This window comes from Embiotoca jacksoni, unplaced genomic scaffold (genome assembly GCF_022577435.1).
Source record: "Embiotoca jacksoni isolate LCO1_2020_lvr unplaced genomic scaffold, fEmbJac1.0.p SCAF_5, whole genome shotgun sequence".
Taxonomy (NCBI): Eukaryota; Metazoa; Chordata; class Actinopteri; family Embiotocidae; genus Embiotoca; species Embiotoca jacksoni.
The window spans coordinates 8,864,707-9,146,838 of NW_027185403.1; the positions used below are offsets into that span (position 1 = coordinate 8,864,707).

Genomic DNA, 282,132 nt, shown 5'->3' on the forward strand with positions numbered 1-282,132 from the left:
TAAGAAGATGTCACACTCTGTATAAAATCTCATGTAGATTCTTCCGATACCTGTTGAGATATTTTAGTCAGGACCAAAGCGATGGACTGACCGACAGTCCAACATTGCCATTCATAGAGCCACATGGCTACTATGGCTAAACATCATATTCTTAAGGTTGCTACACTCCCAAAAATTTGGTAAAAATCTAGAAATAAGTAAATACAACCTATGTAAGAATGAAAAAAAATAACTATAAAAAAAAAAAGCAGGTGGGCATACAGGAGGGTGGATCAAAAAGTTCAGGAACTGTTCCTGTTACGTGCGAACAAAGTTACACACATTTTTCTGACTACTGGTACGTGTACATTTGCGATGCTCCTATGAACTTGAGCAAACAGTGCACATCACATTTTGTGTCAAAATTGGCAAACGAAACCCTTGAAATGACTCAGAAAGCCTACAGCAATAAAGCAATGAGCTGGCCAAAGTCTGTTCAGAAGTCATTTTCTTTGACATGCATGGGGTTGGGCACTATAAATTCGCCATCCAGGGTCAGAGTGTCAACACTGAGTACCACTGTGATGCTCTGAGGCTTCTGAGAGAAAACATTCGGTGTAAACGACCTGAGCCGTGGCACGATGGCACTTTGGTTCTCCCTAATATGACAACAAGCCCACTCACAGCGTGTTGAAAATGCGCAAACAACACAATTGCAGTTCACCATCACTCGTACTTGCCAGAATTTAATGTGCGCCCTCTGCTCAACTCCTTTGTGACATCGTCACAGCAGTGCACTCAGCTTGCACACAACAGGAGGAGTCTCTAAACGTATTAATTGCCCCTCATATATCATGATATAGGAATTTAGCTTTGTATTGCAAACACCTACCCCCTCATCATCATCCTCACTCTTCATCTTCTCAGCAATGTAGCGAACTCCATCTACTGCATCCTCCACATCAATGTTGCACTTTAGCGTCATTCTCTTCCTGAACTCTGTGTTCTCTGACGAGTCACTGATCTTCCAGCCGTAGCGTTTGGCTGACTCCTCATTGACAAAGAAGGATGAAGAGGAATCTCTCATCCCCGCAGCAGTCCCACTCTCGGCTCCACACAGCTTCTGGTCAGAGTACTTTTGCTTCTGGTGTTTTTTCCGGAACCTTTCTCGGATGTTGGAGCTACCGGGTCTCCGCATGAAGAGGAAAGAGGGGAGCCTATACAGGAAGACACGTTTGACCCAGGGAGGCATGGTGTGCGTGCTGGGAGACCGATGGTGCACGTTGAGCACACAAACGCTGGTGACGATGGAGAAGGTGACCAGCACCATCGAAAACATAAGGTACTTCCCAATCAGAGGCACTGCTAAAGACGTGGGTGGCACAATCTTTGAGATAAGGAGTAAAAACACAGTAAGGGCCAGGAGGACAGAGATACAAAGAGTCATCTTCTCGCCACAGTCTGATGGGAGGTAGAATACCAGAATAGCTAATGATGTGATCAGGATGCAAGGAATAATCAGGTTGATGGTGTAGAACAGAGGTTTTCTCTTGATGATAAAGTCATAGGTAATATCCAGGTATCTGATATCGTTAGGATCTTCATTCTTGCGTCCAGGCAGTGAAACAATATCCCACTCACCACTGGGTTTGAAGTCATCACGTGACGCAAAATCACTGAGAAGAATGAGATCAATCTCTGTGTGGTCGTAGGTCCAGGAACGAAACTTGAGTGTGCAGTTCTGCTGGTCAAAGGGGAAATCACGGACTTCAATTTTGCAGGCCGACTTGTAGATAGCCGGTGGGAGCCAGGCCACCTCACCATTGTTGGAGACCACAGCGTTTGAGTAGAATGAGACTTCATAGGTCCCATCAGCACTGAGGAAAAGGTAGGAAATGAAGAGAAAGCAGAGAGTAAAGCACTGAAAGAAAGACTGATTACTGGAAGGATCATGGCAAAGCGTACAGTATATCTCAGTCACAAAAATTATATTGTGCTGCACATTTATACAGTTAGATTTGATGGAAAATCGTCCATTCTTTGAGTGACTTTTCAAGGAATCTGAGCTTGCTAAAACTTGCTTTAACTTCCTGGGAAACAGGAAAGACCAGATAATATGTCATAGAGAAAGGAAAGGACTCGACGAAATAGCTAACGTTAGCTAGCTTCTCTATAGTACTATTGTTTGTATTGCTCACTCATCATGGAGCACAATTTTCAATTTTTTTTTTTTCCATTTTCCATGCTTTCTGTCACAGAAGCTATCCCTGTTAAAGCACAAACAGATGGGTGAACCAAGTGGCCAAGAAGATTATGGGACGAGAAGAGAGCTGAAATGAAGCTAATTCCAAGACATTTCTATGTCAGAGAGCTTCACAAAAAACTAGGACAAAAATGGGACGCAGACCTCGCATGTGGTCCACTGGACAGGTGAGCAACCATTTGGCTAAAGTTATTGAAATAATAATGATAACTTCTTTGAGAGATGTTATCTGTTGGCTGCGTGTTGGCTAAAGCATCAGATAAATTTAGTTCAGGTGCGACTCAGTTGGTTTCTGAGCAGGCTAACCTGTTTTAAACTTGAACTGTTTGGTGGTGAATCATGGCTTTCTTACTTTGGACAGTCATCCAGCAACTGGGGTGGGGGAGTGTAGCTATTATGGGTCAGCTTACAGTGGCTACTGGAGGACGGTTAACTACAGTTATATCTAACAATTGAGTTTCCATGGTGGGGAGCCACGTTTCTAATTCACTGAGACTCACCTCTCCACAGCAATGGCTCTGACTGGCTGATTGTTTCAGTCCATATAATGACTAGTAAAGTCCTTCAATACAGTTACCGTGTGTCTGCAGGGGTGACACAAACAACAGTTTGAAGACCAAAGGATGCGTTTATCATCTCTGGGGAACAGCTTGGCCTGCAGCATGCCAGCAACATGACCACAACTACCCCAAGACCTCAAATCTGCTGAGAACAACTTTTTTTTTCATCTCACCAAGGCTGCAGATGATGCATTATAAATAAGTGGCCTATCAATTATAAAGTAGATCAGGAATCCAACAATCACACTTGGCCTCTAATGCTTTGGGGCTGCTGTGTATGTGCAGACTAATTAAAAATGCAGAGGCCCCACCTGTTTACTGCAACCTCTGGTCTCAGACTTAGTCAGAGATCTCAACCTGAAGTCACCTGAAGTGGTGCTGATCGTCTACTATCGTTTTGCCTCCTAAGCCATTATGCACTTCATGTGTTCTTTGGCTGACCAGCAATCTGTGTTCGTAAAAGTTTAATGCCTACAAGCCCTGCAAGTGGTGGGGAAACTCTGCTGACCAAAACACAAAAGCTACAAATCCAAACGATGGTGAGCCTGTCAGGCGATCTCAATCTCAGGTTACAAGTCCATTCTTGGCTTTGGACACAGTAGTTGAGAAAACAATCACACAACCAAGTCGCATTGAACTGTTCATTCAAGTTTAATTTTTTTCCAATCACTTTAGGGCTTCTCGTGCCTAAAATTCACAAAATGAATTATTTAAACTCCACCTGATGAAGAAAATCATACAGTATGACTGAGAGCTCCAGAGCAGTAAAGGTTAAAGGTCAAGGTCACTGTGACCTGACGTTTTTCTCCCATTCTTATGAACACGATATCTCAGGAACACTTCGAGAGACCTTCTTCAAATTTGGCACAAATTTTCACTTGGACTCACGTACGAACTGTATAGATTATGGTGATCAAAAGTCAGAGGTCAAAGTCAATATGACCTAATTTCCATCTTTTCTGGCAGTCCCATTCCCATGAAAGCAACATCTCTGGAAGGCCTTGAGGGAATATCTTAAAATTTGGCACTTTGGTAACTGTGACCTCACAAAACATGTTTGTGGCCATAACTCAATAACTAATACGTTAATCATAACAACAATTCACACAAATTGCTAATAGGGTAAAAAGATTATTATTGTTTTCTGTGTATCCTTTAACACCATAACTGAGGGGAGATTGTGACCATATTTCTATTTTATGACAGATACTGAATTGGTGACATTACCCTGGGTGTTAATCTAGTAAATGCAGTGATTGTATAGATCTTCTGGGCTGTCAGGATTGAAGTTGCGTGTGAAGCATCCCACGTTTTACAATTTATAACTTCTTTGCTTTTTTGAGTTTTGACAGATATGCATGTAAACCACAACTGCAGTGGCTATATCCAATTGGTGTAAATTCTGGTTTGACTTTGATTTAAAGAGTTTCAACATTAAATACATTACAAACAATCTCAAATTTCTGTTTTATTTACTTCAAACCTATATGACCAAATAGTTTTCGCATATCACAAACAGTTCACTTCAAGCCAATGTCAGTCCACTGATTATCATATTAGCCGATCACGAAATAAAATCAATGCAAACCTAGAACTCAAAAAACATTTATCAATTTGTATGTCAGTTAACTTAATACAAGAAACTAGCAGATGGAAAGGAGACCCCAGGTGTTGACCTACAGTATATGGGTGACAGATGAGGTGAGGTTCAAAAGCTAACTCAGCTAACACTCCAGTCAATAAAGGCAGCCGGGCTAATTTCTCCTTGACTGATTACAGCATCAAGATTCTTGTGTATTGATCCTCCCCTGCAGCCATTTTGTAAAGCTGCAAGATGATTCTTATATGTGCACACAAAGTGAAAATATCAATGTCTTATACATTCCTGCTCAGCAGGTAAAACCACACGATAATGTACAAGGATGTGGTCAAATGCAGGGTATCATTGATTTCTGTTGACACATGAATTGTGAAGGCCATGATGGGATCCAGTGCGCATATTGTATTGATCCTATGTATGTAGGCATTTATAGGAATAAATCTCATAGAAAACCCTTCACGGTAATTTAATCACAGCTGAAATAAAATGGCTTCTGGTGTTCTGATTTTGGTTAAAATTATTACAAACTGAGCACAGTGTAGTTTTACTTCAAGTGGACTAGTGAATCAATATTTTCATTAGTCTATTGATGACAGTCAAAGGTATGACCAAATGCACCAAAACTGGTGACCTTCTGGGTTAACACTTGAAGAAAAGAAAAGAAAAGAAAAAACATTAACATTATATTCACACTTTAAACCCTGTCTACTGTAGCTGTGTTTCTTTTATCTTTCCGGCAGATTTTTAATCTTAGTCTCACCCCATCTCTCGTTCTATACAAAATGCATAATCTCTCAAACCCTAAAAGATCACTCATTATCCCGAGTCTGTCTGCAGGCACTCCAGACAGCGTTAAAAAAAACATTTTCATTATCCTCAAAACAGGTGACAAGTGGGATAAAAAAGGAGCGATAAGAGGATAGATGGAATAAGAGGATAGAATGACAAACCTTTTAGGGAAATGGGGCTTTTGTAACTATTGCAGTGAAGTTTCTTAATCGTTCCGTCTGTTCCTACTTTCATCACTCAGTTTTACAGACACACACAGATTTTGTTTGTTACAAAATGGACATACTTGTTATAGAGGACAATGTCTGGCAGCCAGATGTGTTGTGACGGGAGTCGGATTTTCTTGATTCCCTCGTACTCTTCAGGATCCCACATTAATCTGTAGTCATTCCATACCTGACGCAGAAGTGCACACAAACACACACATTAATGGCGTCATCCAGGAATCAAATACATGCAAATGTGAAAACTCATAGAAATGACATTCATGCTTTTAGAAACCATAAATAAACATGAGCTGACCTCACCAGTGCATCATCTTGCGTATTCTTTATCAAACTGCTGTACCGCAACAAATCTAAACACATGACGGTGTGTCTGTGTGTATTTGTGTCAATGACTAATACAACTCTGACACGTGTTGTGCCACTGATGCAGGCAGTGTTTTGATGTGCCCTGACACACAGACATGCACACAAAAAAACACAAAAAGAATACAGAAGGAGAGGACACAAACCTGAGTGAGCCAACAGTTGGTCGTCATTATCTGCTCCCTCTCGTTCTGAAACACAGACAGACAGATGTTTTGTGAATGGCTGAGAACATGGCCGCAGTGTTTAGGTAGTGGCTGAACTCAGTGGTCTTATTAGCAATGACCATCTGTGTTGTCGAATCGTTTTAAATTAGTCAGCTGCAGTATGGCTCCATGATAACAACATAATTGGATTGGTGTGTGTGTGTGTGTGTGTGTGTGTGTGTGTGTGTGTGTGTGTGTGTGTGTGTGTGTGTCTCCTTACCACGTTGATCAGCTGGGCTAGGGACACCTGAATGTAAATGGTGACCTGCTGGCTGTTGTTGACAGCTGGTCTGATCAGCTTGTTGTAGCGCTCCGGCGACAACAGGTGACTCACCAGCCGTTCCTCCACCTCCGCACACAAGGCAGCTTCGCGCACACACACACACACACACACACACACACACACACACACACACACACACACACACAAGAAGCACAGATATAGTGAAGTCAGTTCATATTCATGTAGCATATTTATATACCCAACAGAAGTTGACCAAAGTGCAGCAAACATCAGACAAAATTCAAACAAATCAGAGTGAAGTAATAGAACATAAATGCATAAATAAATAAAAAACATTAAGCCAAAACAGCAAGCTTTCAGTTTTCCAAGTGTCAGTTTAATATAATTTTTAATCCTCCTGGTTAAACACGGGCTATTGACATTCATATTATAGTATGATTTAAAAAACATTGAAGTCAGCCTTACTTGTTGTAATTCTGGGTCAGAGGTTTTGGGAATTTCCCTTAGCTGTGACATCTCAGACACGACCGTCAGTGAATCCCATATTAACACTTTTATTAATATTTCAGCTACACATTTTCTAGTCTGGTTTTGCGTTCTCTCAGAATAGACCCAGAAAATATGTCAATTTTTCCAGTAGGCTATATTATGCTTAAATGAGTTTCATTCATTATGCTTGATAATAAACGGACAACAATTTAACTGTAATTTCAAATCAAATGGAAGAAGATTTATTGTAATGACATAAAACAGCAAGAAATCTCACATTTCCTCTGCATACTGTTGAAACCTCATTGGAGCTTCTCCAATTTATTCTATTTCACAAAGCTAAAATATCCTCAGGCCATTATGTAATCTCATGCTGTTGGACGCTTCACTAAAAACATCAAATTGCAGTCTCTACAACTGCGTCAAAAAAAAAAAAAGAAAAAAAAATTCCCCAACATTCCTAATTTGATCATGTCAGTGCAGTGAGTATTGAGATGATGCACTCCTATGAAGCATTGAGGGGGCCTCGCATTGAATAATATGTGTCTTAAACAATTATGGTAAAGAGAGATCTCCAAGATGAGTAAATACAAACAGCCAGGGTGACATTCATAGCTTTGGTTGTGTTGCAACCTTAAGTTCACTTTTATTGCTGTACAGTCTGATGTGAACGATTATACCTGAAAGAGTTTAGTTCTCTTTTCTCTGCTGAGTGAGAGTGGAGAGGTTAAAGTGGCTCTATTGTCAAAATAAATAAGTGGTTGAAAAAAAGAAGCTACGGTTTTGTTTAGCCGTTCATTCATTGACCTTATTTTGCATCTAACTTATTTTAAACATTACATTCTGGTTTAGTGCCTTGAAAGAAGAAATCAAAGCTCTTGAAGACATTAAACAAAACCTGATAAAAAAAAAAATTAAAAAAAAGGAATTGTCCCAACCAGCTTCTCAGTCAGCTTCATGACCACCACTGACATCCTCTTGGTTTTCACTGAAGTTAAAATGAGAAATCACATAATAATAATAATAATAATAATAATAATAATAATAATAACAGAAACACACACACACACACACACACACACTATTCATGTCTGATCTCACAAACAGATCAAATGTAATACTGTATTTAGTAACAGTCCAACACACACACACACGTTAGACCTACAAACGTCCTACCCAGGCATTAAACCATACACTGCATACTACATATTGCATGTTAACAGTGCATGCAATATGCAGTTCATATGACAATAATGAGTCGCATTTTAATACATTTACAAACAGAGAGAGAGCGACCGCAGGGCTGATTTCACCCATGTAATCTACACAGAACGATGTCTGACTGGGTCAGAGAACTTCAGTGATAGTTAGTGGTTTAAAACACTGACGCTGCTGGACTTCAGTACATTTTAAACACATTTTAACATTCCTGAGTCCCAAGCTTTTTCATTCAAAAACACAATCTCCGTCATTAACACTGTGAAGCATTCAGCCGCACAACTCCACTTTAACAGTCTTTCCACAACCTGTTTGTAGGGGATTTTTATGGATAAATATCTGCTGCTGTTTTGACACGATGAATATTCAGAAATGCAAATATTAGAATGGATTTATCATTACCAAGTTGTCTTTTGACTGCAATCTGAATAACCTTTTTCCCCTGTTCTCCCATACAAACAAACAAGGCACTCTGTGGTACAGTTCTTCACAAACACTTTTACATTTTAAGTTTTTTTCCTCCAGTTTAGTCTTAAACCTGTTTTTTTGTAATGTTTTGCCTCGTCTATTTTTATTTTGCTTTGTTTCTGGAAGGCTTTTGTGGCAGCTCTGTTTGTGTTTCATAAATTACGTTTGCTTGACATGATTGTTGGCTGTGGTTTTCCAGCATATAGGACAGTATAAACTGGAAGGTGACAAGAAAGATAAGAAAGCGGTGGATTACATAAGAGGTCAATATTGTGTGAATTTCAGCCAAAGGCATCATGAGCCTTTATCTTCACGAAACATCTTACTTAAAGTGTGAAGCTGAATCTTAAGCTCATGATTAATTATCTTAAGAACAAGAACAAAACACCAGAGTGTTTGAAAAGCAACTAATATGATTTGTGTTAACGTCTTGGTGAAGAACAACACCGTCGAGTCTCTTATGATGCAGTCTACTTGAAGTGCCGTCTGTTTTGAGATGAGTCATCTGTGACATTGTCAGACTACAGTGTGCACAGAGAAAACAGTGGTCTACCTTTGCCAGGCCAGTGTTACAGTTCCACAGCAAACAGGACCCAAACACACGACACAGAGGCAGGAAGACCGAGCAAAAAGGAGCTTTTACCTGCAAACTGCAGGCAAACATGCAAACCAAATCTCAAGGAGCAAGCAAAACCAGCAACAGGCAAAAGTCATCTATGAGGAAACCCAGTGGTAAAGCTGTGAACTCATGCTGATAAACACAAACCGGCTGAAACCGGTAAAGGCAGAACTAGATACACAGAGCACTAATTGGCTAATGAAACAGGGGTGAGCACAAGAACTGGTGTTGGGAAAGAAAAAACAAAACAAAAGGGCAGGAAGTAAAACAAACCGAAACAAGGTGTTAGTGATTTCAAAGTAAAACAGGAAACACAGAAAGCTCAAGGCAGAACCATGACAACCAAGACAGGTTCACCTCAAACCAATACATAGTTTGGAGGTGATCCGATTATATGATGTAAGTTTAAAAAAAAAAAAAAAAGAAGTTGCTGGTTGAGACACATTGGGGAGTGACACATAAAAGACTTGAACAGCTTTGGCAGTGATGTACATCCTCCTACTGCCTGTAATAGTCGAAGTTTTGAAATCGGACACAATCCAAACCCAGAGACAACTACTATATGACAGCTGTATTTCCTTATTCAATGTCAGCTCCAAACATTCAAACCATTTTCAAGAGAAGACACAGTATATACAGTATCTTATAAGCATTCACATCAGAACACATAAAACACTTCTGAACTGACATCAGCAATATACTTGTGTCCAGACATCTCAGTGCTGTGCAGTTAGCAGCTTTGGACAACTGTGAAAAAATTTTGTTTTGGCAGTTTACTTTCACCGGCATACCCATGCACCCAGCTGTCTTATTAATATCTACTCAAGAAGACACTGTGCTCTGAGACATGTCAGGATCAAAATCAAGTAAGAGGCGCTGAGCTTTAAAGGCAGGTGCAGGAAGGACAGGTATACTCTACACATAGTCACTCCGCATTAACCTCCAACAAGCCTTCATCTGAAGAGGAGACGGGTGAAGTGTCCAGCGTCTGAGCAACTGCGACACGACACTAAACCCTGAGGGTGAATGTCCTTGGAGACAGAAAGCTCTGTCTGTCAGGATTAGACAGAGAGGAGACAGAGACACATGCGAGGAGAAGAGGACAATAGACGCACATAAACACACCACAATAAAGAATGGCAGCATTAGAATGATAGACAAAACAATTCCCAGATTAGTGTAATCATCTGATAAATGAAATAGGATCATGCCATATTATGGTGATGATTCAGGAAAAATGACAGTGATTCATAAATTTGTTTAATGGGATTACAGCCTGGTAACAATTCATTGTTTACATTCAATAAGACTGCAGACTGCTGGTTTCTTGTTCGAATTAAAAGCAGCTGATTTTCAGATTTTGGTTCCCTGGGAGGTGAGACCACACTTTCTATCAATCCTGTTGGGTTTGCTCATTGTTGGTTTTTCAGCTTTATTTGTCATTGTGCTTTGGTTAATTGGATTAAAGCCCTCTCAGGAAGCAAGAGATGTTAAACCCCACAACACATACAAACACATGAAAGCCAGCAAACCTGTTTAGTAGGTTATTAGTATCTATGCAGTTAAAATGAAACAAAAAGATCCACTGAAATTTTTTTTTAAGGGCCATTCCACCAATTTCACACATAAGTTATCATGAGGACCTTTACAGTTTGTGAAACAGTTGTATAACATCTGCTGTGGTCCCAGTCTTAAAACCTGACCTTGTGTAAAATTGAGTTTGAGAGACAGTAGTACGAGGGCGGATGAAAAAGTTCTGAGACTGCTCCTGTTGCACAGAGCTCAGCACCATGACGTGCACAGGGCATGGTGTAGCTATAACCTCTGTAAGTATTCTAAGTTTCGTCACTCAATCAACATTAACACCTGAGTTGCACACGTTTTTGTGGTCAAACTCAGGAGATCAGCCATGGAGCCCCTTGAAATGTTTTTGAAATCTTACGGCAATGAAGCAATGAGCCAGCAGAGGTGTTTTTAGTGGCATTTGTTTTTCCAAGACGAGCAGAACGTCTCTGTCCAGGGCCGAAAAAGGCACATCACGTCAGGAGCGCAACCAAGTGGGTTTGCTTTGACATTCGCGGAGTTGTGCTCCATGTTGTGCACTCTCTGCTCAGGTTTTGGGTCCGTGGTGAAATCGCAGTTGCACCTGGACCAGTGGTCACACAAGCGTGTGGAACTCAGGTGATGATGTTAAACAAGCAATGAAAGTTCAAATACTTACCCGAGAAGGTTATAGCTAAGCAGCGACAGGAAAACCTTTCCTCATAATTGATCTCTAATCATTATAGGTCATTTCTTTATTGTTCATGAACTTTTCAGTAGGGAACATTTTTTGTAGCAGAGAACAATCAGTGATATCCAGAAAGCTTTTCAAAGAATAAATTAGATTTCTTTCTATGAATACCAGCATAGAAAAAGAGCTCTGTACAAAATCTTGTGTGAAGGATTGTTCTTCAGTGACTAAATAGATACATTTCAAATACACACATTCATGGTGGTTTGACCTTTCAGTGTGGCTCCTTCGGTAGTGGCTTCAGGCTTTGCTTTGCCCAGGCTGCTCTCTGATTTCTACCCGAGAGAAATAAGAGATGTCACAGTGCCTTAAAAATGTAAAGGGGACAGTATAAAAATAAACCAGGCACAAAAAATTTATAAACTGTGAAAGACAATCAACTTCATGTGACCACTGAAAAGGATTGGAGATTTGGAAGAAGCGCAGTAAAGATCGCGTGGAGTGACGTAAGGCTCTGGGCTTGATAGTACATGCTAAAACGGTAGATGAGGCTAAAATGAGATGTGTATGAGCTTAATGTAAGTAGGAATTAAGCGTTAGGGAGTCTACCAGCAGGTCTCATCACACATGTATGCGCGCGCACACACACACACACACACACACACACACACACACACCTCTGTCTGCCTCACTGCACTCCCGCCACCTCAATAATTCATCGCCGCTAAAATAAAAATGCCATCATCTTACATGCACAGAGACTCGAACACAATCGGAGATTATTCTCCCAGTCTTTATCACCCAGATAAAATCTACACAGCGTCCATCACAACACACGGATCATGTAGAACCACACAAAATACCTCATCCAGACATGCTGCTGTGTTTGAGTGATACAGATGGAGAGGCTGTGTCATCAGTCGAAAGTACATAGAGAAAGAAAAAAAAAAACATCAAAATTCCGCATCCTGTAGGTTTCTTTTTAGTGTCGTAAATTATTCAATGCGCTACCATCTGGGGTGGCCTTTCTTAGGCCAAAACAATTTAGGCTTCAGCTGTCTTTGGCTTTACTCAGTACACTGCCCAAATCAGTCCTGTTATAAAAGACACCCATGTGCCATTCATACGCATCCACAGCCACATGGTCCAGTTCCAACAAGACATTTCACATTGCTCATATTGAATCTAACGCCTGAGAGATTTTTGTGTTTTTCTTGTCTCATGGGATTTCTGTTGCTTGTTTTACCCCCAAACTTTTTCTCATCACGGACAGTCTTTCTGTCTGAGAGGATAAAAAACACGTATTCTCTTACTGCAATGTTCTTTTACTGTCACAACCTCTCCCTTGTGTCTTTCTGTCCTGCTTTGCTCTTTTCTTCCAAACAGTGACAGGAACATGCGCATGTTTAGGACACAAGAGAGGGAATGGATGAAGGGAAAGTGGCTTTCCTATGTTTTCAGCTCCGTCAGTGTCACTTTTACATGAAACCGCTGCTCAGGTTTGCACCACCCGATGCAGTCTCTTGTGCCTGCAAAGCACAGTGATCCCCTTCCTTCATCTGCCTGCTTCTCTCCTTCAAAGAGCAGCATCCGAACAAGTGTGCCAACGCAGTGACTAATAGTTTACTATGAAGTGTTGACTCACTGATGCTGGGCCCTGTTGACCGGACACACATCTGCAGTTATGAGAAAGCAGTTTTTAAACTCATGAGAGACAACAACTTTAAAATAACCCCGGGGACAAAACTTAACGCTGCATATTTCTGCCCACCCATGTATTAAGTTTCACCCTGTGGCCACAGAGAAGGCGAGTCTGCGTTGTATGAGGGTTTCGTGCAACATGCTCAATGCAGATAGTGTTTGACCCTGCTTGCTCTCCCAGGCATATTGCGAGCATTTAATGAGCAAAGCATCTCATCGGGTAGCTGTTGCACACACTAGCACATTAACTACAGCAAGCAGCTGATACTGAGAGGGACCACCGGAGACAGAGGAATGTGTGATGTAGAACTGAATACGTCAGATAAGTTACAGCATTAAGAGTTTGGAAAAAACTAAAGAGTTAAAATGTACAGTGAGATAGAAAATGTGGCGTACAGGACCAGACTGACAGACAGAAAATGGCACAGAGAAAGAGAGAAAACTGCGCCACAGTTATCACCCAATTGGATTTCAGATAGTAAAATGATACTTGTGACTTGTTTTATTAAATACTCTTAAAATGAAATTGACTTTCTTCTGAACTGACTGCCATTTTAACCTTAAAGCTTTTATTAGAACTCCAGCTAACTTTAGCTATTTCAAAGTATTAATTAAAAGTTTCACTATCTGCACAGAGGATGCCTTTATTCCCGTAAAAACCTGCCCAGCTCATGGTCTCAGGGATGAAATTAGACCCCCAATCAGTGATTTTAACTATACTGAACTAGTTATAATGACGTCCATTTGTACAATTAAATTCCATCATGATTTAATTGCCTATTGGGTGCTTTTGCAAAGTTGTTTTTTGGGGTTAGTGATCTTCTTTGCTAGCTAACTAGAATACCCAAAATTCATTCGATCTAAATAAGACGAGTGATCTGTTTCCTATACTGATATACTCTACTACAGTAGCTGTTTACTTTGCTCTTGCTGGTGCTTGCTATCCCTCCATCCATTGAATTCATCCATTCAAACACTCAAAGAGTCTGGGGAAGCAAACACAATACTGAGCATACTGTTGGCCTTCTTAAAAGCTGCAAAGAGATCCCATTTCAGCACCGTGGACAGCTCCTGGACAGGGATCCCCCTCCCACCTAATTCAGGACCAAAGACAGCACCTCACACGTTTCTTCATTCGATAATAACCATCTCAAGTACATCATCTGATCGATGTGCAGTATGTTAAAGGCTCTGAGGACAGTTCATTTAAATCCGGCACACTATGGGCCACAGAATACCATGATGAGATTACATGTAAATTAAAAGCCCTAATTGAGTCTGTAATTAGAACCACACCGTCCAGCTGCTCATGAGAAGTCATGAGAAGAGCACAAAGCCAAATTTGTTGTTTTAATATCTGGCAGGGACTTAATCAACATAAAGAAATGTGTGCAGAAGAAACGTACATTTCTCAAATTTCACACCCATGCTCATGAATAAAGCTAATTTAATTCTGACTTCGTGGGTTTGCTGTGTAAAGGAGAGCAAGTTAGTTAATTGAGGCGTGCTGAAAGATCACGTGCTGAACTGTCTGACGCACGGAAACGCTACTTATCCCCACTGGCCTGCTTTCCGGTATGTTGTCTGTAAGGTAAAAGTATGGCTTAAAAATAAATAGGAGCAGAGAGCATTGTTGATTTTTTTTTTCCTACAAGAGAAGTAGACCTATTGCTGTTTTTTTTGCAACAAAATAAATGACATACCAGACCTATCCATCTAATTGTCATGTTTGATGGTAAGACAGAGTATGTCATTTTACAATAGACAGCCCAAGACCGAGTGATTAAAGCCCCCATACGCGTAAAGTAAAAGCCCCCCCATAACCGTCCCGTCCAGCACCAGGAGGATTTGAAAGGATTACTCACTTGCCACGGTGAGAACCAGAAGAGCCAGCGCTGCTTTCACCGAGGCTGCCATCGCTTCCTCCCCGCCAGTGCGACACACACACGAAAACTTGCAGACGAAGAGTGTTTCTCCCGTTTTCTTGTTTTCTGCGCTCGGTTTTGTAGAAAGTAAAAGTGTGAAAAAAAAAAAAAAAAGAAGAAAAAGACAGAACGGATTATAGCGGTTTCATTGCGAGAGATTCCACAGATGGGAGCCGGTAGCTGAAGCTTGGAGGCATGGAGAAGAGTACTGACTGCTGTCTGACCCAAGAGATGAGGAGGCTGGGTGCTTTCTGCCAGAGCGCATCGACTCCAGCGCTGGTCCTGCTGTGATTGCACGCAGCGGAAACTGTCTGTAGAGTACAGAGTCCCTCTAAATTCTTTTTGAGCGATGCAAACAACGTTTTCCTGGGGAATGTGGTTGAGGAGCTATTGGGGATACGCCAACTCTGTTATCGTCAAAGCGGCCATTCTTCAGATAAAAGATTTAAGCGCCCTGGTCCCTGCATTGCCTTGCCCGCCCAGTGCGCTCTCCCGCTGGGCGTCAGTTTCACTCTCTGCCGTCTTGATCGACACAGTTTGACACGTGTGACAACAAACAGGAAGTGATAAGTCAGAAATCCCCCAGGGAAAGCCTTTATTGCCCAGAAGCCACTGAAACCAACCGTATCTCCTCCAATTAAATGCGAATCTCCTCAAGTTAATCAAAACACCATGAAGCTCAACTTCAAGATGCCCAAGGTTTGATTGAACTGTTGCTAATACTGCAAAAAAGAAAATTGTATCTCTATTAAATCATGTGAATACAGTCAACGAATCCAAGAACTAAGTTGTCTGGAAGAAAGTCCCTGGCAGCAAAGTAAAGGCCTTGTTATAAGCCCATTGTAGTTTAGTTGTTTGCTCCCTCACTGAGCCTGGGACGAAATGTGGCATTGATGTGGGTTGTGGGGGTCATGAAATTTTGTATAGGAAAAATGAAAACCTTTACTTCTTGAAAGCCCATTTCAAATAATTAGGGCCAGAGCACCGATGGTCCGAAAGCCCTATTGTTCTTCAAGGATTTATTATTCCGCGTTATTATTATTCTCCGTAAACAACTGCATTTTTGGAGTACAGCGAGCCAGCTAAACAGATGCTCCGGGAGCCACATTTACCTACATGCACGAAATTCGGTGGACATGTGTATCACACCGAGATGTACCAAAAAGTTCCAATGCACCATTACGTCAACTCAATAGCCCGCCATTTTGAATTTAGTCGCCATTTTCAAAAGTCAAGACAAAGGGGGGGCTCGAACCATAAACCTTCTTTTTGAGAGGCAATAGTGCTAATCCCTTCTCCTCCAATCTTCCCAAGATTGTGACAAATCTTTGGCTCACTGCAACCTATAACTCCACCATCCATAATTATTCATTCAAATGCGACCAACATTGCTGCAGACATTGTTTGGATAGTAGATATACATGTTTTCAAGGGGGTCTGCAGTGATATTTAAATATCTTCCTGTAATGTGTAGTGTATGCCAAACTTTTTCAATTTCTCCAAACGTTTCAACTTCACTAAAAGTTGAATCACCATCAACAGGCCAAGGTGGAATTTGAACCATTTATAACAACCTTGGTGAAGTACAATCTTTTACCTGTTGAGTTAACCAGACTGTCGGTTGAGTCGCTGGAAAGCTCTGAGTGAACCCTGTGAAACACTTTCTCCACCACGAGTCATTCGTCAGCGCTGAAGATAGTCCAGTGGTCGAATGCCGCTTCAGAGCAGGAAACGACCTCATGAGGAAGCGGGTTCGAACTCCCCTGAAGGTAATCCACACATTTCACGGAGGGCGAGTCCGTGTAAGGGTAAGCCACACGGTCTTGGGTTTGCATTGTAATGCAGTCATACTAATACCTCAACAACAAAACAAAAATCCTAATACTAAAAATCAATAACAAAATATAAAGGGTGTATCTATATCTTCTTGGGTTTCTGTCTGAAATACCACAAACTTTATCCCCCAAAATCCCATGAATACATTTTAATGCTATAGTATGACTTTGTTTTTTTTGTTTTTTATCATCATATTTCAGACGACCAGAGCTGCTGGAACGAGTCAAAGGTAGCTCCGGATGGAGAGAAAAGACTCCACACGGGCCATTAAGCCAGTGAATGACAGGAGGTGAGCAGAGACCTGAGATTCACTGCTGAACCCTCTGAAGGTGTCGTGGGCCTGTCGGGGAAACATCGAGGAAGGCGGGTGCCCCCTTGGTAACCATGAAAATGCCTTCACTCACTTTCTCAGGTGTGCAATAAGCGGAATTAACATGTGTTAACGTGTTAAACGTGTTAACGTTCATCAAAGCTCAAATACCAACAAATCCCCAACAACTGCTTATCAAATGTCTTTGATAATCAACAGAAGCAGCAACGCATATATAGTTCAGTCTGTTGGTCAACATACTGCAGAATAGATAGACAATGGGAATCAAGACACTGCACACTCGTGTTGAGTAAAGGCAGCCTCAGCTGGTGGGTTCCGTATCTAGTGTGTGTGGGTCTGTGTGTACATGTAAGAATAGAAAAGCTGCAGGCTTCCTCAGTCTTCCTCAGTGCGGTATAACTGTCCCACGGGTCCCCTTTGGTGATGTGAGGAGAGGAGAGGGCAGGGCAGGAAGAAGACATGGCCTTAAGTGTGCACTCACAAAATGATTGGGGGGGTAAAACTACAAAGATGAAAAAATAAGTTTGCCTCCCAAAGATTGATTGAAAATAACATTCAGTGAGGCGGAAAAGGTGAGCTTTTCCTAACAAGGGTTAGATGAGGAGAGGACCGTCGAATGCCTTACAAGCCAGAAACCGGTCGGCTAAGTTTGACTGGAAACAGGGTGGTTCTCTACAAGGGTAACGGAATCTGTCTCGTAGAATCTTTAAAGATCAATAAGAAACACTTTTATGATTTGTTTATTTAATTCATACAAATTAAACTGACACATAGTGGTTTTACAGAGGGTTCATACCTACTACAGTCTGGCTGCTATCATGACGTTTGCAGAGACTCAAACAAAACAAGTCCAAATTAAACACCTCACATCACACACAAAAAAAGTTTGTCCATGCCCACATAGAGGTGTTTTCTGATCTGATATCCTGATTGGCAGCATGACACTGTGTCTGACCTTTTCCAAATCACAGTGGAGAAAATACATCAGGTTCATGACATCACATGCCTATGGTTTGGATGAGTACTGAAGGCTTTATTTGCCATGGTTACATTATTAAACACTTTGTTTGATCTGCTCGGCATCTTTAAACCTGTTGGACAGATGAAGGTTAGCTGTCTCCAGTCTTTATTCTGAACATGGCTCTTTCGGCTTTTTACTTGGCAGGTATGAGCGTGGGATCCATCTTCTCATCTAACTCTCAGCGAGACAGTGCAAAAAATGTCAAAAATGTCACACTTCCTTTAAGCCCCACACAGACAGTGTGAGAGGAAAGAAACCAACTTCTGAACAAATGCTGTGGAATATGCAACTCATCAAATGTGCGGTCAGGAGAGGATGCAGGAACAGAGTTATACTCTCATCTGGCTTTTGGCCTCACTGCTTCCCTCATGCAATGGAGGCATTGCAAGGCTTGTGTTTATGAAAACACACTCCATGAAATGAACCCCAAGTCACAGCTCCAAATTCAACCAAATTGTATTATCCTCCCATCACACCCCATTACAGCCACACTTGAGCAACATGCAAGCATCCGCCTCCCAAAGCCCCCACCCGTCTCCCCTAATGAACATTATCTCGGCATCCTAAAAGCAATGGAGAGGAGCAGAGGGAGGCCAAATCTAATCAGAGCTACTTAGAGCTCTCTGTGGGGTTTGCTGGGGCTCTGAAGAGCCAGCCAGCAAACAAACACAAACACACACGGACACACTGAGAGGAGAAAATCTCTGTTCCTATGTTTTGTGCATACTGTAATTCAGATATGGGAAATTAGCAGCATCACATGATTGTACACACACAAACACACAATGAACTGACACACACACAAACATGGCTTCATCAAAACACTTGTGAGGACTCTACATCTCAGATTTAACACAATGTCAACCTGTTCAGAAAGCTAGTGTTTAAACCCATTGAGCACACAACCGGGTCCAAGAAAACGTGCAAACTCCCGACAGAAAGGGACCAACCAAGGTTCAAACAATAGGTGTTTTCATACCAAACAGTTGTAAGGACTTTCTTGAGAGGAACTACCCCCTGAGAGTTTCCCTCAGGACTACATCGGTTCTAAAGCCTTTTGTAGTTCACATTCGCACCAATGGTCGAGATTGATATTGCTCTTGTCTTTTCAGAGAATCTACTATGGCTGTGAACTTCACGAAAAACATGACAGGCACTCTCCAGAGTCAGTGTTTGGTTTGTCCCTTCTAGGCTACTGTAGAAACATGGTGGTGCAACATGGAAGAGGACCTGCTCCCTCAGTAGAGATGAAGGGCTCATTTTAATGTAACAAAAACACTGTGATTCTTAGTTTCAGGTGATTATACATTAATGAAAACAGAACATCTGCTCCTAAATCCTACACACTGGACGTGATGGATAAAAACACTCAAGATGTTTCATTTGACAGGGTTTTTGTACTTTTCCACATAGTTGCCCTGATAAAACAGAAGTAGATGAATAAATATATTTTACATTTGCATAATCATTCATCAGCGCACTTCCTACAGCATTTATCATCTGATATACCAGAGCCAAACCACTGTTATCATCATCCAATTACCCAGATACTGTACACAGCTCCATATGTGTATGTAATGTATCATAATACACACAAAAACACACTCTACATTCAGTGTTGCCTCCTCCACACATCCCTATGGGTTACAGCAAGCTCACAATATCTGCATACATTTCCCGACAGCTGCATTATCATCTTGTATGTCATTTGAGTGGATTTAATTTGTCTAGTTTCCTCTTCTCCAAAAAGCCTCCTCACCATCAGCCGCCCTGTCATCTAACAGTGTGTTTGTTTGCCTCCAGGCAGCACAGTCAGGAACAGTGTGCCCCGGTGAAGCGGCCCAATCCCCTGCTGCATTAATGTTGTCATAAATTCATATCACTAGGGGACATTTGTGTCTTGGGCTGACAGCATGAGACGAGGCTTTCTAAATTCTAGTCTGGTAGCCTGTCACAGTTGGTCATTGTCCTGCTCTAGAGGGGCAGAATCAGTATGATAGGACCTCTAGGATGTGCAGTGATGAATGCGTCTCATCTTCTATCGCCTTCTAATTTTCATGTTGCTGCTCTGTGTTCCTCGCCGTCATCGATCACCTTCAGCCTCTCCAAGTCTGCTCCCTCTCCCTTCGCCCCATTCATGTGTCCACTCGTCTTTTCACCTCATCTTATCTCCTCTCAACGCTCCTATTCCAACTTTTATTTGTTCTTCTCGAGTCCGCTGCACGCTCTGTCACTTTCCTCTCAACTCATTTAAACCATATATAAGCATATAAACCCCTATTGAGCCCCCCCATGAGTGGGAGAAAAATGTTGGAAATATTGTGGGAATCTTATCTGAACCAAACTCAATTAAATTTTCTGAAGGAGCCGTCAGCCTCGGAGCATGTCTCGTAACTGCTTCTGAGTGTCCCTGCTGCTCTGCCACATTGTCTGTGATTTGGTTTTCTGTAAAGTGAAAAAGGAAGTTAATGTTTTTAGGAGAGCCTCCGGTTTGCCCGCAAAACTTTTCGAAGTCTAGGAAGTGAGTAAATCCCACAGGTGAGTATGTTTGAATATTCAGGATCTCCTATTCAGTATTGCGCACTGTTTTATCTCAATACAAAAAAAAACTAGAGGCCAAAAAAAAAAAAAAAAAAAAAGCCTCAGAGCAAAGGATTTCAAGCATGCAAATGCAAATATGTAAGATGATCAAATTTTTAAATGTTCTTATAGGGCTCAGGATGGTGTACATGCATGGCTACTCTGCGTCTATAGCAGCCCTCCTCCACACAAAGCCTCTGTCATCTTTACTGCGGACCAAGAAGAGCAGCACATAATCCAGAGTCAACAAAAATCTGACAGGCACCGACCCCACACAGAAGAACTGTGTTAGAAATATGACAGCATTACACAATCCCGCCCGCCTCTCTGACCCAGTCACATCCCCTGCCCAGAGACAAGCGAGGAGGAGGAGGACTTTGAGGAGGCAGATGCTGATGATGAAGGTTGCAGCGACTGAAGATATTCATAAAAGCATAACTGCAGTTAAGACAGAAGAGCTTTAAAGCATTGTTTTCTAGAAACAACTTGGAACAGCAAACAATTTCCATTTGTTCCATTGTGGTTTTAGGGGGAACAAATCAGTTCAGTTTAGAGCAAAGTCATGAAAGAGCCCTGAACCCAAGCACACTATACAGTCATGTATTTCCCTTAGTAGGCTACACTTAAATATTAGTGCACCTAACTTGTAGTGTGTAACTTCAGTCATGGTAGTGCTGTCTCAAATCCCACACGGCTGTTGTGCATTTACCGGAAATGATGACGGCAACATTTAAATGCGTCACCCGCGAAAATATCTTTTGACTTTGTTAAGTTACTTAAAAATGAATTTGTTTTGTGCTTCCTGTTTCGCAACCGCGGGGTTAAACATACGGATGGCTTCTATTCGACAACAGTCTAGTGGTACTTAATGAAAACAAAACACTTGTGTGTGGACGTGTACGACTTACTCATTGCTGCAGCTGCCTCCTTCGTTACTTTCAGCAGTTTTGGTCGGTACACAGTACAACAGGTTAAATACAGTGCAATAGAAAAATATATATGTTTTTAAACTGTTACAGTTTAACACTAGGTGGCATAAAGATCTAGGATATACAAATATTTTGCAGTTTAAGCCGTTACAGTTTTAATTGCTTTTTGTTTTAGACAGTGTTGAATTGAGAAGGCCTGAATGTTTTGAGGTGAAGAAATCTGAAGCACTCAAGAATGTAATAATTTAGAAGGCCTTTATTATCTCTGCTTTTTAATCACATTGAATACATGTTTTGTTTGAACTCTTTTCAAAAGACGATAAAGCACAGTTTCTAATCTGTAAATTTACATTTATGGATATATCGAATTTGGTCATTATGATAATGAGATTCATTGTGTACATATAAATGTTTTTCTATTTATTTTTTAGAGGAGAACAAGTAATACATTGTTCCAAAGTTAGGTAAATCTTTAATCAATATTTTCTATAAGGTTTTGCCAAAACTTCTTCACAATCGAGCACTGCAAAAATAGATTCATATAGGTTTCTGGAAAACCATAACAGAAACTACACTTTACATCAATGTCTATTGTAATTTTTTCCAACAATTTCCTGAACTTTATTCGAGTTTAAGACGCTACAGAACATTTCTGAAAAAAGTGACCTTCAAGCCAGAATCTTTTCTGTGTGTGTGTGTGTGTGTGTGTGTGTGTGTGTGTGTGTGTGTGTGTGTGTGTGTGTGTGTGTGTGTGTGTGTGTTTTGACTGTGAGGTTTGTGTCTTGTGAAGTGTTACGTCACCATGACTCAGTGCCTGGCTGACCTCAGCACACCTTCCTCAGGCTGCTGCTCGGCCTCCAGCCAGAACCTCGTCCTGAAATGGCATGTCCACAAACACGCACGCACACACGCGCACACAGATGCACATCCATCCGCTCTCACACACTCACACACTCACACAGACGCACATCCATCCGCTCTCACACACTCACACACTCACACACTCACACAGCCCCACTCAGACAGATGCACCGCTTACACACAGGTGAACAGACACACAAAAGGAGACCCAAAAAAGTCAGAAAGAGTCTTTCCCTTTTCAGATGTCGACGCTAGAGCCTCATAAGTGGGAGAGTCTCTCAAGCACAGTTGTTTTGAGAAAAGGGGATAAGTGAGGGGTTGGCCACATGCTGAAAAGGACTTATTGATCATAACAAAAACATAGAAATGTTCTGTCAGTTTTGTGCAAGAAAGATCAACAGGAGCAACATCACTTACTAGCTTTTTCTTTTAGAAGTCCATTTCTAAATCTTTATCTTCAGCATACTACTATTGGTGAATGTTCTCCCAGAATTTCTCCTTCAGTCCAAATAGCATAGTTTAGCTCAGCTTTGTTTCCCATTCTCCCAGTGAACATGGATGTAGAGTACAGAACCTCTTGATCCTGTCTTGTATGTGATAGGAACAGACAGCAGCTCTGAGTCGGATCATCTTGATAAAATCTTTGTTTACACTGCATACATTATGTTACAAATAAACACACAGTTTGTTGTCAGCGCTGATCTGCTCAGAACCAGTATGACATATTTCCTTTTATCTCTAGTATTATCAAAATCATTTGATTTGTGGTGTGTTTGTAGCCAAGCGGGATAAGATGCATACTATCATCACAACATCCTCGGTTTGAACACACCTTGCCGTCCTCTCTCACCCGACATTTCTTATCCCTCTGCTCTCTACTGCTAAAAGTAATAATAACAATATATTATTGTAGATATGAATGCTTGACTCTCTTTAGAAGATATTGAGCCTTTGACAGATGGTACCAGTCGGGAATCATAACATATCATACAAAACCAAGAGGAAAGAATCTCCAAAAGACCCACCACACACACTGGAGGGCAAGTCAGTACTGAGAAAGGCAAAATGCAAAATGAAGAACTTAATGACTTCTGTATAATTACTAATCTAAACACTATACTTAATTATGACATTTTCATCAGACCATTTGTCATTCTGTGGCAGACTTTTTTCCTCTCTTTTAGGTTTTTAAGATTATAGTTAGTTTTGTTTTTCTAATATTTTCACATTATATGTTTAGCTGCTGGTTTCTAAAGTCATTGTAAGCCACACAATTTGTTTTGGTCATAGTCTGTCTTGAGTTCAATGAAATGAAGGCTGCCTTTAGCTCCTTTGAATGGTTTATCGTTTCATTTTTAAATGTTAGTGGGCATAAACTAGACGAATCAACAGCTCTCATTAATTAATGCATTTATAATATATTAAATATTGTAAGTCGGGTCTATCACCCCTTTTTGTGTTACTGTTGATAACGTATGTCTTACTCTGCATTTGTGGGTATACATTTTAATGTGTTTACTGCATCAAACAATACAAGAAGCATGATTTCCTCCTTCTGTTACACCAAAACAACCAGGACCTCACAGATCTCTGTTAGGTGATGGTAGAAACTGTAGCCAACATAATTGTCAGGAGGGTAACTTGTGTGGCTCATTAGCCCCTTTGTACTCTTTGACCTGTTTTCCAACCCTCCCTCAGATAGAAGCCAATATTCTTACATTTTCAGTGTCTCCAACTTTGCCTTGAAACCATCACTTAAATACTGTAATAAATTATATTTCCATGGCCTGATCTGACATACTGGCATGAGGAGACATAAACCCCAGAGCAGAATCACAATCCCCAGACCCATTACAGAGCCAGCTGGCATCAGATGTGCTTTTCAGTCTAAAATAAATAATATCAATTCATGGGAGGAAACTGATGTAACATCAAAACCATGGAGGCTTTAAAATGATAACCAAAGAGGGGACAAAATGATATAGAGATGGAAATATGGCTGTTTTCACTTAAATCAAAATATAATAGTGGCATTGGTGTATCAGACACATTGATTACAAACAATTTTATGTATCTGTGTGTTCATCTTTGCTTATTTGTGTGACTTCATGAACTCTGCACCTCTCCTCATGGCTCACACCAGCTCCCTGGAGAGGGAATTAGCCAGCGGACTGGGAAGATGACCAGAGGGTCCTGTTGTCTATGTACACCATGTACAGCACAGCCCACACTCTGTATATTAAAACCATGTACAGTATGATGCACTCCAAGCTCCAATTTCTTCATCGACTGACTGTGAATTTGAAAGACACACACACACGCACACACACACACACACACTTCTGTCTGTCTCTCTGTCTCTGTCTTGTCCATTTCCTTTCTAGTTCTGTCTCTGTCCCTTACTCACCTCATGGTCCATGAGTGACTGATGGCCTTTGACAGCTCAGAACATGATGACATGGCCAGCAGTCACCCAGCATGGAAAGAGGGAAATCCCTTTGAACTAAAAATTACACACACACTTAAAAAAAAAAAAAAAAAAAAAAAAAAAAAGCAGGGAACAACCTGCCCTGTGTTCATGTTTAACCCTCACACTGCTGAGTGCTGAGAGTGAAAAAAAAAAGAAAAAAGAAAAAAAAAAAAGAAAGACTTGAAAAAAGGAGTGTGTGACTACGTACATGCTTGTGTGTGAGTGTGAATATAAGTAAAGTAGGCAGAGCTTGATGCTCTCGCTTTCTTTTTATACACAAGCAGGATGGAGAATCCATGTACCCTGTCAGCTTGGGATGGCCTATATGATGCCCGCTCTCTCTCACACACTCACACTCACACACTCACACACACACACACACACACACACACACACACACATATTAGAAAGGCTGGCTGCCTGGAGGAGAGCAGTGAAGACAACTGAGGTGTAAAACCCTGACTGATGGCCTTTGACAGCTCAGAACATGTGTTTGTTCAGAAAAGATGAAGAACAAAAATATGGTGAAAGAAGAAATACTTGTCTTTTTCTTAAAATATAAGGGGCGTGGTACCTGATCATGATTCAAAATTCAATGAAAAAACCTCTGTAGATTTTTTTTTTTTTCACTCTCTGTAGATTTTTTTTTTTTTTCACTCTCAGCACTCAGCAGAGTGTGAATGTGCTTTTTAAGCAAAATTGATTTTTTTTTTTTTTTTTTTTTTTTTTTTTTTTTTTTTTTTGTCCCAGAATTACCACCTTGCGATTGTACGCCTCCACCAAGCCATCAGGTTGCAGTTTACCTCGACTTTTTTTTTTCCAGACTCATAATATATGTAGTGAATTCTTGAAGGAATTTGACCAATAAAGGATGATTCTAAATGAACAAAAAGTTGTTGCCATGACTGTAGACAATGCTTCGAATATGGATGTTGGTGAAAAAAACCACAAATTCTAAAACTTCAAACACCTTTTCAACTCGACAGCACAGAAGAGCTACACAGTCATATCAGGTAAAAGGTAAACACCCAAGATTTGTGTCAGTATCCGACTAAAGGTGAAATGTGGTCACAACCTCCCCTTCTGTTCCTGAGTTATGGCATTCCACAAGAATGGAACTAACTTAAGGTAACTATGACCTACATCCACCAAATTTTAATCACAATTTTCTTTGAGCCAAGTGAATATTTGTGCCATATTTTAAGAAATTCCCTCCAGGCGTTCCGGAGATATTGTATTCACAAGAATGGGACAGACATAGAACGGACGGACAACCCAAAAACATAATGCCAAGGCTACAGCTGGTACCGGCACAGCGTGGAGGCATAAGGACATCTGGGACATCACCAATCAGTTAAACCTGACATATTTTGATGATGTAGTGGTTTGCTGCTACTGATATAGTCTCATTTGCAACTGTATGCACATATCATAAACACGTAATGCACTATATGGACTTTGATTCATTCGGTTGAGGTCGAGTTCAGTCTCAAGTCTTTCCTCCAGCCTCAATCTAATTCTCAACAGTGAGCTCCACCACTGCGATAACAGGCCAAAGTGCCCTCACAAGCCAAATTTAAAACCTAATTTGGGACGCGTGCTATAAACTATGGCTTCAGCTAAATGCTCCACAAAACATGTTTGTTGCATTACTTCTCCCTACGTAACAATGTTTATCGGTAGTGTTAAATAATCTAACCAATAAAGGACATAAGAAGTCAAACCCGTAAAAATTTACATTAACTCCAAAATTTCAAAGAAACTTAAGGAAGCCATCGCATGCTGTGCAGAAGTTTTAAGGCCCTTCAAAATGTTCACGTAAAGAAACAAAAAGAGGCTCCATGTGCAGAAATGACTTCTTTTTCCTCACCGCTGTTTGACCCGAGACTCATGGACTTTAGGAAAACTCCTCTCCTTCACAGCCTCGGGACAGAACAGACAACCACACACAAGTGAGTGGAGTGCAACCAAGCAACCAACCAAACAGTGGGACATTAAAACCTGAACTATTACAAGTGGTCCCCCTGTTGTGCAGCTACAACGTAGGACAAAAACATTTAGGAAAGCACCTCGTGGGTAAACTCAATATCATGCATTTAGAAACATTTTGTATGCAGACAAGAGTGCATACTGTATTATTTTTGGGTAATGGAGTACATATAATTTTCCGTCCCGCAAAAGAATTCAAACGATGGAATAAATATGATCTTACAACATCAATGTTTGGGCAACTTCTGGCCTCACTATGCTGGTCCAGAAATGGTAGAAAGAGAAGGCGAGACAAATCCAATTACGTGTTCCCCAGAAGTAACCGGGCAGACAGTTTTAGACAGAAATCCCTCTTCACTTCCACATTACCGCAGCAGAAGCTGGTTAAAGGAGTGGGTGGTGTGATCACAGTAGATGCAAAAAAAAATGGAGTGAAAGTGAAGATGCATAAGTAAAAAAGAAAGGAGACAGAAAAACAAAGTGGTGAGCTCAGATAACTAAAAAATACATTTAGGGCAGTGCATGCAGAGGACAGGGGGAAGAAGAGCAGCGAAGTCACTTAGGAAAAGGACAAAAGTGGTAGAAAAGAGGGGAAGAAGAGCAGAGGAGGAGGCGACGGAGCAGAAGACGGAAGTTGATGAGATATATGAAAAAAAAAGATGTGGAAAATAAGGAGCGGAGGACAGTGACTCATCATGTCCGGGCCAAGAGGATTCTTGTTTAATTGAAGAAGAAGTCAAAAATATAAAGTTCTCTGAAGGTTGTTAAGCACTGGATATTTCGATTTCTATTTATCTTTATTAATTCTACAGCATCAAAACAACCCAAAATATACAGCCAGAAAGAGTTGCCTTCAGTCACAAGAAGAACAAGGAGTCCCGCAACAGATGGTTCGATCACCAGAGAGCTCTGATCTCAACTTCATGGAGTCAGTCTGAGATTACATGAAGCAAATGAGACGGTCTAAATCCACAGAACAACTGTGGCAAGCACTCCAAGACGTTTGGGGGGAGAAAAAAAAACTCCCTGCCAAACAACCTCTCGGCTAAATCTGTGTGACTGTGCAGAGCAGAACTGGTGCTGTTTGAAGGGAAGAAGGCTCACACCAAACATTCCATTTGTCCCAATTTAGTTTAAAATTTAGTTTATGGAAGCCATCTTTTGTCCACAATTTCTCACCCGACAAACCTTTTCTCTAAAACAACTGTAACATCAGAAATAACAGAAAAATAAATATCCTTACTATTTCTTAGCTGGTTCCGAAAATATATAACTCACAGTTTTAATCCTTTTGATGGGAATATGCCATCATTTGAACGATTTATGTCGACAGACAATTTTTCCTTTCAGAAAATATAATTCTTAAGCTTGTGCTATTCCTCATTAGTTAATTCAGTATGTGAAAAGACACTTAACTCATGGTGAAACTATATGTAAACTGTAACTTTAAATACAGTAACACAGCCATTACTGATGGAGGATGAAATTGAATAAGGATATTTGGCAAACTTTTCAGAGAAGGAATAAAACTGTAAATAGACGCACATTTTTCTGGAAATTCAAAATCGAAAATATAAAGTAGAAAAGGGCTTCATATGGAGGTTAAGGTGGTGACCTTGCACCACATAATCATCGATTGGTTTCAGACTTTGAATGTCTACTGCCAAATAAAGTAAAAACTTTTTTTTTTTTAAGCCCCAAAACAGAATTTGAGAAAACCTGAGAAAAAGAAACATCTAAACAAGAACATCTTAAGAACAGTCTCCTTACAATTGGTATTTATATATACATATTTCCTTTATATTTGGGTTCACCAACAAGGTTGTTGTTTTTTTTTAAGTCTTTGCGCTTCTCCCTATTTGTTTCCTCTTTTAAACACAAACAAGTCAATCTGGACGAGGCAAGAGATATTATTTTTGACTTCAGAAAACTTAACATCTTTGGCCAGAATACAACAAAAGAAAGAAAAGGAAGAAGGTTTCCATCAACCCGTGCCCGCCGTCACGTTCTTCATAAACGTGCTTTGCGAATAGCGTCCAGAGAAAAACATTCACATTTGTGCTCTCTGCACCTCAAGCGGCCTGCACGGAAAAACTGAAGCCATTTGTGCTGCAGAGCCTCGAGGTGATGCCTGGCTTTTGGAATTCAACTGTAGATATTACATTAAGCATGTTCAGATAACAAAGGGTGCCGGACGTCAGCCCTGCTACCACGGAAACGGACGTGCTGCGAGGACAGGTGGACAGCCTGAGGGGCACACCGACTGCATGCAGACATTTGTTTCAGTTGCATTGTGGATTAAATTCAAGCAGCATTTCACTGACAATGCATTCATATTTATTGAAGCCTACCAGTCTTTAATTGATTAGATACTTGGTTTCCCCAACTTGTAAAAATGTGTTTTTTCAGATTCGTGTACAGTTCTGATCTTAGTTTGTGCCCTCATCATCCCTTGGCATATCGTTATTTACCTACTTGGTCACTTTTTGTTTACACTGTATTTTTTTTTAGCTGGCACAGTTCATGTTTATTATCATGACTCCAGTAATTGTAGGGGTTTTTTTGGGTTGTTTTTTTTTTTAAGAGGAGACCGTTGTAAGTGTGACAGTGTATAATATAACTGTGGACTCAAGAGTGTGAGGGAAGAAGCCCCAGGAAGGTCTGTTGGGTGTTTGTCGTGCCGTGTTGAGATCAAAGGGGCAAAACTTGTCACCCATGTTTGACCTGAATTTAGTTACACAAACTGCAGTCACTACTTAAGAGTAACAGCTGTCCCGGACAACCTCATCCTGTTGAGGCAAACCTGTTCACAAACGCTGTGACAATCTGGGGTGAAAGAATCACGACTGTATGATGACGCAATAGTGTTGCATAGAGTAGAACTAAACCACAACATAAGGAACGCAACAGCAGTCTGGAAGAGCGATAACACCACCCGGTGGTCGCTTGCAGCTTCTGTAATACCCCCCCCCCCCACACACACACACACACAAAATAATGGAACGAGGGAGCCTTCCACAGCAGCATGTTTAATAACACCACTTCTTTAAATCTAGCACAAAGAAATCCAGCACAACCAAACTTGATTTTTCTGTTTAAGGTCTTAATATTCAGGTAAAAATATATACAAAATACTAAGTTTAAAAAGTTCATATCAAGCCTTTTATTTAGTATACAGATATTCATAGATTTATACAGTATATATATATATATGCATATACGTATACATATATATACACGTATACATATATGTAACATGTGCCACTGCAAAGTCACAGACAAACTTTTTGCTAGGAAAGGAAAAGAAATATATATGTGCTTCATTTCAAAGTAGTGCTGTGATGCGTTTGTAATGAGAGATGACCAAAACCGGAATGATGAGGTAACTGCCAGGCAGGAAAACAATCACTTATAATGGTCAAATAATAATAATAATAACAACAACAACAACAACAACAATAATTATAAACTACTGAAACAAATGGATCAAATAGGCAACCGAGAACTATAGTGGCAGCATGGACCCTTAGTGTCAAAGTATAGAAAAAGATTAAGTCTATAACAAACACACTTGGTATGCAGACAGACAGACAGACAGTGCATAAACTTACAAACAGGAAGTAAAGGCTGTCACTCATGAGAGCAAAAAACTCAGATGTTGTTACTGTTGTCTGAAACACAACAGAAACTCTTGACATGTTGCAGGACATGTACGCACACACACACACACACACACAAGTACCACAGCTCTGCTTTACAGGGAACTTACCAAACAATGCTTGCACAGTTGTGGTACATGCACGTGTTCAATCGCACGCACGCACACACACACACACACACACACACACGTACGTACGTACGTACGTACATCCACACAGCACTGCAGGTGGGTCATTCACTGAAAAACATTTGCATGTACAGGAAAGAACAGAGCGAGAGAGAAATCATCTGATGAAACTCCCATCAAATCTAAGAGGGGATACAATATTTTCGTAAAGAAAGAAAGAAAAACAAAGGAGTAAAAAGTGCTGCACAAAAATGTCAGATAATGCTGTGTGTGTGTGTGTGTGTGTGTGTGTGTGTGTGTGTGTGTGTGTGTGTGTGTGTGTGTGTGTGTGTGTGTGTGTGTGTGTGTGTGTGTGTGTGTGTGTGTAGGCACGCACATGTGTATCACTATATCAGGCAGGCAGTGCTGAACGTGTTTGACAGACAATAGGTAGTGTGTGGCTCCCTCATGTGGTCACTCCGAGTCTCTCTGGACTTCTGAGGCGTCGGCCCGACAAATAGGACACGTCCTGTTGGCCTGACAATAAAGAGAGGAAACAGTAAGTTAGGTGTTAAAGGCAATTCATATTTTCAGTCATGACACCCACATCTACAATTGTATATTTGGACGGGAACTAAACTCACCTCATTTGTCCTTTGTATAATTGCTCAGGAAGGGTTTTTTTTTGCATTGATTGATTATTCGTATAACCAAATTCACGCTGAGGCTCTGGGACATGTCTCGTGCCTTTAAAATCATAAGACTGTGTTGTGATTAACCAAAGAACTTGGTGTTCAAGTGCCTCTTTTAGCCTCTTCAGTGGGAACTCTGGAGTGTACACTGTCCTCTGATGGTCCTGCCTCAAAGGTTTGTGTGGTTTAAAGATTGCAGTGACTCATATGTGGTGAATTCAGGAACATTTGGACTGATTTTTGTTTCTGTTCTTCATTCAGATATACATATATATATATATGTACATATATATATATATATATATATATATATATATATATATATATATATGTATATATGTACATATATATAGTGGCTCAAAGTCGTAGAGAAAACATTTTCCTGTTGACGGGTACAAACATGGTCTGAGAACACATTAATTAAGTCACAACTTATTTGTTGAAGTGTAGTGAGAAGTATATATACATAGTATATATATATATATATATATATATATATATATATACACACATACGTGTGTTGTGTGTGTGTGTGTGTGTGTGTATTATACGTGTGTGTGTGTGTGTGTGTGTGTGTGTGTGTGTGTGTGTGTGTGTGTGTGTGTTATATATGTACGTGTGTGTGTTATATATGTACGTGTGTGTATTAGAAATGTACGTGTGTATTATATGTGTGCGTGTGTGTATTTTTGTATGTGTACACGTGTGTGTGTGTGTGTGTGTGTGTGTGTGTGTGTGTGTGTGTGTGTGTGTGTGTATTAGTGTGTCAGCGGGCTCCATGCTGGGTTCGCTTACCCTCAGCCATTTGTCGACACACTTTCCGTGGAACTCGTGACTGCACGGAAGAACTCGCAGCAGTTGGCGGGACTCAAAATCACTCATACATACCACACACCTGCAAACCGACACGTATTATCATGTGAAACGCAGAAATACAGGAAACATGTTGTTTAACACTCTTTCCACATGACAGCTTGGCCGGTAACCGAGTTCGACAACAGCATTTGGGAAGTATGTTGCTTTGAAGAGACTGTGTCTGTTTACTGAACAGTAATCATATAATCAAAGAAAGTTGAAACTACTGACACCGTCCTTCATGCATCTGTAGGAAGTCCTCAAGCTGCTTTTGGATGTACACTTTGAGAAATAAGCAAACCAAGAATTTGAAAATTTTTCGGAAGTTTCCCGACCCCAGCAGACAGATTATGGCTGACACTAGTTGATCCCGACATAATTTAAGTTGTTTTAAGGTTGCTGAACCACAAATATGCAAAAATAGCTTTTAAAAAAAAACAAAAAAAAAAAACAGCAACTGATAAACATCAGCTTCTGTAGGAAAATAGTAAAGCCACAAAAATCCCCAAGTCTTCGGTGATCCTGGCAAGCTACCAAAGAAGATCACGATAATAACGCTCCCTTATCAGCGAGTGAAGTGGTTCTATAAGGCAACACTCACAGTGTTTGTTCAGACTGATGGTTATTTGGATTGAATCGATAGGAAGGAAGCTGTTCGATGTCTCCCTTGGTCAGCCCTCGGAGTTTGGCCTCTCCCAGGCGCTCAGCGAGGTTCAGGAGGGCCTTCGGTGGAAAACATCAGCAACAACAGAGGAATGAGAGTCGGCCTTTCAGCCAACATATAAAAAGACGAAACGATCAAACGGAGGACAAACCTCATAATTTTCCACCTCTCCGTCGTCTACATCCAGCTCGAGACTGATTGCAGGACCGGTGGGCTGGACTGGCAGCATTGATCTATGGAGAGAACAATTTCACAGAGGAAGTTCAGTTTACCCAAGAAGTCATTTAAGCAGGTCAGATGCGAAGTGGCCGACTTTCTCGCTAAATTTTACAAAAGAAAAAGCTCTCAACATCCATATTTAACTTTAAAAAAAAAAAAAAAAAAAAAAAAAAAAAAAGGAATCCTTCCATCCGATTTAAACTATTAAAATCCCACCTTATATTTGTCCATATATTCAGCACACCTTTATTTGAAACGGACATTAAATATTTTTTCCAAATGACAAAGCCTCAGTAAATGTTTCATCTTTTCCCTTCATCCAACTGTTCTGCCCATTTGTGGCCTTTCTGCTATTGGTTGAATTATTCAATTGCCTTTGTTTTCCAGATGAAACTCGTGTGTAAATTAGTCAGGCCTGTTGGAACCCCCTGATCTTCAAGAAGACTTTCAGTCTCCCAGTCCATGTAAAACTTTCATGAACGAAAGTTTCAATCAAATATATTGGTTGAGTTTGTTCTCGAGATCATCAGTCTGCATAAGGACTTGGACTATAGGATTTGTTTTCACACTTGAGAGTCACAAACTATAACATAACAGCAAGGAAACAAATAACCAAACACACTTTGAAGACATCAACATTCAAAAAGTGAAAACACGGGCATGTGGCGATCGTAACCACGGGACGGTTTACGGTCACCTGAGCTGGCCGTGACTATAAGATATACCAAATAGGAAAGATTTAACCCGGAGCTTTAAAGTAGACAGTTTTTCTGCATCCTGAACTAAATTTGGGAGTTGGTTCCACCGGAGAGGGACCATAAAGCTAAAGTCTCAGCCTCCCATTGTACTTTTGTAAATTCTAGGAACCGCAAGTAAGCCTGCACTCTGACGGCAAAGTGCTCTATAGGGTAGAAGGATACTATGAGGTCTTTAAGATATGAGGGAGCTTGGTCTGTAAGGGCCTTGAATGTCAAGAGAAGGAATTACAATTTTATTCAGGTCATGTGTTTTATATTGGACTTAAAACAATAATAAAATAAACTTTTCTCGTCTTAAGTGAGCTACTTTACCGATGTACTTACAGGAAGTAAGGCAGGAGGCTGGGGTGGTAAGGCGAAGGGGGCAGCTGTTGCGAGCGGTACCGTCGCCCCGGGAGACGTCGAGGAATGAAGTTCGGATAGGACTTGGGGAGACGATTGACGACACGTACACGTTTACATCATTTACATGGTTTCCAGCTCTCATTTTTCACAGCACTCCGAAGATGAGAATATATAGATTTGATCGGTTCACTGTAAACGCTCACCACTCCAAAGAACTCCTGTGGCAGAGGGTCATGGGAGAGGAAGTGGAGCTGCGTCGAGTGTGGGGTGAGGGCAGGGTGGGTGGCGGGAGGGTAGTGGAGCCCGGCACCCAAAGACAGGTGCTCTCCAAGCAGCTCCACATCGTTCTCTATCCTCTGCAATGGCTGAGAGGGCGAAGGAGAATGATGTGGAAAACCATGACAAGATGAGGGAGGCGCCATACGCGCGTTACTGTCCGAGATTGTTTCACGTGATAACACCAGCAGGGGCGATTCAACCACTCGGTAATATTACACGCGTACATTTAAGAAAGGAAGCACACATAAACGATCAATAAATGCTTAAAAAGAATCCCGTGAAGTGCTTAAAAATACCGTGATGTGATTGAAAGCAAAATGAAATGATTTCATTCTCCCAGCAATTGCTTTGTATTCAGTTTGTGCTTCAATAAGCACTGAGGATTAATCAATATCAAAGTCACGCTAAAGTCCAATGTGGACAGAAGAGCTGTCGTATTACGCTTCCACAAGGATAATATTTAATCTCAAATAACATGAACCTATTCGATCAGAATCTTCTTTTGCCTTTGTTAAGTTTCATAGTATTGTTTCAATATTAGTGATGCACAACATTGACATTCTCAGTACCTTTAAACCAACGACAGATATTTTCTTTTAAATGCAAAACCAAAATTGCAAAATCATTGCAAATCAAATAAACCGATATTTTATTGCAAATAGACAAATTGAAATGCCCAAATTCTTTGAAATTTTACATTGACGAACATTATTAAAAAAATGTTGCACTGTTTTTCCCAGTCTTTCAGAGTGATGAACCGCTCCCCATCTTCACTGGAGAGACTCAGACTATCTGAAATGTTCTTTTTATACCCAAACAGTTGCTGATCTGTTGCCAGGTAACCTAATTGGTTGCGAGATGTTCGACCAGGTGTTTCTTTTTTTTTTTTGTATCTTTACATTTTTCCAGTCTTTTGTTGCCCCTGTCCCAAATTTTCTGAGACGCGTTTCGGCCATTAAATTCAAAATAAGCACATATTTTTCATAAAACAATAACATTTCTCATTTGATATGTGTTCTTTGGTGTATTTGCAATTAAATATGGGTTTGTTGTGATTTGCAAATCATTGCATTCTGTTTTTATTTACAATTTACACAGTTTCCCAACTTTTTGGGAAACGGGGTTGTAAACCGTTTCTACGTGCGAGCAAACACCAACTGACTTACTCAAATGTTTAAAACATGAATCATCTTTTCTGCTGCAACATTGTACAACACTTTACTGCTGCATTTTCTATGTGGCAGGAGGAACAATGAAACTTTCCCTGAAAGATGCCGACTGTCACACTGACTTCTCAAGAGAGAACTTTATATAAAATGTCAAACGGGACACATTGTTGTTTTTTTAAGAGACACGTTGATATGAGGAGATAAACAGGACACTCTAATCTTGTCAATTCAGATTTAAACCCAAATACCAGAATTTATAACATTCACAACAGCTTTCGTTTGAAACAACGTACAGCTTCCTACTCACCGATCGGGCCTGCTGCGCCGGATAGGGTCCAAACTGTCCGGGCTGCGGCAAATGGGGTGGATGGTGGGAGAGGTGCGTGGGGGGGTGGGTGAGGTGAGGAGGGGGGAGCAGGAAGGCCGGGTCGCTGGACAGCAGTGACGGGAATGGGTAGGGCATGGGTAAGTGCTGCACAGAACAAGTCTGAAGGACCTAACAGAGACACAAAGAAACAGTAAGATTAAATTCAGAGAGGCACACTGGAGAAAGGATTTTGAAATGTGTTAAATAAAACAATTGTGCTACGGGGAAACATGCATCTCTCAAAAGAAACACAAACACACTCACAGGAGGAGGGACGCTGCAAACGGGATAGTGCTGTCCACTGAAGACCACCGAGCATGCTGGGATCTGCTGTGGGGCAGAGCGAGGCGGCAGGCCCGGTGGCGCCCCCGGAGGAGACACAGGGTATGATACCGGAGCTGAACCCTGAATATGGAGATCACAGGAGGAGGGGGGGGGGACAAGTCGAGTGACAAGGCTTTATCCACAACTGTTTATCCAATTGTGAAAACCGCAGGTATCACTGCTGACACCACAGATGTATATGTGGTGTTGAGCACAGCTCGGCAGGGTTTTCCGAACAGAGGCATGTTCTGAGATACAAGACTTACAATTTTTATGAACAGACAAAGTGGTAACGCGAATGAGAGGATGTCTTGCAGTTAAAGTAGTGCCTTTTTTTTTTCTTTTTTTTTTTAAAAGCTTGCATTAATTTCTGGATATGAATTCTGATGCAAACTTGGTTGAACTATAATGTACATTTAAGTGGCATTTAATTGATTAAGGTCCAACACCTCTACACACTTGTTTGCCTGCAAAGGACCTGCAGATTAAAATTAGCTCTGACATTTTATCTACTCACCTGTTAATATCAAATCCAATTATTGGAGTAATGTGTTTCTCTCCATTTCTAGAGAGGAGTTAAACTTACATACCTTGAGATCACCATTACTAACAGCCATAAACTATTTGTAAAATAGTTGTTTCAAATGTGCTTTAAAATGCACTTGGATTAAAAAAAAAAAAAAAAAAAAAGATTGATTAATCACACAAAGGTAAAGTTTTCATTTTGCCAATAATCTTTTCTCCATTCCAGCCAACTAAATCTTCCCCCACTGGGGAAAAAAAAAAAAAAAAAAAGCACACAAGTCAGACGTGCCAACAGACAGACAGGCTTTCCTTTACCAACTGAAACTTTCACCTGCATGAATTAGTTTTTCTTGATAAAGATCAGAAAATTCTGTTGCTGCTTTCGAGATCTAAACAGACCTCAGCAATTCATCAAAAGAAGATCACATTAGACTTTGGTCAACATCTTCAGCTGCAAATAAATGAATATACCCACGAGTAGCTGGTTTGAATTTTCACAGTGTCTTGTTTTAAGAACATACGTCTTAAAAAGTGTTATTTATGCTGTGTCGAGCAAAAAGATGCCCTACTTTGAGAATCACAACAGCTAGTCAGGCTTTCTCATTTCAGTCCTTTCTCTACTGCTGTACTATGTTTTTCCTCTGATACACACCACCAACACGGCATCATTATCCACTCTGAACCCACCTGCTCATGGAGGTCCAGCAGCACGCTGCTCTGTTGCTGGGACGGGTGGGGGTGCTGCGGATGGGCGGCAGGGTGCAGCAGCCTGGGAGACAGGTTAGGTGACTGGTGTTGAGGCCTCGGGGAGGGGTTTGGGGGATGGTAACCCGGGCGTTCTTCGGGTCCGGGCCCCGGCCCTCGAGGAGGTTGCTGGCTGTAGGGTGGGTAACCCTGAGGAGGAGCTGGGTGTCGGTAGTTTTCATCCTGATGGCCCGGTGACGGGCCGTGGTGGGAGTGCAGGTGCTGGTGGTGGTGATGATGGTGGGCATTGGGGTGGTGATGGTGGTGGTGATTGTTGTTGCTGTTGTAGTGGTGGTGGTTGTTGTGGGCATTGTGGTGATGGTGGCGGGTCAGACGGTCTCTGCGGCCACGCTGACGTCTCATCGGAGGGCTGAGGTGGAAGAAAGAAGGGAAAAACTAAAGAGGCGGCAGGAGGTCGACCCTCAGTTTACCACCAGAGGAACTGGTCTAACTTTCTAAGATTTTCTACTTGGATTATGGAGCAGGCATCAAGACTTTTTGAAGTATGTTGTCATTTGCATCATTAATATAGTGGAGTTCCCATGAACCCCTGACTAAAACTTAAGTGCTGACAAAAAAGCAGGAAGAAACTTCAGCTTCAACAGTGTATTAAAACCACCAAATGGAAAGATTATTGAGATTTTTGGAATTGATCTTTAATTCAAGTATTTAAATGAATTCTAATAGTCCTGATAAAAGGTAACCTCATCACACGCCTTAACCTGTGGAAATTCACAAATCTTTGCAGACTGACATGCGTCACCTCATATTACTGTGCAAACTGCAATGTTTTTCATACTTTCAAACAAATTAAGCAATTTCAAGATACAAAATGTGTAATCTTGTAATTATTATTCAATATTTTTAAGCTGACTAATTACTTGAAATGTATTTGTGTCTCACACATACCTGCGACGGTTTCGGACAGGTGTATGGCATCTCTCCGGCATGTAGTGGGGGTGTGGTCTGCGACTGGGAGGCAGCTCCCAAGGGCGAATGGGAGAGGAGGGAGTCGAGGGAGGGGCGGAGCTTAGATCTAATATGGACTGCTGGGAGAGACGCTGCCTTTTCGGGCTTGGACTGTCTTCTATCTGCACACGAGGTGGAGGAGGTGAGGAAACCATGGCGATGGTCGTTCAGGAAAAAAAAAACACAAAGACAGACAGACAAAAGGGGAGAATGAATGAGAGAGCAAAAACAATTAAATATAAATTCCATTTAAGCCAGGAGCAGAGGAGAGGCAACAGGCAGAGGTCATGTTTCATACTTACTTTGTCCCGATCTTCGCTGCAAACATTATCTGGATGAAAATGTAGCAAACCTCCTGCAGGCCAGAGAGAGGGGGGAAAAAACATAATCAGATAAAATAGGGCTGAGAAAAACATCAACATCACAAGACACATACACTGGCTAAGCCAACAAAAACACACAAAACACACACGGGCAGCTCGCTGCCTTTGCTTTTATTTTCCCTTTCAAGACCACACTGGATGCCAAAACAAAAAAAGATGCTATCTTAATGCAGCCTGGCTGCATTTGCTTGAACAGTTCTATAGACACCACAACAGTCCAACAGTGAGAACAAAAACATGCCTCCGACATATTGTTAAACAAACAGATACAGTCCTGCGTTCTCCGCATAGGTTTTCTCTTCCAAACTGGCTTTTAAATGTCCTGCTTTAAACAAGACGACAAGAAAGGAACTCATCTCTGGAAGATGTCACACTGAGCTCACCCTCTGTGGCTCTCGCAAACAAATCACTCCTTCTGATCTGCCATGAAAAGCCCATTTCCGGCACACAGACGCCCACAATCGAGCATGTGCAGAACACCAAAGCATCTGATTCGCTTTGCACATGTAAAATCTTTTTGAAGAAGGATAACCACTTTTGTCTCCAGTCATCAACTCACTATCACTTTTCTCAAAGTTCGCATGGTGTGCTACTATCTAGAGCTGAAACCAAGGACTAAAATCATTATCAAGCAAAACATTGGTGGTTTTAGCTTCGCAAATGTGAAGATTTGCTGCTTTTCCTTGTTTTAGAGAATTGTAAAATGAAAATGTTTTGGTTTTAAACTGCTGGTCAGACACAAGAAGCAACTTCAAGACATCAATTTGTGAACGTGATGCTTATTTTCACAATTTTCTGGCATTTTATGGTGCAATTATTTCAAACATTAGACACAATAATAAAATACAAAAATAACTGCTCGCTAGAACTATCCCATAAACTTGTGTCACCCAGTAGAGTAATCCCTTTGAAAATAAACTATTACCAGAAAGCCTGACTTCAAATCTCTGTGTTGCCAGTCTTCTGTCATGTTGAAGTGCCCCTGAGCAAGGTAGTCAACCACCAAAAGCTCTTTAACTGCAGCTCAGTACTGTGCCTCTTTCTCTTTTTGTGAATTCCTTGTGGTGAAAGAACAAGCGCTCTAAATCTTTTTTTTTTTTTTAAGATCAACAGACCATCCCAAAAGAAAGATTCCTTAATGATATGAATGAGATAAGTACATCAAAAAGAATACAAAAACAAAGAGAAAAATAACCTCTAAATAAAGCACATAATCTCAGAAAAACACGGTACTCTCCATCTGTTTATCTGACAGTCCACATGTGCAGTCTCGATGCAACATGTGCACACAGACATTTCAGCAGCTTAAGAAGGATGTCTTTGAACTCGGCTGACAAGAGTTTTCTTTAAGCAGTCCCCCCAAAAACCTTTAATCACCAAAAAGAGTGGGGGGGGAGGAAACTCCTCCCCTCATGCCTTTCTGTTTCTTCCTCTCTGCCTTCCTCATCCAAACAGTCCCTTCTGCCTCCTCAGAAACAACAGATCTGACAGCACCCCCTACCCCTTTCTTGTCTTTGCGACGCCACTCCGGAGCCATGTGAAGTCTGCTGACAGTGACAGCTCAAAGGCACCCTGCTAGTGGCTGCAGAGAACTGACTCGCCAACAGTGGGTCCAGCATGTTGGCTTACATCTTTATTCATCTTACCATCCATTTTTCTTTAGACCTCATAGGGTCCCGGGCCTCAGACGCCCATGTGTTTTGTGGATAACTAGGTCTGTTAATGCTGATTCATCCCGGGGGCCATAGGCGAGGGGATGGTGAGCCAGACTGGACGGGTTCTGTTGGCGAGCAGACACGACCTTATTTCCTCAGAGCAAAGCTGCTGGGGAAGACTGACATCATTTCTTTCACGACAATCGAGTCAGGCAAGGTAGTGAACCTAGAGAACCAGCTGTCATCAAGAAGCAATTTGTTCATGCTCTTTAGCCGAGTTTAAAAAAAAACTCGAACCATTATTTAGAAGGGGAAAAAAGATGTAGAGAAACAATCTATTTACCCACATAATCTGCAGAGATCACATACAATGATTATTAATGAAGATCTGTAAAAAACAAAAAAATGCTTGCTGTTGAGTTGCAATGCTGGCAGATTGTGGGATGCAACGCTCACTGTTAAAAGCAAAAGTAGGTGACAACTGGGGGAGTAAAACAGAAGGGGAGGGAAGGGGAGGGGGGGGAAGGGGGATGGAAATAAAACAGAGGTAAGACAGCGGGCCACATTTTAACACCCCCAAATCCAACCCTGTCACATAACTGATGCCAGGAGGTGTAATACAGTGACATGTACAAAGACAAACAATGCACTTAAACACAGTGTTATATTGCTTACACAAAGAGTACATTCAATAACACATAACTAGAAAGGATGAAGCATGTGTATTGTTTAAGTCATCCACACAAACCCTGCTGAAACCTGTCAACGTGGGAAGCATGCATCTCTGTGTCCCCTCTGTGTGGCTTATTTTGGGTGTTTGGCAACTGTGCTGCTATTACAACAGAGGCCCATTAAAAACCTGCTTTCATTCATTCACAGCACTTTCTTGTTGCCTTTGAAGGAACTCCAGACTGGTATTAAAAGAAGGTTTCTCCAGTCAGTTTTTAACAGTCAGATATCAAAAGCTGCTGAAAGACTAGTGTCAATAGTTCCTGTGCTGTCTCACACTCAATTTTCTTCTTGGTCAATTTAATTTATTTCTTCTTATTTCGTCAAGGTTTGGAGGTGTTTTTTTTCATTTGTCGTCTTTGTGAGTTTAGGTTGAAAAGGGAACCACTGAAGCCGTTAGGAGGAAAAGCCAATTGAATAAATATTAAATAGATACTGGACAATAAGAATATATTTGACTTGAGAAAGTGAAGAAACCAACAACATGCCAACACAAGTTAATTTCTTTGCCTTTTAAAAGAGAGTAACATCAATCTTCACTCCACTCGACCCTGAACCACTAAAGAAGAAAACTAATCTGGGACAGTATAGAGCTTTACAAAGGCTGAAAAGTAAGTTAAATAGCATTAAGGCTTACGGATGAATGGGCTGACTGTGAACTACAAGAAAAACTACAATGCCGGCCTGAAGCACAACAGTTAGCAACCTAAAACATAAAGATAAAATTGCTGTAGAGAAAGGGATTTCATATTAAACAATTCCCAGGCTTGTTTCAAGGATCCAAACTGTTTTTTAATCAGACTCCTCTTGTACATATGTCTTGTACAGACAGTAGACGAGTGTGTGGGATGTCTAAACCACTGAGCAAATCCATCTGTCTCTAATCTGATAAATCAAAACGCACTGCTCAACAATATTAGAGTTTGAATCTACGAAATTTCCACTTTCCAACAAATAGATTCGTTTTATCCACCAACTAATTTAGTTCTAAATAAATCTCTGTGTTTAACTGCGATTATAATTTAAGTTAAATCACTAATAACCTGTGGTCTTAGTTTCTTCACTGCGTCCACGGGTGTAACATAATGTGACCTGCTGGGCTTTCAGCACACCCATGCTTGGACTTCCTCGAAGAAAAATCTGCAGTGCTAAATTCCTTCCGCGAGTCAGGATAAATTTTCACTCCGAGAATAAAGACAGGCAGTGACATACAAGACAAAGTTCATCAACCTGCTTTGGCCTATTTACGCGACTCAATGGTAGTTAAACCTTTAAAGCTCCAATGCAGCCCATTTCACAATATACAGCTGGCCTGTCAAGCAACAGCTGTCAGTGAAAGCACCAAGCCTTTTAGTTGAATGTCTCAAAGCCTGATAAGCTGCTCGTGGTCTGCCTGCATCCCTCAGGGGGTGCATCCTGTGTGAATGTGTGTAAAGATGCATCTAGCCAGGCTGCAGGCCCTGTTTACTTAAGCCTGCTTACCGGCCCCGGGGTGCCTGTGAGCTCCGTGCGAAGAGTGGCGCTGCGCCCCCGCGGACAGGTAGCTCCCCTGGGTGTGTTGCTGCTGCTGCTGCTGCTGTTGCTGTTGCTGCTGCTGTTGCTGCTGCTGCTGCTGGCTCTCCGGGTAGCTACGACCTCCGTGGTGCGGCGCCCAGCCGGGGTTGCTCACCCCTCCTCCGGTGGCGTTCATCAAGCTCCCGTTACCGACCGCGTTGCCGCCGCTTCCAATGCCGCCGCTCACGGCGAAATGATAGAAGCCAGACCGAGACCGAGACCGAGTCCTCGGGGGGTCCATGGCTGGTGAGGAGGAAGAGGAGGAGGAGGAGGAGGGCGGTGGTGGTGGTGGTGGTGGATAGATATGATGAAGGTATGCTTTGAGAGATGGACGTCCAGGAGCCTCGCTCTTCAGACCGCTTCTCGGCGTCTCTCCAGCCACCGAGTTACCTTCGCCGAGCGGTTCCTGCGAGTGTTTTCTGAGGCATTTAAATCTGTTGTTTGACTACAAGAAGACCTGGAAAGCAGCAAGTTCAGGGAATCACAGCCCTCATGTGTCGCACCGTCTGCACCGACTCCATCCAGTCGCCCCTGAGCTGCGTGTGTGTGTGTGTGTGTGGTGGTGGTGGGGGGGTCAATTCAACGGAAACAGCTTTTTAAAAAAATAATAATAATTTTAACAAAAATGCAACACTTAGCAACGCAAACAAGTCCTCCAAGCTGCAGTTAAATCAGCAGGAGATACAACAAAAAAACGAAACGCTCCGTTATCAGCGTCCTCTTCACCACAACAACAGCTGCTTCTTCTCCATTGTCCTCCGGTGAGCTCCGTCGGGCTTTCACAGTCAAATAAAGTGTTTGTTTTTTAAAAATTAAAAAAAAATTAAAAAAAAAAAGGCACCGGTCGGACACGGTCCGCTCCTCTCCGCTGTCGACGCCTTCAACAAACGAGCGACTGAAGTTGCCGGACGTCGTCGCTTCGCTTTCTGAAGCCGGCCAAGTTAAACGCTCCCGTCCAACACAAGATGGCTAGCTGTCGAGCGTCTAGCGAACTAAAGCGAACCGGCCGTGCTGATAACTGGCTGCAAAACAAAGTTATCGGCGCAGCTTCCTGGAGAAATTACTGATAATAAAAAAAACAACCAGGACGGCTCCACCTGCTCCGAGTTGGCTAACTATACCTGCTCGTTCATTAGCATAATTTTGTTGTTGTTGTTTTGTTTTTTTTCTCTCTCTCTCTCTCCAGCTAGCCGAAGGCTAACAGGAAGCGAGGTCTGGAGGGGGAAACGAGTCCGACGGTGCCGACGTTACGAGCTAGCGGACGTCGCGCCGTGTCTTACGTTGCGGGATCGTCGGTTAACGGAGCTGGACGCGGGATTACCGACGACCGCGTGAGAAGGCAGGCAGGGAGGGAGGGCTACCTTCTCCCTCGAGCGAGGTGGGTGATAGTCGTCTAATTTAAATCCCCTCTCGCCTTCGCCGTCGGTGTGTCTTCTCCGGTCAGCGGGGAGCGGAGATCAATCAATGGGAGGGTCGCGTCTCCGGCCAGTCGCTGCTAATCGATGACAGAGCGACGTGGAGCTCGTCGCAAGGCAATTTCGTGCAGAATCCTTGAGAGCAAATTACGCAAACTCGCCGGGGAGGAGGAGGAGGAGGAGAAGGGGGGGGGGGGGGCGTTCAAATGCGTGCAATATATGTTTGCGTACGAGTTATGTAATTAGTGGCAGTGAAGGGCGATATTAAGCAAAGTAGCTCGTTATCGGAGTTCGACTACTTCTGTCTGCCAAAAACCCCGGCAGCTGCTTTGCTTATTAATAATTCAGCAGCTTCGTAGCAGAAATACTATGAGACGACGCTTTGAAAGCCACCGGCTTCATACGGCTTTTCAAGCTGATGTGCTCTACATACGCAGACACGTAACGATACAATAAGTAAACATGTACACCCGCATGAGAGTATGTTTTCACGCATCAAACGTCCCACAATAATCTTGTATCTTGGAAACACAGAAATGAGGGAATCGGGAAATTTCGAGTATCTTAATCGAGGAAATGAATTGTTGCTGTAAAACAGTCATTATATTTACAAAGATAACCAACCATTCTCACATCATACAATATAACAGAATTGAAAAAGGCAAGTAAAAAGTGTAAAAAAAAACAACAACAACCATATTCTAAATATGTTTAAAACTGTGCAGGTATCAAATTTGGCCCAGCCAGTATAATGAACATAGTACAGAAGTAAGTTCATACCTGATTAAAATAAGCATCCTTCAACTGTATTGGACAGGATCGTTTTTGTAGTAATTTATGAATTTAATGTTTCTTTTATTCTATGTGATGATGTCTTTTATCTCGACCCTGAGTTTGGAATGAAGTTTTGAACGAAAATGAATTGACAATAAATGAATTAAAAGACAATACTGATGAACTGCAACCACTATAATGTCTGGATGTATTTCCAAAACTATCAGAATGATGTAAAAATACATTTGTGCCTCACTGACTCATCTCAGCTGTTCTGTTTCCAGTTCTCCCCGGTGAAACCACTGTCACTCCATGACAGCTCCATAACGACTGCTTGCTGTTTAAAGTTTGAGCAAGCACATGTATATCGCAGAGGGGCACTGGTAACTGTGAATGTGGATTGTTATGTGCAGTCATCACATTTCCAGGATGGCTGATGTTTTGTCACTATTGAACTATCGTCTACTGGATTTTAAGATGTGTGGCATTTAGTAGGCCAAATGCTCGGTCTCACAATGTTAATGAAAGTAAAAAATTGATTATCGATGATTCAGATCTGCTCCAAAATTGAATGCGTCCCTCCTTGGCCCGTGCTGCATCAATGCACTACGTTTCATGAAAATCAAACTGCTGTTTTTTCCGTAATGCTGCTGACAAACAGACAGACTGCACCGAAAACAACCTCCTTGGTGGAAGTAAACATCACACTTTATCTTCTTCTGTGACGCACTCTTTGCTTTGGAGAAAGAAGGTTTTCACTTCCAATGTCCACGTCACCATGGGGATACAAATCCCCATGTTTAAACGCTTCTCTTTTCTTCCACCTCTGTGCTCTCACTGCTCTTCTGAAACTTGTCTCGTCCCTCCTCTTCTTCTGTGGAGGAGGTGTGGACTGCCTGTGACGGTGGGGGGATTGTCTAAAGGAGTCTGCGGGACAGACTTCATTGTCAGAGTTACCCAGCGACCTCCCCATCAGTCCTCCTTCCCGCATGAACTGGGCCTCTCTCCTCAGTCGCTTAACCTCACGTCTCTCTCTGCGCCTCTCTGGCCACGTCTTCCTCCTGCCAGCTCGGCTACATGCCTCCTGTTTAGTCCTGCTTCTCCGCTGGACTGACTGAGTCTCCTCGCCACTCTCCCCGTTTTTTTCACACAATCGTTCCAAGTCTGAAGGCGTCAGGGATCCAGCACTTGCATGCTCTGAAAACACAGACAACCCAGATAGACAAGACCGACTTAATAATCAGTGTGATCCTGTTTAATAGAATAATAATTCAAAACAGGCTATAGAGCTAATCACTTTTTTACATTAACAAGAAGTTGAATGAAATGTAAAAGTGGCGTCCACTGGGACGAGCGCACAGTTATCAGCCAACTCTGCAGGTCTTCTGAACTCAACAGAGCATTTTAGCATCTTTCATTTCATTTTCATTTTATGGTGAACATAGTGATATATTTAGTAGCTAAAGAAACATATTTCCTCTTCAGCTGGCGGAGAACAAAACAGAGCTAAAAAAAAAAAAAATTTTTAAAAAAAGTGATTGTGCTCACATTTACTGAATGAAATCTAATGTGGCTCTGTGTCTGGAAGATGTCTATCTAATTTTACTGACAGGCTCACAACAGATTTCTCAAGTCCATGAAGTGTATTGTTAAAGTAAAATAATTTTGTCATGATATATGTATTAAAGGTCACTCTAGAAAGATGGTATTTGATTTTTGTTTAGCTAAAATTAAATCCCAAATACTTTTTTTTTTTAAAACACCAATAAAGCAGAAAGAGCATAGATAAAATAAATTGTTTTTTGTAAAAGTTGACATTGTTGTATGTACAATAAAACATTGTCGAATAAAAAAAATAGTGGTTCTCAAATGGTCTCACCACCCAAATCCATCCATTATCTATACCCGCTTTATCCTGAACAGAGTCACAGGGGGCTGGAGCCTATTCCAGCTGACTTTGGGTGGAGGCAGGGTACACCCTGGACAGGTCGCCAGTTTATCACAGGGGCAACACACAAAGACCAGTCACACTCTCATTCACACCTAAGGGCAATTTGTAGAATCACCAAATAACCTGAGATGCATGTTTTTGGACGGTGCCCGGAGAGAACCCACGCAGGCACAGGGAGAACATGCAAACTCCACACAGAAAGGCCCAGGCCCGGAATCGGACCCGGAACCTTTTCGCTGTGTGGCGGCATTGAAAACCACGACACCACTGTGCCGCCACCACCCAAATCTAATCTGGACAATTTTTTTTTATTGTGGGGCCACTCATATTTATTCCACAAAAAAAGGGCAGTAATATACAATACCTTCATGTGATATTGAAAACATGAAACAAACTATTTTTTTTATTTTTTTTTACCTAGAGCTAAACTACCAATTCAATAAAAAGGCAGATTTATCTTGAATTACAGATGTTGTCAAACAGGTTTAAAATGGTGATGCTCATCAAGTTTGAGGAAACTTAATTGAACTGTGTAAATATTTAATAAAAGGGCAAACTTTTCTTTAACTAAATAAATATCTAATCCTTAACCTGTCTGCAAAAGCTCAACTGAGAGCTACAAGGTGACTGCATTAGTTTTGGTCGTTACTGTCATGACAACGCTGGTGGATGGTGGCTATTGGCTACTGTGTTAGAAACATATGTCCTTGAAAATAATAGTGGGAAAACTACAATTCTGTAGACTTCAAAATATTGAATCTTTTTTTTTTTTTTTTCATGCACACATTTGTGACCCACTGAAAACAGCCCCGCGACCTACTTTTGGTTCCCGACCCACCGGTTGAAGAAAACTAATATAACATATGCTTTGTCACCTTTGGTTCTTTTCTGCATCCTCATACGATGTTGGAGAATGTCCTCCTTGGTGTCATAGTGTGAAACATAAGGCAGTGTCGGAAAAGTGCCACTGATCATTCTCCTCCTCGTGCACTCCTGATGCCAACAGAAAGAAACACACATGAACTAGAGCTAAGAAGTTAAAGGATGGGTACAAGACAAAGGAAAATAGTGCCATTAAAAAGACACAAGTAATGACAGTGATTGTGGGAGACAGATCAAAGAATGGAAACTTAGGGAGCAAAAGGATTCAGTTAAGTTGGATCCAAAACACAGAGAGAAACAGAGAGAAGAAGAAAACCTGTTGGACAGGAGTGTAAAAACAGCAAAGAGAAATGCGAGGTAAGGAAAAACGAAGAGAAGCGAGAGGAATAAACGATTAAGCGGTAAAAAACAAAGTGAAGGCAGGTAAAGATCAAGACTAGAACGCCAGGAGATAAAAGTAAGGGGAAGCTTCCTTTCAATAACCACTTACAAAGCCATAATGACCCCTTTTAGAGCAGTTGTAACAGTGAGTGTGGTATCTCTTATGTCTGAGGTTATGAACAGTCCGTGGCCTGAGAGGAACCTCTAACCTGATCTGGAAATAAAGGTCAAACAAAGGACATTTTTAAAAACAAAAAACTTAAATGTTTTATTAATACAGTACATAAAAACTGATTATGAGCAGTGCCAGCCAGCCATGTGTCTCTACTGTGACTTTTTAATAAAAAGCAGAAAATGCTAAAAATAAATCTTAAATAAATAAGAGTCACCTGCTTCTTGGATAAATTCTCATTTCATTTTGGGCAAAATCATTAAAGCCTCAAATTATATTTATACAGAAAGACCCTTTCATGTTAGGAGGTATTCTGTTGCTTAGAAAAGCAGCTGAGGTGAACAAAGTGCAGTTATGTCCAAACTTCAACTCACAGTTAAGTGGAACTGTCTCCATGTGTCAGGACAGGCCTGAGGAAAACCCAAACAACAGAGGAGAGAATTATTCTTCTGAGCAAAGTACAGAAAAAGCTTTGTGTAACGCCACAGAAGACGAGGAACTATTTGCAGAAATAAAACAACACTTTGTAAAATTGCCCCCACACACTTTAAAGGCAACAAAATCTTTCAACACAGAAATGCTTCCAACGGTTCCTCCAACCCGGCAACTCACTCTCCAACACAAACACTCAAAGGGAACCAGATTTGGGAAATAACAGACAAGCTCACATCAGAGAGGTGCCCTGTCATCCCACAGCGCTGGCAGTGTTGGTTCCACAAGGAAGGAATTTCACAGGGCCTGAGGCCATGTGAAGGCAGTAAACAGCTCGGGCATGGGCGGCCTGGACAGTCCCTCTGGATGTGGCCCCGGATCCCACAAAGGACACAGGTGGGACATTTCTGCTGACATGGAGACCAGAAAGATTGCTTTTAAAGATGGTATGACGGGTCCTGTCAATCGAACTCTGCAGGCACTCATGGTAATAGGATAAATGAGTGAGTTACTTTACTTTATGGAGGTAGCAGCTTTTGGCAAGGTGTCCCGTCCTGTTGCAGATGCGACAGATCAGAGATCGACTAGGGATGAAGTAGCGGCTGGCCAGAAACGGATCAGCGCCATACTGGATAAAATGAAAGACATGACAGACATTTTTAAAAGCCAATTATGTGAACCCATAATACAGTCTTCAATATCAGACAACCACAATTTTGAATACATTTTCTTTCCTCCTTTTGCTACCGTTTAGTAGTTGCATATTGTCCTGCATTAATGAGATCTCCAGTAGTATTCATGAAAGCTGTTTTAAAAAGTTACCTTGTCTCTCTCTGATACAGCCCAGGTCTCTTTTACTGATTTTACATTCTCCTCTGTTATTTCTGAGACGGAGAGAAAGACCAAGGAGAACATTGTTACACAGACACAAATATATTCGTCAATTAAAGATATAACTGTGAGTTGCTCTGAGGAGGAATAGTTATTGAACTGCAACATAAACTTATATATCATATCAGGAGTTTTTCCAAGCCCAGTAGTCTTTCCCAGTTATTCAGTCTTGTAAAAGCTGGAGCTCTGGGGACTAAAAAATTATGAGGAACACTTGACCTTCCAAAAGCTACTATCACGTATGTAAATAAAACCTAACGCCTCTCTGCTCTAGTGAAGCCCCGAGGTGGCAAGACAAGACAAAGCGGTTGTGCAATGCAGGTCCCTGGTGTGAATATGAGTATCTATCTTCATTAACGTGAAGCGGAGCATTTCCCAAACAACGGACTGCATGCTGAAGCAAACCGACTCTATAATGACTCTGTAATATCTTAAATAAATTGTACTCCCACTGATCTACAGAAATCACCATAACTCACCGTGTCAGTTTACTGTTTTTACATGAAATGTATTTCTATCTTTGTTTCTCATCATTTCTCTGTATTGTTTCCATCTATCTCCCATGTTGGATGCTGGAACATCAATTCAAAAAATAACATTCTGAGCTGTAACTCGACAGTCTTGTCTATGAAATATCACAGCTGGTGCATTTATGGTTTTACTCGATGAAAAAAAATAAAGTAGATCATCCTTACTGATGTCCAGAGATTTAGTTTAGTTGATTTAATTTGACTGTTTTGTCCTTGTTGCTCCACTATGCCACTGGCAGCTGTAACTGTTGATCACTTATTTAAAACACCTGAGTGCTTGTGTTAAAATCTAATGGAATTAGATGACAGACAGGAACACAATGTTAACCCGGAGGCCGATGAAGTGGAGTCTGACCTTCATCTCCGGAGTCATCCTCAGAGCTGTTCCAGTAGCTCAGGTTCAGCTGGATGCTTGAATCCCCCACCTGCTCCTCTTCATCCAGGATCATCCACTTCTCGGTGGACTCGTCACTGTCCTCCTCCTGCAATTCAGCAGGAGAACCGAGTCTTGCGTCCTGCAGAGCTATCCTGGAGGAGCTGAAGGCCAGGAGGAGCGGAGGCGATCCCTCCCCGCTGAGCCGTGCAGCTCGCCCGCCGCTTCTGCGATGTTCCTGGTGTCTGAACTTAGTTTCACCTTCATCCTCTGAACTGCCGGAGTCCTCGAAAAAGAAGTGGTCGCCTTTCGCGCTTTTCTGACCGTCCTCAACTTCATTGTCCATAGTAAAAGTACAACCTGACGCAGCCTGCGGCTGAACAGCGCCCCCTTCAGGTGCTTGTCTGCACGGCAGCAGCGACCAATGGCTGATATACGATAACGTTCTGTTAATGAATAGCACCGGGCAGTCTAGGCGTCGAGGTTAAAGGGATTACTTTTAAAAAAAAACATGAACTTATGGCGTAGTAATGTAAACAATAAAGCTATTTTGACACGTGCTTAAGGCTAACCAGCGCTATGCTAACGTTAACTCGCTCCGTAGTAGCCGAGGTAGTTAGCTTGGTAAACAACAAAGTCAAATAACGTCTATAAATGCAATTTTAAGTTGCTTACCGTTTTAACCCACTATACCTCGGTTGCGATTTTGTGCAATTCGTATTACAAAATGTTCCCTCGATGACGCTAACACGTTAGTTGTGACTTCCATGCCTGTTTACAAGTCAGAAGCTGAAGCACTCCCAGCCGGCGTTTCCGGAAAATGTTGGACAACCAAAACGTAACTCGGCGTTAACACGCTGTCATTCCGGTGCTGGGGCAGAACTGATAATAAAAGCAGTGTAATTGTAAAATAATTATTAATATGCTGGTTATGAAGTAATATTATACTCCTCGTAAATTAATTATTTTATAATAACAAAAAAAAGTATTGTGAATTTCACGGCATTTATTTGTGGTTGTGAAGACAATTTGTGCCAAGCTGTTCCCATAGCAACGACTTCCAACCGGTATGCAAAGTGTTTTGTTTTTGTTTTGTTTTTTTTAAAAACTATATTCAAATTAAATTTGGCGTACATAAAATTTCAGTCCGAAACAATGTATTACAAACTGAGCTATTACATTTTGTTAATACATGTCAGTACATTCAGCAGAAAACAGGCTAAATAAATAAAAAGAACAGCAACAACTATAATTGAATATAAGAGGTCTATTCAGGAAGCAGTGTCTGTGTGGGTTTATAAACATCAAAGGCTCTTTTAGTTTTTATTCATTTCAAAGCTTTCTTAAAATGTATTAATTCATTCATGAACAGTGGGTCTGACATGAATAAATCGACATCTGTGAATAAATTGTTTAGCCGTAATGATTAGACTATTAAAGAGCATTTCCCTCTTTCTGTTTTGCAATGTATTTACAAATTTAATCTCAATAAAAAATATTTTGGGTATTTTTTCCTTTTCATCTATCCAATTTTGAAAAGAGTCCCAAAAGGATCCAGTATGATGGCAAGCAAAGAACAAATGTTCAAAAGTTTCAATATCAGAATCACAAAATATAGGCCCTATACAGTTATTTATGTTAAAACATAAATAACTAATATATATATATATATATATAAAATATAATATAATATAATATTATAATATAATATTATAATATAATATAATATGTTAAATCTTGTCTCAGGAACTCATTAAAAGCATTTATCATTTTAAATTGAGTTTCCTTAGCCTTTGGTGACATGGGTAGAGTGAGATATCAACTGGTATGCAAAGTGACCTAACTTCAGTTGTAAGATTGATGTAGTGGAGAAGAAAATAAAATATTAAACTCTAAAATGTGCATTTTGAAAAAAAAGGTAAATGCAGGTACTTTATAAACACCTCAACAGCATTATTAACAAGTGTACTAATTAGTCCAAATGTAGCATATTTTGTCCACATTTCACCATTAGACTAATTAAGAAATAGTAACATCATAATGAAAAACACTGATATCATAATAACAACTATGATTGTGCTACCACCTGAATAATTGTTTTTTTTTTCAGTTGTCATTTTATAGGATAACTTAACAAGTGGCATTATATCTCACATGGTTCTTGTTTTACAGCATTCTATATGTTAAATTGAACTGAAAGATTTTATTCAGTTTGATGTATTTGAAATAAAAACAATATCAGTGAATCACAAGGTATGTTCTCTGTTGTATATTCTGGAAATGCAGGGGTTTTAGCAACCTTTGGGATGTTTACATCCCAGATACATTATAAACTTAGACAAGTTAATGATGGGGTGATTTATTTTTTATTTTTTTTTTTATTTTTTTTTTTTGCCCAATACAACACAACAGGTTATTTTCAACTCAATATGCTATTTTTCCCAGCAAAAATGTTATTCAGGGGGGACAACAGCAATTACACATTTGTGTTGTGAAATAAGAAATGGACTATAATTAACTAAATAAATGAATAATAAAACTGATGTGTACATTCTGAGATGAGTGTGAAGTCCTCGGTGTATGGGGAGGCTGTGGGACCTATAAAGTCTTGTCTACAGCCCTTTTTTTTTTTTTTTTTTTTTTTTTTTATATGAACGCATTATAACGCCTTTAGTGCCCTTGCAGCGTGCGCGTGCGTTCAGAGGCTCGCGCTGCTTCCCACCGGTCAGGTTCCTGAACGTGAGGCATAGAGGCAGCTCATCGGCCACCCTGCATCGCCAAATAAACATACCGGACACAATCTCTATATAGGCTCTCTCTCACTCACTTTTTTTTTTTTTTCCCCCAGCTTTCTGTTTGAAAGAGTTGGTTCCTGAAAAACAACTTTGTATCAGCCGACGTCTCCACAAGTTCAATAGACTTCAGACTTCTTTTTTTTTTTTTTTTTTTTTTTTTTAGAATAGTCTGTGATGGAAGTACGTTTTGGACAGGCTTCGCTCGCCGTTACGCACAGTAAGTAACACTATTTCTTATTAAATGTATTTATGATGTGCCCCGAGTACGCAGAATAAGTTACAGGTTAAACCTTCCTGTGTGTCACCGTGTGTTTTGATTTGCGTGTCTTGTATCGGATCTGCTGCTCAGGGCACGGCGGGGTGAACCAACTTGGTGGTGTCTTCATTAACGGGCGCCCGTTGCCGCAAGTGGTGAGACAGCGCATCGTGGAGCTCTCGCAGCGTGGCGTGCGCCCTTGTGAGATCTCCCGCAGCCTGCGCGTCAGTCACGGCTGTGTCAGCAAAATACTGGCTAGGTAAACAGACTTATCTTATCTTGGTAATATATATATATATAACATTATTTATCCATTCATAGACGCAGGCTATTCAAACATATTCTGTATACATTTTAAGAATATTATTTCCTGCATGCTAGACTAAGTTTTAGGACTTTATTGTTTGAAGATGAAAACCACATGTCTTAAAGTGTTTATAACTCAGTTGTAAATTCATATTTAAAAACGGCGCACTTTGTGTAGGCTGCATTATTATTTATTTTTGATGTCTCAATATTTTGTTTGCATGGCCAGTTTAAACTCCTATCTGTTGTTGGACCCCTAATCACCCCCACTATCAATTTCATTATTGCCCCAGGCACCTGTAATAATAATGGGTACCCGCAGAAATGATTCATGGCCTATTGGTTGAAATTACACAAAATTAGCAACAATATTTAACAACTAATTAATAGTTTAATTTTAGTTTAGTTTCTTTTATGCAAAGATTTTTTTTAAAGTCTGCGGCACTGGCTTCTCAAATGTAAATATTTCATAGATTTGATAGTTTTCTTAAAGTCTACTTCTTTGTGTTTTTCACTGTTCATCACATTGGTGATGACACTTTTAGCTTGTCAATGAGTAATGATGATCATTTACCACTGTTTTCTCAAATTTAAAGACTAAAACATCAGTCAGATAAACCAATACCTGAGGTTTCGGGATATTTACTTGATACACAAAGAGATGGAAGCAGTTTGATTAAACATAATAACAAAGGACGGAGGGCCTGTATGTCATTCCCCCTCAATTTATTACAAATCTGACCCTAACAATGTGAAGTTAATCCCTGCAGTTGCCCACTGGGCCTGGTTGGTGATGCAGCCTCGTCCTTAAGTAAATCTCAACCCTCCTGATGTCAACACGTTTCATCCAGGTACAATGAGACAGGGAGCGTCAGACCAGGGCTAATTGGTGGGTCGAAGCCCAAAGTGGCCACTCCCAGAGTCGTGGAAAGGATCCTGCATTTGAAACACAACAACCCCACAATGTTTGCCTGGGAGATCCGAGACAGGCTGGTGCTGGAGCAAGAGTGTGACCACAACAGTGTGCCCAGCATCAGCTCCATCAACAGGTAAAGATGACTTCATACGTATGTGAACCTGACGACACGTATCTTTAAAATGAGTTCTGAGTGAATTTTCTCTGTCTTCACAGGATCATCCGGAACAAAGTCCAGTCTGAGTCTTGTGACGTTTGTAAGTTCTTTCTTTCCATTCTCCTCCATCTTTATCTACATGAGCTCTACGAATGCTTCATGCCACTGACCTGTGCCCCTGCAGTGTCATCTGTATCGCCTGTTGCCATTGGAACAGCCTGTTTCTCTGATACCAGCTTTTCAATCAGTGGGATTCTGGGAATCAGAAAATACAGCAGAAAGCATACAGAAGGTAATATAATCTGTTAGTAAGATCAGAATTTGTGTGAAAGTGTAGGATACACTTTGTTTGTCACTTAAAATATTTTTTCTCGTCAAAGTGCACCTTAACTGCAACTGCCACTTTAAAATCTGGACAACAAACAACGATATTGTCCTGCAATATCTCATGTAAAAGTTGAGCAAATATGCTTGACAAATGGACACATTTTATAATTCATTCGGTCACTTTTCTTGTTTTTTACTCAAATGACATGTAGTACATGAAGTTAGCCTGTATGGCATCCAAATCTAATTTGAGACCCTTCACAATGACGTGTGATGTTTGTTCTTTCATTTGAAAAAAAAATTGCAATCTTTCCATGTGGTTGTATCTGTATCGGAAAACCTTCGGGTGAAGTCATTGACTCTGAATCCATGTTTTTTCTGTTTCATTTTTTTCAGGAAGTTTTTTTTTTAGAAATGAGTGTCTTAAAGCAGAAGAAAATCATCTAGTTCACAACAAGAAATTGCACTTTTGCAAGACCATTTCTGAAATAAAAAATTTAAAAAAAGAACTTTCTTCATCGGCAATTTCTATTCCTGTAAAATTCCTGTCACATTTCATATTAGAGGAAACATTTCGTGAAGACGTTTGAATTCACAGAGGAGACACAGAGATTACCATGGATTCTCTGCTGTTTTAGACCCCACAACAGACTGATGTGTAAAGCTGGTGGTCCTGTGTTAATATTAGTCTGACTGAAACATCCTCCGCAGCAGGAGACCCACCTCACCCTCCCCCCAGGCTTCTGTCCTCCCAGCCAGCAGGCTCTCTGCTCCTCCCTGCCTCTCCATCGCCTCCGCTGCTCATTACAGGCCTGCTTACACCTCCACTCCTCCATCACTGCAAGCATTAGAAGAGGAGATTGCATAGATAAATATGCCTTGTTACCCCTAGAAACACACACATGAATGCTTTTCATCATTCTATTAATTAGAACAAGTGAAGATAGAAACAGAGGTAGGAAGGGAAATGAAAGTGAACCTGGACTGAAGGCCTTTTGTCTTCCAGGTGGGAACGTCTCCTGCAGTGTGGACCACGACCACCCATGTTCCTGTTATGACACCTGGGGACGGTGTGACCCCTGCATGACCTCTGTTTCCAGCCTGACCTTTCACCCCAGCCTATCAGCACATCATAACCCCGACCTGTTAGGTTAGTGTAAATCAAAAAACATCACTTGTCTCTCTTATGATTACAGCTTTAGTGTGTCTTTCACTCATCTGTCCTCTTATTCAGGGTCTTCATGTCCAGAGACCTGAGAAGACATAATGTCACCCTAAAGCGATGACATTTCATTTATCTGTGACATCAAGATAGAAACCTGAATCATAACGACAATCCTGCTGAAATAAAACTGAAATGACAGACCTCACCTTCCCTGTTTTATTTACATACAACGTAAATTGGAGAAAATAACATGCACATGCTGTTATCTCAGACGCTTAATAGAGCTTCATCAGTCCAGCATATTATTCCCCATCCCCATCACCCCTGTGGCCATTCTCTCCTCAGTCAGTGGTTGAAGGGGAGCATCATTAGGGGCCCCATGATGGAGAACAGTAGCTGTTTTCTCTCCTTTGTGTGCATCTCCCTGGCCTCCTCTCCAAAATGAAGGATTGAAGGAGAGGATGGGAGCTGCCAGAGGGACCAGCTGGGTCAAAGAACAGCAGCGAGAAAGAAATCTGCCCAGCAATGGACATCAGTTTGCAGGAGGCATGGAGAGAACGGACACATGGTGGCAAATGCTTGTTTTTTACAATTTACATACAGGCGCGTACACACACATCCACAAATACTGTACATTTATAAGTGCTTGTAGTCAAGACTGCAAGATGGTCACATTACTGCAAATATCTGTGCATATAATTCAAAAGTATGAGTAAAAAACAATTTCACTTTATGAGCCTTCTTGGATTTAACAGGCTTCTCACAAACATCAAGTTATTCTAACCTCAGAGGCATGAAGTACAAAATATTTTTCTTTAGCTTTACAGTCTTGTACACTATTCTTGGATTCTCCATTTGAGCAAGAAAAAAACTTTCAAGATGGGAGCAACCTCAAGAATCTCAAGAGAAGGGAGTCCTCTTCCAAGATGGACAGAGCTGCCAAAAATGTCAGATTAGATAGAAGCAGAAGGAGTAAAATTACAGTACAGAGGAAGAGATAATTACGTAAATTAAGTAAATAAACTATCATTACTGTAAAATATTGCATAAATAAATTAAAAAAACATCGAATTTAGTGTAATAAATTGATTTGTTTCAGTGTAAAGTGTTAAAAGGAACAGAGCCAGCATGAATATCGATCCCACTTTTCCTGTCTAACATCATTGATCTATCAGGCCTGCATTTGTGTGAGGCAGCAGTTTTATTAGTGCTCATTAATTTCACCTGCAGGTCAATTCAGTAAGACAAGTTGGATTCACAAATAACCAAAATGTGTTGGTTGTTTTCACAGAAGATGTCTCTTGACGTGTCACAGAAGGACAAGCACAGATGTAAATAATAGAAATAAAGATGTGTTAACTCCATTTAGCTGCTTCAGTGTCAGAATCCTGGTTTTGTTGGTGGTGATTCTGTTATGCTTTACTGGGGCACTTGAATAAAAGAGAGCTAATGTTTAGTTTATATGTAAAACTTGTCTTTTTCCCTATTTCCTTCGAAGGACAAGTCAAAATGATGTGAAAAAGGCCTGTGAGTGTTACATATCGAGCAGGAACAGTATATTAAAATAATAAGATGGAGAAACGAGACTAGATAAAGCACAAACTTCTGATATTAAGTAAATCTTGAGTATAGAGTTTCAGGCCGAAAACTGATGCTACAGTCTGTCCTGTTTTAAGAAAATGGGGTTTACTGTCACCTAAAAGTAACAAAGCCATCATTGATTAAAGTTATTATTTCCACCTGTGCTTTTCTTCCTGTGACTGCTGTGGAAAAGTTGTACCAGTAGGGGGCAGCAGCTGTATCAGTAGTGTAAACTGAGTCTGTGCCAGGGATGCATTTAAAGAGCTTATCATAAATCAGTGCTGAGCACTTTTTAGACAACAATACCAGAAACTGAGCAGTCACTTTCAAGCTTCAACTTGTTAGAGCAGCTCGTTCAGACAAGATGGCCGACTCTAATTTACTTTGACTTTTAGGCTTAAAGTTTGCACATCTATAATAAATCTATAATAAGTTTACAGCATCCCTGGCTTGTGTTGGTCAAACATTAATTGTTAGTTATCTTACCTGCTCGCTCTTCTCTTAATTCTGCTGCATGCTGTGCAGTGCAGCCTCCTGAGATAATCATTAAACATCTTTTTTTTTTTTTTTTTTTAAGAATTTAATTTATTCTGCTTATATGTAAAGCCAGTCTATTTCATTTAGAGTCCTTCTAATCAGCATTTATTTTTTTCCCCTCTTATTTCAAGTAGTCTAAGAAGATATTCAGTGCGATATTCCTGGCAATGAGGATGATGAATGTGAAGGGAGCATTGCAGAGTAAGGCGTGCACACTGGCTGACTTTGAGCATCATTGGTAAAGAGTTTCATGTGCTGAGACACTCCTCCAATCACGGGATACAATTCAATTAAAACCTGATGTCGACTGTTTTCAGATTTGTTTTATATCCTGCTGACAGCTGGCAGGATAACAGGATGACGTGTTGATTAACATCAGTTAAACATGAAAAACTTTGGCTTTAAATAAAACCCACCGCCACAGGGACAGATAATCTGAGGTGAAAAGCTTTCTGCTGTTAGTATAATCCCACTATTATTTGTTACTGCGGCTGCCAGTATAACTTGATGCAGCTGTTTTTAGACCACAACATCATGGCTGGTTCTGAGGCTGCTACATTAAGCAGACTAGCACCGCTTCTACTGAGTAGCTCTGACTGACAGTCCCACTGTGAATATAACTGTTATCAGCCTGCCATTTTTATAGTTGCTACAAAATATCAGCACGACTACTAATAAAACTGTATATAATTGTATATTACACTTGACACTGTAGAATAGGATGTAACAACTTAACTCCTGCTGGTATTTTCAAAATAATATTACTTTTTTAAAACATGTATAAAAATAAAATCATAAATCTGTCATAAATATTACCTCATGTTCATTTCAAGTTCTTAAATGGGTTTTTAAATTAAATTAATACAGTCTATGATTAAGAGCCATTTTTATAAACGTGTTAATCTACCAGATTTTTGCCACGTTTAGATTTAGTTAAATTTCTATACTGGATAATTTAATCATATCAATGAAGTTGGTTTTCCAAGTTTTACAGTTGGTTTTCTTTGAATGTGAATGTTTACAATTTCTGTATGTAAATTTACAATCATCACGAATGTCAAACTATTTATTAAGGTTTTACACCAATAGGTCCAATATAATGTATTAAAACTTTTTATACACAAATATATTTTCGATTCCTCTATTTCATAAATAAAATTCTTAAATGTATATTTTAAAGAAATGTCTGCAACCACACCAAAAGTACTACATACACAAATTTCCATACCATTATTTCAATGGCACAACTTACCTGCTGAATTACAAAAGTGGTTTTGTTGATATAATTTATTCATTTATGAAAACATAATTTGTAATATAAATAATTGTTAAGCATTGATTTTATTTTTGATTAAGATTTGTTGGCTGCAGTGTGCATATTTTTCTTATAGCATGTCTTCGACTTATCGCAGCATTTTGAGAATCAATGAAACTATAAATCTATTAAAACTGAATTAACAAATTTCTTTGATAGTATAATGAATTTCACACACTTGAATGCAGATGTTGAGCTGAAAAGCTGCCAGCCTGACCAGAGTTGATTAAGGTACAGGAATGTTGACCTAAAAACTGTGTAGGTACATTGAGGCAAATCTCACGTGAGAAATCGCCCTGAATGTGTCTAAACCACACGATAGGGAGCCCTTTATCGACTTAATGTTTAAACATGAAGAGCAAGTTCTAGCTTTTAGTGTGTGTGCGTGTGTGTGTGTGTGTGCGTGCGTGCGTGTTTGTGTGGTAAAACTGTAAAGCGCTATGGTAATAAAGTGCTATAGAAGTGTAGGAACTCGCCTCCCTTTACTTTAATGACCTGGTTTAAGGTTATGGTAAGGGTTAGGGTTAGTGCTCTGGGTTAAGGTAAGTCTTCACAAAATGAATGTAAGTAAATGTAACGTCCTCTGAAGTGAGTGTGGATACATGCCTATGTGCTGGACTGCTTCTGAGTATGAGTGGCAAAGCTGTGTTTTTTTGAGTTATGCTCAGGTTCAAAGTACAAAAGCAGATTACTTTTTGGGGGGGGAGTTGTTTCATACTAACTACTTCCTTCTCTGTAAATCACTGCAGCATTTCCTCATTCCTTGACACAAACACTGACTGGGAGAAAACCACATCACTGCAGGTTTACAGACCAATATTGATCCTAGATAAAGACTCAACATTAATTCATATCTGCTTTGAAAGCTGCACAAGGAAACAAAAAGGAGCAAAGCTTTGTCATGACTCAGCACTTTATCCACCGACTGGACAAATAGAAGTTAACTGAGTAAGCAGAAGCAAACCAGGTCAGAAGAAGCAGAATTAACGAAAGCACCGGTATCCCAATCATCCCAATGTCTGTGCAGCAAAGAGTTGTTCACAAGAGGAGGGCGACTATCACAGCGCTGCCTCTCTACTACTCAGGACACCTGTTGAAGAAAGACACCAAAGAGAAGGTAAGAACAAAGACGGAAAGCATACAGAGTGCACAAATAATTAAGAATAAACTCTGACAAGCTGTTTCTTATTGCATCAAAGTCTGTTTAAGCTGTGATGGTCGTGATGGAAGAATTCATGATGTTTTCTTTGAATTAAAGTAAAACCCTTTGTATTCAAAATATTACCAGAAGTATAATCCGGAAAATGTACAGAAAAATATCAAAAGTAAAAGTATTTGACGAATGACCGACGTCCGCCTGGTATGCATCATTTCTAATAACAATTCAGCATTATGTTAATTATATATTTTTACACTGCTGCTATAGACTTACCAATGCATCACAATTCAGAATAATAAGAATTTACAATAAATATGGGATCACATGTTTGGCATGTAAAATCTTAATCTGCAACGTATCTTACATAGTTATCAGAAAAATGTGAATAAAACATAAATAAATGTTAAGTAGCTGAACAATTTTAATGAATAAAGTACTAGTTCTTCAAAATAGTACTTAATTACTTGAGTAATGCACATAGTTACCTTCCGCCACTGTGTGAAGGTGAATGTTGGATCAGAAATTCTGAATAATTTCTGACGTTCAGGATTTCAAGGAGTACTATGCAGAGCTGCGAGGAGCCATGCTTTTTCTGTACAAAGATGACACACAGGACACAGTAAGTAAATGTTTCATTTCTAAATCTTAATTTACAAGATATGAAACATGCGTATGATTAATAAACTGTGTTTTTCTTGAAAAATGCCAAGAATTGAAGCAACACAGTTGAAGGATATTAGGGAAGTACAACCAACCATGCATCTGCTTCTTTGTTGGTCAGTACATAGAGAAGCTGGACCTGGAGCAGGTGAACTCCATGGAGTTAGACTCCTCACTTCAAAGGAAGACGCCAACCATCTTCACTCTCAACCTGCCCACAGAGAAGGTGCAGCTAAAGGTCTGTGGTGCTAAATCCCTTTCTCGTTGTCAACATGGTTTCCCCCCTCAGATGCACATTGCTCAAAAACTGCAAAAGCAAAACAATATAAGAAGTAATTATTGATATATTATATGAATGATCATCTTAAATAATGCATTACTTTAAGCAGAATTAAATCAAACGGAGCTTTACCACATTTTTCTCATGGATTTACTCCTTTGCCATCCTGCGTCTGTTGTTTGTGTTCCTGTGCAGATCGAAAATGTTGATAAAGGCGAGGAGTGGAGAAGTTACATCCTGACTGTGGTTAAAGTAAGCAAACACACACATGTAAACTTACAGATACACACTGCTGGGCTGATGTCAGAGTCTGGCTCATGGGCTCTCAGTACAGCTGCTGCTAATTGAACAGGATATTACTGAGAGTTCATAAAAAAAAAAAAAAATTAATAAAAAAAAAAAGCAACCAGACACCCTGAAAGTCTGAGTCCAAACCTGTTTCAAGGATAGGTACGTAACATAAACACTGTGATGCAACAACACATCTTTAAGGTTCATACAATTTATCTTTTTTTGTGGGTGTCTTCCATGTATAAATAATTGTCTTTATGTAATACAAACGAGAGGAAACACATTTCCTGTTAATAATTACACGGTAATCTGTCTCATGGTGCTTTAAAGCACAAACTCCCCTTAAGACTGATAAATGGCCATGACAGTTATGAAGACTTTAGACTTTAGACTTTAGACTTTATCAATCCCACAGCGGAAAATGTCGTCGTCATAGCAGCATAGAAACACAAAAGGGTGCACGTAATAGGAAAACATTTACAAATACATATACATAAAATAAGATAGATAAAAATAATTATTTTAGAAAAAAACAAGAGCAATGAATAAATACACACACACACACACACACACACACACACACACACACACACACACACACACACACAAACTATATACACAAAAGCAAATAAAATAAAATAAATAAATACAGCTTGGGAAGAATGGAAAATGTCAGGTGCTATGAAATTAAATAAGGTCCCTGCCAGAGAGGTTGGGACGTCGCCTGCGCTGTGCTCTGGAGGGGTAGGGAGGGAGGGAGAGAAAAATCAAACCTGTTGAAAAACAGGTTTAGTTAGTTGGCCCATCCCTCGTCTCCAGGTTCTGGGCCCCTCCCACCACCGCCGCTGTGGCCCGTGATGGTTTTGAACCCTCTCCAGACCTCGCCCGCGTTGTTCTGTTGGAGACGCTCCTCCAGCTTCCTTCTGTAGCAGTCCTTTCCTTTCCTTATTTCCCTTTTTTTTTTAAGCTCTGTTTGTACCTTCCTCAGCTCCTCCCTGTCCCCAGATCTGAAACCCCTCTTCTTCTAGTTCAGCAGGCCCTTCAGCCCCGGGGTCAGCCAGGGCTTGTTGTTTGAAAAGCACCGCACCTTCTTGGTGGGCGCAGTGCTCTCCACACGGAAAGTCATGTAGTCCGTGATGCAGTGGGACGTAGCACGTCCCAGTCAGTGGTGGCAAGGCAGTCCCTCAGCGCCTCACTGGCCTCCTCAGACCATCTTCTCACATACCTGGTGGTGGGGGGTTGTTTGTTCACCACAGGTATGCAATAACATGCGAAAACTATCGCGGGAGGTAGTACGGCCGAGTACTAACTGCTAGCAGCTCAATGTCCTTAGTGCAGCGTTGTTATTTCAAACAAACGTGCCCAGGGTTAAACCATCTATCGCTCACAAACATCGCTATTCCTCCACCCTTCCTCTTACCGCTCGCCTTAACTTTCCTGTCTGCTAGATGAGGTCTAAATTAGATCCGGATGAGGTCTAAATTAGATCTGGAGATGAGGTATAAATTAGATCCGGATGAGGTCTAAATTAGATCTGGAGATGAGGTATAAATTAGATCCGGAGATGAGGTATAAATTAGATCCGGATGAGGTATAAATTAGATCCGGAGATGAGGTATAAATTAGATCCGGAGATGAGGTATAAATTAGATCCGGAGATGAGGTATAAATTAGATCCGGATGAGGTCTAAATTAGATCTGGAGATGAGGTATAAATTAGATCCGGAGATGAGGTATAAATTAGATCCAGAGATGAGGTATAAATTAGATCCGGATGAGGTCTAAATTAGATCCGGATAAGGTGTAGATTAGGGCTGGGTAAGGTGTAAATTAGGTCCTGAAAAGTTCTACATAATTCTTATTTAGGTCAGGAAGTGGTCTAGATAAGGTCAAAATTTGTTCCCGATCAGGTCTAAATTAGGTCCGGATAAGGTCTAGATAAAGTCTATATATCTCCTCCTCAGTTTGTGCATCCCAGTGACCAACTACTATCCAGCGTTTTGGCTAAACCAACCTGGTAAACTCGTTGGGGGTCAGTGGAACATTTCATAAATTTAACACCTGAAGTCAAATCTAATATCAACAACAGGATATTTTCTCTTTTAGTTTTGGTATTGGTGAAACATTATTCAACCTTCACTTATTGCAGAGTTTGCTTAGAAATACATGCTCTTAGAAGGGAAAGGTTTTACATTTGATTGTTTCGTAGTGTAAGTCAGAAAACAATTATTTTTTTTTTACAAGACTATACCAGGATATGTTTTTCCACATGTTCCAGATTACCTGAATTTGATCAGTGTTAGTGACGGGCTCCGTTTCCCTGTAGAAGGAGATTCCCAGTAAGCTCCATCTGCTGCCGGGACAGATGTTGCTGCTGCAGGAGGCTCTGACTCAGGAGAAGAGAAGAAATCTCCCATCACGTCCAGCCCTCCCACCTCGACCGTCCTTCCTGCGGCCCTCAGTTTCAGCTGCTGGCTGCCCTCCAAAGCTTCCTGCGTGAGTTAAACTGAAGCACTTCCTGCTATGTTTGTTTAACCTAAGAAAAGACATTAAAAAAAAATACATGTCATTAGGGTGAGATTTGGAGCATTTTAAGTTCACAAACTAATGAACATGTTGAGTGTGGGCCTCTCTGAAACGACGTACCTGAACTGTCGATACTTTCAAAAACCATAAGGTGTTTGTTTTCTTTATATCCTGCAGATGTTTCTTCAATGTGAGTCGACAGGAGGCCGAGCGGATGCTGGAGGCGAACCCGGAGTGTGGAGGCATCATCCTCCGTCCGTCTGCTTTGGCCAACAACTATGCCCTGACCCTCAGGCAACTGATGCCCAGGTCTGACTATCCATTCAACCCACTGAAATGATCCACTGACCAACACAACAGCGCAGAATCAGAATAACTGGCTTTAAATAAATAAATTCATCCGATTAATATGAATTTTTATTCTTATTTTTTTTCCACTGGTGAATTATGCACATGTACAGGAAGAGAAGGACCCACCAGGAGATAGCAATATCATATTAAAGCCAAACATAAATCTGAATTTCACAGAGCATGGTGGGGAAAATAAGCACAGAAATGCAATTCTCAACCCAAAAACAATCATTAGAATCAACAGTCTCTCATGAGTGATGTGAATAATGTGTATTTCAGTATAATTATCTGACACTCCTTGTGTTTCAGCGGGCCCGTCATTAAGAACTACAGAGTGACCACAACAAACTCAGGGTTTGTCATTGAACTGGAAACAGCAGTAAGTCCCACAGATCAAAGCTTTGAACTAATCTGAATAAATTTCAGCTCTGGCTTTTAATGTCTGAATGTCAGCTGAACAGCCATGTTTTTGTTGAAGAGCCTCAGCATTATGAAGCCATCTTTGACAGCGTAACTTGTATTCAATAAAAGTTGGAGGCTGACCAGAGCTCTGATTGTGACAAGTTTCAAAACAGATTACCTCATTCACTTGCCTTAGGAGTGCTGTGAAACTCACTGTTTTACGATATATCTAAATGTAAATGATCTAAATCACGTCACCAAACTGTCACAAACATCATTCAACTCTTTGCTTTTTCTTTATGTGTCCTTCTCTTTTTAGGTGACGGTCCCTTCCTTGGATGATGTGCTAAAATACTTCCTTGAAAAGACAGAGTACCGTCTTCAGCCCTACTCGGAGTCTCAGCCCTACGACACTCGCATCGGTGAGAACACTGCTTTTAGAAAACGACTGAGTTCAAGGACACGGCTCCTAATAGACTCTGTGTGCGTGTATGTTTAACAGAGATATCACCTGCTCCCGAGTGCATCAGCATCGCCTCACCAACACCTAAAACAGTACCCAAGGCACAAGTTGCACCGATGGTGCGGTCACAGCCCGTAGAGGAGCCTCCGCCTCCTCCAGCCACGCCTGAGGAGGGTGAATACGTGTTTCCTGATGATACCGACCAGAAGCCGGGTGAGCGTGAACATGGATTTAACATTAGTACTCAACGGGTTTGTATCAAGGTATAAGTGAGTAAAGTCAGTCTAAATGAGTGACACGTGTATGTTTCTGTCTAAACTAGTTCATTTGGACAGTGAGTTGCAACACATTTTCCAAATGCGGAGACAAAACCTCTGCAGTGGATGTGCCGAGGAGGAAGTCCCCACCTATGAGAATCAAACCAGTGCAAAATCCCACTGCAACGCGGCACAGTGGACGAAAAACAACTCAACGGCGTGAGGCAGCAGCTGCTTTCATTTGGTGAGGACCCAACAAGACTGCCAATTCAATGTTAACTACAGCTCAGAGATTACATGTTTCCCTGTGTATATAACTAAATGCTGCCAACTCAAATGTTTCATAAATGCTCTGGATAAAGTTGAAAAAATATGTGTCATTTAAAGTAAATGAAAAACCTTTTCAATTAGTTAAAGCAGAGATTTCAGACTTAAATTATGTGCGGCCCAACGGCGAGGTTCTTTCTTAGCTTTGCTTCAACGCGGTGCGGGTAAAACAAAGCAAGACAAAAAAAAAAACCAAAAAACTTGCATAAACAGAAGTTTTGGGGTGTGTGTAATCTCACATACTGCGTTTCATGTTAAGTAGTAAATAATGATATCGCTTGAAGCTTCTTTTTTTTTTGTATTTCTGAACACTTAACATAGCGCACCAATGAATTTAGTCAGAAACTTATGTAATGGACGAAGTAAAGTTTTGACCAGATGACAGCGGTACATGAAGGGTCTGGGGATCAAAATAATTACAGCTGATCTGTCGGAGACCATGAACATCTGTAACAAACATCTCTGCAATGCAGCAGTAGTTACAGAGATGTTGTGGTGACGCCTGATCCATGAATGTCTGTTCAAGATATTGTGGTAATTGGTGAAATATTTCACTGAATAAACAAGAGCTTTGTTGCTAGAGGACGTGTCAAGGGTTCACCAGAGTAATTAGCTTTGATCCTCCGGGTACCACGATTATTTGGAGCCGATTTAATCAAGATTCATCCACTGAATCAGAGAGTCCGAAACTTTTTAGCTCGAATACCACAGTGTGTCAAATTAAATGTCCCACCAGGTGGAGCCTGTCGTACCACCAGTGGTACATGTACCGCAGTTTGGGAATCCCTGCAGGCGTTTGAGGGCATTTCAGTCTGGACCAAAGTGGTGAGACAACAGACTGCCATCCCGAACAACCATAACGCTGACATGGTTAGACTCCAAACATTCAGGGGGAAACATGGAATTGTCAGATTTGCGATTTCTTTGGGAGCCCTACTTTAAAGAGCTTGGAGTTACAAGGTTTTCACATTGCCACAGCAAAACATTAACACTGAATATCAGACCGTGTCTTTAATCAGTGATGACAGAGGTTTTTTTTTTACATAACACTGCACTAAGCTGTGCATCGGTTTAATCATGTCTCACCGTGGTCGAATAGGATTTTGAGTTGAGCTGCGACTATTTTTTTATCTCAATTTATTGAGATTCATGATTAATTTGAGAAAAATTCAAACTTCTACTTGTCCAAAGAGATGCCTTCAAATTATTTTGTTCAACAACCCAAGGATAACCCAACCCAAAAAAATCCTCACGTGAGAAAATGATTGATCGACCTGTCGAAGATTTCTTACAGATTTAGTTTCAGCTACATCTGCTTTTTCCCCCTCAGGGCTTGGAAGGCTTTAAAAAGTAAACATAAGAGCTGATTATTGTACAGATCACAACAATTGTCAATTTTTCATATGAATGAATAATGAAACTGTAAAAATGCAAAACTATGACACTCAGTATGTTATGTTTCTTCCGTCTTCACCAGTAAAGAAAAAAAAAAACATAACCATAACCCAGGATGATCATTATTGTTTATTTTTCACACATAGGAGTAAGCCAACATAAATGTTTCAAATATTATAATTCCATTAAGTTTTCTTATTTTTCATTATTATCATGATCATGTTATAGGTTTAAAGTGTAAGGATCATTCATCACTCAATAAAGACAGCAAGACTGTGAAAAATATTCAATAAAAAAGAAAAACAAAGACTCTCTCCCTTTTGTCTCCTCCTTTACTACAGTGTGTTTCAGAGTACCTGTTTCTATCTTTTCAGTCACATTTCTTATGCTCAGGTTCTATACACTCTGTTGTAGCAGCCTTCGCGTGAGAAAGAGAAATAAAATATCTGTAATAACTTAACATCTCAGGATTTCAAAAATAAAACTGAATAAATTAAGATGATTGTTCCCCGATGCAGACCTGCCTCCACTGCTGTTCATGGTGTTAAATTACTTCTCGGTGAGTGACAGCTGCAGGATCCGCTCCAACTCTTCCTCTTCCTCCTTCTGCTTCCTACAGAAAAAAAACAACAACAACAACTCTTTAATAAGAACAAAGTGGGATCCTCAGGCTCAAGGATGCGTCCTTACAAGTCAGGTCCTTCAGATGCAAGGGAAGTCTCCTCCCTAGCATTTGGAAAGCACGTAATGAGTGTGAAGGTGTGAACCAGTCGTCCTCTTCTGCATTTTAATGGTAAATTTCAACCAGGTGGTGCATTATCCCCACATACTGCTGCCTCATAAGAGTTCTTGTATTATTGGTGCGCGTCACTGAAAAGGTCCCACCCTTACAGGTGCACATAGGATTGTGGGTGATTTATGGACAGCGAGGACACACCTGATGCATCCTTGAAAATGATCTGAATGAAAGACTCGATCTTTGGTAGAATTTCTAAGGATCCAAGACATCAGAACAGACCTTCGCAGGATTTGAAGATGTAGCGTACAAGAAATGCATCCAAACAAGGACGCATCAGTGAGATCGAGAAATACCCAATCATATACATGTCATTTTAAAATGACTGTTTCCCAGGGACACCGCTCTCTCACTTTTAAATCCTCCGAGCGGTTATATCAGACCATCTCTATCCTGCTGACCTGATGTTTGTGTTGTGTGACGTGTCCGAGAAAGAAATCTGTTGACTACGGCAACTCTGTTGTGTTGTTTTAATGGACTGAAGCAGGAGCCCATCGATGTCGAACGTTTCCTTCCGATACAGATGTTTATCCATCCGGTGAAGGCCCTCGTGTCTCACAAAGCAAGCTTTTGAACTCGGTGTACAGTTTTTGTTTGCAGGTTCGTTTACGCTTCAAAGAAATACCGTTATAGACAGCTGCACTATGAGCTGCAATTAACACTGAAAATAATGAAACCACTTTAGCTAAAAAAAAGCTGGTGCGGTTATATTACTGGTGTAAGTCCTTTGATTTTTGGCTTTTATAGTTGTGTGGTAGCATTAATGGGGTTTGAACAAGGACTCTTTGTTTCAGTGCATAACATGGGCTTTAGGAAACGGACACAAACAAGCTAAAAATGCAACGTTCCAACAGGAATTTATTCCAGGAAAAGATGATTTGGGGTAAAATTCCCTGTAATACTCTATATCTTAACTTCCTATTAATCATCAAGGTCAAGATGTGCAAAACAAATAAAATAACTAGGACATCAATTTTATGTTTCAAGTTTCCAAAATGTAAGTGTCTCTAACCGATTCCCTCAAGCAGCCAATAAGCATTCAGCCCAGCCTGCATCTCACTACATGACCATCAAACATCACATATCTCAGGACGACTCACAAAACTAACGACATGAACAGATGACACCAAGAGATTATTTCCTATAATTTGGGCGTCGGGAGATTTTAAAACCCCAAAGTGTCACAGTCGTTGTTTTTCACCCTGCTGTGTCAAAACTAGGTTTTGAGATGGAAGAGCAGACTGCGTGACTCCCTGTGTGAGCAGTTGAAAAAACAACAACAACCACAACAAAAAACAAGAGGAGTAGAGAAGGAAGTTGAAGGAAAGCTGGGGGAGAAGCGGGCAGTCATCTTCAGCACACGTTGAGCATAGGTTCCAAAACGAACACATCTTTATTAAAAAAAATAAAATAAAAAAAAATCTCCAATTCTGGGCAGCACAGTGCTGCAGTGGAGCATTGGCTTCATCCAGGGGCCGTGGTTTCCCCCACAGTCCAACAACATGCCGGTCAGATAAACCGGCAACTAAAAAAAAAACATCCATTGGTGCGAATGGGCCTGCCAGCACGGGCCCTCTGACCGAGAGCAGCTACAGATTGTGAATAAATGAAAGGATATCTTGATCCTGCTTTGCTTGCGAGTTCTCTTTGGCTGCAATGCACCTAGAAATGACTCGCCACTGCACAAACCTTCACAGAATCGATTTCATTTCAACATGATGATTTTGTGAACCGATGCATGTCTCCCGCCTCACCTGTCAGTCTCTTCCTGCTCCCTGCACGACAGCTCCATGGCGATACGCAGTTGCTCATCAAAGCTGGTCCCCACGCCAAATTGTCCTGACAACCGCGGGTCGGTCACTGTGCTGTAGGAGAGCGGAGAGTTGGAGGACGGGTCCAACGGGGAGACAGAAGAGGGCTGGCTGGGGTCAGCCATGTCTTCTCCCTCTCTGCTGACCAGTGAGATGGACAGGGACTCCTGGATTGCCCTGAGACAAGGATGAAAAGAAAAAAGAAAGAAAGAAAGAAAGAAAGAACGAACGAACGAAAGAAAGAAAAAAAAAAGGATATTAAGACTTCAACTGAAGTGTTATTAAACAAAGATGGGTCACTTAACAGGATGGTTTCACTGCTGGGCTTCATTACAGGATGAATGGGAGTAGCTGTTCTCGAGAGAGAGTGGAAAGAAAAAGCTAATCACTGAACTCTATTTAGAAATGTTTAATTAAATGACTTCCCTCAGCCAGAAAAAAAAAACCTGAATAACAGAGAGATCTGAGGAGGCATGATGAGTTCAACTTTTAGATGTTTTACAGCAACAATAAATGGTCCTATTAAGAAAATCGATTCTGATCAATCCTTATTTTTCTTCTCTCTGTGGGACATGGAAAACAAGTATCCATCAAAAAACATTGGGGTCCAAAAACATTTATGCAGAATATTTATCTTCTCATCTTTACATCTCTGCTTTCCTTGATTTACACTGACAATTTCTTCAGGCCTAAAAAAAAATAAAAAATAACTGACACCTAAAGTCCTCTCAAGTTTGAGCAGCGCAAAGAAACCCCATAAACTAAGAAAACAAGAAAAAGTAAAAGTCTGAAAGCTCAGCTCACCTCTCGAGTTGAGAATCTTCCTCGTACAGTGGAGACTGAGGCACCGGGCGGCTGTTGGTCAGAGCCTCCCAGATAGTCACCTACAAACCAGACGCAAGTGTTACAACTGGGAAACCTGTTCAGACAATCTGTTGAGCTTCTGAGTGTTGAATTTTACATGCTGTGTGTGTAGAGACACCATGCACAAAAAAAAAAGACAGTAACAGTAAATGGTCAGTCAATAAATTCCCTCAATAGTGACCTGGATTTTTTTTTTTTTTAGATAAACATATCAGAGGTGTTTCATTGGTGGAGATGACAAGAACGATACAACGGATTTTAAAAATGGAAAAAAAAAAAAAGGAGCAGAATCAATGCCGCATCCTGACCAAAGTCTGATGTCTGACTGTGAGGCTGACTGAACTGTTTAAATCTCAGACTGGTTAACCATCAGGCTTCACCCTGACCTGGTCGCTCTCTGTGCCGGCATCCAGCAGGCTTTGCTGGATGGCAAACTGCAGCAGGTTGTCATCCTCGTCCCTCATTGGCTCGCTGCGGCCCGGACCGAGGGTGGTGTAGTCAGGAGGGGGCTCAAACACCGAGGGGTCCACCTCACATTGGAAGGGAGGGGTAGACTGACCTGAAAGAAGATAGCAGTACAACGCATTATTGTGCACTTTGTTTATAACCTCCTCGGTAGGTGGTGGTACAGTTGAATTTCTGCTGCAATTAGCTAGATTTCTGTTCGGGTCTATGTGAGCAGCCATAAACTGAATGAATCTACAATGTCTGTATGTATAAGTCAATAGTTACCAGCTTCTCCGGAGCCGTCTGGTTTGTGAACCGTCACCGAGCTGATCGGCTCATCGCAGCCGCACAGGTTACTGAACGTCACTCTGGCATTCAATACGTGGAACAGAGGAATCTCTGAAGGACAGACAGGGAGTTTTAACGGACAGGACATGCGGTGAGGCGAGCAGCAGTCGGCTAAAACCTGGTTCGTGCTTCTACTTGACACAGGAATGTCTTTGCAAAGGGAACAGCAGAGCAAAGAACAGGCCCGGAGGTGGTGGGGACCCCATGTTTAGTTAAACATGTGAGCAGTCGCTCTGCTCTGCTCAATCTGCTGTCCCACTAACAACACTTGATCACACCCACCTATCTTAACAGGGAAGCCGGGCGGAAGGCGCAGGGTGATGAAGTCACGCAGCTTGGCAAAGTGGGCGTTAGAGATGGCCATGAGGTCGATGATGGGCGTCACCTGCTCGGCCAGGGACAGAGGGTGAGTCTCACTCAACCACAGCGTTGCTTTAAACCTGGAAAAGAGGAAGAGCAGCAGAGAAAGAGAAAGAAAGAAAGCAATGTACAAAAGGCTCCAAAAATCCATTTTGTCCATCAAAAGCTCCGATTTACTTAATATGGTGATGAACATCTGCTTTTTGTGTTGCGTATGTTGCCGTGGCATCGCCACACCTCTGGACTTTGCTGGTGAGCTCGATAGGACGTCCGATGTCTCGGCCGTTGAGGTTAAACTCCGGGTTGAAGTATTCCTCGGCCGTGATGGCTGTGGGGTTGTGAGGGCTGGCACACTGGGACACGTTGCTCTGACAGACATGAGGAAAGAGCGCTGTAAGCAACGATCAAAAGGAGACTGCAGGTGGTGTGTGTGTGGATGTGATGCTGCACACGCACTGTGGAGACTCTTACCCCGTTGTGAGCTGTGTGCTGCTCAGCTATCCCCAGGAAAGACTGCAGAGGAGTCTTTGAGCCTGAGTGGGAATGATGAAGAGAGATCATCATCATCAAGCTGCTGCTCAAATTACTCCATTTTTCACAATAGAGTCTGTTTAAGGAAAGCACGAGATATATCCAGAGCGCAACATAAATAACATAATATTACACTGAGCGGGAGACAAATTTGTTTTATGAACTAAATATTCAAACTCAAATTTCTCCGCAGTTATTTTCCAATAACAGCGACGACAAGATACTGCTTCCCCACCGTATACCCATGTATAAGTGCACAACGTGGACTGTGTGTCCCTGCAGCTGTGTGTGCGTTTTCACCTTTGCTTCTTGACTTGTCCTGGTCTGACAGATGCTCCGTTCTTGACCGAGTCACCAGCTCCACATTGGTAGCGCTGTAAACCTGGACACAGCAAAACACTTCTTGAATACACACCTTTCTACCTTTTGCTTGACATGAGCTGCTTGGCAGTGGCTTCGTTTGCTTTAGAAAAGCATTTCTCTTGCGTAGACAAACAGCTGAAAAACTGTGGCGTACAGTCAGGATGAAGATTTGTCTCTGACAGAGTAAATAGTATCACTCGGTAACATCTCTATTTTCTTGTCTGCAAAAATAACATTTGAACAAAGATTTTTGTGCGATGCAACAAAATATCTGTTTCTTTGTGTGTTTATGCACACTCATAAGAAATGGGTTTTTTTTAAATTCTCCTATCACCCGTAGTTATTTTGTTCCAGTATACACATGTACAAGTGGAGGCCCTCCAAATCACTGGTCATTTCAAAATGGAGGTCGGTGACGGGCGACACCCGTCCACCTCCATCTGGGCATTAGGTGCCCCCGTTTCTTTTGCAGATCCTGAATGGAGGGTCCTGATCTGCATGAGCTACACCCGGTGGCCCTGCCCTTGAAATCTCCCTCTTTCCCTCTTTCTCTCCCTCTGTTGGATGTATTCTCTCCCTGTCCTGTTACACAGATTTTGTTTTGCTACATTGTGTCCGTTTCAGTCGCTTTGTTACTTCTGGAAAACCTTGTGTGCTAGTTTGGCTTACCTTGGCTTCGTACCCGCTGACCATCTCGCTCTTCTCAGAGCGCCAGCCCCAGATTCCAGACTTATTCCTAAACATGGAGCGAGATAAATGAAGTGCTCACGACACAGACGACATCCTTTTTTTGTGTATTGTTAACTTTGGGACGAGACCCATGTTTGTGGGCATAATGAGGAAGGAGTTGGGTTAAAGTACTTTGACGTGATTTAGCAGCTCATTGAAACGAGCTCAAACACACAATGCTTGTAACCCCCCACCCCCCCCCAAAAAAAAACCCCAAAAAAACCAAACTAAAAGTGTGATAACATGATTCTGGTTTGTTTATTTGTATAAAGTATGTGCCTCTTACCGCTCAAAGGCAATGTTGCGTGTGTTGAGGTGCGTGGAGACGATGGGAGACGTGATTCTCTGGGCCGTGTTCTCTTGTGATGGCTGCATGGCTGCCAGGAGGGAGGGAGCGTCACGAGGGGACAACACCAGCGGCTCTGTGTACACCACCTGCTTCTCATGGTCCACCTCCATGACCACTGCCCCGTCATCTGAGAGAAGGGCAGTCAGCAAAAAATAGGCAGACCAGGAAATCAGAGGACAAAGAAACCTTAACCAAGGTGCAGGCAGGAGAGGAAAACGGCGATATGAAAGACTGACCGAAAGCCATCCGACTCCTCATTACGATGTTAGAAAAAGCATATTGAAGCCTGACGTGTCCAAATCAGGAGAAAACTGTAGGTCAAGGTGTAAAGTCTCTGACTGGGACTCATGACCAGACTTTAAATCAGTCATAGCTGAGCTCAGCATTGATTAACTTCAGCTGTACTAATGCGGTGGTGGCACTGGGAGCGTGCAGTACTACACACCTCCACCCTTGAAGATATAGCTGCGTCGTCCTTTCAGCCAAGTCATGTGTTCGAAGCCAAGGAGGGTGGTGTCCACACGGAGGCACGAGCCACTCTTCCACACACGGTAGACGTCACTGGGACACACCTTCGACACCAAGGGCACTGAGAGGGGAGTTGAAGAAGGGGAGGCATTTTTTTTAGAAACAAGTGACAAAGAGGTAATGAAAGTGAGCTGAGCAAAGAATGGACAATGAAACGAAAAGCAGAGTTACATGGGAAGACAAAATGTTTTCTGGAAACATGACAAATGTAACATTTTTTTTTTTATTCATTATCAGTTCACTGATTGTATATTTTATTGATAAAGTTGGAAGAAAAATGACACATTTTGAAAATCTGCCTTAAGACTGAATGAAAAACGTATAAAATGTATCAAGGGAAACTGTAGACATTACAAGTAGACGAGGCTGACCATTACAAATTGAATTCCCTAATTTATTAGCTACTGCACAGAATACACATTAAGAGGCACCGACATATTAATAATAAATACACATTAGGATCCTTATTTTCAAATCGTAGTTGTTGAATGATGCTACAATTTTCAGCTGCGACATGTGATGAACCGTTTTGTCTCTCCTTCAGATTAAAGAAGCCAAAGAAATCCAAACATGAGAAGCTGCATTACTTTTCGGAGTAGTCCTGTCAAACATAGTACACGTAACACTTTATACAGAGTATCAGTCTTTTGCATTAGATTTCATGTTGAAATCCCCTCCACCTCCGTCTTGTGTTCAGGCCGATGTTTCAGAGAGCGGATTAGACGACTGTCAAGTCCATCAAAATCTGCTGAGGGACATCTGCTGCTGTCGGAGCTGTCCAGCTGCTGTGGTGCTGAAACTGACCCCTGTGAAAACACATCATTGAAACACACTCACCCCAACTGGTGAACTCCCACTTCATCTCCACATAAAAGTCCCGCGCCTGCAAGAGACAAAGGAAACTCCTTTTACTTGGACAAAAACAAAAGGCCATCAATGGGTGACTTCAGTTGCTCAGGTCAATGGGTCAGGTGTCGGACTTATTTCACTACCAGATAGTTTTACCTGTCTAAGTTTGCTGAGCAGCTCCGGGATGCCCGCCAGTCTGTCGGTGGCACGCTTGAAGTCTCTGTACTGAAGCACCAGCTGCACCAGCTCAGGGTCTCCGGTGCTCACCGCCTCCTGCAAGACTGAAGCACACGTCCACATTCAACACACAAGAGAAGCGTTCCTCTCTTTCCCTCGGCAGCCCCGAGGACATTCAAAACTGAGCACTCACTCGTCCAGCCCTGCGCGTTGCAGTGTGTCGGGTCTGCAGAGTGTCTCAGCAGCACCCGGGTGGACTCCAGGTGGCCCAGACAAACAGCCAGCTCCAGCGAGGTGCGCCCCCTCGGATCCAGGCGCTCCACATCCTGCTGCAGGAGCCAAACCACACAAGCAGCGTCAGCGCAATGCAGTCCGACATGTCAAATGCATCTATTTAAAAAAAAAAAAATAAAATAATGAGAAAAAAAAAAAAAAAGATCATCAACCACCATCAGAGCTGTTTTCTTACCTCGTTCGTCTGCAGCTCTCTGTCAAGCTCCAGATACTGGTTGTTCCACACCAGAAGATGCAGAGGAAACGCTTCTTGAGCCATGTTTGACATGTGAACAGGAGTGAAGCTGGGACTTGTGCAGACAACAGATTGCGGTGACAACACAGCAAACTGTGGCAACGACTTCGCTGCTTCGCTAGCTAGCTTCGTTTACAGTAAAAAAAAAAAAAAAAAAAAAAAAAAAAAAAAAAAAAAACCCTGGTAAACTCTGAAAGCAAGAGATGTGTCACTGGAAAAAAAAAAAAAAATCTGTCACTGAGTATAAATCTATGAAGAAGCAGCTACAGTCAAACAAGCAAGAAATTAGTGGGCTGAGTTAGCTGAGCTAACTCAGCCCACTAATTAGATGTCGCGTTAACTAGCAGATAGCCGGGCTAACGTTAGCTAACTGGCCAATAACAACAGCGTCTCCTCTCCGCACCTGTTTTCCATTCTGCAAAGTGCAAGACAGCTAATTCAGCCGACCAAAAATACCCATCAGTGTCCGCTCATTGTCTTCGTTACTTAAGAAGAAGAAGGAGGAAAAAAAAAAAGAAAAAAAGAAAAGTAAACGTGTGAAATCGCCGGCTGGTGAAGTTAGCTCTCCTCCCCCGCGGCTACAGCGACCGTCCCCCCGTTTCCATCGCAGGGTTGTAACCGTCTGTCAAAAAAAAAATAAAAAAAAATAAAAAAAAAAGAGACTCGGCCTTTATTCCACTTTCACATCCAGGTCAGTCGAGTCGCGGGCGGCCGACAACGACGCTGACAGCCGCCGCCGATAAGCGCCTCGGTCCCGTCTCGCCGACGACTTCATTAAAAAAAAAAAAAAAAAAAAGAAGCGCAACACATCTGTCACATCTGCTTTTTTGATTCCCTTTTTTTTTTTTTTTTTTTTTTGCAAATCGCGGCTTCGCAAACAATCTCTGATATTTGCAGCTGCTGCAGCGTTATTTATTTATTTCATTTGGCGTCGCTTTGTTTCCAGGTTATTGAAAGATGCTGGGTGGAGCCAGGGAGGAGCGGATCTGGTTCCTGGAGGAATGAACTCTCCGAGATAAACAGGAAATCCCGAGCAATAGTGGCGATGCAGTTTGGAGTGAAGTCGATATGAACGCGTCTCTCCCACTTTGAGGAAGAATGACATTCCCCCCCCCCCCCCTCGCTGTTCATCAATTTTTTTTATTTTTTTTTATTTTCCTTGAAAAATAACACAAATAACATAAAGTGAAAAAGGCTTCCGAAAATAATTACAATGCTACAGGATTCCCATTTTGATAATCTAAAAGAGGAAAAAACACATTTACACAAAAGTATATATATAGATATATCTAGATAGATATATCTAGATATATATATATACTTGTACTCATTTGAAGGGATATGGCCAGCAGAGCAGACCTTTGATACAGAGCCGTAACACTTGAAGGGAACAAAGAAATGAGCGAACCCCCGAAACAAAATCTTACATCTCTACACTGAATTTGAGTGAAAGGTCGATAATCACGTTTTGTTTTTTTTTCATCCATGAAAAGAACAAAAAAGTGTATCAAAGAGGGGTGGGGAGCAGTTTTATCTACAATAGTTTTGCTCTCTAAATGTTGTCTCTGTACAAAAACAAAGCAAAGAGTAGTTTGGAAATAATAGCACCTGAAGTCTAACGCTTATTCGAAAAATGCACCATTTATCTGACACCTCATTCCTTGGCTTATCCCCCCATACTTAATACAACCTGCCCTTTGTTGGGGGTGAGGTCTAGTTGCCGTGTTGATTGCCTACTCACACTGTCGTTTTACCTTCTTACACGCTTTAACGTCCATGTGTTGCACCCGACAGCTTACAAAGCTGAAGACTGGTAAACACAGGCCACTCCTCACTTTATAAGTCTGATGTGAGAGTCTTATTACCTTTAGTTGTCTTTAAAAAAAAAAAAAAATCTCAACGCATAGCTGTTGTGCATGAAGCATAAGTTATCAAACAACTTAACACTCTCTCCCTGACAAAAAAAAAATCAACAAATTTAGCTGCGATCAAGAGTTCAACTGTGTCACTTGATAAGTAAGAATTGATGGGCAATCAGCTAAAAAAACGAAAAATGCAGTTTGATCCCAAGGACGAAACCCAGTCTTTGCTTATTTATTCCTCCAAGCAGGCGCTTGTGATGGCAGCCGAGCCAGGCATCTGTCCAAAGCAAAGTGGAGGCCTTGGTAATCCACAGGATGTGTAGTTTAATACAGCTAATAATAATTGCCCGTGTTTTCCTGCGCCCGTAAAAAAAACCAAAAAACAAAACTTGTTTTTTTCCCACATAACATTAATTCCCAAAAGAACGACAGAAAAAAAAAAAAAATTGCTCCTGAGTCTGTTTTTAGGTGCACAGAAAAGAAATGGATTCAAACGAAGCATTGCTCCAACTGTGACAACGACCCCTCTGCCCGACACCAGTTAAGTGAGTACGCCCTCCCAGTTTAGACCCCACCCCTCCTTTAAGTGACACAGGTGCGTGTGAGCTTCCCTGCCTCTCTGAGTCCTTTGTGTCTCATGGATCCACATCAGGATCCTTCCCCCCCCCCCGGCTTTTGCATCTCAAGTCACCTGTGCAGTGAGAAAGGCAGGCGCTTAGGATATCCGCTGGATCAATGTTTCATCTGATAGGCAGTAGAGCGTGTTGACTGATAGCTCGGTGATGAAGGCCTCACAGGCCTTGCGGGAGACACCTTTACAGCCTCGCAGGTCGAGCAGTGAGATGCAAGAGAGGCGGCGAAGATACTTCAGACAGGCGTCTGTCAGTTTACTGCAGCCTGGGAGAGAAACACAAACAAAGACCCTTCATTATTCTAGCGCTATAACACTTACGTGATGTGTGCGTGTTGCTGAAAACGAACTGTGCGTCTCGCGCCCCGCAACGACTTCTCACCTCCCAGGTTAAGTTCTGTGAGTGTGTTTCGGGTGGACGAGCCCACGGCGGTCAGCAGATCGATGGAGTGATCGGTGATACTGTTGCAGTGGGAGAGATCCAGTTTTGTCAAGTGTGGCATGTGGCGGATCACCAGACGCAGAGTGGAGTCACTGATGTCCAGGCCGGCTAGTCGCAGACACTGCATGGTCCGCAACTGGCTGCGATTGTCACAGCCTGGACGAGAAGGGGGCCATTTCAGAAGAAAGAAAGAACGAAAACAAGTGCAGAGATGTTGTAAAAGAGTTTGAGAAGGAGACGGGTGAAACAGAAGTACAGTGAGGGGGAAAAGTTAAGGGATAGATTGGGAGAAAAATACCCAAATTAATTGAATTATAGGACAAATTAAACAACAGATGATGTCGTGCATTTCTTGCAATCAATAGGTGCCCTCTGAAGCTGCTCGTTCTTCACCTGGAGGAGTGACTAGTTCCCTGATCTGAGAGTCTTTGACTCCGTCTGCATATCGCAGGTCCAGAGAACGGAGGAGAGGGCAACCAGAGGAGCAGAGAGCTGAAATCGATGACCAGGAACAACCTGCCACCATCAGATCCTTCAGCCCTGCAAAATGGATACGATTTGAAAACAGTGTTTAATAAATATGTCATGAAATAAAGGAATCGGCATTTCTTGCCCATATCTACTCATACGATTCTTTGTGTATTAATTCGGCAGGATTATATTCACCTATAACATTGAGGTTTTTAGAATTCAGAAAAAATGATGTAAAGCTAAGTGTGTGTGTGTGTGTGTGTGTGTGTGTGTGTGTGTGTGTGTGCCTGCGTACCAGGCAGGTGGTCAACGAGCCAGTTGAGCTGTTTTTTGGAGATGTTGGTCCAGGAGAGGTCAAGTGTGACTGGCTGTCTCTTCACGATGCCTTTTAGAGCCTGAGGAGTGATGGTGTGCTTGACGCTCAGGTCAATCCGCGACCAAAGCCGTTTGTCTAAACACCTACGGACGAGAACGCACTCATGAACAACACTGCAAACGACTTTGAACCATGTCACTATTCAGTTTGCGATAATAAAAGAAGATCAGGGGATGGCGATTGATAGCATTTGATCAAATTTAAATCCAGTTTTAAATCGATGTATCTGTGAATCTTATTAAGCTGCCTTTTAACATTTTCAAGAAACTAAAAGCAAAAGTATCAACAACTCAAGATGTCTAATCATCTTTTGCTGACAGAGGAGGAAACACTAAAGTTTTAAGGGGCAACGTGTTTAATGTTCACAACCTGAAAATGAGATGAGCACCAGACTATATAAAAGGGTCACTAAACGTACCCGACATATTTGATTCACAGCTGCAGCCTCGTGTACTTCATAAACTACTCAAAAAGAAGGTCCAGATTAAGAGAGGCGTTTGTACAGTAGTGCTAAAAACGTGTCGAATCTTTAAACTCACAAACACTCTGTGGCTGAAAACACACAGCAGCAGCAGAGTGCACTTTAAACAGAGAACAACCCACTTTATCAGCCTAACATTAAGATAATTCATGTTAATGAGCTGCATTTGTTCTAATCTGCTGCCAGAAGCGACAGACTAAAAATGAAAAGCCTCTGTGTGTGTGTGTGTTTTCCATTGCTCTTGTAACAGAGGAGAAAGACCAAAGAAATGTATTAGTGTGAGATCTTAATGACTAACCGGGAACCAGATCCAAAATGGTGCGTATCCGTAATACAAATCTATCCATTGAGAGGACTTACCATTTGTGCCAGTTCTTGCAGACAGCCATGCAGACGCAGAGATCTGCTCGACTTAAGTAGCGAAACACAGACACCCACACCTCCCTCTCACAGCCCGGGCCGTTACCGACGCTCTCCCTGTCCGCCTCACCCCCTCCTTCCTGCAGGGCGGACAGAGGGACGCGCTGATGGGGAAGCTTAGATGATGAGGAAGAAGAAGCGCCGTTGCTCAGCTTAGCCGGCACGCTCAGTCTCGTTCTTTTAGAGGCGTCCAGTCTCTCTGGGTGGGACGTACGAGAATACGTTTGTCCGCTGCGAGTCTGCGGTGGCATAAGCCATTTGGAGTGGTCGGAACCACGATTTCTAATGGGGGGTCTGACGAGGGCTCTGGTCTGGCTGTGTATTGTGGAAGTGGCAGTTTGAGGGGCAATAGCCTCTAATTTGGGGACGATGGCTGATGGGTCCTGCTTTGCCCTGGTTGGCCTTTGGAGTGTCACTTTAGGATATGAGCCATCTTTGTCCACTGTTTGACTGTCCTGCTCCAACTCCTCCTCCTCACCCTCCTCCGCTCCGTTTTGGTTGGCCACTTCGCTCGAATCCTCTTCCCTTTCTTTGGCTGTCTGTCCTCCTCTCCTCGACTGCGGCTGGTTCTCTTTATCCCCTCCTCTCCCGCTGTTCTGCCCACTCTCCTCTTCCTCATCATCGTCGCTGCTGCTGCTGCTGCTGCTGTTGTTGTTGGAGCTGCTGCTGCTGCTGCTGCTGTCCTCGCTCTCCTCATCCAAGTCCGCATGGCTCCGACCACCTCTGATGCCTCGTCCTGCTCCTCCCCCCCGCAGCCTCACGCCTCGTCCCCTCCCTCTGCGCGGCTCTCCTTTCGGCTCAAGTACCAGACCGAGGGAAGACGACTGCTGCTGCTGCTGCTGCTGCTGCTGCTGCTGCTGCTGCTCGACGGACCTGGACCCGGACCCGGACCCGGACCCTGTTGGAGCGCTGTGGTAAGAGGAGCCACTCGCCCAGGTGGAGCCCCGGCCTCTGCCCTGAGCAAGTCTGCTCGTTGGAGAGCGCAGCCGGGACAAAATCCTGGAGCCCAGCAGCCTCGAAGAACGATCGAGAGACGACTGTTTCTGGTTAGAGGGAAAATGCAAAAAAGAACCAGACAATGATTGTTTCAAAAACAAAATCCAGTGCTGCAATATGCTCTGCACAGTACTGACTCATTTGTCATCAGACATAAGTTTTACAACTGACTGATCACAAGTACACTCATATTTCATTACACAGTGCTAACTGTATACATCATGCTCATTGTGATGCAAAGTAAATGTCCTGGAATAAAACTAAGTATCCTTTGTGGTATTATTCAAATGCAATGCAGTCTCATAGCAGAAAAAAGTTCAAGACTTACTGTTAAGATTTTGCTCCGTTCCAGTTTTATCTGCAATAAACAGAAGTGGGTTGGGAAGTTAGATAAATGTCACATGGAGAAAAAAAAATATATACTGCTATTTTAGGTCAGAGTAGATACCAATAATTAAATGTGTAGCATCTACCAAACCAATTTCAGGGTGATTTAAAGTTTCATCAAGCAAATGCTTAAAAATCTTAAAATCTACATTGACTAAAATACATCAATGTAAAAGCAGACCTTTATGTGCAGATTTCTTAAAACTTGTGTCAGCTGAATTGTCCCAAAAACGTTTCACCATTATCCACAGAAAATGACTTTGTCACAACTTACTTTGGTATATTAACATACTGGAAAATACAAATGACCGTACCCTCTTCTTAAGTCTGTGCTCCAGTGCACTTGCTCTTTTGCGGTTCTGTTGATGCTGCAGTAGCAGTTTCTGAGAAGGTGGTGGTGCTGTGGGCCGGCCTGGGGATCTGCTACGTCTCCCTCGTCTCGCTCCTTCGCCTACACCGATGCCTTCCCGGTACGCAAGTTTGGACTGTGGCAAGGAGGCGGAGCCCTCCGACTCTTCGCTTTCCTCATCACTGGAAGACTGACGTGGGGGTGTCATAGTTCATTTGTGTATCAACGTCAACCACGAGGCAGTTGGAAGTCACTGATAAGGAAACTGAATGAACTGTCAGAACTGAGTGTTTCTTACCTCTGATGCTGAGCCTTTGCCTTGGTAACATTTGGGACATTCCCAGCAGCTGGGTAAGTCCTTGTTGATCTTCCCCTCACCAGGTTCCTGAAACAGAGAACACTTCAAAGTTTTGAAACAGCACCTAACTCCCAAATCTGACCAACAAATGCCGCTTTACAGGCAGCAAAACAACACTGTAACTGAAGCAAACTCACCTTAATGCATTGACGATGGGCGATCTGCGAACAGACCGAACACTCCATGAGGGAGAAAGTGCTCGGATTCGATTCATCCATTTCTCCCTCTCCACATATGGCACATCGAGCTGTGTTCGGCAAGGCGGGCTAGAGGAGGGGTAAAACAATGTGGAAATTTGAAATGTGATGCTCATACATATTACTGAGATGCAACTCTGAAAAAAAGAGTATATGTAACAAGTCAATATTGCACATTTTTGTCCGAAGTAAAAACCCGCGTCACATCAGTTATCTTGTAATTCTCCCATAATCGACATTTTAGCAAGAACATTGGAGTTGTAAAACAATGTAAACAACACTACTTTTGACATTAGCATTGAACTTTGACCCAACACTTTCTCCTTGTGCATGAATACATGTACATAAGGGCGGCATTATTTTTATTCCACATATATAAATACAATGACGCGCAAGACATCTTACCGCTAGACACTGCCTCATGATGCAGCTCTTCTTCATGCGTCCCGGCCCACCGAACTTCCTCATGTCATGGCAGTACTGGCACGTGCCACACTCCTTTCGGCAGCAGGCAGCGCAGCGCTTGCACCTCACCCGTCTGCGCCTCAGGGCGGAGATGGAAGAGCGTTTGGTGGGTCTCTGACCCAGAGGCTTGTGGAGGGTGGGGGCCAGGCGAGGACGGTAAATAACAGGCGGCGGAGGGGTGGGGGGCTGGTACCATGACGGCTATATGAAGGAGATCAGCAGGGAAGGGATAGAAAATTGCACATTTTTTGGTGAGTGGGCATGAAGGATTTAACAATTCAGAACAATTTATTTTAATGATATTGGTATTTACATAGTTTTTGAAGTAATGAAGCTGTAGCCAGGTGAAAACAAACATGCATAGGCGATGTTACGAACGCTGACAGTGTATTTTTATATTAATATAATGAGAAAGGACGCTTCAAATAAACTGAAGCATTAATTCTAAATACACTATATCGACTCACAAACAGATATCCTTTCTACACGGACGTTTGTCCTGAAGTAATACCAGCCGGCTGGTAATGTGTGAAATATTTGGTCTCTGCTCACCCTTTTGGGCCATTTGACAATAGGCTCTCCAGTGTAGGCTAGCTTGGGGTTGTGACTGGCTCGCTCCTTCAAAACAGCCTGCAAAAAGATTGCGGTGAAAAAACAGTCACAGCGTCAAAAATTATTAATATTGTACATCCGTTTCAGTGTGGTGCGAGTTAATTGTGAGGTAATCTGCACAAACAACTTCAGCGACACCCACCCTCATGTCGTCGAGCAGGGCTGCAGCGTTCCTAATCCCTGCAGGGACGCACTTTTTGTGGGTGGGCAGCCCCTCCAATTTCCCTAAAAGGTTCCACAGTCCTTCCTGCTCAAAGGGGGTCAGCACATGCTGAGGTGTGTTAACTTGAGCCGCCTGTTCTTCTTGGACTTCTTCTTCCTTGGTCTTGAGCTCCTCGTTTTCAGCGTCACTGTCAACACCATTGGAGGTGCCATTCCCGTTGTGATCACTGGTTTCAAGGTCAGCCCGGGTCAGTCCTGAAAAGAGAATAAATGAAGTGATTCAAGTTAACATCAGTGTTGAACTAATGTATATGTCTGTGTGGAAAAAGAGAAAAAAAAAATGACAATAGCAGTGTTTCTTTGTGTTCATTCAACCTTACCAATGCCAAGGGAGTATTTTTGGAACTCTGGGGTGAGGTGGGAGATGTTGGTCAGACAGTAAAGATATCTCTCCAGGACATACCAGCACATCTCATAATAAAATGGGTAGCGGAACTTTGCTGGCACCTAGAGGAGGACGACAAGAACAGATCAGGAAAAATACTGATCATTATTCATATTAATAATAATAATAATAATAACAATAATAATGCTGAGGAATTATAGTGGGATGCAACCTAGTTTTTAGTGACACAACAACCATGGTCTCATGTTACCTCACATTCAAATTATTCTAATGAGTTCTACTTAGTAGGGCACACAGACATTAAATTTGACAAAAAGAGAGCACTGCTATCAGACTGTTACTCAGTGTTGTCAAAATGCCTTTGCTGGTAACAGGTAAAGGGTTGGGAGAAAGGAAGAAAGAAATCAGTGTATCTCTAGCGTTTGCGTGTGTACAAAATTCTTAGAAAAGTCATGTTGTTGAGTTTCTGTGACCAAAGTCTTTCTAACATGAATAATTCCACAGGAGACTGAATCACACCTCACTTAATCACAAAATCTGAAACGATCATCACTGTGTATCAGCAGGGAAGTAATATATAAACAACAGTAAAAAGTTAATAGGGAATGTGAGGTGCTGCTCACCCGTGTGCGATCCTCAATGTTGTAGATGTTGAGCTGCATGGGGATATTAAAGCTGTGAAGGAAGTTCCCACCAAACACCAGTGTGTCCTCTGGGGTGTACACAGCATGGATCCACCCTGCAACATATAGGACACAATGCTGGAGGGAGGTAGTGGACAAGTGTGTGTGCGTGTGTGCGTGTGTGTGTGTGTGTGTGTGGTTTACAGGCATTCTTAGAGACAGCGTATGAAACTGTGTATATTGTGTCTGTATTACAGTAACAGACCTGATGGGATTATGAAGGTGTTGCCCTGCTTGAGCTCTATCCTCTGACAGTCATGACACTTATCCCCCAAGAAGATGTCTCCCTGTTTTCCTGATAAAACCCAGTTCTCATACATCTCCAGGTTCTGTGGTGTGGGTGGAATCAGCCAGAACACCTGAAGGGGGCACAGGTAAATCCTCCTGTTTATGCAGTCTGAGTTTAACAAACACATGCAGTACATGACAACTCTGCTTCGCTCCTCATGGGAATTATTCTGGTCTGCAATCATAATAAAGGCTTTGCCAATCATCTTATTTCTGCACTGAGGAGCAGTGAGTGACGATACATGGAAGACTTTCATAGGACCGAGTTACCCAATTCTACATCAAAAACATCACCACGGTGTTATACAGAAGTGGACAGACCAATAACAGATACCTCCCACTTTTAGATTTGGTTTTCTGATTCAATTGTATAATTTACATGTTTCCTAAAAACCCTCTGGGTTAACATTTGGAAAGGTCAATTTTCTAAAAACCTATTTCCTTGATTCTTTTCTCAAAAAGGTGCAAGGCAGGGATACATAGATGTAATCGAGGGAACTGGCACATATCCATAAAAAAACATATCTGTGGCACTAATTTAAAAGACGTTAACAAGAAGTGGAAAAGAAAGATCGAGTGATGACTCAAGACCAGGTTTATTCTGACAGCAAGATTGAAATAAGACTGAGTTCCCACCTGGGCATTACAAGCACCCAAACCTTAAACTCTGCGGTTCTTGTGTGGGTTGATGGAGGTGACTGACCTTTCCTCCTCGCAGAATGTGATACCAGACCGAAGTGCCTCCAAAGTCAATGTGGAAATCTGTGAAGCAGCCCTGCACACTCATGAGACAGTACCTGAGAGACGTGGAGGAAGGACAGGTAACATAAAGTGAATTTTAGATGAAAGCATAATACAACGCTGAATTGAAAAGAAAAACAAACAGACAAACAAACAGGCATTAAATAGTGTTTTCGATGATGTAGGAGATTTCATCAGTACTGCATCTTAACTATAGCACAGCTGATGTTATACTGATGTTGTTCGGCTGGTTGGTTTACTTACTTCTGTACTTTGGGATAATGCATGTCTATGATAGCATTAGTGGAGTCTCTCTGTCTCTCCTTGAGATGCCGCGGCCACATGTTGTCCACCCAGTCAATAAGGTCCACCTGGAGAAATCAGAGAAGAAAGTGGTGTAAACATACATTCAGATTGTGTGCACCAAACTCAAGACTGTTTCTGATAACTGACACCACTTTATGTCTGTAATATGCCGCAACAAATCCCATGCTCTAAAGCCAGCACAGCAGTAAACACAAAATTCAGACAGTCTTTCTGCATTGCACAAAAAGAGAACTTTTTGGTCTTTTTTTTTTTTTTTGGAGACTTACTCTAAAATGGCATTATCAGGGTGCTTGTTGAAAAGCCCTGAAGTATGAAAACTGTGTAAATTCTCACCGAAGCCGGTCGTTTGACCAGATTCTCGAGCCTGGTGTGGCTGAACTCCAGGCTGATGACGTTGTACAGTTTTTCTCTTTCTGATGGAGGTGTCTCATAGTAGCGTCGCCACTGAGCCATCGACATCTCGATCCCCTTCTGGGTGTTCACGTCCATAACGTCCACGATACGTCGACTACCTGTAAGAGGAATAAAAAGGGGTTCACGACTAGAAACACGGTTATTGCATAAAACAGCATATTGCCGGATAATACTTATTTTTAACATAAAACACATTCACACCTAACATAAACAAACAATCTTGATACAGACCCTTCAGATTTTTTTTATTGTGATAGATTCAAACTGAGCATCACATTTTACAGTTTAAAAACCAAATTGTCATTGCTCATGGACAAATTATGTAATGGTGACACCGTTTCTAAATGACCTCAGACCTACTTTAAGATTTTTGTCCTGCAATTTCTCCTTACTTGGCTTATCCACCACTATCAATATATCTGCAATAAGGTATCATGGGGCTGATTTATGGGCCTAACTCTACCAGGAATAGGGAGATGGCACGTTACATCTGGTGTGCAAACAGTAAAGCCATTTACTCTGAAAGGGCATTGAACAGGAACTTACCCACAAACAACTTGACATCACTCACACTGAAGTCAGAGTCTGGCATTCTGCAAGAGAGAAGTCATTCGTTGTAATTCTTTGCCGTTTGCTGGCATCTGCCATTATTTTTAAATTAAAGGAATGAGCTGCATGTTTTTAGGAAAAAAGAGAATAATCTGTGATTAGACAGTAAAAGACTGTAACTTACTGTATGCCAAGGCCATCAGCCTTCTCAAAGATAATGGGGTCCCTGAGCCCTTCCCGCTGGATGTATTCAAATGTGAACTCTAGAAAGGAGATACACACAATGTCAACAACAAACAATCATCAAAAGATATAAACCTGCAATGGGCAGATAACCCAAATATACAGCAACAAAATGTCACCAGTACAAACTCGCAAAAACACATTTACCTGATTAACACATGATCAGGCAAACACGGCACAGCTAACCTTACATGGCATTAGATATATTCAGGTATGGTTTCACTCTTATTAAAATCTCTTTCACTTTACAAGTTAACATCTCACCTTTACCCTCCATTTTTCTGATCAGATCAGAGCTAAACCTCCCACACTCCAACTTCTCATCCAGGTCAAACATTCGCTTCCCTTCAATTTCATCATCTGAGATGCCATCGTCCTGGTAGCGGCGGCGTGTGCCTGTACGCTGAGGACATAAGAAGGTGTTCTGTTAACCTCGACAACACATGATGACTTGTAGTGAGCAACAGAAAGAAAACAGGACTGGGATGGAATGACAGCGAGAGATATGGGATGTGGTACTGTCCTGAATATATTTCAATACCATGACAAAGCTGGGTTATAGTAGCCTATCAGACAGAAAGGGATCACAAAACAGACTTATCAGATGTAGCTGCGAAGAAAACCATGAAAGCTATTAAGTCTAAGAAGTGTGCTCAAACTCTCAACTGAGAGGAAAACTAGTGTTTGGTATGGGAAAAAAAATGAATGTACAGAGGGACTGATCCTTGCACAAATACAACAGCAAGTACATTTCAATTTAACTTAAAACAAAAAAAAACAACCCAAAAAAAACAACCTGACTCCTTTGCAACATTGCTTAATGTATTTTTAAACTGTTCTTACAGGAGTCTAATTGCTAAGACATTAAGTGGCACCCACGGGAGACGTCCCCTATATCTCAGCGGTAAAAAGGACACAGGTCAAATCTAAATAAATCATCCCAAACATATCAGTCAGCCAGCTACCACAGGAGCTCATGTGAGAAACAAACAATACAGCATTACAATAGCCGGGGTTAATCTTCTACACATTGCCCTCAACCCCCCTCCTTTACTCCCTTTACTGCCATTCACCCCGTCTAACGCTGCTTGGCTGGACAGATGGATAAAGCACAACACCCCTGCTCTCAGATATCTCCCCACCCCCATCCCTTTATCACAAATGCTCCATTATCTAAACTCAAATACGTCTTACTTTCACAACTGAGGACTCCACTGTACCTATTAATTTACAACTAAAAATTATTCAATATTATAAAAGAAACCCATTCTTTCACGTAAAGTCATAAAAACGCAAAATAAATCAATTAGCTACAATCAGGCAACTATTCAATGGGTGGGTGTTTATTTAGTTTTGGTCCAACAAAGTGAGCCAGGAAAACATCACAGCGTACATCTACTGAACAACAGATGTTGCGTGTCTCCCAAAACCTCAAACTAGTGGCATCAATAATGTTTTAGGTAGCTTTCCGTGTATTACTTTACAGCAAGAAGGAGGGGAGGGAAGATTGTAAGGAGGCGAAGCAAGGTCACAGCAGAGATGCTGTCACGTTAGTGAACTTGACCCCGTCTTGAACCCTGAGTCTTCAGGCAGGTTCATTACTGCTGTCGAGGTTGCACACACACACACACACACACAAAAACACCACAAGAGCCGGGACACAAAGCAGGCCGTCACAGATTAAAAAAAAAAAACGCAGCCATTTTCATCAAATAAACCGGGTTTGTTCTCGTTTAAAAAAATAATAAAAAAAATTAAAAATTAAAAAAAAAAAAAGGGCTGACATGTAACACTGAAGCAGGGAGAGAAAGCCCACCCTGGTCTCACCAAAACATGAAACAAGCGTTTTAGGGAAGATGACCGTCACCTACCAGACGTTTGCTGTACCGTGTATGAGGATCCTCCATGATCCCTAGAAGACAAACAAAGTTTCGGGGAGGAGGAGGTGAAGCATTAAGTTACACGCTTTAAATATCCAGTGACTGCTGGCGCGTTTGAGTGTGTTGTTGTTGTTTGTTTGTTTTTGTTGTTGTTGTTGTTGTTTACCTCCTGTCGGGACAGAAACACACACACACGCCTCTATTCTGGGTATAGCCTAGCTTGACAGACCCGCTAACGTTAGCCGGACAGCGTTCCTTTAGCCAGCGAGCTAAAGTTAGCATCACACACGGAGCCGCAAAACATCTGCGTTGAACTCGCGTCGCCGCGCGGAGACGAGAAAGCGCCGGTGAAAGCGACGGCAGCGTTTCGACAGCAACACTCTTGACCTCACGTCTGCGAGCTGCCGACATTTAACCGGCGCCGTCGCAGACTTAGCTCCGGCTCGCGATCCCGTTCACAAGTCGTCGGCTGTCGCTGATGCTAAGCTTAGCTAGCAGAGGTTAGCCTCCGTGAAGCCTCTTTCTTCATTTACCTCTGCGGGGTTTTTTTTTTTTTTTTTTTTTAAAAACTCCTGTCACACGGCGGCGGGTGGCGGTCAAAGTAATGTCTCCCCCCTCGCTAGAGCGTCTGAAGCCTCTCTGTAAAGTTTCGCCCCGTGTTATGTCATAACGGCCCGTGTGTGTTGGTATGTTTATTATTGTGCGGTAAAGTTAGGAAGAGTCGACGCTCCGAGCCGCCATTTTCAGCTGGTCGAAAAACACACACACACTTACACACGTACACACACACACACACACACACACACTTACACACACACACGTAAACCAAAGAAGAAGAAGAAGAAAAAAAATAAAAAGCCTCGACGTGACTCGCCCCCCCAACCTTTATGATCGTATATTAACATACAAGAGCGCTTGTTTTATTTACCCGTCGGTCACGGCTGAGGATCCTTGAACTTCCGGAATATGTTCCGGTCGTGGAAGAAATACAACACACGACAACTAAACACACTCCACCTCCACCACAAGGTCCTGAATTAAACATTTAACAAAAGCAGAACAAAATATTAGCAACTGCATGTACTAAAGCAGGACTGTATACTCATATATATAGATATATACTGTACTGTATATACTGTGCATTTTATATTTTATATTTTTACTGCTATTTTATTGCTTTCTATTATTCTATTATTATCTTATTGCTTCCTGTATGCTGCTGTAGCGAAAACAAATTCCCCTCGGGGATTCATAAAGTAACTACCTAACCTAACCTATTCAAACTAAGGCCTGGTTGAAATTTCTACACCATAAAAAAAGATCTGCATGATTAGTTTATTCCATGTTCTAATATATATCTAATATATATATGTCTAATATATATATATATAGATATATAGATAGATATAGATATAGATCTATATCTATATATCTGTAGGTAGGTAGGTATATACTTTATTAATCCCCGAGGGGAATTTTTTTTAATTTATTTGTAAATATATATATGTAGATATATATATGTGTAAATATATATATATATATTAACAGTAAGAGTTATTTGTAGCCAAAGGATTTAGTATTTATGACACTTCTGCTTTATTTCAATGTAATTATCACAATAACATTTTATGTATCGTTTCAAATTGTGAACGTTATTTTATGTTGTGGATAAACACTTATTTTTGACATACTGTATTGTAAAAATACACCATTGCTTGTACATTTTATTTAAGTACACTGGTTTCAGGCGATGTGAGGTATATGTCTTTTCTGAGTTGATTCGTGTATTCAGATTTATTTATATGATGTATTATATTTAGACGTACGTCTTTCTACAAACGAGTGGCCTATCTTCTTCTTCCCCTTTTTCCGTACTTGTGTCGCACAACGAAGTATTCACACCCGGAGCAGAAAAGCGAGCGCACCCTTGCGTAGACCCCGCCCCCTCTCGTGCTGATGGGCGGTGAGGAAGAAAAGCTTCATGGGGGATGAAATGAGGTCAGGAAAGCGCTAGAGTCGTGCGGTCGCCATGCATCGGCTGTAGCTTTCACACGTAAGGGAAGAGGCTCGATGCCCTGAGAGTTTAGAAAGACACGAGGGGGTCCCTCCGTGGAAACAGACGATCAGCTGAGCCGAGGTGTCAAATCACCAGCACAAGAGGCAAAGCACACTTGGTACAATGCACGGCAATCTTTTATTACATAACAGGCTTCACCGAGTTGACAACACAGCCAGTGAGCGACTGCTACAGAGAAGACCATCGATACAAGCGTTTCAGCGACACAGACGCATACAGACAGATCACGCACAACAACAAAAAAATCACACACATCTTATTAAAATTATGACAACAAACAATCCAGAAAATACTACTTAATTGGATAGTTTTGATCAGATTAGTTAAAAAAAAAGCCTAAATAGCACGAAAAGAAGCTCATGTTCATGCATTTTTTTCATGCAAGTTTAAATGAAGCCTTGGAAATGATTTCCTGATAGTTACAATTTCTCTAAATTATACTGATCCCTCAGTGCACCAGCAGGAGGCGCTGGACTACAGTCGGCCAATAATGGCTAAATATGATCAAAAGTAACATGTTAAGCCATCTGGCTGAGAACAGGCAGATTGAGAAAAATCTACACATTTATGACACGTTTTCAAACACTTCATACAGCAAGAAAATAACTGAAATTCAAATACTTAATAGAAGGGAAAGTGCACGGGACAAATGTGGTTCCTTTTTTTTAAAAATACATCCATGATATTTTAAAATAATTCAAATAATTGTCAGGGTAAAAATAAGGGAGCACCTGAAGAGATGTTCCTTTTTCTCTGAGAAATCCTCCTCCTTAGAAACACCACACAAACACAAAAGAAAGGACGGTCTTTAAACATTTAGTGTGCAAGTGGCGAGTGTATAGTGTTAAAGGCTGATGCAGGTGTTTCACCTGTGTAAAACCTTTTATGAGAAGAAGCTGTACATGTAGGAGAACCCAACAATCCCAATGATGGCACAGCACAATGTAATCATCATCTTTTTCTGGAGATTTAATCAGAAAATACACAACGGTGAGAAAAACAGTCAGAGAAATTAAACACAAAACACAAAGCAACTAACACGGTGCAATTATTTCTGCTTATTGACACTAGTTTGAGGAAACGATTGAGCAAAGGAGAACAAAGGGTCACGCAGGTTAGGGTGGGTGGGGGTGGGGTATAGAGGGGGATATGTGTGTGTGTGTGTGTGTGTGTGTGTGTGTGTGTGTGTGTGTGTGTGTGTGTGTGAAGAGAGAGGAAAGGTGAAACGACTTACTTTTGCAAGTGTGCACCGGTCTTTAAAAGCTGTACTTTGCAACACAGTGGTTAGCGTGATGTATCAACAATCTGCTGACATGCAGACCGTCCCATAAAACACATTCACACAGCTTCTCAGCAACATGCAGTCATCAAAAAGTGTAAAAACATCAGTTACTTATTTACTTCCTCATAAAACAACAGCAGGACAGAAAACACAAGTCAACCAGACATTAAAAAACATAAAATCTTTAATTTCTCTTCAAATCAAAGGCACTTAACTTAAAACAGTGAACAACAGCTTCAGTTGTCTTCTTCCTCTCTTATTGCAGCCTACACTGATGGTTCAAGCTCAGTTAATAGAGTAGACTAGTGTGGCCAAAAGACCACGCTGGGTCTGTCTGGCTCTGGTTTAAAGAAAAACCTAAAACAAATAGGTTGCATTATACAGGTTATATAGGTTACATTAGGTGACTGAAATGGCTCATCTCTTGATGATTGGTTGAAATATTAAGTCTGATATGCACAGCTGGAATCTTCTGCTTTAATAACCCTGTTAACGCCACCGGGTGACGACCTGTGCACTGTGGTTCAGTAAAACCGTCAGTCTAACACATTCAAAGAAAAGGCCTGATGAAATGTTTATTAAGGGTGTTTCTAATATATTCTTCAACCCGTGCATACCAGTGACAGCAGACTAAATATTAGATGCACAGCCACCACAATGTTCATAAAATGTAATTGGCATATCTCTAAAGCTCTGTACACAAAAACGGAACATTAAAACCGTCATGAACAAAGGATGCATTGCTGGGTTGCATTTAATAAACTAGCAGCTGATTTATATGTTTACAGTAGAAATATTGGGAGGCCTAAAATACACCTGTTAATTCATCTCACTAACAAAAGAGCCACCAGCCAGGGACACCATACTGTTGGTTAGAGTGTGCAGTTGTGTGCGACTTCATCAAAACGTTGAATAAATACAAAACCACTAGTGTTACTATCAGCCTCAATACAAAATCTTCGGTATTAAACGTTTTTAAAGCATTTCAACATAGGAGATAATCATGTCTATATATGAAAAATAGGTTTGACAAGATTTTGGGAAGCCACAATTTCAGGTACTTCTCCCAGATACTGCAGTGTTTACAGAACTCTCCAAGCAAGTCATACATCTTTATCCCACCTGCCTGTCTTTTTTTTTTGAGAGAGAGAGAGAGTTCATGAAATGTGCTCTAATGACCATCTTTCACATTTTAAAATAACAAGCACTAGGGCTCCTTAAGTTGAAGGATCATGAGCGAGCATACACGCCAGTCCTCTTCAAGTTAAAGACCTAGGCTACATTCAGAACTACTAAACATATAACTCTATTATATACATGATAATTACAGACATTTTGAGTTTAATTACACGTTTGGAAATGTAAAAGTGCTGCAACTCCCCAAACCCAATAAAATCCCAGAGCAGTGAACGATCAGTGACGATCATGAAATGTGTCGGGGCTCATGAAGGAAAAATGATCAGGGAGGTGATGTGCTTCCATGAGGTTAAAACTTCCGAGGACAAATACGTCCATGTTAATTCTTTGGCACCAAATGTTGCACAAAGAATTGTGACATCGTGATCGGTTATTTTTCAATTCCCTTTTTCGACATTAGGTGTTGTACCTAATGTCGGCTTCAGTCTCATTTGCAGCAGAGCATCCTCAAACTGAGGTCAAATGCATCGCCCACACCTTCAGTTGTTTCTAAAGGACGGGTTGTAAATAATATGATATAAATATGGAGTGATCAGTATCCGTTTTTTCTTTCGTGGGGCATCTGATGGAGAACAGGGTGGAGAGAGTGATGAGATGATGGCAGCAAGGTACAGTCCTGCTACACTGTCTGGGTGAGGATGACAGTGAGGAGGATGAGACCAACCACAGCACAGACGGCACCGATAATTTATCATCCTCTACAGAGGGGGAGATACAGAGACACACAGGGAGAATAGTGTTAACGTCAGGGCTTCACGAGCGCTGCAAACCAAAACTCCAGCTGAAACGAAGTGTGACTAACTCACCACCAGCAAAGCTTTGTTTGTTCAACAGTAACCAGAGGATAGTGCAGCAGAATGGGAGAGAAACTTAACACACCCAAGAAATTCAAATACACACACCTCAAGTAGGCTCTCCATAGAAAGAAAAACACACAGAGAGAGAGAGAGAGAGAGAGAGAGAGAGAGAGAGAGAGAGAGAGAGAGAGAGAGAGAGAGACACACCCACACACACACACCCTGAAGGGAAGTGCAAACTCCTTTCCAAAGCATTCCTCGAACACCCACACCCATTATGGCGCTACAGCCGACATTTGCTCCAGTGTTACTCACCCTTAGCTCTCCCCTTACTCAAATAGCTCCTCAGCTTCACTTCAATCCCACTGACAACCCGATTATGAGAGCTAGTACTGCCAGCAAGACGAGCACAACCACCACTATTATCACCGTTTTCTGTTGGGAACAACCAAGTACATACAGTACCATCAGGTCCAATCTCAGCGGGAGACAACAGCAAGTCATTTACAGATAGGTGCAACAATGATGGTATCAACTAGTGAAGAATAGTAATAATACTAAAGTTTAGTACTAATAATAAAGTTTATCATTATTTATAATAAAGTTTATTATATTGTTATTATATTATATTGTAACAAGCACTAGTAATAACTAGAACTTGTTACAATACATGAAGTTTGTACTATTTTCTATCAGGTGAAATGTCAACAATGAACGTATCCGATATCGTGGATTATCTTTGTAGCTTGGTAACCACACAAACTCTTTGATAAACCAGTTTTCGCTTGTCACAACAGTGTGGACGTCATGTTTTTACACACATGCTGTAACAGCCAGAAACACAAACAAAAGCAAAGGCCAGTGCTGCAGTCATGAGATAAAGCTAAAGAAAGAGGACAGAGAGAAAAGAGTGAGGAAGCTGTCAGTGTGTGTGTGTGTGTGTATGTGTGTGTGTGTGTGTGTGTGTGTGTGTGTGTGTGTGTGTGTGTGTGTGTGTGTGTGTGTGTGTGTGTGTGTGTGTTTCAGCAGGTAGGAGGGTTGGGGATCATCACAGGTCAGGATCAAGGTGAAGATCGGGTTCTCGATGGTGGGGATGGTCTTCAAGAAGTCGAGCAGGTTTCCCAAAAGCATTCTTGTGTTAAAGAGGAACTCTAATAATTTCTAGAGAGACAGCTATGTGTTTAAAAAAAAAAAAGTGTGTAGTTTCAGGTACTGATGAAAACTATGAGCGAGTTTGACTGTCCGGTCCAAACACAGCACTGCAGAACAGAATTGTACAACTCTTTAAAAATACATAAAGTAATAATGTTATCATTTATTGCGACGATCACAACGTAAATAGCAGAAATCCTAAATTCACGTTACAAGGTAATCTAAAAGGAGTTTGGGCCTGCATGTATTCAACTGGCTAACACTGCTTCTTAACAAATTATACCTTATTGTGTTACACGAAGAGTTGAGCTTTTGTACTTCTCTACCAGATAACTCTTGGGTGTTTTTGTTTTGTTTTGTTTTGGTTTGTATTTTTTGCTGGGGCCCTATCCTCTTGCTGTGCAACATAAAGGTCCCACTCAAATGAATGAGACGGCAACATTTTCCATGCAGTGTTGTTCACTGTCCAAGTAAAGTTTAAAAGACACCTGTATGGGCCATTAGCTTCTGCTCAGCACTGTCTGGACGGGAGGAGACAGAGGACTTGATGTTCCAGGTACATGTTCACAGTAGTTTAGGGTCGCCTGAATAACACGGATTCTATAATCGTACTGTAACGTGCCGTCAGCCTTGTGAACTTGAATCCAACTCTGTTTTTGTCATGTGGTGTCAAATTTCCTCCACTTTATACTTCATTCTGTATCTCTCTCATCTTTTTTTTCTGCTGGTTAAAGAGTGTACTTCAATTTGAAAAGGAATAAAATAAATACATTTTCTGTTGCTTTTGGGAAACCGGGCCGTTGTTTTTGACTGTATCGTCACTCACACGGCGAGCCTCTTGCTGAAACTTTGCAGCTTTCTTAGTGTCTGCTACGGCCCGCTCGACAAATCCCACCGACTGGTCCATGTTGCTCTCAATCCTGTCAATCATCCCACCCTGACGTGAACCGTGTCAGAGGCAGCAAAAAGCAGCAAGAGCAAATAAGTGAAATAACAGAGAGAGAGAAAGAGAGAGAGAGGGAAAAAAAAAAAAAAGAGCAAGGCACAGAGAATGCAACAGTTGGTTGAGGATAGCAATGAGTGTGTTTGCGTGTTGGGCGAGGGAGGGTGATCTGCAGGCACACTGTGTGGTTTAAATGTGTCAAACAGAAAAATTGCAACACTGTTAAGAAACTAAACAGAAAAAAACAGGAAGAGGTCACAGGCAGACTGGTGTGATCGCTGGTAAAGTGACATTACCTTACGTGCTTTGGTCTGGTACTTTACGGCTTTTTTGGTCTGTTCCCTTGCTTCTATAATGTGGTCCTCTGATTTGGATACATTCTGCTCTATGTTGTCAACTATGTCACCCTGAAAAACATTAACAACATTCAGCGAGATAAAGAGTTAATGGTAAAACAAAGTACTGCAGACTGGTTAAAATGCTTCATTCATTAGACTTCAGATGTATTATTGGTTGTTTGACCAATACTTTGATGTTTGAATTTCATTTTGGAACTTAAAACTAGAAATAAGAACAAGAGTTTCCTGAGAAATCACACAACACAAACAGCAGAAGTGTGCAAGACATCGGGCCCTTACCTTAAACAAGGCTTTCCCTCAGACAGCATGGCGTAAGCAGCAAGAAATATGTGGTTATACTTAAGTATGAATTCACATGCAGGGGCTGACTGTTCAGCAAAGTGTGTTTGAGCTCTAGTGTGAAATCTGTTCCGATATAAATAACGATCTTACTAAATGCGTTCATGCTGGTTCCGTTAATGATGGGTAATGGGATGGAGGTGGCAGAAGCGAGTAAAGAGAGGTACAAGAAAGACATGGAGCTGGAAAAGAGGAAACAGAGACACATGCAGATTGACAGTCATACCACAGCGGTGACAGAGAGACAAATAATTGGGAGAAAAAGACAATTTAATACAGAACACAAAGCCATGGAGAAGATTTAAGGATGAATACAAAGAATGACTAAATGAATGAATGAATGAGATGAGAGGTTGTTAAATTGACTAATGGATGGATTAAATGACAGGCTGGTGGATGTAGCGGCTGTGCGTACCTGGCTCTCCACCAGCATGGCGATGTCTACAAACATATCGTGCAGCTCTTTGATGCTACTTTCCAGACGGACGATGTCTTTGTGTCTGGACTCAATCTCACTCAGGGCTTGTTTCGAGATCCCGGAGTCCACAATCTAAAGAGGGGAGGAGAGGTTTACTGTTACCACACAGGAGCAATACAAACACGGACATGAAAACACAAGAACCTCAGTCTCGGTGTTCAAATGAAGACCGGCCTTTGATCACATCTAATGTTTCTTTTTATTACTTCTAGTCAGCGTGATTAAGATTAGGCATTGAATCTTCCATTTAATCTCGATCGTTAAATCTAGTTGGAAAACAGAAGGAACTTATTTATTTATTTAAATACGTTATCCATTTAAATTATTTACATTATTGCCTTTCCTGAGTCTTGGTAATTTGATCAAATGTACAAGAATGTTTAAACATTAAATACACCCCCACTTAATATATACATTTTAGCATATTACCAAAACAAAAGGCATTGACATTAATACATTGACAATGCGAAATTACCAAAAGTGTATCTAAAAGGGCTCAAAATGTGCGCCAGAGAGCCTTCACAAACTTATGGGGCCCTGAACCCTCGCTGACTTACCGGTGATGCGCCTCAAAGTCTGCGAGTCCGTGAGTGTGCCAATTGGGATTGGGCCGAGATTTTCTGTCTCAAGGTCATGGTATAATTTTGCATTGCATAATTTATGTTTTTGCCATTTCAGCAATACTGAAAAAGCAAATGTTGCAAGGAACTCACTGTCACTATCCTCATTCATGTTTTAAGACATGAAAATGAAATGCAGCTACCTGAGAAAGCCTGAGATGCTGTCAGTTAAAACGCTGCTGTGTTGATGTTGTACCGTCTTGTTTAGTTCCTTTCCTTGGGTGTATACACGCAGGTTTCACTATGTTGCAGACTGGTAATTTGCAAATAGTTGCATTTAACCTTTGTTCTGAACTGGGCCTTAAAAATCGTGGAAATGCAAACATGCGCGCACACACACACACACACATACACACACACACATTCATTCTTACCCCTGCAGTAAACACTGCAGCATTGCCACTCTCCAACATCTCCTCCAGTTCTTCATCTGTCGTTGCTTTTCCAGCTGGAGAAGAAAGGGAAAAGAAAAAGGAATAATGACAAAGGGGACCGTGCGACCGTCACATGACTTAGTTGCTGTGTTTGCAGGTGTCACTCACTGATCTCTAGCTGTCTCTGAATACGTCCTTTACTCCTCTCCCTGAAGTCCACCTGAGCTTCATTATATTTCGTCATGACCTCCACAAACTTCCTGGACAGCACTGCATGCTGGGAGACAGAATAATAATAAATTAAGACACAAGCACACAAGTATTCTTCCGGGCAGAAACGTGAAGACAGAGACACGGCAGACAAATGTCGATGTACTTTTTATGTCAAAGAGGAACACATTTTTGCTAATGTTTTAAATAATTAGTAAAAATGCCAAAATCTGCTGTTGCAAATAGGTTTTAAAAACACCCTCTTCCCTATTTTCCCTCCTTTTCTTTACCTTAATCATGTTCTGACAGGAAGGTAATTAGAAATGATCAAGCTGATAAAGCCCATTGAATTTACATTTGAGATAATAACACAAGAAATAAGAAGTGATTAGACCTCCCACACCCTGTTTAAAACGCTTTTAATTATGAACGCAAGTGGAGGTTTGCTATAAAACAGCTTCATCCTAAGGTCCGATGTAAACTATTTACCTGTGATTTACGTATCCGCATGTCAGCCGACACCCTCTCCTGCTCCTCTGACTCCAGATTCCTCTCGATGGCTGCAAAGAAAAGTCCAAGTCATCGATTTATGATTCAACTGAACTACTTACACATCACATCACTGTTTAATTCTTCATTCAAACCTCACACCACACTCCAGTAAACATAAAAAATTATTCTGACAAAGCTGTGTGTGGTAGTAGGAGGCAGACTCACTTTTGAGTTTGTTTCTAGCATTGTTGGCCATTTTCTTTATGTCATTGGTGATCGCCTCCAAGTCATCCTGTGTTTCTAGGAAGCAAGAGACATGCAGTGACAGACAGAGTGAGACAGCTGCATTTAGTACAAATCAGCTTCTTTCATGATGTGTCATCATTCAAGACGACAAATCATTTGCTTCACAGAACAGTGCAGCTGCATTTACTGATCTACATTTAAAATCTTGTGTAAAGAAATATAAAGATATTTTATTTGGGGCAAAAATGCAACTTAATGCAGCTGATGGAGGAGAAGCATTAATTTGATCCTTAGAGACTCGCATCAGTTGAGGAAATTTAAAGACGAGAAAACAGAACAGGTGTGAGAAGAAAAGCTGGTGTCTTACTCTGATCTGATGTGGGAGCAGACAGGACAACAGAGTAAAGCTTTTTGACTTCAGCCACGTTCTCATCAATTTTATCAATACTGGTCCTGATGTCCTCAATCTGGAACAAACACACAAATAGATACATACACAAATGACAAAGATTAAGAACATCTATCCATGTGGGTTGTCCCAAATACAAGCGAAGAAGAAGCAGAGCTCCCACACACTAATGCACTGTAAAATTCACCTGAGAGAAGAACTCGTCCATGAAGGCTGCGTTGTCCACCGCAATCTCCACCTCTTCGTCATCTTGATCACACGTCTGTCAGAATAAAAAGCAAGTGTGAGAGTAGTGTTAGTAGATCCAGCTGGCCAGAAAGAATGTGTGAAGGGTATTACACGTTTCTCTGAAGCTCAAACGTGTCATCAGCACCTCAGGATTAAAAGGTTTGTTCAAATATGTTCACCCGGGTAAAAACAGAAACACAGACAGTTCTGTGCACATGTGGGGCAACTTATCCCACTCCTTATTTATCCTGTATTTTATTTTCTCTCCTGAAAAGCTGTGCTCTTCTTGTGTCACATTTGATATCTTAAAAAAAAAAAAAATGTAACAATTAAATTGACTCACTGTTGACAGGTGAATTTCCGTTTTGTTTTTTTCCCATGACATGTACACCGATAAATATGAAGAATAAATGCACTCAATGTAGGTAGCAATTACAGAGACGTCCTGTTAAACAAATCAACTCTGTTTAAAACTAACTCAAAGCCCTGCTTGGGTGTATACATCAAACTCGATGTACAAAATCACAAGGCTGCCGGCTGTATCTTTCTTTATATTTGCCGTATCGATCCTCTCAATGAATTTAAAACAAGAAAGAATTGTTGTGCTTCCCTGAAATGTTAAACTATTTTTGATTTTGTCTCATTTTTACAGAAAACTGATATTTTGTGCCACTGTTCTGTAATAACAATCAACTTTTCAAGCTTGCTTTATTACCAAACTGTAGCTCAGAAGGTTTTTCCTTGTCAGTTTGGAAAAACCACAAAACAGCATTAGATCTTGAATCATAATTAAACTCCATAATAATGAAATTGCTTCCTGGTTAGCAGCTCAGCATGATAAATCAGCCAGAAATACTGGTCTAACCCTAATCAGCCGACACCTAATAAATTTCAGGAGTAGCTTCCCTTTGCTGAAGTCAATAAAAATGTTAGAAGGGACAGTCTGTAAACACGAGGCAGCACTGGTGGTTCGTCACAAAGAGCTCCGCACTGCTGCTGAATATTTACATGAAAGGACTCCAGGAACTCAACCTGTTTCCTACGGACTTTAAAACTGACTTCAGAAACAACAACAACCAAGCTATAATGTATACAGACATCAAGGCCATGTCGTGACAGTCTTGGGTGAAGAAATATAACATGTAACTATATGTGAAAACGGACCAAAACTTCAGTTGTCTCCTCCCTTTGAAGTGTTTCTGCTTTTCCAGGTCAAATATGTTTTTCATTAGACACACTGATTTTATTTTCAGCCGACTAAAGTCTTTACGCCTACAGCAGCACGTTTGTGTTTGTAACATACAGTGTGACTGAGCCGGAGGTCTGGACTCCGCAGGTGTGCTCCCGGGTCAAAGTCAGGTCATGGAAAATGTTGGGCGTCACAGCTGTCGACTTCCCCGCTCTCTCATATCAGCTGACCCGGCCTCAATCGCTAAACTGCCGATCTCAATAAATATTACACTTAATTTAGGCTGCACTGGACAAGCTCTGCAATTACAGTTACACTTTAACTTGCTCATGGAGCTACACAGCTCCTTGGTTTGTCATTAAATGAGACAAGGCACTAAAAGAAACTGGGAGTTAAAGCTGAAGCAAGACTCTTTTTCCACTGCTCAACTCAAACTGTGCTCTCCTTTTTGGGGGGTTTCCATCAGGGAAGAGCTGTAGATAGGACCTGGTGCTTTTTTTTTGGTATCACGTCAGTTGAGAAATCCGCATAAGCTGAGCAGATGCTAAAAGGTGACACTGCTGCCAACTGATTGCACATCCTGTACAAACCTGCCGACGAAACGAACCTGCAAGCACGTTTGTTACACTGAAGATGACGTCACAGTGGAAATGATCAATTAATAGTGTTGATCATTTTTTTTTTTTTTTTTTTTTTTTTTTTTACCCGAAACCACCAAACATTTGAGTCTTCCACCTTCTGTCATTTGAGCTGCTTTTCTTTGCCGTATTTGTTCGTAAACATTATCTTTACTTTTAGAAAGTTTCACATTTTTCTGATATTTTACAAACATTTTCATCAATAATAAAAATAATCAATATCCGCACAGGGCATACACATTTACGGGCAAGCCCTCATCTGAAATTTTACTTGCAAATGCAGCCTTGACTTATTTGGTTCAAGCTGCTGTGACTAACAACAGCTGCTGCCTGGACGCGCACGGACACACTGCTTGTGCTTGAATCTCTCACAGGGCCTCTCAAACACGCCACTCTGTGCCGAACACATTATGCTCCCTCACACAGCATTTCTGCAGTACTGAGATAAGAACAAGCACTCACTTCCTTCCAGTGTCTCTCATTCAGCAAAAACAAGAGGAAAGAGGGCTGATGTGTGTAACAAACCAAACAACCAAAGGCCCCCCCCACACACACAAATACGCACACGCTCATAAAGGTTCTTGGTTTCTAAGTAGAAACAGTTTGATACTGACAGACACAGTCAGCAGGGGTGACTTTGTCCAAGTTATCAAGAAAACTTTTACGACGTTTCTAGTTAAAGTCACTTGCTCATCTCATGACTCAACTTGGAGATACCGATTACTGGCGGAAGACACAGAAGCACACCTTTGGATCACACTGCTATTCATAATACATTAACCTCATACTGTTTGTGGTCACTACAGAGTTCGGATGTAATGCGTCATGATTAGTTTTGACGTAATGTTTGAAATGCATGTGTGCCGAGTAAAAATAGATTAACATTACCCAGTATTTTGCCCACCCTTTCTTCATTTATTTATTTTTTAAATACACAATTAATTTGTGACAAATGAGATTTAATGGCCCTGTGAGCCACAAGGCTGTCTTGACAGAGTGAGCCATGCAGCAGAAAATTAAATTTTCTCTCCGTTTTTCAAACCGAAAACAACAAAACTGTAATAATCTCATCCTGAAGATTGTGTAATCATCAAAAATCTCAAAACGCACACTGGATGGCGTTTGGTCAACTGAACATCAAGATTAGAGAACAGCACATGCGCTGCACATGAATGATACATGTTAGTTTGGATGCCAGCTTGTTCCTTTTGTGCAAAACACTTAATTATGCTTATTCTGCAAACAAAGCGCCATATGTCATGTTGCATAATTCAGCTCGACAAGCCTAGAGAGATTTTTTACACTGAAGCACTTGTCATCAAACTGACGGTCTCTCGTTACGTGTTTCATCGGAGCACAAATCATTGGACTTTCTTTGTCGTACTGGCTTCTACGGACATTCGGATCAAATGTGCAACACACTAAGGGCATGAATAGAAAAGTAAAGCTCGAGAAGAAATACTGAGGTCATTATATCAGCCTCTATACTCAGTTATATACATACAGAATATATACAGTACATATACAGAATAACTCTGAAGGGACCTCTCTGACATATGATGTTGACAGTCATGTAAACACAATCCAGTTTATTCATGGCTCCTGTTGAACCCTCTCTGTAACTTATCTTTACCATGACTGTGTCATCTTTAAGCAAGCGGGAGGTGATACACTTTCAGACTTTGTCTCTGGGGATCATAAATGATGAAACTGAACACACACTGCTGCTGAACGACAACTAAGAAGGAGGAGGAGGTGGAAGAAGACTAAACTGAGCTGAGAAGGAAGTCTTAAAGAATAATACACAAATGGAGCTGCAAGAATTACAAGATCAAAAAATAATTAGCCGGAGTTTCAACAAGTTATTTGTGAAGATTTGTTGCCTTTCTTTTTATAATTCCAATAAACGGAAGGGGATCTAGCTAACACTTCAGTCAGTTTTAATAGCAAACAATCTGAGCACAAAGTAAAAGATATGGTTCAAAGGGGTGTTACTTAGTGGCTCCAATAATTATAGGCGTTTCGTGCCGAACAAACACAAATAAAGCAAACAACAAAATGACCTCCCATTCCCTTTGAAAGCCAGGTGTGCTGGCAGGAAAGCACATTTCTCTTTGAATTCTGATGAAAAGTAGGATTATAATAATGTTTTTATTTAAATCCATAATAATAATAATAATCTTTACACTTGTAATCTTTTAATTTTTATATCTTTTGCATGTTTGCTAATTGCTGCATGTCCCTGTGTGTAACGAGCAGGCACATATTACTATTTTAATAATGAAGCCTTAAAGTAAAATGCTGCTGCATTGACATGAGACCAGGTTATTGTTGGTCAATCGCACCATCGCTTCAAAATAGTATTGTGCCAACAATGCACCTGAATCCGCCCCATTTTAAGACCGAGGGGCGCTCAGTTGGGTGCAATTGGGAACATTTGTTATTCAAACAACATGGCGCTGGACGAGAAAATCGCAACTGCGTCGATCTGAAACTAGCAAAGACAAGTGTTGTGCTTTGCGCTGGGTGTGAGATAGATCCTGATATCTTTGGAGACATCTGAATACATAATCTTGATCTTTAAGGAAGTATGATGTTCACCGTTTTTTGACATTGTATAGACCAAAAAATGTTATCAATAAATTACTTAGATGAATTGACAATAAAAAATAACTTATCTTCAACTTGCCCTTTGCTAGAATTTCCCACAGGTTGCTTTAGAAAATGTGCTACTAGCCGTTATAGCAGCAGGACAGGGTCATATATACAGCAGCATGGTGCCAGAAGCCAATGTGCTCCCTCAGGCAAAGCTGAAATCTGACAAGGGATTTAAAAAAAAAAAAAAAAAACGTATGCCACAGAAGAACTCCGTGTTAGCGCTGTTACAATTTTACCAGTCACAGTGCTGAAATGTGAGCCAGGTGGGGAAGCAGAGTAACAGCAGCGGCCCACCAGCTCTGTAGTACAATGAGGGGGGAACACTGTACATACAAAACTGAAAGGAGTATGGCTTTGGCTGAAACTACATTTGAAACTAAGGAAATGGAACAGAAAGCTGCTGCCGTGTTGATGTCTACCTCAAAAACCAAATTGTCTAATGCACAGGTATCAACTTCTGCTCTTGGCATTGTTGTCTAAAGCGGTACGAGCAACAAAGTGTGTTAAACAGGAACATATTAACTATGATTAAGCGTTTCTTGTTGAGCACACTTCCCCAAATCGTCCAGGTGTATAAACTCATGTGATGTGATCATGCTGCTGGTGGCAAACATTAACATGAACATACGCCTCTGCACACAGACATACAAACAGCCCCGATGACTGCCAGCAATTAAAACATTAGAAAGGGAACTGGAGGAGGAAAATAAAGGCGGAGGAAGGAGGTGGAGAAGGCAGGAAGATAAGAAACTGAGCAGCCATGACACGGAAAAAGTAGTCAGGGTGGACGCAAGTTCAACTACAGAACAGTTACATACAAAGCAAAATATATCGCACTGTATGTGTCAAGTTCCCAAGAGTCTGCTACAGTATTTGAAGTTCCTTCACTGAAATGAAGACATGAATGTGTGACTTACAGATGGCTGAGGGGGGATAACGCAGTTCAGCAACTGTAAACACTGCAAATATTTGGCCACAAGTTTCAGGTAACAATAGTAACACATCCCATCTTCAGTGTCAATAGGATCAGGGCCTTTAGCCTCATGGGGAGCAAGACTATTTACCGTCGTTAATCCAATTCTGATTCATAGAAATAATAATGAAATCAGTGTTTGTGTTTCCAATGACTTCTCTGTTTAATTAGACTGTGAAGGCTAAATAATAATTAAAAAAAAAAAAAAAAAAAAAGGTAAATAAGATCAGGATTCAGTCCATTTTAAATGTAGATCGTGAGTCCATTTCACAACTTTCTACTTTGACCATAATCAGTATTTTACTAGATTGATGTTTGTATATATAATGGCAACTAAAAATGTAACTGATATATTTTAATTCATGATATTTCTTTTCCAAATCGTCAACTACTTTGATAATCGATTAACTGTTTTGAGTAATTTTATTAATGAATGGATGTAAATATTGACTGATTCCAGCTTCTTACATGTGAATATTTTCTGGTTCTTTAATCCTCCCTGATAATAAACCGAATATGTTTTGGTTGTGGACTGTTGGTCAGGACAGAACAAGACAATCAGGCTACATGTTGAATAGTGGTCGCCATTTTTCACCATTTTATTTTATTTGAAAGACCAAATCGAGAACATATATCAACAGATTAATTGGTATTGAAAATAATCGTTAGTTGCAGCCCTAATTGTGATTAATCACTTCTCAATCAAATTTCAGAAAACACCAAGATGTCTACCAGACGTCCAGACCAGAGAATTGTGACAGCATTTTGTTGGATAAAATATCTTCGAAAGATCAAGTGATCATAAAAATCCTTGCATTTTCTGTTGATGGACTAATAAAAATAACTTAAGCTTTAGCCGGCAACTACTCGCCTCATCAATGAAAATGAAAACGGAAGAAATCACCAGCTGTTATTTTTTCACCTGAGACTCACAAATGCTACGTCTGAGTAAGTTCAACAGTATTTGTCTATAATATGCAAGAATCACTGATATTTAGAGCACTTGCTTAAATCAATATTGTAAAGTGTAATTAATTCTGTATTGTTTTGCACAACATTTCAACACATCTCTGACACAACATCCAACTGGACTGCGTGTGAAGAAACAAAGTGATGTCTACATAAGAGTTACTTTTACCCAACATCTTTGCAGTGTCAATGAATTGATCACTTGAGTTATGTCATCACATGGTGCACTATTTGTTCTAATAGATAGCATGTTAGATGTCAAGTATTTATGATAAATGCTTAAAGTATAAGTAGTAGTAAAAGAAGAATGTTTTAATAGATATTAACCTTTCTCACTAAAATAAATGTGTTTACAGGCCAATTCGAGATTACAGAGAAACAACAGAAGAAGGAAAATAGACATAAAGAGTGAGGAAATTAAACATTTCCTGGACGTCACTTACCGCCTTAAGTTGCTCCAATCGGTCCTTCATTTTTCAGAAGTGTATGTTAACACTTTTTAAACCAAAGAAACGACCACGATATGATGTGAAATGGATGAAAAATGTGTCACAATCTCTGGATTCCACAGCCAGCTGGAAAGCTGAAACCCACGGCCAGTGAATGAAGAAAATGAAACTCTCCAAAAGTCCTGACAGAAGGGTCTGAGGAAACGACTTTTTTCTGAAAACAGCAGTCTTTCCGTCGCTTTTCCATACAATATGGCTGCTGGATTTAAAGCCAGGGTTTTGTTTTTTTTTTCTTGCTAAATCTCCTCGCTCAGGGGATTAAAACAACAGTTGTGTAGAGCCGTATAATCTGTCTCTCTCCGCTGGCCACCAGTAATCATTCTAAAACGCACTTTTCTGGCTCACGCATGCGCACCTGAATCCCTTGGGCCACTGGGATGAAGCCACGCCCTGAGCCACCTGCACCGATGATGCATTCAGGTGTTGTAGGAATAACAACTCTCCTGTTGTGCTGTCATAAAATAAATAATGATATGCTCGCACTCACAGGAAGCCAAATACTGAGTCAAAAATAAAAACGTTTCTATTCATGGCTTTTTCGTATGAGGTCATTTAATATATACAAAATCACAATTTTGACCTGATGATGGTGCTAGTCAAGTCAAAGAATCACCAATTTGATTGTAATTTATGCTGAGGAAAAAAAAAAAAAAAATTTTTAAATAAAATGAATGTCGTGACAACATTTCCAATAGTTGATGAAATGTTTCTCTCAAAACCACAAATGTGAGTATGATAATAGGACTAAATGGAAAGTCACTGAAGTCATTTGGGTTCATTGTCTGAGAACACGGAATGATCGCCACCCTATCCATCAAATTGATGTGAAGTGAAAATTTTGACCAGCAGGTGCCGCCAGTTAAAAAAAATGTCAAAAGATCACCATTAGGATCCACCATGAAAACAAATGTAAGCTACCAAATTTCAAAGCAAATTATGGAACTGTTGTCAGGACGTTTAATTAAAAGCCAAAGTTGAAAAAGCTCAAAGCGACACGTGAGCAAAAGTCACCAAATCAATAGGATTCATCCTTTGGGTACCATAAACATCTGAACCAGATTTCATTCAGTTGATCAAATATGCGTAGAGCTTATTCTCTCTGGACCAAAATCAGGGATCAACAAACCAACACGTGTCTTTAGAGCCACACTGTTAATATGATTAGAAACAGTAAATATAAATTCACAATGTGATAATGAAAGAAACAGTTAAAGTCTTTGAATGGCCCACCTTTCAGGTTTGCCTTTGCAGGAATGTACTTCAGTCATCAGTTTTTTTTAAGCTAATTTTGTTGCATCTGTCTCTAGAGTAATATCTGACAGATTTGTATTTGTATTTTGCAATTGAAATTGTTGAACAGAAAGCATGTGGGTCCAATTATTAATGGTTTAGTGAGTTTCTAGTCACCCCCAAGGTCATGACCCCAAAAAGAGAGGAAAACAGACTGTTTTCAGACAACTCCAAAGTGGAAATGAGTGAAATATATCTGCAACATAATAGGAAGGTTCACGACTACAGTGCATATTTAGAAATGTAATATCAACCTGCCGGGGGATTGTAAATGAAACTGAACCATTTTTATTTACAATTGACAGTCATACAAATTGCACAGCGCAAAATTTGTGCAAGCTGCAGAGGACCTTTACGTTCATTTGTGTTTATCACAAAGTCAAGTTAAATCAAATTGATATCATACGTGTTCTTTATTTAACAGTTGTTCACATTTAATTAACGTGCCACTGTTTGACAATGAAAATAGGTCGACAAAAGTATCTCACCACAGGGTCCATTAGTAGCTTTTGATCATTTCACACAGTCTTTCTCAGCAGGTGGAGTACGCAAAAGTGTAAAATGTTCAAATTTCCATTTCAGTGAGCACTTTAGTGTTCAGATTCAAAGTCCATCCTTGACCTTGTAAAGTGAAAATGACAAAATCATCTCACACTGGTTCACACTCAAGTGTCTTTTCATGAGCTTCCACCAGATAACATGATTTTCCTCGACTGGTAGTTACAAATGTGTGTAGAAAATATTCACTTTTTATCCAACAAAGAACAGCAACAGCTTTTGGCAGTGCACAATCTGTAATGTCAGTTAAACATTACAAATTTACAACAATACAAAAACTGCCCAAAGTTGTTTTGTTTTGTGTTGTTGTTTTTTAAACGGGGTCATCATACATTTTGGCAGTTATGTTTAAGTGTTTAAGCCACATTTTGTTTGCAGGCTGATAAATGTATTTTCCTGCACTTTACTGTAGCTTACAGTTTCATACTTTTGTAAAATGTCATGAATGCAGCACACAGAGTTATCATAGCAGTGATATAGTGAGGGAACCCGTCAGTTTAGACCTTTCTTTTGGAGTTTCAATCTTAGTAAAGTAAAATTATAAGCAACTGTAGCAGCTGTGACTAAGTGAACTGGCTCTTGATGTCTTTTTTTTTTTTTTTGGTCCCTTCTATGAGCAGGTTTTGCACACCAGGACTCAACGCATGAAAATAAGGTAAGTCTGAGTTATTGCTATTCTTGTCACAATATGGAGGATGTATGATGTTGCACCCAGATCCGCGTAGTAACACTAACATGTCACAGTGAATGTGCAGAGCAAACCTATTGTGTAACCATTGACTGAGCTCTAAATAAAACAACATGGCTGACATCTAGTGGCCTCCAGTGTTATAAGGGGCCTCTACTGTCATTGGAAATGGTTATGAAACCTCCATCTCTGTCTCTGATACCTGTTTCCTTCAAGTTTCCATAAGGAACAGTGACAAACAGCAGACAGCCAGTAGGGGAAAGTAACTAAGTAGCCTACATTTACTTAAGTTCTGTACTTAAGTACGTTTTAGATGTACTTACTCTTACAAAAATCAGTGTGTAGTTGGGGTCACATTTCAGATATCTATGAGTTGTTTACAGCTCCAGCAAACAGTGATTTATCAATGTAAACTTCTCACATGGTTTCTTTTCAATAACTGTTCAAATATCTCACTAAAAGTCAAAGATTAGAGGAAAAAAAAAAATCCCAAAACTGAAGACATATTTGTGGATCACAACTTTGTTTTTTCATCTTTCCTCTCCCAGTAATCATCTGATGACCCTTCAGATTAATTTACTGTCCCTGGATAAAAAAAAAACAAAAACTGGATATATAGTAGTTTAAACTAGTTCCACCTAACCATGCTGCTTACACACTGATGCTTCAGTATTAATAATCAAATTATGTCATATATAACTATATACCAGCCTAAGGGACCAAACCAGTAGTCTTACTTTAATACTTTAACTACATTTTGCTGCTAATACTAACTTTAGGGTTTTTCATGCAGGACTTTTACTTGTAATGGAATATTTATACATTACTCTATTGGTATATATATATATTAAGTAAAGGATCTAAATACTCCTTCCACCTCAGCAAACAACACATGGTAGCTTTCCTTTATGCCTGACTTTCATCAAGCACTCCCATACTTGAATAATACTGCTGGTTCTCCATATTTCTGTCAGGTACTCTGTGGTCATGACCTCGTCCTTAATTTTTTGTGTGTTTGGTCAGTGATTTTGGCAGAATGATGTACACTCAGCATTTCACTCTAGAGTGAACTTGAAACTTGCATTGCTCAAACACTGAGAAAAGACTTTCAGGGGTGCGAGAGACATTTTGTATTGAGTAAAATTTTATAATGATTGCAGATTCATAGAACCAATTAATTTAACTTACAGAAAACCCATACCTGACACTTACGTAAACCATCTTCAAACCTCGAGTCTTTCAGTGATAAAACCCTGCAGATGCCTGCTTTGCAAAGTTTGTAATCTTTCCAAGTAATATAAGGGCTACTAGTACTGATTTAACCTTGAGAGCAAGGGTCCATCATATAACCATCCTCTGCAGATTTGTTCACTCAATTACATGAAAAACATTCATCTTGATTTAATGTACCGAGGCTTCTAAACATCCCTTATGACTGACTCAATAGTGACTTGAATATTCAAGTTAGGTGACCCTGAAGACTTTCCCTTTTGTTTAGATTGTCGTATCAGTTTATAAAGACTTTTCCCCATGTTAAACATGTTACAGAAGTAAAGCATAATTATGAATAATAAAATTCACAACTTGTGAATTATATTTGATTACATCAGTGTAAGGGGTCCTAGTATTGTGCATCCCATCTCACCGTCGCAGTCATGCTTCCTCATAAAAATAACCATCATTAAAGATAACACTAGTGTTTTTTCTACTTTAACAAGTGCAATTGTCTTTGATGAAGAGGCCTATTGGATGTTTTTTCAACTACTTAAGCATCACTGTCACTTCAGAGACACTACCATCCCAGAAATTACAACAAACAAGGACATGTTATATTGAGAATGTTTTTATTCAAAGTTTATTCCCCTTAGTGCTTCCAGTACACCATACAACAGCATTATGTGAGCTGGGTAAGTGCAGCAGAGGGTGCTCGACGATGAAGATTAGCACGTTGCCATGCCAACAACAACACTAGGGTAGGTGTCTTATACAGTGAAATTAGAACCACAACTTTTCCACCAAGTTTTTTTTTTTTTTCCGTAGTTTTAAAACAAACAAAAAAAGTTCAAAAATAAAAAAATCTGAAAAGGGATTTTACAGTAAAGGGGGGGCAAAACTCCAACAACTTCCTGTCCACAGTCAGGGGGGGAGAGGGGGGGGGGAATCCAGGGAACAGGTTAGAGGTCATCTTCTTCATCTGGGAGTGCTGTTTGTGATGCAACCTGCAGAGTGGCAGATAAAAGGTTATTGTTCAGATTAAAAAAAAAACAAAAAAAAAAAACAGTTCCCTGCCAAGCTGCTGTTTGTATACTTAGCTCAGAAGAAGCTGCTGGACTGAAATTACAAACATGCAGTCCCCTAAACAAAGACGCTTGGTGTGTATGGTCATACTCACTTGAAGCTCTTCCTCGTACTTAGCGGCAAGGATCGGGTCCATCTGGACCTCTGGGGGAGCAAGGGCAGGCATGGCCACAAACTCCAGGTTGGGATCGCCAATCAACTTCCTTGCTAACCACAGGAAAGGCTTCTCAAAGTTGTAGTTACTCTTGGCAGAAATGTCATAGTACTGAGGACAGAGCAGATACAGAAGTTAGAAACAACAGCTCAGACCACAAACACACTCAAACGAGCACTTTTTTTTTTTTTTACAACTCGCGCAAAGTGGCATCATTTCTGTGAGCAGTTCTCACCTGCAGGTTCTTCTTGCGGTGAAACACGATGCTCTTGGCTTTGACTTTCCTATCTTTGATGTCCACCTTGTTGCCGCAAAGGACAATGGGAATGTTCTCACAGACACGGACCAGGTCACGATGCCAGTTGGGCACGTTCTTATAGGTGACTCGAGAGGTGACGTCAAACATGATGATAGCACACTGAGCTGTTGACAAAGCAGGAAACACAATATTCAGTATAAGGGAAGATTTAAATGTCTGGTAGCAGAGCAGACTGTAACAACCAGAGCAGCATGACGAGGATGTGAAGATCACCTTGAATGTAGTAGCCATCTCGCAGGCCTCCAAACTTCTCCTGACCAGCGGTGTCCCACACATTATACTTGATGGCTCCTCTGTTGGTATGGAACATCAGTGGGTGCACCTCCACTCCCAGGGTGGCTAAAATTACAAGCAAATACACAAAATGTGAAAACAGTGAAGAAGACCATTATCAAACAATCAATAAGTACAGCCAATATTTGAGACCGGGACCCACTGCCATTGACTCGGCATCCAAACTGAGGTTTCAACCTCAGCCCCTTTTCCCGCTCGTCTCTGGATGGTATCTGGGACCGTTTTTAGCCTCGCCTCAGTCAAGCGAGCTGAGCCGACACTAAAAAGGTGACGTGCCAACAAGCTTGCCCGGCGCACGCTTGTGGAAATTTGTGTCCTGTCCCGTCCCCGGAGGCAAGTTTGTCGCACACGCAGATCAATGTTTCTTCTGACATACCGTCTGTTTAATGAAGCCGGTCTCGTGTCAAACCCTGCTCTCCCACTGATGTGTTCCCACGACCCCCGCCGGTCAGAAAACACCGAAGTGGACGCATGTTCAGAACGACGCTCGTCCCCGAGGTGTTGCCCTAATGCCACTTTAAGTCCCAAGAAGTGTCACAAAAGGCCAAAATTCCCTTTATCGTCAACTTTTGCCTGCGGAAAATATCCCATTGCAGAAGCGAAAGTCGATTTTGTTTTTTTTTAATAATTGCGACGCCTCGGCGGTTCTGTGCCACTCCGGACTATTGAATCTGCAGCGGAAAAAATGAAATCCAGAGAAGTACCTCGACACCAAAAAGCAAGAAGTCGAGCCGATGTGCCGCTTCAGTCCTTTTGTCTGCAACTCGTCTGTATGCCAGTGTGTCATTCGCGTCTCGACGAGGGAATACTCACCAACATATTTCTTCTCAAACTCTCCTGTAATATGCCGCTTCACGAAAGTCGTTTTCCCCGGTGCCTCCATCTCCGACCAACACCAACTGCGAAGGAGGACACCGGTTAGTTCAGACTGGTTGGTACTGGTTCATCACACCGACTGTTAGCACAGCGAGCTTGAAGTAGTGCAAGCTTCATCCTTTTTTCTTTCTCCATCAAATGGGGGGGGTTTACAGTTTATGTACGCAGTAACTTACCTTAAACACCGCCACCGGAACACACTGTGCCATTGAGTCCGCCGTGGTTGCGACTTTATCTGAGTTAAAACAAAACAAGGCGGGAGGGTTTATTAGCACATTCCCCGTCGCCCTCGTCCACCGAGAGATAAAGCAACCAGCCGCGTTTTTAAGATAAGCAAGCGTCAGATGTGACGTTTTAAATAAACACAGTAACCCAAGTTCGCTATAAAAATAAATAAATAAATAAAAAGGCTTATTTTTTTGTTGTTGTTGTTGTGCGGTTTACTTTACGGCTGATGTGGATCTTCCTCCTCGTTACCTAGAGACGACTACTTCTAGCACGTTCTATCCGAGCTAACGTCCCGGCAGCTGCCGTTGGGGCGTTTTGTTTCATCTTCGTCTCGTGTCAAAACAAAACAACAAAAAAAAACAACAACAAAAAAATACACAACGCTTTCACTCACTCTCGACTTTTTTTTTTTTTTGGAGCTGAGCGCTAATAAAAAAAAAAAAAATAATAAAAAAAAATGTCGCCACCGAAACCTCCCGCTTTCGAGCTGAGATCGGCTAACCGGCTAAGAAGCTAACTGGCGTCAGTTTGAGTGCGCCACACGTCGCGCGACCGCACTTTTTTTTTTTTCTCGTTCGACTGGAAACAAAAACGAGACTCGAAAGGAGCATCTAACTGCGTCTCACGCTCAAACCGACTGTTTAAACAGCAGCAGCAACAACAACAAAAACAACAACATCCGAGTTCTCTTTACGCACCACAGCGAGCACACGTAAATATAAAAGCGGCACTTGAGGAACAAAGCGGCGAAATGAGGGCGAGCTAACGCGGCACGGAAGCCGTTCTTCCCGTCGAGCTAACGGCTAAAGTTAGCTGCGAGTTAGCACCTGAAAACCAGCGGCCTCGTCTCGGTCTTCACGTGGCTGCGACGAAAACGCCAACTTTTAAAAATCCCCGAGGCGTAACTCAAGAGTCCCCCACCCCGTTGTTTGCTTTTTTTTTGTTTTGTTTTTGTACCTGACTTTCACAACTAATACACGTAAGACTTTGAGGATGGCCCGCAATGGGAGAAGACGACCAGCGACTCACCGGTGCTACTGCGATGAAGAGAAAGAAGTAAATGGCTGCGTTCGCGGGAGATTCAGCGTGGAGTGTGTGTCGGCTTCCGCCCTTATCACGTGACCCGCACAGCGGTTAAAAAACGCATCTGCCTTGAACCGCCAGGCATCCGACCGACCATGATTCAGCAGTCGTATTCAGCGTTCACGTAAATGTGCTTTTAAGAAAGACACTTGCGCTTGAAAATCGCCCAGTAAATATGACCGGCTTCGGCCAATGTTAAGGCTGGTGGACGTTTCGTTTTATACCATAGACTCCCCATGTTTTTATAAGGATGTCATGACAACTGGGGGGGTGGTGGGGGGGATTTCAGGACTTGTTAATTTATTTCAAAACAATGGGACACATTCTGTAACAAATTATTACATCCATTATTGATTAACATGCTGATTACTTTTATTTATAAATAGTTGCATGTTTGATCTACCAGATCAGAAAATGGTGGAAATGCTCATCATAGTTTGCCAAAAACTGATAGCTTCATCCGATCAACTACCCGAAGCTGATTAGTTTATTATCATAAAAGATAAGAGAAAAGCAGTAAAGTTGAATCATTTTCTTGGTTTGTTCTACAAACGGTGAACCTTGATGTGATTTCATCCAAACTCCTGTTTTGTCCCTCAATAATTTTGGTCATTGCGAATTTGCTCATCTTTACACGACTGCTCTTCCCCTAACTTTGCACACTTGTATGACCTGTGTATAATATGTTACCTGTTTATATTATAATTATAGTGTATTCTATCGAGTATGTTATTTATATTGTATAGTCTATATATATGTAAACAGAACTATACTAATATGTACTTCTGTTTTATCGTGTTGCTGTATATTTGCTGTGTATTGACTGCTCCAGTGCAGTGCCTAGATAACTTGCTGTTACAACATAATTATTTCCACGATTATTGATCCCAAATTTCACAACTTTGGGATCAAAACAGAGTACATCTATCCATCTGTATGTAACAAAGAAAAGCAGAAAATCGCTGCACTTTTAACACCAGATCCAGAGGCTGTACTTTTAGTTTTGATGAATCAATTCAATATTTAACTGAATACCAAATTATTGCCAGTAACAATACTGTTGATTTTCCATCCAATTATTCAACTCATTGTTTCAACACCTGCTTTAATGCAACAGAACAAATGAACAGGTTTAAAGCAGGATTTGTCTTAAATACTCCCAGAAAAAATATTACATTTTTATAGTCTTTCAGAGGTTTCCTAGCTGTGAAATCAGATACAACAAGCTTTAATGTGCTGCAGAAAAAAGTCTGTCAGACTGTGTGCATAGACTGCAAATTCAGCATCAAAAAGTACAATTTCACATCATTACAACACAAGACATATAATTTGTGCGTGTTTATATTTTTCCTGAAGTGTTGTCGACAGATTGTGAGGCTGCAAGGCTTCACTGCACATTTATTACCTCATAGCTACAGCTTTAAACCTACAAGTAATCTCTTTAATGCATATTGGGATGACAAAATGTATTCTTTTCCTGGATGACAGACACAACAGTCAGTCTATCTGTACAGGTAGTCTGCCTGTATGTTGGCTGCTATCTCAGCCTCCCATCTGTCTCCATTGTTGAGCAGCTTTTCCTTGTTGTACAGCAGCTCCTCGTGGGTCTCCGTGGAGAACTCAAAGTTTGGACCCTGACAGAGGGATGGAGGGAGAAAGCAGACATTGAAAGAAATGATCCACAATGCATGATTCAGCATACAGTGATGATACAATAATTTAACCTCGATTCACACAGTTAAGTTCTTCTTCGAGTTAAGCTTTGAACCTGTATCAAACAAACTAGGTTTAAGTGCCCTTATGTCTAAAAAATACAATATCCAGTCGAAAGTGTGGTGACAACATGAGGAATTAATTCTGTTGCTTTTATGGGTGGATAGCGGTGCACAAAAAGACAGAAGTTGCTGTCTAAATAATTAAAGAGCGAGCATGAAAGTGAGGTCTAAACCTGCCTGTTTTTACCCTTCAAGACAAATGACTCATCGTTATTTGAATTGAGGGGTTGTCTGTTTTGAAAAGTTTTAAAGTTTCTGCAGTAGGAAAAGATTCTGTTAAAAGATAAAGCACTTTGTTTGAAGCATTGCAGGCATTGATTGTTGTTTGCTTGGCATCCACTGCACTGAACTACCATCAGACATGTAAGTTTGAAAGTGATCTCATTTGCCAAAAATTCCTCTCGCACAAAAGACGTGACAGAAATATAGATGTTTGTTTGGCTCTGTCAAGCTTTCCATTCAGTAGACAATGTACACGTTTTCCTACCTCGACGATGGCATCGACAGGGCAGGCCTCCTGGCAGAAACCACAGTAGATGCACTTGGTCATGTCGATGTCGTAGCGTGTAGTTCTCCTGCTGCCATCAGCTCGGGTCTCGGCTTCAATAGTGATGGCCTGAGCTCAACATGATGAGGACAGGGAAGAAACAAAACCAAGCGTGCAACATTTGTTGAGTTTGCTGTTGTGGTTTATCTACATTTTCCAACAATGAACAATGATAAATTCTTTGCTTTAATTAAAAAAAACAGCACCAACAAGTTCTCCATACATTCTTCGTGGCATCCATCACATAACACATCTCTATCTTTGTCACAGGAACCGTGTGTGCGCTTGTGTTCACCTGAGCAGGGCAGATGGCCTCACACAGCTTACAAGCGATGCAGCGCTCCTCTCCATTCGGGTAGCGGCGGAGGGCATGCTCGCCGCGGAAGCGAGGTGACAGAGGGCCTTTCTCAAATGGGTAGTTGATGGTGGCAGGTTCACGGAACAGGTAACTCATGGTCATCGCCAAACCTGCAGGCCGGTGTCGCCAAAGAATCAAAAGAGAGCAATGACGGATTTATGGAACTATGGGGGTGTTAGTATCGTGTCTACAGTAGTTTTTCATTTCAAGAAATCCCATTAGAAGACCTAAATCACCAATATGCGAGGCCATCATTCAATACTTTCCAACCTTACTGACCTGGCTGTGGCACACAGCCACTCCCCACGTGTTTGCAAGAGTTAAATACGTTGTTTTATTTAAAAAAAAAAAAAAGCCATGTTTTTAAGGTACGATACTGTAAGTCTTACTGTAGGACTTAACTGTAACTTCCTTGCCATTCAGTAGTTGTATGTGATTTGATTTCCTCTCTCTCATTAAGTCAAATAAATTAAAAGCTGCAAATTAATATGCATTTGGTATAGTCGTGCATACAAACTGCTAGTGTGTGAGGAATTGACACAAGGATCACCTCACCCAGTGCAAACAACAGTTTAGCTCAGTTATTTGTGTTAAACAGTTTCAGGTCTACTATTTGGCCCAGGGCAATACGCTACACCAGACTTTGGCTGTTTAGGAAATACTTGTTAGTCATTTAAATCCATTGTTGGTCTTTTCATGACATATGTTATGCTAATACCTTAAAAGAAAAAAATGTCACTTGTTATGTGGTTGTTCAATCAGTGTTGATGGAGTCAACTGAACCAATACATTCCTGTCTTTTGACGCATACGGTGGATCTACCGGCTAACTGAGCTGTCTGGACAGCCGGGAGACAATATCCCTCTAACTCTAATCACGGTGACCAAGGCTATAAGCACAGAAAACAAATTTAATGTGACCTCTGAAGAGCTCAGTCCAGAGGAGGGTGGTAGCAGCCCGGTCAGTGATGGATCTCAGGTCTGTTGGCAGCTCCTGAGCATTTACATACTCTGCCAGCAGGATAAAGGAAGACACGTGTGAGGTTAGAGCCTTTTAAACATCTATTACATGTGGTCGCTGCACTGAAAATGCCACAGCCCTGTATGAACAGCTTTGGTGTGTAGCAGTACTTACTGTAGCCCTCTCTCTGCACACTGACGCTGAATGACCGCAGGGCACTGGGGCCATATCCAAACGCGCCTGCAGTGACGCATACAAATGTGACGTGAACACGCCTGACTTTAAGCAAGTGGATATATTTAACGTGTCAATCACACTTGCTTCTGTACCTTGCTTTGAGTAGCAGTGGATAAGACGCAGATTCAGAGCAGAAGACATCTGAAATAGTTGAGACTCGTTAGAAGAACTAAAAATACACACATTAGACAAAAGGAAACCTCCATTGTTGCAAACAATAATAAAAAAATAAAAAAACCCCGCTAAGGTTAAAACAAAGAGAGGAGGGAGGGAGGGAGAGAGAGAGAGACTGCCAGTTGAGCACGGCCATCCTGTAATCTGGCGCCCCAAATCCCCACTGTTACGTCAGCGATTTGTCACGTTCACGAGGAGCCAGCAGAATGGGAAGAACAGAAACGCAAGATATTTTCTGTGATTCAGGAGCCTTCACGGACTGTCAGCCATCAGTGATGGTCAGCCGCAGTCTCAGACCAGCGTTCACCTTGTAACTTTCTCACGTGGGCAGAAAACTTGAATGGCTGAATTAGCTATTTTTTAAATCACGTCAAATATTAGTTGGCGTTTGTTAACAAAAAAGTACCAAAACAATCTACAGCTAACGTCACTAGATTTGCGTTAATGTAATAATAAACCGACCACGATACAAATTTTGGAGCCAGTTTTGTTGACACTTGAGCAAAATTTTCGGACACGTTGAATTAGGCGGGTAATATGTGGTTTGTACGATAGACATAAACGCGTCCTTCAAATTTAAATAAGCGTTAGCAAGTAACGTTACCACCATAGACTGTATTTTTTTTTTTTTAACTTATATTTCTCTAATTGTATTAATTTATTCAGAAGGCGCATTTACGTCATACCAAATTCCGGATTCCTAATACTATGCTTAGCAACTTACCAGTTATAAGAGAAGGTTAATTAGGGTCATGTGGCAAACTACGGATAACAACACAATAAACTCAACGTGCTCCGTATTTCTGACGCCTCAAATAATCACCAACAGGAAACAGTTCACCTTTATAATAATATTTAACGGGACTTACCGCTGACACAAATTTTAGATGATCAACAACACGCTGCAGACCCTGAACTGCGCAATTGTATTTACGCTGCGTTCAAGGGCTCCTCGTTAATTTCCCAATTCACTCTCAGCTAGAGAAATGTGGTGTACCAAAACTGCCAAAATAAAAAAGAATAATAAAAAAAAACAATACGTCATTCAATAAATTAATTAATATGGCATTAAATTCATCAAAAATAATAGGCCGATGTAGATTAATTAATTGATCAAATGTGACATAAACTGATATTTCTATCTTAAATTCCTTCTGTATTATCATTTATCATGATCAATTCTCTTATTTATTTAAATTCCCATTTCATTTTCCATGTATTAAATCTAGATGGTAACCTATTATTTTACCTCTGCATTTTCACCACTTACTTATTTCTGACCAGAGGTATCCATCGCTATAGTGAGTCTAAGAATTAGCTTTGGGTTTTTGTAATTGCAATATTTCCTGCAATCTACAAAAGCAGCATACATATTTGAACAAGAGGATGACTTTTAAAGGGCAGAGAAGGCCAAATTATACATTTATCACATGTCATGTTTGGTGAATCATACTTGAGTAACTGAGTATCACTTACATGACAGCCAAAAAAAAAAAACCTGTACTCCATAGATGATTCATTTTACTGCTACAAATATCCACATTGTTTGCCAGAGGGAAGTTGATGTAAGGGATGTCATGCATTTGTAATAGTGAGCGATAGAGGCAGTGGGAGCGAGCGAGCGAGCGAGATAGGAGGGTGGGTGTAAACAAGTGAGAGAGCAAATGAGTAAGCGAGAGAGGAAGTTTGTCTTCCTCTTCCATCAGTGGAGGATCTCGCGCTTTACCAACCGACAGATCAAATATGACGGAAATGTAAAAGGTATTCATTTAATTCATTAATTCATTTAAATGCATATTTTAAGAGTTTTAACAAGTGTGGTGATTATGGTTGACTGTCAGGAAGATTACTTACTTTACACCAACGCTAAAAACTGAGCCAGCAGAAGTAAAAACCATGACGGACAGAGGAGAGGTGGTAATACGTGCATAGAACAGTTTGCATACAACCATAAATACTATTTTGGGATGGGGTGATTGTATTGAATAACTTTGGTATTTAAGTTTTTATACATCTCTGACACGGAACGACATTAGCTTCGCATAACTATCATCATTTAGTGCACAATTACCGAATAATCAGAGCCTCGTCTTCTCTCTCAGTAAGATGTTGAACCCATCGAGTGGAGCCCAGAAAAACCTCAGTGAGGAGGACAGCTCTGGATCTGACTCGGGGTCAGAGGTCAGTCTGGAACCTGAGACAGACCGGTTTGGATTCATTCTCACCAACGGATCCACAGCCGGGTAAGCACAGTGTTACTGTGTTGTCACGAAGTTTGTCACGGTTTTTAAAACCAGGTATACAACACATGTGTTTTCACTCTCTTATGAAAGAGGGATCTTAAGTTATTTATGTTTTGTTGCGATCACTTAAAACAGAAATCTCAGGGATTTTATACACTTTAGGTCCTCATCAGACAGATATAAAAAAATTCAAAACTCAAAAGAAATACAATTAATCCAGAGTGAAGCCTTAACATGTTGGTCCAACACCAAAAATAATGTAATAAATCTGCCAAAAGTTCCATTTCTAATTATATTTAGAGCTGATGCACAATCTTGTTCTTTAAAAATGTTTGATCTTATATTTAAATATATCTGATTGGTAAGGTTTTCACTGGCTCTTAAACCATAATAATAGTAATAAATCAAATATTGTATGTTTTTACCACTCTGATCGGACAATTTAACGATCATTATTAATTTACTGTGTAAATATTGTGGCCGTCTATGGGGCTGTTACTACTATTCTAATAATTCATCATTATCGAGTTGTTTCTGTCGATACCTGAAGAGCTGATTCAAAACCAACTTCTTTCCCTAAGAGCTTAGAAACTACCCAATAAGTAGAGTCCCGGTAAACTGAATGTTTCTTAGAAGGGGCTGAAACAAAAAACAAAGTTTTCTGCCCTGACAAGACCAGGAAGTTCAAAACAAATCATGTATCTGAAGACCAGGATTTTAATCCAACAATTTTATGAGAAAAGAACAGTTTCTGCATCTGAGACACGGATACAACTGGGCAGAAAAAAAAAACACATTAGTCCAATTAATACATGCAGTATAAAGATAATTAGTAAACGGGTTTTAATGGTAAAGCTGCAGCTACCACACTATTTCTTTGATAATATAAACACTCAGTTTAAATGTAGAGCACGGGCCAAATGGCAGCAACAATGCTTCTGGTAAACACAGAAAGTAAAATTCACACTTCACTGTATTAATGAGTAAGTTTGAAAGAAAAGACAGTTTTGAACAAACTGCTACCTGTCATCTTCACTTTCCCCATTGATAACATCCTGACCTGTTGCCACGGAGACATCGCACCGCTAACGTGTGGTTTTCCTGTTTCCTGTCTTGTTTTTCAGAGCAAAGTGTTTCTGTAATGACAACACACAAAAAGTACATGCAGCAACACTTCACATCGACTTCAAGTTCTCCAACGAAATGATTTTAGTTTTAAGTTTTAGGAGCCTTGTTATTTTATGGTAAACGGATGAAAAACATAAAATGTGTTTCACTGTTCTATGTAGTTGTCTTTACGTTCTGGAGTACTTACCAGTTGGTTTGTGTGTTGCATTGTGTTAGGAGTGTAGGTCCATCCCCTGAACTGGTCAGGCAGAGGGAGGCCAAGTGGATAAACATCATTGGGCAATGGGATCGCATCTTGTTAAAGAAGAGCAGTAAGGTGTGTCCCATCTACAGCATGTAAAGTCATTGAATGTAACAGAAATCAACTCCTAAACTGAGTGAGGGATGATAGACCTTTTACATGACAGATATTTTGACATCAGAGAAAGCACAGTAAGCAATACAAATAATGATGAGTTCCATTTAGTTCAGGTTCCTGGTATGATGCATGCAGACCCTCTGGTTTACTGGGACACTGAAGCTAAACTGAACCATTGTTAATGTGGTTAGAACCACCTGTGCTTTTTCTATTATAAGTCTGCTGTGATACAGGCCTATTCACATTCATGCTGACAACAAAGGAAATACAGAATCACAAGTGTGTTGTCTTTTTTTTAAATTTTTGTACCTGTTTTATCAATACTGTTGTTGTCGTCGTGTGTCCTTTGGGGATTTCTTTTCTCATCCTATTCATATTATATTAACTGCCTGATTTTTTTTCTGCTTCAGTCTCGGCATGTTTTAATCCTGGTTCTTCCATGTAAAGCGCTTTGTTACTTTGCTTTGAAAGGTGCTGCATACACACAGTAGAGTGTATTGTTATTATTATTTGTTTATGACTGCTCTGATTTGATCCTGGCTCTCTGCAACATCTCCTCAGGTCAAAGGGCAGTGTCAGAAAGGAATACCTGCCTCGCTCAAAGCCAAGTGCTGGCCTCTGCTGTGTGGAGCCACTGACAAGATGAAACTGAATGAAAACCTCTACCAGGTCGGGAAACTAAACTCTCACTGTGGTAAATGCTTTGTAATAAAAAGCAACAACCATGGGTCCTCAAAGAAAGTTCAGTAACCTCAGTGCAAAGGATGCAGAGTAATTAGTGCTGAAACGATTAATGTGAATTATTGATTTGCCTTTTTCAGTTGATGTCAGTGTCGAATACGATATTGTGGAGTGTGGGATCTTGTGATCAATATTTTCTCACTTTTTAGAGACTAAATAATAAATAAATTATAATTACACCCAATACAGCACTATGTTACGCTTAATAAAAGTTTTGTGTTAGTCTCTGGACTCGCAGCTGGCTCTGCAGAGCTGGGTGGATGTGATCGAGAGAGACCTGGACCGACAGTTCCCTTTCCATGAGATGTTTCTTTCCAAGGACGGACACGGGTAGGCAAGGCCTCTTCTTCTGTTTGTTTCTTTTGACAAGGTGTCATACAGTTTCTTTACTCTTTAGTAAACCTTAGGTGCTATGGTGGATTTAAAGGTATTTACTCAGTAGGACATGATTGTAGACAGTCATGGAATATGTCTACAGTTTCATTAAATTTACCTAATATACTTTTCATCTCAACATTAACATGAGATTTAAACTTCTGGTATGTGTGTGACTAATTATAGTGGTATGTGCTTGTGTGTGCAGGCAGCGCGGTTTGTTCCGGGTGTTGAAAGCGTACACTCAGTACCAACCAGAAGAGGGTTACTGCCAGGCCCAGGGGCCAGTGGCTGCGGTGCTGCTGATGAACATGCCTGCTGAGGTAGCACACCATAACACAGTTTACACCTCGACCTTTTCAGACGCTCAATCTGTAACTGTTAAAATACTGTTTATTTGGCTTTCTGTGACCTGCACACTGTTCCAGAGGCATAACAACTGGTAGATATACAACCCGGACAAAATATATTGATAAATGTCAATAAACCTGAGCCTAACATGGTACCTGATGTTCACCTTGTTTAACCCCGGCAGGAGGCCTTCTGGTGTCTGGTCCAGATCAGTGAGCAGTACCTGCCTGGATATTACAGCCCTCTGCTGGTGAGGACCCACTCCCTCCCACACATGTACCTGACAGCATATTACCCTGTCACACACTGATAATTTACATTCAGGCCAGTAAACCGAATTTCAAGGCAGATTTTTGTAAGCTCGCGCTTTGAATTGACCCCAGAGATTGACTTAAGCAGTGCTGAATCATGTAAATACACTGTAGGCAGAGGGGCTGTCTGTCTGAGCCTGGAGTTGTGTGTTGTGCAGGAGGGAGTCCTGTTTGACGCGGCCATGCTAACCTGGGTTTTGAAAAAGACGTGTCCAGCTGTGCACAAACACCTGCAGCAGCACGGAGTGGAGCCGCTCATGTTCGCCACCGATTGGCTGATGTGTCTGTTCACACGCCACCTGCCATTCAACACACTGCTGCGGGTCTGGGATCTCTTCTTCTGCTATGGTATGTCTTCTTCTCTGTATGCTGGTCTCCTGGGGGTAAATAAACTGATCATATTCCTAAAACTGAAGTTACAGTAATAATTTCTACATCATAATGCTGTTCTAGTACACAGTATATTCTAATATAAAATCTGGAGAAGTAGCAGCAGTTAAAAAAGAAGGGCAGAATTATTTCATGTAATCTGACCAAGAAGAGATTTATAATGCTGAATTTTGCTAAAATGTTAATATTTTGTCCTGTTTATTTGCTTTATTTGTCATATTGTGATTAATATTATTATTAGCTCATGTATTACTTCCTATATTACAGCTCACACCTTTCAGTAGATGAATAAATTAACAGCTGGCCATTTACAGAACAATCTGCAAAATAAAAACTAGATTGACTTTGTAATTATAGAACACATTATATGATAGAGCTGGGAGATTAAAAAAAATACTATTTTCAGTTACAATTTTGGTTTCCAGGGGTTCTGAAAACAAGATAATCGAGATAAAATAGTTATTGTGCTGCCTTCCGATTTGCAATGATGCTTTTGTTTTGTCTTGCTTTATGAACCCAGCATACACATCCCTTAGAGCGGTGTGCTTTCATCTCTACCGAAAACATCTCACTCGCTATGATATTTATATATTATTTATGTATCTTATTCTCATTCATTTTTTTTTCTTTATTCTCAGTTGAATTATATTTAAAGTTCTCGGAAATTCACTGTTCCACTGAGAATATTTTTTTTAAATAAAATTTGTGTTTCCAAAGTGATTTGTAATCATTAAATAATGGTCATCTTAATATTGATAAAAGTAATCAGGATTATGATTTTTGACATAACTGAGAAGCCCAACAACATGGCATGTCCAAATGCTTCTGGTCTGGAGCATTTTAGTTCTAAATAAGAAAGTGTATAGAGCATATAATGTTATTTTAGATAACTTTATTTACAACTTTGTGGCAACAGTTTGGGGAAGCTCCTTTCCTGTTTCAACATGACAGTGTCCCTGTGCACAAAGTCAGGTCCATTACAATATTGAGTTTAGCGAGGAAGAATTTGATTGGCCCTGACCTCCGACTTTGAACTGTACGTAGAAGGTAATATTGCAGCATATTAATGCCCATTGTTGTGGAACTAGATAGTCATCACAAACAGGTGCATTGTTTAGATGTCCACATACTTCAGGTGTTTATTTACATACTTTATACTTTGCAATGTATTGCAGCTTATTGCACCAACTGCTATCATTTCTACCTGATATGTAGTCGCATCGTCAGCAGCTCCTTCCTCCCTCTCTGTGTCCCACACCTCCACCCTCAACCCTACTCTTCTCTACTGCACAGGGGTGCGGATGCTCCTCCAGGTCGCGGTGGTGCTGGTGCGTCGGGTGCTGGGTCGAGCCGAGCAGAGGAAGCTGTGTCAGGGCCAGATGGAGACTCTAGAGAACTTGAGGGGCGTCAGGGAGCAGGTCCTAGAGGAAGACGACACCTTCATCGCAGAGGTAAGGCTGACAAAACATGACTCGTGTCGAGGGAGGTGGCCACTGTGACAGTCTGGAGGCAGTTAGTTCAAGACAAACAGCTTTTAAATGCTACTGAGAGAATAAATTAAACTGAAAAAACATGACCACATCTAGCATGAAAATACTTCAAAACCAATTTTTCTTCAAAAAGATGGCTACACGCTGAAAAAAAAGGCTATATTATTAACTTTTTTATTTTATTTTTAAGAATGTACTAGTCTGCCAATACTGTATAAATATATATCCAAACAGCACAATTTGGTTGTTTATTGAGGCCAAACAGTATGTTTATAGAAAGGTGCACAATAAAAAAAATTAAAAAAAATTATAAATGAGTGACGAAACCTAACAGATGTAGATGCTTCTGTAAGGGAAGGACACCATTTTCTGTCAAATTGTAAGTCCTATTTTCCCTTTCAAGAGGACCGCTACTGCAAATCATGACTAGATTATTCTCTGCCATCACCTTTATCCTGTAGTGAAACATTTCTATTGTGATTGGAGAGGTCTCTTCTGGGATGACAGAGCACAGGAGGTCACAGAGTGGTTTGGGGACAATGAAAACTTTGCACTCACCTGAGATTCAGAGAAAAATTAGGTAGATAGCACTCTCCATCACCAACATCAAAACACTGAATGGAGTATCATTTGGAAAAAGGTGTTTAGTCCATCCAACAACAGTAAATATATGCCAGAAAACTCACTTAGACACCGTGTTCATTTTCCCTTAAATTTGTAAAACCGGAATTCTTGAAATTTCAGTAAAACAAAAGTGACCAGAGTTTTTCTTTCCTGTTTCAGGTGTGTGCGGTGCCACTATCAGCCAGAGATCTGGAGAAGCAGACGGAAAAGGAGTTAGAAAAGTGGAGGAAAGCCAGACCCTCGTCCACCTTTGACCCTAGAGGTCGTTGCCAAGGATACCGTATGGCGTGGGCGAGAGCTCGACAGACCGAAGAAGAAAAGAACAGGAGAGAAAGGGAGAAGGGGAACCTGTCAGTCCCTCTTTCTCGCTCGGCCTCCACTCTGTCGCTGTCTCCTGCCTTTCCTCACAAGAGGTGGAGGAAAGGAGGAAAAGTCAACGCAGGCGAACGGGAGGGAAATAACCGAGTTGTGAGGCATTGTTCGATGGGAGCAAAGGAGGATTTGAGGAGCTGGACTGGTTTACAGTTTAAGAAGGTGCAGGGTGTTCAGGAGGAGGAGGACATTGTTTCAGAGGGACACAAAATACAGAGTGGGTCAAAACAAACAGGACAAACTGAACTGAAGGGACTTTTGCAGAAACCTAAAATCCCAAACCTACCAACAGAAGAAGAGACAGTAATCGTAAAAGAACAGATACAAAGAGTGGAAACAAAAATCACTGATAGTGAGGAAAGCAAACTCAAAGAGACAGAAGAAAGCAAAGTGCTTTCAGACCAGAAAGAAGATATAAATTCGTGTCCAGCTAAAAATCAAACTGATGAAAATATTCTCCAACCAGCAGACGAAACATTTCACAATAAGCAGGTGGAAAAACTGAACAGTGTGAGCCCATCACAAGCACTGGAGGAACAAAGTCACAAAAGCAAGGACCAGGAAACTGAGGTTAACGAAACAACTGAAGAGACAGCGAAACATGCAGCAGGAAATGAAAATAGAGCTGCTGCGGAAGACAACCGCACCCAGACACCAAGAGAAGCCGAAGCACACACAAACACAGAGGTGGAGACGCAAGTAAGTGCAGACTCATGTGAGGACATGATGACACAGGCTGACATGAAACATGAGGAGAGCACAGAAAGTGAAAATGTGCAACAAATGCAGGTGAGCACTGACCCAGAAGTCTCAGAGACAAGAAGTGAGACAAGTCTGGACTCAGAGACAGACAAAGATGTTGAAGCTTCAGTTGACAAAGACCAAGATCCTCCAAAAGAGACTGAAACACCACAGAAAGAGGAAGAAGTGGTCACGGGGACAGACAGAGATGTTGAAGCTTCAGTTGACAAAGACCAAGATCCTCCAAAAGAGACTGAAACACCACAGAAAGAGGAAGAAGTGATCACGGAGACAGACAGAGATGTTGAAGCTTCAGTTGACAAAGACCAAGATCCTCCAAAACAGACTGAAACACCACAGAAAGAGGAAGAAGTGATCACGGAGACAGACAGAGATGTTAAAGCTTCAGTTGACAAAGACCAAGATCCTCCAAAACAGACTGAAACACCACAGAAAGAGGAAGAAGTGGTCACGGGGACAGACAGAGATGTTGAAGCTTCAGTTGACAAAGACCAAGATCCTCTAAAAGAGACTGAAACACCACAGAAAGAGGAAGAAGTGATCACGGAGACAGACAGAGATGTTGAAGCTTCAGTTGACAAAGACCAAGATCCTCCAAAAGAGACTGAAACACCACAGAAAGAGGAAGAAGTGATCACGGAGACAGACAGAGATGTTGAAGCTTCAGTTGACAAAGACCAAGATCCTCCAAAACAGACTGAAACACCACAGAAAGAGGAAGAAGTGATCACGGGGACAGACAGAGATGTTGAAGCTTCAGTTGACAAAGACCAAGATCCTCCAAAAGAGACTGAAACACAACAGAAAGAGGAAGAAGTGGTCTCAGAGACAGACAGAGGTGCATTTGAAGTAAAATACCTCAGGTATGAGTCATTAGTCGAAACAGAAGAAGAGTCCCACACCCAAACAAAGACAGAAACTGCTTTACTGGCTCCGACTCAAGAAAAGGCAGAGGAACGTGCAGCCACACAGGACAAACTGGAGACTGAAACAGTACAAACAGATTCAGAGAAACACACAGATTCAGACAGAGAGACACCGACAGAAGAGGAAACATTAATACTGTCTTCACCTGAATGCGTCCAACAAATAGAAAGCACTGGCTTCGTAGCTGATACAGAGACCGAAGCTGAAAAACCAAAACACACAATGAAGGATTCAAATGAAGCAACAGCATCTGAACCTACGCAGGAAAAAGAAGAAATAGTTTTGACAGTGCACTCTGAAGCGCAGGGTGACAGTGACACATGCACTCGTGATCAAACAAATGCCGATGAAAAACCAGCAGACACTCACATGAATGAGGAGACGGCAGACAAGGAAGAGGCTTCCACACTGAATCCCACCACTGAGCCTGATGGGAAGAGTTTGGTAGAAACAGGTGACTTTGAGACGCAAGGATTCGAACAACCAACGAGCCACGCGACTATGGGTTCTGTAAAGGAGGAAGAAAGCAAAGAAAATGTTCAAGAAAACCCAGCAGGCGAGGACAATGTCCCCACCTCTACTCAACCAACAGAGGATCCGCTTACTGACAGCAGCCCACAAGTCCAAGACAAAGATTCTGGGCCGCCTGAGCCCCTGGTACAAACCTCTGGACATTGCAGCAGCCTGTCTTCAGGTGATTTCTGTGTCCGCAGGTCATCCAGCTCGCAGGGGTCCAGATTAACGCGTAAGCTTTCCGAAGATCTGTTCACCACCCCGCAGAAAACCAGCCAATCACCGTTGACCCCAGAAGTCAAACACACGGAGTCGCAATGCAATCCTGGAGCTGAAAACCCGACACAAACTGCTCCTGATGTGACGCTTTCTGCAAAAGTCTCAAAGGATGCTGCCGCTCAGCAGCCACAGCCTGACACACCAAAACGTTTTGGTCTCTTCCGCAGACTGAGAGGAGAGCAGAACAAAAACACAAAGGCAAAAGGAACACCCAAAATGCAAGTGCCGAAAATCTTGATTCAAGACTTCAGCGATGGGACGGGGACCGGGAAACTGGTTGAGGAAGAGGTGGAAGAGAAACTGAGCTCCAGGGAGAGGAGGAGGAAGCGGAGAGAGCGAGAGAGAAAGGAGAAGGAAGAGGAGAGGTTGAAAAAGAAAAGAGAGAAAGAGCTGGAGAAGGAGAGGGAGCGAGAGAGGAGGAAACCGCAGACGAGGGGGAAAAATGTTCAAGTGCAAAAAGAGAAGGGAAGCAATGACGTCACTCGCCCTGCAAAGACTGGCTCACAGACACTCAGATATTCTGCTTCTTGTGCTGAATCATATTTCTGACAGAAAAATCTTTATCTGATTTCATTGTCATTGTTTTCTGTTGAGCTAAACATTGGTTAATGTGCCCTCCCCCTAAATCTTTGTCATACTTGAACCTTTTTACATGTAAATAAATAATAAATAATGTTTACATACTTTGAAAAATATTTTTTTTATTTGTTGGAATTTAATACGCTGCATCTTGATTACAAATCGCACAGACTCCAAACAATAATAAACTAAAGTGCTTTATGTCTTCCACATAATCAAGTCCACCATGAACATTATAATTCAGTGATAATTTGGAATACACTTGTTCGGCACTGATGACCTCTGCATGTTTAACCAGGTCCAGGAAACACATGTACTGGCCAGTAAAGATGAAACATAAAGTCCAAAAAGTCCATCGATTTCTTTTCAAGTACTCCAGGTGTCGTGGTGTAACAGTGCATGTACCCACTGTCAGGTCAGTCCATCAGTCCCATTACTCTACTTGTGTGTCTTCCTCACTGTCACTGGCCAGCACTTCCTGACCACTTATGGGTTGAGTGTTCATCTGAGAGGATGGAGGAAGCACTGATCCAAAGAAGAGGGATCGGAACTGTGAGAGAACAACACATGAGGGAAATACATTACAAGACTGCATTTTATCAAACTGTTAGTCGATTGACCAAAACTGTAATGACAGTATGTAACCTCACGTCTGTTATGACAGGTTGTCTAGTTTGATCAGTTCAGCTCTTAGTCTTCAGCTGCTTCACGTTATGACAAAGTTCAAACAAATATGTTTGATTTTAATCTAAGCTAAAGAAAGATGCACTTGCAGCTGAAAGAGCTTGGAAATTAATCTGATACCGAACATGATAATTAACATATGAGAGCACAAGTTGAAACCAGGGGCAGCAAACGTACAGTCACTTCTCCCATGTTTCCGTTAAATATCACAATCATTTGTTCAATCACAACTCCCTCAAGGTAAAATACTCTTTCCATAGGTACACGAGACGGAGGACCCCGGGTGCTTCAGACAACAGGACGAAATATTCTTTACTGTGTGCAGCAGAGAAAGTGTGAGAAGTCGTGTAGTCTGCAGTAGATTGAAGGAATCACTGTGCACAGCTACAAAGACAGTGTAATGATGTTAGATGCTCAAATAACGCACTTAACAGTTATCTACACACATGTCAATGTATATCACAACAGACAAGATAAAGTCTTATGTTCAGTAATTTACTGTTTGATGGTTTAAAAGGGCTTTTACGTAAAATTTATACGTACTATCCTCTTAAGAAAAGCAATATTGTTTAATGAATTTGTCTTAATTATGCATGTGTATATATTGTGTATGTCATTTATTAAGAACACTTTGAAAAAAATACTTTTTAAACTTTCTGTGAGACTCCCCTTGTTAAATAAATGAATGATAGCACGATGACGTAAGCAAGTGGGCATCTCTTCATCTGGTAATCTATTTTTTAAAATCAGATTTTTTTATTTCAGTCCTAATCTTGTCACTCTGTCCTTTCTTTTTTTCTAAATGGGAGAAAAATAATGAACTTTTTCTGGGGGGAAAGTGATGGCACAGCCTTGTAACATACCTTCTTGTTAGGTGGTCGGTCTGCATCGTCTGTTCCATCTTCCTCTGCCTGTTCCTCCTCCTCCTCCTCCTCACTGCGTAATCGTGATTTGTAATTGGCTGCAGCAGGCTGTTTTGCACATGTGGAATCAGCTAATGAGGGTGTGGGTGGACCTGTAGTCGCTGGGCCTGGCGCAACACTGGTATCCATGGCAATTAAGTAGGAGTCTATGTCGTCATTCATGAAGTCATCAGGAGGGGGCGGCGGCTGTGTGCGCGCTCTGAGGAGTGGAGAAGTCGTTGGGAGTGTAAGTCAGAAAGAAAGACGACATTAATGAGAATGAGGAACATAAAACAAATGCATCACTGGTCTCTGTCTTTCTACCTTCATGCTGGGTATAACAATGAACCTGAAAGTAAATTCAATCAGAATGCAAAAAAATATAACACATTAAGGTCACTAAACAGACCTCCGACAATGTTGCATATTCATCAACTGCTTTCTAGTGAAATTAATTTCTTAACAATTGGCCCTTCTCGAATTGCTCCTCCACTAAGCAGATCCAAAACATAACACTCTCCAGTTGCCCTCAGTTACACTTTGACCCAACGTAAGTTAAATGTTGAAGATTTACTGCGTGTCTCTGAACTGAAGAAGCCGTTGGGTGAACGGCAACGGAGTTTTCTTTTCATTTTGTGCTGCAATTGGCATTTTCTAAGCTTGACTGACAACATCTGTGCTCATACAGGCAAGAAAAACTCCAGCATGTGGGAGTGTTTTCCCGACGGCATTTAAACATTCAGGTTTGTTTGGTTGTTACCCTCTGCTGTTGCTTTTACAGAGGCCGGGATCATCAGAGAGCGTGGCCAGCACAAAGTTCCCCTCCAGGACACTGTCTGTTACTGAAAGCACCACAGGACTGACACAGACAGACACGTGCACACAAAATGTACATGTCAACACACAGCAGTGAAAGAAAGTGATCGATGTATACGATCTGCAGGTGAGTACGCTCACCTGCCTGGCCCATCAAAGTATATGGAAACAGGGAGACCTGTGGACTCTGCAAACACTAACAAACCCTGCAGGAGAGAAGACAATAAAAGTCAGCGAACCGCAGCATATGTTAGTTGCTGTCACCTCGTCCCCGAAGAAGTTTTCTCACTCTCTGGTCAGCAACCCAAACCTCTCATTCCTGACTAATCCTGCTTTTCTCATCTCTCTCTGCGTTAGTCATGTGCCTCACCCGCAACTCCTTCAGGCAGAAGGTGACGCTGCTGTGAGCTTGGACGGCAAAATGGTCAAACTCGTCTGAAGCCAGACACAGCTCTGTCAGCATGGCCCTGGACTGCTCTGATGGGGAGGAAAAGTAAGAGTTTACAAGAAAATGTCAACATTAAAAAGTAACTTTATATCATTGTATTCTATTGCTGTTAACTTGCAGAGTTTAATAAGAACCACATTTAGAAAAATATAATACCTCTATTACAGTAACATACTGACAGTCAAGTGTACAAACAACTACACCGCTGGGTTCACTTCTATCCTCTTCGCTTTTTTGCATTATTTTGCATGTTATTAATAGAAACATAATATAAACTTTTTGCCGTAGAAAACTCCTTTAATAAAAACAATGACTCATAAGGTCATTGAGATTAGTAAATATAAATAAAATCCACTCAAGCTATGTTTATTCATCTATCTTGTTTGGTCTTCTACTGTGGAAAGGTTTTCCCTTTCTGGTTTTTACTGCTGCATCAACTGAAAACATCTGAAACTTCTGTGTATTCTTCTGGTGAACTGCAAGGTGACAAAAGAGACAGTTGTGTCACCTGCTCCGTCCTCCACATGGTTCCTGACCCACATCCGTTCATCACTCACTGACACAGTCACTTCTTCCAGAGAGGGAGGGAAGTGCACGACTGTGTCCAACAGCAGCCTTGAGAACAAGGACAGACACGATAAATCTAGAGGTTACAGCTCCATTAAAAAACATTTCCCTTTATTTGCAACCTATTTATTATTTTTTTATCTACCTACTGAAAACATCTGTATTCATCTTTAAAAAAAAAAAAAAAGCCCAAAATGTTTGGACATCAAGTATAAGGAAAGCCAAGATGGAAAACAAAAGGCAGACAGTCAGTACTCTTTTTATTTTTAGAATAAAGAATGTCGACAGATTTTACAGACCTGGGCTGGGCTCTGAATATGTTGGCACAGCTCTCCTTATCAAACACTGCCTGTAAACTTTCACTGTCTTGGAAAGACAGGTTATGTGTCTTCAGGAGGCCTGTAGAGAAAATCCCAACACACAACCCTTTAGATTAAACAAGCAAATAGAATACAATGTAGTGAATGCACAGCATGCTACAAAGATTAAAGAATGTGTCAAAGGAAATGAGATGTAAGATTGAAATCATCCATGTAAAGCATTGTGAATCCTCTGAGCAGGAAGTGAAGCACTAATACCGTGTTTGCAGTGCAGGGTGAAGGTGAGACGGTTCTTCTGTTCATCTAGCTCGATGTGACACTTTTCCACTGTCTTATCCAAAGATGCCAGAGATCTGAACACAGACTGCACACTCTGACAAGTACAAGAATATCAGAAGGAGGAAAAACATAAATATACAAAGAAGAAAGGACCAATGTAAATAAGCACTGAAATATTCTGGCAGCTGTCATGAAATCAACATTTTAGTCATATTAAAAGGACATTTTAGACATGTGCAGCTCACAATAATCAATACAACTATAAGGTTCCACTGTAAAAAACAATTTATGTGACAGTACAACTGCTGATTAACATGTTTTACTCTGTGAAATTACTGTCATGTATGACTATTAAAACAAGGAAGTTCAGAGGTTTTGCACAATTTTCACACTGATAGCTACAAACTCACAGTCAACATGACAGGAAAGAGTATTTGAAGATGACTAGAGTGAGGAGACTTTGCCGCTCATAATCTCTAAATCCTTAAATGAAATCAGTGATTCCCAACCGTGGATACCTAAGGGAGGTACCAGTGCTGAAGTTGCCAGGGAGCATGTGGATAATCTCGGCTAATGTGGAAAAATACCCTGAAAATAGGATTAAAAGTTGATGTGATGGTGATCTTTAGTGTATGTTCTGTCACAATAACAAGATAAACTATCAGCTACATTATGCCAAGTGCATAAAACATGCTTCCCACCAACTTGAATAAGTTATAACACCCTAACAATGCACGCTGAAAGAGAGTTTATGAAAACGTATGAGGTTGTGGGGGGAAAGGTAAAAAAGAATGGCAAGAAGGAATGATTAATAGTTGAAACATTCAGCACTGCCTTTTTAAGTGGATGCATGTAAACAAAAGTTAAAAAAAAAAGTTGAAACATGGACAGCTGCAGATTCATGATGACTGTAGTAATATTAAAGGAAAAGCATTGATGTAGGACTACTTGAAATCATCTCGCAGGGTTTTGGGCTGCATCCCATTTTCTAAATGATTACAGGATATGAAAGTGTACTTAATATGCTTTGAAGCATGGTAGCAACATCTCTTTCTGTCACACCTTTATAGCCATCTTGCAGCGAAAGTTGTGCCCACTGGGAATGGAGTACCTGCACATGAAAACAGGAGAGAAAGCTGCATTAAAATTGCTGGAAATGACACACAAAAGTGTGATGTTCACTAACCCACTTTAACACACACACACACACACACACACACACACACACACACACACACACACACAGTCTGCACCTGCTGAAGAAGAGCGGTGCGAACAGGAAGCAAGCATAAGCCGACCGAGAGGAGTTAACAGACCGCAGGGCCAGCTACAAGAGAGAGAGAGAGAGAGAACAGAATTAGTATTATTTACTCCGCAAAGTGTTCACTAACAGGAAGCCACATGCCTGTATGCATGTTGGTGTATGAGACGGTGTCAGAGCAGCTCACCCCATCCTCCTGAGGCTCTACGTACAGCTCGTCACCGATCCTGGACAGAGAGTGGACGGCTTTGGCCAACACTGGACGGTACACACACACACACACACACAGACACACACACACACACACAGACACACACACACACACACACACACACACACACACAGACAGACAGACACACACACACACACACACACACACACACACACAGACACACACACACACACACACACTACATTACATATCATAATCATGAACATAGGTGTATTATTGTCACACGTTTTTTATTCTAGCCAAAGACAGGGTTTAAGAAGCAGGAGATGTCTGCTACCTTTCACGTTTCCTCCCGTCACGACAGACTGCATTTCTGAAAAACTTAAAACTTTTCCGTTAAGTTAACAAACAAGGCTAAAAGTTAGCCAAAACTAGCGACTGCACAGCACCAAGAATAGCGCCAGTGGAATTTTAATGGGTTGAACGCCGACCATAAATCCTCCAGCCGAAATCATACTCCGTTCAAATACAGCTGTATTTTTAAATCTCGTTTTCTATTACAGCTTGACTGAGCACAGTCTCTTTCATCGGCGTTAGCGTTATTTACGCCGCCATTACCTGCCTCCTCAATGTGGGCCAATCAGAAAGGCAGTAACTCAAAGGGGCGTGGGCTTGACCGAGCGCATGCGCATTGAGCTTCTAAATAAACAAAAAATATTTTATCAATAAAATGCGGTTATTTTTTTTACAATCAGCTTCGTTCTACGTACATAAATTTGAATATTAGAACATGATTAATCTGAAATGGTTATAAAGGAAAAAAGAAAATACATTTGTTAATGATTATTAAAAAAAAAACGTATCAATTTCAATCAATGTTATGTTGATGAATATTTATTTATTTTCATGTCAGTTTTGGAAAGTAATCAACTGCATCTACTCAAAAGCAGTATTGTTCTTAATCCTTGCTTAATTTTGTGGTGTGTGTAACCCTTGCCAAACATTGCTGTAGATGTTAAGCGTATGTAACAGTAATATTCAAAAAAGTAGTCATGCTTCAAAACACTGTCATGTTAGTGAAATCTACTTTGGTCATACTTTATTCCTACAACAACAGCAAAGACCAAAAAAATTACAACACAGTTCAGAGAGTTTATATAAATAGGATTGTACCAAAGATCATTGCAGCTATTTTATTTCTTTCATTCTGAAGATGCACAAATAGCAGCTGCTCTCAAAAACGCCCTGTAATTACCAGTTATGGGTCACAGTGGGGAGAAGTGAGTGAAGGAGCCAAAGAGAGAAAAAGGAAGGAAGGGAGGGCAAATATAAAGAGAGAGAGCGAGTCACTGTCAATGCACAATTATCTCACCTCACTGGTCTTTCTTGTTGGTCTCCCTCAGTGCGTAAGATCTGAGGAACGCTGCTGCTGTGCTCCAATCAACGGCTGCTGGAGAAGACGTGTGGCATTGGGTCTTGAAACCATGGGCATTTAGTGAAAGAGAGAGACTTTTAAAGGACGCAAGAAGACAAAAGTCAGGATCTGTCTTGTGAATGGAACTTTGTGCCAAAACAACAGAAAAAGGAGAAAGATTTCTGCTGCAGTTTTTGAAGATCATGAAGGTGTGGAGACAGCATGACGGCAAGAAGCAGCAAGCTCAGAGAAAAAGAAGAATTTCTGACAGAGGAAGTTAAATTTTAAAAGTCGATCTGTCTGGATATTTGCTTTTGGAATGATGGACAAATATTGGAATAATCACAGAGGAGGAAAGCAGCCATCATAGAGGTCTTCTTAACCAAAGTCGGACAGAGGGGTGACATGATTTACATTCACGTAACTTCTTCTGTCATGGTCTCCAGTTTATTTTTAAAGCAACACAAAAGATCACTGTGTGGAATCCATCCCTGTTTAGAAGGACTTACTGTAGTGTTCACATGTTTTTCTGTGACTTCTGGATTTCTTTGATACGTAGCAGTTTTTGTTCCTAGATGTCTCAGTCACACAATCCATCAGACACTCAGGGTTTGCTGCAGTCCATGCTGCAGAGACTGAAGCTTCAGCCGGGAACAGAGGGCCTGCACACACCTGTACCCATCACTGCTGCTTCCACATGGGGGCATGATGGTGAGAGAGGAGCATCCAACCTCCAGAAAGTAAACAACAGTCCTGTTAAGGACTTTGGGTTTAGTACTAATGGTATCCCCTCGAAAAAGTTTTGGATCTCTGCTGTGGACAGTAACTTTGGCTTCGAGGGCGGTGAAATACAGCAACCAGGACAAGGATGTGAAGTGGAAAGAGGTCTCACTTCCTTCTCCCAGAAAGACAACATTGATGGTGTCCCGGGTGAGACCAGGGTGTTGGGACAGGCCAAATGGCCAGCGATCACCCCAACAGGAACTAGGCAGCTGTTTCTTTCTAAATCACTCAAGGATGCTGATATCACTTCCTCTGAGAGGACTGATGGGGACCGGGTGAGTTTTGGCAGTTCAGCAATAACAAAACCCTTCCTTCCTAATACAGTCGGTGGGTCAAGCATGGGACTAATTCAGAACCAGGACCAGGGTTTTACAGACAAACCCTATGTGTGGTCCTTGAAGAGCACAAATATCGACGCAGGAGGTCACGAGAATAATGGGTTGAATATGGAAAATGGAGGACTGGGAGTTTTGGCACAAAGTAAAGATGTGCAGATTGTCTCAAGCAGCAGTAGCTCAAGAAGAAACCATCGATCATCTGAGAATAAAACGAGAAGATGGACACAGAGGATTAAGGAGAGATGGAAGGACAGACCAGGGAATTTTGGCAAAAAGGGAAAAGAAGAAGGAGGGACAGCAGCGCAAAAGAGTGAGCAAGGAACTGAAGTGAGTCGTGTGCTTTGATTTTACTTGTTTTCTCATTGACAAAATAAAAAAAAAAATACATCTTGAAGTGAAATTGTAACTTGTTTATTCCACAGATTTCACCCCTGAACCAGGTATTAACAGCAGAAAATATGATCAACGCACCAACTAAGGATGGAGAGAGGATCCTCTATTCACTGGACAGCAGTGATCTCAGTAACACGCTTCCTGCACACACAGAGAGTAGCACCACTGACGGGCACACAAGGTAACCAACTGAAAAATTTTCTGAAAGATTTAAAAAAATATTTCCAAACCAGAACTTTAGTTAGCATGACGCCGGCTAAAAGTTCTCACAGTTAGGTTTTGTTTATTCGTCTCTGGTTCCTAAAACAGCAGCAGTGAGATATGTGAGTTTAGTTTGGGTTGACATTTTTTCAGTCTGATGTGCGTCTCTGGTCTGATGTTCCAAACACACCCCTGTCACTCACAGCAATTGTCATCAACCGTCTGCAGACAAACTTTAATATTTTAAGACGTACCATGAGATTTTTACAACATGCCAAACAAGGATACAACATCCATTGGTGGATGAAGTATTCGGATTCCTAAGCACCAACACAGCAACGTAAAAATACTCCGTTACAAGTAAAAGTTCTGCATGAAAAATACAACTTAAGTAAATGTACATTCACAGCAAAATGTAGTTAAAGTATTAAAGTAAGAGTACTGGTTATATCCTTTTGGCTGATATATTGTTAAATATGATATCATTAGATTATTAACACTGAGACATCAGTGTGTAAACAGCATGTTACTTTTGTAGCTGCTGCAGGTGGAGCTAGTTTTAACTACATTATATAACAGTTTTATATCAAGATACAGCAGATAAATATGAGGGCGCATCGGATGATTACTAGGTGAGGAAAAAGAAAAAACTAAGTTCTGATCAACAAATCCATTTTCAGCTTTGGACTTTTTCTCTAATCTTTGATTTATAGTGAGCTATTGGATCATTCGAACATTTATTGAATCAAAAATAAGTTCAGAGGAAAAAAAAAAAAAAAATCATAATTTGTTGGAGCTGTTAACAACTAATACACATCTGAAATGAGACCATGACTACACACTGATTTTTGTAAATGTCAGAAGACAAAAAGTTTGAAAACCACTGGTTTAATCTTAAATAATGTGTTGTATTTTAAAAGCTTGTTATATTATATATTGTGTCAAATCCTTATCTGAAAAGTAATTAAATCTGAGAGGATGTATAAAGTAGCATCAATTGGAAGTAAGTACAGTATATAAGTAAATGTACTCAGTTACCTCCCACCACTGACAACATTAAACACTGACATCTACATACGCACATATTCAGTGATACTAACCTGTAAAGGATGACTCTTTTCTCAGAGATTAACAAATAAAGTGGGTGTTATTCTATATTTTTCTTAACAGTCTACAAATCACTTTAAAAGACCAAAACCAACAATGTGAGTCCATCTCACCTGTTTCCATGACACTCAGCCCAAAGCACGTTTGTTCCTACCAAAGACATAAATAGACAAAAATAAGTCACACATTTATATTTACAATTTTAAAGGCTCCATAACTACAACAGAGCACGTGTAGCCACACCGGGTTTGTCTGCACTTGCCATTGGGAAGATTGGGAAGTAGCTAGTTTATAAAAATAAAAATTATGAATTGCAAAAACATCAATCAAACAAATATCAGTATATTTGTGTTTAAAATTTAAATAAAAAACACAAATTGGATTAAAAAATGGTCATTACAATCAACAACAGCCTGACTGCAGAGGACATTTCTCCTGTCAAACTGGGTTAGCTGTAACACCTGAACGCTGCATGCTGGGAAAGAGACAGTATAAGAGCAAGTTATAATGCAAGTAGAGAATCTTTTTTTTTTTTTTTTTTTTAAAGACTAGAAAAATGACTGAACAGTTGTTGCAGTATGAATGTAAACTTGACCAATTATATATATTTTTTTAAATAACAAAAAAAAAAAAAATCCAAGTACTGTATACTTTTCAAAAATACTGAAACACATGATGGCAGGTTTCCACAAAGGGGTACATCTCATCTGATTGGGCTGCTAGGATACATTTAAAGAGGCTGTATGGCACCAGGACAGTGTGTGAGGGATTGAGTAAACTACATGTTTAACATAATGAATGAACATGTAACCCTCTGTGATGGTGCAGCCCACTGATGTGTCTGTAATATTTTTAGATGACAATGGAGTTCTATGGCACGGAGGAATGAGCTGTATCAGGTTATACAGACAATTATTGTTAGTAGGATCAACATATTTCTGGTTTTGGTCATTACATGTGTTTTGTTTACAATAGGGAAAATCATCACACTTAATCTTATCTGAGTGAATCTTGTGATTAGAGGTGATATAGATACAGTTGAGTTCCTGATTTTGGTGCTCAGGTGATCACTTCTTTGCAGTGAATTTTTGAGTTTACGAAACATTTTGTCCTGTTTCAGGTCTACCAGTAACTTTGACCTTGGCCTCGGGTCGTTCAGCCTACTGGAGGAGATTGTTAAGGGTCAAGAGTGGGCCAAGTTCCTAAACCCCAACCTTTCAACCAACTCAGCAAATCAGAGACCGTCAGGGGAGCCGCTGATTCAACCTAAAATCCAACCAAATCCTCACGATAGTACTCAATCATCTGGGATTTTGAAAGAGCTCGGAGGTGGGCGCTCCCAGTGGAGCTTTAGAACAGAGTCATCACCTGCTACAGTCTTCAGCGTGGCACAGATATCACCTGATGCTTCCCTGCCTGTCAGCATGGACGTCTCGGAAGGAAAACAACAAGAGTGTGTTCACAGAGGGGCTTACAATCCAGAACCAATGGAAGATGGTCAAAACCAATCAGGCATGCAGACTGGAGAGAGCAGACTGGGACAGCAGCTGAGACCGCCATCATTTGTAGAGGTGAAACATTTACGACTGTTATTTAACAGGAATGAACTCATGTTCCTCCACTTGATATTTAAAAAAATATTTTGCTGTATTATCAGTGTGAAAACATTTTGTTTATACCTTTATCTGTTTTCATCTGCAGCCTGCAGATAATCAGCACAACTCAGCACAGAGGGGCAAAGTGCAGCTCAACAGAAAGAGACAGCATCAGGCAGCAGAGAGGCTTCTCTCTGAGAAAATAAGAGATGGAGAAGAGGCGAACAGAGGTCAGAACAACCTAATACATAATCACAATAATACAATAGTTTCTGCACTTATTTTAACAATGCTGCCACCTAAATTTCCCCTCCATTAATCAATCAAAGATATTTCTTGTGCAGTTGACCAAGGGGATTACTGTCAGTTGTAGCAGTTGTTTTTTTCAGGGATGGGAAACTCAGTTCTCCCTTCTGTCTCTATTTTGCAGAGGGGTCCATATCTTCCCCGAGTCGAACCAGCAGCCATGTGATGGCTGAATCAGGGGAGTCTCAACATGATAACGTCATACCGTTATACATCCTGAACTCACATCCTACCCCTCTGTCTCCAACCTCTTCTAATGATTTTTCTCCCGCACCCCGGGGTGTCCTCAAACACTTCCCATCCCGGGATTCAGAGTCCTCAATGGAAACAGTCACAAAAAGGGTAAGATACTGTGTATCACAGCGCCCCCTTGTGCTAAAAAGAAAAGTCATCAAATCACAAGCTGATTCTAAGCAGGGTTTCAGTATGTTTTCACAAAAGAAAAGTATACAAAAATTATCATTGTGTGGATATAAAAACTCTGAACTGCACGAGGCATTGGTGGTGAAAAGATAGATACCTTAGAAGATACCTTAGAAAACAAAAATAACCACTTTTTCTACCAGAAGTATACTACCAATAACAAAAGAGAGAAACATGCAGTTTGATTGTTTTATATTGAACATGTATTGCATAGAAAATAGTATGTTGATTGCATTTTAACTACACAAATCAGTTTAGTATGAAGGTAAGTACTTACCAAATGCAGTTAATATTTACTGTGCTGTTGTATGGAACTGGGACGTGTCTTATGTTGCAGCTTGATGGACTAGAGATCATAAGTTTTGTTCAAAAATAAGATAATTTAAACAAAATAGATTATTTACGTCACCACAGTAAATGGAAACCCATTCTGAAAAAAAAGGATAAATATTGACCTTTGGAATGGATTAGGAAATTATTCAGAAAGTGACGTACACTAAATTCAACACTTAGGAATGATGACAGTCAGAATGACCTTTGACCTACCCAGTCATTTTCTGTTCATCTTTCCTCTTTGTTTCATTCTCTGAATCAGAGGCGAGTTGAGGAGAACCGCCGGGTCCATTTTTCGGAGGAGTTGGTGACTGTAGTATCTTCGGACCTGGATCTGCATGCCATGGACTCGGAGGAGGATTCAGGACCAGGGGAGGACTCTCTGTCAGAGCGGGAGTGTGAGGTGGAGCAGGCAGTGATCGAAGAGGTGGCACCAGCCCGGCGGCCTGCTCTCCCTGCCTGGATAATGGCCCTGAAGAGGAGGAATCCAGGGAGGAAGCACAGATAGTGACTGTAAAACTAATGACTGTTCAGTCTCACTGACTTGTCTTTCTTAAAGTAAAGAATAATCCCTCTAATGTGGGTGAGATGATTCCGTCCTCTGGTTTTTAAACTGTTTTTTTTTTTTTTTTTTTTTTTAAAGTAACAGTGTTGTGTAAAATCAGACCAGCAGTGAAAAGCCTGAAATCACACAGATTACATCCTCACTTTTAATTTCTCCTCTGAAAGATCAGATTTTTAGACTTAGAAGACAACTAAATACCATGTTACCATAAATCCTGTCTTCAGTGCACACAGCAAGCTTCCTGAGCAGATTTCTTTCCGGACACTTAAAGCACTGCCGTGTGTCTTACTGCTCCTCATCCCACTCCAGACGCTGTTTTGTTGAGCAGCAGTTGTTTAAGGAGTTTAAACTGATGTGTTAGGCTTTTTCAGCTGCATTTGAGGTTCAAACTGAGGTCTACGATGTTCAGACTTTCCTCTCTGTGTGACGACGGGATCATGTGCTGCTGTGACACAACAGCTGCAAGTGATGCAGGGGTTTAGTCAATGCTTGTGTAAATATTGTTCCATCATCTTTTACAGCTTTTATTGGACATATTGTGTGTCCTCCTCCTCCTCGGTCTCACACTGGGCAGCAGCAGACCACTATGTGGTCTGGTGTCTGTGTCACTGATTCGCTCCCCAATATCCTGTCTCTTGGTAATGGCTCCCTGTCCAGCCATCGTCAAAATTATCCCCAGAGGAGGAGAAGTTATGCGAGTTGGCGCTGAAGTAGTGGTTGAAGGCAATCAGCAGTTTCTGATTGATTGCTTCAGCTCAGCCATTTTCTTGATGGGGTCAGAGAGAAGCTGAGTTTCTTCATCTAAAGTTTATTTTTACTCTAAAACCTCATTATCATCCTCATAGCTCACATCAGTTATAGAACAGCACCCTGTGAAACTATGATCAGCCTCTGTGAAACTTTTATTGTGGATGCAGTTGTGTTTTGAGTGAGCATGTTCAAGGTAAACAGAAATATTAAAGGAATAGTTTGGCAATTTAGGAAACGTGCTTCTTGCTTTCTTTCGATGAGTTAGATGTGAAGAATTATTCCACTGTATTTTTTAATCACGCCTGTGCGGTCAAAGTTCCACTTTAGCCCCCTCAGTTTTTGAATGGATTAAACAAATGAGGTATATAATGTTAATTAGTGAACTTAAGACATGCTAGTAGGTCAATTTTGTTACCTCTGTACGAAACCAAGCTAGCTGTTCCCCCCCGGTTTCCTTTGTGCTAAGCAAAGCTAGCCTGCCTCATATTTACTGTACAAACAGAGTGGTATCACTTTTTCTATTTTTTTCTGAAAGTTACCATCCTGTTATATTTTGGATTGGTGCTAAAAAGATGTGTGAACACCCACACTTTGTCTACATTGCCCCCACTCAGTGAAATGCCAGATAACATGAAAAAAATACACAAATAATAAATAAAACCTAAATAAATAAATAAAATAAATAAAGCTCATCTGACATTATCTGCTACTTCTTTAATAGTTGTAAAAGTGTGAGCATGAACATGCACGGTTACAGTAAAGAAACTATTTAATTCTTTCACGAGATGAGCTGCAGCTTCGAGGCATGATCGGAGGCATCATTCAGATAGAGCAGAGTACTTTATAACACTGTGTATTATATTTTGTCATTTCCATTACATGCATTATATTGATTTGTGTTATTAAATTAGTACATTAAAACCTGGTGGCTAACTGCTGTCGATTCCTCTGCGGGCTCCCCTCTCATAAATCACTGTCAGGACCATTAAGAAGCTCTTTAGCTGATCTATTAGTGCCCCGGTCAGTTTATAGTGAAACGAGGGGGTAAGCACAGCGAGAGAAGGGAAAAACAAAAATGTACAGTATATGTGAGTGACAGAAAGGAATTAAAAGATGGTGAATTATATAAATGTCTGAGATGAACATCCAGGACTAAACCAGAGAAATATACATAGAAGAAGAGAGTCATCATGTCTTTGGGGATTGTCTGTTCTAAAAGAGGAATTACATTAGTCCATTTGTCGGAACAGTAGCATCTTCTGTGCAACATTACCCAGAAGTGGACTAATAATGGCCCATTTGTAAACCTCAAACCACACACATGTATCCCACTGATATCCTCTCTCATAACACACACACACACACACACACACACACACACACACACACACACACACACACACACACACACACACACACACACACACACACACACACACACACCAGCATTAACTGTCCTTAAATCATTAGAAGACTTCAGCACTTTTATTTGAGATAAGGGCTGTAAATAATTGTGTGAACTTGATGACAAAGATAATGCTCCAAAATCTCAATTCGTTCATTTTCACCACTGTTTTTAATGTCAAACACATGTTTTCCAATTGTGGCTTTTTCACTGGTAAATGAAAAAGGGGACAAGAGATTTTTTTTTTTCAGCTTTAATATTTCGCTGACAAACAGGAGGTTACAGATCATTGAGGTTAAGTTACTGTAAAATATCTTGTAAAATAAAATTACATACTACAAAACAGCATTTCAATTACTGTATATTTCCCTCTGAGATTAATAATGTTGGAGGTAAGCTTTATTCGAATGGTTATGAGCCGGCAATCTTCTTATTCTTGAATGTGGGTTACTGAGAGGCTCCAGTTTACCAATTATTGTGATGAGCTTGAAGGACACAGTTCTTTTCTTCTGATTCCCACAGGTAGTTTTGAAATTGTGAAGATGGCAGCAACGTTGCCCTTCAGTTCTGTACACATGGCAAATAAAAACTGACAAGAGGATCCTACCAACCAAAAAAAAACCACAATGCTCTCTTGGAAGCCAATAAAGGAAAGAGAAAGAGAAAGGAATGTCCGTGTTTCCATGTTGTTGCTGTCAGTCAGATTGGTTGGTCAACGGTGGCGAGGGAAATGGCTCCAGAGTCATAGGAGCTCTTGATACCTGGTGTGAGTGACAGGTGGCTGCCTGGGCTCTGAGTGAGGCATGCTTCTATCTGAGCGTCTGACACCTGGATGGACAAAACAACGAGGAAAGTATGTTACAAAGCTCTGGGTTCAAGTCAATCTTCTGGGTGCATGATACTATATTATAAAAACCAATTGAATTACCTCTTCAAACTTCTTGGCTTTGTATTGCTCGGCCCCTTTCAAGAAATTTAGCAAGATAATATCACAGAGAACCGTACCCTGCCAACACATACGAAAATATGAGTAATGACAGCTGACAGTAAGAATAAAAATACATTTTAGCCTGATCATCACAAATTCATACCAGTCCAATCGAGGTGAAGGCAGCTACCAAGTTGATCAGAGTTGGGATGGTGTTGAACTTCCCTGCCTGGAAGAGTTATACAAGAAGAGATGGAGTCAGTTTAGGTGAAATAAGTTGTCTCTCCAGAATATTTACATTTAAAATTAAAAAATAATTATATTCAACTTATTAAAAGCAGTTTCATTGATTATTGAAAAGCACCTGTTCAGACACTGATTTCAATTAGAAACAGTTACTGCCAAGGACGGAAAATGTAAAGTTTTGGTTTGACAATTTGAAAAATACGCTTATTTTCTGTCTTGTGGACAGTTAGATGAGAAGATTGATGCTGCTCTCAAGTCTGTACAATAAAAACTAAGCTACTTATGCAACCAATAAGTGAAAAACTGCCTGGCAAGGTTCAATGTTTAAAATGTTCACCTACAATTTCGCATAATTCTTAAAAATACAGAAATATAAAGAATACAAGTTGAGGTTTTAGAAGGTAATAATGTGTGAAACAGTCCAAATGTTTGCTTCCGTTTCACGTCAATGCTTAACTTAGCTAATCTTGCTCCATTTTCAAGACCTAAAATGTCAAACGATTTCTTTAAAGTGTTTTCAATAGCAAGTAGTTCCTGCTAAAGTGACACAGCAGGCAAAAAAACAAACATTTCCTTTTTGTTCCAATTTGGATGAATTTATGATATTATAAAACATTTAAGTGTATAGGGTTTAAAAAATTGCAATAAAAAAAAAAGGTTTGAATGTGTTTTAATTCAACACAAACACATGCATATTCATTGATTAGTGTTATTTCAGACAACTCACATTGCCAGTGACCATGATATCAAAGTGGATTGCAAAAGCTTTGTGAAGAGTCCGAAATTCAGTCCCGTTCTCCGTCTTGAAATATTTGGCAAATCTGTATTTAAAGAGAAGAAAAAAGTGCTTAAAGAATAATAAAACAACAACAACAACAAAAAAACTGAGTAGACATCAAGAGGAAAAAAAACAGCTTCCCTACCTGAAGTTAAACCCTTTGGAGACGTTATTCTTTTCAAATGGAGCATCCAGTCTCGTAAAAGAGTATCGAGGTACACATTTCTCAATGTCTAGGTCCAGGTTACATTTCCACTCAATGTTTATCCCTATTTCTCCCCCCTGAGAGATGATTAGGAAAAGAGAGACACTTGTACATATGTATTCAGATGTAGCCTTCCTTATAGCCTCAGACTAGTAATAATTAAGGTTAGGTCACACCATAAAGTGTTAAAGTGAAAATGATCTGTCACCAAATTACTTGGTGACAACTTGATAGCTAAGAGGCGAGCTGTGGACCGTAGCTGGTGAGCTCCGCTGTTATTCCCCCTGCTGAGCTTGCTACCGTCAGTTGGCAAACATGTCTCATCACCAAGGGGACCATAAGTTCATCCAGTTCATTATTAAAAGACATTTGTTCAGTGGAGTCTTGTCTTCTAATCTCTAAAAAAGAGGAAGTTAAATAAAAGTGAAATAAAAGTGGATGGAGCAACACATCAAATAAGATAGAATAGCTGTGCATACTTTGGACTGCCCAGCTCTCTGTTATTGCCAAGTTCAGCCTTGTCAAGGCGTATTGCTGTTGGTCACCAGCACAAATTTACAGATCAAAGATGAACCAAAGACAAAAGTAAAAAAAAATGGAGGTCTTTCCATTAAAATGAATTAAATTTGCCACCAGATTTAACCATTTTAGATGCTGGCGTGACTACAGGCCATCAGTTAAGACAAGAGAAGGAAGGTGAGGACAGGTCTATGTGTGTGAGGGTCAATCAAAAAGTTCAGAAACTGCTACTGTTGCGCTTGAACAGTGTGCAGCACCGTGACTTGCACTGAGCAGGGGGAAGCAATAAACTTTGAGTAGGAATTCTAAATCACGTCATTTGATCAACATCCGCTCCTGAGTTACACACGATTCTGTGACCATTGTGACATCAAAGTGTCAAATTTTTGGGGAACAGAAAAAATTTGCAGGGAGCCAAATCTTCACGGCTTCACTGCTGTCAGCTTTCTGAAGAATTTCAAAGGTCTCTGGCGCGGATTTCTTGAGTTTGACACAAAACTCGGTGTGCTTTCTGCTCAAGTCCATGGTAACGTCGCAAATGCAGACGTACCAGTGGTCACAAAAACCTGTGCAACTCAGATGCTGATGTTGATCAAGCGACGAAACTTGGAACACTTACTCATAAAGGTTGTAGCATCCCCCTGCTCTGTGTGCCTCGCTGTGCTGCACTGCGTTTGCATGCAACAGGAACTGTCTCTGAACTTTTTGATTGACACTTGTATAATTTAGATCTGAAACTCCTTAGTGACAATGTTTTTCATACATGACAACAAAACTATACTCGTGCTTAAGTCACAATTTTAGAATGTAGAATTTATGAAAATAAACTTTGAGACCTTCTCTGACAGGCCAGTCACATTCTGTTCGGTGAAGTTCAACACATCCCCCACTCGGAAGATGGGACATAAGGGGTTCAGCTCAGGATGGTAGGTACAGTTCTTGATCTGCTCAGACGTCATTGTGGAAGGAATGTTGCCTCTGAGAGAGGAAAAAGTTAACGTCATGTATTAATGAAATACCTTTTTGTCACTTTTTTTTTAAGGAGCATGTATGATTACAATGATATTATTTATACTTTTGTGCTCTCATCAATTCACCATTTGACATTTCCAGCTGCTACAATTTAAGAATTTCTGTGTTTTGCACACCTGTTTCTACCTACCTGGTGACATTGAAGCGTGGGAAGCGGATACTGTTTTTGATGAAGATGGTGAAGTTGTTCACATCCAGCGTCGGTTGGCTGGGGAGGACGTTAACAGGAAAGGATGGGTGAGGACGACAGTAGAGATTTTCAGTGAGGAAGATGTTGTCTGGTGCAAAAGCCTATCTGTGTGTTTGCTTATGTGTTTAAATCTTACATCACGACATCGTCGTCCTCGGCTGGACACCATCCTTCAATCTCACACTGACCATTGGACTCACTGAAGTTCTTAAGGCAAGTACCTGTTATTACACCTGGTGTGTGAGACAGAGACAGAGAGGAAATATTGTGCTGAATTCTGTGGAAAGATGTGCCCTTTTTTTTTTAGTTCATACTCTTTGTACAGTCAATATTCTGCTAAAAAGATGCTTGAATAAAAGAATAATATTTTTTTTTAAAAAGGCAGTAAAGTGCGAGGTTCCTTGTTGTGAAGATGCAAACTGCACATAATTTAACCAGGAATTAACATGCTTTTAAGTTTTCTGCATTATAATACAGCAAAGGTAAGCAAAATATGTGGAGAACACAATAATAGGCATAAGTGCATTTTTTTGATACCAGAAAGTACCAAAGCACTTCAGTGGGTGCCATAAAAGTTTTGAAGTTCAGCACCCAACCTAAAACACGGGTCAGGTCATTCTCCGATACCAAATATCGTATGACTACAAAATAATTGTAAAATTGCAATAATGCCATAAAGGTCTCTTACTATAAAGAGGACTTTGTCAACCTGAACAAAATCAAAAGTGAAGTAAAAAATATTAAGAAATTATTACGTTACTTAGTAAAGCTACATATCATATTTCCTGAGACCAAGTTTTTTTATAACGTCAAAAGCTTTTTCACCATTCTGTTTTTCACATGGCATCTGCTCATCTATCAAGCCAACAAATGTGAAAAAGATATTCACAGATAAACACATAACAGATGCCATTGTAATCTTAGCGTTGGTAATAATGTAAAAGTTTCTCTTGAAGAAATTAAACTCACCGGTGGAGTGGATGGAGCCAAGCCGCTCCTGACAGTCTTTATCTGTGTGACAACCAAAACTCTCCGCAGTCTGTAACACACAACACACATCTGAGCCTTACTTAATGTCTTCTTCCATTGGTTCAATATTTGGGGTTCAATATTTGGGGTTCAATATTTGGGGTTTAGGTGTCCAAAGATTTTTTTACACAAAATAATACATACAGTACAGGTACACCATATAAATAAATAAATGGTAATAATGAGACCAGTTAGAAGATCAGTTCAGTATAGAAGACTGCTCAGCTCAGGTGCTTTGATTACATAAAGGTGGAGATACTTTTGATCTATCAACCTACGTCCACGCTGTCCTGCCTGTGAAAAATCCTAAAATCAGGAGTCAACTAGTTTGTTGTTTATGTAAATAATCTCTTTCTCTAACAGGCTTCAATCTGTGGTTGCTGATGGTTTCAAATCAAGTCCAAAGATGCTCGATAACCGTATCACTCAATATGACTCAGTTATTTACTGTATTTTGTACAGACAATAATTATAAAGGCTCTAACCAGGCCAAAAAAGTCAACATGTGCATTATAAATGAGCAGATTTCCTATTCTTTTGTTAAAAAATATCTCAACATCAGCCCCTTTAACATGAAGGTTAACATTGATAAAATGCTTCAAAAAGGTTTTGGGAGGTGATTTAAGCCTTAGAACGTCACGCCGGCGGTCATGAGAGGACCTCCCGACATGCAAAAGCCCCGTCACATTTGGTCTTGAGCTGAGATATGTAGATCTGCCTCAGGATGTGAGGCAACACTCTGGCTCAAAGGGAAAAAGAAAGACATCAACACAGCAAGGAGCCCATGAAGGGCTTCAAACGCAGTTAGTAAAACTAATGGGTAATAAGTGAAACACGGCAAAAAACAGGGATCTGAATGTGTCCTCACCTCTGCACATCGCCCTTGGAACTGATTTTCAGTTAAGATGAGTCTGGTAATGATGCAGAACACACCTGAGCCCTAAAACACATCACAACATTTATGGTACACCTAGTTTTTATGTAATGCTATGCAGTGGTGCCTCACATATTGTGAGCACATTGCACTAATCACCTCATTAATTAACCGCTTGTTCATCATTACAAATGATTTAAAAAAAACACATAACCGCAGATGCTGGCTCACTAAACTCACATGGCAGTTTCTGCCAGTCAGATACTTTACCTGCACCACAAGCCACCGCCAAACATTTCACTCAATCTGAAAGAGGCTATGTGTGTGGTCTGATAGGGTACCTCAGACAATGTTTAAACATTAGGTCAAAGGTAATAAGAGACATATTATCAGGTCGCATACCTGAGGGGGGACGATGTAGTCGGCTACATCCATCACATGGTCTTGATGGTAGCCAAAACCTTTTACTTTGGTCATCACAGAGGACTCGATGCCGGTGTCGGTCACCTGATAAGCTTTCTCTTTGATGAAGACCCAGCTGCAGACAAAGAAGACAACACAGAGGATTCAAGAGGACGTCGAGAGTTCAGTTTCAGAAATATAAATATCAAGAGTCTTGTTTCTGGCTGCAATTAACTAAAAGTCAAAAAAACTTTTCATTGTATTTACCCTCCAGTTTCAAATCACATAAAGTATTTCTTTAGGTGGTGAAAAATGTCTTTTTGTAATTTTGAGTAAATCAATCCCTTAAAAGCTTTTATTCTATTTCTGCTTGCTAAGGATGAGATATAATAACAAATCACAATTACACACAAAATATGAAAAAAAAAAACAGACCACTGACCTGACAAAATACGTGATGATGAGCGCCTGCATGATCCGGTTAATGATACCCACAGACCAGCTCTTGACCACCACTGACTTTGTGGTCTCATAGGTGAAGAAGTCCGTAACGTAGCCCCACGCCCAGGAGGCCATGACTGCTCGTCGATTCGTCAGGGAGCGACGCCTCGGCACTTAAAAAGCCTGAGAGAAAAGTGCAACTCCTCTTCAGCTCCAACAGGTGCCGTCTTGGAAGTGCAACCCTTTGAATGTCAAGAAATTTTCTCCCGGTTCTGATCAAAGAAATGTGGTCCTAAACTTCAAACCAATCGTATCTCTCCTAAGCGTGGCCTGTGTTCATCTGCTTCATTGCATATTTGATTCCTGAAGCTCACTGTCTCTCCCCTCTCCCTCCCCGTCTTTGATTCACTGGTTTATGACACCAACTGGACCTCCCCTTCTTCACTCAAACGAGCGAGAGGAAATGGTTTCCTCTGTCTCTTCTTTTTCCACCACAAATCCCCATCTCCCATCCCTCTTTCCTCCACATCTCTGGGCTTAAATTGAAAACACACTAACAACGCACAAACATGTACAATTAGACACCAACCGAAATATCATACATTCACTTTAATTTGCTCTGGACACATTTTTTTTAAATCCTACCAGTGGGTTTCTCATATTTTGTATCACTTCATTCATGTCTCAGTGTTAGTGTGTAACTCAGAGGGAATCTAACCCCCCAAACCTGCCCATTTCACTCACAGTACCGTGAAACACTCAACAGGTTGAGCTGGTTAAAAGCTGCAAGCTACAAAATAAATGACCTGTTTATCGGTCTGCTTTATTTAGTGGTTTATTTCACAAGGTAGCAAACATGAAAATACGTTGGGCCAGACAGAGATGGTCCAAAGGTAGATTTTATCTGTTGGACTTTGCCTGATGTTACGCAGGTTTTCCCCAAAATGTTACATTACATTAAATGAAATGTGACCAAGATTTAGGTGGACTGCTCCTTTAATCAGGGACTTAGTGTGGATTCCATCTGAGATCAAGTTGTCCTGTGGTTCTTTGAGCGCTCAACTTGTCGGATGTAGCCATTTGTACAAAAAGTAATCCTCCACACAGAAAAATGGTATGTCATTCAAATTTGTCAGTTTTTGTCACAAGGTTTTTTCTCATCATTATTTTTTTTTTTATTTGCTTTTATTAGATATATACTTTGAGCTGGAAATGCGTTTGTGCATGTTATGCATTTACAGAAGGAAGGAAGGAAGAAAAAAGATAACAGAGAGAGAAAGAAAGAAAGTATGAAAGAAAGAAAGAAAGAAACTAACAAAAAAGAAAGAAACAAAACAGAAAAACAAAGAAACAAAGAAAACAGAGAAAGAAAGAATGAATGAAAGAAACAAAGTAACAAACATGAAGTTTGGACCTAAAATGAATCACTGCATATTAATAGAAATCCTTTTTTTTTTTCCACAATCTGGGATGAGAGAATGTTTTTATTTCCACTGCTGAATATGTTTTCCTGCTTATTCTGCCTCATGAAAAAGTGCCATGTTTTACAAATATATGTAAATAAATGCTGAAATGTTTTAGGAGGTTTTAAGAAGTGTGTCTGAATACTTTTGACCAACATGTAGGAGGGTTGTTGTTTCTTTAACTTCACAAAGAGGCCCGATTGGAAGACAACCAGCACCATTTATAGTGTCTTGAAGTGGATGTTAAAAACTTATGAAAATGTCGTAGCTTTAAATGAAACACTCAAAGAAATCCAAAGGTTCAATATTTCTCCATTAAACATACTTTTGTCACATTTCTGGACATCAGTTGTATAGAAGAAAGAAATCTGACTCTATACTTACTAATCTAAATGTACTGTAATAAATTACAAACTGTGGTATTGTTGACAACTGTGCAATAATTGCGACATATGATACGACGTGTTCTCGATACACCCAGGAGGACCAGCACCATTACAGCCTTTCACATCAGGAAGATAATGCAATGCAGTGACAAAGTGTGTGTGTGTGTGTGTGTGTGTGAGTGTGTGTTTGTGCGTAGATGTATATGCCGAGACAGTTTGTCATTTCTTAAGTGGGTCCATTATGTTTGCGGTCAGTTAATGGTAACCTAATACAAGATAAGAAACACATAAACACACATGCATGCAATGCACGTAGTAAGAAGAACACAAGCTTTCAGGCTATGGTTAACTGTAACCTTAATCAGAAATACATACTGGAAGCATTCCTGTAATGGCCAGTGATACTGTGAAACTTTAACATCTGTAAACACGAGACAACATTTGTCAGAATGGGAATGTGGACAAGCTTTGACTATTAGTGAACTGGATATGTCGGTGAACGAGAAAAGAATTGTGATCATTATGTCACAGGAAGGGATTGACGTAAACACAGTCCCACTCAATCCTTCTCTGAGCGCTACATTTAGGACATGCCAGCACACAAATGTTCCAAGACCTCAAGAAAGAGGAGCTACACGGTCTCCATGTCACTGACAACTTGCCATGAACCACTATAGAGACATTCACGTTCTCCAGAGGATGGCAGCCTTACTTTTCCCATAGTGCTACCAGCATGTCAAAGTGTTCATTCCCTCCGATATATCTACATTTAACAAAGGAATAGGCACACAGTTGTATATATTCATAATTCCCAAAAGATGAATCCTGATGACTTTGAATCCCTGACTTTAATCTTGCATCCCCATGAGATTACATTTGTAGTTTTGAGGGAAATGTCTCAAGCAAGCGGTAACATATGGAGCTACAAAAAAAAAAAATGAAGCAGAAGTGCCCAAAAACTGCAGTTCCTTGAAGGGCCACTTGAGTCTGGCTCCAAAAGCAAGTCAATCCAAACAACGTCCATGTTAAAATGCCCTTACTTTACTGCAAAAACAAATGTTTACAGCCTGGTACAAAGGTAAGCCTTGGTCTCTGTAACTAATTTCCCCATTCATGACAGTTACACAGGGGGCTTGATCCGGCCTGCCTTCGTTCCTTCCAGGCGCCACCTCTTTATAGCTGGAACCTCCCTGAACTGAACTTTAAAACCTCCTTAGGAAATCCACAAGCGACATCACGGGAGTTATGTCAATTTTTTTATATACAGTCTAGATTTCCTGTTGTTCAGACATTCATGTTCCCCTCAGGGTGATCACTTTGGTGATACCTCAACCTTTCATTTAGTTCCATCATCAAGTCAAATGTTGTCCAATACTTTGGTTTACCAAATATCTGAAAACACTGACAATCCCATCAGCCTCGGCTGTACTTTGGTAAACCCTGGCATGCTAAGAGACTTAAACTGCAATCAGAAATAGCCGTGTCTTTGTGAGCATTTAAAGGTTCAGTCTGCAGGGATTTAAGAGGATCGACCGGTAGAAGTAGAATATAATATTCATGTTTATGTTTTAATTTGTGTGTAACCACCTAAAATGAACTGTTTTTCCGATTTTGCATTACAATAGAACGAGCCCTAACAATTATATTTAGATGAGGATCCCTTTCCACGGATTGGGACAGATTTCTACAGAAGCCCAGAAGGGACAAACCAAACACCGACTCTATAGAGGAACTTCTGCATTTTTTTTATTTTTTTTTTATTGTACTCTATTAATCCCCGAGGGGAAATTCTTTCGCTACAGCAGCATCCCGAGGGGGAGCTGCTGCAACAGGCTGCCACGACCGCGGCGCCAACCAACCTGAGGTGCATGTTTTTGGGTGATGGGAGGAAGCCGGAGAACCCGGAGAGAACCCACGCAAGCACAGGGAGAACATGCAAACTCCGCACAGAAAGGCCCAGGACAGGATTTGAACTCGGAAACTTTTTGCTGTGAGGCGACAATGCTAACCACTGCACCACCGTGGCCACCGCAGATTCTCTCGCGCGCTTTGACAGGGCACGCGTTTTCAGTTTGTCACTATCTGCCACCTCAGCACGAGATGCCTCTAAATCCTACACACTGCTCCTTTAACTCAAAACCACAGTCGTACCTACTCGCAGCTTCCCAGAGCTGCTTCACGACGTCAAAGCTGTCACTTCATGAGCCTGGTAATAAACACGAGGGGTCTTACTCAGGACATGTAGTTAGTGCTGCAGCAGGAGGCACAAGAAGAGGAGCACCTTCTCGTCAAGCCCAACACTGTCAAAGTGGAAGGAAACCTCATTTCCGGTGGTATTTGCCTCTTATAAACCACACTCCTGACCACCCCATACTTAGACCTCAGCCTCCTGTTTAAAACCGCTGGCTCTCTTAACTGTTAGCTGTGACGTCATTTACCACACACACACACACACACACACACACAGTCGCAGACCACACGGCGTGTTTAAATGAGCACAACGTGCCAGTGTATAGGAAATAAGAGGGGATATCTTGGGAGTAAAACTACACAAACAGCTGGTTTTTCTTTAACATAATGTAGGAGACTCACAAACTGCTGAGGCATTCCTACCTCTCATGATGAAAATGACAGTACGGTTTAGTATATGAAACCCTTCATTTCTTCCAGCGGATCTGGGACCATTTTCTTTTATCCGCAACAACAACAAAATAAAATGATCGACAAATTAAAAAAAAATACTTAATGTGTAAAACTATATGTGCATAATTTTGGGTACTCGCGTGTGTTCAGATCCACGTAGGAACAGCAGGCACTTTGAACACGTGTACTAAAATGTAAAAATATGTCACATTCCTTATCATCCATTTACAGATTGTTAAATATGTGAACTGCCTGTGGACATATCTATAACATTTGCAAGTGAAGTTTTGAATGGTAAATAGTAAATGGTCTGCACTTATGTGGCGCCTTGTTTTTTTTTACCTTTGCAGTGTCTACTTTGCAGATTTTGCCTCCCTTTCACACATACCTTAACCTTTGCCTCCCAGTGCTGGTGGGAAAGTGGGACTTTTGGGTTTTCAGTGAACTCAAAGTGGGAAAGTTGTTTTTCTAAAAAAACAAAAACAAAAAAACAAAACAAACACAGAAGAGCTGATCACCCCTCAATAACAACACACACATTTACCCACTATAGACACAACACAGTAGCCTATAACTGTAAATACAGGTTTAAATAAACTACTGCTCGGCAGCGGGCTTGATCTTCTGCTGGGAAGACAGCCAGTCAAGGATCCTTTTTACAAACAGCAGGTTGAGGTTGACCGCAAACAAAAGTACGTTAGCATCTAAAGCACAGACGGGGAATAATAATTGCACTGCATTTATTTTGCAAAAATGCTTGACAATCTGCTTTTCATTCACACACACAGATGGCAGCGATCAATTCTACATGGTGCCACGGTGTCTCTCCCCAACGACACACATCTGCACACAGACAGGAGCCACCTCCGCCATTAATGTTTTTTTAAATCGCTCAAGAGGTATTATGCAAGTGGCTGTGTACAAACATGAAAAACAAAAACAAAGTGAGGATTTATTGAAAATGATGCATTTATTTATTTCAGCCTGAAAACATGATATTGCAAAACACAAATAAATCCCACCGAACTGCTGTTTTTAAAATGCTCTACATGGGAGGAACAACATGGCTTCACATCTGCTGCTCTCTGCATCATCCACAATAATCAACTATTGACTCCTACAAACCTCAGAGCTAATTGAACTAAAACAACCATATCCCAGGTTTAGCTGGAAACCCTTGGGGAACTCGAATGGTACACCAGTGTACCACTTTTTCTCTGAGCTCAAACATCGCGAGTTTCCAGAGTCATTCACAAGATGTAACTTTGTACTCTTCAAACTAAACATGTAGAAAGGAAAATTACAACTCAAGTCTGTTGGTTTGTCTGTCGGTGTGATATCAACACAGAGAGTATAAATGCTTGGTCCTTGGTTTGAGTGTACGATCTGTAAAAGTATGTGTTTAGTCAGAATCTTCCTCCGAGCTGGCAGGTGTGGACACGGCCTCTTCCTCCTCTTCGTCTGATTCCTGCTTGAAAAGAAAGTATCAAAAATGAGATGCGACTGTTGACAACAAGACAACCTTCTGTAATTTTAGGGATTGTAAAAATATGATAATAATATAAAGATGAGCTTATGGTATCAGTTTCAGTAACACTGGAGTAAATTGAGGCTTATGATCAGCATTTTGAGTTTAAGTCAGGGGTTAACAAGCTGGTGTTCAGTCTGCAGGATTTAAGAGGACCTACCGGTAGAAATGGAATATAATATTCATGATTATGTTTTAATTTGTGTGTAACCACCTAAAATTAACTGTTTTTCGATTTTACATTACAATAGAACGAGCCCTAATAACTATATTTAGATGAGGGTCCCCTTCCACAGATTGGGACAGATTTCTACAGAAGCCCAGAAGGGACAAACCAAACACCGACTCCATAGAGGAACTTTTGCATTTTTCGTGGCCACCGTAGATTCTCCATCAGCTTCACTGCAGCTATTATTTTAAAAGTCTCTTCTCTTCTTATCGTAAGGTAATTTGGACGTCCGGATTCACGCAAGCGTGAAACACACTTGACGAGAGCAGCAATTGAATTGTTCTTCAAAGTGCAAAACTTTCAGTTTTGTAGCTACAAGAAGTCCGACTGTCGTTTCCCTTCATTAAAACTAAATATTGACAATTCACTTCGAACTGCAACAAACATCTATATTATACATTAGCTGTTTGGTCAAACTGCCAAGTTAATAGAAATAAACAAACAACCGCTTTATAGCCTGTAAGAGCCTAATTTGTACACAATTACTTCAGTATTTTTCAGTTTATTTGTTAATAATGAGAACGGGAATATTACAACAACTCTGATTTATTTATCGCGGAACAATTAGTACAAATCGATGTTTGGATATAGTTATTGTTTAAATGTGTAATTTCACCAAGTGACCGCATCTTGGCTAAATATTCTGACAACAAAGGGAAATCAATTCAAATCAAATGTGCAGTTATCGAGGTCATGTTACAGGCACAAGAATGCAAAAGAGCTTTTGATGAGTTAGTAGAAAGCTGGCTGAGCTAAGAGTTGAAAAACAAAAGGTCCACTCACCGCAGGGCGGAGACGGATTACAATGTTTTTGCCTATTCAAGAAGGAGCCGCCGAGTTTCAAGAGATATTTTTGAAATATTCATAAAATAGCAAATTGCATGTATAATGCAGATCACGGTGGGGACAGGTTGGATCATTTCAAATGTCATCATTGTTGGGCTTTATTGCAGAATACTCGATGTCGCAGTACAAGTTAAAACCAGGTTTTAAACCTGCTAACCAATAAAAAAATGTGTTTTGTGATCCAAGTTTGATTTCCCCTACGTCGCTCAAAACACTCTTCGCTCTGACTGCAGTGTGTGATGTCTGAATGTCGTGGCGAACAAAGAGAAACACGCAGACAGGAAGGTTATGATACTGGCTCCTGCTGCAGCCTGTCTGATGAGGACATTTATCGTTACTGGCTTTACCTTCTTCTTCCGCTTAGACTTGCTCTTGTGATCAGAGTCTGACGAACTCTCGCTGGTCTCGATGAACTCCCGGCTCTTGAAGCTGTCGTTGCCGCCGCCGCCTCGCTCCTTGTCCTTATCCTTATCCTTATCCTTGTCCTTGTCCTTGTCTTTGTCTCCCCCGACAGACTTCCTCTTCTTCTCGTCCTTTTTGCCTCCAGATTTCTTACTCTCCCTAACGGGTAAAGGGTGGGGAGAAAAAAAAAAAAAAGGTTAGACATGTCTGAGACTGGCTGTATCAAGGAAAAAAACAACAACAAAAAAACATGAGTTCCTGTGTTGCAAGATTTACTTCTTGGAACTGGAAGTTGATCCTCCACCGCTCTCTTTGTACTCTTTCTTTGCTTTGTCATATTGCCTCTTTGCCTCGCCTGCCTTTGTTTCCCACTCCTGAGAGAAACAGAGAAACAGGAGAGTTTGAATCAATACAACATCATGGAGTACATGGATAAGGACCGGACACATCACTGGTTTGTCTTGAAACTCTCCTGTTCTGGTTAAAGACCCACTTTTAAAACTTTTATATGATTCTTTTGCAGCTTTCTAAAATGAATTGTATCAAGATCAATAATAGTTACATTCATTTTTAACTCAACTAGACATCTTTTAACGGCCATCTGCTTTATGTATGAATTTCCTCTCCAAAGTTTAAAACGTAACCTATTACGAGACACTCGGAGTTTGCAACAATATCAGATAACAGTCTTAAAATGTAAACTGGATTTATGTGATAATTCTGTGTCGATTCCCCACTGGAAGCGACCACCGTCATTATACACAGAGCGATGATAGCCACCGAGAGTAAAACTAAATCAAATCCTCCCTCTTCATCTTCATCTTCCTCCTCACCTCCTTATCGTCTTTGCCCAGTTGTCTCCACATCTCTCCGGCCTTCTTGGAGATCTCTGTGATGGAGATGCCCGGGTTCTCCGACTTGATTCGCTCTCGGCTGGAGTTGAGCCACAGCATGTAGGCACTCATCGGCCTCTTGGGACCGCCGGTATCCTTCTGCTTCTTCTACTCAGAGAGAAAGCAATATATACCGTTTTTACAGCACAGCGCGGTCTACACATGTCTGTGAATTTAACTTAATGTCTGAATCTTGTCATATTTCAACCCTAATATTTCTCTCCAATTTGATCTTTCGCCCAGCAGCTCTCTGACCTCTTTGCGTGGCTTCCTTTCTCTCTTTTCTTTCACCACTTTGGCTTTTTTGGCCTTTTTCTTCTTGGCACTCTCATCTTCGCTGTCGTCCCCTTCATCGCTGCTGTCGCTTGCTGAGGCATTGCTGTCGTACCTGTTTGATTAGAGGGTGGTAGAGAAGTTAAGTCAGCTGGCTGAGACAAGCCAGAGAGAAATAATAATAATAATAAAAAATTTAAAAAAAAGCTGGGGGAGATGCAAGTTAGTGCTTTTGTCTGAAGTTTTACAACTGGTGAACAGGTTAATGAAATTGTAGGAGAAAGCCACTTACTCTTCTGCAATGTCATCATCTTCCTCTCCAGGGTTGAACGACTCATCTAAAGAGAGACGACAAGGAATTTCACAGTCAACCCTATCGATCTTCTCAACATACTCTCTCTACCTCCGTCATACTGAGGCTGTTACTCACCACTTTCGCCATCGGATTCGTCGCTGTCGTTGCCCTCCTCCCTGATCTTGCCCTCAGCCTTCATCCTCTCCAGGTAGGCATCATGCTGGTCCTCATCGGAGTCGCTGTACTCGTCAATTTTACCCTTCATGCCCTGAAAGTACACTGCAAGGTCAAAGAAACCCTCCACAAACCAATACAGCAAAGAGGAGTCTCTTAGGGGGCAGTGACCTCATTAGGGGTAATAAAACAGAGTAACAGGATTCTATTCCGTTTTCTTTTAAGTATATCATTTGTTTTTTTTCTCTTTTCTCTAATTTCTGCTTTTTTGTTGTGAATTACAGGATCATTTTTGGTGTTTCAGGCCTTTAATCCGTCTTTGTCTGAATGGTATGTGATGGAAGCGGATCACAAGTAGACACTGGTGGTCACTGAGAGAAAAAACATCGGAAACCACTTGACTAATCAAATAATTGACTAATTGTTTTAGTGCTAAATCAAATCAATTACCAGCCCATGTGGTGTGGTTAAGTGAATTTGTGACATTTTGGCCTGAATTTGAAGTTTAATAAGGACATACAGCAATTCAGCAAAACAACTTCCTCTTCAGCAAAGTAACAGGTAAAGCACTAAAAAGGCTGGATTGTGTTGTGATGTCATCGTGACCACCAAAGTGAAACTATTCCCTTCTCCTCCCCACATGGTCTTTCCCATCTCAATGCATCAGTATCAATGTCTGACAGGAAACAGACAAATGACAGTCCAGAGACGCTGCTATTAAAACAGGAAATGGAGAGCAGGTCAATTCATTTACGTTGACCTACTCCGCTGACCCCGTCGCCATAGCAGCAGACGGCCTCATTACCAGCAAAAAGGAGTGGGTTTTTGGCTACGTTGTCCGACACACCGGGAGCTTGTATATGTCAACAGAGCATTATGGGTAATGCAATCAGCGCTGCCTATGTTCGGCAGCGGTCATGATGACAACTGTGTCGAGTGTTACAGCACACCAAAAGCCCCCCCGGCCACACATTAGTCAGCATAATGCAAAACAAAAACACACTCATCGAAGTTATCAGTCACACACTCTCTCACCCCCACGACGCATGATTAGTCATAAATCACAGCAGATTTATCAGGTTCAATTGACAGTATCAAACCAAATCAACGTTATTGGACACAATCCTCACAACACACACACGCGCACACACACCCACACACACACACACATACACACCAGTGGCACGCCATGCGAGCAGAAATCACTCCACACTGATAAAATCAAATGCCTAATCCACACATGACGCCCGTGACCATACCCACCTTTTTCTACAGGGGTACAAGGACAGACACACAGGAGAAGGGCAACAAGCATCAATATCTGGGATGGAAGTCTCACAAAACATGTTTAATATCTTTTTTTTTTTTTAACAAACTGAGAGGTGCTTGAGTGACTGATGCGTTACCTCTTTGAACCCTCTGTTCTTGATGTTGAGCTTCTTGGCGTTAACAAAGTCAAACAGTTTGCCGTACTCTTCTCTGAAAGGAAAAGAGAGGGGGGAAAAAAACAAACAGGCTTTTTGTATTTTGGGATGGAATTCATTGTACGGGTTCAGGGCTCGGCAATAAGATTAGGACTCTACATTACAACAAGTAACTTTACCTCATCCACTGACAGCATGTTAAACTAAGTGTAATTACCTTTTCAGGATAAAATGAGAATCACAATTTCTTTGCTTAGAATTGACATCACAATTGTCTCGGAAATTATTTTTTTTCCAAAATAAATGTTAAATGAACTAATTTACCTGATACAAAAGGAAAGTCAAAAGAATTTAAGGGTGCCTAATGCAGGACATCAACTTTCGAAACCAGCCTAAATGCAGCAGCTTCATGAATCTGTCACTGAACATAAAACAATCAAGTTCAGTCTCATGTCTATTTATTAAATACAACAAGTATTTTTCTGTGCCTTTTCATTTTCTTTCTTTTCCTCACTCACTCTGCCTGTTTTTTTTATTGTTGTTTTTTTTTTACTGCGGTTTTCTGCTGCTCTTCATCACGTCCTGTAACCCAGCGTTGTTATTGAGAGAGAGTAACGCTTGTTTGGATGCAGCTGATGTCCCGAATAAAAATGCGAAAGAATCATTGGCATTTACAAATGATACTGTATAGAGGCGTGAATCGAGATCGCGATTTTATTACAATTCTTTGCGAAGCCCTAATTATAGTTGATGGAAATACTGACATGTTTAACATCCAAAACGGGATGCTAAAATGTTTCATAACTTTAAAAAAAAATAAAAAATAATATATATATTATTGTTTGTTTCCTATCACATGATGTGGTATCTTCTTCAATCACACCTGGATTATCTTCAATATACACATAAATATGAATAACCTGGTATGAGCTATGTAAACATCACATCCCGAATGTGATCAAAAACAGGATGAGACGCTTAACGGGATACTTGTGTGCGTGAAAAGGTGTGTTTTCATGACAGATCTGCTCCTGTGCAGCCTTCTCACCTCTCAATGCTGCTGAACGTATACTGGTTTCCCTGCTTGGTCTCAATCTCAAAGTCAAAGGAGCGCGTCGTGGTGGTGCCTCTGGCGAAGTTGACGCAGGAGATCTCCTCAAAGCGCAGGTGAACAGGGGGCTTGTGGACGTAGATGAAGCCCCTCTCCAGAGGATAGAGGAGTCCTGACGATGCCTTGTAGGAGCAGGTGATGCACTGGGCCCCGGAGTGGCTGAGGAGGAAGAGATGCAAGTTTTTTTATGTTTTTTTTTTGTGGGGTTGAGGGATGTTTTTAAGTGTGAAAAAAGTGTGTATTTAATGCCTACCCTTGGAAGTTTCCAGGTACAGTGATCTTGCGGTTGACGAGGGCCTTCATCACCCTGCTGACCATCTCATAGAGAGACCCTGACATGTTCTTACTGAGTTTGCCCTCAAAACGACGCTCCACATCCTCCCTGTTACACACAGGAAAAAACATGAAACGGGTGTCCTTCAGGCTTTTGGGAGATTTGTGAGCAACAATGCAAAGAACATCCAGACCTTTTGCTCCCCCTAGTGGATGAATGCTTTACAACATCAAAAAGTGAGTATCGATTACCCAGAGATTGTGTTATCATTTTGTTACCATAAGAGGAGCCTTGATTTGCCAGTAGAATATCTTACATGCAGCCAATACAATGAGCTTCACTGTCACATACTCACTCGCTCATGTTGAGGGTGAGGCTGAGATCCTCTTCCTTGGAGAAGAGCAGAATAAGAAAGTGATAACGTGTCTGACCCTGCTTGATGGGAGGATCCAGACTGATCTATGGAAACAAAAACCACAAACAGAGAGAAACATGGTGAGAAGGAGTGAAAGAAGTTGCCAGGGGAAAATGCTAATTTGGGAAAGAAAATTTCACATGAACAACGTCAAGAAAATAAATGTCCGACAAAAAAGGCCCAAACGTCCACTTACCACAAAAAACATCTGCCTCTGGTCCTTGTGTGGCAGCAGGAAGAGACGGAGGACGGTGGTGTAGGGAATCTTGTAATCAAAGGTTTTACCGTGCAAGTGAAGGAACGTGGGGTAGATACGGATGTCATATCTGAAAGAAGAAAAATGCTTTAGACAAATTAATCCAACCCAAGGATGTGGTAAAATAAATTGATGGAATAAAATAAATAAGAAAATGTGTAAGTGAGTGTATTTTGTGTGTAAATCTTGATCGTATACCTTCCTCTGGGAGTGAGACACTGCAGCTCTTTGAAGATACACACAGCGTCTCCTGTGGCCTGGATCACGTCAGCCTTAGACAACACGTTCTGGGCAAATGCCTGAAGGAAAACAAACTTTTAGAACTGGCACCAACATTAAAAAAAAAACAACAGCAACAACAACAACAAAAAAACAATCATCCTTTCTCACCTCCACAGGGTCTTGTCTTTCATCAGCCTGGCTGGGTGGGACGTAGAATCGGACCTCCATGAGGGAGACCTCTGTGTCGTCATTCTGGTGAAACTCCAGAGTGACTTCGTTCTTCCCCGTGGCACACTGGGACACGTTGGACAGCGGGATCTCAAACGCCGTGCTGTCGTTGACGTCGAATGATAACAACGGCCCTGTGATGGGAGGAGAGGGAGAAAACAGTCAGTGGGAGCGCAACGTCAGATCATTGTGCTATCATTAAATAACGAGGCCACGAGTCGGGACTATTGCCCCTTTTTCACTGCTGGTATCGGCTCGGTTTTAATAGGTTTTAGAACCAGGTAGTTTTTATAATTTTCATTTTTCGGTGTCCACAGTACTCCACTGTTGTTACAATAGTGATGCCACATGAAACTGCCGTGACAACACGCGCACACACACAAGAATAATGGAGAGTAGGGAAGTGACACTATTTTTGATTCTGAGCATGTGGATGTTTGTCACAGCAAAGAGGCCCAATTTGTGTTGGAAAAGGCTGAGGTTAGAAAGACAAAAGAGTCCTGGAAAAAATAAATAAATAAATAAAACAGTCGAGTTTGGGTAAGATGGCCTGGTAGCGAACATTAGCATATATCTCTTCAGGATCACAGCCACTTCATACAAATCCTTTGTATCCTCTCTCTCTCTCTCTCTCTCTCTCTCTCTCTCTCTCTCTCTCTCTCTCAACATCACATCTGGGTCCTCATCACCTGAGAAAAAATCCTGCAGATATGTTCTGTATCATTTGGGTTGATAAGCATACCCGATTAATAATTAGTAGCACCTTACTTGTCATTTTCAGTACATGATACACATTACTATAGTGATCCTGTATTAATCTTGCAGTGGCCAACTGTTGAGGAGATTTTGGTGTATGTTTACCTGAGAACTTGGCTGTTCCCCAGTTCCACCCCTTCACACATGTGTCCTTCTCTGTGAGCTCCACCTTGTAGTTAGCCTTGAAGAAGTCAGAGATCTTCTCAAAATCCTGTTGGGGGAGAGTAACAGTGGACAAGAGAGGTGAGGAGACCGAAGGCGAGGCAGAAAAAGAAGTTGACAGGAAGAAGCGATGAAAACAACAAGGAGAGAAAGGTTCAATGTTAGTGAGGCAGTAAAAGCACCGGCTCTGCATGGGTCACAGCTTGCAAAAAAAACCACCTAAAAAGAAGGCGGGATAATTAATCACAACGCAACTTTAACTATGCCCGACGCCCGGACCTCTTGGGAACACAGGAGGTGAATGTAATCCATCCGCCCTCTGTCCTCCTCCCCTCCACAGCACCACTGACAATCAGCCTGTTTATTTATCCTGCAGGCCCGCTTACAACTGGAGAGGACTCGCACGCACACGCGCACGCACACGCGCGCGCGCGCACACACACACACACACACACACACGGTAGTACAAACACATGTGGTAGTGATTGTGGTGTGTGCAGGGTAGAATCAGACTCTGTGGGAAACCAAATTTACGCACCTGGATATCTGCCTGTCTATAAGGTTATTACAGCCAATTAGAGCCCAGAGACAGAGTGTGTGTGTGTGTGTGTGTGTGTGTGTGTGTGTGTGTGTGTGTGTGTGTGTGTGTGTGTGTGTGTGTGTGTTAAAGTTCATCAGCATGTTTATTGACCAGGATCAGATAGGACCGCATGTGTGAGCAGATGTGTAAAAGCATAAAATCTGAGTTTGTGCAACTCCTCGTTACAGTTTTGGCAGATTTGTTGTTATTCAGCTCATTTAATCATAATAAACACAGACACACACACACATTTACCCAACATGACCACCCCGTCTGTCTTTTATTAGTACATTTTTCAACCCCACTCCCCCAAAAACCTTCACACACTTCGTTAAAAGACACATTAGTTTGTCAAATAAAGCTGAAATGTTTCTATACTGGTGTCAACATGATGCACGAGTTTCGGTACTAAATCTACAAAACAATTTGTTTGTCTTACACTGAACAATAATAATGTTTCTTTTGATTAAACCTATTTTCTTCATTTAACAAGAAATATAGTCTGAGTTGTAAAGGAGCCAAAATAAAATGCTAAATGACTAATTCCCACTTTGAATTGGACCAAATTGTCAAGAAGATTGTGAACGTGACATCCAAAGCTGACTTTAGGTACTGAACACTTTGAAACACTTTGTTTGTTGCCAAAGAAATTTAGGTTTGAGACACAACCACTCAAATAAGAGTGTTGTTGGTGTTTTATTTATTTTAGAAGAACAGGAGAAGAACTAGTTTGAGTGAGCATTCAATTAGGACTGTAACGAACAATAACTTTTTTATTACTTAATATGACATTTTTTTTTTATTTTTTTATTTTTTTTTTATTAAATCAATATTTGGACAATAAAATCCCAGAAGTGGATCAAATGTTTAGATATGTTTTCTTTGGGCAATTTTATGTCACCTGACTAATTGTTTCAGCTTCCCATTTAATGTCAGACTGTGTTATGTGCTGAATGGCACATTCGCAATATCCGCAATGATTGGGGCTGGGTATCTTTCAAATATTTGATACCGGTGGTGATATCTTTTTTTCAATACCCATTTTAGAAAATTGATTTCAACAAAAAAAAATTAAAAAAAATGACATCATACATTACAGTACAAATCTGTAGTTTTGATGCAGTTAAGAGGGGGAGAGTGTGACACAGGTGTTTTTTTGTAGGTACAATTTAAAGATCTACCCTGAACACAACACGTGGAGACTATCGGTAGATGTGCACACAGAGACGCCTCCAGTTACTGCAGTGTATGTAACTCAGACAAGTGTGCGGCCAAAAATTTTGTTTGAAAGCAGTGAAATAAGGTGTACTAATGCAAGATTTACTTATCAAAAGTTGAAACGTGATTTTATCTACATTGTCAGCCCGCCCATGTAGACTTTATGCATTGTAAACGCATACATTTAACAAAAGTTATGTGTTTTAAAATGAAAACGTGTCGGTGTGGATGTAGCCTCCCTTTTAAAATTTGGTACCAAACGACAAGGCATTTTTCGATACTCAATAGTATTGAAGCAGGTTGTGTTGGTGCCATAAAAGTATCGAAGTTTGGTACCGCTCCCAAGCGTTCATCTTTTTAGCTAATTGCTGTGTGAACATGTAAGTGACAAGTAAAGTGGTGACGTTCATGCCTCGACACCTCCGGTTCCTCCAGATGACAATTACAGCTCAGTTATATAACAGCCTCTCTGGCAGAGGCTCACTGTTTTGCTCAAGGACACTTCAGGGGGACAGATGAATCAAAGTGTCTGCTCTGCCCGCCAGCAGCCAAACCTCCAGCCAATTCTCAATTACCGACGCTAACTGTGGGATAATAAACAATGACATCACGGCCTGTGCTCCAGGATGAGAGGAGCCATCTCCCCCAAAAATACGCTGATTAACCCCAGGAGACAGGCACAGACTCCATGTTATACCCAGTCCTCCGTCCCGGCGCTGTACTTGCGTGTTGACGTTCCCCATACACACAGAGGAGCAGGGGGGGGAAAAAAACCGGGTGATAAAAAACAAACAAGACCACAATATTTTTCTTGTCTGTTTTCTGAGCCAAATTGTTTCAGTGGGTTGATATAAACACTGACTCACATGGGCCGATGATTACACTGTTTATGGAACACACATGCTAGCGCTGGTTTCCCTCATTAATCCCATTAGGAGCTTTGGGGAGAAGAGCCGGCTCATTCACATACTTCTGACAGGAACCCACGCCCATTCAAGTGGTGGCATTTTAGCAAGATGGTAGTGTTTTTCTGTGGAGACGTCTGACAGCGAATGCGGGTTGTTTATCGGTGGTGCCCTGGCTTGTGTTGCATTGCTTGTCATAAACACACGACTGAACAAACCAGCAGTGTGTGTCGGACTGAAATATTCCACTGTTGCCTTGTTCTCCTCCGAGTAAGGTAACAATTATTTCCCAGAAACAGAAAAGATTTAGAGTCCGGAAAAATCAGGACAGCATCACACAGAGCCTTTACTGCCCGATGAGCTGTCTGAACCTCAGTCACTGTAGAACCACTGCTTAACCGCGCACACAAATAAACACAATGTACACCGCAGCCTGCAGGCGTGTCACATGTGTCCAGAACTCACCGAGTCCCTGAAGCCATCATATTTGTAGACGTGTCCTGTGCCGGTGCCGAGTTTGATGCCATGACCTAAACACACTCGTCTCCACTGGGCCAGGTTGAGCTCACCAGCCGGGATGCTGTCCACCTTCCCCGTCTTGCTGCTCTTGTAAACCACATTTTGCTTGCTAAAACGCAGCCGCCCATCATTCTGCAATGACAAAACAAAGAGTTGTGTAAAAATACTGGGACTCGAAGCTTCAAGAAAGAGTTTGATAACGGTAAAACTGAAAAATGATGTCGACCAATCGATTAGTCACCTTACAAAAATTAATCGAACCCTGAAAGATTTTTTTTAAGAAAAAGGCCAAAAATTCAGTGTTGCCAACTCCTTAAATGTGAATATTTTCTGGTTTTCTTTGTTGTTTATGAAAATAAACTTATTTTGTCATTTTGAATGTTGATTAAGCAAAACATGTGACATGATATTTAACTTGTTTCTGACATTTTATGAAACAAAACACTGCTTGAGAAAATAGCAATAATTTAAATACCAGTTGCAGTTTCAGTTCATTGGGACAATGAGCTTAACAATAACAATTTAGCAAGAAAATAGTGACATTTTAAAGAAATTTTTTATTTTAAATGCGAGAAACATTAACATTTAGCATTAAAAAAGTACAAATTTCTTACTTTGGCTTACAGATATATTAAGAAACACACTCTTTGAACAAGCATGACAGCAACATCAGCTCTGGAACATTACATAATGAAAAATATTCTGCGTGTGTGTAGATCAGCCTGTGTATTGATTTCCAGTGTGCTACCTCTGTACTCATCTGTTCAGAATAGTAGTGCATGATAAAGGTCTTAAAGTCAAATATTGGCATCTGCCCAAAATTAATATTTCTGCTGATGACAGGCATATTAAATCACACTTTAAGTATTCCGTAAATATTCGATGTTCTTTCAGTTAGCTTTAATTGCTGTAAAGTTGTACATTGTACTTATGTTCACATGATCCTTGTGGACAGAGTTTTATTTTAACGTTATATTTATTTGTTTTGCAACTTGTGAAATAGATCAAATTAGCCCCGGTTGTTATTGTTGTCTCAGGGAGAGTATCATCCAAGACGCACTAGTAAAATGAAACCTACAGATTTGATCAAAAGAAAATTTTACATAAAAATAAATATATTGTGTTTAACATGATCTTGAGGGAGTTTTCTTATTTTGCCCAGTGAATGTGTACACTTTGAAAAACACTGTATTTTATGTCTGCATCTGCCTGTGGGCTATCAAGATAATAGTATGAATAATTTGTTAATTCTTCAAAAGTAGAGACTCAATGTTCTCTGCAAACAAGAGAATCTGCATGCAGCAGCATTGCAATCAACAAATGTTCAAATAAAAAAATTCAATAAGGTGCATCCCGAATTCAGAGAGCTGAGATGTTTGACGAGGATACTGACCCAGGAGCCTTTGACCTCCTGGTAGATCTCGTTGAACTCCAGTGTGTCTCCCATTTCTGCTACAGGCGATGACTGATGCTCTACAGACAGACAGAAAAAATGCATTAGATACAGGTGTTAAATAATTCCAGCAATTCACATCATTTGGATCTGAATCATTTTTTTCCACAGTGATCAGCTGAGCTACTTAGATTCAGCTTCCACGGTAAAATCCCTGGGAACGAAGCAGAACCTGTGAATACATTTTTATTCTCAGCTGAAGACCAATTACTTTTTCCTTTCAAGACCCATGCAATTTATTTATAGCATATTAAGAAGAGTTTTCAGTTTTTCTGCTTACAGGCAATTATATTATAATATAACATAACAATATAAGTGGCACTACTGCTTGCATTGAATTAAAATGACTTTCAGCTGCAACATCTGCAGACAGAAACAGCGTCTTTGTTACTCAGGATAATCCACATGCTCAGACCACAACAGGTTTTACGAGACCTCTTCTTATAAATCAGGACGTAACCCCTGCACACAGACAACACATCCACAGGATTTACATCGTGTTTTAAATGGATTATGGGTCTTTAACTTCTATATTCAGTTTGAAGTTTGGATGTATCCTTAAAACGATCCCTAAAAGTTGGAGCTCTTGGTCACATCACAGTCTGATGTTGATAGTCGTGAAGCTCAGACACGCAAGCGACAGAGCAAACAAGTCACAACGTGGAAATCAAGAGAGGCGAGACAACTGCCATGCTGTACTACGAGCATCATTACACATCTTTTCTGTTAACTTTTAACTCTGCAACAAACCTGTTAGTGGCACTTAGGTTTGACTGTTTCTCAACACAAACCATCAGTAACATCCACGCTGCGCCACCAACAATAGCTAGGCTAACGTGAACTGTGCAGGGTGTGCTTCTTTTACCCGAACCGTGTCACACCGGGCCCTCAATTTTAAAAGGAAAAGCCAACATGCCCCAGAGCGCCGTCCCGTAGAAACACACCGTACATTAAATCGAGCGCACCCACTGGAGCTAGGCCGGTGTTAAGAAACGAAGTGATGTCTGGAGTTAATTTAGCAAATAAAATAGCTCCAAATAAAGCTCGCGTGCTATCTATACCCACTCGGTACTTACACATAGCCGAAATGTGTTTCTAAAGAAGTGAGAAAATAGCATTTGAAAACTTCACGTCTTACTATCACTGTGATGGTCAGCTTCGCCTGTTTCCCGCGTGTAGCATCGGGAGCTAGCGTTACGTCACAGGAAACAATCAGAGGATGTTTGTATTTACTTCCGGTTGGCGAATTCTTTTTTTTTTTTTTTTTTTCTTTTAATCATTACAGCCTTAATAAAAAAAATAGACACACTCTGAACTGTTTCAGAGGCAACTTCCTGTATCGAACTTAAACTATAGTGTACCTCATGGCAACTACTATTTGAAAACAGAAAGTTGCTACGGAGTCTGCGCGGGGCAGAGAGGACTGCAGTTACCCCTCGTGTCCACTGAGTGGCGCACAAAACAACTAATGAAAGTGGTAAGGTGCTTCCACTCTTATCTTTTGTCAAAATAGTCCTATAAAACATTATTAAACAGAGAGCATCTCTAAGAGTTTACAAATAAGAGTCAAATGTGGATATTACAATATAAACGCCGGTCTAAATACTTTAATAGATTTTAATATTATGATACAGAGCAGAGTTCATTGAGGAAGGCCCTGCACAGATAAAACTCATGTTCAGATTAACCTGCAAGAGTGCTTTGGGGCAAAACTTTACTATTTGGAAAAACCCCTGTGCAAGATATTAATTTGATTAAATAAATGGATTTAAGAAAATAAACAGAAAACTGAAATAGGCTAAATAGATCAAAACAGGGCCTATAAGCAGGCCTAATAAACCATTTAAGGCCTTATTCTGTCAAATGAGATTGTGCTTCCTGGCCCCAAACACATTTTTTCTGTTAGATCAGCACACCCATTTGAAGAACACGGAGGTTTGGGGGGGCCCAGGAGTCCTGGATTTGGCCCCTCTTTGCCCTGTTTAATCCAGCCTTAAGGATACACTGTCAGTCCACATAACTAGCCCACTTTATTCAATCATATAAACCGGTCGGCCGAGCGGATTTAGGATCTCTGAGCGATTATGGAGGAATTTTACCAAGAGGTTCAGATTCCCTGGGGATTTAGTTTTAAATTTATCTTGGATCCAGGACTAATAGAGCATCAGCAGCGATGCTATTGCCTTAATCTCTGCTGGTGTGAGCGCAAAAAGACGGGCGCGCCACGGTTGATGTGAGTGACAGGTGGAGGTGAGAGAAGAAGATCAACATAATCTCATTGTCAATAGAAACTAAAACCTGAGGAATGAAGGGAGAGGAAAGAAAAATCGTGGGGCAGTCAAACACTTGTTTTCAGGTCCTTCTATAGAAACAGACGGATTATTCTCTGATTAGTTAATTGATAACCTGTGTCGCAACTAATGGATTTAATTATCTTTTTTTTCCCTGTCCTTTTATAAACCCAATGAAATCCTACTTCCCTTTTTGAAATTCTGATTGGCTTTATGTGAGATTGTTAAGTAAAATTATTTTGTACTGTGATTTTATAAATAGGCCTAGTTTTAATTAATTTTTAAATTGTTTTAGATTAATTTTTAAATTGTTTTAGATTGATTTTTAAATTGTTTCAGATTGATTTTTAAATTGTTTTAGATTCATTTCTTTTAATTAAATTAATTGCGTAAAGGAAAGGAAGAAAAATAATTCCCCTTAATGCTAATTGAATTAATTTATTTAGCCGACAAAGTATTGATGACGAATAAAATCATCGATATAAAACATTAGGAAGCAAACATCGCTTTTCAGAAAGTTAGGCAGTAAAATAAGGAGAGAACATTATTGCTTGTTTCCTGGACAGTTGGAGGGTTGCCGGGTCCTCCTGGCCTGCAATGACCCGATCCAGCCGGACTCGCATCTTATTAAAGATGAGGCAGATTAAAGATCAAACGGCTGCAGTCAGATTTGGGTTTATGAGGATGACGACGAGCGGGAGAAACAGAAATGAGTTGTGACAAGTCCCGTGGTTGAGCGGCTCTGTCAAACTGAGCTGTGATGCGTCAACCCGGTGAATCACCGCGGCACCGAGGAGGAGGATAACGAAAGAAGGAGAGACAGCACCGATGGGAAGGAGGGGAGGAAAAAGGGAGAAAGGGGTAGAAGAGCGGGAGGAGGAGGAGGAGGTACAAAAGAGGCTCCGCCGTCATTCAGTCTGTCACACAGACCACACAAGTCATCGCATCGGCAATATTTAAGGTCCAACCTGAGACTCTTTAATATGATTACTACATCCGGACGGGATCGACATCACCTGTAATTGTCCTTTATCTTCTCCAGAAGTGAAGGAGAGAAGATTTAGTTTAGCCGCCACGCGCTGAAAACTTTTCGATTTTTTTTTTTTTTTTTTTTTTTTTTTTTTTTTTTTTTTTAATCGACAAGAGAAGAGAGGAGATCATTATCGGTGTATTTCGGCTCCTCAATTTGGCGGTGGATGAACCTCTTGACAGCGCACTGAACGGAATAAAAGGTTTTGGAGAAAATGACAAGGTTTTGCGGAGGTAAGACCTCGACTCTGATACTTTTTTATAGAACTGTTAAAAAAAACCAAAAACTATTCTCGGCTAGTAGTCAAATTATTTAGTTGGTATTTTTCGTCTTTTCTGTTTTGCTATTTTTTTTCTTGCAAATACACCGTAATGAAAACTAAAAGTTGTGGTAAAGTTGCAGGGCTACAATATTTTGATGTTTACTCATTTCTATAAGTGTAAGCCTATGTTGTATGTGGTTTAATTGCGCAGAATTGAATTGCCCCAGATATAAATCGTTTTTGCAACCCTGGGAAGAAGTCGATTAGATTTTTTTTAAACTTTTTTTGTTTTATTTTAAAACATACAAAATGTGTTGAAATTTAATGGTGAAGGAACGCGTGGGCTTCGTGGCTCATAATCAATCTTTAAACTTTATTACAAATATTAGAGACAGAAAAGAGTGCAAGTAGATGTGAATGGAACAAACACACTGGATGCAAACTTACTTTTATAGTAATTTAGTGTCTTTTAGATTTATGAGATGCAGAGATCCAATGCAGATTGCAAAGAAGCAGTAAGAGAAAGACTGAAAAGTGTGTGTGTGTGTGTGTGTGTGACAGAGACAGACAGATTGGGAGGATGGGGGGGCTTGTTCAGTAAAATAAATGACAGAGGTTGAGGGGGTCAGAGGCAGCTGAACCCACTGTCTGGTTAGCTGTCACTGATATGAGAAAGTACATGATTCACGTTAGTCAAGGTGCGAGAGGACAGACACACACACACACACACACACACACACACACATACATTTCCCCTTGGGACGACTGGTGCGGCTGCTGCTCCATGTCCATGAAAGAAATGGGGAAGGAGGTGAAAGAAGGAGGGACGGACGGTGTACTGACGGATGGCTGTGAGATGAGATGAAATGATGCGCTGACTCAAAGATCACCAGTTTCCTCTTCCTCTCTGTGTTTCTCCCTCCCTCGCCCTCCTCAGCCCATCGAGACGGTGGCATCACGTGAAAGAGCCATCGGCAAATTTAGTGAAACTTTAGACAGTGAAGTAAAGAGAGAACAGAGTGCAGAACAAGCTGCTGCTCCCTCTGATACTCAGAGCAAATAAATAACACACACGCACGCGCATCATTTATCTCCCCAGGTAGATACAGATGCACAGATGTATTTAGTTATTCAAGTACACAACCCTTTATCTCTGTACTGCTGTTGTGTATGCACACACACACACACACACACACACACACACACACACACACACACACACACACACACACACACGCACAAAGACAACGCCTGTCATTGCTGAGAGGCTAGAATTAGTGTCGGTGTGTTTCAGAGAAAAGCTTCAGTGTGTGTTGGACCGCTGAGCACCAACACACCGGCCAACAGGAGGAAACAAAGGAAGAGTGAAGGAGGGAGAGAATAAAGTGAACCTTTCACATCTTTTGATTCGCTCGAGCCATCCTCAATTCTTCACGGTATATATATTTATATATATAGGGATGTCAAGAGGACATGTTGGAGGGGTGTTTGTGTGTGTTGGGGGGCAAAGAGAGGTAGAGATAGATAAAAGTGAAAAGAGAGAGGGAGAGGGAGGACCTGGCGGCAGAGGGGTTAATGCAGTGCAGATTGACAGAAGTTAGCGGCACCCAGAGGGAAAGAGAGAGGAGAGAGAAGGGGGGACTGATATAAAATGAGTCGGTCACGCTTTGAACAGTTACACATGCTGTTTACATTTTTCCCAAATTAACATGGCCCCTCGCTTCAGAAAACTCTCCCTCACCGGCTCCCTGTCCCTCCCCTCCACCTACTCCTTTTCCTCCTCTTCCTCCTCCTCTTTCCCCCTGTCTCTATCCTTCAAGACTCCAAAATATCTTCCCTCACTCTTGAATTAAGATTCAGATTTCTGAAGTTAAAGTTCTGCTTTCAAAATGTCTTTATAGTACAGATGTTTTTAATGAAATTATGTGTAACCAGTACTTTAATGTGGCAGCTGGTCGTTTTAAGTTTTTATATACTGTCCAGTCGATTAACTGTCTATATAACAAAGCACAGTATATTTGAAATACTCGTTTTGCATTCATAAAAGCTTCATTTGCAGAAAGTAACTGAAGCAGTAAAATAAATATAGAGGAGTAAAAAGTGTAATGTTTGCCTGTGAAATGGACTTCACAATAAAGTGGTGTATATTGGTAAAATGAGTCCGTACACGCGTGTACAGAGACAAAAAAAAGAAAAGATACACAACTCGAACAGCTCACAGCAGACAACATGAAGACAAGACTGTGATGATCACACACAAACTAAGACACTGTACTGTACAATCACAGTGTGGCTCTGAAGAGCATCGATATGAAATTAAAAAGACAATATATTATTACAACCATTCAACTGATACACATAGGCTGATCAAAAGCTGATCATAAGTGATGCAACTAAAAACAGGATGTGTAAAACAGGCAGTGGAGCCGAAATAAAACATGTAAAAAAACAATTTAAAAAAATTGTTAATAGTATACCTAATAAAAAAATCCCTGACAGTAGAGTTGAACCACCAAATTAATTTATATATCACTCTATCAATTGATTTCTTATAATTAATGTCTTTAAATCAATTGTTTTGTTGACCTAAAGTCTTTTTTTTTCTATTCTGCCTACTCTAGAATAAAATTTAAAAAAGCTGGAAACAGATAATATTTAACATTTTTTTTCTCGTTATCACTGAATCGTCACAGATTCATTTTCTGTTGATCAGCTGCGAATCGACTAATCGTGTCAGCTCAGACCTCGTTGCCGTCCCCTACTTTCCACCCCGGCTTTCCCGCTCTCTCGTACGGCAGCGACAGAGCAGCGAATTTAAAATTCTGCAGTGGATTCAGTAAGCGATTGTTTTTTTAAGCAAAAACCATGAGCTCGGGGTGGGGAGCAGCCGGGGCCAGAGGTAGGGGGGGTGGGGGTGGGCTTAGAGGTAAATTAAAAACTGAAGGTCTGAAAAGGGGAAAGGAGGGCATGAAAGATGTTGATGGAACGAGTGGAGCCAATTAGTGAAAGGAAGAAAGGGAAAAGGTAATTAGCGATAGAAAGGAAGGAGACTTCAAAATGGAAGTTTGATGTTTCAGGGAGATTTAGGGAGAGGAGGGGACAGATGAAGTGACAAAGAAATTGAAACCAAACATGGTGATAAAGTATGGAGGGACTGGAATCCACAGATTAATAAAATGGTCTTATAAGGTGAAGAGGCAGATGGATAACAAGGCGAGAAGGAGATCCAAGCAAAGGACGTTGAGTTTACGACTAGCAAGAAATGGTCGCACAGAGAGTTTCTGGGCATAAACAGAATTTTTATTGGACTTTTGTAATGTGTGTGTGTGTGTGCCTGTTTTTTGTTTTTTTTTCGGGGTTTTTTGGGTCACTGATGTTGTTTGGCAACCCCAGAGTGAGTCCGGTGCCAAAAGGATCAATTTGAAATTCAGTATGAACAAACTCCAGAGGAAGGAATCCCATGGGAGAAGAGATGGGAAAAGTGTGTGTGTTTGTGCATGTGTGTGTGTGTGTGTGTGTGTGCTTGAGTACACAATGGCTTGTATATATGTACTTGCTTCGCATACGTGGATCTACATGCATATGTGTCCATGTGTGTGTGTGTTGAGTTAGTGAAGGAATGCACACTTGATTGAGTACAGGCTGCACATAAATCTGGCCTTTAACTGTACACAGACACAGACACACAACACTGACCCTGACCCCAGACTGTCAACCACCCCACACGTGTGTGTGTGTGTGTGTGTGTGTGTGTGTGTGTGTGTGTGTGTGTGTGTGTGTGTGTGTGTGTGTGTGTGTGTGTGTGTGTCTGTCCCCTTCCCCTCCATCCCTCACATCAGTGTGTTCATGCATGTCTTCGCCCCTGGCGTCCAGCGGTGTGTTTATATACACTAAGTGTTATGACAGAAGGCAAAATTGCCACCAGGTACAGTGCAGCTGCATTATTAAAGAAAAAATAATAATAATGAAAAAATTTAAAAAAAAAAATATGTAAGAAACAAACAGCTCCTCTAAGTTTGGCTCTGATGAATCTTTTTTCCTCCAGCTCTCTCTCTGCCGCGTTAGCTGGATGAATATGAAAACAAGGCTGAGGATGGGAACACGCTCTGACAAAAGCATGCACCGCGCTTTGACATTTCGTGGCTGCAGCGTGGGGATTTTATTGAACTCACATCTGCGATAAATACTCTAAACTCGCCGATAAATGGTGTCATAAGTACAGCGCTTCTGACGGCGACGACACCTACAGTGTCAGTTGAAGAATACTGACGGATACGCTTAAAGCCACTGGAAAAAGGCAGGAAGTGAATCTTGAGTTTCTGCTACACGATGCCAGCAGACTGGGAAGGATGAGAAATACTTCCCGTCAGTCGGACTTGTGAGTGTCTGCTCGTTATCCGAAGTGGTCCGCCTCACTGATCTGCCTGAAAAGAGTCACTTCATTTAATTGACCTAGATTACTTTAGTGGAAGTATTTGTAGTATTGTGTAAACAAATGAGAACACATAAAAACAGTAGGTAACAGGATTTTTTTTTTTTTTCAACATTGCTGGATCAAAATCTACTGGTGTTAATATTGGATTTTTTTTTTTTTTAATTTATTGTAGTTTCATCTGAATATTTGTTCTCAAATGTTTGACACTTCTGTGGTTCTTTTCAGCTGTCAAAAATGTCTGATATTTCTGACTTAAAATTGAAACTATGCTGACGTGTAATTTTACTGCCTCAGCTGCTGCTGTAGCTCTGAATACCATGACGTAAGCCTGCATTCGAATGTGTTATCAAAGACTGCACAGAATATGATGAGATTTTGACTGGACAGACAAAAACATTTCACAGATTTCAGTTTAAATCCACTTAAAAATAAATTTCTGGGCTGAATTTAAATTTGTCTTTCACAATATGACAATATCAAGTCTCAACTAGCGACTGCAGCGTGAAATATGTCGGATACATCCATCACTTCTGCCCCTAATGTTGCCTCATGTTGTCTTTGGTGTCGCGGAGTAGTCCTGCACAGTGATTACGTAAAACTAAAGTGTGAAGAGTAAGACGATGAAGCACGCAGCAGAGTGGTTTGGTTCTGGAGAACACGGCTTGGGTTTGTTTGAGGTTAAATCTTGTCAAAGTTGTAATATACAGTGCATCCGGAAAGTATTCACAGCGCTGAACTTTTTCCACATTTTGTTATGTTACAGCCTTATTCCAAAATGGATTAAATTCATTTTTTTCCCTCAAAATTCTACACACAATACCCCAAAATGACAAAGTGAAAAAAGTTGTTTTTTTTTAAATTTTTGCAAATCTATTAAAAATAAAAACTGAAAAAAAAATCACATGTACATAAGTATTCACAGCCTTTGCCATTGCCATGACACTCAAAATTGAGCTCAGGTGCATCCTGTTTCCACTGATCATCCTTGAGATGTTTCTACAACTTGATTGGAGTCCATTTGTGGTAAATTCACTCCTCAGTAAAAGGCACATGACAGCCCGCCTGGAGTTTGCCAAAAGGCACCTGAAGGACTCTCATGAGAAACAAAATTCTCTGGTCTGATGAAACAAAGATTGAACTCTTTAGCCTGAATGCCAAGCGTCATGTCTGGAGGAAACCAGGCACCGCTCATCACCGGGCCAATACCATCCCTACAGTGAAGCATGGTGGTGGCAGCATCATGCTGTAAGGATGTTTTTCAGCGGCAGGAACTGGGAGACTAGTCAGGATCGAGGGAAAGATGAATGCAGCAATGTACAGAGACAACCTTGATGAAAACCTGCTCCAAAGCGCTCTGAACCTCAGACTAGGGTGAAGGTTCATCTTCCAACAGGACAACGACCCGAAGCACACAGCCAAGATAACAAAGAAGTGGCTTCAGGACAACTCTGTGAATGTCTTTGAGAGGCCCAGCCAGAGCCCAGACTTGAACCCGATTGAACATCTCAGGAGAGATCTGAAAATAGCTGTGCACCGACGCCCCCCATCCAACCTGATGGAGCTTGAGAGATTCTGCAATGAAGAATGGGAGAAACTTCCTAAAAATAGGTGTGCCAAGCTTATAGCATCATACTCAAAAAGACTTGAGGCTGCAATTGCTGCCAAAGGTGCTTCAACAAAGTATTGAGCAAAGGCTGTGAATACTTATGTACGTATTATATTTTCGTTCTTTATTTTTAATAGATTTGCACAAATTTAAAAAAAATCTTTTTTCACTTTGTCATTATTGGGTATTGTGTATAGAATTTTGAGGAAAAAAATGAATTTAATCCATTTTGGAATAAGGCTGTAACATAACAAAACGTGGAAAAAGTGAAGCGCTGTGAATACTTTCCGGATGCACTGTATGTTCACCAGAAGCATGGCATCACGGTATACTGCAGTCATCCTAATCGATGTTAGGCAGGAAATTCTATTAATTTAGACCGGATTCACAACATCTTCTGTACTTATGTATCCGTTCTGTTTAAGACCTCTTTCAAGTGGTTAGAGCGACGCAGGGCAACCTCTTTTGGCACTACAGTGAGTTTTTCCTGGACCAGACTGGAGAGATTTACTCGCACATGGTTTTCCCACAATACCAAATTCTGTTTAAGTGCTTGTTTAAAACCTCAAATGGTGGTGCATGTTGAGAAAGATGAAATACTAGTCTGCGCGGATGGAAGCACTACAGCACCCGCAAACGCTGGGTCACTGGTTTAGCAAAACACCGTCTGGAGTGTAAAATGTCAAATGTGTTTCGAGGGTCTTTTGCTCGTGAACACATCCTCATGCCCCAAAATTCAACTCTGAACTCTGACCCTGCGGGATGTTTAATTTTGACCTATTTGGAGCTCAGAAGCTCTGCCTCCAGGACCCTCATGTTCAACTCTGTTTTGCAGATGGCAGCCAGACCACAGAGTGGCAGGTTTGACTCTACACCAGTGAACAAACCGAAGATAACAAATACGATCTGCTGCGAGTAAAGTAGCTCCCCTCTGCGTGCATTTTTGTAACTCCAACAGGTACGAGTGTTTAGAGACACATGCAGAGGCAGGTCATGGTCGGCCGATGTAGGGAACCCCTGTGTTGGTGTAATGCAATCCTCCCACTGAGAATGTTCTGGTTTCAACCCTGCCCTGCGGAGTGTGCTTCCACTGCCAGGTACACAGACGCAGCCCCGCGCCTGCTGGGCTCGCCTTGAAGTCAGGCTATATGCCGACTATAGTGTAGTTACTCAACCTAATATTATATAACAACAACATGGCTCTCGGTTTGAGTTATCTCAGTTTACCCGTACAAAAGAGCGGTTGTTTTTAGCCACAGCAGAGGCTGCTTTTAGACATGTCAGGGCTCAATCAAAACAACAAGAGCCTTCCACGTCTGGCAATCATCTCCAAGCATGTGGCTGCAGACAAAAGGAAACAGTTTGGAACAGTTTAGGTTGATTTTTGCCAAGAAGATCTTTCTTTCTCAATCCCAGGCTCCTTTTTTTTTTCCGGTACCTGTTTATTCCTTTTGAATGCGACCCTTTTTGCATACTTTGTATCCTTTTCCTTCAGGGCTGTTTACTCTCTGCGAGTCTGCCATGTCGTGTTGATTCCAGGGTGTTTTGATTCTAATGGGGGATGTTCAGCGGGAGGAGCCAGTGGCTTGATGAGCTCCAAATGTTCAGCGGTCCCTGAAAGATGCATAGTGCGTCTGACAGGTGATGAGGCTTTTGCGATTGAGGAAAACGGAGGAGGCTCGGCTGACAGGGGTTGTCCTGGTTGACTGATTTCAAGGTGTGTGTGTGTGTGTGTGTGTGTGTGTGTGTGTGTGTGTGTGTGTGTGTGTGTGTGAGAGAGAGAGAGAGAGAGAGAGAGAGAGAGAGAGAGAGAGAGAGAGAGAGAGACCATGTGGGAGTGCCCAGCCACAGCAATTTCGAAAATAGTTCGGGAGGATGCTTTGATGTAGTCAACAACTCAGGGTCAACAGGTAGTGCAAGAGTTAAAAAAAATTTCTTTTTGATCACCCAGTGGGTGAGTTGTTAGTTGAGGTTTTGCCCGTGTCACATCAGTGACAAGCATCTCTAATCTCATTTTAATTTGAAACTGACAGTTTCCTAACCGGTTATTCAACATGACTTTAAAAGCTCAAGTCATTTGACGAATCTAATGTTTTTAAGTGAGGTTGAGCTTGTTAATTGAGTTTTGATAACTTTGAAGATATGTAACGAGTTGTTACCATGTTATCATTGCAATTTGTAACAGTGAAATTAATTTAACCTCACTTGTCAATGTATTCTGCTGATTTGTGCGCAGAAGATGAAAACGTAACTCTTCTCCTAAAGTCTCAACGTTTTTGTATAACCACAAAGTTTCTTGCCTACGGGAGTATTACTTATTACTACCCATTCTACCAATTCCTTATGCCCATATTTTACATAGGACCAACATTTTTGACAGTTAAGTGGTATAGAAAGCATAACATCAGAGAGTGTAGACCCAAACTTTTTTGGGAGCTGAAGCCGATACGACAGTAAAAGGTTGAGTCAGAGGAAAGAGGTGTTGACCATTCTAGGTCAGAACTAGTTTTTTTCAGCCAAAGGTGTTTAAGCTCCTCACTCAAAGTCTCGTCCTGTGGGGCCCACCGTGAAAGATGAAAGAGTAAGAGAAAGAAAAGGGCACTGAAGAGGGAGTAGGAGCTAATTAGGGTTAATTGGCCACTATTATTTTGATGGAGGGCAGACAATAGATAATAGTGCCGATGGGGAGAAAATGAGGGAAAGTGTGGAGGAGAAAGGTATGACGGGAAAGAAAAGAACATTTGAGTAGCCTACAGTGTGACTAATCTGAGAGGAGAAAGGGATTGAAATGGTGAATCAACAGGGGGCGCGAGGTGTGTCTGAGCCAGGGGAACAGATTGAGCGAAAAAGAGAAAGTCGACGGGGTCACACATATTGTGCAATGCATATTTCACACCTGTTGAACAGCGGTATGTTTTGCCCATAATTACAAGCATGAATCACACGTGGGTGTCAGGAGGATGAGTGAGGATGGAAGAGAAAGAGCAGGGTACGACAAAAGAAATGTGTGTTGAGCAAGTGTGAAGATAAGAGCTGGCACGTGAAGGGAGAAACTGTGAAAGCGTCAACCGAGAGCAAGCATGGGATGAAGCAGAGTGGACGAACATGAGGTTCCTTCATGTTGAAAACCACCTTTCAGCTCCAATTTTCTCTGTTTGAAACCAGAGACAGGGGTAGTAAAAGGTTTCCAGTGTTACATCCCCCCCATTCTCACACACACACACACACACACACACACACACACACACACACACACACACACACACACACACACACACACACACACACACACTCAGAATCAGTGTATACACTCACAGCAATGTGAAATTAATCCACATATGCAATTACAGCTACAAACATTCTCCCAAACACTCACAGAGTACCATAAAACACCTACACAAACACTCTGAAACCTAAACAAGAAGTCTGCAGCAAACATACAACTGATACAAACACATTAATGTTTGTGATTGCAAAGAAAGCCACATGTCTTTGTTTTTTGGGTTATCAGTCAGGAATGAGTGTGTGTGTATGTGTGTGCATAAGTGTCTGCTTGCCTGACAGACTGGTGCATTGAATGTAGGAGTCATTCATCTGACTGTCTGAAGCCATTAAGAGAGGTTTTATTTGAAGCCAGAGTAAACGTCCGATAGCCAGAAACCTCTAAAATTAGATTTGGCAGAGTCAGATGACTCGACTTGGCAATATGTAAACACACGAGGCCATCGCCATGGAGAGAAAGAAATAAACCAGAATATTGTAAAAATTCCTGTAAACAGTACGACGGTGCAGTGACTGGAGCAAAGGTCGGAAACTGTCGCTTGAGGTCATTTTTGTCTGTTGAGCTCTCAATCATCAAATTCTTTAAAAAACTCAGAATCCAAGTTAAACAAGCACAAAATGTCTGAGAAAATAAGAGCTGAAATAAATTTAGCCCCGTTGTTATCATTACAAATACCTCTGCGGTGTGTGTTAATTAACACTCGAACATCCAAGACATGAAGGTCCTCAAAAAAACATCTCACAGTGTACATCTAAGTTTTAATCAGGGTCTTTTATTCTTTAATTTCTCCGCAGTCTGTCAACACCAGCTCATATTGCTATTGGTTGCTGCCACGGCGATGGCTGTGGATCCTTCCCACAACCTGGCCAGTGAGAGGAGTTCGATAGAAAGTACGTACGAGCTGACCAAATACCTGGAGTATCAGCTCAAGGAAATCAAAGACATATATGTGAGTATTTTCGTTTTTTTTTTGTGGTACTATTGTGTTCTAATACAATCTCATTAATTTGATCAAAGCCAACTAGGTACAAAAATAAAATTGATGTCCCCCATGAAAATGTTTTCTATTGCACTGGATCCGTTTTGTACAAATTTGAACACATATATATATCATACACAAAGTAAACATGAAAACACTGCAACAAAGGTGCCTATTAAAGAGGCTATAATCAAATTTCAATTCAAGTTCATTAATTGGTCGTTATCAGTTCTCAGCGGGACCATAGATATGTCTGGATGGGCCGTCCTCCACCTCCTTAAGTACGTTAGAATATGTAAAAAATGACAGTTTTTTTCACAGTATATGAATGGCGGTATCCCGTGTTTCAACCATCCAACCTCCCTCCAATGTGGACTTTCTCCTTCTTATTACTACATCACGTGACTTCCTCCTACAGCAACTGGAGTCCGCAATAAATTCTGAAACTTCTGGCTTTCTAGTAGGTGCAGTTTTCTCGGTCTGAAGCATAATTATGGGAGTGATGATGATTGATAATGGCAATTTCATGGGCTGATAACACTCAACTTGGGTGACTGGAAACAGCGCCGCTCTGTTCAATTGTAAAAAAATCTGCTAAAAAGACAACTAATCAACATCCATTTCTTTAATCCATACCCAAACAGAAGAACCAAAATTACAATTTGTAGTGGTATTAAAGGAAGTTACACAGTGTAACTATTTCTTGAGAACAAGAGTTTATCCATGCCTGTAAAACCTTACTGCAGTGTCTCCACTATTTCACAAACTCAAAACCTCACAATTTTAACAAAACTCAACCAAGAATTTGTATTACAGGACAGTATTGTTTTATTGTGCTTGACTAATGTTGGTCTCGTGGTTATAGATTGTTTCTTATGTGTATTCACATGCACCATGTTATTTACTCAGATTTTATAATGTGACGGCAGAGCTCTGTCAAGACAAGAAACAGAAACAGTTAAATCACATCAGACAGGTTTTATGCAAACCCTCCGGTTAGTCAAACTGTTTTGAAACTAATTTGGAAGAGTTTAAAAAAAAAAGGCAAACTGTAGAGTCTTTTTCAGTCATCAGAGTTTTGAGGTTGACTTCCTTGGTTAACTTTGATCTACAGTATTTTAGGGTAACATAAAGTGGTTGAGCTCACCTGCTGAAATTGTCAGCATATTTACAGCCTGGCTTCATCATCTGTTTTTTGGCCTGACAAACTTCTCTTAAGCAATTAACTAGAATAATTCATGAAATCTTGTCTTCCTTTCCTCTCATTCTTTTGTATCTCCTCCAGCTGACCTATCTCGGCCCTCCATTCAATGAGAAAGACTTCTCTCCTCCACGCCCTAACAGTACAGCTCTGACCCTGCCGAGTGCTGCCACTCGACTGGAGCTATGGCACGGCCTGGAGAACCAAGCTCGGCTCGCCCAGAACCAGAAAGCCTACTCTGTCCTGCTGGCCGCTGTCAGGGAGCTGGCCCGCTCAACCCTCTGCCCCTCCCTAAAGACCTCCCTGCTGCACTTTTGCACAGGCCTGGATGGACTTCTGGGGTCCATATCTGCACTGATGACCACCCTTGGTTACGCACTTCCTCCTCAATCTGTGAACATGGGAAATAAGGCTGGCGAGCTTCAGTACCTGCAGAGAGGAACTGGAGGCAACCTACCAGCTCCGCTCATGAGCCAGAGCCTGTACAGATCCAGAGCCGGACAGAGAACAGAGTCCGGTCAGCGTAGCAACCAAAGACGAAGTGGGACAAAGGTGGTCAGAGGAGAGAGGGAAGAAGGTGTCCCTGTGGTCCTGATGGAAAAAAGGAGAAGCAAAGAGGGGAGGAGAACAGAGGCAACCGCAGCTGGAGGAAGGAATGGTGGATTGAGGGAGAAGGGAAAAGGAGAAAGAGGGCGAAGAGAGAAGAGGGAAGTGCCAGAGAGGGAGAAATGGGCTGCCATCAAAAAGGAAACACGAGGAATGGAGGAAGAGGAGGAGCTAGAGAGACAGGCAGGGGTGGAAAGATGGGGGAAGAGGCGGTTGTTGAGTATCAGCGAGGATGACGAGGAGAAGCCTGAAGCCAGGGTCAGATTGTCATACCTGATCACAGAAGACTCCAGCTTCCATCAAAAACAAACAAACCAGCAAAAAAACGACAATCTTTACAGCTATAACCTGAACTCACACCACCCCGACACACTGAGAGAAGAAGATGGATTTATTTTAGAGAGAAACCGAGGGTTTATGGTGGAGGGGGAGAAGAAAATAGACACTACCTCCTTATCCTCCACTGTCCATCATCGGCCTCCTCGCTCCCTCCTGTCCCCCACCCTTCAACCTCCTCTGTCCACCCTTTCCCTCCTGTACCAGTTTGGACCTGGTGATGAGCACACCCTCCTCCCCCAGAACGTCCCTCTGTCCTTACGAAGGGGCGACCCCCTTCTCTCGCCACCCCTGAGCCCGCTCTTCTCCTCCTCCTCCTCCTCCTCCTCCTCCTCTTCGCTCATGTCAGTGCGGCCGACAATGAACGATTTCGCCAGGAAGGTGGAGGGGTTCTGGATACTGCGAGAGCTGCAGAGCTGGCTGTGGCGATCAGCGAAGGACTTTAACCGCCTCAAGAAGAGACTGAGAGGCTGAGACACAGGGACGGGAACAGACAATGAGACAAACAAAAGTGCAGCGTATCGGAAATCTATTATTTGCACAAAATCTGAGTGGAATCAAGCTTTGAGAGAAACAGACAAAACACAGTCATGCTTAGTGCATTCATTTATACTGGAATAAGTGAATGAAGGACCATTTGGCAGGTCATCAGAAGTGCTCATGGAATATACTGTAAGACACACAGCGCCAACACATTACCAGCACTGTCTAATGCACATAGCAGCTCATTGAGCGAGACACACTGAGACTGGGCTGAGTTACCGGACTTCACGGCTCATAGATCAACAGAAATACCACTGTAGGTGGTTAGACACACACACAAATACAAACGGGGGCAGACGGAGTGACAGGCAGCGAGACAGACAGTGCAGCCATTGAGCGAAAACTGATTCAGTCACCCCAGATGTGTGAATCAGCAAACATTCATTTTCTCTAGAGGAAGATGGGAACATTTCTCAATGGGTAAAAGACAAAAGCGTAGGAAAAATGGCCAGAGGGATGAAGAGGGCATAGACGAGGAGAGAAAGAGGCAGGAAAGGAGAGGAAGCCGAGAGGAGACGTGAGTCAGGGGATGAGTGCCGGAAATAACCAGCAGAGGGTTACTGCTGAGTAATCAGAAGTCAACTGGTCAGTTACAGTAACCCTACAACAGAGCTACACATACTGACCGGACAGAGTGGTGTCTCACACACACACACACACACACACACACACACACACACACACACACACACACACACACACACACACACACACACACACACACACACACACACACACACACACACACACAGTGGTATTCCATGCCTTAACATGCCTTCGATTCTGCTTTGGACTCTGTGCTCATAATTTGTGCAACTTGATAATAGTTTCACTCCACAGCAAGAAATATTTAACGCAATCTCCAAATAAGTTTTTTTCCAGAGAAACACAGGTGTGTATTCTGTGTACAAAGAAATAGTTCAGCAATCTGGGAACTAAGCTTGTTTGCCTTATGGCTGAAAGTTACACCACTGAGCATGTCAGCTACTGGTTAGCTTAGTTTAGCATTAAGACTGGAACTAGGAGGAAATACCTAGCCCACATCAATCTACAGACACCTCTAAAGGACACTTTTGAACACATATTATCTCATTTGTTTAAAACAAAAGATCAAAGTGTAAAAACAACATGATGTAGTTTCCTAAGCAGCAGGAAGGGTTCATCCAGCTCATAACCCTCCATAAAATGCTGAATTGTAGCTTTAATATTTGTGGTGGATAAACTGTTGTTTGTGAGAAAATATTGCCAGCATTCCTCTAAAACCACAAATGGTCGTTTTTACATAAAAAAAAGAAAAGAAAAGGCATAATGTGTGAGCTGTGTGAGGTGCGGGCAGATTATTCTCTTCAACCTTTAGACAGCTGTTTGTCCCTGCTCTCAACCTTTATTTATACTTCTGCATTAAGATCATGTACCATATAATTGAAGCAACTAAATGTGTACACTGTGGCTTACAAGTGCCTTCTAAAAAATGTTTGATATCTCAGCTACAGTTATTCCACATAAGCCTCTTTTCCATTGCCGGACCAGCTCTGCTCTATTAGATTGCACTCTTTTAGTACCAAGTAGTTTTTTTCTGAATTTTATTTTCCACTGCAGGTACAACCCCCTGAATGCGGCATCGTAACTATAGCAGCACTTCAGGAAACTGTCGTGACATGATCATCAATGCAGCATACATGAACAATGAAGGATACTGGGGAGATGCTGTTTGCCATAGCAAGGAGACAAATTTAGTTTCAGAAGAGGCTGAAGGCAGTAAGATAAAGGTTTTGTGGATTTTAATTGAGTAGCACAGTGCTACTGGTGCTGCTTTATTAGCTTGGCTAGTTAGAAATGGTGGGTCTGTGCAGAATGTCCGATGTTCTTTGTTGCACAGGCAGTGATTTGAACGATTCTCTCTGACCAATCAGTGGTCTGCAGTGTTTTCATGTCACCTCTTATCAGCTTAGCTCATTTGAAAGCTCAACACAGGTGATACCAAAAGTAGTAGCAGGAACAAGGTACTATTCACAACTTTTGCCCAGTGGAAAACCAAAAAAAGCAATCAGAGTTGAGTCAGGCCGGCAGTGGAAAAAGGGCAATAGGGACCACAGCAAAAACTGTGATTGTTTTTTTTTTCCTTAAAATTTCGGATGAAGAGACTGATTATAATGATGATAACATGAAGCAAAGAATGAAAAGGACAGTCAGTAAAACTAATTTTCAGTGCCAAAATGTTGAATTATTCCTTTCAGTAACTTCACATTCCAAAACACTGTAATTAGACATACTGCGATTTCCCTCTTGGCAAGCTGACAGACGGTTAATTTCTTTTTCAGAAAAAAAATCGGTTGTTAAGTCTTTGTAATTATGGCTCAAGGTTATGGATCATATCTTTACTATTTATTGAAGAAGATGTTTATTTATTTTTCTCCAGTGTGAAAATACTGTATTGTAACTCAAGAGAGAATAAATACTAGCTTTTGTACAGAGCGTGGTGTTATTGGTCATTTGGGAGCCCGGTGGGAGGAGAGAATAAAGAAATGCGTATGGGAATTTTGTTTGCAATGGTTTTAGTTTTATAGGGATGGTTTCGGGTGATTGGCACAAGGGGAGAGGAGTTTGGGGTCGGGGCGTTTCCTGAAAAACAAAGACCGGCTCACATTCATGCCGAAGAAATAGAGCGAGAGAGGCGGGGTATGAGAGAGTTTTTATTTGTCTGTCCTAGCGAAAATTTACGATCTTTCCTTTTATCTCCCTCTTTCCACCTCCCACTTTGCTTTTCTCTTTCATCACACTATCTCACGAAGCTCCTCTTCCCCCCAAAACACTCGTCTGACCTGTGACAGAGAGGGATTTACATGAAACGAGCACAGGTACAAACACACCCCTCATAATCCCACCAACACCTTGTGTCTCATGTTGTGTCTGTGTTTCAATGTCGTCTTTCGCCCTGACTTTCACCGCCTCGGCCTCTTATCGTCCTGTGTCATGCACCGAGTCTTATTTCGCTTCTTCACTGGTTATTATTATTATCTCTTTTTTTTGTTTGACTTTGTTGCCCTCATCTACTTTTTTTCCTGACATGCTCCCTCTTCTCGCCTCAGGCCAGATATTAAAGGATCAATGAGACTCTCCCTTCCATTACCTCCGAGCTACACACCTGCGCATAACCACACATTCCCACTCAGACACACACACACACACACACACACACACACACACACACACACACACACACACACACACACACACAACAGATGCGGCTAAACGTGCAGGCAAACAAGTGCAAGCATTAACATCTAACGCAGAATTAGAGCAGGAAGTGACTTATAAGAGAGGTCGACCGCGCCAGCGCTAACGTCATCATGATTCTCATAAAGTGTCGAAAGGTTTAACAGCGACGGAGACATGACACAGGATATACACACACATATTCACAAGGAGCTGTTTGTTTTTATAGTTAGTGAGAAATAACTGAGGACCCACCAGCAGTCAACAAAGGCATCTTTGTCGGGCCTATATGTGTGTGCGTTTATCCGTGCATGTGCGTATTGTTTGCCCCTGTGTGGGCTTGCAAGCGCAGCACGTGTGTGAGTCATTATCCCTATGTGTCAGAACTTCGCTGGAATGAGGCCTGTCATGCATAGCTATCTAACAGCCATCAGTCACTGTTGTCTCTCTGCCTTTCTCCCTGCCTGTCTCCCTCTGTCAGCTAAGCAGAGACAAATGGCTGTAACTAATACATAACAGAAAAGCAGAGCCCTGTTAGTATGACTCAGCTGGCAAGTGCTTCGATTAGGACACATACTGAGTGACAAGGCATCGACATTATTGGCTTGTTTGGTCTATCAGGCAGCTGCTGACAGAAAATTGTCACTCTGCTCAGACAGACCTGTCTGTCTGATTGACAGGTTGTGATCTAATGCAGCAGAGGCGTTGGGTTGGGGGCCATCTTGTTAAAGAACTTTTATTTTCTCTTGGAGAGAGCTTCTTTTCCTTTTTCTGGCTCCTTTGCTCTCAGTAACTCTCCACACTCCAGCTTTAACGCTGGGGTAGGCAGTTTTATTTTTTTTGTGTGTAATTGGGCAACAAATCCAAAATAACCTGTAAATATATTGTAATTAAAGTGGTCCAACAAAAATTAGACACTCTTAGCTCTGTATTAAGACTTAAGACAGAAAATCTAGCCTGTGACGGAAACTTCAATCAATAATTATTTCAGAAAGGGCGTCGATATTGGCTGGTGTACAAATGCAGATGTGTGTACATGTCCCCTCAGATTAAGCCTGAATATGTGGCGGAAAATCCTGCTATTCTACCAGGGAACAACTCTGAGTTCAACTGTCCTCCCTCTGAAGATGCAGCATTGTGCTGAGCATAAGGTTCGGTGTATCAGAACAGCATCAGGTGTCACTGGATCATCTTGCAACAGCCTCTGTCAGGGGAGGTCTGCATGTGCCAACTAAAGGCCCAGACGATAGCGGATGTTTCACATCTCTGGAGAGCTGCACAGAGGCCACGAGGAGAACAATGGAAAGCGAAGTGCCCTGACCCCTGATCAAATATTTGACTTGTTGACAAAAGTCTAAAACTATAAGCATAGTCCAAGTCTTTCAGCAATCCACATCAAAGAACAAGCTAATTTTATTTCACTGCATGCAACAAACCTCACACAGTTCAGACTGACTTAATTTGTCATTGATTAGAACAAAGTCTATCTGTTGATGCAATCCAAAGCAAGGGGGCTACAGCAACGCAACATGACAACATCCACTAAGATGCTGTCTTGTCCAGTCAAAGCCACGCAAGCACACTTCCTGCTAATAATATTTTGCAACGGGTACACAAGATTTCTATCCTGGTCTTAGCAGACCCAAATTCACTGCATGAATATACGATTCTGGCTGCACTTCATAGGGAATCGTTTCCATTCGTTGCTTCCTAATGGGCGTAGACCTCGGGTTGATTAGGTTAGGTTAGGTAGTTACTTTATTAATCCCCAAGGGGAAATTTTTTAAAACTAATGGAGCAGCTTTCACCAATCAGCATTGACAGCCATATGCTTGAAAACTGTACCATCGCTGCAACTACATAAAAAAAACACAAAAATGCTTGACTTCAACTTTATTGTTATTGAGTCACCTCCACTGGTTGCTAATTAATTCATCCTTCAGAGTGGCTGTGCGAACATTAACGTGAACAGGGTTTCCCGACTATTATCAGCCAAAAAAACTGAAGCTGTGATCAATAGTCTGGCAGAGCCTGGCTACCATATTTCCACTGTTCGCCTCACATTCATCCTGACAAAAGATGAAGTATTGAGATATGAAAGCCTCTCCAAAATCCTGTCAGTTAGTTTTATAAACTGGCATCTGATATGTATTTAAGCACATTCATTTGTGACTTCGAATGGATTTCCTGGATCGTATTTCACACAAGTGGTATTTTCAACAACACACACACACACACACACCCACGCACATATATACGCGTATCCAGCCCCCTCCACTGTTTTAACACAGTTCTTTTTGGTCTGAATCCTCACTAAGCTAAGCGGTCCACTTTTTGATTCAGGATCAATTATTTAATTTAGCCACTGTGGTTCGGTGTTTTCTTCCGAAGTTGCGTTCTGAATATGTTGAAGCTGTAATTAACACTGCTGACTTATTTCGTTTACATATTTAGGAGACATTATTATTACCATGTTGATAAGAAGTCCTTCCACTGCACAAATCTGTGGCAGGTTGTCTTGAGTGGATTAATAGATCATAGCTCACCTCGAATGTTGTGTAGTTTTCCGGGATGCTTGCGTTCGGAGGAGAGTTGATGCTTGTTTGGAGACAGAGCAACTCCTGTTACCACTTAAGAGTTGAAGTTCATCAGTGCTAATGTAATAAAGGAAATGAAAAATCTAAATATGAAGTTGATGAAATTACAATGTGACAAATTTAGAGCAGATGAACCGAGTTAGAAAGTCACATGTGGTTTGAATGCAGTAAAACATTAGGCATTGATATACCAGTTCATACATAGAAAACAGAATTCAACCCCGAGTTTTATGTCATATAACTATTTTGGTGTGTAATCTTATCGTGTAAACTGACCGACGCATTAATCTTCCAAAAACCTGGTCTATTCCTTTAAGACAATCGAGCTGTCCGACCTCCTCTTCTTCCTCCCTGTCTGTCCTTCTCCTATTTACTTCTGTGCTTTTTAGTTTCCCCAATCTTTTTCCCATATGTGTCTCTGCCTTCCTTTGCCGTGTCCATCTGTGTGCCACCCTCTCTAACTGCATGAGTGGCCATTTTGTGTCATTTTGTGTCCCTTTTCACTTCATTTTTACCCCACGTGTCCCCCTTTTCTCAGCTACAATCGGAACCTTTCACGCTTTGCTCAAATTCCCTCTGCCACCCCCGCGTTCTCTCCATCTTTTTCCATCTGTCTATCTCTTTCTCTCCTCTTCTCTCTCCCTCCCTCTCTGTTCTGCTCACCTGCAGCACATAAAAATTCCTCTTTTCTTTCTCCAGAGGATAGTTCAGTCACTCAGGGATTTACTGCATTCCTTTATGCTTTCTCTCCCTCTTTGTCTCCATATCTGTCTCCCCTTATTTCTCTCTGTTTTTGGCAGCACTACACAGCATCTGATTCCTCCTATCTTGTCCTTTTGTCTTTTTAACACATTTATATCCCTCTTTAAGTCCCTCTGTGTTTTTTTTTTTGCCTCCATCCCTTCCTGTCTTTATAATAACACATACTAATCCTATACCTGTCGTTTCCATGACCCCACCCTAATTTTTTTTTCTGTGAAGCACATATACCTGCTCCACCTGGCCTCTCCCTGCTGCTGGGTTTCTGCCATGAGCTGGAACATCCCGCCTCCACTTACTTAGCTGGAGGGCGCAGGGTTGGGCTGCACCTTCTCACCACTCTTTTTGGGTTGGTGGGGGTGGAGGTGGGGGTGGAGGTGGAGGGGCGCTTTAGGGCCCGGGGCCTGGGATGAGGTTGATTTATGAGTTAATCAATCGGTCGTCCGTGTGAGTGAGCAAAACCGCAGAGGTGTGTGAGCTCTTTCATGTCACTGTCTGTGCTTGTTGACTTAGTCCCATAGGAAAACACCGGGAGCTGTCACTCCCCTTGTTGTTCAGCTCCTCAACATGTTTTCAAAAGCAATTAGGAAGAAAATGGGGTTGGGTGTTCATTCATCTGATGGTTGAATGGCTTGTATTTGTGGATGGTCGTGTACGGTTGAGTGGGAATTCAGGTCTTACAGATGTCTTTCCTCACTGTGAAAAACACTGACATCACACACATTTATTTCACACGAGGTAACTTTCAGCCAAATCATGCTGTGCTCAGGATTTCTTCGGACAAAATCAAATACAGGTAAATAACAGCTGTTCTGTATGAAAATCTATAAATGAGTGATTGCAGAAAAAGTTAGAAAAGACAAGATCTTTATGACTTTACTGTCTCCCCATCAACTGTGAATAGGCTTCACATACAGCCGATCACTCTGTCGAAAGTCTACATTTCCATTTAGCTACTGGGTGTTTTAATGCAGCCAAATTCACATTATATTTGTTCTCATTTACATATTTTTGACACAGTTTTAGTGTGAACTCTGGGCTGAAACTGACAAATTAATAATTTGAACCAGCTTAGCTCAGACATTTTCTTATCCAAGTATCCACGTAAGTGTTAACTCTGGTTTGTAAAATGAACTTTGACTCTTTTTGTTTGACAGATGATAAGAGCTGGTGCGAAGGAGTGGTGAAGAGCGTCATCACTCCATTGCATCATTTGTCTGCCATCTCATGTTGGGCAAGTCAGGGACAATTAGATCAAGTGAGTTTCCACAGTCATCTTCTTGATTCTCTTTGATTGGAGAGCCTAAACAACAATCTTACAGTGTCATTGTTCAAACTGATTATTGATTCTCAGTGGGATTAACAGTAATAGAAACAATTGTACAGGGTTTTATGGCCAAACATAGTGGTGAGAAGCTGCAGCCCAACCCTGCGCAATCTTGCCTTACTGACAAAACATTTGGCAAAAAGGCAACAGTGATTTTATTCATAAACAAAATCAAAACCTTAATCAAAACTATGGGAGCCGGAAGGTTGGCAAAAAGAACAAACGGATGGGGCGAGTCAGGGCCAGGCACACAATAAGTCATAAAACCAAGAGGCTCCTCCCCTTAACTAATCAAGACTTAAACTGAACAAACAAAAACCCCAAAACTGGACTAAGCTTCCATCCTCACAAGAGAGAAAACCACAAACAAAAACAAATTGTCAGAGGTCTGCTTTGTCTCAGAGAAGAAGAGTTCCTTCTCCAGCGTACCTTTAATTGGGCGGGACCATTTGCACGTTACAGATCAGGGACACCTGAAGAGAGAAAAAGAAGAATACAAGGGAGAGTGCATAACACAGGAGTCATTTAAATCAATTTTTACGTTGAGTACGACAGTGACAGTCCAGGATGAGGTTGACCCCGTTATGAAATTAATAGGGAATGAACAGGGAAATCAACAGGGATGCGAGGAAGGCCACAAGAAAACAATAAATCTCCTAAGAAGATGAAGATCTAGGTAATTTTTACGAAGAATAGCTCGGTGTGAAGCAGAGGTATTGTTGCTATGGTGACCTGTTGTTTCAATCAGCTTTGCTGATTTAGAAAAGAATGATTAAACTGCCAATTAGTACTGTGTTTGAGGTGTCCACCAATATGATTTAAAAATCTGTCCAATCAGAAACAGAATCACCAGATTACAGTCAGGGACAACTACTGTGCTGCTCTCCATCTTTAATCAACTCAAACTGTAGTTCAGCTTCTGTCTGTCCGGCTTCGAGTCACGTACAAACAAAACATGTTTGTTGAATAAATCTGTGAAAGCTCAGATTGATCCTCAAATCTTAAATCCCCACATAATACAAATCAAAATGAAGACCACCAGGCCAGGCTCAGGCTGGTAATCTTAAAAATCTGGTGATTTAGCCTCAAAGAAGCATTGTGTGTTTTCATGTAGTTTTGTGTATTTGCTGTTTGCGGTGCTTTTTTCTCTCTTTTTGTCTTCTTCCGTCGGCTTGTCTGTCTCACCGGGGTTTGATTTTTATGGTATGTTTGTGATCGTATGTGGTAATCGAGTGATTAAAGGAGCAAAAAACAAGAGCCACTTTAAAAGGACAAAGACAGAGAGATGAGCCAGATGACAAACAGATGCTAGAGGAGACATTTGATGGCATCTAATAAGTCTGATAAGTGACAAGCATGTTGGCAAAAGCACAGATGAACAAATGCAAAACAGAGGGGGAAGCTGCAGGGGCAGGTGGCGGATAGCAAAACACAACGAGGTAAACACACACATCCCAACACGGGGTATATTCAGCACCTTCGTTCCCAGAGATATCCTGGGGTGATCTAGCAACTTTCAGCCAGGAACTTCCCTCTGTGTATTTGTTTTGCTTATTTTCTGACAATCATATTCCGCCTCATCCCTCGTAAAAATTCACTTATGATTAATAGCTGCGTTGGTGTTTGAGCAAAAAAATAAAAAAAAATCTCTTTTCTTTCCCCCGAGGTGTTGGGTGGAAGTCAATGAGGCGTTTTACATGCTGCTATGTCGCGGTCGACGTTACATGTTTGACGTGTCACGGTTTGTTAGAGACTAAAACGCCTGTTTTGGACCAGCTGTCCACCCACACAAGGAGGACTCACAGTGCTCTGTCTTGCTCTTTCTCTCACAAGCGCACGCACATGCACATACGCACACAAATGCGCACGCACAAATACACACACACACACACACACACACACACACACACACACACACACACACACTTCTATTCTGTGACCTGAAAACTGGAGAATGGTGCGAAAGGTAAATAGAAAGCTTTTAAACTGTCTGCGTGACATGCAAAGACAGGAGATTATGGAAGGACTACAGACTCCCTCACACACAGTCACACACTAGGTTTTGTCACTTTGAAGCCGACATTACATTCATGCTCTGCAAACCTACCCTAACAACTTCAGGCCTCAACCTTGCCCTAACCTTAAAAATAACTGGAGAGATAATCTTTTCTTTTAATGTCAACAAATCTCCTGAAAAGACTGCAAATGTGTAGCCAAAGCTTCACGAAGCTTATTCCTGTTTCATTGACCTCTATAGTACAAAAACTATTAAAAACACATCTTCATCGCTGCACTGAGTAACCTTCATTATTGATGAGAGCACCAAAGGCATATTAAAATCAAACAAAAATAGTCCACCCAAAACAGCTATTGACTTCTGTGAGTAAAATTTACTGAAAACGACAGCGCTAATTATTTGAATTAATTTAAGTCCTTTTAAGCAAAGTATTGAGACGAGACCAGTCGGCAACACATTGGTTTCTGGAGTTTTGGCTGTCTCCATCCCGCTAGTTCAGAGCAGTTTTGGAGCCAGTAGTGACAGTATTTGGATGAGTTTGGGAGGAGCGAGCGGTGGGTCTGAGTCGATCTGATTGGGAATCTGAGCAAACTACACCTCTCCCACCGACCTGACTGCATCCATAGCAATTAAACAGACATGCCCCCCCAAACATGCCGCCTTTTGAGGTCTTAATTTATTATTGATGGGATTATTTTCAGATTGACCACCAGAAAACTAATAACAAGGAGTGACTTTAGCAAATGACACCATTATGACGTGGAAATATGTATTTCATGAGAGAAGTTGAATGGGAGTCCATGGTGCCAGAGGCTTTTTGGAGCCAATCCCTAGCTGTGGCATAGCAGTTTAAGGCACTTCTGGCATCATTTTACATCCGCTTTTATATACAGTCTATTGATGAGATGAGTCTTCGGTACCAAGGAGCTTTGGGACCGGTGACTGGGGGATTCAAGTACTCAAGTTTTGCAGGCAAAACACAATACAGAATATTGTGGGTCTTGTTATTTATATAAATTTTTCCATTAACCTGTACACTAAAAACTTTACTTTGGATGGATTTGTCCCCAAATTTGACCCAATTCGCAACCATGCAATGTGCAAAAACAGTGTCTTATACCTGCATTGACACAACACATATTTCCTCAGACACTCATTCACATCTTGCTCTTTTGCTTTTCAAAATTCTGACAAACCTTTGGATCATCTTTTTTTCAATCTCCCCAAGTGTGCACTATTTCAAAAGGCAGAACCAAATATTTTCCTGTTCCAGGCCTGGAAAGTACACAGGGCATATCTGTTTACGGTTCTTTAAAAATGAAAAAAAAAAACATAGTAATGTGATGCTATTTCTTCATTCCGTCATGCTGTCTGAGTTTTCTTTTCTTTAATTTCTTTGTGGTCTTCCACCATTAAAGCAAGACCGGATCAAAACAAACTTCAGACAAGCATGCTTGTGTCTGCCTGGGAGTAAATGGACAGGATGAGAAAGTAAGAACCATTTAGGGAGGGCGAGGGAGTCCTGACCAGATGGACGAATTAGCAGTTTTTGATTCACATGCCGTTTGTGACGCCATGTTTGAAATCTGAACTCTTTATCTCAAACCTGAAAAACCATCCAGCTGAGTCCTTGTTGCTCTCAGTGCTGGCAAGTTGAATCCAGAAAATTACTACTTTCTGAAAGTACAAAAAAAAAAAAAAAGAAGGAAAGAATAATCTCATTGCTGCCATGCAAACCTGCCATGCAAGTATTTACTGCCAGGAGCAAGAATATTCAAAGGAATCCAGAACAAGTTGTTTTCAATAAATTCGTGCTTTCATGTTCGGTTTTGCTTGGTACATAGAACAAAGATCAGATGCGCTGGTCAGTTTCGCCCTGGGTACCTTAGATCTGTGTGACAGTCAAAGTTAATTCCTCGCCAAAGACCTCAGTGGGAGCTAAAACAACGAGTGACTAGAATTAGATTTTGCGCAACGTGGCCTGGCTTGATTGACACATTCTGCAATCAAATCAAAGTGCTGACAGCTGGGACTGATTTCACACAACTGTTGTGGTTTAGGGACAGAGAGATGAACGAATGGGAAAGCAAAATACAGAAAAACACAGAGGGGGCTTTCAACCAGGGTAAAGAATAGGATTTCTCTTTTTTCCTTCATATCACATGAGATTAATATTTGAAGCTTGGGTACTATTTGTTTTCTATTTCATTGATTCTTGTCAGTTTTGACAGGGAAGGGTGACAGAAAAGTGGGAAATTGAACATCACCACAGAGATGCTCTGAATATAGTGGTTTCGTATCCACCACAGCTACATTTAGCCAAGTTTCCAAGAAAGCTATTTTATTATGATGCCTGTTTTCTCTTGAATGTGTATATAGTCGTGTCAAAGCTCAGATGAAGGGCTTCAAGGCAGCTTCGAACCTGCATGGTCACTTGGGGGCGGCGTATGGCATCATATTTAAGTTTATACTGTAAAACAAATAAAACAGTAGCGTTACACAGAACAACATTAACATTCATTTAGAGTGATGTTACATTCTCCTTTTAGCCATCTGTTCTTTAGCTGCTAAATGCGCCACTATGTTCACCAGCTAGCCACTAATTTTTGTCTCTATCTGCTGTTTGGGGCTGGCCAGGTTGTCAGCAGTGGATTTATGCAACCTGTTGATAAACCCACTGGGAGTCAAATACTGTCGTTTGGTCACAGCCCACTGACGTCTCAATAATATGCTTTAGATTTAGGTACCAAAAACCTTGAGGTAATGTTTCGGAAAAGATCATGGTGTGGCTTAAAATAGGCAATATTTCATGAGTAACATTAGGGAGAAGGAGAACATTAAGCCTCTAGAGAAGTTCAGCAACTCCTTGTTTCTTGGCAACTATAGACAAAATTGGTCATGTGACCAAACATTTTGAGTCATCCATTTTACTCACCGTGATGGACACAGGCCCATGGAATAAGTGGCGAGCACAATTAAGTTAAAAAAAATGTTTTTCCATCCATTCCCTTTTCATCTATACCAGTTATTTCAATTTACACAAATGCAGCCACCTCCATGGAATTTATTTTGCTTTGATACAGCATTATATGAGGTGAACATTTTCAGTTTTACTTCACATAAACAGCACCACGATTTACTCCCATGTGGCTCAACATATCCTCTGCCTTTTGGCAAGTTAAGGCAAGAGACCACTTTTGCTTGGAAAGTCATATTTTGAAATCTGTTTATTTTCAATCGAAAGTGATTATTCCATGGAATACGCCACATTTTGAAATGTTTGTACATATTTTAGTTGGAGGCATTCCTGTCATTGTCTCATTTTAAAGATTCCTCAAGTAAAAAGCTCAACTCAACCCGTTCTCCCTATGTACATCACTCTAATACACTTACGTAGGCCTACATTATGCACGTAACTAATGTTATCGAAGAGAAGTCTATGTTAACTTTTGTGGTTTTACAGACTCTATAACTGGTCTCATCAGTGAATTATCAGTTTTTTTCATCCAGGAATAAACCAGAAAAAAACACAACAGTGAAAATACTACAGTGCTCTGTAGAGCTGAGTCGACAGCAGAGTTGAATGATAATTGTCTGCAAGGCCCTGAACATTACACACAGTCATCTGACCCTTTGTTAATTTAACAACATTGAATAGAGCTTCTTAAAGGGATCCCTTTGGTTGAAACAAACTAGGTTGATGTGCCAGTCCACAAACATCAAGACAGAAGCACTGATATTTGTATCAAATCGCCACTCGAAGCAGGTCAGAGACCCAGCTGTCAGAGCCTTCGTCTGGCAGCATCGCACTGATCTCTCCACAATAATTCGGCGTATTTTGCATTTCTTGACAGGTGAATGATACAAATGGGGGCAAACACGGTATCATGCATTTGATACACCACTCCAGCATGCTGTGTCATTGTCACTTTTTGCCTTGTCTCGGTGTGAAAAACCATGTGGTAAGCTCTAGGAAAGAAATCATGTGGTAAGGGCAAGGAAAACTTTTTTTTGAAAGAAAACCATGTTGCTATCTCGTGTGGTTAAACCCTGGTATCCTGGGTGAGCGTCCAGGGTTTGATCTATCCAGCCATCCCACTTGGACTATGTACTTTGTCAAAAATTACCTTCATCACATGACCTTCATCACCTGACCCGCTTCGACCCTGGTCATGTACTTTCAATGCCAAGGCGAGGCAATAGGTGACAGTGATAGGGTATCTTATAGTGAACTGGCAGATGAATTACAGACTTTGGCGAATGGGGATGACAGCGCACAACATTCGAAGCCCAAAGGCTTCTGTAGGGCTTCAAAAAAAATGGCAGCAGTACATACAACATGATGATGACGTTGCTCCCACCAACGGGTTGTTTTGGAGTCCAAACTGAGGAGTTGTTCAATAGATGTATTCTGCTGTGCATACTGTAAAGCCTTTTTACATGACTTATGTAGTTGTATGAATAATTAAAAAGACAGCCTAACAAACACTTCACCTGAACCATGCAGAGTTACTCTGACACGTTTAATTCAAGTAAGGGTCAAAGTTGAAAGTTGACTAAATCACTGTTGATTTGAGGTCGCAACCCGCCCGAATCGTCTCCAGGCTTCTTCGAAGTCACAACCTTCCCACTGAGAATCTGAAGTTTTGTTTTACGTTTTTCCCTCTGTACACTTCTGAAAAGAACGGGTAAAGAAAGACGGGAATCCATCTGCGGCTACTCAGACTTTAAATATGGAAGCGTGATGAGTGTAAAGAATGGTGAGAGGGGGATTTAGGGTCAAACACAGAATCAGGAGCTCAGAAACATCCACCACGAACACATATTTTCCTAACCTATTTAAATTCCATCTTTGCATCTCCCTCTCTTAAGCTCCTGGTGGAGTTTCATTAAAGTATGCTTTTAACTTAATGCATGATCTTATCACGCCTCGCCATGTAGCTCGGCTCCTCTCTCGGCCTCTCGCTTCATTTGTTATCACTTCTAATCTCCTTCTTCCTTCCACTGTCTCCCACCGTCTCTCAACACACACACACACACACACACACACACACACACACACACACACACCCTTTTCTCTCTTTCTCTCTTTCTCTCTCGTTGTTCTGTCTGATTTACTCAGCCTGCTTCAAGGCACTCATTACCTACTTGAAGTTATGGAGTTCCTTAAAAGGCAGAAACAGAAGAAGGGAGAGAGGAGAGGATAATACTTGAGGCCTGAGACACTAAGACCTTCACCATTCCCTACCAGTCCTTCAACTCATCTTTTGTTTTGCTTCTCATTCCCATCCCTCCATCCAGAGTTAGTGTTACACCAGTAGCCCTGTTTCTTTCTCCGCTCGCCCTCTTCATGTTTTCTCTCACGGCTCATCCATCATGTGCTGTCGCCGGCGGTTGTAACGTTGTCGTGTAATTATCTCATATTTATGCGAATATGCTTGTCCTGTCGCTGTGTTGGTGATATGCACACTCAGGGTTCCTTTTGACTCTGTGCCTCTAGTTTGTAGAGCCTCATGTCATAACTCAAGCCAGAGGGAGACATTTGATTGGCCCACAGGCTCAACAGCACAGCGGGACCTTTGATTTTGCACCGACCTCAGCAGTGGCTGTCATTTTAAGATAACAGGAGTCTCTGTTGACAAAAAAAAAAAAAAATTAATGTTCTAATTACTTTTAGGCACCTACTTGCCTCACATGGTACAAATGCACCATAAGCAATTTGGAAGATACTTTTTAATACAGTTCTTTCAGTGCTGTGCAAACATACAGTTTCAATTTGAGCAGCCACAGTGGGAGTCTAACCCGTAACCACAACACGACCAGTGCCATGCTCTGCCCATTGAACTTCAGAGCAGGAGCGTGCGGGTAACCAGCAGGGAGGGTAATCGCAGCCCACACACAATGCCCTGAAGGTCTCAATGCCCCCGAAAATATAACTTGGACCATGTTCAACCTGAACTCCATTTTCACATCTTCTTTCAATTCTGACCAAATTCTTATAAATTATAAAAAAAAATAAAAGAAATCTCATCTTGCGTAGGCTACATCTTTCTTGCCAATATGCCTGGATCATTGCTAAAAAAAAAATCGACCTCAAAACTCCCAGGCACCGCTTTATCTGTAATGATGAATGATGTTGAAAGGTTTAAAGACGAAGGAAAGTTCTGTAAGCTATTGTTTTTTAGAAGAGAATAAAACCATATATGGAATTATCTGCAGAGACAGATTCTAATCTTCAGGCCCCTTTGCAATTACATCTTATGGGCAGCATCAACTTCTGTGAGTGACTGACTGAAGCACATCATAGCTCGATTCAAGATGGGCCTTTTTTTGCCTGCATAGAATTCTTTTGACTCGTTAGTGATTTAAGATTTCTGTCCTTTCACAGCATAAATGAGGAATGATCAAGGAAACTTAGTTAGCCTGATTCTCAAATGAGCTAGGAAGAGGAAGGAAGAATTATTTAACTATAATTCAAAGAAATCTAAATCTAGCTTGAAAAATATGTAAAAATGCTGAAACTTACAACCTACTGTCTGAGAGAAAAATAAATATTGGTTTTAACACCATAATAATAATAATAATAATAATAATAATAATATTGTGACATGATTTAGTCACCCCCAACAAATTTCTGGTGGTGGACCCGAATATTAACAAAGGGAACGACAAACGGGTCTTGTAGTGTGACATAATTTAAGAACAGGGATGCAGCATCTCAGACGGCGCACGACACCCGGACGAAAAGTCTAGCATGTCAGAAATTCTTTGGCTTTCACCTGCCACCTTTGACATTTCCTACGACGGTTTCCATGACAACAACCAATAGGATGACAAACTTCTGTCGGTGAGCATTTCTAAACATGCTGAAAGGACTGTTAGCATCACACATAGTGCGTCTGTAGCCATGATTGACGACTTCTTGAACCTCCTCCCCAACAACACAGGAACTCACAACAAGGCACCTTGATTTACTAACATAACATAGTTACCATCGTGAAAGGCAAATATATTAGAGGAAGTGACCAAGGAAATATATATGATGAATATTTTGCAGCGCTTGTGGCTTTGCAGCCTTGTTCAAAGTGGTTTACACTTCGGTAGTTTTTTTACCCCCAAGTGTGAGATATCCTTGCGGTTTTTCCCATTCAGCTGCTCGTACTTATGATCTACAAGATATGACATGGGGCTGTGATTTTCTGAGCTGATGTCCGCCTTCTTCTGGGTAATACAGTTTCGACCAAATAAAGTCAAAACCAACCTATGATGAACAAAATTGTTTCAAAAAATGTAATTTTAAAACAGCTGGACAGCCAAAGAAACGCGTTATCCGTCTGTATACATGACACGACGTGCATGAGTGCTTTAGCTTGTTCAAAACCACATCATTTGGCTGCTTTTGGGGTTAATTTAAGCACAAAAACTCAGTTGCAGGATTGCAGGGCCGCACCCACATGGAAGATGTATGAAGCTCTGCAGTGAAGTCACTGAGGGGATACTGGGCAGAAAAGATGCACTGAAGAATAATGGGAAATCATGTTACAAGTTGGACAAGGCGAGAGTAATATGGGCGATAGGCTTGAGAAGCAGTAGAAAAACCAAGTTACTGGAGGGAACAAGAAGCTGGAACCAAAGTAATGTGTCAGACAAGATGTAGCCCTGCTTTGTTTTCTGTGTTTGAGGAGAGCACTGGATCACATTAAGCAGAAAGTTCCTGCTCCAAATCAATCTTGCCAGGGGGTGAATAACCCCACTGGAAACTGTTTTCTTTCAGCCTACAGTTCTGTTTCCTAAATGATTGGCCAGTAGTTAGAGGTTAAATAGACTTCTCTTGTAAAAGGGAGCCCCATGCAGTTTTTATAGGTCTCTGTTGCCCCCCTGTGGCGAGCAGCAAACGTTACTATTAGCAGTTAATGCCTTGTCAGGCACTGAGAGTGTGTCTGACCACCTGTGTGTAGTTTCGAGCTGAGAAGAATGATGTGTTATGGGGTTCTGCTAATGGAATCACAGGATTAGATATGTTTCATGTTTCAAGTGCCGTGAGACTCGCGCTCTCCCCTGCCAACCCACCGACCGTCCTCATGTTAATGAAAATTAAGACCACATTGAATTTGTGTGTGTGTGTGTGTGTGTGTGTGTGTGTGTGTGTGTGTGTGTGTGTGTGTGTGCACGCGCGTGTGTGTGTGTGTGTGTGTGTGTGTGCGCATTCACTGATTGCTGTCTGGACCTTATTTAACTAGAAACAGATTGAAGAATGATAATTAGGTCTAATAAGATGGAATTTCCCTGACTATGTCAAATAGCAGCCGCATCACAGAGCTGCTTTTAAAATGGGCTTCAGGTCAATTAGAAACACACACAAGTGATAGGACACCTATGATAACTCTCTCTGCTGGTATTGAAAGTATAATAATTTTTAACAAATCATTTCATGCTAAATTTAAACTTAACATAATAGTTCAGCATTTTGTGAAAATATGCTCCTTTGCTTCATTGGCAATAGTTGAGTGAGTGTTCGAGTGTTTGATGACCCTCATGTGTCAGTTACGTATGAAAGTACAGGTGGGTAGCATTCATCAGACCGTCATCCAGACCAGTCTCCCATCATCAAGCCCCGTTCTGGCGGAAAACAATCCTGCATAAAACATTGACGGCAACAGTGAACTAAAGGAAGTTGATATTTTCCTCCGAACTTGTACTTTAAACCAACAGCTCTTCATATAGCTTGGCTCCATAAAGCCCTTTCATTAGCCCGTCCAACAGGACGCTATGGATTATAATTTAGCTCGACTAGTTATGACAGTGCTAACGTTGGCTACTATACTATTTGTGGAGCAGGACTAAAAAGTAAAATAGTTTACTGGTAATTTGCTCACCTGTAAACTCCGTAAGGTAACGACAGATGTCCCGGTAGGACACCTCTGATGACTGAGAAGGGTTATTGCACAAGCTTGATGGCAGATGGAGGACTGAAAGAACACGCTGGAACATTTTCAACATACCTTGTGTGTTATAAGGCTGGCACAGTGGACATGCATGTACTTGACAGAGTGCCTTTGGGTAATTTATAAACCAATTTACGTCCGGTGGTTTTCAAATAGTTTGGTTTAGTTTTGCTATTTTACATTAAAATCTTGTTAAAAACTTGTTTCCTCCAAAAAGGGGGCGGGGACGCGTTGCAAGCCAAAGTTCACGGATGTGCCGGTCTGATTTATGGCTTCAACAAACGACTGGAAGTAAAGGGGGAAACAATGAGGGCTGGCTATGTCTAAGGAAGTACAAAATTCACCTGCCAGGAAGTCCCTGCGCCGGGCTAAAAAAAAATGTCTAGCACATAGTAATATACACATACAAAATAATAAACATGTTCATATCTGCATGACTCAAGATAGAATATTTGCAATATAAATCCCATTTTGTAATCCCACTTTTTACATTAAGAGGCGAAAGAGTCACCGTAACATTCAGTCTCGCTCAGAGTTTCCACACTTTGGACTCAATTTTGCAAATTCTTACGCTGCTGTTAGTTAGTAGTTGTTTTTTTTCATAACTCCTGATTGTAAAGTTTGATAATTAGTACCCAGTGGGAGGATTGACAAAAAAAAAAAGAAGTACATTATAGGTTGTTTAACTCTGTTTTTAGCATGGCCATGTTAGCAAGAAAACAGCCACAGCAAACCCATATCTAGACTGCATTGGGAACAATTTCCATTATCGTTTGTGTTGTTATTAGCTGCACTAAACAAATCTTTCAAACAAGGTCAGTATGCCTGGCTTGTTTGCTCCATTAAGTTGCCTCAGTTTGGTAGATCGCTAGATAACAAGTTAATTAAGCCAGTTACATACGGCTACTAGAGATATGAACAGCGCATCAACAAAAAGCTAAATGAATCTGATCTTTCAGCCTTATAATTGCTGCACAGCCAGCGTTAGCATGAACAAGTCTAGAAGAAACTGAGAGTTCAGCATCAAACTTCAATGCTTTGCTCATCAAGAGCTATCTCCAGTGATGAAAACTGACACGAATGTTTTGTTTCATTTTTTTTTTTTTTTTGCAGAGTTCCACCCAAATGGCAACTCACTGCGACTTCGCCTGTCGGTTTACTGTCAGCCGTTTTGGAGCTTCTAATCGGGCGTTTTTGTTTGGAGTCAAAGGGGAGGAGCTGGAGAGAAGCGAGGGGTGGAGCTGACTGAGAGGCAGGTGACACTACGCCCCGCCCACCTCTACCACCTCAGTCATGTCAATTAGACACGCTGGTTTTTGAGACCTAATATCTTAATTAATTATGGACTGATTTTCAGAACGACGATGGGAACACTAATCAGAAAGAGTACATTTGACTTGACCATAACGACTTGAGGAAAAAAATGCATTGACTTTGTTTTTCATGAGAAAATGTGAATGGGAGTGCAGTTTTTTTAAACAGACTAGATAGGCTACAACATGTACAGTGAGCTTCCACCAGGCTGTTTTCTTTTGCTGTCAGTCTTTATGGGAAGCTAAGGTACCTGGCTGCTTTCTGTAGATTTACATTTAACAGGCAGATTTAAAATGTGAACTTTATCCCCATTTTCCTCATAATGATGACGGTCAGATCAGATCAGGGGAGCGGATGCCTCTTTTTTAAATTAAAAAAAAGAGTTTTACTCCCTCCTACAAATGGCAGCTATCTTGTCTGATTTGGATCAGATCCGATCGTTACACTTCGGACAAACCTTGGCCGTCACCGTGAGAGAAAAGCCAGCAGCATGCAGGTTTCAGAACCGTGTCACGTCACGATCAAATGCAATCCCTCAACATCTCCACAGGGACGATGTTGACGCCTGTCAGTCTGGAAATGTTTCCAAAGTCATTCCAAAAGCTCCGGGGCTCCACTGAATCCCGGCCAACTACGTGCTGTGAAAGCAGAGCGAGTCTGGGACAGCACTGAATCTTCCAAGAAGTGGTCATCCTGCCAAACTCTCTCCAAGAGCAAAAAAATATAAAAGTCATACAGGAACCCTCTTTCAACAACATGCAGGGGTCTGCAGGATTCCTTTGTCCTTGGCTTCAGTCAGTATTCATCAGTCCACCATCATGGCAGGACATCAAGACAGAAACCGCTGCTCACCAGGAAGAAACATTAACGCTCGTCTCAAGTTTGCCAAAAAGCACCCAGGTGATCATTAGGAGCGAAAACCTTTTTGGCATCGTATATTCAGTACACTTTATAACAAACCCCTGTTTTTTTATATGGCAGAAAAACAAATGGTTCTTTCATATCTAATGTAATTCAGCGCTGATGTTTTTAATTCTAGCAACTGTTTGCATCCAGCTAGCTAGCCAGCGTAGAAAACGACCACAGCTCCTGAGTTAATAGGCCTTTTTCAAAAACAGGCATTTTGACTTATCGTAGTAGGCAAAGCACAGATGTGATCCCGTAAACATTATGACAGCAAACCAACATCCGCAATAGACTCTCCTCACTTCTGATATTCTGGCATGTCACAGCAGGGAAATGACAAATTCCTGAAATTTAGCTGCCACATCAATTTCATGAGTCGTAATTACACCTTTAAAAACGTAATATATGTAACAGAGGGAGAGTAGGGAAGTGTTTGTTCTGGTCTTTCTGCCCTCTTCTGTTGTTCAGTTTGCTCCCTGTTTGCCCTCCAGGTTCTTTCCTCTCTTGTGTTATCAATATGGAGGTTTTCATATTTGCCAAACACCACTGATGAATCTAATTACGCCCAAAATGTATTGATATTATATTGTCAACGTACAGTGTTTTAATCCTTAGCTCCTAACTTTGCAATCATGCAACCATGGTGATGAGGCTCACAAGTAACTAATGTGGGAATTATTTCCCATCTATACCATCCATCACTTATTATATGAAAGCAGGCAAAGACCAGGTGTAGTCAATAACATTAAAAGCGCACAAATTCCATTTAGGTCTGTGGTCCTCAACTGGTCTCAGGACCCACATTTTTCCTCAGCCATTAAGTGCCGACCCAGCTACTGCATGTGTGCTTAAAAGTATGTCCTTACACAGTAAAAGTGCAGCATCAGAAATTCTGTAGACCTCATAAAAGTTCGATTTGTTTTTTCTCAACGTTTTTTTTTTTTTCCACTTATACATTAGAGACCTATTTCTGGGTTGCAATCCACCTGTTGAGAACTTCTGATTTAGGTGATGTACAGTATTGTGTGCACCAGCTCACTGTCACATTATTATAGCTTACTGGAACTGAGTCAATTTAAATTAAATGTGCTTTTCCTACCGTGACATATCAACATGTCTTCATATATTGACTGAAATGTTGGAAGCCAGCACTTCATGCTCAAAAACCACAAACTTCTCTCGGGATAAATCACTTCTGGCTTTAAAAGCAGGTCAAAGTGCCTCAGTGAAGGGAATGTTCACTGTGAGAAGCATCAAGTGTTTGGCTGCAAACACTATTTCTTAATGTGATAACTACTCTGTGTTTAAGGGGTTTTCAGTCATTTCCCAAAGTAGGAGTTGTTTTTGGCTGCCTGTCAGAAAAATACTGACATCCAAAATTAAAGTAGCCATTTTGGCATAAGTGCTGCAGAGGAACACAACAGGCTGTATGCGTATTTATTTCTTGATTTGAAGCTTACAGGAAGTCGACAGAGGAAGGCAAAACAAAAAGTTGTGTCAGGAATGTGTTTCTACATATATAATGTTGCAAAACCCTCAATGAGAGTTTAAAAAAAAAAAAGGAAGTTGATGCAACTCACAAGGCTGGCCTATGGAGAAGATGCCATGGTGGCAAACTCAACCAGCAATCAGACAGACACATTCAGTGAGCACTGATGTAAAGAATTAAATGTTTTTTGTTTTTGTGGTTTTGAAATGGACGCTACATTCTTGGTGTGTACTTTTAACCATTGAGTTGTCTATATGGGTTTCGGATGTAGATTTGTTCTTTGACATGAAAAACGTTTTGGCACAGACATGAAAAAAACTCTCTCTCTTCCTTCAGTTTGATCAATAATTCAGCAAACCCTACCTCACTGTAAATCCTTTTATGCAAAGCAGCTTCTTTTGTCACGACCTCAGTCTAAAAATTGTGACAGACAGCAAAAGCAGGGTGTGTTGGCGGGGTGTGGTTAGCTCAGCCGCAGGGGGGGAGAGAGTGGAGGGAGTGGTTCAGGGAACGGTGCCGGGAGAAGGATAATTGGTGCAGCTGAACTGAATCAGGATGATTTTCTCTCCTTTATAAGTGAGCAGGACCTGGAGAGAAAGAGGGCAGAGACAACGACTGGACGGTGGCTCGGCAGGAGAGGACTGGAGCAGAGAACAGTGGAGCGTGTCTAAGGAAAATAAAGTAACTTAAAACAAACTTTGTGACTCAGCGGGTCGTCTGTGTCCATGAGGAACCCCCACGGTAGCACACACCTGCTACACAGGGAAAGTGAAAAAAAACATAAGAGGTCCTGGTTGATATACAAAAAACAACATTGTGGTTACACTGAGTAAATTATTTGCATCATGATTATAGGGAAATGTGGTCTGGGGTTCTGATCCCTCCTTTGTTTTAAAGACTAAATGTATTCCTGTTAGAGCTGACACTTGCGTATATTCAAAGAAGTGTTTCTAAAATTGAGAAATGTGACTTTCTAAATGTTCATTTCTAAAACAATGTTATATTGTGTGATGCACTCTGGAACTTGGTACAAATCTGCAAATTAAACTTTTTTTCATTCATTCATCAAACAAATATTTTGTCCCATTGGGCCATGACACATGTAAGTGGACACACAAATACCAGCAAATTAAGATTATCATAACAACACAAAGGTCCGATGTGTCAGATTTAGAGGGGTTCTGAAGGCAGAAGTGGAATATAATTATTATAACTATGTTTTCATTCATGTAAAATTCCCTGAAACTAAGAATTGTTGCGTTTTTATTACCTGAGAATGAACCGTTCATTTCTACGTTGGGAGCAGGTATTCTTCCACACTGCTGTGCTGCGAAGTTTGAAAACAAAAGCCAACCATAAAAAAAAAGGAGTAGCATGTGAGGAAAAGACAGGATGATGAGGCTGCATGAACACCGGGTCAAAGGTGCTCCAGGTTCGACTAAAAATAATGTGGATGAATACACGTTTAGTCGTAGAATTTGTATTTAATGTATTTAGCTGTCTGTAAAGTATTAAAGTGATCCAACTTTTTTGCCATTCAGATTGGTTGATTGAAATACTTTTAAGTTGAGTGGTTCCTCCAAAATGCAAATCTATTCAGTCAGTCGAAAACATGCTGTCTCTATTATCAAGTTCACTCATCAGACTGTGCTGTTTGCCCGCTGCTCATGGTGATACAGCAATTTTATTCAATCCCTTTAGTCATTGCATACATGATACCAGTTAGCGACAGTAAATTAATGACTTTGACTTTTATTTGTTATCGTAATAGTGCACTTTCATTGTATAACAGGAGGTACAGAAAGCTTCTGACTGACACCCACTTTTTACAGCATTCGGTCTTTCTGACTGTTTGAGACAAGCGATTGTCAACGTTTAAATCCCTGAGTCGTGGCTCTGCAGAGAAGTTTCATTTGTACATTTTGCAGTTGACTGTTTCCTGGTGTTCACACCAAATGTGTCACCCATGAACTCATCCATCACATGTGTCATTCACATGGCCAGAAGGGCGGCACAGTGAGCAGACAGCATCTTCCTGACTGAAACAAGAGAGGACGTTTTTAATTTCTGCACAAAAAAATAAATAAACGAGTATGTTAGGGTTAATGTAGTCTTTGAGCTTTTCTATCACTGACAGAGGGAGGAGCTGCATGAAACTGGACATGTATGCACAAACAAACATTCAGCAGTCATTCAATTGAATACTACCTCCTGTGGTGTCCTGAAACCCTTTGCCAGCACTGCGGCTCACCAACAGGTGGAGCTCTCTATCAGAAGTCCAGACTGCAACATGTGGCATAATTTGCATCCTTCTTTTCAGTGTATGATGAAGACAAGTCTGTATGTATAATCTCATATAGAATTTTTAAAAATAATTTAAACCATAAATATGTTTCTACTAATGGATTTCAGCTGTGGTAAGATGGTTGATACCCTGCCAAACATTTGCTTAAATATAAAGGTAAGTTATTGGTGTGTTCAATAATTATATATAATCATAAAGCTGTAAATGAAACTTTGTTTGGGTATTTACCGCCTAAAGAGAAGGGATACCACAACAGCAATATCTGTAAATAATGATGCAATCCACTTTTCAGTAGCACTTCAGAAATTACTGTGAACAATCTCTCTAACCACAAACTGCAGAAAATACTGGGGCAACTGTAACACCACACGTGCTTAGAGGTTGTTTTGGAGACAGGACTTTCGGTTTATACCGCTCTCTGCCATCTTTGTGGGCAGTGAAGTCTGACAAACCAAATTTGGGTAAAAAGCAGAGGAGTCTGAAGATGAGGTGGAACAAGAAATCTGCAATTTCTCTGCAGGTGTTGGTCGATTAGAAACTTCTGATTTTGCACTTGTTAAATATGTATCACCCCTACAGAAAGCATAAAGTAGTAATGCGTTAATGACACTACAAGGACTCAAAGATTGTCTTGTAATTTTCAAACTAAAAATGAATGAAGTTAGTTTCCTCAACTTTATTTTATTCTTCATGAGTTTATGTACTACTTATATGTCTTTAACTCTCTTTATCTTTCTCCTAATGCAACTACTTCTTTCTGACAGTCCCCACATGAACTGGACAGTAAGAATTTTACAAGGTGGTTCTCAAATCCTGTTCAGGTGTTTCTGTATGATGTCCACTCTGTGTCTAATCGCTCATATTTGTGTCGGACTTCCCTGCAGTGAAGCAAGAACAGTCTGACATTGTCAACCTTCTGTAAGTGTAAACTGACCTGACTTCTTACTTGTTCACATGGTCATTGCAGTTTACAGGTGGGGTCAAAGGTGACATTTCCAGGTGTCCACAGCTGGAGAGGGCTCACACAAATTCCAGCAGGATTATTTTATTAAGAAAATGGGGCCCTCGGTTCTCAGATTTACACCTGCAGCTGGGACAAATGTTTCGTGACCAACTGTATAGCTGCGACTAACCAGACTATGGAGAAATTGCTGTAGATTTGAAACGGAAAATTGGACACTTCCCCGTGAAGCCTTCTGGGGAGCAGATTTTCTTTTGTGATGCGAGGTCTGTCAGAGTCGTGGGTAAGCAGGTCTAATGCTTTGGTATGGACGCCAGAATTATTAGAGAATGACCCGAAATTGGCTCAATCCAAAAAGTAATAAAGCTGAAGATTCTGTGCACACACGAGGGTTAAGCTGATACATGATTAATGTCCCTGTGGGTTCAAAATGATTTCCTTCACTGCAAGTAGCTCTGCTTTGAAGGATTTTATTTTCTATATTGGGTGATTTATTAACTATATATATAATTTGTGTCTGTAGTTAACAGAACCCCGTCTTTGAAATGGGAATTGGTTTTCCTGAAGGCTGGAGATCTCCTGCTTTAAATTCTTCATGCAGTGCAGTGAGATTTCTTAAATAGCCATCCAGTGGATTTTCCAACATGTCGCTGGATTTTTTTTTTAAATTCAACATCCTCAACAACAGAGTGTGTTCAGACCAAGGGACCATCATATTGTTCATATCGACCCCAAACATCATTTGCCCAAACATCCAATATGGCCAACTGTAGAGGTGAGCGACATTGCAACAGACTCACTAATTGTGCGTCAGTGAGTTTGTGTTTGTCTCAACCTCATGAATTCCTGCAATATACTGTACATGAATATTCAAAAATACAATTTCCATGAGCATATCCATGTATAATCAAGAGTTTGGGAAAATATAAAATTACATGAGGAAATCAAATAATTGTTATCATGTCTGCTGTTTGTTCTGGGGTACTTTTGTCACCCTGATGATCATGCCAGATCTTATTATCTATTAACTAAAATAAATAAGAAATTGGTGTGTTTTCAGTTCTGTTTTGAGCAGAAATGTTAAGCATATATCTTTTTAAACACAGTTTTCACTTATTAAATTGTTTTCTACTTAGAGAAAGAACCACCCCTGCACCTAAAAGAAACTAACTCTTTGTAAGACATCTCAGTGTTTTGTTTTGTTGTCGTTCTGCAGAAAGCATCACTGAACTAGTTTGTTGTAAGGGCTGTTTATTGAACTACTTCAGTTACACCTCCATCGTGATGAATAACTGGTTTCATGTTATCACAATTGGCATCTAAAGCTTTTCCAGGAGCTGCAGGCTTCGTGGAGGACGTCCACATTGAGGTCAGCGTTGTGAAGATATTTGTCCTGTGGAGTGGTTGTTGATGGTAGGGATTTCTCTCCACCCCTCAACGGCAGTAAACCACTGAGAGGGAGGGGGTTGGAAGTCAAATAGGGGAAGAGGGGGAGTCTCTAATGAAAGAAAGTAGTGATGGTGAGATGAAGCCTCATGAGGCATCGAACCACTTCAGCCAATTGGTTCGAGAAAGGGTTCATTACTCGAAGCTTCATGTGCACACGAAACCACCTACTGGCCAAGTGTATAATCACAGGCAGCTGTATCTGAACCACATGTGATGCATTGAATTTTTGTGTCTGTTATGGCTGTTGGGAATGACTATGAATTACAAAAATGTATGACCAAATAATTTCTGTACATAAATTATCATATATGTGCATAATAAAATATTTTTTGAATGTATTCTGTGTGTGTAAATTTTCCCAAAATGGTAGTATCATATGATATGGCAGGTTGTGTAATAATGTTTTTCTGTCACTTTAGGAAAATGGCATGGGCTTAAGCAGGCAGAGGACAGTGGAAGTGCTTGTGGAACTAGGAAGAGGGGACTGAATATGCTTGTGTAACTTGGACAATGATGTACAGGACAGGGGACATTTTATTCTTTTTTATTCAGAAATAACAGTTTCTCAACAGTTTTTGGTTTTGTGGATGTCCACATGTCAGAAGTAAGGCTAACAGCAGCCACCTTTTCCACTTTAGCCTTAGCCTTCTCCTTAGCTGACTCATACTTGGCCTCCACCATGGCCTTCAGAGCCTAAAGGAAAAAATATATAGTGCTGAACTGTGAGACACAATAAAGTACTCATTTGTTTCATGCATGCACCCATACATACCTGCCTTGTAGGGAGAACATAATTAGGATCCAGTTTGGACACAAATGCCCTGAATCCAACATCATCCACAATACTGAAGGGCTGTGTGTCCTTCACTATCATGGAGACGAGGGCTTCATCCAGCTCTTGTTTTCTGGTGGCTGGTTAAAAGAGAATAAATACAGTGTCTGTTACCTGTCTTTATTTGCACAATAAACAAAAGTGAACAGGGAAAAATTGTGATGGTGCATTTGTAATATTGTAATGACTTACCTTGGCTGGGTGAAGCTCCAGTTTCCTCCTTATTCTCATGCAAGGCACGGTAATGCCTTAGCATGGATGAGGTGTTGTTATTGTACCCCAACTCCTTGGAGCACAACACCTCACCTTTGAATAAAATAAGAAACTGTGAAAAATACAGTTCTTGATAAGCAAACCTAATGTGTCTGAAATAGAGTTAGATTTAGCTTACCTTATTAGGAGTTATCAAATCAAAGTGTTCCCACACAGGGGAAATCCTCCTCTTCCCAGCTGGCTCTATCTTATCACCTCTCCTTCTCTCCTCTCTCCTAAATCTCCAAACTATCTCTCTCTCTAAACTCTCCAAACTATCCAAACTCTCAACTGACCTCAACTCTCCACATTTTGAACGGAGCCTGAGGGGTTCATATTGCCATCAAACCTCCCGGCAAAATCTGAACCACTTCCCGAAGTAGTCACGTGGTACAGCCGGGCAGCGAGGCTTCGGACGTCATCATTTTTGGCTCCTCCCCTAAATGAAGCAAGCCTCGACACGCGCTTCGAGGACACGCCCCCTCCGTTACGCGACACGCGCTTCGAAGCGTCGGCACATCTCGTAACATCACTAAAAGAAAGAAAGAAAAAAAGAAAGACAAAAAATAAATTAAGAAAGAAAGAAAGAAAGAAAGAAAGACAAAAAGAAAGAAAGAAAGAAAGAAATAAAAAGAAAGAAAGAAAGAAGTGTGGAGTCTAAAACCAATCCTCAACAAGGAAGAGAGGATTCTTTCTCTCACTGTCTTCTAGTCAAGAAAAGCAACAGTCAGCTGCTAAAGTTGGTCTTGATCCTAATTCTATCACCTGGCGAGAAACTAAAGCCTTTACTTGAAGCATTTCCATTTCTGAGAAGACACAACTGAAGTAAGTAAACTAGTTTTTACTTAAATATCCATTGTGTTAATACGCGTAGTATTCATTGTTTAATAACACACTGGCAGCGTGAAGCAACAGCAGCGATAACCGGCAGTAGATACACGTGGCATGAAACAGAGACGTTGACATATTTGAACTATACACAGCCCCAAAGACGCTCCGTATTAAAACCGCAAATATGCGCGGTATGGGCAAAAAAAAAGGCGCTAAGTGTCGGCGTTTGTACATGAATTTGACAAACATGCTGAGGGTGAGTAGAAAGCGCACAAGAGGCTGTTTCGGAAGTGACTGCCATGATTGTACAGTAGTTTCTTCACCCAGCCCTCTTTTCATTGATGAATAAATTCCTGCTTTAGTAAACTCCGTGATGGTGCTCATTTGTAAGCCCATACGAACATCCCTACACTTACACGTATTTATTGTATTGAACCCTTCAATTTAAACTTTATTATGGTTCTAGCAGATGCAGTAGTCGCAGACGCGTTTTTAGCAGCAACATAACGTCTGTGTTGCCTTCACTGGCTCCCCGCAGGGTCAGTATTTAGGCGATATAGTTTGAGTTAAACCAAAATTTGTCATAAAAATGAACTTTTTGTTTAGATAGGCCTGTAAAATATAGCCTAGCCTATATTTAAAATTGTACTCTGTTACACAAAGAAAACTTTGTGCAGAGGTGATAGTATTTACTAAAGTATATATTTTTTTTAAATCTTGAAATGAAAATCTGTTTTAGCCTATAAAGGAAACCTGGAACTATCAATGAATCTTATTGTTGATTAATCTAGAGATTTTTTTTTTTGATCAACCATTCAATCGAGAACAATGGCAATGACATTGCTTGTTCTATCTGACCATGTTCAAATGTAGTCCACATACAGTATATGTGCAAGTAAGCCTGCACATTAATTCTGACATTTGAGAAGCTGGAACCAGCAATATGTGGGATTTTTTTTTTTTTAAGGGTGCACCAACTGTTTTCATGATCATTTCCATTGTTGATTGTGTCCCTGAGTAGTTATTGGGTCTAGCCTTTAGGACAGCAGATATAGGGCCTTGTGAAAAACTGCCCCCTAGCCTACTCTCAGGATGGAGCATTAAATCAGATTGGTTGTTTCAACAGTGTGAAAATCGATAGATCATTACATTTCTTGGCTATAACTAACGAGAGACAAGTAAAAGCAGCAGATCCACAAGTGGAAACCTGCCAGCAATGTGTCTTTAAAAAAAACAAAAAAACATTATTGACCATGAAATTGCCAATAGTTATTTGTTCACTGCCAGTCACCTCTTAATTAATCAGCTAATTAAAATCATAAACTGGAGGTCTGGCTCACTGCATCTTTTGTGGGGGGTTGTCTTGTCTCGGAGTACCAATTTCAACATTTTGTACTGCAAGTGGACGCCGCAGCAGACTTGCTCCGGACGGGCCTTTTCAGTGGCCGCCCCACCGGGCCAGTAACCAGACCCAGGCTGAGGTCATGCCTGCAGAGAGACAGCTGCCTTGCCGGCCGGGCATCTTCGGGGGTTGCGGTTTTGGACTCGTCGGGGAACAGAGGCACCTAGGGCGTGTGGTTTGTTTTCTTGGAAACTTGTGAGGATAAAGAGTTTGACCTGCGGTTCTTTATGTCCTGCGGGGGTTGATAAACACGCCTGGTCAAGGTCAGCAATATCCCCACGAGGAAAAAAGAGCAGGGCTGGATGTGAGCAGCAGCTCCAAGACTTGAAAGAAAAAAGAACACGTGATGAACTAAATGCGTCATAGTGAACTCAAGTTTTGGTGCAGATGTAGCAGAAAATACTTTTTATTATCATGATATAAACACATAAGATAATCTAACTCCTCCATGATGAACACTGAAACTCTCCATGGCCATAACAGTGGAGTAAGTCATTGCAATATTGCATTATAGTGCTCAGGTATTTCAGGAAACAGTTTCCTTATATAGTGTTTCTCTCAGTGCAGGCTTCACCTGTTCTCCCTCTGCACACAAAAACACACTCACATGACCATACACACATTTCACAGTGCTATAACAGGGACTCGCAACTGCCTGCCAACTAAAAAGACCCTGCTTTCAAGTTTGGCAAGTCTTTGTTGTGTGTTGACCCTCCTGCATCACAACACAAGATCACTCCTGTGCAACCAACGTGCACATTTTCGAAGTAACTGCTGGGGTACAAAAGCATGCACAAAAGAGGTGGGAAACAGAGGAAGAATGTGTGCTAAGGAGAAGACGAGGCAACAGGTCAGATGGTTGTGTTGAACTTGCCTGACTTGTGTGTCCTGCGTGAGTCCACATGTTAACCTGACCTTAGACAGACAGTATAACTAGACACCATGGCTTTTCTTACAGACACTGCTTTTGTGACACTGACTCTCCCGTGTCATTTACAACATTGTCTCCTGAGCGACGGCCAGTGTGCATGCGATAGCATTGCATCGTATTTATTGTGCGTGTGTGTGTGTTGATACTTGTGATACAGCCACCACAGAAAATCCAATACATGTGACAGTAGCCTCTATACTTAGGCCTTTAACTGACTGTGTCTGTCCTTTCTGGATTATCAGCACACAATCGAACACGCTCACATCTTCTACAAAATGAGCAGCTCCGAAACAAGTTGTGTACTAAAAGTGACAGAGGAAACATAAAGAGGATTAATAAAGCTGTAAGCGAGGAACACATTTATACCAGGCTTTAAACATCACAGGATGTTTTCAAGTACATTTAGGTGTTAACAGCAATATAGTGACTCATACTGAAAGAGATTTACTCATAGGGCAGTTTCATTGGGAGCTATGAGTTTTCCAGGGTCATAATGGTGTTTCTGCAATATGTTAACATGGTGAAAAAGTAGAAGTCAATTGTAAATTTAATTGATTCACTGGATTAAAATGTCACTTTCACTGAGACAACAAGGGTCAACAGTGTGCACAGTTGTGGCCTTTATTTTAACAGCAACATAAACAGAAGCAAAAAACAGTAAAAAAGGCTGAAATGCTAGCATTGTGATATGGATTTATGATTGTGTATTAATCATTAGTTCCACCTCCACAATAACTGATTAGACTGATAGAAAATTTGCTAAAATTTGCATATTCAGTTGTCCTGAACGCTCAAAACATTTACTAATTAATTAGTCCTATGTGGAAGTGAATATTACTTTTGTTTTGGAATGTCTCTGGGAAATTGTGGTGGGGAATTCATAGATTGAACTGCTCAACAGAAATGATTGTGTGATTAATTTATCGTAAAAGTAATAGTTGCAGCTCAGGTTTTTAATAAAGTTTGCGTCTTTTCCGTCTGTGTACTCTGACTTCATTAAGAAGTTAATTTGTACCTTATCTATTTACAAGACTAAGTGAATGAGCGCCGCCTCCTTGTTGAGAGTTGGGGAGCTCTGTGTGTGTGTGCCAACATTGAAGGGGTTTTCACCGTGGGGTGTCAATTACGAAGAAATCCCCCCTTTCAAACTCTTTCCAGCACAAAGGCAGTTCACTGGGCTATGGATAATCGCATTACACTCACGTATCACAAGCACGTGAGCAGGCACACGCAGAGACAAATCATTCCCCTGAAAGCCCCTCTCTTCCTGCTGTACGACACATGTTGAAAAGATGTCCTCATTAAGAAAAGTGTTTCCTGTTTGAGGCCTTGAGTGCAGCCTCTCATTGTAGGCTCTTCCCTCTGTTCCCGTCCACTTCTTCTCTGGTATACAGATAAATTGATAGCTGGGTATTTTTTGGATCTTTGGTTCTTGTTTAGATGCTTTACAGATGTGCATGTATGTGATCTTATCAGGTTTGTCATGACTGGACTCTGTGTTGGTCCCTCATGTCGTAGCTTTTTATTAACTGTCCTATATGTCTGTGTGTTTGTGCTTTTCCAAGTTGTCATGATTAACCTGACCTTTAGAGGTTGGCTCCAAAAAGGCTCGGGCTCCATAGACTCCCATTCAACTTTTCTCATGAAATACAAAGTCAGTAAATGTTTTCCACAAGTCGATCTGGTGTCATTCACTAAAGTCACTGCTCGTTTTTATTTTTCTGGTGGTCCGTCTGAAAATAATTCAATCATTTATTAGATATTACGTCTCAAAAAGAGGTATGTTTGGGGGCATGTCCGTTTGATTGACAGGCATATGGTGCAGTCAGGTTAGGGTTAGATTATAAGTGGGTGGGGCGTAGTGTCCTTGGTTTCCGCTTGGTCACAACACAAGTTTCTGTCTTCTTGTTTGTTGGCTTACATAAAAGCGGCATAATGGATCATTTTGACCTGATTGTCCCAGTGACATGAAAACCAAAGCTAAACTTCCATGTCGTTAGCAGACTCATTAAGTCCAACCCCGTGCTGCTTTGAGATGGAAAGTCCATCATTTTAAGATGCTGCCCCTATTTCTAGAACAAAAGGAGACCAACTGAGTGCTCGGCATTGTTTCCGCCATTCTGAATCCAAGGTGAAAAAGCTGCTCTGTTGATGGCACAGTGGGTGGATTGCTGAGGACAGTGCAATGCAAAGTAGCAAGTACCCAACAAGTATTTACAAAACAATGATAAGCCATGCCTGAGTTCAATATGCAAATTAAGAGAAAAAAGGTACAGACTCATGTCTCCCTATGAAGTAAAAATCATGAAACATCATGTAAGCCACATTAGTTTTACCAGCAACTAAAGGGTAAACTCACACATGCAATACCAGCCAGAGAGGCGCTCTCGTGCACGTCGGTAGATCAAAGCCTTCTCCCCGGAGACGACCTTTTATGCCTCGAATGAAACAGCAGCATCATGATCTACACCACTGAAGAATCTCATTTGGTTGATTTTTGCTCACTGCTTTTGAGGATCTTTATTTATTTGATCGTTAACCAGACCGACTCCGAAGGGAAAAGTTTCTTTTAAGTCTGAGAAGAATCTCCGGTGAGTGACGAATGCGTTGCTCACAGTTAGCCGTTGCTGTAGAGCTACAAAGGAGGACAGTTGTGACAGAGTTGTTTAGTTGGGCTAAAGATACCTGTTGAGGTGAGCGGGAACGGTGACGTCATTTTCTTGTTTTGGCGCCAGAAGTAAACGGTCAGATTGAGAACAGTGTTGAGTGTGTTGCTTAGTAACTGTAGACGTTTAAATAATGCCTGTTAGGTATAAGTGATAGATGCCACTGAGACATGAGTACATGTGTGTGTGAAATATGTTGGTATGTTAATATTGACCATAGTGAATATTTTATATATATATATATATATATATATATATATATATTGTGTGTAATACTATTTTACTTGTCATTTACTGTTACACCAACAATAGAGTTTAGAAATTATAGTACTGACATCGTATTCTATTCTGCTGCATGCAGATTGTTTTTTTTTGTATGGATCTGTGATGGAGACAGTGATCCCCAGAAACCTCCACAAAGCGCTGGAGCTGAGTGACCCTGCGATCCCTGATCATCTTTGCCGTGGGTGAAGCTGCATTTGGTCTTCTTGGATTCTCCTGCCGGAGCACCGACGAGCAAAAGATTCAGATAAGAGTTAGTCTGAGAGCCTACAGACATACACTACCTGGTAGCAGACTGAAAGACAATAGACTGAAACTGACTGACTGTGGGAGAAATACCGGTATTGGTGTTATTATTTGAATTTGTTATTTTTCTTTTATGCTGTTCCCTTGATTTTCTGTGCGTGTTAATAACTATAATAAATTGCAGTTCAGTTCCTTGTTTTAAACTGCAAACATTTGCCGTGTTTCATTCACTCCCAGAGCGACCTAAAGACAGTCCTAAACTTAACACAGGTAATCTAGTGTGTTACATAGATTACAATCACATTTGTTTTATTCAGTGGAAGTTAATAGAGTGAAAGAAGGACAAATCTCTCTGTTCAGGAATCAATATTTGAAATGCAAAATACCCCATAAACGGGTTTATTTTAAACTCAAGTTGGAAATGCTTCAGAGAGTAGTCAGTGTTGTAGTCGGGGATGATCTGGAGCTAGGATCAGAGTTTTATGGTAATTTAACATGTTTTCGTTGTTTTTATATATTTTCGGGTTGTATTTTGTGTTTTTTTTTTTTTTTTGTATTAAAGCTGCAACAATCAGTCGATTGATTGCTTGAGGGGAAAATAAGTCCTTGCACAAAAAGGCTGAAATTCAAATTAAAGCTTTTTTTTTTTTCCCCTCCTTCCCCCTCCATCTCAGAGCAGCAGCGATGGCGCCTTCTCTCCTCCAGGCCTTCAGGAGGCGCTGGTGGATGGCAGTGACAGCGGTGATTGAGAACCTGCTGTGTTCGGCTGTGCTGCTGGGCTGGGGCTCCCTGCTCATCATGCTAAAGAGGGAGGGCTTCTACTCCCACCTATGCTCAGGTAAAGTCTGTGAATGATTACGCTCCTGACCTGACGCACCATCTTTGGTCTTAGACAGCGACTTTCTGCCCTTCTTAAAACACGGATGCCCTTCAATACCCCTTGCCCGGCTCATTGCTTCATTGCCATAGGCTTTCTGAAGCATCTCCATTGGTGACTTCCCGAGCTTGACACAAAATTGTATGTGCACTCTGCTCAATTTTCTAGTCCATGGTGTAATCACAAATGTGCACGTACCAGTAGTCACAAAAATAAGTGTAACTCAGGTGCTGATGTTGATTAAGCAATGCAGCTTGGAATAATTAGTCATTGCTTCCCCCTGCACCATGAGCATTACTGTGTTGCATTCCATTAAATCAGAATAGGAACAGTCTCTGAACATTTTGATCGACCCTCCTATATTGTCCTATTTGGTGTAATAAAAATGTTTTACAGTCGATTTCCCTTTTGTTTAATTAATGAGTTACTGTTTCAGTATTATCTACATGTTCGGTTTTAAGAAGACAAAAACAAAGGCAAAATAGTGGTCGATATTGTAATTATTTTTACACAGACAGCATCTGGAGCTGTAAAACACAGGGATTAAAAAATGGTTCACACATTTCTTTTTTCTTTTGACTCTTAAAGCAAAGTAACATCTACATTTGCATTGATAACAGATGTCTCCTGGTGGTGACAATTATTTTTTCATGCTTGAGAGGCAAACAATCCAAACATTTACTGAAATAAATACATTTGCGCAGCAGAAATTTTGTTTTTCTCTGAATCAACCCCTGGTTGGGGTCCAGACTTAGGACAAACAATCTTACTGTTAGAAGACTTTAAGCTTTTGTATACATGTTCGTGTTATTCACTGCACACTCGTCCCCACAGTGAACAACTCTGCGGTCATGGTGTTGAGCAACTTGACTGCCGGTGAGGTGGGGGGGTGGCTCAGCTGCGTGGACCAGGAAGAGATGCTGAATCTGGGCTTCACCATCGGTTCCTTCCTGCTCAGCGCCACCACCCTGCCGCTTGGTATCCTGATGGACAAGTTTGGTCCGCGTCCAATTCGGCTGGTGGGCAGGTAATGGCAGCAGAATAGTCACAAACGTGTCACACTTGGAGTTTTGGTTTCCATCTGGGGTATTAATGCATAATTACCTTCAGAATAAGTCAGAATAGTTTGTGTGCATGCACTTTTAAGTGTGTAGCAGTATAACATTTCTTCTCAGTGGGTGTGGAAGTGTGAACACACTTTCTCTCTTTCTCATTCGCACATTGAGCAGCTATAGAATTTATTCGCCATGTAAGACAGTTTGACAATAAGATGAAAGTTGATAAAAAAAAAGTTGACACCTGACAGTTTCAATCTTTTTTGCATATTAAAGATCACCATACAGCTGTTTTGTCATATGAATACTGTTACATATTTATATGTGTGATTGATGGTGAGAATAAGTGAAAGCTGCATAACAGGTTGTCAATTTCGCCACTACTATTGAGGTTAGTAGTAAAATTCAAAGCTGACAAGTCACATTCCAACAGTGGGTGGAGTGAGATGAGGCCTTTTGTGTTGTCTTAGCGTGTCAATCACCAAATATAGGTGGGGTAATAGTTTGTGTGCATGCACTTTAAGTGTATGCAGTATAACGTGTATTCTCAGTGGGTGTGGAAGTGTGAACACACTTTCTCTCTTTCTCATTCGCACATTGAGCAGCTATGAAATGTATTCGCCATGTAAGACACTTTGACAATAAGATGAAAGTTGATAAAAAAAAAAAAGTTGACACCTGACAGTTTCAATCTTTTTTGCACATTAAAGATCACCATACAGCTGTTTTGTCATATATAAGTCTAATTAAATTTTTCTATGATTATTATTGTATTTGCTCGTCATGCCAAACAGTGTCTAAACTGCTTTGCATCTCACTTTCACTTAATAATGTATCAGTAGTTTGACTAAGACTTTCAGAGACTGTTGAGTCTCTAGCAGCCAGTCATCTGTGCTATGTTTACTCTGGCCCTGTAGGAGTTTCTGTACTTGTTGCTTCATTTGAATTTTACAAATTTCTCTCTCTCTTTTGTTGCAGCTCATGTTTTGGTCTGTCTTGTGTTATGATGGCTGTTTCTACCTACAACCCTGATGGTGAGTACAAACATTAGCCCTTGTGCTAGACATAAATTAATCATCGCCGTTGTGTCACACGAGCCCCATAGAAGTCTGTAAATCTGGAATACTTCTGGTCACTGCAGTTATCTCAATACTATGTAAAAGACTAGTTCTTCTAGTGACTGACAGCTGAAAGCTGTCATGATTACAATGACAATCATCTGGAGGAGCACCACTCTTCATGGTAACATTCAATGCTAAAGATATGTTTATTTAGACCTGAGGTGCCCAAATTCTTTCATATGAAGGGCCAGATATTCATCTTCACCAAAAATAAATATTTATGTTATGCCAATTTTTTAAAAATCTTCTTTTACCAATGTGCCACTCCCTCGATGTCTTCACCGTGACTGGCAGCCTAAAGTCAGTGATACACGAACAGCTTGAGAGCATTAGCGGCAGAGAAAGAGAGAATGCCATAATTCATCATATCGGACGTAGGCCAATGTAATTTAATAGGGAAGCTTAACAGCACTATGCTGCACATTGCAGTATGTACTGTTTAGCCGCACAAAATTTACAGTTCATAGTAATTATGGTTAGGGCTTTACAGTACTTGAGAAGTAAGGAGAATAAATACAAGGAGGATAATCAGCTTGTCAAATGCTGTGGTAGGCCAAAACAAAGGACGTGCGGGCCGAACTCAAACCCGGGGCCACAAATTGGGCAGCTCTGATTTAGACAATTAGCCAAAAGATGCAAAGGACAACGTTTTGGATATTAGGATTAAAAACTTAACATTACCACATTTGGCTAAAGGGGTTAATATGATCTGAAGCCAAAGAGGTTCTCAGAAGTGCTGTTTAGAGGGTGTAAAAGCAGTAAAAGCCCCTTTCAGATCACTCGACAGGTCAGTGTGATCCATGTTCCCTGATATTAAAGTTAATCCACAGTTTAAAAGTCGCAGGTGTTTCACTGTCTGAAACCTCCTCCCCTTGTTCCATTTTTTTCAGTGTCATATTGACTTTGTTTTAATTGCTCATAGCAGTTTTCAAAAAGAAACCGTAAGATGGGGATTTGTAACAGTTAATGGGTAAATAGTAAAAAGCAGATGGATTCACTTATAATCCAAAAATGTTATTTTACCCTGTTTATGACATCCTGCTTCTCGCCTCATCTTCCAGTGTAGTTAGTGAAGTTTGTCAAGCTTGATTGACATGTTGGACAAACTGTTCCGCCAGTTTTTGTTTTCAAATATATTTTTATAAGAAATTTTCTTCTTCTGTTTTTCTTTTTCCTCTGCAGTCCTTTCAGCACTTATCTTTCTGGCTCTCTCCCTGAATGGCTTCGGAGGCATCTGCCTGACCTTCACCTCACTCACGGTGAGACACAAAGCCAGCAAGAAAACAGACTTGACTGATTAATGGATAAGAATATATAGAATGAATATACAGAATCTCACATGGGACTTTTATGCCTCTGCAGCTGTGGATGGAGGCATTATGTGTTCAGGTTGTTTTTTCCTTCTTTTCGCGAAGGCGATGTCTCAGGAACGCCTTGAAAGAAATTTCTTCTAATGTGCCGCAAATATTCACTTAAACTCAAGGATGAACCTCACAAACACATTTGTTGCCACAACTCAAGAATTCACACGCAAAAACCTGTTCAAGCCTGAACTGTCCAAAACAATGTGACCCAGTCAGTCGTTTAAAGTGAAGCTGGTGCCAAATAATTTTTTTTTATTAGTCTTGCGTATGTTTTAAATGATGCCGTTGTATTACGAAACCAGAGAAAGTGTCAAATTAAATACAGCCGGCACAGCCTCTGTCTTCTTTCCCCGTCATGTTAATGCTCTCATCGAGAAGAGGGGAACAATTTTACAAGTATTCTTTATTATTTGGCGCCAACTTGTGCTTTTGTCTCTGCTGACAGTCTGTTCCATATTAAAATGCTGAAAGTACATACACATTTTTTTTTTTTTTTAAAAGCCTCTACTGTGGTTACATAACTCGTATTCGAAGTACTAACGTAGGGTTTTGTTCCTGGAACAAATGAACAGAAACGTTTTGGTAGCGGCGAGTCTCAGCGTGTTTGGGGCCTCTATTTGTCTCAGCTGAAGAAACAGTGCGTGTTGTGAATGGGAGCTGCGTTTGTTTACATTCACATCAGGCATCTGCATTCGCTTGTGATGGGTCAGCTGGCAGCCACATTATCGAGCGTGTTTTATTGTTCCCGCTGCCTCCTGTGTCCTGGCAAGTATTTGAGCTGTGAGTTGGTACAGCGTGTTTCTGTCAGAGCAGCGCATGACTTCTCCCCGATGGAAAGTATCCCATTCATGTTTCCGCCAATAACGGCCCGCGGCTGACCACACACCTTCCCCGAAGCTCGGCCCACTTCACCTCTATTCAAAATACTCAAGGACACATTTGTTTCTTGTCTCTTCTGTCCCCTCTCATGTCCTTCTTCTTTTTTTTCTCACCGAGCAGTCAGCAAAAAATCAATACACAAACCTTTTCAACTCGGCATGACTCTGCACACATGTGGGTGTACAAATGTGTGTGCAGGGCTGTGTGCGCACAGGGAGACGAACATGAAACAGATATTTGGATAATGAAGGTTCAGGCTGACAAACGACAGACCACCTTGTCCTTTGACTTGTCCCCTGTGTGGTGTCCGTAGTCCGGCTCTATGGAAAAGAACAGATAAGACAGACACCTGTCTGAGTCTCTCTGTGGACGAACACAGGTTAAACTAATGGCTTACTGAAAACAGCTGACGATGCTGATAAACAGCTGACACGGCAGATTTACAGGAAGAAACATGTAAAAGTATTTTGTTCAAAAATTAGATAGTCATCCACCTCACAGATGCTTTAACAAAACAAACAGCACAAATGATTTAAAAAGAAGACAGCAGTTTAGAAAAATAACTTACCATGACCAGACATTGTTCTTGTTTCCAAGACTTTATGAGGATGAATCTTTGGGAAATATGTATAAATGACATATTGCATGCATGTGTACACAAAGGTACACATGGAGCCTTACATCACTCAGTCTTTTACACCCATGCCGAATGAAAAATACTTGCAATGTAGATTTTGATCATTTTGGCACTTGAAAGTAAAAATGATCAGGTATGCATGATTATATCTGAGAAGAGAACCTGTTGACTCCCTCAGGGGTTTCTGTGTAACGGCCACATGAATACTCCTTTTGTGCTTGACCGCTCTCACACACTCACATAATGCTATTTTTATTCTAATAATCACACGCTGAAATGCAAGATTCATATAACACACACACACACACACACACACACGAATAATGTTCAACCCCCCTTCCTCCTTGTCCCTGTCTGACCTCTGTGCCTCTCTTTCCCTCCCTCTGCCTGCACTTATAATTGGGTTGAGTTTACCACCACTGACTGACCTCCGCTCTGTTATTGTTCCTGTCCTGAAGAGCAAATGACGACAGAGCACAAGGACTGACGCGCGCGCGCACACACACACACACACACACACACACACACACACACACACACACACACACACACACACACACACACGCACGCACGCACGCACGCACACCATCATGATTTAAACCATGTGCTTGAGAGTAATAGCTCAAAATAGATTATTAAATTGGACCATCTCTGTTCTGTTGAGTTACTGTATAAGGTAAGAAGACTCTCACAGTCTCCTCTTAATGTGGCAAATTAGCCACAAAAAGTCTTGTCATGATTTTACACAATAACATTATACACTTCTTCATAAACAATCACAAAATATGTATTCATGTTATACTGTATGATGTGGTGGAACTATGCAATGAAACACTCATCAACTTTCTACCTGCACAAATCTGAAAAAATGTAATGTTCCTGATAAAATAACAACTGTATTACCTTGATTAGCCTAGTTTAACAGGCACTGTATGCACTTGTATGCACATATTCCGTGTGCGTGGTAATCAAGCATGCAATAATACAGTCATATTGCCAAAAAAAAGCATAAAATTGGCAGAGAAACATTAATTCCAGGCCAAAGGATTATAGGTTTTACTTCAGAGAAGAGTGAGGAAAATGATAAATGACCGTTTGAGCTGATTTTTTTTTTCGCAGAGAATATAAATAACAGAATAATAATAATAACTAGACATTAGACATGTTTTGCAAAGATTTTGAAGAACATACATCTTCCTGTAATGCAGCCTCAGTGTTTAAGATGTTCAAGAACTGAACGAAATGCCTTACAGCTTTTAAACTAAAGAGCTTATTATGACTTTATCTCTTGTCTTCTCTTGCATAATTTATAACTTATCTGCAAAAAACAAATATTTGAACAATATCCACATCTTGCACTAAACCATTTTCCCTTCTAACAGCTAGGTTAGACTGATCGTTGTTCCTAATAGTGTTAGTTCTTTTGTCGTAGTTATAAAGATAATTGGAGGACACGGTAAAAACGAGGTGAATCACTCCTGCCTTCATTTACTCTGTGTCACAGTTCCACAAGTCCCAGTTGTCATATACTTCACCACCCTTAATGATCTATGTTCACTTTGTAAAATATGACGGTTATGTCAGAAATGAAGACAGGCTTCAAGTATTTACTGCAACAGACGTGGAGTTTTCCTTTGACTGACTCGGCTGCATGCCCAGCTGATCTCATGCTAGTGATAAAAATGAGTTCAGTCGTTCCTTGCTGGGGTTAGGAGAGCTGTCTGTCTTCTACTCGGCAAATGTCAAATAGCAGAGAGAGGCTTTTGAATTCGCTCCACAAAGAGCTGCCGCAACAGTGAACTGAATATGACTTTTGGAAATATGGCCAGGGTCAAAAATAAAGAAAAAAAGAAAGTGAGGGTCACGCGCCGTGGTTTTAGGCGGCGTCCATACTGGACATAATGTTAAAGCACTTCTTTTTTTCGTTATTATATAAATCTACTGCAGCTGCTCGAGAGCGCTGTGCTAACACTGAGAAGCAGTGATGCTTTGACCAATGAACAGTAACAAGAGAGTTGAGGTGGAAAGAAGAAGCCGGTGCTAATCAGCTGTGGTTTAGTGTTTCCTGCTGGGATCTCCACAGAGAGAGCAGCTCCAGCTGCGTGAGATCAGTCAAACTAAAAAGAAATGTTAATCCCACTTAATTTTTTTTTTTTTTTTTTTACAATTTCTGTTTTGCTTTTTATGAACCACTCTTTCTTCCACTCCTGCCCTCCTTTGTTTTCACTTCCTGTATTCTGTCTTCCTTCAACATGTTCAGAGCTGATTCAGAACTTCAGTGCTCATTAATCTACTATTTGGCCCAATCTCTCAGTGATTAAAGTCTTAATTAAACTTAGTGCCAAAATCTTACAACACCCAACCGAGTGAGCACGGCAGGAACAGAGCCTGAACTGATCAGTTGTGACAAGCGAAAGGCCCAAGCTCCATTTGTTTGTGACTTTCTGACCTACTTGACCCCTGTGTGCCTCCATGCAGTCACATGTTTCTGCCCATGCAGCAATAGTTAGCGTGCCGGACATGTGTTATGAGGCCCCGATGTGAAATATGTATTTTATGAGCACAAGCACATTTCACACTTGCTTTCTGCTTCATGTTGCAATCATTTCAGACATACCTGTGTTGATGCTGCTCGTCTCCTGAAAGCGAACACTTTGCTTTCAAACTGACATCTCACTTAGCTGAAATTTCTGTGTGTTAACATTAGTAAGGGATGCAAACTCCCCCGTGTGTTCAGAGGGTCTCGGTCCACAAACCTCCACAGTCTACAGCGTCCAGCGATGCAGATCTTCAGCTTCAGTAGAGGGATGTGAAGTATTTAGATTCTCAGAAGCTCTGAATGAGGACGGGAGTTCTCGAGGATGTTTTTCTCATCTTCGCTTAGACAGTCGGGCTCTCCCCCGTACATCCTCAGGAAAGTTTTTTTTTTTTTTCCTGTGTACCTTCTAACCTCTTGGTAACAGCTCTCCAACTGACCTCACACCTTCCCCTGCAACAGACACATACGTTAGTCTGCCAGCCACAAACTGTCACCATATATATTCTACACACTACTGCTATAACAATGGATAAATTAACGACATGTAATGTAAGAGGGGTACTTAATAGTAATGAGTACACAGAGGATTACCACCCGACTCTGCAGTTTCCCTCAGCTCCTCGGGATTATACTTGTTTTACAAATTATTTGGGGATTTTCTGGTCTTTTACTATTTTGGTTACTATTTTTCCCACTCTCTTTCTTTCGTGGCTGGCAGCTGTTATTAACAACAACAAAAAAAAACTTCTGTATACTACCTGCCAAGCACCAAATGAAAGACAAATTTAAAAATGACCCAGACATTTCAGTCAGGAGTTGGTGGAGACCAAAACAAAGTGAAAGGCACTCAATTTGATCAGGTCTCGAAGCATGGCTCCAAATAAATGCAAATGTTGACAGGATGTGTAAAAAAAATGATTTGCTTACACGTGAGCCATATCAGCTTTCCAAGTCTTTCAGTGTTGTGTTTCCAGCTAATTGCTAATTAATGAAGGTTTAAATTGCTTAAATGTACACTGAAATATGAATGCAACATGATCCCGCCAGATTTGTAATCAAAGTAATCATCATCCCATATCCTTCCACCTCTATACACCCATCTCTCTCACCCTTCTCAGCAGTAGACCAGCATTGAACTCATACATTTTTAATAATTGTGCTCTGTCAGTGAGATCATTGTAAGGGTTTGGAAAGTGTTCACAACCGTGGAGAAAAAAAGAGGTGCTGACACTGCTCGGTGAACTCTGACACAGCCGGGAGATCAGGTGACGCTAGCAGAAGTTTGGAAAACCACGATCAGCGCTGAGAGAATAACGAGCTTGTCATGCAGCACACCTAAAATTCCACACGTGGTTTTATAATCGTGATTGACCCATTTAAAACTCTAATCAAAGGACACTGAGTGGGCTGCCAGCACAATAGGTCATTGTTATGTTAGCTAAGCTACTTACTACTGTAAATAGGTCGACCTAATGTATGATGTGTTAGTGCCTGGTGCCCCCCACCTTGTCCCGTTTGCTGTGTGCCATGCATGCCCTCGTGGTGGGTCCAAAGAACCCAGTGAAGTTCAGCAGGAGCTGGCTATAGATCGGCTTCCACATTTTTAATCCTAACTCTAGGAATGTGTTGAAATGGCAAGAAAAAAAAAGGCCATGAATGTGTGTTTAAGTATAGCTTAGTCTGTGTTTGAACTATGGGGACAGGACCCAAATTGGGTCATTTGTTTCTTCTTTTCCATGACATGGAAACTAATATTTTTTTAATGAGTCTGCTCTGCGGGGAGATAAGAGTGTTTCTGAGTGCAAAGACTCTGTAGGCGGAAACAGTGGACTGTCTGTCGGCTGAGAGCAACTTCCTCAGTCTAGTTCAGTCTCTCCTCTGCTGGCAAAGTAACAGTGCACTTTCACTAAACCACAGTGTTACAATAACTTGGCTTACTGTATTTTACATTCAGTGGGTCAATGTGAATTTGTCTAATTAGTGTGATAAATAACTGTATCTACCTCTGCGCCTGCAGCTCCTCAATATGTTTGGTGCTTTGAGCTCCACCGTCCTGTCTCTGATGATCGGCTCCTACGCCTCCTCTGCTGTCACCTTCCCTGGAGTCAAGGTAAAATTACAAAGGTTACGTTAAGAAAAAGGCTACACATTTGCATACTTTACTCAACCATATGACTATATAATGGTGCCTCTGATATAAAAAAATGTTTATGGATGGAGTTATAAGGCCTAATTGGCCAAGAACAGCAACTCTAAATGAACGCTAATGTTGCTGCTGGATGAGCAAAGAACTGCTGGTTGGCACGTTCACCATAAAAACTTTACAAGGTGATAATATGTCAGTGTTGCATTTACAGTTTATTCTGTTGCCGCCATGTGTTAAAAAAAAAAAAAAACACCTTTAAACATGAGCGCAGTTTAAACAATAAAAACACAACCCTCCTTCTCTTCTTCCCAGCTGATCTACGATGCAGGCGTGTCCTTCCAGGTGATCATGTGGTGTTGGGCGGGTCTTGCCAGCTTTGTCTTTCTCAACTGTTTTCTCAACTGGCCCATAGAAGGATTTCCAACACCTGACGAGGTGGACTACAGGTCAGTACGGGCTGCCAGTCTGTTGCATCTTTCTCAAGTGACACAAAGAACAAACTTGTAACTCCCTCATCTGTGTGTTTAACAGTAAGATCCTCACACTGCAAGAGCTGCCTCCCTCTGATCAGAAGGGCGTTGGCGAGAGAATGAGCCACAAAAATGGAGACGTCCGACACTCCACAGAAATGCTTCCTAATGGAGCTGAGGCTGCACCCCGTAAGGCAACAAACACAATCGTCTTTCCATCAATTCAGAGGACCTTGCATTAACTTACAATCATTTCCTGGGAATTTACTGAACATTGAACTAAATCCTGACCCTAAAATTTCATGATTTAAGTTACTTTTTGTCCCCAAAAATGAGGTCTATTTAGCTTGTCAACAGGGTGGGATGAATTAAACCAGAAAGTAATTTTCTTCTTAAAAAAAACAAAACTTAAAAGAAGCTCTCAAGAGGTGAAATATGTAAAAGAAAGGTCCTTTAAAAATGTTGTTTTGCAGAAATGTTTTTTTTTCTGTCCTGTTAATCATTTTGCAACCCCTCACATTACAACGTGACTAACAAGATAGGGAAAAGGTGTCACTTGGTAGTTTGCACACCCCATGTTGAGAACCCTTCCCTCCTCTGACCTCCTTTCACTCTGGATATAAAAATAAAAAGTCTCTCCCCCTCTTTCAGCTGCTGTTCCCTTCCGTCGGTCTGTGTTCTCTCCCATCTTCCTGTGGAGTCTGGTTACCATGGGGATGTCCCAGTTAAGAATCATCTTCTTTATGGGGGCGATGAACAAGATGCTGGAGTTCATGGTGACCCATGGCAAAGTGCACCGTGAGTTTCCAATTCTCAACCGCAGTCCAAGCAAATATCTACTGTTTAAAAAAAAATAATTAATTGTACGTTATTTAAACCTTTTGAACACGACTGACAGAATGGATCATTTGTTCTATTGCAGCATCTGAAGAGATGGTGATTGAGGCAGAAGAGAGAGGTGAGCTGTGCCAAAATATGACTTTATATTTGTATATACTATGTGACTTGTCTGGCATTTGTTTTATTTATTTTTTTTCTTCGAATTTAATGTGCTCTCTTTCAGTGAGTTTCTACTCGTCCGTCTTTGGCACCCTGCAGCTGTTGTGTTTGCTCACATGTCCTCTGATTGGCTACATCATGGACTGGAAGATGAAGGACTGTGAAGATGAGAAAACTCTCCCATCAGGAACGGAGAAGAGGTACATTACAGATGTAGCAGAGTAAACAATATGATAGTTTGACAGTGAAGACAGAGTCAGAAAACCCAGGGAGACAGAGGGGGATTTGACATCTTGTGTCTGAAAGGCCGTTTGACGACTAGATAAATGGTGAACACAAATGTAAATGTCAACATTCTGGAAGTGGTGTAACATACTGCTCATGTTAAAATACCTTTGCCTGTGTCCCCATCAGACTGACAAGTGAACCCAAGAGAGACCGTAAGATCCAGAAGGTGACCAACGCCATGAGGGCCTTCATCCTCACCAACCTGCTGCTGCTCACTTTCGGATTCTGCTGCCTCATTGACAACCTGCCACTACAGGTAACACACACACACAAACACACACTTCATAGCAGCCAGACAGCAATGAAACACAATAAATAATGCTCAGAGTCACCGATTTTCATTGTCTCTCTCCTGTTTTAACCTTAGATCTTGACCTTCGTCCTCCACACGATGGTCCGAGGCTTCATCCACTCCTGCTGTGGGGGCCTTTATGCTGCTGTGTGAGTGCTGCGCTGCTAATTCATCTGTCTCATCAAGCTCTGTACAACACAATCGCATACCGTAGGGGGGGGTTACAGTATCCCAAAATCCCTATTCAAATAACACAGCCATCATTTAAAAAGAGTCATGACATAATAAACAAAGTCGAAATAGTTTTACTTTGTGGTTCATTAATAAGATGAGTAACATTTAACTCTGGCAATGAGACAATAGACTATTTTCTGTCCCATTTAGATTTATTTCCTCACACCATATAAACAGCGAAAATAAGGCAGCGCTTAACAGTGTGATAAAAGCAACCAGATGTGGTAACAAAAACAGGGGATGCTGTATCATATGTGCAGAAACCTCAACACTACAGCTGCTGTACCATTCATTATTCACTACTAAATCTAGAGTCTCAAATAATGTAGCATAATATGTGTTGAACACTTACAGGGCGTCTTGTCGTAGATCTGCGGCAGTCTATATTCACACAAGTCAGTGTGTGCGCCTGGACACAGCAAAAAAAAAATTGAACTCTGAGTACATCAGCTTGAAAATGAGCTCTAAAATTACCCTAGATCTGGCAATAATCACATATTCCATCATAAATGTTGTCTACAACAGAAATATAATTCAAAACAAAATCAGATATTTTATTGTATTTAATGTTATTTCCCTGTTTATTCTGGAGCTCAGTTCTAATGTAATTTGTTATGTCAAAACTATTAACCACTAAATATTTCTCCCACAGCTACCCGTCCAACCACTTTGGCACCCTGACAGGCCTCCAGTCCATGATCAGCGCCGTGGTCGCTCTACTGCAGCAGCCACTCTTCATCGCCATGGTCGGACCACTAAGCGGAGACCCCTACTGGGTGAGGAGACACACTCTCGTTGTCGTGTACATTTTTCACCACTTTCACTGACAGTGTTTATTTGTCACCCGCCAGTAAATCTATGACTCCTAACGACAACTTTCCTCCTCTCCCCCAGATCAACCTCGGCCTGCTGATCTTCTCATTGACCGGTTTCCTGTTGCCGGGTTACCTGTTCTACCACCGCAGACACCTGCTGAGGGAAAAGGAGGCCAGAGACAAGCGGGCCACCGGTCAGGAGATGCAGGCGCTCAACCACGGCGAGGCTAATGGCTACAAACCACACAGCAACGGCCTCACTGCTGTGGAGGCCTAGACAACATCGCAGCTGAGGATTGGAGGAACCGTAGGGTTTATTTTTGTACGGCCTTTCAAAATGAGCACCAGCAATCCACTCATCAAGACATATTTTTGTTTTGATACATAGTGCTTTTTTTTTGTTTTTGTTTTTACCATTAAATGTTTGTTTTTAGTCATTGCTGGTGCCAGTTTTGCTCACCACAAACCCAGAGCAAATAGGATTCCCCGAGTTTTGTTCCAGCTCAGTGTCAGACTTCATGGTCTTTGTGATTTGGGGAGAAGATGTGTCATCGTCATTTTGTTACTGTTTATTTATTTTTGGTTTAGTTCAGCCAAATTAGTGCGATTCAAAGCCATAGATTTCACTCACAAGCACATGCACAGACAGTGCGGACATCACTGTACTTGAAATACTAGTACAGTTTTCAAAGACTTCTGATAATCATCACAATCCTTGCTAATACCAAAGAACAGCTTGAATATATTAGGAAAGTTACTTTCTATTCAGTATTGCTTCAGAAGTTTGCATCGCAAAGCAAATCTACAGAATACTAGGTGTGCTGTTTCTACTGTAATTCCCCCGTAAAAAGCTATAAAGATATATTTATAAAACACTACTCAAGGAGTGCAAGCTATCCAAGAAAATCTAAAGCATCCGAGTAGCAAACTTCTGGTACTCATGAAGGAGCTTTTTGAGGTATTTTCAGAGCCCAGCTATGGACGCACACGCGCACACACACACGCGCACACACGCAGACACACACAGATAGGCTGGTTGTAGAGACACCATATCTACCTCCCGTTTCCTGTTTTTGTACGATCTCTTTGCAACTGACTCCGACTCCATCGTTTTTGTTTTGTTTTTATATCAGGAAATCTAAGTCATTGAAATTCAACTACCCATTGGAAAAAACATGTCATGTTTTTTTTTCCCTCTTGTGCCTTTGCAGGTAAAGCTTATTCAGTCCTTACATTTCTACAATTTATTTTATATAAAACATTTTTCTTTATGGAAATTTCACAAGGAAAAATGTGACTGATTTTGTTAACTCTGGCACAGTGTGTGTTAACGTTGTGGAACACTTTGTACTGTTTTATGCACAGAAATGAACTAGTGTGTGTATAAAATTTGTATTTAAGTGTCTTTTTTATACTTTAGTTGCAGTAGAATTAAAAAGGGAAGCTTTTGTTTCAGTATCAGAAAATATTATTTTTGTAGTGGGCGAATTATAAATAAAGCTCAGATGATTTATTATTGTGTATATCCTACTTTTGCTATTTTGTATTGTTTTAGGAGCAAACAAACCTCTGACAAAATAGTTTTTTGTAAATAGATCTGAGGTGTGGCTTGTATTTTATGACATTCTGCTCACTTTACTATAAATAGATTTGTACGGTTCATTACAGTTTATTATCTGAAGAGTGAGGAGACACTGGCTGTGGTTTAATTTAGTTTTTGTAAATGTGATTTTACATTTAAAAAAAACCAAAAATACATCCAGCTTCTGCCTACGATCCCTGAGTTTCAGCCAGCTGCAGGTCAAAACAGAAAAATTTACATTTCTTCCAAAATGATAACAAGATGTATTATGTACATGTTTGTTCTGCACACAGCAACAGCATCATGGAGATTCATTAAATATTTTGTAATGTATATTTTTTTTACATTTTTTTGACTCCATTTTAATGCCTCAACAGCTTTTAGTAGATTTTTTTTCCCTCTCGTTTCTGATGCATTTCTATCCTGTTTTCTTCACATGTGAAACGTGTTCAGCTTTTGAATATTTGCACACTCTTGTGTTTTGTTTCAACTGTGTGCCTTTGCTGCCATCTTGGCTTTAATGCAATAGAAGTGAATGTAAGAGTTAACGCCTCCGCCAAACATTTTTCTCTGTAAAACCAAAGCCATCTTTAGGGACCATTGAAAGTAGTCGACAGCACTTCCCCTCAGGAGAGCATACAGGAACAAAACAACAGGAATGCCTTACAGTACTGTTCATTAGTTCTGCAGTAAGTATTTGGTCAGAATGCTTTGTTTCTTGTTGACTGTCACTGGTGTCGATTTAGCTCGTTGATCTGTGATTTTCATTGTCAGAGTTGGTGACTTTTTCCAGTTTTGTTTGTGCTTTTATTTGTTCTTGCCACATTTAAATGTTTTAAATCATTGTATATCCAATTCCAGCAACAACTATCTGTTGTTTGTCATAAACAAGTGGCTGTAAAACTTGTATTAAAGCTGACAGAGGTCATTCAAGTTAATGTGACTCCCTGCTGCATTTGCCCCAATACTTGGGACTTATAGTCGATACATCCTCAATTGTTTGTGTAGGAAGTTTGACAGTGCCTGCAAGAAAAAAACATGTCTGCTTTATCTGTATTATACATGTATCATCTAGTGGTTTATCCAAGTCTATTTTTAGCATTGGGGTTGAAATGTTGGTATGTCTTGCTAAATGCAAACTTTGCTTTCCTGCCCTAAATCAATATATCCAGCATGTGCATTTGATTAGCAAATGTATGTATAAATGCAAACATATTGTCTAAATTGTATTCTGCTTTGCATTTACCGTTTATCAATTGCTGCTGCAGTGGAGAGATTTCTAACCATGTGCCAAACCACATTTCACATACCCACTTCCTACTGCAGAGAACACCTTTTTTTTTTTTTTTTTCTTCATAAAATAAAATGAACTGTTATAACCATGGTATCATCTAAAAAGGCTGAACAATAATAACATCTGTTACAGTCTGTGTCTCAAATGAAAAAGAAAACATATACAGTACAGCTCATGCTAAAAGAGGCACCACTCCACTGCACACTCCTCTTTAGCATTGAAAGGTTTGTTCGACCAGTCAGGTTCAGTGTTGTTGCTTCATTCTCGACGGTTTCTTAGACCTCGCGGCCATTTCAAAATTCCACTCAGTCCGCTCTTAAAATCAACAAATGGCAAGTCTGAATCTGACATTGCACATAAGAGACGTATATCCAATGTGATGTATCGACTTCAAGTGGCTAAGCACGGGCCGATTCTAAAATATTTATATTATTGACAAACTAATTCTTACAACATTGTAATGCAAGTAATAACAGCTATTTAATCAAATTGAATTGCAGCAATTATTTGGACTTGCACCAGATGGAGTGCACTTGTTAGGCCCTGAGAAAGTCTCTTTGCACCACCAAGTACCAGTTTGGGAATCACTGATCCAAAACAACAAAGAAACACACTTATAAAAAAAATAAAATAAAAAAAAAAGGGCCTAGAGGGAGATGGAAACATAGATAAAAACCAAAGTTTATTTGATTTTGGCATTATGGTCAAAAGATATCACAACAAAATTAAAGATTGACACACACACACACACGGTACCACGCAGCTCATCTGCCTCGTACACTGTTCGTAACATGCCTTCCCATCACCCGCATCCACCGCGTCGCTGCTCACTCACACACATTATACAGACATTTTGTTTCTCTCATTAAACGCACTCTTAATAATACAATTACCTGTAAAACACGCGCTCGTCCTCTTACAAAAGTCACACATTCAAACGCAGGCATGCACACGGTGGGCTCCTGCCTATCTGAGGCTGTTGCTGTTGGGTTGTGATCCAGCGAGGCCGGGGTGGTCGGGACTGTGGCGGTTCTGGAGCGAGAGAGAGAGAGAGAGAGCTGTGACATACTGGTTTATATTAAACATGTGCGCCAACACAGCCAACAGAATCTAGAGCCAATAACTCCATCCTAACTCCCACTTCACCACCGTTGGTTTAAAAGTAACGCGTCCTCAGATGAGAAAATAAGAAAATTGTTCAAAGACTTAAACTGGAAAGATGTCTCGTCTTTGGTTAAATATTCTGTATTTGTTGTAAGATTTTAAATAACAAATGACAAGGAATTTTGGTAAGGTTAAAGTCAGGACAGGTTTTCCCTCTTTGACCATGACCGTAATAATCCGCTGGATATTTTCTTACCTTTTTCTTTTTCTTGTCTTTCTTCTTTTTCTTGCGGTCGGGGTCGTCGTCCCTCTTTTTCTTCTTCTTCTTGGGATCAGAGTCTGATGGAGTTTCTGTGATGTCAACAAGCACGTCAGTGACCTGAAAACACGTTGTACCTCCTGCGCATTTGTTCGTGTGAATAGTTTACGTCATACCTTGTGGTAATGGGTCCTGCGGTCGATGGTGTTTGTGCTTGTGTTTGCTCTTCTTCTTTGGCGGCTGTATGTGCATCAGTCTGTACTGTTCAGGGAGCTGAGAAGAACATAAACATGCATGTCAGTACTGCATTGAACACAATTAAGAATTTTAGGACACCCCTCAGTTGCAGGCCAGAATAATCTAATAATTTACAAAAAATACAGTTAATAGTTTAAATAATGAATGCCGGCATGCTGAAAATGACTGCAAGTCTTTGTGCATTGTATTGTATAATATTGTATTGTATCGTATTGTATTATATTGTATTGTATCGTATTGTAAGTACCGGTCCTGTGTGTAGTCTGAAGCCTGTGAGCAGAGCGCCAGTCAGTGGGCTGAAGGAGTTACCACACACTGGAGGCTTATCGATCAGAGAGCGCAACGAGCTGCCGTCCTGAGTGCCCGGACAGTCGATCATACCTGCAACACAGAAACAAAAGGACAAGTTGTAGCGGAGGAAGTGACAGAGCGTGCTTGCAATTAAACAAGACGATAATAAGACATTTCCAGTAGGTGGCGGGCAAATGACATGGAAAAAAAAAAAAAAGCAGCAGCACACTAGTGGTTTGGTGCACGGATATCTTTTTCGTTGTTGTATTTTCTACAGTGGGGAGTTGACAGATCAGATCTGAACCACGATGGTGGACTCACAAACCATTCAACATGTCACATCTGCGTAAATCTCGACATCTACCGGAGATAAGTGTGGTGTGATCTTGGGATAGCAGCTTCATTAGCAGAATTGGGGTTTCTGGCAGAGCTTTAACAAGCACTCTGAAAAGGTCAAAAATAAAGACTACGGTCACACTGTCAGTCCAAATCCTATTTAAGTGCATAATCAATTGGAATCCGATTGTATGCAGCATGTCTGAACAGCCAAAATCGGTTTTGAACCGTATTCGCTTGTGGTTTGAGATACGATAAAAAAAAATCTCTATCGATTTGACAACTTTGATCAGATTTCAGGTGTTTATGTTGCGTCTGTGACTAGTGACACCGCAGCTGGTCCGGTGCCCGTCACAGCTGGTCTGTCTCGACCCAACTCTTTGTCCTCTAACTCGACCCCACAGTGCCAACAAGCACATTTAAATCACTCTCCATTTTGTTTGCCTACGTAAACTACTACTACTTCCAGGTGCGACGTCATTACTATATCAACTGAAAATGAGGATTACAACTCGGGACGGACAGACAGATCGGATCTGATCACTTGGAAAAATATAACGTGGACAGTCAAATCGTTAAGATTGGATTCTGATCCTACCTGCAAAAAAAAAAAAAAAGTGGTACAGTGGAATGAGTATAGTGTTGGGCAACATCTAGGGCACTAACTTTACTGTGACATCAGTGCATTTAGTCCTGCGGCCTTCATCTGAGAAACCATTTTATCCATAGGTTTACTTTAAGGGTAGAAGGAGACAACCACACATTTCTGATGACCGCGATCAAGGTCATGAGCCGAAACCATCTTCTCACAATACAGCTCAGTAAAGTGATGATGCAGCCTGGTCACCTTTTTTTTTTTTTTTTTTTTTTTTTTTAAAGATTACAACTTCATTCAAAGTGTACCGACCGTATCATGAACACGTGACTGTCAGACCACCTGTGACCCACCTGGTAACTCTGGCAGAAAGTTGCTGAGCTTCTCTTTCACCTTCTTTCCGCAGAATTTGTTGTAGGCGTGCTCCAGGTTGTAGTGCGTGATGAGGTTTGTGTTGCCGGTTAACTCGTTCCCCACTAAACGCACAACTTCATGTTAGAGAAATGCGTGCAAACAACCGTAAATCACGTCAAGTTCAACTAATTTAATGCATCATGCAGAATGAGTATCGGTGAGTCCAACCGGACCTGATAGTTACTTCAGAGATGCACATTTCTGTGATTAACGCGGTTACAAAACATTTGCTTTTATTAACACAAGAGCTGGTTAAAGCAGGAAACTCCGTTAGAAATATTGTTGTGTCGCAAACAGCACGAAATAAACAACTAATGACGGTAATTAGCCAACTCTATATTTTAGCCGACACTTATTAGCTAGCATTGTTTACAAACTGCTTAGCAACCTTTGATTGCAGCTAAACTGTTTTTTGGGTTTTTTTTTCTGAATTGAAAAGACAAATTACAAACAGAGCTTTTATAATGGGATATTACCAGGAAGCTCCCGCAGTAAGTAGAAAGGTTCATTCATGGCTCCAGGTTTCCGTAGGGCAGGCCCTTCATCCCCGAGCTGCGGTGGCATCTGCCCCGCCATGGAGACTTGATTTTGCGGCACAGGCGGCGGAGGTTTCCCCGGTCCGAAACCCAGAGACGAAGAGCCGGGCGGTCCCTGAGCTTCGTTTTGCCCAAACAGAGTTGAAAACATTTCCGCCATGTCTATCACGAGTACTACATTTAAATGGAAAGAAAAAGCCGGTTTCTTCTAGCTTATGGCCTTTTATCCGAGAGGAAGTGGATCACCATCAACCCGTTCGTGTCATCTCCTCGAATCTTCACTTCTTTGTGGCATTATTTTTTTTTACGGCCCCTTTTACCGTAATACCGGAAACCACCACGCACAATACCGTAATAACAACAGTATACACGGATAATATCTGAGACATTTTGGATTTCCAGTACTTTCACGTTTATTTTCAGACAGACATATATATTACAAAATTTTTTTTTTAAAAAAAACCCCAATATGTACAGTTTTTAGTTAAGAGATGGAGTGATTTAGAGATCAAACATCAAACAGATCAGCGGGGCAGAGAGATGATGCCATCCTTTCAAACTCTGTGACTGATGCCTAAAAGTGAGAGAAAAAAACAAGAGCAAAACTGTTAACACACAAGACAAACTACTATGGTATAGCACTATTTATGTTGAAGTGAGCAGACATCTTTTGGCCCCCAGCAATTAGTGTCCCTTTTCAAAATTTATATATATATATATTTACATCAGACTTTCAAGTAAAATGCAGATTATAAAAAGTACTATATTAAAAAGTTGGTGCAGAATTAAGAAAATAAAATGATAAAAAGTATAAAAGAGCTTTGGTATATTTCTTTCCAGATATACAGTATGTTTTACATATAAAATCACACTTATTGGAACAAGGAGACTTCAAACTTCTTACACGCATCTACTTTGTGTGTAAAAACATGCAGAATATAACTTTTTGTGAATATTAACCTCTATGGCTCAAATTTTGCTGGGCTGCCATTGTTTCTCTCTCACCTTCCACTCATTGACAGCGGTAGAAATGGAGTGTTCGGTCTGAGCAACACTCTCTCTGCCAGCCTGAACCTGCTGTGCGAGGGCGGCATTCTCTGCCCGAATCTTTTTCAGCTCCAGTCGCATGTAGGTCTCCTGCTTTTGATAGTACGGCATCAAGAAGCTGCAGAAGTCCTGTTCAGGAACCCCACTTGGCCGCCTACAAGAACATTTGAGATGGCAAGGTGTTAAAATGATTTTTATTTTCATCATGTTGCAAAAAGCAAATATTACAGTGGTGATATGCAGAACAGGGAAGAAAGGGGATGAACCTTTAATATAGGTCCAACTGTGAGACACAAAAGCGTAAAATGCACTGTATATAAGTGGTGGGACAATAAGATGCTCCCAGCAACACAACAATGCTGACACTAATTATGATTTATCATTACCGATCAACTGTCCAGAGTTTCCCTGTGTGTCTGTAGCACTGAGTAATATGTAAATATTTAAATAATATGATGCATTGCACTAGCAACTGCAAAAAACATAAAATCAATGAAAAGAGAAAAAAAGCTGGAGAGAATATAAACTATTTGTCTGAATGAGTGTAGGTAATGAAAACATAAGGATGTCAGAGTTTTACCTAGAAACTGAGGGTATATATGTAATCAAAAGCTGGATATATGACCAATAAATAATTTCAAGAGTGACAGCAGAAGGCGAAGAAGAGTTTTTAATGCTGTTTACTGACCATGCAGGGTCTGTATTGTTCTTGGCAGCACTCTCCAATTTGTCCAGTTCCTTCAGTTTGAACTCTAGTAGGCCTTCTTCAATCAGTCTGCTGATGTCCTCCTTCATATACAAAGAAACGCAGACATTAATATAAACGAGTGAGTATAAAGGCAGGTGGACGAGTGCACACGACACACACAGACTTTAATAATGCAGGTACACATTTTTGTTCTTCAGGATCTTCACCCTCAAAAGTTCTTTGGTTGCTTTGGCTGCATGTTGTGGATCATTGTCCTGCTCCAAAGCAAAATGTTGTAGAATGCTTTTTGATGCTTTCGGCAAATGCTTACAGTGTGGGCAGTACATAACACAAACAAGTTAGAAGACTTCGCATTTGTTTTTGTTTTTTTCATATATAGTATGATATAAATGTGTGGCACACCTGTACAGTCCTCTGCAGCTCTTCTATGAACTGCTTGTGAATGCTCTCCATCTTCTGAGGGTTCTTCTTACACAGCGGACGAAACATGCTGGCGAATCTGTTAAAACTTTGAGTGAAAGCAGCGTCAACCAAAAGTGCTGCAAAGCTCAGCTTTTCTCAAAATACCAGATCAAATAGAGTTTATTAGTCTTATTATCTTTTCTCAATTAATCTGCTAGTGAAATGATTAGTTGACGACTCTGTAAGTCAGATGTAATTAAAGGGTATTTGTTAAGTCATTTGTCGAGAGGAAATGCCAAAGACTGATTGTTTACAGTCTCTAAAATGCAAAGATGTATTTTTTTAAACAAACATATTCGGGTGTTGCACTGAGCCACCCAGGGTCCTTAAGATGGACATCTTTTTCTATTTTCTGTAATTTTATAGATTAAACAGTGCATTGTTTAAGCGACAAAATAAATGAATGTTGTTTTTTTTTCTAGGAAACAAATCAATCTGTAGAGAGCTCAGAAAATAAAATGGAGCAAAAAGGCGTAATTATTATCCCCCCCCCAACAAATGACAACATTGAATGTGTTAAACAATAGGGACAGCTTGTCAGCAAAGTCTGCCTATGTGTACTCGCTGTGACATGTGACAGTGCAGTCAAGACTGTCATTTACAAAATGTATGAGATTATGAAGCTCAGCTGTATCGTCTCTCTATAAACTAGGTACACCAGCTCATACGTGTTCAAATCACCGTAGTTTGTGTCTCTTATGAAAACGTTTTAATCATTCTATTGCAGTGGCGGACGAAGTATTCCCATCCTTTACTTCAGGAAATACCAATTATACCAATAGAGTGATTTAAAAATACTTCAATACAAGTAAAAGTCCTGCAAAAAAAAAAAAAAAAAAAAAACTCCTTCAGTAAAGTACATAGGAATTAGCAGCAACATGTAGTTAAAGTATCAAAGTAAAAGTATTGGTTTATGTATGATGTATTATCAAAAATGACATCATTAGATTATTAATACTGAAGCATCAGTGTGTGAGAACCATGTTAGTGTTGTAGCTGCTGCAGGTGGAGCTAGTTTAAACTACTTTATATCCAGTTTTATATCCAAAAAAAACATAAATGAATCTGAAGGGTCATCAGATGATTACTGGGAGAGAAAAGAAGAAAAAAACGAAGTTCTGATCCACAAATCTGTTTTCAGTTTTTGTTTTTTTCCCTCTAATCTTGGATTTTTGGTGAGATATTGGATCATTTGAACATTTAATGAAATGAAACCGCACGACAAGTTTAAGGGGAAAATCTGGGTTTGGTGGTGCTTTTAACAACTCATATCTGAAATGTGACCCTGACTCCACATTGCTTTGGTGTCAGAAGACAAAATGTTTGGAAACCACTGGTTTAACCTTGAACAATGTTTGTATATTTGTTAGTTTGTTTATTGTTTAACCTTAAACAATGTTGGTTGGTTAGGTTGTTTGTTTGTTAAGATCCCCATCACAGTTCTTCCAGAGGTGCTCATAATTTACATAGTGACAATACAAATTAGAGAATCTTACAACTCATCCCAATAAACAACATAACATCATTATACACGTCTGAATAAAGCAGTAAACAATTGAATTGAATCTACGATCAAATAGATAATTATCATCAGCATGCCCATGAAACCCTGCCACACTATAGTGCAATTTAATTACTCAACTTTCTTCTTAAATTGTGTCCTTTTAGCGTTTTTTTAAAAGCGTATATATATATAATGTTCTTGTGTAATATGAGGGGGAAGTGAATTCCAGTCTTTCATAGCTCTATATTACTGCACGTTGAACTGATGTAGTCTGGGATTTTGGTGAAGTAAAACAACCTATAGTCGTGTGCCTAGTTAATTAAACTTGTTATATGGGTCATTGCGTCAAATCTTCATCTGAAATTTAACCAAAGCTGTTAAATAAATGTAGTGGGGGAGAAAGAACAACGTGTCTACCTCAAATGTAGTGGAGTCAGCGAAAGGGTAAAATAGCATCAAATGGAAATACTCAAGTCAAGTACAAATGCCTCTACATTGTACTCGAGTACAATACTTGAGTAAACGTACTTAGTTACTTTCCACTACTGTAGAAATGTAATTTACACTAATAATGCTCAAAAACACCAGCACCGAAGACCGGGGTTTCATACATTGACGGCTGTTTCAAACACAAACACAAACACCGTGTCACCTGGCGTGCTCGATGAACTTGTTCAGGCTCTTCTGCATCACTTTGTCGAACAGTTTCAGGCGGTCGTACCGAGCCTCGGTCTCACTGGACGTGTTATTTGCCGCTCCGGGGTCCGACATTTGCGCGGAAACCTCTCCCGTAGCATGATCAGTCCGGTTTTCATCGGAGTCTTCACCGCATATGTTATTTGTCGTCTCCTTTTGCGTTGTTTCTGTACTTTCCTCCATTTTCAGCTTCCCTCTCTGTTTACGTTTTGCAGTACCCGCCAAATCTACGGCAAGCCGCTGCACCCAGAAACGACAGGAGTCGATTGCTTTTGCGCATGCGCGGTTCGAACGAGCCGCACCGTTATACGCTTCAGCTGTCACTTCTCTTCCGACACCGGGTCGCGGTGGGTTGTCGTCTCCGCCGACATGGGTTTAATCACAGGAGTCTGTACCTTCTTGTACCACCTGCCTCAGATTTACAAATGGCTGCTGAAACCGTATTATATCACCTCGGTCCTCATGACCGTTGCCTTCCTGTTGGTGCGGAAGGCTCCCGGTCTGTGCGAGCACCTGGCGACCGAGCGAGAGGACGGCAACTCCTGCGACTTTGACTGGGTGAGCAGCATGGCGGGGGTCGGGTTGCGGTGCTGCCTGCGGCTAAATATGGTGGCCGTTACTCAGCAGCTGGAAAAATGACTTGGCTTCACTTTACTCAGAAAGTTGTCTCATGGCTTTGCACCTTTTGTTTTTCAGAGAGAACTGGAGATTCTCATGTTTCTCAGTGCAATAGTGATGATGAAGAACAGAAGAGCCAGTAAGTACGACCCCCCCCCCCCCACACACACATACATACACACATTTGTTTATGTGTAAACCAGCTGATGTATGTTTACACTACACAGTCACATCATAAAAACTGGCCTACAGCATGCACCAAGGCTGATGCACCAAGCCTTTGTGCACTCAATATTTCCTGGTTACCACCATCAAATATTTACCAAATTCAAACCACTGACAGATAAAGCATAACATATTGTACAAAAGTTCAGCAGTAAATCTTCTTTTCATAAGGATTACATTGTTAATTTTGTTTTATTCAATCTGATTGAGAGAGGTGTGGATTCATTTTAATTGTCATATCGGAGACTGTTGAACTATGCTGGGAGGTGTTCCTGATTACAAATTACAGTACCCAAACAGACGATTAAAATTAATCCACACTGCTTTCAATCAGACTGAATAACAACTGAACACTGAAATACATATGAAGGCAGGATTTACTGCTGTACTAAAGTTTATGCTTCACCTGTCAGTGATTTTGATGTTGTGGCAGATCAGTGTGTGTCCGGATATATTTCCAAAACAGTGATGTCAAAATGCGCTTGTGCCGAGCTGAAGTCTCACATCAGCTGTCACAACAACTGCTTGCTATATGAAGCGAGTACATGTGCATACCAGAGGATCACTGGTACCATCGAATGTGGATTTTGATATGAAGTCTTTATATTTCAAGAATTGCCTATGTTTTGTCACTATTGAATTTCCCTGCTATCAGGAGTTTAAGTTGTATGGCATGTAGTCGGCCTAATGCCCTATTTTGTGATGGTAATGAAAGCAAAATCGAATGCATGGATCGGCACCGGGATTTAGATCCGCTCGAAAATGCAATGGTTTCTTCCTTGGCCGATGCTTCACCCCTCCACAAAGTTTCATTAAAATCCGGCTGGTGGTCTTTCTGTTGCCCCGCTGACAAACAAACAGCACTGAAAACATACCCTCGTTGGTGGAGGTAGTAACAAGGACACTGGGTATGTGTCTTTTATAGCGAGTAACTGTTAAACTTTAACCAAACAGATTAGATGTGCAACTTATGTGTAAACTATAACCAGTTAAGAAGCCCCGCACTGAGCCACATCCAGGAAGCGCTTCACTGTGTGATGTGTAAACATTACAGGCAGTTGCAGTGTAATCTCACCTTCTCCTGACCTTGGTCAACAATGTGGAGGGTTTTACTTGACTTCATTCCTTCTTTTCTCTCTCTCTCTCTCTCTCTCTCTCTCTCTCTCTCTCTCTCTCTCTCTCAGTCACACTGGAGCAGCACATTGGCAACCTGTTCCTGTTCAGTAAAGTGGCCAACGTCATCCTCTTCTTCAGGCTGGACATCCGGTTCGGCATCCTCTACCTTACGCTGTGTGTCGGTAAGTGGCCTTGCAAGCCTCAACACAAATAACTGCCCCACTCACGAGTAAATTTGACTTATGGGCATTGATATTTATGAAAAAACATTAGAGTAGTGTCCGTGACAAGCCGCAAGGGTACCAGCCCGTCGCCTCCACCTCAATGGGGTGCAATTAACATTTGTCTTTTGCAGAGCGCCCCTAAGGACACTGTTGAGAGCACGTAAACGGAGATGAATCCTGAACACATTTGATCTCGTAGTCAATTGTTGTATTACTAGATGACTTGCCCGTCAACTTCCATTTCCCCCAATCACAACAAAATAACCCTTGAAGTGTTTAATTCCCTCTTTGGGGTGGTTGAGCATGTGTGGAGCCAGCGAGGCGTTCTGGACTCATTTACAGGTACATCAGCGCTGAGAAAGCAGCCTCACATAGACAGGATGATGCAAATAGACGAAGGATTTTGTTTTAATGCGACACCACTTAGTCCTCGGTATTCGCCTCGCACTAATTTCCAAAATGCAGCCAGTGTCTTCTCCCTGAACCAATGCGTCAGAGCCACATCATTTGCAGATTCAGTCACTCACTCCTCCTGTGCAGTTGGTGTTCCTGCCACCGTTGACATAATAATGATACTCATCAACTCTCAAGAGCTCTTTGACTGATGTAAGCCCTCACAACAACATGCAAGTTAGCTTTGGACACATTGTTCTCCATCTGAAAGTCAGTCCGTGGGAAAGCACCTAGGTTGTTGCCGTCAGCTGAAAACATCAGGAGGTCAACTCATTTATCATCAGATAAATTTGCAGCTATCACTTTTTTTTTTTTTCAAAAAGAAAAAGCCTTGCATACTTTCACACAAACTCATAAACTGAACTTCCTCTGGAAAGCCACTGGACCTCATTACGGTAGAGTACAAAGTGGTGCTCTTCATTCCCACCATATTACTGTCGTCATTTTTTTTTTTTTTTTGCTTCTGTCTCTGCTGGCTGTTTTTTTTTTTAGTGTCAGCATGTTTCTTACTCCCACCGATCAGAAATAGCTCCATGTCTCTGTAGTGCAGCTGCACCTTTAAAGCAACTGCAATCAGCAGTCTCAGGAGCGTTTTTATCAAGTGGCCTACAGGTGGCGCCATTGTGTAAGTATTTTAGACACACATTTCAAACATTTCCGAATACCTCCTCCGTGAGGTTGTGAAATCTCTGGCCTAAGCAATACGCAAACTCAAATATGAGGCAGGGGATACGTGAACATACAATATCAGCAAATGAGTTGTTGTTTTCATCAGGGCGTCTTGAACATCATGCAGTCCTGATTCCAGTGTGGTGCCTTTCTTTTACGTTCTTTGAGTTTTGTTCCACCGAGGTATTGTAGACGTACACACAACAAACTCATGCCAAACTAATTAACACATCCTAACTTCAAACGAAGCTTTGAAGGCTTTTCTGTATATTTAGCCTCAATATAGATTTTCAGCTAAAGAAACTGTAAAACTTTAGCAGTTGTTTTCATTCTATTGAATGTAAACTTATCAGCCCGTTTATCTGTTTTTTTTGTCTCCAGCATTTGTCTTGACCTGTAAGCCACCTCTCTACATGGGCCCAGAGTACATCAAGTACTTCAGTGACAAGACCATAGATGTGAGTCGTTCGTGATGTCAGAAGACTGTTTGGATGTACAGAAGTACCTCTGGCCTCTGATGTGTTAAATATAAGCAGAGCAGGCGGGAGTTAGTTACTTTCAGCTCAGTTTGCAGGAGCTGTTGTTTCACCTGGAAGTTTCAGGGGTGATTGAATACTGATATGTAATATAATAAGAAATTGAAATGATCTCAAATTGAACCAAGCATAGTTTTATTGTTTTGTTTCAACCGTGTACATCAATCAGAGAAGGCCTATTATACTAGAAGTACTCCGATTAATGTCATATTAACTGAATGTCAGACGGACATATAGTCAACCTTCCTAACTGATGGTGTAGGAAGCTATGTAGGACAGAGATCTCCACCCGTGTCGTCTGTTCTAATCTCATATTGTGTTGTTGGAGTCGTCAGGAGGAGCTGCAGAAGGACAGTCGTGTCACCTGGATCGTCGAATTCTACGCCAACTGGTCCTCTGACTGCCAGTCCTTCGCTCCCGTTTTCGCCGACCTCTCTCTCAAGTAAGAAACAATCATACACTCTTTTCGGTTCTCACACTATCTGTTTACTACAGATTGTAAACAATCTGCTCCCAGCAGTCAAGACAGATAGCCAGGTAGTTATGATTGGCTGAGCTGCACAATACACATTTTGACTATAAACCTACAATTCACCAGTCACAGCTGTACTGGTAAGCAACCATGAAGTCTGATATTACATAGAAACTACAGTAAAGTTCATGAACATGCACAGTATTCATAATCAATTCATAATTCTAAATTTAAAATATAAGATTTTATTGAATATACTGAGTACACATTCAGAGTTTCATACTAGCTGGTCATTCACTGTAAAATCATGATCTTTATAGGGGCGGCACAGTGGTGCAGTGATTAGCTCTGTCACTCCCGCAGCAAGAAGGTTCCGGGTTCGACCTCGGCCGGGGGCCTTTCTGTGTGGAGTTTGCATGTTCTCCCTGTGTCTGCGTGGGTTCTCTCCGGGTACTCCGGCTTCCTCCCATCTTCCAAAGACGTGCATGTCAGGTTAACTGCTGATTCTACAACAAAAAAAAAACTGCCCTTAGGTGTGAATGAGAGCGTGAATGGTCTTTGTTTCCGTCTGTTTATGTGATGGACTGGCGACCTGCCCAGGGTGTACCCTGCCTTTGCCCAAAGTGAGCCGTGACCATGTTCAGGATAAAGCGGGTATACATAATGGATGGATGGTTCATGGTCTTTATTGTCTGTTAGCTGAAATGTAAGACAGTTGAATTTATTTAATACCAGCTGCAGACACTGATGTCTGTCAGTGAGACGGCTGGATTGCAGTTTGGCCTTTTGGCTAAAATGTGTTGTGGATTTTTCCTCTGCGTACTACAGGTACAACTGTGCCGGACTCCGGTTTGGGAAGGTGGACATTGGCCGCTATGGAGAGGTTTCACAGAGGTCAGTCATTATCGCCACTCTGCCTGTAATTTAGCTTTAATGCCACGAAATTGTTTGTTTATGCTTTCAAGGAAGTCCTTATTTTGACATTCTCTGAACACAGGTTTAACTGTGCCATGAATTCTTTGTTTACAGGTACAGGGTTAGTACGTCTCCTCTGACCAAGCAGCTGCCTTCGCTGTTGCTTTTTCAAGGAGGACAGGAAATTATGAGACGCCCGATGGTGGACAATAAAGGGAGAGCTGTGTCTTGGACCTTTAATGAGGTATGCTTCGACAAACACGAGGAAGTATTGCTTTCTGACACATGTCGACAATCATGCTAACTATGAAGCTTATTCCATCCTTAGGAGAACATCATCCGAGAGTTCAACCTCAACGAGCTCTTCCAAAAATCCAAGAAGCTGAACAAAAGTCGTGATTTGAAGGAAGAGGAGCAGAACGGCACTCAGCCAGAAGAGGGCAGCGATGAGCTCCTTCCTGAAACCAACAACTGGGAGCAGCCCACAGAGAGCAAGAAAGACCAATGAGGTGGAGGGAGTGATTCAGGGAGGGAGCATGCGGGCTTTCCTTTTTGGTTCCCAACATTTTCATGCCTTACATTATTGAAAAAGTCCAGAATATTATAGGCTGACGACAAGAAAATAGGTTCAACCACTTCTAAATATTGTCTCTGGAACAGCTGGACCACCTTTACCTGGTCTGACTTGGTAAGAAGTAGCCATGCCAGCTCAACCAATGTTTTGGGGACATTTTATGACAGATCTTAAGTTATTTCAGAACAAAATACCTTTTTTGTATTTTTTTTTTTTACTTTCAGTAACATCTCATCACTGCATGTGAACTTTTGCTGCCTGTATTTTGCAAGTGTTTACTTTTGTGTCATGTTTCAAAACCAAAGTAAAGAGTGTATGAAACTGAAAACAAGAATGAGTGCACAGATCAAATTCATGACGCTTTTTTTTTTTTTTTTTTTTTTTTTTTTTTTAACAGTTGGACCTTTTATTCTGAGAAGACATCTTTTTAAAAATTCTTTATAAGGCCATTTTGGAAATGTTTTAATGTACTCGTTACAGATATTTGTGAAACTCGTTCCATTCGTCACAGCCCACCACAGTAATATTTTATCTCGCATAGAAGTATACTTGCTATACTCATGTAGTTTCTGATTGTTCTGCAGCCACCATCGTTGGCCAGAGCAGGAAGAAAAGTAACATGGGTTCTCTTTTATCTGTGTGACGGCTGCTTGTGCCATTAATGATGCTTCTTTTCTCATTGCCTCCCACGCATGAAGCGGGTTGGCATTGGACAATAATCTCACAAGAATGCACGTGAGTGAAGCATTCAGCACGACGAACAAAGAAATTCACATGCACACTGAAGACATAGCCTGGTAGGGTTTAAAACTCAGTTGTTTGGGTTGACCGATGACACTCGTGTGCTTCAATCAAGCATGTACTCGACGTCAAAAGATGTGCCACGATCGGACAGCTTTGACATTAGACAGCAAACACTGCTGTGGGCCTTGAGAGGAAAAAAAAAAAAATCAAATAAATAAACCCTCTGTAATGCCCAATCCGCAAAGACAAACACGCCTCCCCTTTAAATCTATCCTCTCTCAACATCACAGCGGGTTGAAAAAAGAAATACATAAACTGTACCTTTACAGAAATTGAACAAAACATGAGCAAATCAATCAAAATAATAGAATCTGACTTTTTTCAGATGAGTGTAAAAAATAAAAACGAATAGAAAAAATAAAAACACGCTTGCTTCACTATGAATGGTCTCAAGGCAAAAACAAATCAACAGTCTCCAATTGCAAACCAGTCCCTCTTTAATATATTTAGTGGTGCATTTATAATTTCATTTATAAACTTTTTCCATAAAAAATATTTCTACTTCTCTCTCCAAAAGAAAGAAAAAAAAAAAAAGCTGAGACTGGTTTGAAATTGTGTCCAGAACTATAAGAGGTTGTTTTGTCTGGTGAAATAAATAAGCCCTTCCCTCGCTGCCCCATTTGGCTGGCCATCCGTTAAAGGTAAAAGGTTGCTAACATCTTGACTGACAAGACAAAACATTACAGAAAAGAAGGAAAAAAACAACAACACCACCAAAAGACATACAATGGTCTTAAAGCTACAAACAGATTTTGCATAATGTCTATAGCATTAACATTACAAGCGTACATTCCACAAAGATGCTTGTGCTGCAATTGTGACAATTTAAATTTCTTTGTGGCTTTCAAACATTAAGCTCATTTATTCGCCACTTCAGGTGTCCACCAAAAAACTCATCATTCTCTTTGGACGATGAAAACTCCAGTAAGAGCTCGGGAGTGGCTGATGCAGCCATCAATTATAAACAGGAAACGGATTTGAAATCGCTTTCATGAATAATTACATACAGTACACCCTCATCAATAGTCATCTTCAATACCTGACAATTTGACCCAATAATAATCTGTAACATTTTATACATTTATATAAAACAATATTTAAAAAAAAAAAAAAGATTTATAAAACTAAAATGATACTGTGTTTATAGGTCGGACTCTTTCTGCCGTGACTCTCATCAATAAACAGCCTATGTGGTCCGTTCAGACGTTTCTATTGGTCAACAGTCCTGAATCTTCCCTCCTAACATTTTACGTCCGCTGGATAAAGGCCATCCTTTCCTTAAGTGTCAGACACCGTTGTCAATACTAATGTACCAAAGTAAAATAGCAAATCATTGAAAAGGTATGCGTGTTGTATAGACATATCTGTACCCAGCTGTGACAATATGGTCACATCAGTCTATGGCTCACAAAGTGGCAAATAAACCAGTGTCCCCAGTTTTTCTTTGTTCAAATCTGAAAGGCTGGCAAAGAAGAATGGCCAGTGGCGTTACAAAGATAACAAAGTGAGTACCAGACAGGCCGGCTCCTTTAGTCCTTTGCAGCGGGAAACAGTCATTTCTCAGGAGCCTGCAGTCGTGAATAATATCCAGCTCAAGACAAAGTGGAAGTTGTCCAGTGACTTTCCCCCCCCCCCCGCTTCCTGTGACTGACCGTAAGGGGTGTTTGTCACTCAAACCGATATCTCGTATGTGGTCCCTCCAACGCCGGTTACCTTCTTCACCCCACCCCCTGGTTTGGATGTGGTGTGATTGGCCAAGGCTGGGCGAGAGGTGGATCTGATTGGACAGCCATACGGAAGGGGAGGGAGGGGGGGGGCAGATTAGGGATGAGGAGAGAGGAGAAAGGGAGGTGGAGGTGAGTGGTTCTACTTCAAAAATAACAAGCAAACAGAAAATGTTTCTCTATCTAAGATCTCTTAAGGCATTTGGTAGCTATACTTAGTAAGGACAAGGACACAAAAGGCTTACAGGACAGAAGTAAACGGTCACGTGTGCTGGCATGCTTTTAACACAAATCCACACAGTCAAACAACTCAACCAATAAAACGTTCACACACATCCAACTGTTCCACGATACACAAACACAGACTGATTGTAAACAATAGAGGAGGAAAAGGAAAACTCACACAGATCAGGGAAGAAGAGGAGAGCTGACACAAACCGGGAAGGAAGAAGAGGAGGAAAAGGAGAAGGAGGAGGAAGCAGGAGGTGTAGCAGGCTGACAGGTCTGGCGACGGATCACTACTCACTGTGGAGCCTGTTGCCCTCCTCCGACTCCTCCCTCTCCCAGCACGGTGCCTCCTCCTGCAGGCCGAGGCTTGTTCTGAGGCCCTGCCTCCCCGGTGTAAGATAGGGACTTGCCGAGGGAGAGGCCGCGAGGTGGCGGGGAGACAGGGGGCTCCGGTGAGCGAGCCCCGGGGGAAGAGGGTGAGGAGCAAGGGTTACGAGGGGCTCGGGAAGAGAAGTCCTGGTTATGCTGGAGCAAGTGCTGGGAGTCAGGAGGCCCAGAGGAGGAGGGAGGCGGCGGGCTGACAGCACGCAGGTAGGCCCTGTGGGGGGAGGAGAAAGTGGCAGAGCCCTGGAGCAGCTGCCCCTCCCTCTGCTGGGCGATCTGAGCTGAGAGGAAGGGCGACGTGTAGCCCTGCAGCGGGGTACTGGGTGACACCACCTCAGGCTGGCCTGTTTTAGTCGCCGAGGGAAACGGAGCATGAGGCTTCTGTGGCGACAGCTCGTGGGCGGCCGACTCGAACTCTGGGCTCTCGGATGGTGTCAGCAGGCTGTCGTAAGACAGGCTGCCATTCCGAGGCGTCTGATTGGCCAGGCTTTTGTAGCTGGTGTCTGTGGTGCCCTCTGATTGGAGCGTGGCCAGCGGGTTATGTGCAGTGTGTGCTGAGCGCAGGCTGGAGGAGCGTGAGCCGCCAGTGGACAGAACCAGAGAGGATGGGTAGGAGGTGTAGGAGCGCCCAGTCAGGGAGTAACCCGACATGCCCCCCGACACCCCCCCAGCAGTCCCGCCAGGGCCCCCAGGGCCCTCACCCCTCTCCCCTCCCACTCTGCGCACCCCTACACCTCCCCCCACCACTGTGGCCCCGTCAAGGCTGCTCGGCTCCGAGCGGTAGCTCGGCTGTCGGCTGGATTGGAGGATGGAGGAGGATGGAGAGTCAAGACTCTCCCCACGGATCATCTGAGGAGGAGAGACGAGAAACAGACCAAAGGTAGAGAAGGAGAGAAGTGTGTTGAAGGAGAGATGTGTGTTGAAGGAGAGATGTGTGTTGAAGGAGAGATGTGTGGTGAAGATGAAAGGGGGAAGAAAGATGAAAATTACCATGTTATCTCGGGGATAGAAAACATGGCACAGGGAACATTGAGGAACAGAAAAAAAAAAAGAGTGGTGGGGAGAATTGGATGCTTGACCGGTGCTCTACTCCATCATCACACTACTGGACTGGAAACATTGACTGGTTTGAACAAGCACTGACACTGCATGTCAAAGACTGTGTGTCAACACATAAATGGAAATACAAATACATAAGGACCATGAACTACACATTCCAGTCAATGCAGTCTCAGGGAAAAGGATAGATCCACTCAAACACACAAGAGACAGCCAAGGGGACACACACACACACACACACACACACACACACACACACACACACACACACACACACACACACACACACACACACACTGACACTTACTGATCGACCGATGGCCACTGAATGATCAATTTAAGGTAAAAACAAAAAAAGAGGGGCATGTATTATCACAAAGGAAATTCCAAGGGGGAGGGCATTAGAGCCACCAGCCCACCTGCAACAGTAAACTACAGGATGCTGTTTGTTGTGCCCTCCTCTTTTAACCACATCTGTCTGTGTTTCTAAAATAAGCTTGCTAAGTAATAATCGACATGGTAGTGTGCATTTCAAAGAATCTAATCAGATTTGCATGTGCCTTTCATGTGTCTGTGTTTCAAGGCATGTGATTAACTTCCCTCCCAGCCGATTGTCCCTTTAATAAACAGTTCGTGCTGTATATAATGCTACATAGGTAGTCTGAACCCTGTACCTCAAGGTCTGTACACGTGAAAAGTTGGTATGAACCTTGTTTGGGTGTGTGAGGGCAGTGTGGTTCCTTCCCGGACTGTTGAAGGCTGGTCGGTACTTGTACATTGACGGCGTAGGTGGAGCTTCAGTCAACAAGCTGCTCTCTGGGTGACGAGAGACCAAAAGAGACATTTGAACGAGGTGTGCTTGTGATTAGAAAACAAACATTCTTCTCTTTACCTAAGAGGTAAACACTTGAAGTGCCTGGATTTTACTTTGTGCTCAACACTCAGATGTTGACATATTAGCTGACATGTATTTGTAAGTGTGTCTCACCCTCCGTGTCGGCACGGGGCAGACCGGGGTAACGAAGCTCCGGCTTTGGAGGAGGTGGAGGCTCTGCGTCAACTGACTGGCTCTCTATCTGATCCAAACTGCTCTTGGACTGGAAAAGACAAACAGAAACGTAAGCAGACGTGCAGTATTAGGGCGTGTTCAGACTGACAGCTTACCTGAATCAAAAATCCATTCATTGACATGACAGATGAGGCTGCCTGACACAGAGGGCTATGTCAAGAAACATCATTACTTCTAGAGGTACAAAGGCCTGTTTTATGAACCATTCTTGTCGGTTTTGCCATATGATTAATCTTCAAAGTCACTGATGTAGCAAAACATTTGCATTTCCTGTGCCAGAGTTCAGAAAAAAAAAAAAAAATCAAGCCACACATTTGTAAATCCTTGTGTTGCTAGTAGTGAACTCCTCTCAAAAAGTCAGTTCAGTTCACCTTGAGATAATTTGTAGAACAGCCACATACATGCAAATCTCCAAAATCCTTGTTTTATTATTTTGTTTCAGGATTTAGGGGGTGTTAGAGAATGTTTCCTTTGGTTAAATAAGGACAAAAGACATGATGGAGGGTTTTTAAATATGAGGAGGAAGAGCAGAAGTGTGCAGTCAGAATTTGTTATTTTATCTCTATTGTCGCTTACAGAATCATAACCGGTGTCAGTTTCCGAGCCAGCAGCTGCAGCACCAACACAAACTATATCAGCTGCCCGTTCACAGATTTTCTGTCTCCATCAATTTGACACCATAATGCCACAGTAAGAAATAACAGACCCTCATATTTTTTAAACTGCCTTTTTTGATCTTCCGTGTTGTTCTGTTAAAAAGAGGACTCATGAAACTCATTGAAAACAGACAAATTCCTATAAACATAGGTAAGATTTTTTTTCCACAGTAATAAAGTGTGAAGTCAAACATATAGCACGTACAAGTATTTTCTGAATAGCATTAAAATGCATGAGCATGTCTGTGGACTTCCTAAATCCAGACTTCCCCCTGAGGACTGCCAGTCGTTGTGAGATTCAGTGTCACTCACCCTGGTGCTGTGTCGGTCATTCTGGATGCCGTTGTCCAGGACCTTTGCTTCCAGCTGGGCCTCAGTGAGAGATGGTCTAAGAAATGGTGGCTGTATTTCCATTACCTGCCGGCTCCGCCATCGGCCCAAGTATCTGTAACATACGCAAATATGTAAAACCTATGTAAAATAATTTAGGCACTAAACAGAAGGATTAGCAGAATGTTGCTCTATTGACAAACATAATCTTGCGCCACAATCCACTCACACTGAAGGCCTACACTCATATCTTCCATTACGTTAACAGACCAGTGAGGACAATAAAAGAGGAGGGTGGAAAAGTGGAAGGGGAGAGAGAGCCATGGAAAGAAAGAGGCAGTGGAAAAAGAATAATTGTAGAGCAGAGTGTTAAAGGAGGGGAGTGAACAGCTGAGTGAAGTGGAGAGGATGGCCGACCTGGGCGCCTGGGACCTGCACAGTACATGGGAAATGTTCCTCCAGCAGCCGTTGGTGAAAGGGTTAACGCCTCCCCGAAACTTCCCTGTCACCTGCAGAGGGAACGAGAGGGAGAGAAGACCAATCGTGGTTACCTATACAGACCTTCCAACCCACATGGATACCAATATATACAACAGCATCCATGCATCTTCTTTTCAGGGTCTGATGCATGCATGCAGCTCATCTAGGTACCTGTTCATTTGTGGTCCTACCACGGGCCACCAGCACCATGTGGAACCCAGTCAGACCGGCAACTGGGACAAAGAACAGACCAGCCACACACATCACAGCCATACTGGGAGGAAAGAGTCAAGGAGATCAGAGAAAAATAAATACAACAAAATGTCGGTAAAATGGGAAAAGAAAGTCTCATAATGTGTTCTGCATGCTTATGACTGCAGAGCGCCCAGTAAAGGATACGTCACGGCTGCGTGTGGCGTGTCCAGCTGCTGGCGGTGGTGCAGGACATAAACTAAGCCAAAGCCAAATACGTCCATGATGTGGGTGGTGAGAGACAGCAAGAAGAGGAAGAAATAGCGGTAATTCCTCCGACCGATGCAGTTGTTCACCCACGGGCAGTGGTGGTCAAAGTCCTGAGAGAACAAACGTGGTCAAAGGACACGAGGGTGAGATCACCAGCAACGACATGACGGAGAGGAAAAAAAAACAATGAGGAGCAGCAACAAGTGGAATACATAACAATCAGATGTCCACACAGTTTCTACCACCCACACGTGCACATGGAAAACTAAGAATAGGACCGGTCTAGGCTGAGCCGTCACACAGGAGTTTGTAGAAGCTTACTGTGAGTTGCTAATAAAAACTAAAATGACACATAACACAGGTATATGCAATGATGATTTAAATACAGAAACAGCAATACCTAGACAACGGGAAAAAAAATGAGCCAAGATAATTACGCAACATCACCTCATTCCACCCAGTTCTCCCATGTAACCTTCACTTATATTTGTCTGATCCTGTGAAATAAATGAATGTATATTTTGGAGTCTTCCACCAAATTATGTGTGTATATATGTGTGTGTGTGTGTGCGTGTGTGTGTGTGTGTGTGTGTGTGTGTGTGTGTGTACCTCCACACAGTTGTCGCAGACTGAGCAGTGCGAGCAGCGCGGCGGCCGGTAGAAGCGGCAGGTGGAGCACCACTTCATGCGCACCTGGATCCCTTTGATCTCCACCGTCTTATAGAGCGGCGCGCGGAAATCATCCTCTTTATCCTCATCCTCCTCCGCTGCAGACAACAGACACGCTCGCATCATAATCACTGATCACACGGTCTTCCTGCATTGTATTATTGTCAGTGATCATTTCAATAAAATTCCAGGGCACTCCTGGTTCTTTTCGGCAAAAGTGCTGAACATTCATTATTACAACGTGTCTCGGGAAAAGACGGCGCACACCAACACTGCTGACGTGTGTTTACCTCGGGGGAAGACTCCAGGGTCCATGAAAGTGGCCATGCAGAAGTTGGCAAGGGTGAAGAGGAAGATCACGGCAATGTAGATGGGAATGACAGAGGAGAAATACTCTGACAACCACGGGCACCTGGACAGTTTTAGAAAGGATGGAAACAACATTACTTGGTGTCAAGACACGGAGGGAGGAACATTATCATTTAATACTCCACACTCCAGCAGCAACAACAGCTGATAAGCCTTAGTGCAAGACTATTAAACCCCCCACCCCCCAAACAGCTCCATGGAAACAGCTCAGCGGGCAGAAATGGAGGACCGTGATTGTGAATGAGGTGCGATTGCAACTAACTGAAGCTGAAGAGGTCAATTGTGTTCGGTAAACTTTCTCTGAGCACATAAAGGTTGATTAAACAACAAACAACAGCATGCCCTCAAATGAAACATTTTATATCTGGGTATTTACACATGCCTTTGGCAGACCCACACATGCACAAACATCAGCACAGCGACACATCTGTGTAAACACACATTAAGGCCCTTTGGCACCGCGTTTACATTCTGTGCGAGTGTGTTTGCATATATGAGATTGACCAAGAAACACTCACGTGAAGCAGAAGAAGAGGGTTGTGGATCCCACCAGGAACATGGTGGCTGCGGACACCGGGACATATCGGCTGGGTCGAAATGGACGGGGAGGAGCAGAAGCGGAGCCACCTACTCCTCCTCCAACCCCCCCACCACTGAAGCCCGGCATCAGAGACAGATAAACAGAGGGGAGGAAGACAGAGAGAAGACAGAGAGAGAGAGAGAGAGAGAGAGGGAGGTAGATATCTGCTGTCTACCTACTGAAAAGGGGTGCTTTGCTGGTCAAAGTGGTGAATATGGTGCTTGTTTGAGAGGAGGGGCCATGACTACAGACAGGAAAAGAAAACCAACACTATGCAAAGCAGCAACTGAAAGAAAACATGAGCGAGTCTCCGTGTCCAGACACTAAACGTCTCCCAGCACTGATTTAGTCACGTTATAGCTTGCTGCAAATATTTAATTTGAATGCATAATATTTATAGAGGCTTATAAAAGCTAAACTACACAAGGGCAATGTGATACAAAAATATGTGTAGCTAATTCATAAATATTTCTGTATGGCTTTAATGTATTTGGTGCAACAATATAAATAATTCCGATCTTAAGCTGCACCCCGGAACCAGTGCAACGTCAACACCGCTGTGCATATAAAGGACAGACACTCTCACACACCAACAAGACTGGAGCAATTTAGGTTTCTCGCCACTGCTGAAACTCAAGTGTTTACATAATGCTCATCACTGTGCTTAACTTCTGTTATCCCGCAGAGAAAAAAATTGTGTAGAAAGAAAAGAGCAGAAAATTAAAGAGGTAGTGGGTGGATAGCCAGCAGACTGCTTGGAGAAGCACATGGAGGAGACCAGGCAGAGGATTGAACGCAGCAGCTGCTGATGACTTCTGTGAATCCCGAGAGGGCTTATTTAGGCACTGGGTGGGTGGAAGAAACTGAGGATGGCGGCAGGAGGGACAGTTCCAGCATGTCCAACTAAGTCAGCAGGGGAAAACAACGAAACAAAACTAAATTCACTTTTAAAACAGTTGTGGGGAGCTGCTTAAAATCAAATAAAAGTCCAGCTGGAATTTATTGAGCCGCTAAAAAAAAAAAAAAATGAAAAAAATGAAAAAAAAAAAAATGTCGAGGCTTGCCTTTGCAAGTAAAATAACTCAAACAACCAAGTCCCCTGGATCTTTTGAGACCCTTGTCTTCAGTCTTTGCGTCAAAATGGGGACAAAATCAACTCATTCCATGAAGACGCCCCGTGTATGTCACCGAGGTGTCACCGCACTTGGCTGGGTCTGGGTGGAGCGTCCTCTCCCACCTCCAAACTCTCTGCAGATAGACCTTCTTTCCCATGTTGCATCTCTTAAAAAAATCCATGTACAGCGTGGCTGTTATGTAGTTTGATTCATTTTAGTCCTTTCTTTTAAATCTTTGGCTCCTGGTTTTCTTTCAACCCCTGGCTCTGTGGAAGCTGCTGGAGGCCCCTGGAAAACATTTTTTTTACTCATTTGTCAATCAGCAAAACGTAGGCAAAAATGTTTGTAAATAATTATAGCCGAAAAGAGTACTTGATAAGACTTATTATGTTTATGATAGTAACTGAAACATCTTTGGGTTTTTGACTGTTGGTCGGATAATAAAACATTTGAAAATGTAATTTTAGCATCTGGCCTTATTTAATAAAGATATTTATTATCTAATGAATATAAATAGATGTGGGACTCCATATAATGACATCATGGAGAACACAAGTAACTACAATAATACTGCAAAGATTTATGAAAATTGGGGCTATCCATGAGGAAGAACCTGCCGATATACGATACATATCATGATGCAGGGGTTACAATTCAAAATACTGCAATACTATCAGCAAGGTGATGCATTTTAATTTGAATTATTTTAATATAAATTTAGGAAAACTGACATATTATAAAGAACACACCACCACCTGTGCAATAAGAAGAGTGGGATCTGCATTGATCACAGTCCCTGTAACATCCAACATCTTCCCACAAATGTTTGCGCTATCTGAGCAAGGCCTAGGCAACACGGACAATATCAAATACTACAATATTTGTAACCGATTACCTCGATATCGAATATGCAATGATACTGTAGGCATGTTTATCGGTACTTTCACAAAATGTTTGCACAATGAGATTTTTGATAACAAGTCATACGTAATGAGAATAGAAAGACAAACTGTGTACAGGCAAATTGTATAAGAGCTGAAACCGTGTGGTCTGGCATCACATTACTATAATGCAGCCTTTACAACTAGGAAGGGACAACAATTATGCCACATCACAATATTCCAATATCCAAAATCTAAACCGATATGTCACCATACAATTAAATATCGATATATATATATATATCCCAGCCCTAATCTGAGCAAAGGTATTGCCGCAAAACTTTTACATACAAACTCAACAAAAGTCAACAGCCTTTACGAGAATTGACGCAGTATCACAAAATATAATATTGCAGTAGTCAAGTGAAGATTTTTCTTACATGCCTCATGAAAGTGTCACTTTTGCAGGTACAGTTATTCTCTAAAGTTGATGTCCTCGCTTTGTTCAAGAGGAAAGTTATCCGAGAGAAGCAAATGTTTCACAACAATCAGACTGACTAATAACCAAGTTACACAGTGAGTATGCACTTTTCACCATTACTCAGAGTTGCTCCACAAGACAGCTGCCACCTCCCGTGCCCTCAAGTGGTCAAATGAAACGCCTCGCACTGCTGGAAATTCACAACACCTGAAGAGACAAGGATCTGTGACGAGGCCGGACGCCTTTGACACACACACACACACACACAGATAACTTTTCTCATCTCCAGATGACTAACTGGTCCGTGAACACACGGAAAACGATTCCGGAGAAACGAGTGTAATCCGACACCTTGGACACACCCCTCTTTTCAACAAACCACCCGAGCTCACAGATACGGAGCTGCTGCCGGAGACGGAGTGTCAGTGTGCGTGTTGTTAATCATCTCATCTGCCCAACAACAAATCCCTACCACCCCCCCCACCACCACCACCACCACCACCGACTATAATGGATGTTAATCCTAAAATCTCCCGTGTCGATGCTGGCGTGTCACCGCGACGATCTGCACCCCCCCCCCTCCTCCTCCTCCCCAAGCAAGCTTCATAGTGAAGTCCAGCAAGTTTAATCCACGTTAAAAACCTAACCGTGACAGCTGCTTTAGGGTGTCTTGAATAAATCCACACGACTCGATGAACCACCATTTTCATCTTTTGAGCGATGAGACAGCCCAACCGTTCAGCAGCAGGCCAGGGCAGCGCTGGGAGTCAGTCAACCACCACGAACCTCATTAAAAGGCTGGTTGTTGTTTTTAAACCAACACACGCTGTGACCACTTTAGTCCCAAGCGTAGTAATCGTAAGAGATTCAAATGTGATCCACACTCGTGATCACTAAGTGAGCTTTTACCCAAAGCTTGGAAAGTTTTTTTTTGCGACACCGCTCGGTCCTTTACCACAGCGACGAGAGTTAGCCGACGTTAGTTACCTGGCTAGCATGGAGGCTTCGCACAGGCGGACTAACGTTCATTGACGACTGACGGGACAGCCGGAGCTTCTTTCAGCTTAACAGTCACCGCGCAGGGCAGGTAAAACGCCCGCCTAATACCGAACATGCGAGCTGTCTTGCCTGTAGGGTGTCGGGTCGTTTCGGTCCTCCTTTGGTTAGCCGCTTAGCAGACCGTTTAGCTCGCCTGCTAGGCCGACATCGGAATCCCGGAACTAGTCTGTCGTCTCTCAGGTGGGATGAGCAGCCAATCAGAGACCGAGGAGGTGTGGCCTCCTGGAACGGTACAAACACTCTGCGTGTTCATTAATGACTGTTCGGGAAAGTAATTGTTGTGAACCGTTACATTTTAAAGTTCAAGTTATAAAACAACACATTTAAAGTCGACATTTCCTCAAATTGAAACTTTTCCACCAATATTGAAGAACATGTCCATGAGGCACAAGACGTTTTCTTTCTTTCTCATTGTCCTTCGTCACAAAAACAAATGTGTGCAATAGACAACAACAACAACAACAACAAACAAGGCCAGGGTAAATAATACGTCGCAAGGACATTACAGTGGACACGACTATTACATAATAATATTAAAAAAAATACATCATTTTAACATGTCATAAGCCTTCTGGTTTGTAGAGTACCACATTTTTCAGATGTGCTGGTTGCAATCTACACTGAACGAAGATACAACACTTGTTTTCACTCCAAGTTTTCACGAGTTAAAGTAAAAGATCTTAAACTTTTTTATGCACACAAAATGTTTATTTCTCGCAAATGTTGCTTGCAAATTTGTTAAAATCTGTGTTAGTGAGCATTCACCTTTGCTAAAATAATCCATCGATTCAAAAGTGTTGCATTTATATTTTTGTTGAGTGCTTTTCAAAAATTTAATTCACAGAAAAACTATAGGAAGTTCTCCAAGATGCTTGAAAAAAAAACCTACCACCTTTGTTGGTCACGCCAAATATTGATTTATGATTTCTCCTTTGGCTGTCAAACAATTTAGTTATTTTACAAATTAAAAAAAAAAATCTACATCAATATTTTTGAGAACATCATGTTTACTTTTAGTGTCTCAAATTGTTTCTTTGTGAAGTTTTCATTTCAAATCCCCACAACAGGCCCACCAACGCTGAAGACACATCCTGCTGATTATGGCTAATGTTTAGAGCAGAGGCACAGAAAATATGAGTAAGGAAGTGTGACACTAAGTATGACAATTACGACACGGGACATTAAATAATTATGTGAAAAATGACATTAGATAGGTCTCAGGAATACTCAAAGAGATCTCGTATGAGCTGGCAGGTGTTTACAAAACAAACACAAAAGGAGCTCTTATTGTAGTGCTCCCAAACAGACACTGTGTGTCTTGTCAGGATATGGCCTGCAGGTTAGTGTCCTTTGCCTTACTTTTGTCAAAACAGACATGATGCACACTATAAGATGATTACAACACAGAAGGCAGGACTCGTCTCACACTTTACCGATACATTCAAAAGATGGCTGAGTGAGGGTTTGTCAAAACACTTTGTAAAACCTACTGGGTTTTTTCCAGCATTAAAAATGCAGGAAAAGTTTTAGTTGTAAAGAAGTTCAGACACGCAAATGATTTTCACCACCAGTCCATCAGGTATTCAATAGGTAAATAAACTAGTATAAATAGGACAAACACATAACTTTTTATATTAAAAATTTTATTTCTCGAGAGAAAAAGGAGGTTTACAAAACAGGTCATCAAGAAAAATATTTCTGCACTGATAAAACATCACTTGCCACAGACATCTGTACAATGTGGTCGATAAAATGGGGAATAATTTACAATTGCTCCCAATTACAATAGTTAAATCGTTTTCCCTGCAGTCCTTACAAAGCACAAACAAGATAACTCCACAAACAAAATCCAACAGGACTCCTCCCTAATGTATTCCCCACCTCTTCCCAAGTCCTCTTCCCCGAGGTTGTGCTTCATTTCATATCCATGAAGCGGATGTCCATAATGAGGAGAGTGTGTCTGGGCAGTGGTCTGGGTGATGGGGACAGCACTTTCATCACCTGTGTCTGAGTGTCAACGTAAGTTACAACTATAAAGCCACACACGGGGCTCTCCACGATACCCTTTCTCGCACCTTCCTCTCCGTCCTCTGCGCTGCTCACGCTCAGCACATGATACGTGAGGTCTCTCCCTGGTGTCACAGGCACCAATTTTAGCTGCGTGTCATCCTGAGACATTCCCAGTGGCAAACAGGAGTCCGGGATTGATGGTGCCCCTATCTTGTAGATGCGGACGTCTGAGAAACGCACTTCAAAAGAGAAAGGGTAGTAGGACAATCCACGGAAGCCGTAGAAATACTCACGGATCTTCTCATCGCGAGTCTCCCGCCGGCACTCCTTGGAGCGTTCCACTACTCCCCCGGACTTGGGTAGGAGCACAACCCGCACAAAGTGAGGGAGGTCTCGTTTGAGCTCATTGTAGAGCCTCTCATGGTCCAACACCAGCACCACGTCCACCTGAAAAGTAGACGCGCAGTGGACCAGCGCCTGGTAGCCAGAGCCCTTCACCCAGCCACAGGTGTTGATGATGCAGCCTCCCACGCTGGCCTTTCTGTTCACCTCACAACGCTGGGAAAACACGTCAGCCAAGCATGACGTCAGCTTTATAAGAGAAGAACAATAAAGTGGAAGGTAAATAAATATCTGATGATAACACAGGCAAAATGTGTAGTTTGGCAGTGAGCATTTGGCCTCACACCGTTATGTTCGGAAAGGTCTGGAACTTTTCATCTCACCTTGTTGTAAAGTTTGATGTTGGTCCCTGGAGTGGTTGAGCCAAAGTGATAAACCAAAGGAGCCTGAACTGAGAAACCCTCCTCCACATCTGCCGGACGCTCGATGCACAGCGCCGACACTGTTCCGGGTACAGACACCTGAGGGACAGAATGTTCTGTTACGCTTTATGCCGGGAGGAAGAATATGAGGTTTATTTGACGCCTGCGGCACTTTTACAAAGGAACTTTGAGATCAGGAACCAGAGGCCGCAGCTCGAAAATGTTGATGGAAAAATGAAAACACCACCTGCAGTAACACTAACCAGTACAGCTCGGTAGTACCGCTGCATCACATGAACACAACCATTCTGTCTGTTTGGCGTTCACATTCTTTACAACCAGTAAAGAGGATAATTACAAATGTCAGCTGCTACTTGGGCAGCCTCTTGTGCATCAGAGATAATGTTTGTGTAATATCAGTGTTACATTTAAAGCACCTTAAAATATGAACAGACATACTGTAATTTTCACATGCTTGCTTCTATTCATAGTTTTATTACCAACAAAGGCACAAATAACTTCTCTCATTGGATCTCTGCATTAGGAAATTCACTTATTATTCAAAGGTGAAATTAATGGACTTTCTCCAAGACTTCCATCCTTCATCAAAGACAATCAATATTGTAAAAAATTTTTTTTTATTAAATAACAAGATGTCGATGAGTTGTTTCAGTCTTGTACAAAAATCCGTATCTTCTGACATGACAATGACTTAAAAGAACCTCAATGACTATAAACATATTAAAGTGCTATGCTGAAAAAAGATATACTGTATCTATAAAACATGCTGTACTTTTACTTTACATAAATCCGAGACGATCCGCCCTGCTTGCATCATCATTTCAATGTCAGATGCAGCTATTTTATTAAGTTAAATATGATCTTACCCCACTCTGTCCAACATCCAGTTCCACCAGCGTTGGCCTCCTGCCGACCCTCACAGCATAGCTGAGAAGCAGCCGGCACACTGTTGACTTCCCCACGTCTGTAGGTCCCACCACCATCACCTGAGGGTCCGTTAATTATCATTGTTAAAGCAAAACGCATTTACTGGATCCGACGAGCTTACAAAAAAAAAAAAAAGTCCGAAAAGGAGTGGGTGTTTATTCTAATTTACCCTCGGCCCCCTCTCATTGTCCCGCTCTGCTTGTTTTCTCATCTGTTCCAAAGCAGCGTGTGTGTTCAGGTAGAGCAGCATGGGCGTATCCTTTGACACATAAGCAACCTGTGGTGATGACAGAGAAACGGTGGTTTGACGAGTGTCTTGTTTGTCAAGTGAAACGCATAAAGCCGCACGCTGCGATTCGACTGTATATTCCATTGTCGAACTCAATGATGTACTGAACAGACACATGTAAGCTTTTACTCGTTTGCATAGACTCTCTTCCGGGTGCTCACCTCTGGCTTCCCATAGAGATTCACGCTGCAACCTTGCCATGTGAAAACTGCAATCTTAGAGCCTGGTCCAAATGTGTACTTCTTATTGCGGTTCAATTCTGAGCCGAACACCTCAGCCATCCCCGTGAGGAGTTCCAGCTCAACTTGCTCGGCTGCCTCCCCGGCCTCCACCTCAAACCGAAGTTCAGTCTCCTTTTCCAGGTCAAACCTGGTGCTGGCCTTCCCGGCTGCCGGGGCATCTTCACTCGTCTTTTCCACTCCTTCGGTTGCCATGACTGACAAAGGAAACTTGCTTGTAATTATTTGACAACAGCAGCACACTGAACAGAGAAACTTAAAATGCATATAACACAGTGATGGGGAGTAGCTAGTTGATTAAAATACGAAATCAGTCTAATTGTGTCATTGTCACAGTGTCTCGAACACTGTGGCGCTTCAGAGAATTTTTATATTGTATTTAAACATTTATGAGCAATCACTGCCACTATTAAAAGTTAATAATATTCACAAATGCATGTAAAAGGCTTTATTGCAAGACTTTATTCAACCATTAAGTTTCTTTTACAAAAGAAAACGGGCCAAAATGTCAGCACAGTGTAGTTAGCATGAAGAAAAATGAATAAACACGTAATTAATTTGAACATTAACATAAAATAACTTTAGCTGTGCCCACACAGCCAAAGCGCAACACATAATTAACTAAAGAGACGAGGGTTCTTTGCCAAAGTCTGTTCCCTCTGCAGACCGTCAAAGACGACTGGTTAGACATGCAGTTCGGTTCAGATGAAGGTAAGAAGACACACATGATGCATCTGTCATGCATAAACGAAATTTGGCAAAGCACAGGCAAACAAACACGCTTGCAGTTAGCAGGCCTCTGCTAAATTAACCTTATTAGTAGGAGCGAAGGCGGAAGGACAACATCAAAATACTGCAAATGTCTCTCATATAGTCAGACAAACCCAAAAATCAATTTAGCAATTGATTATTAAAAATATATCATACTTACATGGTGATTTTGAGTCCTATTGTGGACAGAAAATAAATCCCCTTCTCGAGGAACGGCCGCCGTGACTGGTCGCACGATGATGAGGTCACATCCCTTACAACCAATAGTATTGGACGTACGCTTCACTTGAAGATTGGACACTCACGTAGAAGGTTTTGGAAATTCAGTTTTGGTCAATATGTCAGATAACCGATTTAAAAACGTACTGCAGCACTTCTTTTAGCCGCAAGTAAAAACACATTTTTCTTTGACGAGGCATGTTGGGATTCAGTTACAAGTATTAATAGAAGCGTTCAATGCAGAGTAGATTAAAGTACTTTTAATACATAGAGGAACATTTTTCATAATTTCGGGTCTTAAAAGTTTCAGCAAGTTGAGACATTGATATGTGTTAACGGAGCTATCATAACAAATTTATGTTTAGGTCATCTAGTCAAGTATGGCAAAAGTCCTCTTCACTTTAACATAATACAACTGACTGCTTGGAGAGAGGGAAAAAAACAAAACATCAACACAATAATTAAGAAACACATTATTTACCAAACACAGATATAAAAGCATAATGAAACTTTAAGAAACAGGGGAGAAAACACTTCAAAACCCGCAGGACTGTGCATCTGAGAAATGTGTTGGCTCGGAGACGCCCCACTAGGTGTCGCCATGTATCCAGAAGACGTTAGCAGGTGGAGCTCGGTTCATCAGAGGAGGGACTGAGAGCACCTCCTTGGTCACTCCTCATCATTTTGCTTCCACTGGCCACATCTCCTGAACACTCGGCTGCACACAAAACGGGAAAAGGTCCGCTAAATTACACAATTCATAGAGAGCTTATTCAAAATAACATATGTACGGTTCCCTTAAATACAAATCTAAAGAGTTGAACGGTTTTTCTTGACAGAGTTCCCAAGTTTCGTTCCACTCATTATTTCCATTTATTACTGCTGGATGAAAGAACTTATTTAGTACGAGTGTACAGCCACTGCTGAATTCTATATCTAGTGTTTTCTGTATTGTATTATTCTGTCGACAGCTTTGACAAACCTTCACTGGGCATCTACTCAGCATTCAGAGCTTCCTGTAGAGCAGCAACTACAACATCAGGCTGAGGAAACTTCAGTTTACGAGGTGGACCCTTCTTTATCCCAGACCACAGAGATGTGTCTTCAGGAATGAGACGGAAGAGAACAATGTCATGTGAGAACAAGATAGAAAATAAGGATAAAACGTCCTCTGTATGGAGGCCGTTCTGCACTTCTTGTACACACAGCCTTCTGCTGACTGTTCAAGCAGGGTTTATTGATGCTGTGTTTACATTGTGGCAAGACTTAATGTTAGACTTGACCGTTGTTAAAACACCTCAAATTTCTCATTGACGTGAAACCTTTCAAACTTGAGAAACTTCACTAAACAGTAGCAAAAAAATATGTTTCATTCCTTTCTGGGTAAGTCTGACGTTTGCAATTCTGCGCAGCGGCAGGCAGGGTTAGAAAAAGTGTTTTTGCAAGTAATTTTAGTAGAAAATACAAATGAGTAAAACTCAAAAACTGTGATTGTGACACTTTAGTATGCGTGATGTACTTCCCTTGGGGAAACCAAAATAGAAGAGCTATACTTGGCTTTGCCTTTTCATCCTCCTCACCTTTGCCTCCATCCAGGAGAGTGATCTCAAAGCTGTTCCTCCGGGGTTTCTCTGGGTTAAGGATCACAGTCAGTCCGGGGCGGGCGGCCAGGAGGGCAGATTTCACCTCCTCAGCATTACGCCCATACACTCGTCAGCTTTTACTGCCGGAACAACAGAGCAATCATCAGGTGGAAATCTGTGCTCAACCAGGAGCGGGACTGTTGATCACAAGGTAAAGCAAAACATTTACGCAAGCCCAACTTCTGTTGCACAAAATTAAGGGGAAATTATCTTTACAAATTTAACACAGAGAGTTATGAACATTGAAGACAACAAAACAAGTTAAAACAATTTGAAAAACACCTAAAAATGACAGACACGCAGCATAGGCATGGAGGAGCATGTTAATGACATGTTCACCTGGACATTCAGTCAACCTTCCTGCAGGTTTGAACAGTTAAGGCTGCACAAAGATCTTTGTTGTTAACTGCTGTGTAGATGGAAATACCACTTTAATGATCACACACATCTTTTAAATCATTTTTCAACTACAAAACCTGCTCATTTATTGATCGCAGCTTCTGTAGTTTTATTTTGTTATGCGTCATCTGAAAGGTTTAACAGACATAATTTACAGATCAATAATGAAGATAAATGTGGTTCATCCGTTTATAGTGTTACATTGATAGAAGAAACTACCCATGTACACACACGAAAGGTAAAATCAGCTCCACACTGACAATCTAAAGTACTTACGAAACTAATGCATGAACAAAAGGTGGCGTTCCTTCTCCATTATCACATGAACTTCTGACACCAGATGAATGTTTTCATGAGTTTTCCTTGTGATTCATTATTTGTAAATAGTGGTGGCATTACATTTACTCAAATATAGGCCGTGAGTGCTTCCTTCTCCACTGATTCCGATGTGACAACTGTTCTCACCAGTGTTCAATGACCACCCTTTGACCCTCCTGGCCCTTCTCCTCCACTCCTCTGTCCTCCTCCTCCTCCTCCACGGACGGATGCTCCTCCTGTGCCTCTACCTCCGCTTTGCGCTTCGTCCCTCGACGACCTGCACAACACATGTTGTCACGTGATGGTTTCATATTGTGGAAAGGCTTTTCATAGTTACTCAAATGCTCTAAACATCAACTGTTTTTTTGTTTTTTTTAGGGAGGTTGATTTGCTCAGCTGTTGGCTATAATGGTAGAAAACATGGCTGCTCTCAGCCTACACAAGACACTTTAACTCAAACATGACGTGACAACCGCTGTGACAGGTGGTGTAACCATAGACTGTATATGGAGACAGCGTCTCTTGATAAACTCTAAGCAAAACGCACTGCGTATAATGCAGCTAAATTCTGTAGCTGTGTTCACGGGATGCATGCAAAACACACCCACCTGCTTTGGACGCCATTCTTGCAAAACTTTCGCACGCATGTGGACTGTACCAATATGCTTGGGGAAGGGGTTTACGTCACGACGGACGAAACCATTAATGGATAGGTTTCTTCTGAAATATCAAAACCTTCAATCCTCAGGTCTTCCTTTCTGGAGCATTAACACCTTTATATATAACACGTGAATTGATTATTTATACATTAATAACTGTAAATGTTGACGATGCAGAATATTGATCATGCATAATCATAAATCAGTTGGCCAATTTTACAATAACACCATCCCAATAAATTAACACACTTGTTAGCATGAGAAAACACTGATTTGTGAAGATCTGTGATTATATTTGTTCTATAATTAGTTATATTCATTAATTTGGGAATGATTGTTCCAGATTTTTATGTTTTGTCGCGTGCTGTGTCGCAACACTTCAGTTTGGATTGTAGATTGTGCATTAAAGAAAGAGATGGGGAAAGCCAGAGGAACACTAGTAGCCTACTTCAAAGGTGCTTATTGTGATAAATTGGCCATGTGTTACTTTCTGAAGAAACTCTGAAGATAAAACAAATGGATGGTCTCTGGATTATTCAATACATTTGTTTTTCCAACGTCAATTCTTTTCAGCCAGAGACAGATCTTGTTTTTTCTCTGGATGTTTGTGCTTGAATGGTTGCAGGCACTAATATGCACATGTTTGCACAAAAGAATAAATCTTATGTAAATTTAAAGATTGGTTTAGGCACTAAGATCACTCATTTTATCCACCTGCCTCCCTGATTATTTGCTGCCTGTTTATTTACAGAAAGCTAATTTATTTCATTCACACAAAGCATTAATTGATCAGTTGGCAACTCCCAAAACTACTCCAAAGTGTTGCAAATTGTAACAACTTTGCTGCCTTTTGTGTGAGAACTGTATCAAAATTCGCAATAGCCAGGACCGATAAGAAATCGTACTTCCTCTTTACGGAAAGACATCCCAGATGCTTTGGCTGATGACGGTCAGCTGATGCAGTGTCTACAGTTGAGCCTACCAAAAGACTTACATTTTATGAATAAAGTTACAATCAATGGTATTGCAGTTTTGTAAAATGCTGGCTGTAATGAACACATTTAAACCACAAATACATTTAAGACCGAGATAATTTGTCAGGACCTGAGAGACTTTGTCTGGTCTCATGTGCATCACCGCATTCTGCTAAAACCTAGATAAGCTTTTTTTTTTAATAAATCCTCCCTTCTGTCTGTTACAAATAAGGATCTGTGAATTGTCCTTTGTCACCAGTGGGACAGATGAATGCAGGTCCCAAAAGTTGCTCTCCGATATTCTCTAATGATTTGCATAATCAAACGTGGACTTGTAAGGGACAGCTGAAAGACATCATACAAAACAAACAAGAAGATGAAAAACCCTGCAGAGAAACAGACTGACGTGTTGGAGTACTTCAAAGTCAAGAGCAAATATGGTGTTACCGGAATAGCAGTCCATGTCTTGGTCACAATATATGTGGCAGTCACATTTTTTGGTACACACAGTAATTGTCTAAAAGACGTCACAAGTTGCGTCTGTGCCAAAAAAACATGAGCTATACAAGCTCCCAGCGACTGACTCACAACCGCTCATGAGCACTCCTCTTTTGTTCTGTTGTTGACACCAAACTCAAGACTCACACTTCTTGGCCATATCATCACTTTTACTCTTGTCGTCCTTGTCATGCAATTACATCGTTCACCCTTTCTGAATCAGTCCAAGCAAAACAGATACATTGAATCTCCAGAGTTTGTTTGGCTCCCAGTCTGTGTTTGCCCTCTGTTGTATTTTTAGCTGTGTGTAAACCTTCAGAGGAACGGACAGATCACTGGACAGATGTGCCCTGTCTTCACCCCGCTCTCCTCTTTTAATTCAAAGTGACTCAAGGCCGGAAGCACTGAGCAGCTGCCTCCACACTTCCCAAATTCTCATGCATGCACGTGGATATTTTTGCGCACACACACATACAGGGGCGGGGCGCATCACCGGAAGGCAGATAATTCATTCAGAAATTCAAGTCCTTTTTTGTATGTCTGCTGCTCACTTGCATCTTATCTTCATATTGTTTTTTTCTATTCAGCTTATGAAGGTATGTTATGATGTTTAAAGGACCGATTTGCCTAATTTCAACCTTATTTCTCTCCTACCGATTTAGGAATACAGTGGTAAAAACAACAACAGTTGTTCAATGTTCTCTGTGACTCTGGGAAGCAGCTGCAAAAGCTGTTGTTCTTCTGACACCAGTGCCATCATTTAATGTGTACAGTGATGTAGTTGGAAGCAAGGAAGAACTCCAGGGCTAATTCAGCTGTCAGGGTGGCCAGGGGGCGTGCTATAGATGCTGCTCTCTTCGCTTGTGTTGCAACAAGCTATCGCGAAAGGGCATCCCAAAATCTTTGTGCAGAGGACGTTATGGACATATTACAGTGTCTTGGCTGACTTGCATATTCAGCGGTGCATCTTTGAGCTTGCGGGCGAAGAAGGGCAGAGAGGCCAAGGCTGCGGCGACATTCGACATGCAAGAGGATATGGCTGGAGGAGACCTTTCAGAAACCCAGCTGCCAAATACAAACTGCAGCTGGAGGTGCCTTTGCTCAATCTGCCCTCCAATGCCAACAGAAAGTGAATCATTCTGCTGCAGAGAATTTCAGCGTGGGCCGTTTTTGCTGGATGCAGTTGCTGACACCAACACGAGAGACGAGGTTGTGCTTTACTATGCTTGAAAGTTTTACTCCTAACATGGACAGAGGTGTGCTGGAGACCTCGGAAAAACAACTAAAACTGGCTGCTTATTGTTTTTTTTGTTGAGTGGATACATGGGGTTCGCTGTCCTGGGGGTTCAGGTTTTCAAGTGCTGGACAATGGGAGCTGGCCAGTGCAGCAATGCTGCAAATTCCGTTCATCAATTATGGACGCAATAGGTCAGATGTCACGTTGACTGCAGCACTGCACTGACAACTATGTTGTATTCTATTATATTCTGGGTTTTTTTCATTAAATGTTTTTTATTGGCATGAACAAAAAAAAACAAAAAAAGAATATTGCCAAAGCAATATTTACATATATTATCACTATTTTAATGGCATACCACCATCACCATAATGATACACATAAATCCCTGTTACATCAATAACAAAACGCCTTTCTATTCTATTCTATTCTATTCTATTCTATTCTATTCTATTCTATTCTATTCTATTCTATTCTATTCTATTCTATTCTATTCTACTGTTCCTCAACCCTAACTCTAAGCCTTAACCCTATTTAGCATGCCATGGCAGAGAGTGCATCCATTTTATCCTCCTGAAAGTCTCTCTCAGCCTTTCCATTTTCTCCCTCGGCCCTCTGACGTCAGCGTGTGCGTCTCAGTTCATCTTCTAAACAACATGTGTGTTGGTTGAACGTCAACCAACACGCCAAGAACACACAAACTAACACGCCAACTCATACAAGGCAATATGCAGCCTTGGCCAAGACAAGCATAGCCATGCGGGGGTGAGAGAGAGACAGTGAAGAGAGAGAGAGGAGTGGTGACGTGAGGGTTCAGACAAAGACTGAGTGACAGCAAATGAAAGGCACGTAAACACACAAAAGCAAGAAAAATTGTAAAGACAGTTGGGGGGAGAGGGGGCTAGTGGGCACACAACATCAAAGTCTGACGACTTCAGAGAAATTCTCCCTGCTAATGGCCTGGTTGAGTTCCTGCACCGGAAACACACTAAATATGTCCCATGACCACCCAAGCAGCTGCTTTTAGGCATAGAGAGCAAACGCCTACAGATTTGCCATGAAATGGGAACTCGGAAATATGGAGAGGGTAATCACGTTGGTCTCAATGAAAGTTTTTGATGTGCATTGCTGCAGGTGGTTATCTCTCATAGAAAAAGCTGAGAGAGGAAGTCATTTATAACTGCCAGTTCAACAACTCTGTGGAATTATGACCCACTGTAAATGTCCTCTTGCATAACAAACTCAAAAGTTGACTCCATGAGTTGTTTTTTTCACATTTTTACCAGAAATCATCAAGTGATATATTTATTATTCTTTGACTTGGTCACTGTCTGCATGTAACTGTTCATATAAGCTTGACTAGCAGGCCTATGTAAATTCCCCATTATTTTGACAACAGCATGGATAATTCATTTGTTTCTAATAACATGAAAAGACCAACCCCATGATATGTTTAGTCCTGACTACCAAAAATCATGAGCTAGTTTTGTAAAATCCTTAAAGTAAATATTTTTGTAAAATATGGTTATGTTTGTAGTTAGAGTTTGATAAAGCTCAGTAATTAGCAGATTATCTGGTTTATTCAATGTATGTAAAAAATACTTTTCACCATTTTACTATTGCCTCTGAGCAGTTACCAGGCAACCAGCTGAGACTCCAGGAAGTGACTGGCCAAAAGAAACCCAAAAACAAACACTTCGGCATATAACCTTTTGTAACGCAGCAAATAGTCATTTCTTTTGCACTTTAGTGTTTGTACTGATTAAACAAACAATGATACAATGTGTTAATTAGTGAGCAGATTTAGTTACATCTGAACAGGACCAGGCTAGCTGTAACTGCCGGGTGACTGTGGCTCAGATGGGAGAGCGTGTTGCCCACTAATCACAAGGTTGATGGGTCAATCTCTGGCTCCAGTCCACATGCCTAAGTGTCCTTGGGCAAGACACTTAACCCCAAGTTGCTCCCAATGGCGTACCATATGTGTGTGAATGTATTCCTGTTGGCATACATGACAGCTCAGCCTCATCAGTGTTTGAATGGGTGGATGGAAAACCGTGTAAAAGCGCTTTGAGCCCGATAAGGTGATAAAGAGCTATACAAGTGCTGACCATTTGCCATTTGACCGTTGTAGCCTTTGAGCTAAGCTAAGCTAACTGGCTGTCAGCCTTATCATGAGCGTGTTGTCAATCGTCTTATCTAACGCTCATCCAGAAAGAGAATAAGTGTTATGTTGGAGGAAGGACAGGTGGAAAGCAAGGCATTGCTTGACAGAGAAAATTTTTTTTTATCTGGAAGACAATACAAATTAGATGTGAGGAGTTGCAGGCTACTCAACCAAACTTCCCTAAACTTTACAATTTGCGTCTATGTGTGTGTGTGTGTGTGTGTGTGTGTGTGTGTGTATGTGAAAGTGTCCTCACACTTGCAAGCACATGCATGAGTGTTTGCATCATCATCAATACCATTACCATGGTGAGAGTTAATCTGTTGAGGGGGTGTGCTGATACCAGGACACATCGTCACATTTTCATCCTGGTGTTTTCCCCATTCTGCTTCTTCCCTGAATCATACCCCCCACCACACACACGCACACACACACACACACACACACACACACACACACACACACACACACACACCTCAACAGCTTATTCATCGATCTTACTGTATAACATGGCCAGATATAGCTGCCTCTTGCACATGGTGAGAAAAGTGATTGGGGTGAGGAGTGAACACAGTTGAGGTTGATGAACTTCAGCACGCACACTTCCAGCCTCATGTGAATTACTTTACACTTACGCACACTCACAGACACATAACAAATACCACCCCACTCCTGCCATTGTGTACACGTCCCTTATTTCATAATGATTTTAGTTTGAAAGTGTGAACTATTCTTTGTAAAAGCAAACTTTAATTGACCATCGATTCAAGACGGACTTGTTGCAATGTTAGACTACTGTCTGATTTATTTATCTATATAAAGTTTCTACTCTCTATTTTTATCTGTGTGCATTGTGTTTGTGCTTATGAACCAACTTTTTTGTGTTCCTTTGTGGCATCTTTAGAGAGCAAGGGTAACAGTGAAGCAATAAAGAAACTTTCACTTATTTCTTTTAAAGTATTTATTTATTTTTTAATAAAGCAGAACAGGTTTCTCCATTGGAAAATACAGAATTTTACAACGTCACAGTAGCTTTCATGTTCTATTCAGAAACTCACAGTCGTGACTCAGGTTGTGTTCAGATTTCACATACGGGACTGACAAGGAACATAATGGCCCCCATGAATTATGCAGATTCCCAATTAGGTTGGATTGGCATTGGGTTGAACAGATTGCCGAGTAATACCATGCCATTTTCCAGAAACACACCATGCCATTTTCCAGAAACACAACCGAGAATAGTACAGCTTCATTATGAGAGATAATGTTCTTGATTGTTGTGGTTTGTGTGACCATAAAATGAAGAAATATATCACTGAACTCAGGTAAAATCCTTGGATTTACCACATCAAAAATATAACTAAATCTGATACAGATTGTGATGCATTTTTAAACTTCAGTTCTAAATCTGAGACATGTTTATTTGTGCATAAATGACCTTTTCAACTCCAGGTTAGAAAGAAATAAACACATTGTCGTACCTGTACATTCACACTCTCTAAGAACCGGAGACCAACAGCAGGTGTAAGTGTGATGAAACAGGAGCCAACAGGACAGCGACCTGAGGCTTAAAACAACACGTAGAGCTGTGTAGGACTCAAGCCTGGTGTTACTTTATACCCTCTTCTGTGTCAGTTCCAACATCCAGACTAACAACCTATTTAACACTGCCACTGACACAGGTAACACACACACACAGGCACTCATTTGACTCATAGATGACGAAGCTAGTCTCCTCTGGACTTCAGTCTTTTAGTGTACAACAGTCCACTTTGACACACACACCCACAGCAAAATGAAACGCACACAATAAAAATCTGAATCTGGAGCGCAGATTTCTTTTTTTTGTTTTTGGTTGTGAGTATCTTTGTCCCTGCTTATATTAGTGCGGAGCTCTGATATGTTTAATCACACCTTTTTGGGATTATCCTTTCAATCTGGGACATGTGGCTCAAGATTTTGGACTGTCTGAGGGGGGAGGAGATGAGTGGAAAACACAAGGGTAAAAAGGAGTTTCCACATTGAATTAGTCTGCCTTCCATCTACAATCTAAGTACCTCTTCTATCACCACAAGCAGTTTGTTTACAACTGCAAACTGCACTACAAGGAAAGTAGAAATCCAGCTCGTCTAAAACATAGTGTGCAGTGGGTGTATGTACAGTAATAATGTGTGGTATGTTCAAGCGGTAGTTCGCTGGCATCTCTGGGACCTGGAGAGGAGAGTCACCCCTGGCAGCAGACCTAATCATCCTCCTTCCTTTATGCCTTTAGGCAAACATGTAAAACTTCACAGTTCTTTTTTCCCTCCAACATCTCTCTTTATCTGTATTAATCCACATCTTTCTCCTATTTCTGGTAGTTCCAAATAACCTAC

At 41.2% G+C, this 282,132-nt stretch overlaps 24 protein-coding genes and 1 long non-coding RNA gene across 44 annotated transcripts in view; 7 read left to right on the plus strand and 18 right to left on the minus strand.

Moving 5' to 3' along the window:
- LOC138211651 (neuronal acetylcholine receptor subunit beta-2-like) overlaps nt 1-15,288 on the minus strand; it is a 17,725-nt gene extending 2,437 nt beyond the window's left edge. Inside the window, exons 1-5 of the mRNA XM_069171632.1 lie at nt 14,825-15,288; nt 6,208-6,353; nt 5,928-5,972; nt 5,478-5,587; nt 872-1,856 (exon numbers count right to left, since the gene is read on the minus strand). Coding sequence (XP_069027733.1) covers nt 872-1,856; nt 5,478-5,587; nt 5,928-5,972; nt 6,208-6,353; nt 14,825-14,876 — 1,338 coding nt within the window. The 5' untranslated portion in view covers nt 14,877-15,288. The remainder of the gene's footprint in view (nt 1-871; nt 1,857-5,477; nt 5,588-5,927; nt 5,973-6,207; nt 6,354-14,824) is intronic.
- Nucleotides 15,289-29,911: 14,623 nt separating this feature from the next.
- On the minus strand, nt 29,912-44,393 carry LOC138211261 (E3 ubiquitin-protein ligase RNF38-like). Of its 2 annotated transcripts, XM_069171015.1 has the most exons (12): nt 42,827-44,373; nt 38,880-38,932; nt 38,518-38,699; nt 37,552-37,978; nt 36,280-36,420; nt 35,956-36,144; nt 34,404-34,565; nt 34,180-34,280; nt 33,030-33,111; nt 32,816-32,937; nt 32,155-32,254; nt 29,912-31,204 (listed from the first exon to the last, which is right to left on the minus strand). In XM_069171015.1, the coding sequence occupies exons 1-12, from the start codon at nt 43,137-43,139 to the stop codon at nt 31,142-31,144; spliced, it is 1,935 nt and encodes a 644-aa protein (XP_069027116.1). In that variant the 5' UTR covers nt 43,140-44,373; the 3' UTR covers nt 29,912-31,141. The 2 variants fall into 2 exon arrangements, with proteins under 2 accessions (XP_069027116.1, XP_069027115.1); XM_069171014.1 differs by lacking the exon at nt 29,912-31,204 and having other exon boundaries at nt 31,696-32,254; nt 42,827-44,393.
- A 333-nt stretch (nt 44,394-44,726) lies between these two features.
- On the minus strand, nt 44,727-51,486 carry LOC138211700 (zinc finger CCHC domain-containing protein 7-like). 2 transcript variants are annotated; one of them, XM_069171765.1, is made up of 8 exons: nt 50,682-51,486; nt 49,728-49,789; nt 49,423-49,533; nt 49,142-49,312; nt 48,848-48,883; nt 48,411-48,515; nt 47,914-48,031; nt 44,727-46,284 (listed from the first exon to the last, which is right to left on the minus strand). In XM_069171765.1, exons 1-8 carry the CDS (start codon nt 51,043-51,045, stop codon nt 45,797-45,799), a joined length of 1,455 nt encoding a protein of 484 aa, XP_069027866.1. In that variant the 5' UTR covers nt 51,046-51,486; the 3' UTR covers nt 44,727-45,796. The 2 variants fall into 2 exon arrangements, with proteins under 2 accessions (XP_069027866.1, XP_069027869.1); XM_069171768.1 differs by lacking the exon at nt 48,411-48,515.
- Nucleotides 51,487-52,500: 1,014 nt separating this feature from the next.
- Nucleotides 52,501-56,713, plus strand: LOC138211607 (paired box protein Pax-5-like). The gene is made up of 7 exons (XM_069171576.1): nt 52,501-52,504; nt 53,844-54,009; nt 54,908-55,105; nt 55,189-55,229; nt 55,314-55,421; nt 56,463-56,606; nt 56,691-56,713. Exons 1-7 carry the CDS (start codon nt 52,501-52,503, stop codon nt 56,711-56,713), a joined length of 684 nt encoding a protein of 227 aa, XP_069027677.1.
- Nucleotides 56,714-60,994: 4,281 nt separating this feature from the next.
- LOC138211445 (signal-transducing adaptor protein 1-like) lies at nt 60,995-68,472 on the plus strand. Its single transcript, XM_069171341.1, has 10 exons — nt 60,995-61,171; nt 61,761-61,832; nt 61,995-62,111; nt 62,349-62,405; nt 64,771-64,940; nt 65,148-65,279; nt 65,631-65,700; nt 66,043-66,145; nt 66,226-66,399; nt 66,509-68,472. Exons 1-10 carry the CDS (start codon nt 61,070-61,072, stop codon nt 66,664-66,666), a joined length of 1,155 nt encoding a protein of 384 aa, XP_069027442.1. The 5' UTR covers nt 60,995-61,069; the 3' UTR covers nt 66,667-68,472.
- Nucleotides 68,277-76,985, minus strand: ankrd13d (ankyrin repeat domain 13 family, member D). 2 transcript variants are annotated; one of them, XM_069171339.1, is made up of 16 exons: nt 76,787-76,985; nt 76,511-76,646; nt 76,297-76,421; nt 76,129-76,174; nt 75,209-75,352; nt 74,701-74,890; nt 74,355-74,421; nt 73,623-73,704; nt 73,263-73,324; nt 72,969-73,159; nt 72,714-72,871; nt 72,369-72,482; nt 72,023-72,195; nt 71,577-71,656; nt 70,716-70,949; nt 68,277-68,778 (listed from the first exon to the last, which is right to left on the minus strand). In XM_069171339.1, exons 1-16 carry the CDS (start codon nt 76,877-76,879, stop codon nt 68,715-68,717), a joined length of 1,959 nt encoding a protein of 652 aa, XP_069027440.1. In that variant the 5' UTR covers nt 76,880-76,985; the 3' UTR covers nt 68,277-68,714. The 2 variants fall into 2 exon arrangements, with proteins under 2 accessions (XP_069027440.1, XP_069027441.1); XM_069171340.1 differs by having other exon boundaries at nt 73,029-73,159; nt 76,787-76,984.
- A 995-nt stretch (nt 76,986-77,980) lies between these two features.
- Nucleotides 77,981-91,391, minus strand: kdm2ab (lysine (K)-specific demethylase 2Ab). Of its 2 annotated transcripts, XM_069171343.1 has the most exons (23): nt 90,753-91,391; nt 90,578-90,618; nt 88,971-89,109; nt 88,648-88,726; nt 88,461-88,507; nt 87,834-88,012; nt 87,438-87,544; nt 87,136-87,229; nt 86,350-86,503; nt 86,085-86,200; nt 85,436-85,562; nt 85,036-85,310; nt 84,834-84,911; nt 84,222-84,482; nt 83,757-83,885; nt 83,560-83,646; nt 83,227-83,451; nt 82,854-82,883; nt 81,470-82,572; nt 80,548-80,711; nt 80,175-80,321; nt 79,722-79,937; nt 77,981-79,605 (listed from the first exon to the last, which is right to left on the minus strand). In XM_069171343.1, the coding sequence occupies exons 2-23, from the start codon at nt 90,611-90,613 to the stop codon at nt 79,424-79,426; spliced, it is 3,975 nt and encodes a 1,324-aa protein (XP_069027444.1). In that variant the 5' UTR covers nt 90,614-90,618; nt 90,753-91,391; the 3' UTR covers nt 77,981-79,423. The 2 variants fall into 2 exon arrangements, with proteins under 2 accessions (XP_069027444.1, XP_069027443.1); XM_069171342.1 differs by having other exon boundaries at nt 90,578-91,391.
- An 881-nt stretch (nt 91,392-92,272) lies between these two features.
- Nucleotides 92,273-109,038, minus strand: stx3b (syntaxin 3b). 7 transcript variants are annotated; one of them, XM_069171349.1, is made up of 12 exons: nt 108,660-109,038; nt 101,749-101,823; nt 101,520-101,619; nt 101,132-101,206; nt 100,904-100,974; nt 100,373-100,481; nt 100,205-100,278; nt 99,148-99,282; nt 98,331-98,441; nt 97,918-98,028; nt 93,533-93,624; nt 92,273-93,432 (listed from the first exon to the last, which is right to left on the minus strand). In XM_069171349.1, the coding sequence occupies exons 1-11, from the start codon at nt 108,687-108,689 to the stop codon at nt 93,547-93,549; spliced, it is 969 nt and encodes a 322-aa protein (XP_069027450.1). In that variant the 5' UTR covers nt 108,690-109,038; the 3' UTR covers nt 92,273-93,432; nt 93,533-93,546. The 7 variants fall into 7 exon arrangements, 5 of the variants coding, with proteins under 5 accessions (XP_069027450.1, XP_069027449.1, XP_069027445.1 ...); XM_069171344.1 differs by lacking the exons at nt 92,273-93,432; nt 93,533-93,624; nt 97,918-98,028 and adding exons at nt 94,112-95,840; nt 96,255-96,374; XR_011179339.1 differs by lacking the exons at nt 97,918-98,028; nt 98,331-98,441 and having other exon boundaries at nt 92,273-92,831; nt 93,395-93,624.
- A 4,050-nt stretch (nt 109,039-113,088) lies between these two features.
- Nucleotides 113,089-115,797, minus strand: ran (RAN, member RAS oncogene family). The gene is given in 8 exon segments (XM_069170749.1): nt 113,089-113,480; nt 113,654-113,824; nt 113,949-114,136; nt 114,246-114,371; nt 115,140-115,197; nt 115,199-115,225; nt 115,379-115,437; nt 115,680-115,797. Coding segments are annotated over 7 exon segments (648 nt in total). The 5' UTR covers nt 115,412-115,437; nt 115,680-115,797; the 3' UTR covers nt 113,089-113,435.
- A 1,804-nt stretch (nt 115,798-117,601) lies between these two features.
- Nucleotides 117,602-121,518, minus strand: ndufs8b (NADH:ubiquinone oxidoreductase core subunit S8b). Its single transcript, XM_069170750.1, has 7 exons — nt 121,434-121,518; nt 120,483-120,531; nt 120,328-120,393; nt 120,114-120,203; nt 119,131-119,303; nt 118,776-118,904; nt 117,602-118,147 (listed from the first exon to the last, which is right to left on the minus strand). The coding sequence occupies exons 2-7, from the start codon at nt 120,529-120,531 to the stop codon at nt 118,016-118,018; spliced, it is 639 nt and encodes a 212-aa protein (XP_069026851.1). The 5' UTR covers nt 121,434-121,518; the 3' UTR covers nt 117,602-118,015.
- Nucleotides 121,519-122,269: 751 nt separating this feature from the next.
- On the plus strand, nt 122,270-132,119 carry tbc1d10c (TBC1 domain family, member 10C). The gene is made up of 10 exons (XM_069171061.1): nt 122,270-122,325; nt 122,667-122,807; nt 124,152-124,251; nt 124,855-124,962; nt 125,258-125,364; nt 125,618-125,732; nt 125,945-126,010; nt 126,230-126,419; nt 127,755-127,912; nt 128,735-132,119. The coding sequence occupies exons 2-10, from the start codon at nt 122,671-122,673 to the stop codon at nt 131,975-131,977; spliced, it is 4,224 nt and encodes a 1,407-aa protein (XP_069027162.1). The 5' UTR covers nt 122,270-122,325; nt 122,667-122,670; the 3' UTR covers nt 131,978-132,119.
- Nucleotides 132,116-138,080, minus strand: rad9a (RAD9 checkpoint clamp component A). The gene is made up of 12 exons (XM_069171063.1): nt 137,794-138,080; nt 137,472-137,542; nt 137,277-137,350; nt 137,086-137,134; nt 136,003-136,117; nt 135,724-135,823; nt 135,366-135,472; nt 134,780-134,886; nt 134,551-134,615; nt 134,354-134,452; nt 133,555-133,813; nt 132,116-132,557 (listed from the first exon to the last, which is right to left on the minus strand). The coding sequence occupies exons 1-12, from the start codon at nt 137,825-137,827 to the stop codon at nt 132,441-132,443; spliced, it is 1,197 nt and encodes a 398-aa protein (XP_069027164.1). The 5' UTR covers nt 137,828-138,080; the 3' UTR covers nt 132,116-132,440.
- Nucleotides 137,431-145,899, plus strand: LOC138211293 (uncharacterized). Its single transcript, XM_069171062.1, has 7 exons — nt 137,431-137,549; nt 138,860-140,318; nt 140,414-140,565; nt 142,813-143,263; nt 143,394-143,517; nt 143,718-143,935; nt 144,612-145,899. Exons 2-7 carry the CDS (start codon nt 139,446-139,448, stop codon nt 144,855-144,857), a joined length of 2,064 nt encoding a protein of 687 aa, XP_069027163.1. The 5' UTR covers nt 137,431-137,549; nt 138,860-139,445; the 3' UTR covers nt 144,858-145,899.
- Nucleotides 145,900-147,768: 1,869 nt separating this feature from the next.
- Nucleotides 147,769-153,848, minus strand: p2rx3a (purinergic receptor P2X, ligand-gated ion channel, 3a). The gene is made up of 12 exons (XM_069170630.1): nt 153,715-153,848; nt 153,273-153,408; nt 152,865-152,936; nt 151,937-152,006; nt 151,104-151,200; nt 150,908-150,985; nt 150,582-150,723; nt 149,167-149,303; nt 148,971-149,064; nt 148,161-148,226; nt 147,998-148,075; nt 147,769-147,897 (listed from the first exon to the last, which is right to left on the minus strand). Exons 1-12 carry the CDS (start codon nt 153,846-153,848, stop codon nt 147,769-147,771), a joined length of 1,233 nt encoding a protein of 410 aa, XP_069026731.1.
- A 5,100-nt stretch (nt 153,849-158,948) lies between these two features.
- Nucleotides 158,949-173,581, minus strand: ssrp1a (structure specific recognition protein 1a). Of its 3 annotated transcripts, none has more exons than XM_069170614.1 (18): nt 173,507-173,581; nt 172,309-172,388; nt 170,862-171,047; nt 167,637-167,742; nt 166,716-166,909; nt 166,524-166,624; nt 166,266-166,395; nt 166,010-166,113; nt 165,634-165,762; nt 165,318-165,539; nt 164,252-164,324; nt 162,807-162,939; nt 162,669-162,714; nt 162,359-162,491; nt 162,044-162,211; nt 161,487-161,584; nt 161,156-161,369; nt 158,949-159,673 (listed from the first exon to the last, which is right to left on the minus strand). In XM_069170614.1, the coding sequence occupies exons 2-18, from the start codon at nt 172,360-172,362 to the stop codon at nt 159,608-159,610; spliced, it is 2,157 nt and encodes a 718-aa protein (XP_069026715.1). In that variant the 5' UTR covers nt 172,363-172,388; nt 173,507-173,581; the 3' UTR covers nt 158,949-159,607. The 3 variants fall into 3 exon arrangements, with proteins under 3 accessions (XP_069026715.1, XP_069026713.1, XP_069026714.1); XM_069170612.1 differs by having other exon boundaries at nt 158,949-159,676; XM_069170613.1 differs by lacking the exon at nt 173,507-173,581 and adding an exon at nt 173,119-173,161 and having other exon boundaries at nt 158,949-159,676.
- Nucleotides 173,582-175,851: 2,270 nt separating this feature from the next.
- clcf1 (cardiotrophin-like cytokine factor 1) lies at nt 175,852-191,382 on the plus strand. Its single transcript, XM_069170624.1, has 3 exons — nt 175,852-175,922; nt 186,070-186,224; nt 187,540-191,382. The coding sequence occupies exons 1-3, from the start codon at nt 175,904-175,906 to the stop codon at nt 188,869-188,871; spliced, it is 1,506 nt and encodes a 501-aa protein (XP_069026725.1). The 5' UTR covers nt 175,852-175,903; the 3' UTR covers nt 188,872-191,382.
- Nucleotides 191,383-217,791: 26,409 nt separating this feature from the next.
- slc43a1a (solute carrier family 43 member 1a) lies at nt 217,792-240,344 on the plus strand. Of its 2 annotated transcripts, XM_069170618.1 has the most exons (16): nt 217,792-218,134; nt 223,501-223,674; nt 224,342-224,505; nt 225,379-225,571; nt 226,578-226,633; nt 227,903-227,979; nt 234,157-234,249; nt 234,598-234,731; nt 234,817-234,944; nt 235,407-235,553; nt 235,678-235,713; nt 235,819-235,954; nt 236,169-236,298; nt 236,410-236,483; nt 237,221-237,344; nt 237,463-240,344. In XM_069170618.1, exons 3-16 carry the CDS (start codon nt 224,352-224,354, stop codon nt 237,658-237,660), a joined length of 1,680 nt encoding a protein of 559 aa, XP_069026719.1. In that variant the 5' UTR covers nt 217,792-218,134; nt 223,501-223,674; nt 224,342-224,351; the 3' UTR covers nt 237,661-240,344. The 2 variants fall into 2 exon arrangements, with proteins under 2 accessions (XP_069026719.1, XP_069026720.1); XM_069170619.1 differs by lacking the exon at nt 223,501-223,674.
- Nucleotides 232,356-236,288, minus strand: LOC138211067 (uncharacterized). Its single transcript, XR_011179309.1, has 3 exons — nt 236,148-236,288; nt 234,143-234,238; nt 232,356-232,589 (listed from the first exon to the last, which is right to left on the minus strand). It is a non-coding gene; the product is annotated as an uncharacterized lncRNA (long non-coding RNA).
- A 578-nt stretch (nt 240,345-240,922) lies between the features above and the next one.
- med19a (mediator complex subunit 19a) lies at nt 240,923-244,349 on the minus strand. Its single transcript, XM_069170639.1, has 6 exons — nt 243,993-244,349; nt 243,456-243,578; nt 242,128-242,261; nt 241,799-241,895; nt 241,620-241,714; nt 240,923-241,291 (listed from the first exon to the last, which is right to left on the minus strand). Exons 1-6 carry the CDS (start codon nt 244,210-244,212, stop codon nt 241,226-241,228), a joined length of 735 nt encoding a protein of 244 aa, XP_069026740.1. The 5' UTR covers nt 244,213-244,349; the 3' UTR covers nt 240,923-241,225.
- Nucleotides 244,350-244,456: 107 nt separating this feature from the next.
- On the minus strand, nt 244,457-248,745 carry pmf1 (polyamine modulated factor 1). The gene is made up of 5 exons (XM_069170640.1): nt 248,427-248,745; nt 246,211-246,316; nt 245,788-245,888; nt 245,058-245,253; nt 244,457-244,626 (listed from the first exon to the last, which is right to left on the minus strand). The coding sequence occupies exons 1-5, from the start codon at nt 248,651-248,653 to the stop codon at nt 244,561-244,563; spliced, it is 696 nt and encodes a 231-aa protein (XP_069026741.1). The 5' UTR covers nt 248,654-248,745; the 3' UTR covers nt 244,457-244,560.
- An 18-nt stretch (nt 248,746-248,763) lies between these two features.
- Nucleotides 248,764-262,289, plus strand: tmx2a (thioredoxin-related transmembrane protein 2a). Of its 3 annotated transcripts, none has more exons than XM_069170633.1 (9): nt 248,764-249,028; nt 249,167-249,227; nt 250,498-250,611; nt 252,157-252,233; nt 252,647-252,753; nt 253,612-253,677; nt 253,813-253,942; nt 254,027-254,207; nt 261,387-261,443. In XM_069170633.1, exons 1-8 carry the CDS (start codon nt 248,840-248,842, stop codon nt 254,204-254,206), a joined length of 924 nt encoding a protein of 307 aa, XP_069026734.1. In that variant the 5' UTR covers nt 248,764-248,839; the 3' UTR covers nt 254,207; nt 261,387-261,443. The 3 variants fall into 3 exon arrangements, with proteins under 3 accessions (XP_069026734.1, XP_069026733.1, XP_069026732.1); XM_069170632.1 differs by lacking the exon at nt 261,387-261,443 and adding an exon at nt 262,088-262,289 and having other exon boundaries at nt 248,765-249,028; XM_069170631.1 differs by lacking the exon at nt 261,387-261,443 and having other exon boundaries at nt 248,765-249,028; nt 254,027-254,606.
- Nucleotides 254,707-266,777, minus strand: zdhhc5b (zinc finger DHHC-type palmitoyltransferase 5b). 4 transcript variants are annotated; one of them, XM_069170609.1, is made up of 12 exons: nt 266,692-266,777; nt 263,025-264,489; nt 262,428-262,549; nt 262,078-262,235; nt 261,406-261,578; nt 261,178-261,280; nt 260,944-261,035; nt 260,509-260,641; nt 259,460-259,568; nt 259,181-259,287; nt 257,327-258,261; nt 254,707-256,853 (listed from the first exon to the last, which is right to left on the minus strand). In XM_069170609.1, the coding sequence occupies exons 2-12, from the start codon at nt 263,171-263,173 to the stop codon at nt 256,748-256,750; spliced, it is 2,187 nt and encodes a 728-aa protein (XP_069026710.1). In that variant the 5' UTR covers nt 263,174-264,489; nt 266,692-266,777; the 3' UTR covers nt 254,707-256,747. The 4 variants fall into 4 exon arrangements, 3 of the variants coding, with proteins under 3 accessions (XP_069026710.1, XP_069026711.1, XP_069026712.1); XM_069170610.1 differs by having other exon boundaries at nt 266,551-266,771; XM_069170611.1 differs by lacking the exon at nt 266,692-266,777 and adding an exon at nt 265,523-266,037.
- Nucleotides 266,778-268,248: 1,471 nt separating this feature from the next.
- On the minus strand, nt 268,249-272,017 carry clp1 (cleavage factor polyribonucleotide kinase subunit 1). The gene is made up of 6 exons (XM_069170628.1): nt 271,804-272,017; nt 270,795-271,069; nt 270,514-270,621; nt 270,284-270,403; nt 269,358-269,495; nt 268,249-269,223 (listed from the first exon to the last, which is right to left on the minus strand). Exons 2-6 carry the CDS (start codon nt 271,065-271,067, stop codon nt 268,537-268,539), a joined length of 1,326 nt encoding a protein of 441 aa, XP_069026729.1. The 5' UTR covers nt 271,068-271,069; nt 271,804-272,017; the 3' UTR covers nt 268,249-268,536.
- A 90-nt stretch (nt 272,018-272,107) lies between these two features.
- Nucleotides 272,108-274,893, minus strand: selenoh (selenoprotein H). Of its 2 annotated transcripts, XM_069170645.1 has the most exons (5): nt 274,831-274,893; nt 274,370-274,499; nt 273,443-273,585; nt 272,845-272,964; nt 272,108-272,580 (listed from the first exon to the last, which is right to left on the minus strand). In XM_069170645.1, the coding sequence occupies exons 1-4, from the start codon at nt 274,844-274,846 to the stop codon at nt 272,858-272,860; spliced, it is 396 nt and encodes a 131-aa protein (XP_069026746.1). In that variant the 5' UTR covers nt 274,847-274,893; the 3' UTR covers nt 272,108-272,580; nt 272,845-272,857. The 2 variants fall into 2 exon arrangements, with proteins under 2 accessions (XP_069026746.1, XP_069026745.1); XM_069170644.1 differs by lacking the exon at nt 274,831-274,893 and having other exon boundaries at nt 274,370-274,548.
- A 5,819-nt stretch (nt 274,894-280,712) lies between these two features.
- Nucleotides 280,713-282,132, minus strand: part of rtn4rl2b (reticulon 4 receptor-like 2b) — a 6,450-nt gene continuing 5,030 nt past the window's right edge. The window contains exon 4 of the mRNA XM_069170625.1: nt 280,713-282,132. This exon is cut by the window's right edge and continues 1,347 nt beyond it. The gene's annotated coding sequence lies outside the window, so the exon portion shown is untranslated.

Bases quoted from the DNA above. Each gene is read 5' to 3' on its own strand.
- LOC138211261 (XM_069171014.1), bottom strand. From the start codon at position 43,139: ATGGACCCCCCGAGGACTCGGTCTCGGTCTCGGTCTGGCTTCTATCAT. The intron at 34,281-34,403 runs GTGAGCGTTTAC...CGTCTCCCCAAG, and splicing joins CACAGGAGTTCTTTGGAGTG to TCCTATCCGAACTTCATTCC. The intron at 32,255-32,815 runs GTGAGTGTTGCC...GTCGGTTTGCAG, and splicing joins CATCAGTCTGAACAAACACT to GTGTGTGGTATGTATGAGTG.
- LOC138211700 (XM_069171765.1), bottom strand. From the start codon at position 51,045: ATGGACAATGAAGTTGAGGACGGTCAGAAAAGCGCGAAAGGCGACCAC. The intron at 49,790-50,681 runs GTCAGACTCCAC...TCTCCGTCTCAG, and splicing joins GGATGACTCCGGAGATGAAG to AAATAACAGAGGAGAATGTA. The intron at 48,884-49,141 runs GTGAGCTTGTCT...GGTTTTCCTCAG, and splicing joins TGACAGGGCACCTCTCTGAT to GCCTGTCCTGACACATGGAG.
- LOC138211607 (XM_069171576.1), top strand. The intron at 54,010-54,907 runs GTAAACAGACTT...CGTTTCATCCAG, and splicing joins GTCAGCAAAATACTGGCTAG to GTACAATGAGACAGGGAGCG. The intron at 56,607-56,690 runs GTTAGTGTAAAT...CCTCTTATTCAG, and splicing joins TCATAACCCCGACCTGTTAG to GGTCTTCATGTCCAGAGACC.
- LOC138211445 (XM_069171341.1), top strand. From the start codon at position 61,070: ATGTCTGTGCAGCAAAGAGTTGTTCACAAGAGGAGGGCGACTATCACA. The intron at 62,112-62,348 runs GTCTGTGGTGCT...GTTCCTGTGCAG, and splicing joins CAGAGAAGGTGCAGCTAAAG to ATCGAAAATGTTGATAAAGG. The intron at 64,941-65,147 runs GTGAGTTAAACT...TATATCCTGCAG, and splicing joins TGCCCTCCAAAGCTTCCTGC to ATGTTTCTTCAATGTGAGTC.
- ankrd13d (XM_069171339.1), bottom strand. From the start codon at position 76,879: ATGTCAAACATGGCTCAAGAAGCGTTTCCTCTGCATCTTCTGGTGTGG. The intron at 76,175-76,296 runs GTAAAACTATCT...TGTCTCTTGCAG, and splicing joins TGCTCAGCAAACTTAGACAG to GCGCGGGACTTTTATGTGGA. The intron at 72,483-72,713 runs GTGGGTGTGATC...TCTGTCCTTCAG, and splicing joins CGGCTTCCCTGTTAAGATAG to AGATTCCTCTGTTCCACGTA.
- kdm2ab (XM_069171343.1), bottom strand. From the start codon at position 90,613: ATGGAGGATCCTCATACACGGTACAGCAAACGTCTG. The intron at 86,201-86,349 runs GTCTGTTACTGT...TATATGTTGCAG, and splicing joins CACCTTCATAATCCCATCAG to GGTGGATCCATGCTGTGTAC. The intron at 82,884-83,226 runs GTACGGTCATTT...TGTTTATTGCAG, and splicing joins AGCACAGACTTAAGAAGAGG to ATAAAACTGGAACGGAGCAA.
- stx3b (XM_069171349.1), bottom strand. From the start codon at position 108,689: ATGAAGGACCGATTGGAGCAACTTAAGGCG. The intron at 101,620-101,748 runs GTGAATTTTACA...TGTTTGTTCCAG, and splicing joins TGGACGAGTTCTTCTCTCAG to ATTGAGGACATCAGGACCAG. The intron at 101,207-101,519 runs GTAAGACACCAG...CTTGCTTCCTAG, and splicing joins TGCTCCCACATCAGATCAGA to AAACACAGGATGACTTGGAG.
- ndufs8b (XM_069170750.1), bottom strand. From the start codon at position 120,531: ATGTCTTCTGCTCTGAATCTGCGTCTTATCCACTGCTACTCAAAGCAA. The intron at 120,394-120,482 runs GTACAGAAGCAA...GCGTCACTGCAG, and splicing joins CCACTGCTACTCAAAGCAAG to GCGCGTTTGGATATGGCCCC. The intron at 118,905-119,130 runs GTGAACACAAGC...TGTTGAGCTCAG, and splicing joins AGGCCATCTGCCCTGCTCAG to GCCATCACTATTGAAGCCGA.
- tbc1d10c (XM_069171061.1), top strand. From the start codon at position 122,671: ATGTTGAACCCATCGAGTGGAGCCCAGAAAAACCTCAGTGAGGAGGAC. The intron at 125,365-125,617 runs GTAGGCAAGGCC...TTGTGTGTGCAG, and splicing joins CTTTCCAAGGACGGACACGG to GCAGCGCGGTTTGTTCCGGG. The intron at 126,011-126,229 runs GTGAGGACCCAC...TGTGTTGTGCAG, and splicing joins GATATTACAGCCCTCTGCTG to GAGGGAGTCCTGTTTGACGC.
- rad9a (XM_069171063.1), bottom strand. From the start codon at position 137,827: ATGCAGTCTGTCGTGACGGGAGGAAACGTGAAAG. The intron at 136,118-137,085 runs GTGTGACAGAAA...TGTACTTGTCAG, and splicing joins GCTGCAAGATGGCTATAAAG to AGTGTGCAGTCTGTGTTCAG. The intron at 135,824-136,002 runs GTATTAGTGCTT...TTTTCTCTACAG, and splicing joins CACCCTGCACTGCAAACACG to GCCTCCTGAAGACACATAAC.
- LOC138211293 (XM_069171062.1), top strand. From the start codon at position 139,446: ATGTCTCAGTCACACAATCCATCAGACACTCAGGGTTTGCTGCAGTCC. The intron at 143,264-143,393 runs GTGAAACATTTA...TTTCATCTGCAG, and splicing joins GACCGCCATCATTTGTAGAG to CCTGCAGATAATCAGCACAA. The intron at 143,518-143,717 runs GTCAGAACAACC...TCTATTTTGCAG, and splicing joins TGGAGAAGAGGCGAACAGAG to AGGGGTCCATATCTTCCCCG.
- p2rx3a (XM_069170630.1), bottom strand. From the start codon at position 153,848: ATGGCCTCCTGGGCGTGGGGCTACGTTACGGACTTCTTCACCTATGAG. The intron at 149,304-150,581 runs GTCTCAAAGTTT...ATCATCTCTCAG, and splicing joins TGACTGGCCTGTCAGAGAAG to GGGGGAGAAATAGGGATAAA. The intron at 148,076-148,160 runs GTATGAATTTGT...ATGTGTTGGCAG, and splicing joins CCTTCACCTCGATTGGACTG to GGTACGGTTCTCTGTGATAT.
- ssrp1a (XM_069170612.1), bottom strand. From the start codon at position 172,362: ATGGGAGACACACTGGAGTTCAACGAGATCTACCAGGAGGTCAAAGGC. The intron at 162,715-162,806 runs GTGAGTAACAGC...GTCTCTCTTTAG, and splicing joins CGAATCCGATGGCGAAAGTG to ATGAGTCGTTCAACCCTGGA. The intron at 162,212-162,358 runs GTCAGAGAGCTG...CTCTCTGAGTAG, and splicing joins AAAGGAAGCCACGCAAAGAG to AAGAAGCAGAAGGATACCGG.
- clcf1 (XM_069170624.1), top strand. The intron at 186,225-187,539 runs GTGAGTATTTTC...TATCTCCTCCAG, and splicing joins AGGAAATCAAAGACATATAT to CTGACCTATCTCGGCCCTCC.
- slc43a1a (XM_069170618.1), top strand. From the start codon at position 224,352: ATGGCGCCTTCTCTCCTCCAGGCCTTCAGGAGGCGCTGGTGGATGGCA. The intron at 235,554-235,677 runs GTGAGTTTCCAA...GTTCTATTGCAG, and splicing joins GACCCATGGCAAAGTGCACC to CATCTGAAGAGATGGTGATT. The intron at 236,299-236,409 runs GTAACACACACA...TTTTAACCTTAG, and splicing joins TTGACAACCTGCCACTACAG to ATCTTGACCTTCGTCCTCCA.
- med19a (XM_069170639.1), bottom strand. From the start codon at position 244,212: ATGGCGGAAATGTTTTCAACTCTGTTTGGGCAAAACGAAGCTCAGGGA. The intron at 243,579-243,992 runs GTAATATCCCAT...TTGTGCGTTTAG, and splicing joins CTTACTGCGGGAGCTTCCTG to TGGGGAACGAGTTAACCGGC. The intron at 241,896-242,127 runs GTACTTACAATA...TGTTCTTCTCAG, and splicing joins TCAGACTACACACAGGACCG to CTCCCTGAACAGTACAGACT.
- pmf1 (XM_069170640.1), bottom strand. From the start codon at position 248,653: ATGGAGGAAAGTACAGAAACAACGCAAAAGGAGACGACAAATAACATA. The intron at 245,254-245,787 runs GTCAGTAAACAG...ATGTTCTTGTAG, and splicing joins AACAATACAGACCCTGCATG to GCGGCCAAGTGGGGTTCCTG. The intron at 244,627-245,057 runs GTGAGAGAGAAA...TCTCACTTTTAG, and splicing joins CCGCTGTCAATGAGTGGAAG to GCATCAGTCACAGAGTTTGA.
- tmx2a (XM_069170633.1), top strand. From the start codon at position 248,840: ATGGGTTTAATCACAGGAGTCTGTACCTTCTTGTACCACCTGCCTCAG. The intron at 249,228-250,497 runs GTAAGTACGACC...TCTCTCTCTCAG, and splicing joins GATGAAGAACAGAAGAGCCA to TCACACTGGAGCAGCACATT. The intron at 252,234-252,646 runs GTGAGTCGTTCG...TGGAGTCGTCAG, and splicing joins TCAGTGACAAGACCATAGAT to GAGGAGCTGCAGAAGGACAG.
- zdhhc5b (XM_069170609.1), bottom strand. From the start codon at position 263,173: ATGCCGGGCTTCAGTGGTGGGGGGGTTGGAGGAGGAGTAGGTGGCTCC. The intron at 262,550-263,024 runs GTGAGTGTTTCT...AAAACTGTCCAG, and splicing joins ACCCTCTTCTTCTGCTTCAC to GTGCCCGTGGTTGTCAGAGT. The intron at 261,281-261,405 runs GTATCCTTTACT...CTTTCCTCCCAG, and splicing joins ACGCCACACGCAGCCGTGAC to TATGGCTGTGATGTGTGTGG.
- clp1 (XM_069170628.1), bottom strand. From the start codon at position 271,067: ATGGCAACCGAAGGAGTGGAAAAGACGAGTGAAGATGCCCCGGCAGCC. The intron at 270,622-270,794 runs GTGAGCACCCGG...TCATCACCACAG, and splicing joins ATCTCTATGGGAAGCCAGAG to GTTGCTTATGTGTCAAAGGA. The intron at 269,224-269,357 runs GTGAGATGAAAA...TCTCTTATAAAG, and splicing joins ACATCAAACTTTACAACAAG to CTGACGTCATGCTTGGCTGA.